At 42.2% G+C, this 288,358-nt stretch overlaps 5 protein-coding genes across 10 annotated transcripts; all 5 read right to left on the reverse strand.

Moving 5' to 3' along the window:
- Positions 1-33,338: 33,338 nt before the first annotated feature.
- Positions 33,339-44,319, reverse strand: LOC106565753 (ADP-ribosylation factor-like protein 8B). Its single transcript, XM_014133231.3, has 7 exons — positions 44,037-44,319; positions 37,124-37,204; positions 36,916-36,989; positions 35,219-35,312; positions 34,571-34,638; positions 34,034-34,104; positions 33,339-33,821 (listed from the first exon to the last, which is right to left on the reverse strand). The coding sequence occupies exons 1-7, from the start codon at positions 44,208-44,210 to the stop codon at positions 33,781-33,783; spliced, it is 603 nt and encodes a 200-aa protein (XP_013988706.1). The 5' UTR covers positions 44,211-44,319; the 3' UTR covers positions 33,339-33,780.
- Positions 44,320-46,579: 2,260 nt separating this feature from the next.
- LOC106565752 (class E basic helix-loop-helix protein 40) lies at positions 46,580-50,339 on the reverse strand. The gene is made up of 5 exons (XM_014133230.3): positions 49,988-50,339; positions 49,786-49,849; positions 49,545-49,652; positions 48,956-49,067; positions 46,580-48,731 (listed from the first exon to the last, which is right to left on the reverse strand). Exons 1-5 carry the CDS (start codon positions 50,062-50,064, stop codon positions 47,896-47,898), a joined length of 1,197 nt encoding a protein of 398 aa, XP_013988705.1. The 5' UTR covers positions 50,065-50,339; the 3' UTR covers positions 46,580-47,895.
- A 7,711-nt stretch (positions 50,340-58,050) lies between these two features.
- Positions 58,051-224,096, reverse strand: LOC106565749 (inositol 1,4,5-trisphosphate-gated calcium channel ITPR1). 5 transcript variants are annotated; one of them, XM_082959368.1, is made up of 61 exons: positions 223,919-224,096; positions 211,920-212,033; positions 203,207-203,277; positions 189,851-189,966; positions 189,520-189,606; positions 188,253-188,411; positions 186,337-186,435; positions 185,736-185,819; positions 185,478-185,624; positions 184,932-185,027; positions 184,652-184,696; positions 181,236-181,390; positions 170,401-170,500; positions 170,150-170,310; positions 168,570-168,711; positions 168,285-168,443; positions 167,970-168,142; positions 167,434-167,553; positions 167,009-167,203; positions 166,589-166,840; positions 166,333-166,478; positions 166,068-166,217; positions 165,679-165,869; positions 165,344-165,476; positions 165,101-165,155; positions 164,805-164,970; positions 164,292-164,456; positions 164,129-164,200; positions 163,882-164,019; positions 163,552-163,677; positions 163,241-163,441; positions 162,820-163,071; positions 161,011-161,136; positions 159,642-159,770; positions 158,046-158,166; positions 157,665-157,849; positions 154,695-154,843; positions 153,367-153,478; positions 152,705-152,740; positions 146,291-146,332; positions 145,272-145,316; positions 143,968-144,097; positions 139,781-139,968; positions 133,812-134,001; positions 133,250-133,515; positions 124,188-124,388; positions 123,700-123,810; positions 119,664-119,759; positions 119,418-119,555; positions 118,779-118,877; positions 118,075-118,267; positions 109,307-109,429; positions 101,294-101,469; positions 100,607-100,771; positions 96,384-96,573; positions 96,068-96,160; positions 92,928-93,076; positions 92,527-92,692; positions 91,205-91,365; positions 63,096-63,257; positions 58,051-61,703 (listed from the first exon to the last, which is right to left on the reverse strand). In XM_082959368.1, exons 2-61 carry the CDS (start codon positions 212,009-212,011, stop codon positions 61,614-61,616), a joined length of 8,280 nt encoding a protein of 2,759 aa, XP_082815494.1. In that variant the 5' UTR covers positions 212,012-212,033; positions 223,919-224,096; the 3' UTR covers positions 58,051-61,613. The 5 variants fall into 5 exon arrangements, with proteins under 5 accessions (XP_082815494.1, XP_082815493.1, XP_082815491.1 ...); XM_082959367.1 differs by lacking the exons at positions 145,272-145,316; positions 146,291-146,332; positions 152,705-152,740 and adding an exon at positions 184,513-184,542; XM_082959365.1 differs by lacking the exons at positions 145,272-145,316; positions 146,291-146,332; positions 152,705-152,740 and adding an exon at positions 184,513-184,542 and having other exon boundaries at positions 118,033-118,267.
- Positions 224,097-242,864: 18,768 nt separating this feature from the next.
- On the reverse strand, positions 242,865-246,462 carry setmar (SET domain and mariner transposase fusion gene). The gene is made up of 2 exons (XM_014133210.3): positions 246,308-246,462; positions 242,865-243,849 (listed from the first exon to the last, which is right to left on the reverse strand). Exons 1-2 carry the CDS (start codon positions 246,410-246,412, stop codon positions 243,151-243,153), a joined length of 804 nt encoding a protein of 267 aa, XP_013988685.2. The 5' UTR covers positions 246,413-246,462; the 3' UTR covers positions 242,865-243,150.
- A 28,191-nt stretch (positions 246,463-274,653) lies between these two features.
- On the reverse strand, positions 274,654-287,167 carry LOC106565747 (leucine-rich repeat neuronal protein 1-like). 2 transcript variants are annotated; one of them, XM_014133209.3, is made up of 2 exons: positions 286,893-287,167; positions 274,654-278,771 (listed from the first exon to the last, which is right to left on the reverse strand). In XM_014133209.3, exon 2 carries the CDS (start codon positions 278,522-278,524, stop codon positions 276,362-276,364), a length of 2,163 nt encoding a protein of 720 aa, XP_013988684.1. In that variant the 5' UTR covers positions 278,525-278,771; positions 286,893-287,167; the 3' UTR covers positions 274,654-276,361. The 2 variants fall into 2 exon arrangements, with proteins under 2 accessions (XP_013988684.1, XP_013988683.1); XM_014133208.3 differs by having other exon boundaries at positions 286,621-287,167.
- Between the last annotated feature and the right edge of the window lie 1,191 nt (positions 287,168-288,358).

A 288,358-nucleotide genomic window follows, 5' to 3' on the forward strand; every position in this document is an offset into this window, starting at 1 on the left:
TAATCAGTAAAGTAACTTTCGGATTACCAAAACTCAGTTACATAATCTGATTACTTTCAGTTACTTTTGGACTACTTTACCCTTAAGAGACATTAGAAGAAGACAAAAAGGATCCATCAAAGCATTTGGTGTGTCATCATAGTGGTCTCTGACTTGTGGTCAGACTCGCTCAGGTGGAACAAACTTGCAACTTTTTTCAAAGCTGAATTGAATGTCATTGAGAAAATAGAAAGGTGTCAATGTATGTTTTTGAAAACATCCTTTCTGAATTTAAAAGTAATCCAAGAAGTAATCATCTAGTTTTTCAAAAGTATTTGTAATCTGATTCCAATAATTTAGCTGGTAACGTAACTGATGACCGTTTTTTTGTCATCAGAATACATGTAAAGATTACATGTAAAGATCAGATTACATGCAATCAGTTACTCCTCAACCCTGCATACACGCATGCACACACACACACGCACACACACACGCGCACACGCACACACACATTCCAGAGCCCCACAGCAGAGGGACAAACGGTAAAGGACAGGCAGCTCCAGTAATCAGTATTATGAATATACTAGCCAGCCAGGCTCTTGGGTCTACTTACTCTCCCTGCTACCCTGGTCTGGTTACATCTCTCTCCATAGTAGCCTTTGGAGACGCTGGGATATTCTTGTCCATGTTCCCCATGCTGGACCCTCACCAGCCTTCCAGAACCAACCTCCTCTCCCTCCTCTCTCCCTACCACATCACATCTATTACTCACTTCCCTGACAGCCCAGCCTCACTCCCAGGGCTGACAGGGCTGAGGCCTGGAGTTCAACCCCTGGGAAATGTATGTTTAGCTGTGTTGTGAGAGCACGTGCCTGTCTGAGTTGTTTATGTGGAAACTGCAAACTGAGGGGTCTGAGGGGATCAACACACAACTTAAGGCTCCGTGTCACAACACCAGCCTTCTGAGAAACACTTCCGTAACATCTGGTGTTTTTCTGTCTCAGCGGACAAAAAATAGCTGAAAAAGTGCTATTTATTCAGGGAATCAGGCTGAGGTGTCAGGGGCGCGCTACATAAAGAGATCTTTGGCAGTGTGAGGTGATGCTACTTGACACTAATTAGTTAGAGAAGCTGCAGGATCAGGAGGGGTGGAGTGAAGTCTGCAGGATTTCAAAGGCATACCTCTGAAAGTGGAGGCAAGACTGAGTGGAAAGCACTACACCACCGCTCCATTATAACTACAGGAAAGGGGTCTTCTTGGAACAAATTCCTTTGCTGTCCCACGTTTCTCTGTTTTATGTACAATGTGACTCATGGGCCTTTCTCTCCCTCTCTTTCTCTCTGAAATTGGCTTATATGGCTTCTGGAAGCCTGGTAGATAATTGAGAAAAATGTGATTGCCTCGATACAGTGGGTAACGCCGAGCCACTCGCAGATTCCCTTCTCTGCTCTAGTGAGCAGCAGGCTGTTCCTATAAATGTGTGGAGGTTTTTTGGGATATGCTCCAGTACAGTGAAAAGAAAATGAGAGTGAGGTCAACCTTCAATGAAGGATGTCTGTTGGGAGCATGGGAATTCCAGCCTTGGAAAAAAGATGGCTGACTGTACAGCCACCTCTGGACTAATTAGTCACAACCAAACCTTCACATTTACAAACTTCACAATTGCTTTAGTCTGCTGCCTCATTTTTGACTGCGAAGGTCTATTGACACACTCAATATAGCAAACCGGAGCATCACCCTCTGCCTTGCGAATGCATAAACAGCACTGATATTTTCATAACCCAGCCTCTGTGAGGTAAGAGTCTATAACGGACAGCCTGGGCGGCTCGGCTCAATAGTTCCCAGTGATAGCACCACGACAGCTGCTGCCAGTACAGTATGACATCGGCCCCAGACCCCGGTGTCATAGTAGCAGGATAGAGAGGGGAAATATCCCTCTATCCCACCCTAGCTCCACTATTAAGCAGGTGAGGAGAGCCAACTTGTGAGCATTATGGGAGTGCCAATCTGTAAGCTTTGAACACTCCAGGTTTTCTGATCCTTGAACCCCTGCCAAAGATATACTGACGGGAGATTGATTTGCCAGTTGCCAGCTCTACCTGTGATCAGCATACAGTATACACACCCATAGATAAAAACATACAGTAGATCTCATTTCTTATTACCAAGGCTCAAAGTGTAACACATACTGTACCGCACATCATATGGGGTCCATTTAGAATGACTCATCGAGGGCTTAACAAAAATCTATGTGCAGACTAGGGCTGTTATGGTGACGTATTAACGCCACACCGGTGGTCACGAGTCATGATGGCAGACAATTAATTAGGCTTCACCAAGCTCTGATGCTGCTGATGGTCATTAACTGCCTGGTACTCAGCACTCTATTGTCCCTCTAATCACTCTGATATTAATGCAAAGGTGATTGAAAATCTAATCAAAGACTTCATGAGAGCCTATGAGCTCATGTTGCTCAACATTTCTATAGGGTATGCGTTGGCGTGAGAAAACAGAGTTTTGATGGATTCTAATAAAGGGAGGAGGATCCCATCAGATTTCTGTAGGCTAGGCCTACTATTTATCAACTTTCCTAATATTAAGCACATTGCTTCGCTTTACAACAGGAGTATAGCCTACCTGGCTGGCATGAAAATGAACCACAGGAAAAGCATCCTCCATTCGCTATTTGAGTGCGTAGTCGACACATTTCTTTTCCCCATGCCCTGTTCCAAGACAGGTGCATGATAAAGGTCCATTCTAAATCAAAACTCATTTCACACATATATTATTTAGTAAATGTAAAGACAACATTAAATTAAGAGTCTGATGGGTGACAATATTAGCCTATCACTTGGATTATGTAGTTTCACTTGTGAATCAAATGAAATAAAATAGTTTTTGTCACATGCTCCGAATACAACAGGTGTAGACCTTACCATGAAATGCTTACTTACATGCCTAACCAACAATGCAGTTCAAGAAAGAGTCAAGAAAATATTTACTAAATTAAATAAAGTAAAAATAGTCAAATAAAAATATAAAGTAACACAATAAAAATAACGAGGCTAGATACAGGGGGTACTGGTACCGAGTCAATGTAAATAGTCCGGGTGGCCATTTGATTAATTGTTCAGCAGTCTTATGGCTTGGGGGTAGAAGCTGTTAAAACATGGAGCTGAATGCTCCCCTATGCCATTGTGTCAAAGACAGACCATTAGACCATTCCACCTCTGGGTCTCTCCTTGCCTCTGACGCATTAACACCAACAGTACACATCTATCTCTTTCCCTCTCCTCTGTCATGAAGTTTAAACCTCTCTCTCTCTCTCTCTCTCTCTCTCACTCTGTGTTTTTGGGGTACTCACTTGCAAATATTTAACAGTAGTTGCTTACTATAAAATGCAATGTTCGCATTGCAGTCGGTCAAATAAAAAAGTTAAGAAATGTGATCATTTGAGGCCCTCATTCTTTAAAGCCTGCTCAGGGTTTAGGTTATCTGGCACCTGTTTGTCCAGATTGTACCTGACTTGGTCCAGTGATGGAGCAGCTGGATTCAGCTGAGTAGACCACAGCAGGTTGAGCTTGAGGTGGTGCCGTTTAAAATTCAGCTGGAATGGAAACAGTGTAACGACTCATGTTTTGGTTCATTTGGAAAAATAGTGAGGGTGTGTGGGTCCAAGGAGTTTTTACTGTCATGTTTCCCCATCAGACACATGTTTTCTCTTGAAGGCACAGCCTAACCAAACCACATGATGAGAGTGCAGTGAATCCTCCCAAGGGAGAGGAGCATTACAGCCTTCACAACTGACAACCGGTTCATTTTTATGTCACTTCTTAAAAGGAAAATAAATTGAGGAGGGAGGTGCATGGAAACATGAACATTTGTTAACCTTTCCACGAAAAGACGACTGATAAAGATCTATCAATCTTTTAAAATTCCTAGAGTGGGATGTTTTGGAAGGAGTGATGTGCAGTCCAGTGTGAACCCTGTCTTTCCATCTTCTTTTCATTTTGGGATGTTTTCTGGAGGATTCATAATGCCTTTGTGGGAACAGTCTATAGGCCTAACACTTTGCTGGGTCATTCCTATTATTCCTCATGTGAAATTAAAAATAGTTTATATTTAGGGTTTCACTGACTGTTATCCCACCACATGCAGAGTCATTTCTGGTGAAGGTACTGAATTTTATGTGCATCCAGACATGTGTTTATTTACAAGCACTGTTATTGTTGCTGCTGTGATGATAGCTAGCTACTCACTGTAAGTACCTTTGCTACATTTGACATAAATGTTATCTGTTTGGGGCTGCTCTAATTATGGGGTAATTTTTTGCCAGGATCCAAAAGGCAGTGATTGCTTCTGTTTAGTAAATAACATTCCAAAGTTGTTAAATCATTCTTTTGGGATTAGAGGTTTCAAATCCCGACCCTGACAGGCATTTGCAAACACCTCCTTCATGTCCCGACATGGGACGTAATCTGGGGCTAATCGCTATGTGTGGATAGCACATGATTCAAATAGAGCATCATGGCACACACACACATCCCCTTTACTGCTCCACCACACCCCATAAAAGACATATGGTTACATGGACATTCACCATGTAACAGACAGGTCTAATGTGGTTAAAAATGAAGTAAGCTTTATGCGACATCTTTTTGAGTGTGAACCCTTCACACCTTTTTATTTATGCCAATTTTGGAGAGAAAGTTGCTGACATGTCAAAAAGCAATAATTCTATTTAGACTTAGAAAAGCGTAATCTTTTCAGAGCCGTTTTGTTATTCATCGTTGTTTCAGATAGCTCCCCTGTGCCTGCATTTACACTTCCAGCTTCCCTGCTTCTGAGTCTCTCTGCCCCTCAAATTCCATTAAAAGTCATAACTTTAGCTCCAGGGGCTCTGATCAAATGGTAAAGGTGATGCATTTTCCAGCTTTTTCAAAGTTCCAATGAACCTCATATTTACATATAGATTGAGTATTTATCAAAGAGTCTGCATTTAAAGCAGATTCACTGTAGTCCATTTTATTGGACCATGTTGGATTTACAAATATTGAATGAAAATATGATGTAGGGAGCGTAATTCTTTGAACATGTGTGTAAACATGGAGTGTTGGATAGAATTAGAATGCAGGATCATGGATGTCTCAACTGCTGACGTGATTCTAGAACTTTATTGAGTGTGATGTGGTCAATCCTGGATGTGTGCCACACTTACTGTACTTTCATGTCCTTTTTTGATCATCTTAATTCCAAGAGAATGTTATTTTTTTTGTTATCAGTTTCCTGTAGGCTACACATAATAGAAAACGAAAAGAAATAGCAAATTAGCCACCCAGACAGTTAACTTATAGAAATGCAAATATCAGGTTGCCGACCTCTGTCTAGAGCTTATTGGAGACCAGCTCTTCATTAGAGGGAGCCAGGGACTAAGACATCAGAGGAAATGAGGAGAGTCACACACAGTACATCCATGGTAGTAGGATTTTCTTTTGTAACAGACCTCCCTAATGACAGGTCCTACCTGCTGTCTTTTTCCTCCTATAATAGCTGCTAAATCACCTCCAGTGTCTGATGTCACTGTCCAATCTCCCTAGATGTTTGATCTATGTGTTTCTGACAAAGATCATGGAAAGAAGCCCTGGAGGGGGAAATAAAACCACTGGCTCCTTTATCCTGCTATAAAGAACACGTTGAGGACATAATGGGTCAGTCATCCATGTACACCATGTGTAGGTGTATATAGCAGTGGCGGACAGTGCCATTTAACATTATGGAGGACGATTTCTTTTTTGAATGAGCTTGGCCTTTTTTCTAATACATCATATTGGATGACTATCTTTCATATTCCATTTACCCAGCGCAATGTAAAATCGCTAGGTTTAGGCTACTGCATGAAACTCACATTTTCCCTATACCCATCACGAGGTTGCTACAACCTAGCCTACGAATGAAAGTTTATAACGTAGGTGCACAGGTTGAGAGACAAATTGCAATCAAGGTGACAGACAGTGACACATTCAATACCACCTTGCACACTCTTGCCTGCATCCAGCTGATCTAGGATGTAATCATTAGTCCAAATGTTCCGTTTTGCAACTAAAACAAGAGTATCTATTGGACAAATTCAGGTAGGTCCATCCCAATTTGGTACTGATTGCTTCCGTATAAGAAACGTTTTGCAATAGAATCGGCGGAATGAATACACCCCTGATCACCAGCACACACAGTTAACTTTCATAGCAGCCATACAAACATGTAATGACTTGCGCTGAGAGTCGTGAAGTAAGTTCAGGGAGTGACTGTTTTAATTAATAAATAAATAAACAAAACATAATACAAACAAGAAACTCGAACAGCACACAGACATGAAACAGAAACAATGACCCCTGGGGAAGGAACCAAAGGGAGTGACATATAGGGAAGGTAATCAGGGAAGTGATGGAGTCCAGGTGAGTCTGACGACACGCAGGTGCGCGTAACGAAGGTGACAGGTGTGCGCCATAATGAGCAGCCTCGTGACCTAGAGACCGGAGAGGGAGCACACATGACAAAACAGCATCATCACATCTACACACTCTCTTCCTCTCAAATTTTCCCTTCTGCTTGTCGACTTCAAATCAAATAGTATTAGTCACTTGCTCCGAATACAACAGGTGTAGACCTAACCGTGAAATGCTTACTTGCAAGCCCTCAAGCAACAATGCAGATTTTTTTTTAAAGTCAGTAAAAAAATATTTGCACTAAAATAAAGTAAGAAAACAATATTGAGGCTATATACAGGGGGTAGCGGTACCGAGTCAATGTGCAGGGACACAGGTCAGTTGAGCTAATTGAGGGTATATGTACACTACCGTTCAAAAGTTTGGGGTTACTTAGAAATGTCCTTGTTTTTTAAAGAAAAGTAAAATAATAACATCAAATTGAACAGAAATACAGTGTAGACATTGAAAATGTTGTAAATGACTATTGTAGCTGGAAACAGCTGATTTTTTATGGAATATCTACATAGGCGTACAGAGGTCCATTATAAGCAACCATCCCTCCTGTGTTCCAATAGCACGTTGTGTTAGTTAACCACATTTAACATTTTAAAAGGCTAATTGATCATTAGAAAACCCTTTTGCAATTATGTTAGCACAGCTGAAAACTGTTGTTCTAATTAAAGAAGCAATAAAACTGGCCTTCTTTAGACTAGTTGAGTATCTGGAGCATCAGCATTTGTGGGTTCTATTAGAGGCTCAAAATAGCCAGAAACAAAGAACTTTCTTCTAAAACTCGTCAGTCTATTCTTGTCCCGACAAATGAAGGCTTTTCCATGCGAGAAATTGCCAAGAAACTGAAGATCTCGTACAATGCTGTGTACTACTCCATTCACAGAACAGCGCAAACTGGCTCTAACCAGAATAGAAAGAGGAGTGGAAGGCCCCGGTGCACAATTGAGCAAGAGGACAAGTACATTAGAGTGTCTAGTTTGAGAAACAGACACCTCACAAGTCCTCAACTAGCAGCTTCATTAAATAGTATCCGCAAAACACCTGGTCTCAACTTCAACAGCGAAGAGGCAACTCCGGGATGCTGGCCTTTTAGGCAGAGTTGAAAAGAAAGAGCACAGACACTGGACAGAGGAAGATTGGAAAAAAGTGTTTTGGTCAGACAAATCTAAGTTTGAGGTGTTCTGATCACAAAGAAGAACATTTGTGAGACTCAGAAAAAATGACTCCATCTGTCAAGCATAGTGGAGGCAATGTGATGGTCTAGGGGTGCTTTGGTGGTGGTAAAGTGGGAGATTTGTACTCCATTTCGCAACACCTTGCCATACCCTGTGGACGGTACTTAATTGAAGCCAATTTCCTCCTACAATAGGACAATGACCCAAAGCACAACTCCAAACTATGCAAAATAGGACATTTCTAAGGGACCCCTAACTTTTGAACTGTAGTGTACATGTAGGTAGGGGTAAAGTGACTATGCATAGATAATAAACAGCAAGTAGCAGCAGTGTAAAAAGGGGGTCAATGCAAATAGTCCGGCTATTCATTTGATTAACTGTTTAGCTGTCACGTCCTGACCATAGTAAGTTGTTATTTTCTATGGTAGAGTAAGTCAGGGCGTGACAGGGGGTGTTTGGCTATGTTTTGTATTTCTATGTTCAGTTTCTAGTTTTGTATTTCTGTGTTGGTTTTGTTTGGTATGATCTCCAATTAGCGGCAGCTGGTCGTCGTTGTCTCTAATTGGAGGTCATATTTAAGCTGATGTTTATCCCACCTGTTTTTGTGGGTGATTATTTGTGAGTAGTGTTTGTTTCGCCGCTGCGTCACGGTTTGTTGTTTTGTAAATTTCAGTTATTTGATGTATTGTATAGTTTCACGGATTAAATAAATATGTGGAACGAAACACACGCGGCGCTTTGGTCCGCTCCTTTGGACAACCGTGACAAATAATCACCCACCACCAAAGGACCAAGCAGCGTGGTATGGATCAGCAGGACAAATGGACTTGGGAGGAGATATTGGACGGGAAAGGACCCTGGAGGCAGGCTGGGGAGTATCGCCGTCCTAAGGAGGAGATCGAGGCAGCAAGAGTGGAGCGGCAATACTACGAGGCCCTATATCCACCAAGAGGCAAGTGCGAGAGGCACCCCCAAAAAATGTTTTGGGGGGGCACACGGGGAGATTGGCAGAGTCAGGTTGGAGACCTGAGCCAACTCCCCGTGCTTACCGTGGGGAGCGAGTGACCAAGCAAGCGCCGTGTTGTGCGGTGATGCACACTGTGTCGCCAGTCCGGAGCCTCCAGCGACGGCCTGCAGCCCGGAGCCTCCAGCGGCGGCCTGCAGCCCGGAGCCTCCAGCGGCGGCCTGCAGCCCGGAGCCTCCAGCGGCGGCCTGCAGCCCTGAACCTCCAGCGGCGGCCTGCAGCCCAGAACCTCCAGCGGCGGCCTGCAGCCCAGAACCTCCAGCGGCGGCCTGCAGCCCAGAACCTCCAATGGCGGCCTGCAGCCCAGAACCTCCAATGGCGGCCTGCAACCCAGAGCCTCCGGCGATGATCTACAGTCCGGTGGTACAGAAGCAGAGGGATGGGGTGGAGCGGGGGTTACGCCCCGAACACGAGCCGCCTCCTCCGTGGGGGGATGCGCTGGATAAGAAGGTTCTGGGTACTGCACCTGAGCTGCCATAGACATTAGTCACCCACCCTACCCTCCCTTTGTGTTTTTGGTTTGTTGTTTGGGGGGGGGTTGTTGTTGTTTTGTTGTAGGTGCGGTTGGAGTCCGCACCTTTGGGGGGGGGGTACTCTCACATCCTGACCATAGTAAGTTGTTATTTTCTATGGCAGAGTAGGTCAGGGCGTGAAAGGGTGTTTGTCTATGTTTTGTATTTCTATGTTCAGTTTCTAGTTTTGTATTTCTATGTTGGTTTTGTTTGGTATGATCTCCAATTAGAGGCAGCCGGTTGTCGTTGTCTCTAATTGGAGGTCATATTTAAGCTGATGTTTGTCCCACCTGTTTTGTGGGTGATTATTTGTGAGTAGTGTTTGCTTCTCCTCTACGTCACTGTTTGTTGTTTTGTAAATTTCAGTTATTTGATGTATTGCACAGTTTCAAGGATTAAATAAATATGTGGAACGAAACACACGCTGCACTTTGGTCCGTTCCTTTTGGCAGCCGTGACATTAGCAGTCTTATTGTTTTGGAGGTAGAAGCTGTTAAGGAGCGTTTTGGACCTATACTTGGCATTCCAGAGAGAAAAGTCTATGACTAAGGTGGCTGGAGTGTTTGACAACTTTTATGGCTTTCCTCTGACACCGCCTGGTATAGAGGTCTGGATGGCAGGAAGCTTGCCCGTATGCACGGCCCTTTGGAGCACCTTGCGGTCAGATTCCGAGCAGTTGCCATATTAAGTGGTGATGCAACCAGTCAGGATGCTCTCGATGGTGAAGCTGTAGACATTTTTGAGGATCTGAGGACCCATGCGAAATCCTTTCAGTCTCCTGAGGGGGAATAGGTTTTGTCGTGCCCTCTTCACAACTGTCTTGGTGTGTTTGGACTTTACTAGTGATGTGGATGCCAAGGAACTTGAAGCTCTCGACCCGTTCCACTACAGCCCAGTCGATGTGAATGGGGCCCCCCTTTTCCTGTAGTCTATGATCAGCTCTTTTGTCTTGCTCACATTGAGGGAGAGGTTGTTGTCTTGGCACCACACTGCCAGGTCTCTGATCTCCTCCCTGTAAGCTGTCTCATCATTGTCGGTGATCAGGCCTACTACTGTTGTGTCGTCAGCAAACTAAATAATGGTGTTGGAGTCGTGTTTAGCCACACAGTCGTGGGTGAACAGGGAGAACAGGAGGGGACTAAGCATGTATCCCTGAGGGGCCCCAGTGTTGAGGATCAGGGTGGCAGATGTGTTGTTGTCTACCCTCACCACCTGGGGGCAGCCCATCAGGAAGTCCAGGATCCAGTTGCAGAGGGAGGTGCTTAGTCCCAGGGTCCTTAGCTTAGAGATGAGCTTTGAGGGCACTATAGTGTTGAATGCTGAGCTGTAGTCAGCGAACATCATTCTTACTTAGGTGTTCACTTTGTCCAGGTTGGAAAGGGCAGTGTGGAGCGCAAAGGAGATTGCGTCATCTGTGGATCTATTGGGGCAATATGTAAATTGTAGTGGGTCTAGGGTTTCTAGGATGAGGGTGTTGATGTGAGCCATGACTAGCCTTTCAAAGCACTTCATGGCTACAGATGTGATAACTATGGGGCGGTAGTCATTTAGGCAGGTTACTTTGGTGTTCTTAGGCACAGGGACTATATTGTTCTCCTTGAAACATGCAGGTATTACAGACTTGGTCAGGGAGAGGTTGAAAATGCCAGTGAAGACACTTGCCAGTTGGTCAGCGCATGCTCTGAGTATGTGTCCTGGTAATCCGTCTGGCCTTGCGGCCTTGTGAATGTTGACCTGTTTAAAAATCTTAGATAAGGCTATGGAGAGCTTGATCACACAGTCGTCTGGAACAGCTGGTGCTCTCATGCATGGCTCAGTGCTGCTTGCCTCGAAGCGAGCGTAGAAGGCGTTTAGCTCGTTTGGTAGGCTTGAGTCACTGGGTAGCTCACGGCTGGGTTTCCCTTTGTAATCTGTAATAGTTTGCAAGCCCTGCCATATCTGACAAGCATCAGAGCCGGTGTAGTAGGATTCAATCTTAGTCCTGTATTGACGGTTTGCATGTTTGATGGTTGGTCACAGGGCATAGCGTTCTTATAAGCATCCGGATTAGTTTCCCGTTCCTTGAAAGCGGCAGCCCTAGAATTTAGCTCAGTGCGGATGTTGCCTGTAATCCATGGCTTCTGGTTAGGATATGTACAGTCATATGAATAAGTAAGTACACCCCCTGCAATTTTTTTTTTCTTTTTTTTTTTGTACATATTTGGACAAACAGATATGTAATCCTTTCTTCAACACCATTGACAGATACAGGTAATCTAATTTAACAAATTACACTGGAAGATATACTTTGCAATAATTTATTCATCAAACATCTACAGAAATGCGATTCCATAGTGTGGAAATAATTAGTAGACCCCTAGCTTAATTAGCTGATGTTGCCCTCTTTGGCTGAAATAACTTAATGTAGCCATTTCTTGTAACTGTCTATCAGTCTCTTACATCGACTGGGAGGAATGTTTGCCTAATCCTTATAGTACTGATTCAACTGTGTCATGTTTGAGGGCTTTCTTGCATGCAAGGCCCGCTTCAAGTCCCCCCACGGCATTTCGACAGGATTGAGATCTGGGCTTTGACTTGGACATTCCATAACCCTCCATTTCTCCTTATTGAGCCGTTCTGTTGTAGCTTTGCTTGTGTGTTGTGGATCATTGTCCTGTTCCAAGATCCATGTTCAGTTCAGCTTCAGCTTTTTGACAGATGGCCTCACATTCTCCTCCAGAATTCTCTGGTACAATATGGAATTCATGGTTGAGTCAATGATGGTAAGTAGGCCAGGCCCTGAGGCAGAAAAGCAGCCCCAAACCATAAGGCCACCGCCTCCATGCATTATGGTTGGTATGAGGTTATACTGTTCAAAGATAGTGTTTCGTTTTCGACAAACATGGCATCTGGCATTGCGGCCAAACAACTCCACCTTTGACTCATCTGTCCAGAGCACATTGTTCCAGTAGTTTTGTACTTACCCAGGTGTTGTCTGGTAAACGTCAGTCTTGTCTTGATATACTCTTTTGAGAGCAGAGGCTTCTTCCTTCCTGACCAACCATGTAGGCCAGTTGACTCATGCACTGACATTGATTGTGGCAAGAGAGGCCTGCAAATCCCTTGATGTTACCCTGGGGTTCTTAGAGACTTCTATGAGCATCTTTCGGTCAGCTCTTGAGTTGAATTTGGTGGGACTGACCTGTCCTAGCTAGATTACCAGTGGTCTGCAATTTTCTCCATTTGTAGATTATCCGTCGGAAAGTGTAATGATGTACTTTGAATTGCTTGGAAATGGATTTGTAACCCCTCCCAGATTCATGGGCATCAACAATCTTTCTTCTGAGGGCCTCGGATAGATATTTTGATCTTGGCATGATGTGTTACCACACACCCATATGGTTATAACCAAACCAGACAAAGTTTCTAATTTTATGGAAGGCTGGACCTTCCCAAGTTACTCTATAATGATTTTCTAATCATTTGCACCTGATTCTAATGTTAGCCATTTTATGTGGATAGCCCACTCAAGGACATTGAGAGACTTTTTCTGAAGCCACTCCTGCATTGTCTTGGTTGTGTGCTTAGGGTCCTGAGTGCTCTGGAGCAGGTTTTCATCAAGGATCTCTCTGTACTTTGCTCTGTTCATCTTTCTCTTGATCCTGACTAGTCACCAGTCCCTGCCACTGAAAAACATCCCCACAGCATGATGCTGCCACCACCATGCTTCACCGTAGGGATGGTGCCAGGTTTCCTGCAGACGTGACGCTTGGCATTCAGGACAAAGAGTTCAATCTTGGTTTCATCAGACCAGATAATCTTGTTTCTCATGGTCTGAGAGTCCTTTAGGTGCCTTTTGGCGAACTCCAAGCGGGCTGTCACGTGCCTTTTACGGAGGAGTGGCTTCCGTCTGGCCACTCTACCATAAAGTCCTGATAGGTGGAGTGCTGCAGAGATAGTTGTCCTTCTGGAAGGTTCTCCCATCTCCACAGAGGAACTCTGGAGCTCTGTCAGAGTAACCATCGGGTTCTTGGTCACCTCCCTGTCAAAGGCCTTCTTCCCCAATTGCTCAGTTTGGCAAGGCGGCCAGCTCTAGGAAGAGTGTTGGTGGTTCCAAACTTCTTTCATTTAAGAATGATGGAGGACACTGTGTTCTTTGGGACCTTCAATGCTGCAGACATTTTTTGGTACCTTTCCCCAGATCTGTGCCTCGACACAATCCTGTCTCAGAGCTCTACAGACAATTCCTTTGACCTCATGGCTTGGTTTTTGCTCTGACATGCACTGTCAACTGTGGGACCTAATATAGACATGGGTGTGCCTTTCCAGATCATGTCCAATCAATTGAATTTACCACAGTTGGACTTCAATCAAGTTGTAGAAATATCTCAAGGATGATGAATAGAAACAAGATGCACCTGAGCTCAATTTTGAGTCTCATAGCAAAGAGTCTGAATATTTATGCGAATAAGGTATTTCAGTTGTTTATTTTTAATACATTTGCAAAAATTCCTAAAACCTGTTTTCGCATTGTCATTTTGTTGAATTGTGTGTAGATTGATAAGGGATTTTTTTAAAAATATATTTTGTAATAAGGCTGTAACGCAACAAAATGTGGAAAAAGTGAATGGGTCTGAATACTTTCCGAATGCATTGTAAGTGTGATATTTCAGTAGATCTTTTTTTAAATAAATTTGCTAAATATTTTTCGAATGCACTGTATCCCAACCAAAAGCCATGGATTACAGGCAACATCCGCACTGAGCTAAAGACTAGAGCTGCCGCTTTCAAGGAGCAGGACACTAATCTGGACACTTATGTGAAATGCCGCTATGACCTCTGATGAGCCATCAAACATGCAAAGTTTCAATACAGGACTAAGATCGAATCCAGCCGCGAGTTGCCCAATGCTACGAGACTAACAGACGATCTAAATGCCTTCTAAATGCCTTTTGTCTTTTATGCTCGCTTTCAGGCAAGCATCACTGAACCATGTGTGAGAGCACTAGCAGTTCCAGATGACTGTGTTATCTTTCCGTAGCCGATTTGAGTAAGACCTTTAAACAGGTTGACATTCACAAGGCCTCGGTGCCAGACAGATTACCAGGACGCTTAGTCAGAACATGTGCAGACCAGCTGCCGGTTGTCTTCACTGGCATTTTCAACCTGTTCCTGACCCAGTCTGTAATAACTAGACATTTTAAGCAGACCACCATAGTCCCTGTGCCCAAGATCACCAAGGTAACCCTTGTCAAAGACTCCAGCCACCCAAGTCATAGTGTCACGACTTCCGCCGGAGTCGGTCCCTCTCCTTGTTCGAGCGGCGTTCGGCGGTCGACGTCACCGGCCTTCTAGCCATCGCCGATCCACTTTTCATTTTCCATTTGTTTTGTCTTTGTTTTCTACACACCTGGTTTCAATTCCCCCATTACATGTTCATTATTTAACCCTCTGGTTTCCCCCATGTTTGTGTGCGTGTTTGTTCTATTGTTCAGGCTGTTACTGACAGCTGGTATTTTGTTACCGGGTTTTGTTATTACGCCTGTTTATTTCGTGGTACCGGTATTTTTCCCGCACCGTAGTATTGTGTTTATACTGGTGTTTTCTTGTATTAAATACCTTGTCCACGCATCTCAGCTCTCCTGCGCCTGACTCCTTTCACCAGTTACCCACAGCCTTGACACATAGACTGTTTTCTCCGCTTCCGTGCAGCAAGCGATACCGATGCACCAAGTCCATAAGACTACTAAATATACTGAACAAGAATATAAATCTAACATGTAAAGTGTTGGTGCCATCTTTTATAAGCTGAAATAAAAGATCCCAGAAATGTTCCATACGCACAAAAAGCTTATTACTCAAATTGAGGGAGCATGCAATTGGCATGCTGACTGCAGGAATGTCCACCAGAGCTTTTGCCAGAGAATTAAATGTTAATTTCTCTACCATAAGCCACTTCCAATGTCGTTTTAGAGATTCTACGTCCAACCGGCCTCACGACCACAGACCACATGTAACCACGCCAGCCCACGCCAGCCCACGACCTCCACATCCAACTTCTTCACCTGCGGGATCACCAGACCAGCCACCCTGAAAGCTGATGAAACTGAGGAGCATTTATGTCTGTAAAACTCTTTCTTGTTGGCTGGGTCTGGCTGCCAAGTGGGTGGGCCTATGCCCTCCTAGGCCCACCCATGGCCATCCAGTCATGTGAAATCCATAGATTAGAGCCTAATGAATTTATTTCAAGTGACTGATTTCCTTATATGAACTCAGTAAAATCATTAAAATTGTTCCATGTTGCGTTTATATTTTTGTTCAGTATAGTTAACTAAATAGCTACCCGGACTATCTGCACTGACCCTTTTTGCACGAACTATTTTGACTCAATACATTCACTGCTGCTACTGTTTGTCTATCCTGTTGCCTAGTCATTTACCCCTACCTATGTACATATCTACCTCAATTACCTCGTACCCCTGCATATCGACTTGGTACTGGTACCCTGAGTATATAGCCAAGTTATCGTTTCTCATTGTGTTTTTATTCCTTGTGTTATTATTTTTCTTAATTTTTGTCTGCATTGTTGGGAAGGGCCCGTAAGTAAGCATTTCACTGTTAGTCTTGTAAGTTCCCCAGCAAGTTAACCAAATAGTGTCGCTCAAACAGAAGGGGGAACTTACACAAAGCGTTACTGACCAACAACCAAAACAAAACGTGGGGTTTTAGGAGGGGTTCTGAAAGACACTCATGGGGGTCTCCACTGACAGTTGACTAGCAACAACAACTGGAACCTAAAAGACACCCACCATGAGTGCCCACTGAATTTGCCCAAGAAGAGGCAAACAAAAGAAAAACCCACAACTTAAAGACAAGAAGCAAATCAAAAAGGTGGAGCAAAGTGAAATCAGACAAAGAAAATATTTTTTTTACTCCCTTTTTCTCCCCAATTACGATCTTGTCTTATCGCTGCAACTCCCCAACAGGCTTGGGAGGCGAAGGTCAAATCATGCAGCCTCCGAAACATGACCCGCCAAACCGTGCTTCTTAACACCCGCCCACTTAACCCGGAAGCCAGCCGCACACTATGGTCGTTTAATCTGTCATATTGTGTCTGGCTCTGCCAAAAGGAACAGAGGTGTGCTCAGTGACAGTGAACTCATAGCTATTCTAAACTCACAGATATTGAGTTTCATTAAGTGTGTTCTTGTCCCCTCACCTCATACTCACATTCATGCTTTCAATCGTGTATTGTGGGAGAGGTAAATGGTCCGTTCATTTAAGTTTCACCAAATTGGTGGCAGAGGTTTCCAAGCGGCAGTTTTTCTTTGGCAGGCTCAAATTGATGCTTTCTCAAGCACACTTTCCAGTCATTAATTCCGTGGCAGTGTTGCATGAGGGATTGTCTATTCAACTGCCTCCATCTGTTCATGTACATCTTCAACAAGATTTGACCAAGGAAAGTATGTAGTATACTGTATTCTACGACATGAAAAGTGTGTGCTGTACACACAATCTAAATAATTTTTATGGATGAGTTACTTCCCAAAGGGTAAGGTGTGTGTTGCTGTGTACCTGTGAAGATTGCCATATCACCTGTCCAGTGGTTGCCGTGGTGAGTGCTGGGCTGTGACGTCGTTGTTTATGGGGTGAGTGTGTCTACGGCCTACGTGTCTTTCAACAGATAGGGATATAGTAACAGTGATGAACCATGACAAGAATGCTATTGTCTAGGCATAAAGCACACACAACCTGAGGGTAACACATCTATTTCTGTGGAGGAACATGAACCTGAGGCCACACAGGGCACAGATCTCTATTCCCGGCCCCGGGTGCTACTTAGTGCATCATGGGTAAATAATATGCTGTCCTCTGATGACACAGAGCAGATGCCAGCTACAAGACCTCTGATAGACAGTGTTACTGTACGCACCAGCAGCTCTCAACACACCGCCTTGTACAGTATCAGAAACATTAAACAGGCACTGTAAACATATGAATGTGATTACAGCATTACGTAAAGACAACCAATGATTCATTTCCCATTAGAAATAGTTTAAAATGCCATACTGGAGGACTATATTTCACTAATATGTAATATGTGGTAATATGTGAAGCATAGTGACATTTTACAAACCAACTGTTTTATTTAACCCCTTTAGATATATTAATGATTTAATTATACTGCTCCCTCTAACAGAGGGAAATGATTCACCCCTCTCTTCTCTGAACGTCTTTCTCCAGCTAGCCAGAGGTGGGTCACATAAAAAAATATTATTGTCAGTTACACCTCCAAAGGACTAATGTTAAGTAAACCAAGATAAATAAATGATTTCTTGTTCTTCTTAGAGCAGTTGTATTTCCCTTGGAATGGTTTCTCAGACCAGACACGTTCTTGGCCTCTGTGGGACAGAGGCCAGAGACAGATGGAGAAGTTGCCCTATCTGGAGGTTCCCACCTTCTATTGAAGTGCCCATTTCACCAGCTGAGATACAGTACCAGTCATAAGTTTGGACACACCTACTCATTCAAGGGTTTTTCTTTATTTTTACTATTTTCTACATTGTAGAATAATAGTGAAGACATCAAAACTACGAAATAACACATATGGAATCATGTAGTAACCAAAAATTGTTAAACAAATCAAAATAGATGTTATATTTCAGATTCTTTAAAGTAGCCACCCTTTGCCTTGATGACAACTTTGCACACTCTTGGCATTATCTCAACCTGCTTCATGAGGTAGTCACCTGGAATGCATTTCAATTAACAGGTGTGCCTTGTTAAAAGTTAATTTGTGGAATTTCTTTCCTTATTAATGCATTTGAGTCTATCAGTTGTGTTGTGACAAGCTAGTGCGTTTAAGCCAATCAGTTGTGTTGTGACAAGGTAGGGGTGATATACAGAAGATAGCCCTATTTGGTAAAATACCAAGTCCATATTATGGCAAGAACAGCTCAAATAAGCAAAGCGAAATGACAATCCTTTAAGACATGAAGGTCAGTCAATACGGAACATTTCAAGAACTTTTGAAAGTTTCTTCAAGTGCAGTCGCAAAAACCATAAAGTGCTATGATGAAACTGGCTCTCATGAGGAGAAAAGGAAGACCCAGAGTTACCTCTGCTGCAGAGGATAAGTTCATTAGAGTTACCAGCCACAGAAAGTGCAGCCCAAATAAATGCTTCACAGAGTTCAAGAAACAGACACATCTCAACATCAACTGTTTAGAGGAAACTGCATGAATCAGGCCTTCATGGTTGAATTGCTGCAAAGAAACCACTACTAAAGGACACCAATAATAAGAAGAGACTTGCTTGGGCCAAGAAACACGAACAATGGACATTAGACAGGTGGAAATCTGTCCTTTGGTCTGATATGTCCAAATTTGAGATTTTTGGTTCCAACAGCCATGTCTTTGTGAGACACAGAGTAGGTGAACGGATGATGTCTGCATGTGTGGTTCCCACCATGAAGCATGGAGGAGGAGGTGTTATGGTATGGGGGTGCATTGCTCGTGACAATGTCTGTGATATATTTAGAATTCAAGGCACACTTAACCAGCATGGCAACCACAGCATTCTGCAGTGATACGCCATCCCATCTGGTTTGCGCTTAGTGGGACTATCATTTGTTTTTCAACAGGACACTGACCCAAAACACTCATCCAGGCTGTGTAAGGGCTATTTAACCAAGGAGGGGAGTGATGGAGTGCTGCATCAGATGACCTGGCCTCCACAATCACCCGACCTCAACCCAATTGAGATGGTTTGGGATGAGTTGGACCGCAGAGTGAAGGAAAAGCAACCATCAAGTGCTCAGCATATGTGGGAAACCCTTCAAGACTGTTGGAAAAGCACTCCAGGTGAAGCTGGTTGAGAGAATGTCAAGAGTGTGCAAAGCTGTCATCAAAGCAAAGGTTGGCTGCTTTGAAGAAACCAAAATATTTTTTAACACTTTTTTGTTTACTACATGATTCCATATGTGTTATTTCATAGTTTGGATGTTTTCACTATTATTCTACAATGTATACTAAAACTAAAGAAAAACCCTTGAATGAGTAGGTGTGTCCAAACTTTTGACTGTATATTTACAGAATGAGCACTGTTGAAGGGTATCGTATATTTATGAAAACAGAGCAAATTCATGACATTGGTTTTGCCTGTAGTATCATAGACTTCACATGTGGAATATTTAGTGTGGCCGTAACTGTTTATCAGGGCTTATCACATTCTCATTACAACGTGGTTGTCAGTGTTTGTCTGCTGTCTGAGCTGGTGGTGGTCTCATTCACAGGAGATCTATTGTGGCTCTGCCATTGTCAACCCTCGTCTTCAGCCTTCTCCACGAGACATAGTATTTCTCCTCTTTGTCCTCTTAACATAACTGGGTTCATCTCACACCCCCACTCTTCACTAATCTGCATGGGTGATTCTCAACAGAGTGCGCTGCCATCTTTGTTCCCCTTGCTCCTGCCTCTTGAGAGTGAGAGGTTCCATGCATTCCTGGAGTGGTTGGCCATTGAGCCTGTCCATTCAGGCCGGCTGGTCCAGCTCTCTGGGCTGATGGATGGCCTGTCTGGGTTTATCTAAGAAGGACGGACAGTGCGCTGGCTGGGGCCCGGAGGTTGTCACTCCTGACTGGTTTATCAGAGGTTGACTTATAGAGCTGTCATCCTCTCAAAACAGGGTTCCCAGGGACTTCATCCACCCCCTATCCTGTTCTGTCCTGTCACACCTCCACACCACCCACCCAAGGCCTTGGCCTGCCTGCGTGCCTAATATTCTATCTCAAACTACTCTAGCGCTGCCTGCCTGCCTGCACGCCTGCCGTCCAGGGGCAGACCCATCTCCAACTACTACACTTCTTGGAGTTAGATACCAAATATTAGGAGCACTCTGTTGCCATGTGTTAGTGACCAGCTCCAGACAATGTATGGTGGTACATGTGGTGAATGTACAGTAGATAAACTTTGACTGAGGATTAATTGTCTTTCTCAATAATGCAATTTTTTTGGAATTTGCGCCAGAATATCACTGTTAAAATTCACTGCTAAAATGACAGCAGAGATGATGAATATGATGCGGACCACCTTGGAATAATCCGCAGTCGGTGACTTCAGATAACCAAAGACATGTGTTGAGCTTTTCTGTTCTGCTACTTTATGCACTTCAAATGTTGCTTTGACTTCAATTATCTATTTGTCTGTCTTTTTTTATTCTGACCCTCATGGATGAAGAAGAGTGTGGCAGGTTGTAGTTTTTTCTCCCCCAAGGCTGAGCCTTGTTTCAGCTTGCCATGAAATCCCAGAGTTCCTTCCTTGTTCAGACTTTTATGAGCCACTGAAGGGCTGTGGAAAAACCAAGTGAAATCTGGGGCCTCTCTCTCACACTTTGTGGTGCTTTGTTTTCAACAGTACAGTACATGGGTTGAGGTGATAAATGACAATATTCATCCGGACCCTTGCCACATAGGTAATTTGTGTGACCGGACCTTCTCAAATAGTATTTGAGTACTCCTGGTCTACTGTACTCTTCCCTCATTATCTACTGAATTTGTCTTGTGTGCGTGTGTGCGCGTGTATGCGTGCGTGCGAGAATGAGCCACCTGCTCGTTTGGTCTGATTAATCAGATTACAGTGAGTAAGGTAAGTGGTTGGCATCAGGACATATCTCTCTCCTCTGTCTCTCTCTGAGTCAGGTGTAGGAGTTTCAGATCAAGAGCAATAATCACCAGTGGATCTCACCTCAGGTTCTGCTGCCAATCACAATAACTGAACAATATCCTGGAGACTGTTCTCTGGAGTGCAGGGACCTGGAGGGACTGTAGCTATTTAGTAACTGTGTCACTGTGTTGAGCTCAGTTCCCTGGTCCGTATATGGGGTAGACTCGATAAAGATCACTGGACTGGAGTAAATTATCTCTAATCTGAGGGTGTCGAAACAAAAGATATACAAAACATAATTGTTAATCATAGAATATATTTATTGTCCCCATGATTTGAAGTACACAACATAAAAGGAATTATCTTGTGAGCAATAGATAAAAGCACATTATCCATTCACTGAAAGGTGACATTAACTCCAGGTACAGTATAACACAGTTTCATCTGTCTTTTCTGTCACCATGGGACAGTTGTTGAGTGTGCAGCAATGGCTAACACTAATGATGATTGTAATTATCTGAACAGAGACAAGAGGGACTCATTTGTAGCCCAACACACTCCAAATCCAGATGCACAATCAGTAAATCAGTGTGTTTGCAAACTAGTATCTATTTTGCTCACATGTAAATAAGTGCATATGGAATGGTGTGGGCGTTTACCGGTAATACAAATATATTAATGAGAGTAAACCGCTGATTGGCCAGCTCATACTCCTCAGGAGGATGACATCATTAAAAGAGGACCGAGCACGCCTCCATTCTCATAGACTGGGCTGCAGTGGAGCAGGTTGAGAGCTTCAAGTTCCTTGGTTTCCACATCACTAACAAACTAACATGGTCCAAGCACACCAATACAGTCGTGAAGAGGGCACGACAAAACCTATTCCCCCTTAGGAGACTGAAAAGATTTGGCATGGGTCCTCAGATCCTCAAAATGTCTACAGCTGCACCATCGAGAGCATCCTGACTGATTGCATCACTGCCTGGTATGGCAACTGCTCGGCCTCCGACCACAAAGCACTACAGAGGGTAGTGCGAACGGCCCAGTATATCACTGGGGCCAAGCTTCCTGCCATCCAGGACCTCTATACCAGGCGGTGTCAGAGGAAGGCCCTAAACATTGTGAAAGACTCCAGCCACCCAAGTCATAGACTGTTCTCTCTGCTACCGCACAGCAAGAGGTACCGGAGCGCCAAGTCAAGGTCCAAGAGGCTTCTAAACAGCTTCTACCCCCAAGCCATAAGACTCCTGAATATCTAGTCTAATATCTGAATACCCCCCCCCCCCCCCAACCCTCTTTACACCACTGCTACTCTCTGTTGTCATCTACGCATATTCACTATAATAACTCTACCTACATGTACATGCTACTTCAACTAACCGGTGCCCCTGCACATTGACTCTGTATCGGTACCTCCCCTGTATATAGTCTCGCTATTGTTATTTTACTGCTGCTCTTTAATTACTTTTCTCTTATTCTTATCCATATTTTTTTTAAACTGCATTGATGGTTAGGGCCTCGTAAGTAAGCATTTCACTGTAAGGTCTACACCTGTTGTATTTGGCGCATGTGACTAATAAAATTTGATTTGATCATCCTCTATGAGAAAATAGCAAGCAATTTTGAAACTGTCTCTTTGAGATAAATACAAGTTTGAGGTGAGGTGTTTGAAAAAGAGAGATTTTCACTGAACAGTTACTTTAAATGCTTCCTTATTTCTTTCCCCAGCATCTTCCACTGAAATCCTCTACATCATTATGAAAGCATGGTTACACTTGAGTTAGTCCCACTCCGTTAGATTTACTGACTAGTCCTATTCAGAGTGGTGTCTGCTCTCTGCCAGATACAGAACAGTATGGTGAGGATACAGTACAGTACTCCTGTGACATCACAAAACAGATCCTGGTAACTGCTCCAAAACCCTATCACAGATACATTCTGACTAATATGTTGGTCAGTGTCTCAAAACACAACATGTTCTGTATCTGCCTTACACTACATTCTGTTGGTTTGGCAGAGAAGGAGGGAGGGCCAGTGAGTGAGCGAGATTGAGTCCAGAGTTTGCGCCTGCGCTATTGCCTCCTCCGTGGCTCAGTTCTCTATCTAACCTGATTTGGACAGTATGCTTTCAATAGTGTGCACTCTCTGAAGGAGAGAGATTTATGCCCCCTCCCCCTGGCCACTGGGAGACGTAGAGAAAAGGAATGATCCACTTCCTGTGATCATCACAAGGGGGAAAGTGGAGATGATACACAATATATCATGAGGACTAAATCTGTTCCATACATTGGTACTGTAACTTCCACCTCTGCTTTGGCAGAAAATGTACTGTATGTCAGGGTGGAGGTGAAGATGGAATGATTGAGGATACGACAGAGTGTAAGTATATGGGGCAGAGGTACACTGGGAGGGATAGGGCTGCTCATAGTTTAAATGTGCTTTGTGTTTTCCAGGCAGAGTCGATTATTACTGCGAACAGTACAGTATGAAGAGTGAAATTGTGTCGTATTAATTTCATTGGGTCATTTATGATAATAAAAAAATGGAAGAGTTGTTTTAATTTAACTGAGAGTTGAGAGGTGCCTGCTGGACTGTAGGCCCCTGTGCTCCTCTGCTTACTGCTCCTAATGATAGATTTGGAGCTGAACAGGGACATGACGTCTTTCTATAGCACAACGTCCTGATGACATTTAGCTAAATCTATTTTAATATGGTCAAATCACATTTTATTTGTCACATGCTTCGTAAACAACAGGTGTAGACTAACAGTGACATGCTTACTTACTGGTCTTTTCCCAACAATGCAGAGAGAACATTTTTTTTAACTGAAATAATAGATAAATAATAACATGAGGAATAAATACACAATGAGTAATGATAACTTGGCTATATACACTTCTGTATACACTTTAATACAGTAACATCTAGAAACACCACAGTTATTCCATTTACTATGCTCTAATTTCTGAGTGTGCTGTGTATTTATGGACGTCTGAATTGTTTGATGGGCAAATTGTGTGCTCTGGTTGAGTCCATTGATATCTTTGTAGAGGTGAAAACCCAAAACAGATGTGGACAGTTGGTCATGTGCCTGCTGGTTATATAGCCATGAATTTTATTCATTTAACCTTTTTTAACTAGGCAAGTCAGTTAAGAACAAATTCTTATTTACAATGACAGCCTACCCCGGCGACACTGGACCAATTGTGCGCCGCCCTATGGGACTCCCAATCACGGCCGGATGTGATGCAGCCTGGATCGAACCAGATACTGCAGTGATGCCTCTTGCAATGAGATGCAGTGTCTTAGACCACTGCGCCACTCAGGAATTCCAGCCAGTTCAGGCGAAATAAACTCATCACATTAATATGACAAATTATCTTTCTTCATGAAGCGTACATAAGACAAGACATCAAAGGCCAAACAATCTTTTAAAAACCTCTGCCACAGAAGTGTATCTTTCAACTTGCTCCTTCATCATCGTCATCATCATCGTCAGGACCAAGTGACTTTCCAGAGACAAAGACTGTACTCATTGAAATTCAGTAATGTGAGAGGAGTTCATTTAGTCATCTTAGAAACGAATATGTTTATAGATACTGTATATTTAGGAAGACTGTAGGTTACATACACATCTATTCTAAGACACAGTTTTGCAATTGCCTGAAAACTCAAACTGAATTCTTCCGCTGCTCTATCTATCGCTACATACTTCAGTTTGAGATGGTGTCACGCTTGTCGTTGGAAATGGAGGACCAAAACGCAGCAGGTATGTGTATGCTCATCTTGTTTTTTAATAAATCCAAAATGAACACCAAAATAACAAAGAACGACCGATCGACAAAAAACAGTCTGGTAAGGCACTAGGCTAAACACAGAACAATCACCCACAAATCACACACACAAACACACCCTAATATATGGGACTCTCAATCAAAGGCAGATAGACAACACCTGCCTTCAACTGAGAGTCCCAACCCCAATTAACCAAACATAGAAACACACACACCAGACTAACCATAGAATACAAACACAGACCATCAACCAAAAACCCGGAAATACTAAATCAAACACCCTTTACACAAACACACCACCCCAAACCACATAAAACAAATACCCTCTGCCACGTCCTGACCAAACTACCAAAACAATTAACCTTATACTGGCCAGGACGTGACAGATGGCCATCATTGAAGTCGTTTGTGGTGATGTCAAAATAAGGGGTGTTGTACAAAACAAAGTGATCAGTGATTTGATCATCTCTAACCAATCAGAGTATCAAAGCCATGGACACATTTTCTAAATGTTACTTTACCCACGTGTGTTTTGGCTCGGGGCCAACCCATCTGTTTCTGGCACCAACCAGATGGTCTAGAACATATTTCCATTCTGTAAATCGTAGGGGATGTACTCAGATCCAGACTCATTGCGGAGAAGAAACTAATGTCCGATGACGTGGCATGGCGTTTGGGTAGCCAGGAAAGTATTGCCAGGGAAACAAAGTTCTAAGCAGGCCAAGTATTTGCTTTATTAAGATGAGAAGGGATCAAAGGGTTCATTCATTTGCCTGAGGCTCTGTTATGTGTTTGAACTTGAAGGTGTCTGCTTTCATTTGTCTCTCATTTCAGAGACACTGTTTTAATCTTGATGTCAATGAGCCAAGATTAGAGCCTTTTATGTTCTCTGCATATATCATCTTTTTCATTGCTTTGTGCTATGATCATAATGATCAAAGTTGGACTCAAACTTGTATTTTTTCAAAGTCACATATTTAGTATAATTCAACGCTCTGTGTTCATCAACTGTTCTTTATTGGTAATGAAGAAGTCATGATAATGTAACACCTCCATGCTGCCACCTTTCACCATTCTCTCTTCCACAGCGTCTTGAGACTGAGGCAGTGTCTTGATGTGTCTGTCCACAAACAGTCCCATGTGACCTGGCAGAATGCCCTGCTGCTGCCTCAGTGCCACCCTCTACCAAGGTGACCTGTCACCACAGGCTTTTACGCAGGCCCTCAAATGGGCCAAATGTTGCCCAGGGGAGCTGTAAATGTGTTAACACCATGCCCACTGGACACACTGACAGTGTGCCGCATGGGGCCTGATTACTGCCACCACCACCTGTTACTTATGGCCTATAATCACTGTCTGTCCCTAGCCACCGCCGTGGCTCTGCAGCCCCAGCCTCCAGGACTCTCACAGTCATCTTCGTGGCATTATAATGAATAGCCAGAGGATTTCAAAGCTAAATGATTTCATCCACTTAAAAACAAAAGTTAATGAACTCTTGTTATGTATAGCAGGAAATTATAACTATATTAGTAAGTAATGTATATTTAGAAAACTGATTTGGGAGGCCATGGGAGGATTTCCTGTATAGTGGGTGTGTTATTTATTATCAAAGAGTCAATTACCTGTATCGTTAAGCTGCATGTCACTTTTGATTATTTATATTGATGGTTAATAGTTAAATCTCTGTTTTTCCTCTGTAGTTCAAAGTCATTCCCCTCTTAAATTAGCAATTAATCTGATTGTACTTTCTGTTGAAATCATAGCATTTCATCTTTCTGTCATCGTGTGTGTGTTTTGGTTTTATGAAAGAGATAAGAGATTGATCTTGCAATCAATTCTCTCTAATATTATGTCCACCGGCGATTGTCATGCAAATAACTGCCAGTCTCTCGGTATTTGACCGTTAATTAACAAACATGTTTAGCATCTCCTGGTTTCCACATATAGCGTACATGCCACTGAATCAGACCTTTGGAACATCTACATTTTAAAAAGTTTAAGATATGCAGGCTGTATTAAATAAATCAATTTAATACAGCCTACACCATCACAATAAATCCAATATTTATTTTAGACAGTTCTAAAGAAACATGATATGAATAAAATGTAGTCTATTTCAGAATAACAGAATAGCATTCTCTGAGTTGTCCTTATGTTAGGCCCTGATATGGCTATGGCTGTGGGCTACACCTGTTCATTTAGCAGGAAAGATTTGCTTAGAATTCGGTGACATAATTTTTGAAATTATTTTATAGTATGAAGAATACAACTGAACATAGCTTAATAAAATAGAAAGGATATTTTCTCCAAATGATTTCAAAGGAAGTGCGCACATACGGCTATTCTGTGTTGAGCGGTTAACAAAGAAACTGGTCCTCCTTTAAGCTTAATTTAGAGTTATTTATTCAACTTTAGTTGTGATACAAACGTTGGGCTATATTTTTGACTTTTAATACATTCTATGGCTGCATGATGGGACTCTAATGATGATTTGAAAAAAGTCGCAAGCTGCACACACTTCATCTGTCTCTCATTCACAATTTCACAAGCACTTGATAATATTCTAACCAGGCCTCAAATTTCCCAGCAGCATCCCCCTTGTGTGGCCATAATGCCCTCTAAAATAAGTGATGCCTTTTGCGGCCAAGGTGGCTGTTGTGCCCTTGGGCTGAATATAATAATTATAAATCCCTTCTCCCGGCTTACCTCGCTCCGAAGCACCTCTCACTCACATGGCTCCTTCAGATGTAGCCAATGCCGGTCACGTGATCGGTCTATCTCACAGGCATTTCAGCTAAGAAGTAGGCTACAAGTGAATGAAGACAGACACATCAAATCAAATGTTATTGGTCACATACACATGGTTAGCAGATGTTATTGCGAGTGTAGCGAAATGCTTGTGCTTCTAGTTCCGACAGTGCAGCAATATCTAACATGTACTGTAATCTAACAATTCCACAACAACTACCTAATACACACACATCTACGTAAAGGAATGGAATATGAATATATACATATAAATATATGGATGAGCAATGACAGAGTGGCATAGGCAAGATGCAACAGATGGTATAAAATACAGTATATACATATGAGATGAGTAAGGCAATATATGTAAACATTATTCAAGTGAAATAGATACAAACCTTGTCAAACATATAGACCTATCGCCTAGGCTACATGAGGTGTGCGACTATGATTTGAAAAGTCGAAAAAAAGGCATGCGCTATTCCTTGCCTCACTGCACAAGTTGGGTATCATCCAGTCACCCAAGTCATAGACTGTTCTCTCTGCTACCGCAAGGCAAGCGGTACCCGAGCGCCAAGTCTAGGACCAAAAGGCTCCTTAAGTAGATCCAGTCTGCCTTAACTCGACAGACAAAAAATGTAAGCCTTTTTTACTGAAAAAAACTAAACTGTAAATGTGGAGGGGCAACTAAAAAAGCTGTTCTTGCTGAAAACCCTCTAGATGTGGAGAGAGATTTGGCTGGGAAGTTAAGCACCAAGGTAAGAGTTGTGAGACAGTGACCTCTCCTTTTCACAGACTAGGAGTGAAATGGATCACAAGGCAAAATAAAAAGATGTGATATACGTTTGATACACTGCCTGGAGGTCAAGTTCACCCATCCATATAGGTCAGGAGATGTGACTGACTTTCTTCTTATACAAAACATGATACACAGAAACCTGTGTACTTAAACAAAGACTCCCCTGTCTTTAAGGGTAGGGTTTAGTGATAAGCCCTCTGAGTATCTCCTCATTCAGAAGCATTGCATGATGAATTGCTCCTGTCCAGGGGCCTCATTTATAAAAATGTTCTTGGATTTATACTCGAACTTAGTCGTAAGATCATTTCCGACGGTGTGCTTAACTTCCATTCATAAAAGATACTGAGCATAAAACACCTTGCTTTAAGCAGGTTCTAAAAAGCCCATTTGTAACTTACGCACCTGTGATCTATAAATCTCAAATGAAGTTAACATTTATGTCACCTGCACTACCTGCACTTCAGCTGTCCATTGGTGCGCTCCACAACCGACCTTGTTCTGCCATGCGCCAAATAGTAGCACATTTCCTCTGCTGTTCGGGGATCGGCAAAGGGAGTGAGAAGCCACGTTTTCAGTGGATAGCCCCGGTCACCTAATAGGGTAAAACCGTTGTGTTACATTATTTTGCCTTCACTCTCACCAGCTTCAAAACCCAGGCCTACTCTGCTGTGGCGCAGAATGAATGAGTCATGCATAGACCCTGGACACTTTGAGCATACATTGAGTAGTTGCATACGGACGTCGCAGATGGTCTGAACGTTCAATGAACGGAAATTCATCCTGTTAACATATACATGTTCATCTACAGACAGTGCACGTAAGGCAATATGCGTGCAGTCAACTGCACCTATGACCCCTGGGAAATTAAATGAGCGGACAAACTCACCTGTTCGTCGGCTGTAAATGGGAAACTAATGTATCTCGTAGACAATACGTGTAGAATTGTCTCGATCACTTGTGGCAGGATGCGGCTGAGATATACCCAACCTGTCACTAATTTCGCTCTGGAATGTCCCAATAGCGAGGAATACCAGAGTGGACAGTAGGCTACTTGGACAGATACGGGCAGTGGCGGTTCTAGCTTGTATGGCTTTCTAGGCGAACCCCCCCTTCAGCGCCTCCAATACAAATAAATAAGCATACCATTTAAACTATATAAATACAAAAATAAGACTCAAATATCAAAAATAAGTAACCTGTTAGGGCTAGGGGGCAGTATTGACACGGCTGGATAAAAAACGTACCCAATTTAATCTGGTTACTACTCCTGCCCAATAACTAGAATATGCATATAATTATTGGCCTTGGATAGAAAACACTCCAAAGTTTCTAAAACTGTTTGAATGGTGTCTGTGAGTATAACAGAACTCAAATGGCAGGTCAAAACCTGAGAAGATTCTGTACAGGAAGTACCCTGTCTGACCATTTCTTCCCCTTCTTGATTATCTCTATCCATTACAAAGGATCTCTGCTGTTACGTGACACTTCCTACGGCTCACATGGGCTCTCAGAAGGCGGCAAAAAGCTGAATCGTGGCTTTGCAGGCACTGGCTGAAACAAAGTAGCGCGTTTGGGTAGTGGCTGGTTACAGTACTGTGAGACTCAGGCTCGTGCCCGCGTAGCCCGAAAGCTTTGTTTTCTTTCCTCTGTTTACCTAAAAGGAGATTCCCGGTCGGAATATTATCGCTTTTTTACGAGAAAAATTGCATAAAAATTGATTTTAAACAGCGGTTGACATGCTTCGAAGTACGGTAATGGAATATTTAGATTTTTTTTTGTCACGAATTGCGCCATGCTCGCGACCCTGATTTACCATTTCGGATAGTGTCTGGAACGCACGAACAAAACGCCGCTATTTGGATATAACGATGGATTATTTTGGACCAAACCAACATTTGTTATTGAAGTAGCAGTCCTGGGAGTGCATTCTGACGAAGACAACAAAGGTAATCAAACTTTTGTAATAGTAAATCTGATTTTGGTGAAGGCTAAACTTGCTGGGTGTCTAAATAGCTAGCCCGTGATGGCTGGGCTATGTACTTAGAATATTGCAAAATGTGCTTTCACCAAAAAGCTATTTTAAAATCGGACATATCGAGTGCATAGAGGAGTTCTGTATCTATAATTCTTAAAATAATTGTTATGCTTTTTGTGAACGTTTAACGTGAGTAATTTAGTAAATTGTTAGTAAATTCCCCAGAACGTATGCTAGTTCTGAACGTCACATGCTAATGTAAAAAGCTGGTTTTTGATATAAATATGAACTTGATTGAACAAAACATGCATGTATTGTATAACATAATGTCCTAGGGTTGTCATCTGATGAAGATCATCAAAGGTTAGTGCTGGATTTAGCTGTGGTTTGGGTTTTTGTGACATTATATGCTGGCTTGAAAAATGGGTGTCTGATTATTTCTGGCTTGGTACTCTGCTGACATAATCTAATGTTTTGCTTTCGTTGTAAAGCCTTTTTGAAATCGGACAGTGTGGTTAGATTAACGAGAGATTAACGAGAGTCTTAGGTCAGTCTATCCTGAATCTTTCAAGAACTTTGAAAGTTTCCTGAAGTGCAGTCGCAAAAACCATAAAGTGCTATGATGAAACTGGCTCTCATGAGGACCGCCACAGGAAATGAAGACCCAGAGTTACCTATGCTGCACGCGATAATATCATTTATGTTACAAGCCTCAGAAATTGCAGACCAAATAAATGCTTCACAGAGTTCAAGTAACAGACACACCTCAACATCAACTGTTCAGAGGGGACTGTGTGAATCAGGCCTTCATGGTCGAATTGCTGCAAAGAAATCACTACTAAAGAGACTTGCTTGGGCCAAGAAATGGGAGCAATGGACATTAGACAGGTGGAAATCTGTCCTTTGGTCTGATGAGTCCAAATGTGAGATTTTTGGTTCCAACTGCCATGTCTTTGTGAGACGCAGTGTAGGTGAACAGATGATCTCCGCATGTGTGGTTCCCACCGTGAAGCATGGTGGAAGAGGTGTGATGGTGTGGGGGTGCATTGCTGGTGACACTGTCTGTGATTTATTTCAAATGCAAGGCACACTTAACCTGCATTGCTACCACAGCATTCTGCAGTGATATGCCATCCCATCTGGTTTGCGCTTTGTGGGACTATCATGTTTTTCAACAGGACAATGACCCAAAACACACCTCCAGGCTGTGTAAGGGCTATTTGACCAAGGACAGTGATGGAGTGCTGCATCAGATGACCTGGCCTTCACAATCACCTGACCTCAACCCAACTGAGATGGTTGTGGGTTAACTGTGGGTTAACTGCCTTGTTTGGGAAAACCTGGGCTACGGTCCCATGACTTGTTCCCTCTGCTTTCAGCTTCCACGGTACTTTGCTTCCCTCTTGTGGACAGAAATCTAATGACTACCAACATCAGGAAGGCATTCATCTGGGAATGCTTTCCCAGCGCTAACGTAAGTAAATAGAATCTTAAGAAATTAAGAGTATTTTATTAAGCAGTCACAGAAAAAATGCAATAAACACATACAAGAGCATTCACCTGAATACAAATCTTAATTTCTTATTTTTCTGCAGCTGAATCTATCGGGTTTGCACACAGATACAAATTCACATGGGGGGTGGGGTGCGAACGGCGATGTCTTTCATTCCATATGGTGTCATTCTTCCATAAAATGTCTGGGACAGCAAACATAGGATTAAAGAGGTAACACGCTTTAACCACCCAATTCTGCAAAAGCACTTGGTTTACCTGGCCCCCACTTTCAGTATATCTACTAGACCACTATCATTACAAGTATACAGAGAGAGACGCCCCAATACAAAACAACAGAATGTGAGGTACTATACTGAGGACATCCTCAAGCAAACTAGATGAGGTGCAGAATAGCTAGTAATGTACAAGCAGCAAAGCAGGGATATTTTAGTATTGAAAGCTCTTCACATTTGGGTGCAGTGAACAATTTACTCTCTTCACGGGACAGAATAAAATCTGGTAGTGGGGCATGGCCATATGTACAGTAGCAGACTGACTTTGACGCCCTCTAAAGCAAATTTCCTGCATTTCTACACATCTTCCCAAAATGTTGTTAGTTCTTAAAGATGAACTTATTTAAAAATCTATAGGTCCATTATCTTTCCTATATACTTTGTATCTAGTTTATCGTTTGTTTACACAGAAAAAAATGTCATAAAACATTTAGGCGGCCAGCCCAAGACCTTTCTATTCAGAAAAGAACTCTGAAATCTATAATGTGTCATAAGGTCACAATTGGAGAACATTTCAAGAAATAATTGTCTACTCACTGTAGAACTGATAATGACTCTTTAATATAACATGTGAAACTAAGACAGGTGACATCTTGTGGCTTGCAGCATTTTCCTTGGATCAGTAAGGCTTCACAAAATACATCACTATTCAAGCAAAAGCTTAGAGATGACAAAGCATCCATGTAAAACTGTCTCAGACAACAGATGGAGACTGATCGTCATTGTGAGGAATTGAGTGACACCATCTGCCATAACCTCCTCCATGAGTAACACTGGCTGGCTTTCTGATCAATTGAATTATATGACCGTTATATGACCCTCTGTGGGCTTGATATTCAAGAGTAACCAATGAGACAGACACTCAAAAAGCAGTTAGAATCTGAAAAGTATCATTATTATTCTTCATCTTTCACAAAATGTGGAGAACTACCGTGTTTCTGCTTCCCCTTCAAATCAAGCTACATTTCATCCTATTTACATCAATGACTTTTCATTATTGAAGCATATTTACACAAGTGCATTAAATAACGTGGGATTCTACAGAGTTGAATGAACATGTCCAGAGACAACTAAGTAAACGACGTGGGTCAAAAGTCAAAACAATCATTATGTACAGCATATCTGTATGGTGTGATGATCATCTTCTTGCATGGAAAGCTAATTTGCTCCAGAAATCAAAGAGATTTTGCAGAAGGCACTTAAAACTCTGCAGACCCCTTTTAGGATTGAGCTCAGACTACAGCATTCCATACAGTCTTACTTTCCATTAGTCATGTAAACTGTAAGCCACTTCATAAAATACATAATTAAATATGTCCATTGACCGGCAAATCAATTAACGTACATTATATATATATATCACAGTGTGTCAGGATATAAAGGCATTCACACATGCGACGAGTTTTGGCAAAAACCTTAATTACAATCAAACAATATTACATTGACACCAAATGGGGACATTGAACTGGAGTAGATACTGAATGAAGAGACTGGATCCACCACCTAAATACAGAGTCAAACTGATATGATGCCAGTGGGCTGGGAGGTCATGAGACTCCCTGAACCCAGTTAGTAGCGTTAAAACCAAAGAATGGACACAAACACATAGAACTTCTCCACTGAAAACAGGTATGATGAGTAGGTACTCTCCGCTGTCCTTCATCACAGTATTGTGACAACTGAAAGACTAAGCAGTGGTTGGTGTTGTGGTGGTGAATTGAAGACTACACAAACGGTGCAGAATGTGGTGGTGGGTTGAGAGTAGACAGGGCGGTAGAGAACCACTTCACAGAGGCAGCAAGGAGGACTCACAGAAGCAGGCTGGACCTACACTCTCAGCTCCTTCAAGACTTGGAATGCTGGATTAACCACTGCAGAGTGATATCTGAGGATGGGATAAAACTATCACATTATTGCGGAGATATTTAAAAATCACAAAACTATTGTAAAACAGAAGACACTATGTATTACAAAGAGGGGACAAAAACATTAAAAGAATGAGCATAAGCACAGCACTCCATTTTAATTGAATTAGAAATGCTGAAACTGATCATTGGTAGTGGCTGTGTGAATTGCCTCGCTCACACTACTACTCACCTATGTTGTCCTTCTCTTTGCATGAAACAGAGTAACAACAGATTTCTCTGTCCTGGATGGCTGACAAATTCCTGTAGAGAGTTAAATCAGTAAGTGCTTTGGTTTCTTCTACTTTTGGGGTGCTTTTTCTGTTGTGCACACACACCCCTTGATTGTATACAGGATAAAAGTGTCTTCTAGGTGAATTAAATATAGAGTAAATGTCCTTTTATCACCTTCCAATAATGTGGAGTATGTAAGTAATAGTCCTTCTAAACCATGCCAAGATAAAAAGGCATTTAAGGACCTGGCAGAGTATTTCTCTCATCAACCTCGCATCAACCAGCCCTCCGTAAAAAACGTACTCAAGATAAATGGTTAGCAAGAAATGGCCTACAAAAGTTCAAATGTGGTATTCCTATTGGAGTCATGGCCTTTGCATTACCCTTGGGAAGATTACACACAAATGAAGGATATATAGGTAAACATGTCTGTCCTCATTTTGACCAAAATGACAAATTGATCATTCAGGGAAAAGGGAGAAACGGAGTATCTTACAACTTTTCGATGAGTTGCTTCTCGTCAAGCGCACTGGGAAGATCTCTCTTGTTACCAAGCACTAGAACCTGAGGAGAGAAGAGAGGTCAGTGGGTGTATGGAGACAGAGCAGGCTTTATGACCATCTCTCTCTGTGACTCAGATTTCTCAGCAGAGCCAATCCCACTGGGCTGCCCTTCCCCGTAACTGCAGATACATCACACCTTCTGGACAGATAATCTATACGTTTTGCATTACCTCTTTGCTATTACAGAACCTTCTCTGTTGGTAGAAAAAGACAACCCCTATTTGGCAAGCTGGAAGGCAACAGAGTCAGCATGTCAAACATTGTCCTGTCAGTTGGCAAGCTGCTGGGCTGGAAACTGAAATCTAATAAAAAAATCTTGGCTGGGGTACAAAATTGAGCACTTCCAATGCCACTTAGCCTGAGTAACTTAAACCATTAGTGGTTGTAATTGCCAATTAGGAATGATGATCAAATGCATCTGATTGGAGTCATTGGACGCTCCTGGGGATGTATGGCATGGGTCAAGGTCAACCAAGATGTGCTGAACATTGGGTCTGAAGAACTCAAGGAAGATAAGTGTCACTGACTGGCCACTCATTGGGATTGATATAGCATTAGATTTGACTGAATAACTGACTTACAGGGATGCCTTGTAGCTGAGGCTTGTCTAACAGGTTGTGGAGCTCGTTCCTGGAGGCCTCTACCTTCTCACGGTCTGCTGCATCCACCATGTAACTGGAGAAACAAGACAATGCTCAGACGCCGGTTTTTCAAAACATTCAGTCTAGTAGATCCATATGCAAATGGAAACAAAACATATAATAAAAAAACTAAAAGTTCAAAGGCATTCAGTAGCATTGCATTCTCACTGATCCCCATCGTCATAGGGAATGAATCCAGACTTCCAGTAAAAAAAAAAAGAGGCTGTAGCTTCAACTAGCCTATATTTGAACTAAACTGAACAAAAATATAAAACGCAACATGCAATAATTTCAATGATTTTACTGAGTTACAGTTCATATAAAAGAACTCAGTCAATTGAAATAAATTCATTACGCCCTAATCTATGGATTTCACATGACTGGGCAGGGGCGCAACTATGGGCGGTCTTGGGAGGGCATAGGCCCACCCACCTGGGAGCCAGGCCAACCCAATCAGAATATTTTTTTTCCCCCTAAAAAAAGGACTTTATTACAGACAAATACTCCTCAGTTGCATCAGCTGTCTTGGTGGCTGGTCTCAGATGATCCCGCAGGTGAAGAAGCCGATTTGGAGGTCCTGGGCTTGCATGGCTACACGTGGTCTGCGGCTGTGAGGCCGGTTGGACGTACTGCCAAATTCTCTAAAACGACATTGTGGCGGCTTATGGTTGAAAAATCAACATGTAAATTCTCTGGCAACATCTCCGATGGACATTCCTGCAGTCAGCATGTCAATTGCATGCTCCCTCAAAACTTGGGACATCTGTGGCAATGTGTGACAAAACTGCACATTTTAGAGTGGCCTTTTATTATCCCCAGCACAAGGTGCACAAGGTGCACCTGTGTAATGATCATGTTTAATCAGCTTCTTGATATGCTACACCTGTCAGGGGGATGGATTATCTTGGAAAAGGAGAAATGCTAATTAACAGGGATGTAAACAAATGTGTACAAAATCTGAGAGAAAAGCTTTTTGTGCATATGGGAAATTTCTGGGATCTTTTATTTCAGCTCATGAAACACAGGACACACACTTTACATGTTGCGTTTATATTTTTATTAAGTATAAATATCCAATGCCATTTTGCAAATATTGTTGAAAACTACTTCTAAGATATTAGTCACATGGATTGATGACTTAGAAAAGCACAAAAAAGACAGTTGACGAAAAACATGAAAATGCCATCTCCAATTGCTGCAGCTGCTAGCAAGGAAAATGGTGGAGAAGAACAGTCAGACGTCCGAGTTCTAAACTAAATGCATCCTGAAAAGATAATATTATTTCCTGAACCCAGCGTGATTGCTAAAGTAGACCATAAAAGAGCATATCTTTATGCAGCTCTAAGTGTTTTTGGTTCAAATTAGGACAGGAACCACAGAGTTTGAGAGGGTATAAGGAGCCTGCATTTCAGAGCCAAGGGCATATAATGAGACCAGGTAGAGACATTGGTGAGAGGAAACAGTCCTGGCATTGACACACACACACACACACACACACACACACACACACACACACACACACACACACACACACACACACAGCAAACACACAGATGCCACAGCAAACGTTGATACAGAGTAGCATGTTATGGTTAGAGGGGAGCCGGAAGATGGTTTACTCTGGTCCAGATACTTACACAATGGCATTGACTCCTCGACAGTACCTCTCCCACATGCTTCTGAAGCGAGGCTGTCCACCTATGTCCCAGATCTGCAAGTAGACACAATACAGACAGACAGTAGGTCAATGTGGACACTGCACAGACACTCTTCTTTTCCTACTGTTCCCGGGGAGATGCACAGCACAGACAGCAATTAGAGCAGAGTTGAATGGCAAACCTTTACCTTAATCGTCACGTTGCCTTTGGTAACCTTCCGCATGTTGAAGCCGACTGTGGGAATCATGTCTTCACTAAACTGACCAGACTGTGAGAAACCAAAACAAGGAAAAGTGAACTTAGGACATGAGGCATGCTTTATCGGCGATGTGGACATTTAGCACACAAAGCTAGACACAAACATTTGGCTACACATTGAGCAGCAATTTGAAAAATACCAAATGTATTATTGCAGATTTGGGGGATAGGTTGTGGCCAGGCTTGAGCATGGAACATTTGAAGGACATTTGCCAACAAAATTCAGTACCGATTATGGTATCAAAGACTCCATAAAATGTAGGTATGGTCAATTAAAAGGTCACAGAGATGTAAAGGGGTATGATTGTCTCTACAATATTGTCTCTACATTGAGGCTATTATAAGGTGAAAGAGATTAAATAGATTACAACAATTTTGGGATGCTCTATATAAATGTCATTGTCAGTTACATGACCATTTTTCCAAAATGCACTCTTAAAACAACTTTGGCTATGCTTAGAATTTCAAATATTCCAGACACTGAAAATATGTAAAATTTTAGAACACACAAAATTACACTTAAAACTGAATTTAAAAAAATATTCTGGCACATAAGCTTATCAAAATTGCTGAAGGGTTTGGACTTTCAGATGTGAGAACTAAAACAGGAAGAAAGTGACACACTGAGGTTCAATCAAGTTCCCCCCAAAATGAGGCCTATAACATCTGGTTCTATTACGGCGACTTCCTGGCCACCTGGTCAAATGCCACACATTCACTTCACAGTTCCCTTTTTGTGCAGGAGGGAGTTCGCAAGCACCATCTCGCAAAAATGTAACACCAACAGATTGAGAGGGGTATCCCATGTCTGCTCCAAAGGGGACTGTAGGAATGAGCTCTAGAAGAACAAAAGTCCAATGACAGCCACCATTGCCATCAGTATAGTTTTATACAAACACTTGAGTAGCAAGACAGACAGAGGGATTTCAAGAATATACAAAAAAAAACTGCATTAGAGTTGTGTGGCTGGTGTCGTACTGCTGACTACGGGGTGGGTGAGAGCGCAGCTTTGTCCAGCTCCAGACCACATCCAGGTCACTTGACCACAACTAAGTGAAAAAGTGCTGCATTCTTGTGATGAACTCAAGCATATTCCAATCTGCTATTGCAAAAAGTGCTGCATTCTTGTGATGAACTCAAGCATATTCCAATCTGCTATTGCAAAAAGTGCTGCATTCTTGTGATGAACTCAAGCATATTCCAATCTGCTATTGCAAAGCCTCTTTGGTAATTATCCTCTTCTACTCAGACTAGAGTATCCAACAATTACTGTAAAGGAAATTCTTAAGTCAAGCCAATACAAGCCAATATAGACTTCAAATAGTCTTGGTATCTGGGGTCATGAATTAAGCAGGTTGTGGGTCCAATGGGTTTATCACTCTCTCCACTGGGATTCTCTGCCTCTAAACCTATTACAGGGGCTGAGTCACTGGCTTACTGGCGCTCTTCCATGCCGTCCCTAGGAGGGGTGCGTCACTTGAGTGGGTTGACTCACTGACGTGATCTTCCTGTCCGAGTTGGCGCCCCCCCTTGGGTTGTGCCGTGGCAGAGATCTTTGTGGGTTATACTCAGCCTTGTCTCAGGATGGTAAGTTGGTGGTTGAAGATATCCCTCTAGTGGTGTGGGGGCTGTACTTTGGCAAAGTGGATGGGGTTATATCCTGCCTGTTTGGCCCTGTCCGGGGGTATTGTCGGATGGGGCCACAGTGTCTCCCGACCCCTCCCGTCTCGGCCTCCAGTATTTATGCTGGAGTAGTTTATGTGTCGGGGGGCTAGGGTCAGTCTGTTATATCGAGTATATCTCCTGTCTTATCCGGTGTCCTGTGTGAATTTAAGTATGTTCTCTAATTCTCTCTCTCGGAGGACCTGAGCCCTAGGACCATGCCTTAGGACTACCTGGCCTGATGACTCCTTGCTTTCCCCAGTCCACCTGGCCGTGCTGCTGCTCCCGTTTCAACTGTTCTGCCTGGAGCTATGGAACCCTGACCTGTTCACCGGACGTGCTACCTGTCACAGACCTGCTGTTTTTCAACTCTCTAGAAACAGCAGGAGTGGTAGAGATAGTCTGAATGATCGGCTATGAAAAGCCAACTGACATTTACTCCTGAGGTGCTGATCTGTTGCACCCTTGACAACCACTGATTATTATTATTTGACCCTGCTGGTCATCTATGAACATCTTGGCCATGTTCTGTTATAATCTCCACCCGGCACAGCCAGAAGAGGACTGGCCACCCCTCATAGCCTGGTTCCGCTCTAGGTTTCTTCCTAGGTTCTGGCCTTTCTAGGGAGTTTTTCCCTAGCCACCGTGCTTCTACACCTGCATTGCTTGCTGTCTGGGGTTATAGACTGGGTTTCTGTACAGCAATTTGTGACATCAACTGATGTAAGAAGGGCTTTATAAATACATTTGATAATGGACACCAGTGGAGGCTGCTGAGAAGAGGACGGCTCATAATAATAATAATAATAATAATAATAATAAATAATAATAATAATAATGTGTTTGATACATTTGACACCATCCCAATCTTTCCGCTCCAGTCATTACCACGAGCCCGTCCTTCCCAACTAAGGTGCCACCAACCTGTGATGAACACACACACACACACTACATGACCAAAGGTATGTGGACACCTGCTCATTGAACATCTCATTCCAAAATCATTGGCATTAACATGGAGTTGGTCCACCCTTTGCTGCTATAACAGCCACCACTCTTCTGGTAAGGTGAGGTTGGGCACTGATGTTGGGCAATTAGGCCTGGCTCGCAGTTGGCATTCCAATTGATCCCAAAGGTGTCCGATGGGGTTAAGGTGAGGGCTCTGTGCAGGCCAGAGAAGTTCTTCCACACGGATCTCGACAAACACTTTCTGTATGGACCTCACTTTGTGCATAGCGGCATTGACATGCTGAAAAAGGAAAGGGCTTCCCCAAACTGTTGCCACGAAGTTGGAAGCACAGAATCGTCTAGAATGTCATTGTATGCTTTAGATTTCCCTTCACTTAAACTAAGGGGCCAGACTATTATTCCTACTCCACCAAACTTTACAGTTGGAACTATGCAGTCGGGCAAGTAGCATCCTCCTGGCATTTGCCAAACCCAGATTCATCTGTCCGACCGCCAGATGGCGAGGTGTGATTCATCACTCAAGAGAACATGTTTCCACTGTCCAGAGTCCAATGTCAGCAAGCTTTACACCACTCGAGCTGAACCCTTTTCATGAAGCTCACAACAAACAGTTATTGTGCAGATGTTGCTTCCAGAGGCAGTTTGGAACTCGGTAGTGAGTGTTGCAACCAAGGTCAGATGATTTTGACACACTATGTGCTTCAGCACTCCCGTTCTGTGAGCTTGTGTGGCCTACCACTTCGCGGCTGAACTGTTATTGCTCGTAGACGTTTCCACTTCACAATAACACTTACATTTGACCAGGGCAGCTCTAGCAGGGCAGAAATTTGACAAACTGACTTATTGGAAAGGTGGCATCCTATGACGGTGCCCTGTTTAAAGTCACTGAGCTCTTCAGTAATGAAATCTTGCGACTTGTGACGGCCGGCCGCCCAACAACCTGCCCGCTTGACCCTATCCCCTCTTCTCCAGACCATTTCCGGAGACCTTCTCCCTTACCTCACCTCGCTCATCAACTCATCCTTGACCGCTGACTACATCCCTTCCGTCTTCAAGAGAGCGAGAGTTGCACCCCTTCTCAAAAAACCTACACTCGATCCCTCCGATGTCAACAACTACAGACCAGTATCCCTTCTTTCTTTCCTCTCCAAAACTCTTGAGCGTGCCGTCCTTGGCCAGCTCTCTTGCTATCTCTCTCAGAATGACCTTCTTGATCCAAATCAGTCAGGTTTCAAGACTGGTCATTCAACTGAGACTGCTCTTCTCTGTGTCACGGAGGCTCTCCGCACTGCTAAAGCTAACTCTCTCTCCTCAGGTCTAGAAGGATGAGAGCAATCTGCTGCCTTTGATACTGTGAACCATCAGATTCTCCTCTCCACCCTCTCCGAGTTGGGCATCTCCGGCGCGTCCTACCTGACAGGTCGCTCCTACCAGATGGCATGGCGAGAATCCGTCCCCGCACCACGTGCTCTCACCACTGGTGTCCCCCAGGGCTCAGTTCTAGGCCCTCTCCTATTCTCACTATACACCAAGTCACTTGGCTCTGTCATATCCTCACATGGTCTCTCCTATCATTGCTATGCAGACGACACACAATTAATCTTCTCCTTTCCCCCTTCTGATAACCTTGTGGCGAATCGCATTTCTGCATGTCTGGCAGACATATCAGTGTGGATGACAGATCACCACCTCAAGCTGAACCTCGGCAAGACGGAGCTGCTCTTCCTCCCGGGGAAGGACTGCCCGTTCCATGATCTCGCCATCACGGTTGACAACTCCATTGTGTCCTCCTCCCAGAGTGCTAAGAGCCTTGGCGTGACCCTGGACAACACCCTGTCGTTCTCCTCTAACATCAAGCCGGTGACCCGATCCTGTAGGTTCATGCTCTACAACATTCGCAGAGTACGACGCTGCCTCACACAGGAAGCGGTGCATGTCCTAATCCAGGCACTTGTCATCTCCCATCTGGATTACTGCAACTCGCTGTTGGCGGGGCTCCTTGCCTGTGCCATCAAACCCCTACAACTCATCCAGAACGCCGCAGCCCGTCTGGTGTTCAACCTTCACAAGTTCTCTCACGTCACCCCGCTCCTCCACTCTCTCCACTGGCTTCCAGTTGAAGCTCGCATCCGCTACAACACCATGGTGCTTGCCTATGGAGCTGTGAGGGGAACGGCACCAACGTACCTTCAGGCTCTGAACAGGCCCTACACCCAAACAAGGGCACTGCGTTCATCCACCTCTGGCCTGCTCGCCTCCCTACCTCTGAGGAAGCACAGTTCCCGCTCAGCCCAGTCAAAACTGTTCACTGCTCTGGCACCCCAATGGTGGAACAAGCTCCCTCACGACGCCAGGACAGCGGAGTCAATCACCACCTTCCGGAGACACCTGAAACCCCACCTCTTTAAGGAATACCTGGGATAGGATGAAGTAATCCTTCTACCCCCCCCCCCCCCCCAAAAAAAAAATATAGATGTACTATTGTAAAGTGGTTGTTCCACTGGATATCATAAGGTGAATGCACCAATTTGTAAGTCGCTCAGGATAAGAGCGTCTGCTAAATGACGTAAATGTAAATGTATCAATCTTTGTCTATGGAGATTGCATAGGCTGTGTGCTTGATTTTATACACCCGTTAGCAATGGGTGTGGCTGAAATAGCCAAATCCACTAATGTGAAGGAGTGTCCACATACTTGTGTATATATAGTGTGTGAATTGGCTAAGTTTCTTTTTGGGGGACAGTAACTGTACCAAGTGTGCTTCTGCATGGGGTAGAAAGCCAACATTGTCGAACAACTAGGGAAAACAAAGGACCTGCTTTCCTTGTGCAACACTATTAGTCCTTCCAAATGACTTGGCAAATCAGGCCCAACATTCTACATGCCTGCCTGTCTACAAGTATATTGCCAATGAGCAAATATGGACATTGGGACACATTTGATAAGGCTAGGCTTGTGGAGAGGGAAATGTGGCCTAATCAGCAGTAGGTCAGCTGAACAGAGCCGTGGTCTGAAAAAGTGAACCAACTCCACGTTCTTAAATACCCTTAAGTACTATGTAGTGTGCACTTTTAAACAGTGACTTAATACAATAGTGACATTTTACAGGTTGCCTAGATAGGATGTTAATCTGGTCTCGGGGCTCTCGTTGTAAACAGTGCAATTCCTATAGGCCTAACTGTTGATGTTATGTTTCCATGTGACTTGTATCAGTGCAGGGAGGCCGTCACTCCCATTGATATGAATGAAACCTGACTCTTTTCATCTCACTTGGATGATGTAATAACAGCAGAAGGCTGCCAGAAAAAAAAATAAAGTTGGATTGTACAGTTTGGAGTAAAAAAAATAGCTAGCTAGCCTCATGATTCAGCTCTCAGAAGTAGGACCTAGCCTATAGCTAGCTAGCTACTTTGTGGTTTAGGCCAGAGCAAAGGACTGTGGGTTTAATAATTTCAAATGGTCACACTTCGTTACAACTTGAGTGATGTTGACTGTCCATTTAATGTGATGACAAAGACAGATTAACGGTTTGTTATGCTTTAGCCATGCTAACTAGCTAGCCAACATTAGCTGACTGCAGAAACAAAAAAATGGTGATGCCCCTCAGCTTGCAACATATTTTAACTCCAGCGTTGCCATATGAGAGTTGGATAAATTAATTAACGGATTTGACTTTAGAATATGTGTGACATAGCTAACGTTAGTTACATGATAAAGTAGTCTTATTTTCAGTCATATTGCTTGCCCTAACGTTATAACTGTAACCGATTAAACTGAACTCCAACGTCACATCAAAAACTACTGATTTCAGCACAAAAATAGCCAAATTACACAAGACATTCTTTGGCGCAGAAATCTGTAAAAACATATAAAACGTACTTTATTTTACGTCGGAGTTACAGTCCGCTCACAGTAGTCGCCACTCAACTCCATCGTAAATCGTGGAGTTGAGTCGGCTACTTACTAGCTAGCTAGCTGATGACACTGCAGAGCACCTGTACTTACTGCTTTGCTAGCATAGCATTTTGTTAGCGAACAGTGAATCAGCTCAGATGGTAGCTAACCAATTTAACTAAGCACACAGGTTCCTTACATACTAGCTAGCTGGGCTAGACAGTCGAGCGGCTCGTGATCTCTTCCTATCCAACACCAGCATGTCAATACGAGCATTTTTTATTCATGTGGTGTGGTAATTAAATCCTTATACTTACTGATATCACATTGACAAATGTGGTTTTCCCGGAGTACTGAAGTCCAACTAACGTGAGCTCCATCTCTTCTTTCCAGAAGAGAGACCTAAACCAGTCCAAAAGTCTGTTAATTAGCGCCAGCATCTTGCCACTGAACACAAAAGTAGTACAGCAAGACCAGTAACTTCTATTCATAGAGATCCTATTAATTCCTAATGATATGGTTCTATCCGCCTCCAGACAACTGTTCCGTTCGGACAAACAAAAGTATGTCTACAGGAAGTAGCATACCCGCTGTCATATGACCATGACGGCTGTGTCTCGAGACTCAATCAACATTACGTGTAGGTCTTATTTTTCACCACAAGATGGCGAGTTAGTATTGTGATTTAGAAAATCTGACATCAAGGGTCACTGTTGTGATCATGATTGAGCGTCTCGTTTAATTATTCATTCTCAGAGGATAGGCTACTGTCTTCTTATGTATTTTATGAAATTGTGTATGCAGAGCTCCCTTGTAATAAAGAGACTGGTCTCAATGGTGACCCCCTGATTAAATAAAGGTAAATAAGTCCTGACATTTCTGTATTTAAATTACTATAGATTGTTATGTCACTTTTCGATTATTTTATTTGGTCCTATACAACTGTTGCAGGATAACCTGTAGTGTGTTTGAGATTTAAAAAGGCTTCTAAAGTTTGCAATTTCCACTTAGAAATTTCAGACTTGATTTTTATTTTCCCGAAAAATGTATCAACTGCTACAAAAATGTTCATTAACTATAACCCACATAATTATTCACAATTCCTGTTGCGGCAAGATTATTTTCTTTCTGTAGGAGACTAGCTCAAACTAAGATCCTACATCTATACCTATTAGGCAATATGCACTTAGGCCTATACTACTTTAATATAGCAACTTATTCACCTTTTTTGTTGCTGTTTGTACTATTAGTTTTATTTATTTTTTCAGAATTCTTTTCTATTTTTATTTTTGTAACTTGCTTCTATTATTTTAAAACCCTTATAGGGACTGGATTATTTTTGTATTTTTATTCTAAAAAATATATATGTTTAGCTCACATTATATAATATTAAACTATGCATTAAAAATGACAAAAACAAATGTAGACATTAATAAATGCATTTCTATAGCTTCCAAAAATGGTTTAACAGAGCGCCCGTCAGTCATCTAGTGTATATATAAATACTTTGGACAAACGTGCCTCATGTTCAAAGCGCAGCGTTGCTTGCCATGACCTACAGTCCTTTTATGATGGGGCAGCCATTAATGATATGCTAAACCGATAGCCTATTTCACTATTCAGGTTGTCCAGCATTTGCAATGAATTAACTATGTGTGCTGTAAGGTCCCGCTGCCTATGCAACTACAAGTAGCCTTTAGCAGCCTATAATGTAAAAAACATATATAGAATACATTAATATAGCTAGATCCATCACACTTGTTATGTACATTTATCCAGTTTGGTGCTGGAAGATAGGCTATGCTTTTAGCCAGTCTGAGATTAATGCTGTGTCTTCCATTGGTATTCTTTAACAGTCAACTGTACTGCACTGAAAATGCAGTTAATGCATTAACGGTGGGACAGGTAAACAGATATGCTAAACTGGTAGCCTATTGCACTATTCAGATTGACCAGCATTAGCAATGGGAACTGCAATTCGACTTCAACAAGTATAGCAGCCTATAATGTCTCCATCGCACTTGTTATGCACATTGTCCTGATCTTGTCCAGTTTGGTGCTGGAAGATAGGTTATGCTTCTCTGAGGTTATTTGACGGAGGCTATGCTACCTATCTTTTTGCTTTAGGAATAGGCCCACATGCTGTAGAAAAAAAAGGCTATATGCCTAAAACAGGTAGGCCTATATTGGTTCTGTTGGTTAGTTCTTATTTTCTGATTAATAGGCATATGCCTATATATAAAATTATCACAGAACTTTTCCTCTAACTGATAAAACTTACAATCACTCAAAATATGATTGAATATTAGCCTACAGATGCTTGACTAGGCTATCCTTAATATGATGAAGAGTAATCCACATTTTTTTCTATCAATCAATCCACTAGTTCCAAAAATGTCAAGTAGTCATACTATAATATCCTATCAGTCTGTTATAGAATCCCTATAAAGTTGTTTGTGTCGTGTGGAACATGATATTGTACATGTATAGTTACCTACAGCAACCTGCTTGCAATCCAAGTCTTATTTTTTTTTCATGTCTTCTTGATTTAGGTCTACAATGGCAAATGCCAGATGTGCTGGTCCATTTTTATACCAGTGGGCCTGTCTAACTTTTATTGTTTTGTTGTTGCACAAAATTATAATTATCTGTCTAATAATGGGGGCCTCGAGGGAAAAAATGGGCCGGTGTGTTAGAAATGCCAGAGCCGATTTCTGGTCCCAGTCTGCCCATGACTGCTGCCTTATGGGTTATGTGAGTGTTAATGTTATGTAAGCATGTGATGTTATGATGAGAAGCAAGGTTGGTTTGCATTGCTGTGCAACATGCTAGTGTTCTACCAAGATTCAGAACCAAACTCTTATTTCCACAGAAAAAAACTTTATGTAAACAATACTTTATAGACAAAATATGTACAACAACCAACCTTCTGTTATGTCCCAAAATGAAAATCCGAAGTACCTCATCCTATACAAAACTAACATTTTGCTGTAGCATTACATTCACTCTCCTCTCTTTGCCACAGCCTCAATAATTGATACAAATACATTTAGGCATCTGCCATAATTTGTCTGCTTTAAGCAAAATCATGCATGAACTAAGATCAGGCCAGAAATTGACCAGACCCGAAAGGAATAATGAGCATGATGCAAATCAGGTCTAGCACAATGCTATATACACATTCTCTTGGCAAACAGCAACATGGACATCTAAATTCCCTCCCTCTAGTTACAATGCAAAAACACTCTGTAGGTCATGTATCAAAAATAGAGATGTACAAGTAGTATAAACAAAATAATTACAAGACATTACCTCACAAGAACTACTTGCACGAATGGTAGTGACTTACAAACTCAAAACTAAAATGCATAACTGAATGCATCACTCCTCTATTTACATGAGTGACACATATCAGGTCCGGTGACACCATCCTGACCTTTTCTAAAGAATAAAATCCAGTGGAGAACCATTTAGCTGCAGGGTAGGGTACACTTGGTGGGTGAAGAGGGAGCAATGGATTTTGTGACAACCCTGGTCAACATAAACCAGAGACGTATTTGGTAGCGTTCTGGCCTAAAGGCGGGTCCGTTGCAGTTTCAGCAGTTAGGTGCAGAAAATGTGGATCCTCCGGTCGCACATCTAAAATACATAGAATCTCAAGCAGCATCTACAGGGGTTTTGTTAAATTCTTACATTCATTACAGACCGGTGTGTGTGCAAAGGGCAGGTCTGAATGGCTGGGGGCTGTGCTGTCTGCTCATCACAGTCAGGGTTTAACTCTGACATTCAACACAAGTGCAGGGAAGCCATCCCCACAGTAAGTTCCTCTCTTAACCACTTTTGTCATATCCTTGTGTAGACCAGCTCTTCACAGTGACTCAGAGCTTTGCAACAGGTCATCTGTGAGCCTCCATAGGGTCAGAGCTTCAGTGCTGACTGGCTCCAAGGTTGCTCTGTGGGCTGGTTTGGAGGGTTGTGGCCACTGGGTTTGTGTGTGACAGTTGTTGTTTGCTCTCAAAGGGTGAGTGTGGGCTGCTGTTGCTGAGTGAGACAAACTGGTGCTCTCGTGTTTGTCCTTGCTAACCTGGATGCCTTCCAGCAGGCGATCCGTTCAACCCCAAACATTCATAGAGCAGGGTGCAAACACAAAAGTGTATCAGTCTTTGGATTCCAAGTTCATGGAGGCGCTTGTTTTAAAGCTTGAAGGAGGGCTGGTGAGTCCATTGGTGCTTGGTAGAGTGTCGGGGAACCTGCCCTGGGAGACATTACTACGTTTTGAGGTATTTTCTCTGGAGACAAGCTGGCTGCTGAGACACTCATGCCCGGGTACAAAAAGGGCATGCCCCCTGGGAACCAGCACTTCTCCATCATGGGCCATGATGCAGCTGCTTGGGGGATGAGGTAGAAGGGCACGCAGAGAGGGGTCTGGTGTTGGGAGAAGCTCATGTAGCTGTGATGGCTGCTAACCACCTGCCCAGAGGAAGACTCGTCCTCTGAATAGTCGGCTTTTAACCTCTTGGCCTGGGGCTCGGCACCCTCCTGCTTGACGCCACCTCCTGCCATCCTCTCAGCCAGAGCATATTTGAGCTCCCCCTCCTTGCCGTAGTAGCTTGAGCGTTGGGCTTTGAGGTCCCGTTTCTCGTGTTCCCCTCCATAGCCGCTGTCAGTGTCTGTGTCATTGCCACTCTGCTCTCCATGTCCGTGGGGGTATGTCCTTTGAATGACAGACACAAAGTTCTTGGGGTGACCCTCCTTGCCCTTAGGCATCTGACCAGCAGGTTTCTCCATGCTATCGATGGGTTTGTGGGTGGGCTCTTTGGACCGGGGGCTGAATGGACCCTGGAGCACCTCTGATGCTACTTTGTGGAGGTGGCTGATCATTTCAGAGGGGGTCAGGTGGTCTCTGCTGCTCCCCTGGTTAGCCAGGTACTGGAGGACCTCCTTAGCACAGACATGGAAGCCAGAGCGGAACATCTCCTCACTGTTCTCTGAGCTAACACTGCTCTGATCACCTGAGAGAAACAAAGTAATATCAGGTATTAGGTTCATATTTAATAATGCTACAGTTTTGGCAATGAAACAGGTTACTTGTTTTATTTCTTTTGTAATGGGAAAGATACAATTTTAGCTTTGATTGAGCAGCATCGTCTCGATGGTATGGCCTGTCAATAATAAGTAATATTAGAGTGTAGCCCATAATAAAATTAAACAGTGTATCTCAAGGTATCAAACTTACTGATTTGCAATGCAATGATTTTCTGCTGCTGCTGTTCCAGGAGATTGCTCAGGGCTTTCACATGCTTCAGGGTGAGTTCCAACACCACAGCTTTCTCCAAATGGCCTAGAGTCTAAAACAGGAAGACCTTGATAAGCATGTTGATCTTTCTTATATAACAGTTTTAGCAGCTGAACAGAAGACAAACTGCCACAGGGTAGGGAGGCAGGCAATCTGCACACACCAACACAATGCAGTACATTTAAGACATAGTTTATCAACATATTGTTTATGTAAATTGTTTTGAAAGGGTTTGAGGCAATATGCGTAGGCAGTTAATTCAATTATTATAATTAACCAAACTTTTCAATCGGATAATATGAAATAGTATTGATGTAATAATAATAATAATAAACAAGTTATTTACATTATGAAAAAAAAAGAATAATACGTTGCCTTTGTCATAACAGGCAACATTTTTGGATTAAGGAATCAGACTAATCAAGGCATTGATTTGGACAAACAAATTAATCATGAACAACCAGGTGGCGCTTTTGCATTCCTATTACACAGTCAGTAGTAATAGGCTACACATTAAATTAGTACTCACTGTGAGTTTGAGATGTTCTGGCAATAAATCCTTCAGTTGGGCAATGCATTCATTGATTCTGTCACGTCTTTTCTTCTCAATCAATCGGTGGGGTAACTTGTATGTCTCCTGTGGGAGAAAAAAAAGTACATTTGTTAGTCAATGTGTAAAATATATTCAATAGGGTATAAGACATAATGAATTGCCGACAAAAGTAAACCTAAGATATACAAAATGTTTTAAGTAAAGAACATAAGCATACCTTACTGTCTTCCACGCGCTTCATTCCCTTTCGGTGTTTGGACACGTACTTTTGGAAATCCTTTCTATAGGGCAAAAATAATAGAAAATATTGATAAGAAGTCATGCTTATATTGTTTTTTAAAATTATTATTTACATAAGAATACTATGTTGTTTTGCAGTGTTATAATGCATACATTGTAAGCTGTTTCTGGGGGCTTACCCTTGCATGTCTGCCATCTCCTGCGACTGGTGTTTTGCCATACAAGGAGGAGGTTGCGCACTTGTAATCCTCTCCATTTTGCGTCTTTATGAAATCCAAATATTGGTCTCCAAACAATTCAATCTTAAAACTAGGCTTCAGTTGTCTTTCAACATTCAGCTAATATTGTCATCTGAGAAAAAATTAAGTTTATTGTTATTGCTAAAATTATTGTTATGTTATTCTATTCAATAGTGAACACTTTTTCTATAAAGAATAATATTTCATCAGGCTATTGCTTTCCAGAGACTGTCAATGTGATGTTGTCACTCTGAGATCCAAGCACAGCAATAGTTCAGATGCTCTACTCCCGGGTAAATGTGTGATAGAGGGGTGGTTTGGTCTACGTGTTAAATAAACCCTGTGACTAGACACGTCTCTCCGTTGGAGAGCTGATCTACTTCCGTCACATGAGCCTCACGTGTTGGACGGTGCTTTCAAGCCATCTAGAGTACAGCCCATTTCTGTAGTTAAAGAGGATCTGCACGATAATGGCCCTCCCTCTTATTCTACAGCTATGCTACGAGAACATAAGACAACTCTGGGCAGAACGTGCAAGTATATGTTTACTATATAGAAACTAGGGCAGAAGTCCTTACACACTTAGCCTTATAGACTACTGTTTGTTATTACTGTATGTTCTACATTCCGGCTTCTGTTCCATGTACAACTTTCATATGCATAATAATGACATGGCATATGTACAGTTATTATAGGAAAGTGTCAGAATTAAGATACAATAGATGCATTATCACATTCCTGTTATTCTATAAACCACAGAATTGTGGTTTATAGGGGAGAGAAGGTAAGCTACCGCTTATATGGCTTAATTTTATTACAATTGAGAATATATCCACAGAACATTTGCAGGGAAGAACATATAACTTTTCATTCGCGTGTAGCCTCACGTATTCAACTTGTGTCAGTGTGAGGGTTAAAGCTGCAATTATCGGTAGAAACAATAACAAAGCGTGTACTCGCCCCTGTTTCGGTAAAAAGCCGAGGGATGGGGCTGGAGAAATGTAACCAATCTCAAATTCATAGACAGAGCTATTGATGCAAGAACGGACCATCCATTATAACGTTACAGTTTTAACCATGTTTTGAGGCTATATAGTGTTTGTTTACATTTACATTGTTTACAAACATTGGACTAAAACAAGCTTATCGTTTGGATTGTGATGGGGTATTCCACAGTTGAACTAAGCTCATCAGGTATTTATAAATTGTATTCTTCAAAAATCAATGGGTAGGCCTACATATGTATAAGTATATTAATGCAAAAGTAATGTATATTAATGTATACGTCAAAAAAATGCAAATTGCCCATTTAAAATAAAAATGTTTGTGAATGTTTTTGTACCTTCATGATGTGAAAATAGTATTTCATATATTTCTCTTTAAGTATTATCTTTAGTAGGTTTTTAATTTTAGGTTTAGATAAAGCCTATATAGGCCTGCCTGTGTCCATGACAATAATTCCTAATAAACCAATCCACCTAACCTAAGAGTAGACTACAGTCAATATGTAAACTATTATATAAAACTGTAATGCCCCGTGGGAATAATTATTTGGTGTTGTGCATAGCCTAATGTTTAATTTTCCCCACGCTGCTCTGTATTCTCGCATGTGCCAATAGGCTCAGAGTGGACACGGTTTCCACACATGAATAATTTGAGTCTACACGTGCACCTGCAGATGGATGATTTTGTTGATCGGTGTGTTACCTGCTGCACTGAGCTGTCACGTTGAGCTCCAACATGGCCATGCGAACCGAAACCAGCTCCCTGCCACTGACGTCATACACTATAGAGCTGAGCGTGCCGGTCTACCTAGTGCCCACACACCACACACATGTATGTTCCCAGCAAGGACAACAGATATATTTATGGCAGATAATTACAAATAGCATAGTAGGCTTACACTGTAGTATGATATGTCTGGACAATATACCTAGATTAGAAGGTTGATAAACTGGGGAGGACTGGCCATCTGACATTTTGGGCAAATACCAGGTGGGCTGGTCATTTTTAGCCCAGTGGGCCTGTCTAACTTGTTTTTTTTTGCTTGCTCAAACTGATCATTATTTGGCTAATAATGGGGGGGTTGTCCGGTTTGGGGGCCTCAATGTTAAAAATGCCAGGTAGATTTTTTGGTCCCATGCCAGGGTTGATTTTTTTTGCTCCCAGTCCACCACTGTAGATAAATATGGAACAGACCTGTCTCTAATTTGGAATCCATTAGCCTATTCAAAATATTCCATAGTTTATTACAATATGTTTACAGTGCATTCGGAAAGTATTCAGACCCCTTGACTTTTCCCCATTTTTTTTTTACGTTAGTCTTATTCTAAAATATATATATATATTTTTTAACTAATCAATCTACACACAATGTCCCATATTGACAAAGTGAAAACAGGATTTTAGAAATACATTTTGCAAATTTAATACAAATATTAAACAGAAATACCTGATTTACAAAAATATTCAGACCCTTTGCTATGAGACTCAAAATTGAGCGCAGGAGAATCTGTTTCCATTGATCACCCTTGAGATGTGTCTACAACTTAATTAGACTCCACCTGTGGTAAATTCAATTGATTGGACATGATTTGGAGAAGGCACACACCTATCTATATAAGGTCCCACAGTTGACAGTGCATGTCAGAGCAAAACCCAAGCCATGAGTTTGAAGGAATTGTCTGTAGAGCTCTGAGACAGGATTGTGTCAAGGCACAGATCTGGGGAAGGGTACCACAACATTTCTGCAGCGTTGAAGGTCCCCAAGAACACAGAGGCCTCCATCATTCTTAAATGGAAGAAGTTTGGAACCACCAAGACTCTTCCTAAAGCTGGCCGCCCGGCCAAACTGAGCAATTGGGCCTTGGTCAGATAGGTGACCAAGAACCCAATGGTCACTCTTACAGAGCTCTAGAGTTCCGCTGTGGAGATGAGTGAACCTTCCAGAAGGACAACCATCTCTGCAGCACTCCACCAATCAGGCATTTATGGTAGAGTGGCCAGACGGAAGCAACTCCTCAGTAAAAAGGCACATGACAGCCTGCTTGGAGTTTGCCAAAAGGCACCCTAAGGACTCTCAGACCATGAGAAACAAGATTCTCTGATCTGATGAAACCAAGACTGAACTCTTTGGGCTGAATGCCAAATGTCACGTCTGCAGGAAAGCTGGCACCATCTCTACGGTGAAGCATGGTGGTGGCAGCATCGTGCTGTGGGGATGTCTTTCAGCAGCAGGGACAGGGAGACTAGTCAGGTGTGAGGAAAAGATGAACGGAGCAAAGTAGAGAGAGATCATTGATGAAAACCTACTCGAGCGCTCAGGTTCACCTTCAAACAGGACAAAAACCCTAAGCACACAGCCAAGACAATGCAGGAGTGGCTTCGGGACAAGTCTCTGAATGTCCTTGAGTGGCCCAGCCAGAGCCTGGACTTGAATCCAATCTAACATCTCTGGAGAGACCTGAAAATAGCTGTGCAGCAACGCTCCCTCTCCAACCTGACAGAGCTTGAAAAGATCTGCAGAGAAGAATGGGCAAAACTCCCCCAATACAGGTGTGCCAAGCTTGTAGCATCATACCCAAGAAGACTTTACACTGTATTTGCTGCCAAAGGTTTTTTATTTATTTCACCTTTATTTAACCAGGTAGGCTAGTTGAGAACAAGTTCTCATTTGCAACTGCGACCTGGCCAAGATAAAGCAAAGCAGTTCGACACATACAACAACGCAGAGTTACACATGGATGAAACAAACATACAATCTGTAATACAGTAGAAAAATCTATATACAGCATGTGCAAATGAGGTAGGATAAGAGAGGTAAGGCAATAAGTAGGCCATGGTGGCGAAGTAATTACACTATAGAAATTAAACACTGGAATGGTAGGATGTGCAGAAGATTTTTGCAGTTCGTTCCAGTCATTAGCAGCAGAGAACTGGAAGGAGAGGCGGCCAAAGGAAGAATTGGCTTTGGGGGTGACCACTGTGATATACCTGCTGGAGCACGTGCTACCGGTGGGTGCTGCTATGGTGACCAGTGAGCTGAGATAAGGCGGGGCTTTACCTAGCAGAGACTTGTAGATGACCTGGAGCCAGTGGGTTTGGCGACGAGTATGAAGCGAGGGCAAGCCAACAAGAGCATACAGGTCGCAGTGGTGGGTAGTATATGGGGCTTTGGTGACAAAACGGATGGCACTGTGATGATAGACTGCATCCAATTTGTTGAGTAGAAAGGTGCTTCAACAAAGTACTGAGCAAAGGGTGAATACTTATGTAAACGTAATATTTCAGTTTTTATTTTTTATAAATGAATAATAAGTTCTAAAAACCTGTTTTTGCTTTATCATTATGGGGTATTGTGTGTAGATTGATGAGGGAAAAACAAAATGTAAGAAAATGTGGTAAAAGTCAAGGGATCTGAAAACCTTCCGAAGGCAATGTACATACAAATAATGGTGTGTATTGACAGTATGGACAGAATATGAATAGAAAATGTGTGTACAGCAGTATATAGGATGAGCAATGACTAGAGTACAGTACATACCTTTTATATAATACCTTTTCATATTTTATTCTATTTGATATACATGAAGTAGGTGAAACAGTTTGTAAACATTACTTAAGTGACCAGTCTCTAAGGTGCAGGGCAGAGTATCAGGTGGTAGCCAGCTAGAACAGTGACCAAGACTAGTAGTGACTGTTTAACAGTCTGATGGCCTGGAGATAGAAGCTGTTTCTCAGTCTCTTTGTCTCAGCTTTGCTGCACATTTACTGTCTCTGCCTTGTAGATGATAGTGGGGTAAACAGGCCGTGGCTCGGGTGACTGAGGTCCTTGATGATCTTCCTTGCCTTCCTGTGACACTGGGTGCTGCAGATGTCCTGGAGGGCAGGCTGTGTGCCCCCAGTGATACATTGGGCTGACTGCACCACTCTCTGGAGAGCCCTGCAGTTGCGGACGGTGCAATTGCCGTACCAGGCAACAATACAGCCCGACAGGATGCTCTCAATTTTGCATTTGTAGAAGTATGTGAGGGTCAATAATTCATCACACCTATCTTTTTGAGAGCAAAAATATATAACTTGTTAAACAAAATCTATTACCAAAAAAGAATACAACTTCCCAATTTTTTGGAGCATACAATACACAGTGCCTTCGGAAAGTATTTACACCCATTGATTTATTCCACATTTTGTTGTGCTACAGCCTGAATCCAAAATTGATTAAATCTTTTTTTCCCCCTCACCCATCTACACACACTACCCCATAATGACAAAGTGAAAACATGTTTTTAGAAATGTTTGCAAATTTGTTGAAATTAAATATAGAAATATCTCATGTATTCACACCCCTGAGTCAATAATTGTAGAAGCACCTTTGGCAGCGATTTCAGCTGTGAGTCTTTCTGGAGAAAATATTCTTTATTCTTTTCAACATTCAAAGCTCTGTCAAATTGGTTGTTGATCAATGCTAGACAACCATTTTCAAGTCCTGCCATGGATAAATCAAAACTGTAACTCGGCCACTCAGGAACATTCACTGTCTTCTTGGTAAGCAACTCCAGTGTATAATTGTCCTTGTGTTTTACGTTATTGCCCTGCCGAAAGCTGTTTGGTGAAAAGCAGATTGAAGCAGGTTTTCCTCTAGGATTTTGCCTGTGATTAGCTCTATTCTGTTTCTTTTTTAACCTGAAAAACTCCCCAGTCCAAAACGATTACAATCATACACAACTTGATGCAGCCACCACTATGCTTGAGAATATGGAGAGTGGTACTCAGTAATGTGCATTCAGGACAAAAAGTGAATTGCTTTGCCACATTTTTTGTACTACTTTAGTGCATTGTTGCTAACAGGATGCATGTTTTGGAATATTAATACTCTATACAGGCTTCCTTCTTTTCACTCTGTCAATTAGGTTAGTATTGTGGAGTAACTGCAATGTTGTTGATCCATCCTCAGTTTTCTCCTGTCACAGCCATTGAACTCTGTAACTGCTTTAAAGTCCCCATTGGCCTCATGGTGAACTCTCTGAGTGGTTTTCTTCCTCTCAGGCAACTGAGTTAGGAAGGACACTTGTGTCTTTGTAGTGACTGGGTGTATTGATACACCATCCAAAATGTAATTAATAACTTCACCATGTTCAAAGGGATATTCAATGGTTTTTTCCCCCCATTTACCAATAGGTGCCCTTATTTGCGAGGCATTGGGAAACCCCCCTGGTCTTTGTAGTTGAATCTGTGTTTGAAATTCACTGCTTGACTGAGGGACCTTACAGATAATTGTATGAGTGGGGTTACAGAGATGAGTCAGTATTATACAATTATTTTGAACACTATTATTGCACACAGATTGAGTCCATGCAACTTATTATGTGACTTGTTAAGAACATTTTTACCCCTGAGCTTACACTGAACAAAAATATAAATGCAGCATGTAAACATGCAAGTGTTTGTCCCATGTTTCATGAGTTTAAAAAAAAGATCCTAGAGATTTTCCATACACACAAAAAGCTGATTTATCTCAAATATTGTGCACAAATTGGCTTACAACCCTGTTAGTGAGCATTTCTCCTGACAGTGGTGGCATATCAAGAAGGTGATTCAACTGCATGATCATTACACAGGTGCACCCTGATTTTTTGTTGTTGTTAAACAATTACAATTTGACATTATGGGGTATTGTGTGTAGGCCTGTGACATTTTAAATTCAGGCTGTAACAACAAAATGTAGAAAAAAGTCAATTGGTGTGAATACTTTCTGAAGGCACTATAGCTAAGTATTTGTATTATTTATTGTATTCCACATTTTTTGTTCATTTTTATCAAGGGTGTCAATCATTTTGGAGGTGACTGTATTTAGTCACAACCATATTCATACTGTATTGCCTTTGCACAGATTACAAGCATTCACTCCATATTCTTTTGACTTTAAAGTACTACTTAAGTTGTTTTTTGGGGTATCTATACTTTACTATTTATATTTTTAACAACTTTTACTTCACTTCATTCCCTTAGAAAAGAATATACTTTTCACTACATACATTTTCCTGACACCCAAAAGTAGTCGTTACATTTTGAATGCTTAGCAGGACAGGGAAGTGGTCCAATTCACACACCTATCAAGAGAACATCCCTGGTCATCCCTACTGCCTCTGATCTGGCGGACTCACCAAACACAAATGCTTTGTTTGTAAATGATGTCTGAGTGTTGGAGTGTGCCCCTGGCTGTCCGTAAATAAAAAACAAACAAGAAAATGGTGACATCTGGTTTGCTTAATATAAGGAATTTGAAATTATTTATACTTTTACTTTTGATTCTGAAGCATATTTTAGCAATATCATTTACTTTCGATACTTAAATCTATTTAAAACCAAAGACTTTAACTCAAGTAATATTTTACTGGGTGTCTTTCACTTGAATAATTTTCTATTAAGGTATCTTCACTTTTACTCAAGTATGATAATTGGGTACTTTTTCCACCACTGCTGTTTAATAAACCCTAGGTATGTGGAAAATACTGCAGGAAAGTCCACCAATGAAGCTGAACAATTAAATGCTCCTTTTGTGCCTTTGCGTTTGGTTACTCTATAAACTTGCTGATGTTCGAGTCTACAGACACGCACAAGTCTATTCATATTTTATTTAACATGCTCCGTTTCTCTGAATAACTAAATTGTCACCCTGAGAGGAGGATATGAATCTCCAACACTCGTCTGTGCACCAGCATATCTGCATATACTATATACTGTGTATAAATTCTTCAATATTTGTGACAATACTTACAAAGAGTTGACTACAAATAAAGTAATATTTCTTTAACAGAAGCAGACACTGGATAAGTAGGTGAAATGTGGGGAAGTTACCTCTGAACTTTGGAGCTATATTTTACAATGGACTACAAGACTGTCCATTTACACAGTGTGCAGAGGGAAAAGAGAAGACTGGACTACAGCTTTCCTTCATATGGTAGCCCAGTAGCATACAGTGTAGTGACAAGATTCAGTGGTGGATGTAAAGGAGAATTACATATATTTTATTAGACAATTCTACATTATTTTACAATTCTAACAGTGCTTAAATCTTTTAAATTAGTCCTCTGCACATTCATTTTCAGTAACAGTGCTTTTAAATTCCACATTACTTTTCTGAAAACATAGGTCCCTATACAAAAAACAATGGCTTAAGCAACATAATGCATGTACATGTTTAAAGTACAACAATACAAATCAATAAATAATAATATATCAAATAAACAGCAGAATTGAGAACAGAAATCTGCGCTGAATGATAAAACAAAGGAAAAAGATAGTGGCTTTGTCACAAGTAGTAAATCAGAACCAAAAATGTCTTAAAGGGACAAATGGCACACATGACAGGTGTTATAATTACAAGAGGATAAACCTGGATGACAGATGCTAATAATATGTAGTGCAAGACAATGTGGAAATATGATTAATAAACACATCATAACAGCATGATCACATTTTTACATAATACATTTGTTTGGATGAAGAAAGGCAAGTATCCTAAAAGCTTTAAATGCCAGTTTTATATAAGAAAGCAAATACCATAAAATAGTACAAGATAAGACACAATCTTATTTGCAGAAATGAAACCGAAAACAAGACCTATACTTGCTCTCAGACAATATACTATCTCTATGAAGTGCATTTAAGACTTTTTATGCAACCTTCTGAAAGAAATATAACAAGTGAAATCAGAAAGGCCAGAACAATACATGTAACTTAATCTGTCCGACCAACTGCTATTCTACATGGAGTCATTTCCATATGTGAAGTCTAACAACAGGTCCCTATTTCATTTAAAAGCAAAATAATACAAAATAAAGCTCCCATGTGGAAAAAAGTTCTGTCCCTATTAAACAAGACATTACTTTAGGAACAACTTAAATTCACACACCAAGGAGTTTGCATATTAAAGTAGTGATATTGCACAAGATACAAAAATAAGACATTAAATACTGCTTGCTATACCAGTAGTAAATACAAAAAGATGTTTATTTCCATGTCTCCCAGTGCCATTTCACATCGGACTACATCTTCCTGTGTCCGGTACAGTTCTGCTGCAGGGCCGGCGCCAGAACGAATCAGTTGGACAGGCATTTAATTTCTATAGGGGGGCCCATTTTTTTTACGGGACCTCTTGTGTGCACGCGCTTGCACAAATTTTGTTGATGGGTGTTATAATAAAGGCCGTAGGCAGCTCGTGAGTTTCAAGTTTGGGGAAGCTTCTAATTTATCCCGCCATTTCTACCTATCTGCGTATCAGTTATGATTATTTGTATTTGCGCATTTTTGTGGAACAGTTTTATTTCAATAATAACGTTTTTGTTTCTCTAAATTATTGTTATGTGGTTAATCATAAAAATCTGAATTAAAATGATAAAAATCCAAAAGTAAAAATTCAACTAATGCAAGAGCACCAGTCTCTGCCATATGGACACATTGATACACCGTGATCCATTGGTGGCTAAAGAAATGAATAACAAACATGAGCTGGCGCACACCCAGAAAACGTATTTTGTGTGGTGCTGACGAATGGCGAATAAACTATAAAATAAAGAGAGTCACGCCGAAACGTTGGTGATTTACCCAATAAATTACTGAGAGTTTATATATGGAGTGTGCGACTCCCTTTATTTTTATAGTTTATAGGCTAAAGAAATTAACACAGAGTTCAGAGATAGCCCAATGCAGCACTAGGCCAACAACTTCCATCATCAACTAAGTAAAATACATAGGCCTAAAGCGACAAATATAAACAGTAGAAAATATCCTGAAGAGAATTCAGGTTCTTTCAATCACATTCATCGCTCTACTGTGCCTGCCTGCCTCTCTTTCTATCTATCTGTCTTGACTTGCTAGTGAAGTGAAGTGCAACATTGTATCAACTCAGCAGGTTGGCGTGCTCAGGTGCTCCCTCAACGTTATCAGAACAGAGAAACCACTCACATGCTCATATGGAGCACTCCAAACAAAATACAATGACAAAACTCCTAAAATGATGGTTATGAAATAAACCAAAACTTGTTTCTCACAAGTGTAGCAGGTTGTGAACTCTGTAAACAATGTTTCCACTCCGAGAATGAGAACAGTAAATGACTGAAATAGATGCACTAACAGAAATTAATGTAACCAAATGACAGAGATTAACGATACATTTACTAGGCCTACTGGTTACATATGTAATGGGGAATTTATCAAAATAAACAAACAATCAAAGGGAAAACCATTCACATAATGAAACAATGAATGTGCATGAATTCACGGGAGACAGCGGAGCATATTCTGGAGAGCTGAGTGTATGCATTCTGGAGAGAGACGCCCATATCTTCGCCACAACCCTCCGCTTCTTGTCTCAACATTTGAAATTATACTCAAAACACATTATCTTCACACATTTTAGATGTTTTTCCGCTGACAGCCACAATTCAATAATCAGCTAGGCTTATTGCCATGTGCTCTGTGCAAATTGCTGGCTTTCCAAATAGGCATAGGCCTATGCACTTGTGATTTGAAATAATCCACAGCTATCAAATAAAAATAAAAATCATGATCCTCTGTGGCTAAGTCATGATCTCTGGTAAAGTATTTACTATTATTTTATTTAGACAGGAGTCATTATATAATTTTGGCAAAACATCAATTTACTTTAGGGGAAGCTACTATTCAAACAGTGCACTGTTAACCCACCAACTTCTCTTTGTAATTCGCAAGTGGCTGAAACCAGATGTCTGTATATAATGACGAGATGCTCATGTCTCCGCCTAACAGTGCGAGTCATTGTCCCAAAGGTGGGAATGCAGGCGACAAGCTTAGGTCTGCATATTATGCCCATAGAAACGCATTCAGGACAGATTTTGGGCGAGAGTGAGCCCTCTTGCTTCACCTCTGCCTCTCTGCTGAAACCATCGAGCGAAACAGCGCCACTCTGTATTACTACGTGTAGCCCATGTATCTGATGCTGTCTGGTCAGAAAAAGTATGACATGCCATACTCCTTTTGTCCAGACAGCATCAGATACATGGTCTACACATACGGAGACAGAGGGGCGCTGTTTCGCTCGCATGCTTTATCTGAGATTGATGCGTCTGACTTCTCAGTCAAATAAATTATCAATATTTCAAGGAGGTACGGTAGGGCGGACCAGGCCCCCTACAGCCCGCCCATAATGCCGGCCCTGCTCTGCTGTATTTCAAGTTCACCCAGTAAAGGCCATGTAATGAGAATTCACTTACATTTTTACATAGAAAACATTTGGCACCAATCCCAACTGGACTGGGAAAAGGATGGGTTGCCTGGGCGTGGTGAGTGATTTTGTTTGAGTTATACCTTTGTAGGCTAACCTACATATCACAATTATATGACTAGCTATTTCAATGTGCTACGCTTCACACACACATTTGGTAGCTACAGTATATATGCAGGACGGGAGGGACCACTAAGTGAAGACTCTGCAATCTGTTCCCTATGCAAACACAAAGCAGTAGAAGTAGCTCTCCCTGGGTCTTGTGGCTGGGTGGGGGGGGGGGGCTTCCTTGCCTCAGCCTCACGCAGTTTGCTGGGGGTTGGCATGTTGAGGATGCTGAGGATGACCCAACAGTCCGATCCTCTGTTTCTGCTTCCTCTGCTCTGTCATCTAGAGGACAACACACAGGACAGATGCTAGGTTATTTGCTCATTACTCATTTCCTGGATCTGTACATCTGCTGCTTTTGTCACGTCTATGGGTGGGATATAGGTTGTCTGTGTCTGACACTTGGAGTACCTCCAAATAAGCTGCTACTAAGTTTCTTGTTCAGAGAAACAAAAGTATAAACTGCCCATGCCTGCAAATTCTGCACAGCAATGTGCTGAGAGCTTTTGGCTTTGATGGGAGGGTTTCAGGGTTTCATTTGAAACGTATCTTCCTAGCCTTTCAGAATGTCATCTCCTCTAACAACAAGTAAACCACAGGAAACAAAAGAAAAGACCAAAAGACCAAAAGAAAAGACCAATAGTGAAACTTTCAAGCCAGGCTCATGAGTAATAATGAAAGATGTTGGCCTTTATGGCAATAGGGACAACAACCGTTTTAAATCAATTAAAGTTCTAAAACAAACAAAACAAGTTTAACAAAAAAAGGTTTTCTTTGTCATCTTAATATTGCAACGGCAATACAAATACCCTCATAACAATGCTGTTGGTCATCATGAGTTGAGCATTATAAAGGAAATCATTATTAGATGTCGGGAAGTGCTAGAAAGAGCAGCATTATAGTATTACGATAGAGAGCCATAGGGGTGGCCACTGGCTAAACTCAGTTATAGTAGAATGTGACTCTTTATTTGTGCCACAGCAAACTAATTAAGTCAATTTTCATTGGAATGATGTAACAGAGGGAGCTCTTGTTTGGGTCTGTTGTTTGTGAGACGATGTTCTTGTTTGTGAGACACTTTTGAGTGTCATGGAGTATGCTCACGAACCTTCCGGGTAGGGGGGGGGGGGGGGGGGTGGGGGGGGGGGGCACTGCCCTGACTTCTGGGAAAATAAGACTGAAACAATCTAAATGTAAAAGAACAGTTAAGTCTGCATTTGTCGGTCAACTAACCTCCTAAAGTAACATTTTCAATTTGGTCTATGTTAGTGTACGTGTGAAAGAATTTTTAAAAACAAAGTAGACATCAACCAAACAAAGATTTATTTATGGAGATATTTAATCCTGAAAAATCAAGGGTAAAGGGTAGTTGTGTCCTCATCTAAACCTTTAGCCACACAACAACCATTTCCTCCTGTCTGGGTCTAGATACCACCCATATCCTCAAACACTTCTCATTTTATTGAAAGACCAACATACTATTTTATTTACAAGAAACAGTGCACCAAGTTTGATGAAATGATTTATGAAAAATGTTTTTGAACTGAACAAGGCAAGTTGCCATCAAACACACCAAATGCTACACAAAATATATGGAAAATAAAAATGATTTTCATATCAATATCTATACAGACTATCATCAGTTCACTTTACGAGGCTAGATGGCCCCCTCACCTGCTCCTTGAGCTCGGTCAGTTGTCCAGAGAGGTTGGAGACTAGCTTCATGGTGGACTCCAGTTTCTCCTGCAGGCTCCTGATCTCATTCTGCTCCCCGTCCGCATCGCTACATACCAGGGACATGGCCCGCATCCGTGGAAACCAGTCCAGGTTGTGCTCCTGGTGAACAGAGGGAGTAGATATGTTATTCAAGCATGACTAGAACATTTGTTGAAACACTGTAAATAAGGGCAATACATTTTAATTCTGGTCTCTCATCATAATTATAAAAGTTATAGAAAATATTTGGTAACACTTCACATTACTATGCCTTACACTGTAATAAGTACATACTGTAAAAGTGTTCCCCAAAAAACACTGAGTGTACAAAATATTTGTTGGCTGGATGTCCTTTGGGTGGTGGACCATTCTTGATACACATAGGAAACTGTTGAGCATGAAAAACGCGTCAGCGTTGGAGTTCTTGACACACTCAAACCGGTGCACCAGGCACCTACTACCATACCCCGATCAAAGGCACTTACAGTTGAAGTCGGAAGTTTACATACACCTTAACCAAATACATTTAAACTCAATTATTCACAATTCCTGACATTTAATCCTATTAAAAATCCCCTGTCTTAGGTCAGTTAGGATCACCACTTTATTTGAAGAATGTGAAATGTCAGAATAAAAGTAGAGAGAATTATTTATTTCAGCTGTTATTACTTTCATCACATTCCTAGTGGGTCAGAAGTTTACATACACTCAATTAGTATTTGCTAGCATTGCCTTTAAACTGTTTTAACTTGGGTCAAATGTTTCGGGTAGCCTACCACAAGCTTCCCACAATAAGTTGGGTGGATTTTGGCCCATTCCTCCTGCCAGAGCTGGTGTAACGGAGTCAGGTTTGTAGGCCTCCTTGCTCACACACGCTTTTTAAGTTCTGCCCACAAATTTTCTATGGGATTGAGGTCAGGGCTTTGTGATGGCCACTCCAATACCTTGACTTTGTTGTCCTTAAGCCATTTTGCCACAACTTTGGAAGTATGCTTAGGGTCATTGTCCATTTGGAAGACCCATTTGAGACCAAGCTTTAACTTCCTGACTGATGTCTTGAGATGTTGCTTCAATATATCCATATCATTTTCCTCCCTCATGAAGCCATCTATTTTGTGAAGTGCACCAGTCCCTCCTCCAGCAAAGCACCCCCACAACATGATGCTGCCACCCCCATGCTTCACGGTTGGGATGGTATTCTTTGGCTTGCAAGCCTCCCCCTTTTCCTCCAAACATAACGATGGTCATTATGACCAACCAAAAAGTACGATCTTTGTCTCCGTGTGCAGTTGCAAACCGTAGTCTGGCTTTTTTTATAGCCGTTTTGGAGTAATGGCATCTTCCTTGCTGAGCGGCCTTTCAAGTTATGTTGATATAGGACTCGTTTTACTGTGGATATAGATAATTTTGTACCCGTTTCCTCCAGCATCTTCACAAGGTCATTTGCTGTTGTTCTGGGATTGATTTGCACTTTTCGCACCAAAGTACGTTCATCTCCAGGAGACAGAACGCATCTCCTTCCTGAGCGGTATGACGGCTGCGTCGTCCCATGGTATTTATACTAGCGTACTATTGTTTGTACAGATGAATGTGGTACCTTCAGGCGTTTGGAAATTGCTCCCAAGGATGAACCAGACTTGTGGCGGTCTACAAAGTTTTTTCTGTGATTTATTTACATTTTCCCATGATGTCAAACAAAGAGGCACTGAGTTTGAAGGTAGGCCTTGAAATACATTCACAGGTACACCTCCAATTGAATCAAATGATGTCAATTAGCCTATCAGAAGCTTCTATAGTCATGACTTAATTTTCTGGATTTTTCCAAGCTGTTTAAAGGCACAGTCAACTTAGTGTATGGACACTTCTGACCCACTGGAATTGTGATACAGTGAATTATAAGTGAAATAATCTGTCTGTAAACAATTTTTTGAAAAATTACTTGTGTCATGCACAAAGTAGATGTCCTAACTGACTTGCCAAAACTATAGTTTGTTAACAAGAAATTTGTGGAGTGGTTGAAAAACAAGTTTTAATGACTCCAACCTAAGTGTATGTAAACTTCTGACTTCAACTGTAAATATTTTGTCTTGCCCATTCACCTTCTGAATGGCACACATACACAATCTATGTCTCAATTGTCTCAAGGCTTAAAAATCTTTCTTCAAACTGTCTCCTCGCCTTAATCTATACTAATTGAAGTGGACTTAACAGGTGACATCAATAAAGGATCACAGCGTTCACCTGGATTCACCTGGTCAGTCTATGTCATGGAAAGAGCAGACGTTACTAATCTTTTGTATACTCATTTTATATTGTCTATCTAGGGTTGCAAAAAGAGGGTATATTACTGGAAACTTTTAAGTTTACCAGTAAACTACAAGAAATTTGTTAACTTTCAATGCGTTTTGGGAATTTTATCAGATGACTTCAGATTATCACAAGTCTGTAATTATATTTGTCCCTCTGTGTGGCCTTAACACATGTAAAATATATAAAATAAGATGATTTAAAAATATAAAATAGAACTAAAACATTATCCTAAATATCAACCATTAAGTTAGTGAATACCATATGAGGGATTCAGCATGAAATATTTTTGACACATTTATTTATTTTACTATGTCAAAATGTCTTTGTTGTAAATGTTTTGGCACCAAACATGTGGCAGTTGTGAAAAAAATCTATAGTTGGAAGAGTTAATAAAAAATAATGCCATTGTTGATTAGATGCTTTTTTCATTAATTAGGCCATTTTCTCTTGAACTATCCACTAGAAAGTCATTGACAACATGGACACAGATAAAAAAAATGAAAAAGAATACTATATATGAATACATTTTTATAAAAGTTAAAATTACAAAAATTACAGAAGATTCCGGTAACTTTTCTAAATTACTGGTAGCTTTGCAACCCTATTAATGTTCAGAATGGATCAAATGAGCTACAATTTAAACATCAATCAAATCTTTACAATTGCTTGCTCAGGGAAAAAAAAATATTTTCATCACATTTTGTCATTCATTTAATGCAGTACAATTTCTGATGTACACTTATTTGATTTAATTTCACCACTAACATGCTAATACCCTTCGGTTTTGGGGGGGACAAAGCCTTACACATTAATGTAACTCAAGTGACATCAAATGTATTAGCTAGCTAAGGCTTCACTTGGTATACATATGCTTATTTGACTTGTGTTTCTCTCAAATAAGCCACTCTTTGTTTCACTCTCTGTGTGCACAAATCAAGTCTATAATAAAATGTAATAGAATTAATTTTGGGGACTTTCCATACCAGGGAGTTCCAATTTAACTTCCTTAAAAACACAGTCAGGTCTACCATTTGCCTTGTTGAATGTGTGAGGGCCAAACAGAGAACACATAATTTACTTAGAATTAACCATAGAGATCCTATTAAATTACTAGAAGCCTCAAAGTTCCAGAATGGTTTAAAAATGGCAGCCGTATTGGTCAGGGAATACTCCAAACCAGTCTAATTGGAATGAATGGCAGTAGAGGCATAATCCTGATTCTACTTATGCAGGAATATAAAAGTAAGGCATGTGATGTGGGTATTATACAACTTTTCGACATAAATAGCATCTAAAATATATGTAAACTGACCATAAATGTGACTCTTTTCCAGTGGTGGAAAAAGTACTCATTGTCATACTTGAGTAAAAGTAAAAATGCCTTAATAGAAAATGAAAGTCACCCAGTAAAAAACTACTTGAGTAAAAGTCTAAAAGTATTTGGTTTTAAATATACTTAAGTGTCAAAAGTAAATGCAATTGCTAAAATGTACTTAAGTATCAAAAGTACAAGTATACATCATTTCAAATTCCTTATATTAAGCAAAGCAGACAGACACATTTTCTAGTTTTTATTTCTTTCCGGATAGCCAGAGGCACGCTCCAACTCGGACAACATTTACAAATGAAGCATGTGTTAAGTGAGTCCGCCAGATCAGAGGCAGTAGGGATGACCATTTTCTTGTCCTGCTGAGCATTCAAAGTGTAACAAGTACTTTTGGGTGTCAGGGAAAATATATGGAGTAAAAAGTACATTATTTTCTTTAGGAGTGTAGTGAAGTTAAAGAAGTCAAAAATATGAATAGTATTGTAAAGTACAGATACCCCCCAAAACAACTTAAGTAGTACTTTAAAGTATTTTTACTTAAGTTCTTTATAACTCTGCTCGTTTCAGGAAAGTGGGCATATGTCGTGCGTCACTACTTCACCGGAGAGCCATTTGAAAGTCATTTTTATTTTATTTGATCAAAATGCCTTCTGGAAATTGTAAACTTTCATGTGCCTTAATAACAAATATGTATGCCATCTGTAAATGCGAATACAATTGTTTAATTATGAGCCTAGTTGGGTTAGCCACAGAAAAAGTAAGCAACCTTCCTGCTAGCCATGATTGGCTGAAATAATGAGTGGGCTGGATATGCAGAGAGATGAGTTCGGATTGGTCTGCCATGTAGCATGCTTCTGTCTATTTGAGCTGGTCAGTAAAAAAAAATATATTGCGTAGTAGAACAATATAAGTGTTGCTCTCCACTTTCTGGAGGACCGAGTTTTGAAATCAGTGAAATTAGAGTATGATAGCTAAGGAGATGGAGAAAACACCTGTCTCCGAATTACATCTTCAAACTAAGGGCAACCATGGCATCCGTGACAGAGAGGGAGAAGCGTCCATCCATGTATACGGGTAAGATAGGCTAGCTAGCTGCATTTTCAGATATTACACGTTTCTAATTTAGTCAGAAAGTCGTTTTCATTTCAAGTTAAAATGTTATGTTAGCTGGCTGGCTTGCTTGCTAACGTTACGTGTATGATTTTTGTAGTAATATTATTCATATCTCAGAGCCATTTCCTTTGCTAGTTATAGCCTAATGTTAGCTAGCTAATATTGAACCTGGTTGGTTAGATACCAGCAGATTCATGCAGGGTAGTAACGTCATGAGTTTAGATTATGGTTCATTGTTTAGCTTGCTAGCTACATATCTTAACAAAAGACTCCACTATGCAAGTATCTATTTCAATAGAATGTTTATGATGTCACTGCGACAGATGTTGATAGACGTAGCCGGTAAATTCGCTCTGGCAATCTACTCCAATTTCACAGCACTCTCATCTGAGTGTGCCAGAGCGCAGAATAACTGACAAATTTACGAACGCTCAACACCCGTTGAATATGGCCTGTATCAGTAAACGTTGGCAAAAAAGCGTAATTAAATTGTTGACAGCAGCACAGTTGCAGTCACCAATGCTCTGGATAACATAAAAACAGCCTAACCAGCTCTGCTAGGGTGAATAAAATGGTCAGTGAGCTGTTCTCTCAGCAAGCTAGCCAAAGTTAGCCAGTTAGCTTGGGTGTGTAACTCGGCTACTCAGGAACATTCACTGTCTTCTTGGTAAGCAGCTCCAGTGTAGATTTGGCCTTGTGTTTTAGGTTATTGTCCTGCTGAAAGGTGAATTCATCTCGCAGTGTCTGATGGAAAGCCGACTGGACCATGTTTTCCTCTAGGATTTGGCCTGTGCTTAGCTCCATTCCCTTTCTTTTTTATCCTGAAAAACTCCCCAGTTCTGAACAATTACAAGCATACCCATAACATGATGCAGCCGCCACTATGCTTGAAAATATATCCATCTAGCAATAGGTGTCCTTCTTTGCGAGGCATTGGAAAACCTCCCTGGTCTTTGTGGATAAATCTGTGTTTGAAATTCACTGCTCAACTGAGGGACCTCCAGATAATTGTATGTGTGGGGTACAGAGATGAGGTAGTCATTCAAAAATCATGTTAAACACTATTATTGCACTTATTATGTGACTTGTTAAAAACATTTTTCTCCTGAAGTTATTTAGGCTTGCCATAACAAAGGGGTTAAATACTTATTGACTGAAGACATTTCAGCTTTTCATTTTTAAATGATTTGTAAAAATGTAAAAAAAAAAAAAACATAATTCCACTTTGACATTATGGGATATTGTGTGTAGGCCAGTGACAGAAAATCTCAATTGAATCCAGCTAATTATTAGCATCAGATGCGCTAGATTAGGGTTGGAGCGAAAACCTATAGGATGGTAGCTCTCCAGGAACAGGGTTGGATATCCCTGTGTTAGTGTAATAGGTTTAATACTGTATAATAGGCTAATTCTATTGATCCCTTTTCCCTTCTTACTCTGCTGGTTACCCTAACACGCATAACAGTGTCAGATGCTGCTTGTTGTAGTGAATATGCCTCAGATGCACAGCCTTCCCTGTAGCTCAGTTGGTAGAGCGTGGTGTTTGCAACACCAGGGTTGTGGGTTCGATTCCCACGGGGGGGCCAGAAAAAAAAAAAATTATGAAATGTATGCATTCACTACTGTAAGTCGCTCTGGATAAGAGCGTCTGCTAAATGACAAAAATGTAAAATATAAGGAGAGATTGAAGATTGGAGAGATCAGGGGGTGTAAAAGAAGTCAGACAACTCTGACAATGACTGGGACTGACGTCAATGGCAGAAGGATTTAGCTGAAATGTCGGGTTGAAGGTGTAAATTGATGGTGCTTGACTCAAGTCTGCCAGAATCTGTGGCCCTCATTATTATTGCGGCCCACCCCTCGCTTCTCCGAGATTCATCGTGATTTGAACGATTTGTCATTATTTAAGATTCATGAGTTTATGAAAAATTATCTACTTTGATAGACAATTCATTGTATTTAAAATTACAATAGAGAAAATATACAAAAAAATATATATAATATATTTTTTTACGCCACCAATCAAATGGTCACTTTTTCATAGGAGGACAAAAGGGCAGGTGCTTCAGCACCCCTACACTCTTAGAAAAAAAGGTACTATCTAGAACCTGAAAGGGTTCTTCGGCTGTCCCCATAGGAGAACCATTTGAAGAACCCTTTTTGGTTCCAGGTAGAACCCTTTTGGGTTCAATGTAGAACCCTTTCCACCGAGGGTTCTACATGGAACCTAAAAGGGTTCTACCTGGAACCAAAAAGGGTTCTAAAAATGGTTCTCCTATGGGGACAGCCAAAGAACCCTTTTGAAACCCTTTTTTTCTAAGAGTGTTGGGCTCTATCTGTGCATTTATTTGCCTGATATTAGTACCTGTTGCATTTACAACTTGTCTAAGTCCGGTTATCAACTGATTTCAGCCCGTGCCTCTTTCCTTATATTTGTAAAAAAATTCAGTGCTCCTCCCTGGTGTATAGCCTACAGTAAACATTACAATACTACAGCTATCAATCAGTCAATACCTCTCAATATTACAGAGGAATCACAGGAATAAACTGACTGCTTCTAAATATGGAAAAGAGAAAATCTACTGGGCATATCCATGTAAAACCCCCATGAGCACAAACATATGAAGTTCATAGGAGCACAGTTTGGAGTCAAATGAAACCTAAGTGTATATAAACATTAAGGACACCTTCCTAATATTGAGTTGCACCCCCACCCCCTTTTGTCATGGAAAGAGCAGGTGTCCTTAATGTTTTGTACAGTCAGTGTTTATTAAGGCATCCTAAAAATTAGGAATAAGCAAAGGCTTTGATTTCTGGCCAAAGAGCTGGAAAAGATGTCTTAGAAAACATCTAGCAAAAAAAGTCTTAAAAGGTATTATCAACATTTATATTTAGTTTTACAGAAATTATTTGTCTTCTGTAAGTTTAACAAATATTGCTTAATGTCTTGTCATTCTGTTACCAAAAAGTTGGAATACCTGCTACTGTCCTCCCTTGGCATACTGTTACGTTCAGCTCATAACTGTTTTTTTCTCTCTTTCTGTCGCATGGTGGTCAAAGCAAGAGTGTGAAAACAGTTGAGACAACTTTTCCCTCTCTCTCTCTCTCTCCATTTAATGTCATCTCTCCCGGCTCTTACTGACCCCTACCCATGAGTCCCCTCTCTTTCCATTTACTGTAACCAGCCCTCTCACCCACTGAGCACCGACCGACACCGGACGTCTATGGACGTTGAAAAGTAGATGAAATGTGGTCAGTCCAAATCAATACCAATCATAGACGTCTGTTTCACAAGTTTGGACAGCACAGTACAGTAGTGCACAGTACAGTACAGAAAACTTGAGTATGGGTCAGTGCAATACAGTAAGGTACTGTAATGTACAGTAAAGAGTTTAATACAGTAGAGCACACTAGAGTATATTACAGTATAATTTACTGTATTGTACTGAACTCTACTCTATCGTACTGTACTGAACTATACTCAATTGTACTGTACTTTACTGTACTGAACTATACTGTGCTGTGCTGTACTGGGATGTACTCTACTCTGCTGTGCTTTGCTGTACTCTACTGTGAGGTCCAAACCTGTGAAATATAGACGTCTATGATTGGTAGAGATTTGATACGGCCCGGACCAACCAAATTTTGTCTTGTTTGGGGGAGAGCTAATTAGAATAATCGCCAATATGTAGAATAATACCCAAACATTCAAAGGAGGACAATGCTTTTTTCTACCTTTGTGTATCTATTCAGGATACATCACCATGAAGAATATGACATTCATAATTATGCATTTTTGTATAGTATAGATCAGGGACCCATGATGTCATTCTGTTACCATCCATATGTTACCGGGTGTTGATCCACTTCACTTACTGTACTTCAATAATCAAAATAAAAAAAATTCAAAGTCAAGGAATCATATCATAGCTGTTTTTGGAAAACGTGGTCACATAAAAAACTGAGGGAGATTTTACTGTCATTCTGTTACCAAACTGCACTGTTGTTCGAGTAAATGTGTTTCTGTAAAAAAAATTGTGGAAATTGTTTGAAGTAGTCCTTGTGCATAGTGTTGTATGGTTTAACTTGGCAATCAATGTTTTTTGTTTGGCATACGTTTAAAGTGAAGTGAGTCTCAGCGTCATTCTGTTACCGTGGAATTGCCCTACTGCACAAGGTCTGCCTAGTGCACACAGTGAACATACAGTTTTATGCGTGGAGAGTATGAGTGGCAGCCAGTCACTTCAGGGCCTTGAGACAGTGAAAGGGTTGCAGCAATCCTCCAGGCGAGCCAACACATTCTTTCAACCCTCCATCTCCTCCAGCACTAGGCCACTACATACCAATGTTATTGTGCACTGTCTGAACCTGACCCCAAACAAGCCAAGGCTGTGTGAATGGGTCTGTCTGGAGTTCCCTTCAACAAAAACACAAGTGCGTAGACACACACACACACCATACAAAACAGTCACTCCTTTAGCTACATGCATATGCACTCTCTCACCTTACAAAATAGCATTACGCTATCAATTAGCCTTACTACAGACCCAACAGTAAACAGAAGCACAGTGTTGCCTGAACAGGAGTGTGCTGGGGAGCACCTGCACTGTAGCCTGTGTCTGTTGTGAGCACAGCTGCATGTTTCAGTGGTGTAGTCTGAGAAGTGGGGGGTGAGAGTGGCGACTGCAGTGGGCCACAGGTTGGTCCTGGATCAGACAAACAGCAGGACAGGGGAATCACACAGAGACATGTACTCATTCTGAGAGGAGGAAAGGAGTGCTCTGTGCATGCTCCACTTCCTGAACGTCCAAAATCACACAGTGCTGCTGTCCCGCATGTTATCAAGTACATTCTGTATTGGATGTCTGCATACTATAATATACTAGAGACGCACCCCCAATAGACACAGTATACTAGTTTCCTATGCTTGTATACTGCTGAATGTAGAATTAGACCCTTGTTTGTCTGTAATCAATTTCAATCAAAAGTGCCAGGCTAATCTTGGACGAGAGGGGAGCAGAGACATAACGTACAGCAAGATTGCTTAATTCTGCCCTTTGCCTTCTGTGTCAAGAGTCAGTTTAACTGCCCAGCCCCCCAAACCAGTGTGTTTGGGGGGCTGGGTGTTTACAAGTGAAAACACTTCCAGTAAGTCTCAGACCGCGTGCGGTCAACGCTGACATGAGTTAATCTTCAAAATGGTTAAATGGAAATGAAAGAAGTGCATTTTTCATTATTAAAACCACAAGGGCCATGACAGAGAAACAGGAAGCTGTGTGGTTTTGACAGCAACAGAAACGTCACAGGCAAGCCACTACATCTACTATTCTTCTATGCAAATTAAAGACACAGTTCACATTTCAAACTAGACCTAACAAACAAATAGTAACAGTGTGCAAAACACAACAAAAAAACTCCTCACTCTCCCTTCTTCTGAAATGACTCTAATGCATTTACTTATCAATGCGATTTAGAGATCAAATCACGATGCGGATGCATCTTGGAGCAGTGAGCGTGGGCCGCAATAATAATGAGGGAAACAGATTCTGGTGGACCGGAGTCAACCATCATCAATTTACACCTTCAATCCGACATTTCAGCTAAAGCCTTCTGCCATTGACGTCAGTCCCAGTCATTGTCAGAGTTGTCTGACTTATTTTACACCCCCTGATCTCTTCAATCCCCTCTGTGCATCTGAGGCATCTTCACTACAACAAGCAGAATCCGACACTGTTATGTTTGTTAGGGTAACCAGCAGAGTAAGAAGGGAAAATGGATCAATAGAATTAGCCTATTATACAGTATTAAACCTATTACACGATAACACAGGGCTCTCCAACCCTGTTCCTGGAGAGCTACCATCCTGTAGGTTTTCGCTCCAACCCTAATCTAGCGCATCTGATTCTAATAATTAGCTGGTTGATAAGATGAATCAGGTTAGTTACAACTGGAGTGGGAACAGGGTTAGAGAGCCCTGCACTAACTTTGGGCGGAAGGTAGCCTAGTAGTTGGAGCGTTGGGCCAGTAACCGAAAGGTTGCTAGATCAAATCGCCGAGCTGACAAAGGTAAAAATCTGTCGTTCTGCCCCTGAACAAGGCAGTTAAGTTGGGGATAGGGGGCAGTATTTGCACTGCTGGATAAAAAACGTACCCGATTTAATCTGGTTACTACACCTGCCCAGTAACTACAATATGCATATAATTATTGGCTTTGGATAGAAAACACCCTAAAGTTTCTAAAACTGTTTGAATGGTGTCTGTGAGTATAACAGAACTCCTATGGCAGGCCAAAACCTGAGAAGATTTCAAGCAGGAAGTGGCCTGTCTGAGAAGTAGTGTTTCATCTTGGCTCTTTTTATTGAAGACTCAGGATCTGTGCAATAACGTGACACTTCCTACGTCTTCCATAGGGTCTCAGAGCCCGGGAAAACGTTGAACGATATCGAGGCAGGCTCTGGCTGAAACACTTTATCGCTTTTGGCAAGTGGCCACTCAGAGTACTATGGGCTTAGGCGCGTGCCTGCTTCGACCGAATGGTTTCTTTTCCTTTGTCTGTTTATCTAAATGCAGATTCCCGGTCAGAATATTATCGCTTTTTTATGAGAAAAATTGCATAAAAATTGATTTTAAACAGCGGTTGACATGCTTCGAAGTACGGTAATGGAATATTTAGAATTATTTTGTCACGAATTGCGCCATGCTCGTCACCCTTATTTAGCCTTTAGGATAGTGTCTAGAACGCACGAACAAAACGCCGCTGTTTGGATATAACGATGGATTATTTTGGACCAAACCAACATTTGTTATTGAAGTAGAAGTCCTGGGAGTGCATTCTGACGAAGACAACAAAGGTAAGAACATTTTTCTTATAGTAAATCTGACTTTGATGAGTGCTAAACCTGCTGGGTGTCTAAATAGCTAGCCCTGTGATGCCGGGCTATCTACTGAGAATATTGCAAAATGTGCTTTCACCGAAAAGCTATTTTAAAATCGGACATATCGAGTGCATAGAGGAGTTCTGTATCTATAATTCTTAAAATAATTGTTATGCTTTTTGTGAACGTTTATCGTGAGTAATTTAGTAAATTCACCGGCAGTGTTCGGTGGGAATGCTAGTCACATGCTAGTCACATGCTAATGTAAAAAGCTGGTTTTTGATATAAATATGAACTTGATTGAACAAAACATGCATGTATTGTATAACATAATGTCCTAGGGTTGTCATCTGATGAAGATCATCAAAGGTTAGTGCTACATTTAGCTGTGGTTTGGGTTTATGTGACATTATATGCTAGCTTGAAAAATGGGTGTCTGATTATTTCTGGCTGGGTAGTCTGCTGACATAATCTAATGTTTTGCTTTCGTTGTAAAGCCTTTTTGAAATCGGACAGTGTGGTTAGATTAACGAGAGTCTTATCTTTAAAATGGTGTAAAATAGTCATATTTTTGAAAAATTTAAGTAATAGCATATCTAAGGATTTGAATAACGCGCCACAGGATTCAACTGGCTGTTGAGTAGGTGGGACGCAAGCGTCATGTGTGTAGCTAACTGACCCTCTCTGCCCATTCATCTCCATTTACCCATTGTTGTTGTCTTAGCTGTTTACCCGTTGTTTTCTTAGCCCTCCCAATCAACACCTGTGATTGCTTTATACCTCCCTCTAATGTCAATATGCCTTGTATACTGTTGTTTAGGGTAGCACTCATTGTTTTGTTTTACTGCGGAGCCCCCAGTCCCGCTCTATATGCCTCGGTTAGCTCCCTTGCCCCACCTCCCACACATGCGGAGACCACACCTAGCTTAACTGGCGCTTCCAAAGAGGCAGCCTCTCTCGTCGTCCCTCACTGCCTAGGTTTACCTCCACTGTACTCGCACCCTACCATGCCCTTGTCTGTGCATTATGCCCTGACTCTATCCTACCACAACCAGAAGTCTGCTCCTTTTACACTCTGTTCCGAACGCACTAGACGACCAGTTCATTTAGCCTTTAGCCGTAGCCTTTACCCTTATCCTACTCCTCCCCTTTCCTCTGGTGATGTAGAGGTTAACCCAGGCCCTGTGTGTCCCCAGGCACTCTCATTTGTTGACTTCTATAACCGGAAAAGCCTTGGGTTCATGCATGATAACGTCAGAAGCATCCTCCATAAGTTTGCTTTATTCACTGCTTTAGCAACGTCCGCCAACCCTGATGTCCTAGCCATGTCTGAATCCTGGCTTAGGAAGGCCACCAAAAATTCTGAAATTTCCATCCCCAATTACAACATTTTCCATCAAGTTAGAACTGCTAAAGGGGACGGAGTTGCAATCTACTGTAGAGAGAGCCTGCAGAGTTCTGTCCTACTACCCAGGTCTATGCCCAAACAGCTCGAGCTACAACTTTTAAAAATCCATCTCTCCAGAAATAAGTCTCTCACTGTTTCTGCTTGTTATAGACCGCCCTCAGCTCCCAGCTGTGCCCTGGACACCATATGTGAATTGATTTCCCCCCCGATCAATCGTCAGAGTTTGTAAAGTTAGGTGACCTAAACTGGGATATGCTTAACACCCCAGCCATCCTACAATCCAAGCTTGATGCCCTCAATCTCACACAAATTATTAACCTGTTAGGGCTAGGGGGCAGCATTGACACGGCTGGATAAAAAACATACCCGATTTAATCTGGTTACCACTCCTACTCAGTAACTAGAATATGCATATACTTATTACATATGGATAGAAAACACCCTAAATTTTCTAAAACTGTTTGAATGGTGTCTGTGAGTATAACAGAACTCAAATGGCAGGTCAAAACCTGAGAGATTCCTTTACAGGAAGTGGCCTGTCTGACCATTTCTGGAACTTCTTTGCCATCTCTATCATTTACTAAGGATCTCTGCTCTAACGTGACACTTCCCACGTCGTCCATAGGCTCTCAGAGCCCGGGAAAAAAGAGAATGTCGTCATTCCAGCCCCAGGCTGAAACACATTATCGCCTTTCTCAAGTGGCCCATCAAGAGACACTAGCTTATGCGCGTGACCCCGACCGCCCCCGCCTTTGGGATTTTTTCCTCTGTTTGCCGAAAAGGAGATTCCCTGTCGGAATTTTATCGCTTTTCTACGAGAAAAATGACGTAAAAATTGATTTTAAACAGCGGTTGACATGCTTCGACGTACGGCAATTGAATACTTTGAATTTTATTGTCAGGAATTGCGCCAAGCGCGCGACACTTCTTTACTATTTCGGATAGTGTCTGGAACGCACGAACAAAACGCCGCTATTCGGATATAACGATGGATTATTTTGGACCAAACCAACATTTGTTATTGAAGTAGACGTCCTGGGTGTGCATTCTGACGAAGACAACAAAAGGTAATGACATTTTTATAATAGTAAATATGATTATGGTGAGTGCTAAACTTGCCGGGTGTCTAAATAGTGAGCCCGTGATGCCTGGGTTATGTACTTAGAATATTGCAAAATGTGCTTTCACCAAAAAGCTATTTTAAAATCGGACATATCGAGTGCATAGAGGAGGTCTGTATCTATAATTCTTAAAATAATTGTTATGCTTTTTGTGAACGTTTATCGTGAGTAATTTAGTAAAATGTTAGCGAATTCCCCGTAAGTTTGCGGGGGGTATGCTAGTTCTGAACGTCACATGCTAATGTAAAAAGCTGGTTTTTGATATAAATATGAACTTGATTGAACAAAACATGCATGTATTGTATAACATAATGTCCTAGGGTTGTCATCTGACGAAGATCATCAAAGGTGAGTGCTGCATTTAGCTGTCTTCTGGGTTTTGGTGACATTATATGCTGGCTTGAAAAATGGGTGTCTGATTATTTCTGGCTTGGTACTCTGCTGACATAATCTAATGTTTTGCTTTCGTTGTAAAGCCTTTTTGAAATCGGACAGTGTGGTTAGATTAACGAGAGTCTTATCTTTAAATGGCTGTAAAATAGTCATATGTTTGAGAAATTGAAGTAATAGGATTTTGAAGATTTTGAAAATCGCGCCACAGGCTGGCAGTGGCTGTTACGTAGGTGGGACGAATTCGTCCCGCCGGTCCCATAGAGGTTAATGAACCCACCAGGTACAACCCCAAAGCCGCAAACACTGGCACCCTCATAGATATCATCCTAACCAACGTGCCCTCTAAATACACCTCTGCTGTTTTCAACCAAGATCTCAGCGATCACTGCCTCATTGCCTGCACCCGTAATGGGTCAGCGGTCAAACGACCTCCACTCATCACCTTCAAACGCTCCCTGAAACATTTCAACGAGCAAGCCTTTCTAATCGACCTGGCCCTGGTATCCTGGAAGGATATTGACCTCATCCCGTCAGTAGAGGATGCCTGGTTATTTTTTTTTAAATTCCTTCCTCTCCATCTTAAATAAGCATGCCCCTTTCAAGAAATTTAGAACCAGGAACAGATATAGCCCTTGGTTCTCCCCAGACCTGACTGCCCTTAACCAACACAAAAATATCCTGTGGCGTTCTGCATTAGCATCGAACTGCCCCCGCGATATGCAACTTTTTAGGGAAGTTAGAAACCAATACACACAGGCAGTTAGAAACGCCAAGGCTAGCTTTTTCAAACAGAAATTTGCTTCGTGCAACTCCAACTCTAAAAAGTTCTGGGACATTGTAAAGTCCATGGAGAATAAGAACACCTCCTCCCAACTGCCCACTGCACTGAGGATAGGAAACTCTGTCACCACCGATAAGCCCACTATAATTGAGAATTTCAATAAGCATTTTTCTACGACTGGCCATGCTTTCCACCTAACTACCCCTACTGCATCCAACAGCACTGCACCCCCCACAGCTACTCGCCCAAGCCTCCCCCATTTCTCCTTCTCCCAAATCCATTCAGCTGATGTTCTGAAAGAGCTGCAAAATCTGGACCCCTACAAATCAGCTGGGCTTGACAATCTGGACCCTTTCTTTCTAAAATTATCTGCCGAAATTATTGCAACCCCTATTACTAGCCTGTTCAACCTCTCTTTCGTGTCGTCTGAGATTCCCATAGATTGGAAAGCAGCTGCTGTCATCCCCCTCTTCAAAGGAGGTGACACTCTTGACCCAAATTGCTACAGACCTATATCCATCCTAACCTGCCTTTCTAAGGTCTTCGAAAGCCAAGTCAACAAACAGATTACCGACCATTTCGAATCCCACCGCACCCTCTCCGCTATGCAATCTGGTTTCAGAGCTGGTCATGGGTGCACCTCAGCCACGCTCAAGGTCCTAAACGACATCGTAACCGCCATCGATAAGAAACAATACTGTGCTGCCGTATTCATTGACCTGGCCAAAGCTTTTGACTCTGTTAATCACCACATCCTCATCGGCAGACTCAGTAGCCTTGGTTTCTCAAACGATTGCGTCACCTGGTTCACCAACTACTTCTCTGACAGAGTTCAGTGTGTCAAATCGGAGGGCCTACTGTCTGGACCTCTGGCAGTCTCTATGGGGGTACCACAGGGTTCAAGTCTTGGGCCAACTCTTTTCTCTGTATACATAAATTTACATTTTTTACATTTTACATTTTAGTCATTTAGCAGACGCTCTTATAAATGATGTCGCTCTTGCTGCTGGTGAATCTCTGATCCACCTCTACGCAGACGACACCATTCTGTACACTTCTGGCCCTTCTTTGGACACTGTGTTAACAACCCTCCAGACAAGCTTCAATGCCATTCAACTCTCCTTCCGTGGTCTCCAACTGCTCCTAAACACAAGTAAAACTAAATGCATGCTCTTCAACCGATTGCTGCCTGCACCTGCCCGCCTGTCCAGCATCACTTCTCTGGACGGTTCTAACTTAGAATTTGTGGACAACTACAAATACCTAGGTGTCTGGTTAGACTGTAAACTCTCCTTCCAGACTCACATCAATCATCTCCAATCCAAAGTGAAATCTCGAATTGGCTTCATATTTCGCAACAAAGCATCCTTCACTCATGCTGCCAAACATACCCTCGTAAAACTGACCATCCTACCAATCCTCGACTTCGCGATGTCATTTACAAAATAGCCTCCAATACCCTACTCAACAAGCTGGATGCAGTCTATCACAGTGCCATCCGTTTTGTCACCAAAGCCCCATATACTACCCATCACTGCGACCTGTACGCTCTCGTTGGCTGGCCTTCGCTTCATAATCGTCGCCAAATACATTGGCTCCAGGTCATCTACAAGACCCTGCTAGGTAAAGTCCCCCCTTATCTCCGCTCACTGGTCACCATAGCAGCACGCGCTCCAGCAGGTATATCTCTCTGGTCACCCCTAAAGCCAACTCCTCCTTTGGTCGTCTCTCCTTCCAGTTCTCTGCTGCCAATGACTGGAATGAACTACAAAAATCTCTGAAACTGGAAACACTTATCTCCCTCACTAGCTTTAAGCACCAGCTGTCAGAGCAGCTCACAGATCACTGCACCTGTACATAGCCCATCTATAATTTAGCCCAAACTACTACCTCTTCCCCTACTGTATTTATTTATTTTATTTATTTTGCTCCTTTGCACCATATTATTTATATTTTAACTTTGAACTTTCTTCAAACTACAAATCTACCATTCCAGTGTTTTTCTTGCTATACTTTATTTACTTTGCCACCATGGCATTTTTTTGCCTTTACCTCCCTTATCTCACATCATTTGCTCACATTGTATATAGTCTTATTTTTTTTCTTCTACTGCATCATTGATTGTATGTTGTTTTACTCCATGTGTAACTCTGTGTTTTTGTATGTTGTCGAACTGCTTTGCTTTATCTTGGCCAGGTCGCAATTGTAAATGAGAACTTGTTCTCAACTTGCCTACCTGGTTAAATAAAGGTGAAATAAATAAATAAATAAATAAATTATTGTTGGCTACTACTTTCACCAGTTTTACTCTTGAAATCTTTGGTTGTTTACTACACTACCTTACTCACGCTGTTAACCTCTCTAGGGTAGGGGGCAGTATTTGCACGGCAGGATAAAAAAACGTACCCGATTTAATCTGGTTATTACTACTGCCCTGAAACTAGAATATGCATATTATGCCATATTATTGGCTTTGGATAGAAAACACCCTAAAGTTTCTAAAACAGTTTGAATGGTGTCTGTGAGTATAACAGAACTCATATGGCAGGCAAAAACCTGAGAAGATTCCTTACAGGAAGTGCCCTCTCTGACCATTTCTTGGGCTTCTACACTCTCTTTATTGAAAACTGAGGATCTCTGCTGTAACGTGACACTTCCTACGGCTCCCATAGGCTCTCAGAAGGCGGGAAAAAGCTGAATGATGTAATTCCAGCCACTGGCTGAAAAACATTAGCGCTTTTGGCAAGTGCTCTATCAGAGGACAATGGGCTGAGGCGCGTGCACGAGTCGACCCCATGTTTTTATTTTCTTTCGTCTTTGAACGTAAACACAGATTCCCGGTCGGAATATTATCGCTTTTGTACGAGAAAAATGGCATAAAAATAGATTTTAAACAGCGGTTGACATGCTTCGAAGTACGGTAATGGAATATTTAGAATTTTTTTGTCACGAAATGCGTCGTGCGCATCACCCTTCTTTACCATTTGGATAGTGTCTTGAACGCACGAACAAAACAGAGGATATTTGAACATAACTATGGATTATTTTGAACCAAACCAACATTTGTTATTGAAGTAGAAGTCCTGGGATTTCTACTTCACACATACCCTAGAGAGGTTAACCACATGGCCTCACATGTGACTCCTTAAAGAGATGGGTGGGGCTTAGGGTTCGAACAATGCTAAATGGGTGTAGACAAAGAGGACCTCTCCAGTAGGTGTAACAAAACATTCAAGGGACATTTTCTCAAAATTGGGGTTACAAGTTTATCAACTTTCAAAGAAGAATTACTTTCCCATTGTTCCTCAACTGCAGAACCATTTTGTAGCTCTGAGTCTCTATTTTTATCCAATGTAAAAAATATAATTTCAAATTTTGCAGCATAAGACCAAATCTAGGTGGTCAGTCACATGGAACATTTCTTCCCTACCATGTAAATTCAGGGATAAAAAGTTCAGTTGTGACTGATTCTTCCAATTCTCAGATTCTAAGCTTATAATTTAGTTATTGATAAAAGAGTTTTGATCCATTGATAGCCCAGAACATCAATGTAGATATGCATCAACTACTTGATGCTGAAGAACTAACAGCTTAGGTGTGAGTTCTCGATCCTCAGTTTATGCAGCAGAAGACCATGCCTGAGCTCTGCAATGAGTTGTGCTGCAGACAACTAATTTAGCTCCCAGTCCAGAGCAGGAGGCCCCAGATGATTAAACTTGTTGCATGGGTCCAGTTTTGATTGACTTGGTCAGTTGACGGGTCAGTGGGGTCTAACACACCATGTCACCTTAAATATTCCTGTGGGCCACCAACCACGTCTTGCCGGCAAGCTCCGTTTGGCTCAGTAGGGCCTAAAGCCAAGAGGGGGGTCAGTTAATCCCAAATTACGTGAGTCCTCACAAGACTTGCGTGCCTCAAACTGAGAGACAGAGGTTAGGAACTGGGCCAACTAGTGCCTGTTCAGAAACTGTGTCACAGACTAACACTAGCACAACCGTTATCACTGTTGAAGAAGGGGCTTTCCTTTGACAGTGATATTTCTCCATGACATTTAAGAAGCACACTTGAACAAAACTCATCAAGCAACAACAGTGTATTTTACATCATTCTAAAAACTCGTGTTGACATTTTTTTCCTTCAGTTTAAAGGACAATTTATGTGTTTGAGATGCCTCCATGCCATTGGAGGAGTAGGTAATTAGGTATTCAGTGGTATACAGGTCTGCTTGGCACAGAAGACACAGCATACATGGTGGGAGGAAGGGGTTTCCCACAGTACTCAGCAGGCGAGATGCACCAGGTTGAAGTAGGGTGAAACAGGGTAAACAGAGTTTGTGTATGTGTGTGTGTTTCTGTGAGGGGGGAATGACTAAAACAAGCCATCCCAGCAAACCAGGAACATTCCCAGAACATTAACATCCCATTCAATTCTAGTTAGGGTTAAATCTAACATTAGGATGATAACATCCCAAAAACATTCAAATAATGTTTTAAATTAAATATCCTTTGAATGTTCTCATAACATTCACTTAACCTGTTGGGGCTAGGGGGCAGTATTTGCATGGCCGGATAAAAAACATACCCGATTTAAACTGGTTACTACTCTTGCCCAGAAACGAGAATATGCATATAATTAGTAGATTTGGATAGAAAACACTCTAAAGTTTCTAAAACTGTTTGAATGGTGTCTGTGAGTATAACAGAACTCATATGGCAGGCCAAAACCTGAGAAGATTCCATACAGGAAGTGCCCTGTCTGACAATTTGTTCTCCTTCTGTGGCATCTCTGCTGTAACGTGATATTTTCTAAGGCTTCCATTGGCTCTCAGAAGGCGCCAGAAAGTGGAATGATGTCTCTCCAGTCTCTGGGCGAAAAACAGCAGGAGATTTTGTGAGTGGTCAGGCTGAGAACAGTGACACTGGAGATGCGCGTTCATGTGAATTCTCAATTTTTTTCTTTCAGCCTTTGAATGAATACAACGTCGCCCGGTTGGAATATTATCGCTATTTTACGAGAAAAATAGCATAAAAATTTATTTTAAACAGCGTTTGACATGCTTCGAAGTACGGTAATGGAATATTTTGAATTTTTTTGTCACGAAATGCGCTCGCGCGTCACCCTTCGGATACTGACCTGAACGCACGAACAAAACTGAGGTATTTCAATATAACTATGGATTATTTGGAACCAAAACAACATTTGTTGTTGAAGTAGAAGTCCTGGGAGTGCATTCTGACGAAGAACAGCAAAGGTAATCAAATTTTTCTTATAGTAAATCTGAGTTTGGTGAGGGCCAAACTTGGTGGGTGTCAAATTAGCTAGCCGTGATGGCCGGGCTATCTACTCAGAATATTGCAAAATGCGCTTTCGCCGAAAAGCTATTTTAAAATCTGACACCATGATTGCATAAAGGAGTTCTGTATCTATAATTCTTAAAATAATTGTTATGTATTTTGTGAACGTTAATCGTGAGTAATTTAGTAAATTCACCGGAAGTTTGCGGTGGGTATGCTAGTTCTGAACAAAACATGCTAATGTAAAAAGCTGGTTTTTGATATAAATATTAACTTTATTGAACAAAACATGCATGTATGATATAACATAATGTCCTAGGAGTGTCATCTGATGAAGATCATCAAAGGTTAGTGCTGCATTTAGCTGTTTTGGATTTTGTGACATATATGCTTGCTTTGAAAATGGCTGTGTGATTATTTTTGGCAGGGTACTCTCCTGACACAATCTAATGTTTTGCTTTCGCTGTAAAGCCTTTTTGAAATCGGACAATGTGGTTACATTAACGAGAGTCTTGTCTTTAAAATGGTGTAAAATAGTCATATGTTTGAGAAATTGAAGTTATAGCATTTATGAGGTATTTGTATTTCGTGGCACGCGATTCCACTGGCTGTTGACTAGGTGGGACGCAAACGTCCCACCTTGCCCAGGGAGGTTAAATGTTGTGCACAACATCTGTAACAACCACCACAGAACATTTCACAAAAGTTCTCATTAGGTTTCCAGGTAACAGAGTCGTGGACTCAAGTCAGATGACTTTGTCTAGAGTCTGACTCGGGACTTGACTTTGATTTGAGACTGATCATTTCAAGTTATCTGGCCAGGTTTTGTAATGTTTTGTGGCAGAGTCTAGGTGGATTAAAGCCAATTTATGCTTCATCGGGAAATGTGGACGGAGGCTTTGTAAGGAGGTCGCAGAGCCTGTGGAGGCATGCAGAGGTCAAATCAAGCTCCATACCGCATTGGCTGTCTGCCTCTCAAATTTTGGAACAATGCAGAGGGCTCCACATTCAATGCGTTCTGGGTGTTAGGTAAGTGTCTGTCAGACCAATGATGTTATAACAAAATGAGGTGAAGGGATTGCTCACTCATCTTTCGAGTAAACTTCCGGAAGTGAATGAAGGGAATTGAATGATGGTAGATGACACACCCCTTTCAGAATGCATACTGCAAACAGACCAAACTCATGTTGTCTCCTGTTCTTATCTTTGGTTGGCGCGAAAAAACAAACATGGCGGCGCTGACAAACTACCCATTGTCGGATTACAGTACTTTAGATATTTAAAAAGTTTTACTCAATTATTTCGATCACTGCTGAGCTCGCCCGTGATGTGATGAATTGTAAATAGTAATTGCTATTAGCTAATTCATATTATAATTTATGTCAGCCGACAGCTAGCATAATATGACCGCTTGTGTTACATCAATATTTCCTCAGTTATCGCTAGGACTAATATAGCCTACATTTTCCGGTTTGGATGATTGTATTATGCTGTAGCTACTTCTGAACATTGCATCCAAAAATAAATAAAAATAATTTAACTTATGTACCCCTAATTGCACCGAATACATCTGTTTATCCTCCAGCTATTGTAAGCAGTAATCATGAGCTTATAAACCAGAGTTACACTGTTAGCACAGGCGGTGTGCAATTGTAGGAAGAGCACTTTATGCACCTCACCCTGCACTTTCAGCTCCAATGTAAATAGTAAGTCTACCTCTGATAAGCTTCCCAGTAAAGCATTAAAAACAATCAAGCAACCCAGAAAAGTGCAAAAAATAGCCCATATTAACATTTGTAGCCTAAGAAACAAGGTCGATGAAGTCAATAACTTGCTTGTAACAGATGACATTCATATTCAAACTGTCTCTGATTCTCTCTTAATAAAACCTTTGTTGAGAAAGTGGTAGCAATACATGAGTATAACACCTACCGAAAATACAGAAATGCCAACGGAGGCGGTGCTGCGATCTATATTCAGAACCACATTCCTGTAAAGCTTAGAGGCAATCTAATGTTAAACACTGTTGAAGTAATATGGCTACAGGTTCATCTGCCTCACCAAAAGCCCATTCTTGTGGGAAGCTGCTATAGACCACCAAGTGCTAACAGTCAGTATCTAGGTAATATGGGTGAAATGTTTGATAATGTATGTGATATCAACAAAGAAGTATATTTTCTGGGTGATTTAAATATTGACTGGCTATCATCAAGCTGCCCACTCAGGAAAAAAATTCAAACTGTAACCTGTGCCTGCAACCTGGTTCAGGTTGTCAGTCAACCTACCAGGGTAGTTACAAACAGCACAGGAAATTAAATCATCAACATGTATTTTTACTAACACTGCAGATATTTGCTTTAAAGCAGTATCCAAATCCATAGGATGTTTTCATCACAATATAATAGTCATATCTAGGAAAACCAAAGGTCCAAAGGCTGGGCCTAATATAGTGTATAAGAGGTCATACAAGAAGTTTTGTAGTGATTCATATGTTGATGATGTAAAGAATATCTGCTGGTCTGTGGTGTGTAAGGGGCGGCAGGTAGTCTAGTGGTTAGAGTGTTGGGCCAGTAACCGAAAGGTTGTTAGATCGAATCCCGAGCTGACAAGAATCTGTCCTTCTGTTCCTAGGCTGTCATTGTAAATAAGTATATGTTCCTAACTGACTTGCCTAATTAAATAAAAGTTAAATAAATAGAGGAGCAACCAGACGCTGCACTTAACGCATTTATGAAACTACTTATTCCAGTTACTAATAAGCATGCAACCATTATGAAAATGACTGTAAAGACTGTTGAATCCCTTTGGAATGATGAGGAATTGAAAAATTGTATGGTTGAGAGGAATGAGGCAAAAGGTATGGCAAATAAATCTGGCAGCCCAACTGATTTAGCAAACGTAATGCAAATTAAGAAATCATGTGACTAAACTAAATAAAAATAAAAATAAACTACACTATGAAACAAAGATAAATTATATAAAGATTGATAGTAAAATGCTTAGGGGCACTTTAAATAACATTTTGGGAAAAGAAGCCAACTCGGCTCCTTCATTCATTGAACCAGATGGCTCATTCATCACAAAGCCCACTGATATTGCAAACTACTTTAATGACTTTTTCATTGGCAAGATAAGCAAACTTAGGGATAACATGCCAGCAACAAACGCTGACACTACACATCCAAGTATATTGGACCAAATTATGAAAGACAAGAATTGTACTTTTGAATTCCGTAAAGTCAGTGCGGAAGAGGTGAAATATTTGTTGTTTTCTATCAACAATGACAAGCCATCGGGGTCTGACAATCTAGATGGAAAATTACTGAGGATAATAGCAGACGATATTGCCACTCCTATTTGCCACATCTTCAATTTAAGCCTACTAGAGAGCATGTGCCCTCAGGCCTGGAGGGAAGCTAAAGTCATTCCGCTACCCAAGAATAGTAAAGCCCCCTTTACTGGCTCAAATAGCCGACCAATCAGCCTGTTACCAACCCTTAGTAAACTTCTGGGAAAAAATTGTGTTTGACCAGATACAATGCTATTTTACAGTAAACAAATTGACAACAGAATTTAAGCATGCTTATAGAAAAGGACACTCAACAAGCACAGCATTTACACAAATGACTGATGATTGGCTGAGAGAAATTGATGATAAAATGATTGTGGGGGACATCTTGTTAGACTCCAGTGCAGCTTTTGACATTATTGATCATAGTCTGCTGCTGGAAAAACGTATGTTTTATGGCTTTACACCCCCTGCTATAATGTGTATAAAGACTTACTTGTCTAACCTGTTGGGGATAGGGGGCAGTATTTACACGGCCGGATAAAAAACGTACCCGATTTAATCTGGTTACTACTCCTGCCCAGTAACTAGAATATGCATATAATTATTGGCTTTGGATAGAAAACACCCTAAAGTTTCTAAAACTGTTTGAATGGTGTCTGTGAGTATAACAGAACTCATATGGCAGGCAAAAACCTGAGAAGAATCCTTACAGGAAGTGGCCAGTCTGACAAGTTGTTGTTCATCTTGGCTCTTTTTATTGAAGACTGAGGATCTTTGCTGTAACGTGACACTTCCTACGGCTCCCATAGGCTCTCAGAACCCGGGAAAAAGCTGAATGATTTCGAGGCAGCCCCAGGCTGAAACACATTAGCGCGTTTGGATAGTGGCCTGTCAGAGGACCATTAGACTGGGGCTCGTGCACGAGGGCACGAGATGTTTTTATTTTCCCTATCTTTTAACGAAAACCACCACTCCCGGTCGCATAATTATAGCTTTTTTACGAGAAAAATGGCATAAAAATTGATTTTAAACAGCGGTTGACATGCTTCGAAGTACGGTAATGGAATATTTAGAATTTTTTTGTCACGAAATGCGCCGTGCTCGTCACCCTTCTATTCCATTCGGATAGTGTCTTGAAAGCACGAACAAAACGCCGCTATTTGGATATAACAATGGATTATTTGGGACCAAACCAACATTTGTTATTGAAGTAGAAGTCCTGGGAGTGCATTCTGATGAAGAACAGCAAAGGTAATAACATTTTTCTTATAGTAAATCTGACTTTGGTGAGTGCTAAACTTGCTGGGTGTCTAAATAGCTAGCCCTGTGATGCCGAGCTATCTACTGAGAATATTGCAAAATGTGGTTTCACCAAAAAGCTATTTTAAAATCGGACATAGCAAGTGCATAGAGGAGTTCTGTATCTATAATTCTTAAAATAATTGTTATGTTTTTTGTGAACGTTTATCGTGAGTAATTTAGTAAATTCACCGGCAGTGTTCGGTGGGAATGCTAGTCACATGCTAGTCACATGCTAATGTAAAAAGCTGGTTTTTGATATAAATATGAACTTGATTGAACAAAACATGCATGTATTGTATAACATAATGTCCTAGGGGTGTCATCTGATGAAGATCATCAAAGGTTAGTGCTGCATTTAGCTGTGGTTTGGGTTTATGTGACATTATATGCTAGCTTGAAAAATGGGTGTCTGATTATTTCTGGCTGGGTACTCTGCTGACATAATCTAATGTTTTGCTTTCGTTGTAAAGCCTTTTTGAAATCGGACAGTGTGGTTAGATTAACGAGAGTCTTGTTTTTAAAATGGTGTAAAATAGTCATATGTTTGAGAAATTGAAGTAATAGCATTTCTAAGGTATTTGAATATCGCGCCACGGGATTACACTGGCTGTTGAGAAAAGACAGAGTTTCTGTGTATGTGGATGACTCAACACTATACACATCAGCTAATACAGTGACTGAAATGACTACAACACTCAACAAAGAGTTGCAGTTAGTTTCAGAGTGGGTGGCAACGAATAAGTTAGTTTTAGAAATATTTAGGGCTAAAAGCATTGTATTTGGAACAAAACACTCACTAAACCCTAAACCTCAACTAAATCCTGTAATAAATAATGTTGAAATTGAGCAAGTTGAGATGACTAAACTGCTTGGAGTAACACTAGATTGTAAAACTGTCATGGTCAAAATATATTGATGCAGTAGTAGCTAAGTTGGGGAGAAGTCTGTCTATAATAAAGTGATGCTCTGCCTTCTTAACAACACTATCAGCAAAGCAGGTCATACAGGCCCTAGTTTTGTTGCACCTGGACTACTGTTCAGTTGTGTGGTCAGGTGCCACAAAAAAGGACTTTGGAAAATTGCAATTGGCTCAGAACAGGGCAGCACGGCTGGCCCTTGGATGTACACAGAGAGCTAATATTAATAACATGCATGTCAATCTCTCCTAGCTCAAAGTGGAGGAGAGATTGACTTCATCACTACTTTTATTTATGAGAGGTTTTGACATGTTGAATGCACCGAGCTGTCTGTCTAAACTACTGGCACACAGCTTGGACACCCATGCATACCCCACAAGACATGACACAAGAGGTCTCTTCACAGTCCCCAAGTTCAGAACAGACTATGGGAGGCACACAATACTACATGGAACTCTATTCCACAAAAGCAGTAAATTTAGATTATAAAAAACAGAAAAAAATCACCTTATGGAACACCGGGGACTGTGAAGCAACATACACATTGGCACAGACACATGCATACACACACACACGATAACATACACACTATACATACACAAGGATTTAGTAGTGTACATATGTGGTAGTGGTGGAGTTTGGGCCTGATGGGACACAGTGTGTTGTGAAATCTGTGAATGTATTGTAATGTATAAACTGCCTTAATTTTGTTGGACCCCAGGAAGAGTAGCTGCTGCTTTGGCAGCAACTAATGGGGATCCATAATAAATACAAATACAATACAACTGGACAGTTTTAGCATTTTAGGAAACTCTCTCTTGTCATATACCCACAATGTTCCCACAACCTTAAGAAATGTTCTGGGAGCCTTTGAAGAACAGAAGAAATGTGTTCTGGGAACATTCTTGTAACATCAGGTGAATGTTTTTGCCCCCTAAAATAAACATGGTTGAATTTTCCACACAACTGTATAGTTTTATTGTTTTGGAACATACGTTTTGTGATGTCCCCACAATGTTCCCTCCAGACTGTTCCCACAACCTAATGAAACATTCTGTGAACCTTTAAAGAACAGGTGAAATGGGTTCTCGGAACCTTTCTTGCAACATCAGGTGAAAGTTTTATACAAACATTCTATAATTATCAGCACAACTGGACAGTTTTGTGTTATGAGAACATTTACCACAACCGAACGAATATTCTAGGAACTTACCCAGAACCAATTTTGGTTTGCTGGGATGGCTGCTTTCGGGGATTAACACATTTCATGCCAACGGAACATTGTCTGGATCTTAATTCTCCATGCCAACAGAACATTGTCTGGATCTTAATTCTCTATTCACAAAGCTTACAGATGTGATAATACTTTGGAGGGATTCAATGGTCACGAAGGCAGGGATTACACAACACAATGCCGCTGCTTTGGGCCAGCTGCCAATTAATGGTGAAAAACCTGGCCAGCCATAGCAATCAACTCTCCTCGACTCAGGACCCACATAACCCTAGGTTGAGTTAATTTAGATTAGTAGATGGTGGACTGGGCCATCTGCAGCAAAGCAGTGGAGGAGGACCTTTCAAAAGTCTACAATGTATTGGCACTTATGTGGTTTTCTGATTCTGAACATGTTTTTAGATTTATTCTCACCATGGAACAGAGATATTTTACTGCATGCCAAAATCTCTCTATCTAGTATATGAGCTGACCTGCATTCTGAGGAGACACATTTGATCAAAGCTCAGATATGTGAGCATAATACGCTTCTGATGAAGTCATGCAGAACTGCCAACTCCCTGTCAGAGATCTATTTATGACCACATACCTGCCTATCTTGATGTGTATTATCAAGAATTTCCTTCATAATAAGCTGTTTTGGCTGGTACTTTACAAGTTATAAGATATTTAGGTCATAATACGCGTAGTAGTCTAGTCGTACCCTGATCATCTCAGCGACGTAGCTCTCTGGTCCTGTGTACTCTGTGGAGTCCTTCACCTTCACCAGCACTATGAAAAACAGGTAGTGCCACATGTTGTGCTCCACCTTGATGTGCTCTTCAAATGTCACCGTCTTGTTGTCAAACTTGTCCCTTTCTAGGCCTGCACACGAGGGGACACACAAAAACAAATTGTCAAACACACATGCTGGAACATAAATGCATGGCAGTTACTTAATCTGTAAACAAACAAATGCATGTGTGGCAATAATGACTCATTCATTATCAGTCTGGTGGATTGTCATGACTTTAGTCTGTCACTTTAGTTCTGTAATTGGAGAGAAGAATACAATACCCTTCAGAGGGAGAATAGAATAGGGTCTTAAAGCTGGTTCTCAATGTCTTACATACATTTGTATTTTACTTGCCCATTTATCCTACTTCATCCCACGGGGCCAGCCATACGTAAAATGCATGAAAAAAAAAATGCATAGGCTACAGTAACTAAGGCTACATTAACTAATAGCTTGTGTATGTCGATGTGATAAAGTTCATTTCCATTGCATTGCACTTTGGGAGGAGTGTCTCATGGCTGAGTGAGTGTTGCACACTAACATGGTCAAGAACCTGCATGGTAACAGGAGGAAGTTACTCCTCCGCATCGCATCAGCCATGACTAACCACTCTGGTTCTGGGAAGAGGAGGCGTTGTGATGTTTATGCTGCTGAGCTGAGTAAAACAGCCCCCATTCTACCACGGGCCAGCTGTGAGGCATGCAACAGTATAAACTAGCTGGTTCGAGCCCTGAATGCTGATTGGCTGACAGCCGTGGTATATCAGACCGTATACTACGGGTATGACAAAACATTTATTTTTACTGCTCTAATACGTTGGTAACCAGTTTATAATAGCAAAAAGGCACTTCGGGGGTGTGTGTTATATGGCCAATATACCACAGCTAAGGGCTTTATCCAGGCAATCCGCGTTGCGTCGTGCAAAAGAACAGCCCTTTGCCGTGGTATATTGGCCATATACCACACCTCCTCGGGCCTTATTGCTAAATAACCGCCTCAGACAGACTTACAGTGCAGTCTCAGGTTAGACCACTCATCTGTTCATCCTCCTCCAACACTCGCTGGACTGCACCACAAGCCTAGTGTGAAATAGCACTAATTTTCATAGACTCTACAGACCACATCCACTAGTCATTCCAACCCCAGCTCAAATTGCAGCTACCACCATGATAGCTGAGCATCAGCCCACTGAACACTAGCAGTGGACACAGGCCAGAAGAGCCCAGCCAGACCCAGGTTGGGCCACTCACCGCAGATGAAGCATGTTGTCTTCAGGACTTCCTCCTTTTTTTGTTTCTCACTCCTGAGGTCGGCAAAGGTGTCGATGATGACTCCGAAGATGAGGTTGAGGACGATGATGATGACGAGAAAGAAGAAAAGTAGGTCATATATCACCCTGCCAGCAAATAGAGGCTCCTAGCAAATACAAGAGAGACAGGAAAAGTAATTTGGTAACATACACCTGTACATTTCAACATGTCAACTATCAAAGACGACTGCAGCTGTGAAGCATAACTGCAGCAAAATTGTTCCCTGTTCATTAGCAATAATGGAGATTGAGGTGAAGCTAAACTGCGTTGGTTTCTTCCTCTTTCTGGACCTGTGGGAAATGTAAATGGATTGATGGTGTTCAACATGGGCATTTGCATACCTCTTTGGATGGCTTCCGCAGAACATCCCCCACACCACCTCCACTCCTCAGGCCGTGACTCAGGACAGTGACGATACACATGAGGAGGGAGTCACACGACCGCTCCTTGTCCTCAATCACCACCGCCGACGGCTGGGTGGCTATGGCAGCTGCACAGGGACATCAGGGACATCGTGTATATCCACAACAAATCCAATCCTCTAACTCACATCTACATTTCTCATATACAATACCTCATGGCAAATTCTGTCTTGAGGGGGAAAAAAAACGATTTAGTGAATTAGGACAATGTTGTGCAAACCAAAGCTTAACATCTCACTCAAAATAAACCTGTAAATCAACCATACCACAGCCAGCTTCTTCCCAGCACAGGAACCACTGACAATACCACAGTTCTCACAAAACAGCAAGTCACCAGACTAGTGTCATTCATTTGGGTGGTGGTGATGGTGGTGGAAGCCTACATGAAGTTTGAACCTAGACACCGTCAGGCCTGACAAGGTCCAGAAAAGTTTGGCTCAGCACATTAAGGAAGCATTGAGGTCATCTTTAATTTGGGAGATTTTTCTAAAGAAGTCAACAGTGTCTGTTAGAATGCCAGGATCCCAATGAGCTGCCCCCGGTGCCCTCTCAGAGTGAACACGTCCTGTGCCTGATGGCAATTAATTCCTAACCTCTCCTCCCCCTCCCTCTGGATCCTGGTCCTCCAGTAGCAGACACACACGGCAAGGCCTAAACCCCTGTGCGCTTCCCCCAGCCCAGCCAAACCCAGCTAGGCCTAAACCCCTGTGCGCTTCCCCCAGCCCAGCCAAACCCAGCTAGGCCTAAACCCCTGTGAGCTTCCCCCAGCCCAGCCAAACCCAGCTAGGCCTAAACCCCTGTGCGCTTCCCCCAGCCCAGCCAAACCCAGCCAGGCATAAACCCCTGTGCTTTCCCTAGCCCAGCCAAACCCAGCTAGGCATAAACCCCTGTGCTTTCCCTAGCCCAGCCAAACCCAGCCAGGCATAAACCCCTGTGCGCTTGTGCAAATGGAATAGACAACAGGTGGAAATTATAGGCAATTAGCAAGACACCCCCAATAAAGGAGGGGTTCTGCAGGTGGTGACCACAGACCACTTCTCAGTTCCTATGCTTCCTGGCTGATGTTTTGGTCACTTTTGAATGCTGGCGGTGCTTTCACTCTAGTGGTAGCATGAGACGGAGTCTACAACCCACACAAGTGGCTCAGGTAGTGCAGCTCATCCAGGATGGCACATCAATGCGAGCTGTGGCAAGAAGGTTTGCTGTGTCTGTCAGCGTAGTGTTCAGAGCATGGAGGCGCTACCAGGAGACAGGCCAGTACATCAGGAGACGTGGAGGAGGCCGTAGGAGGGCAACAACCCAGAAGCAAGACCGCTACCTCCGCCTTTGTGCAAGGAGGAGCAGGAGGAGCACTGCCAGAGCCCTGCAAAATGACCTCCAGCGGCCACAAATGTGCATGTGTCTGCTCAAACGGTCAGAAACAGACTCCATGAGGGTGGTATGAGGGCCCGACGTACACAGGTGGGGGTTGTGCTTACAGCCCAACACTGTGCAGGACGTTTGGCATTTGCCAGAGAACACCAAGATTGGCAAATTCGCCACTGGCGCCCTGTGCTCTTCACAGATGATAGCAGGTTCACACTGAGCACATGTGACAGACGTGACAGAGTCTGGAGACGCCGTGGAGAACGTTCTGCTGCCTGCAACATCCTCCAGCATGACCGGTTTGGCGGTGGGTCAGTCATGGTGTGGGGTGGCATTTCTTTGGGGGGCCGCACAGCCCTCCATGTGCTCGCCAGAGGTAGCCTGACTGCCATTAGGTACCGAGATGAGATCCTCAGACCCCTTGTGAGACCATATGCTGGTGAGGTTGGCCCTGGGTTCCTCCTAATGCAAGACAATGCTAGACCTCATGTGGCTGGAGTGTGTCAGCAGTTCCTGCAAGAGGAAGGCATTGATGCTATGGACTGGCCCGCCCGTTCCCCAGACCTGAATCCAATTGAGCACATCTGGGACATCATGTCTCGCTCCATCCACCAACGCCACGTTGCACCACAGATTGTCCAGGAGTTGGCGGATGCTTTAGTCCAGGTCTGGGAGGAGATCCCTCAAGAGACCATCCGCCACCTCATCAGGAGCATGCCCAGGCATTGTAGGGAGGTCATACAGGCACGTGAAGGCCACACACACTACTGAGACTCATTTTGACTTGTTTTTAAGGACATTACATCAAAGTTTCATCAGCCTGTAGTGTGGTTTTCCACTTTAATTTTGAGTGTGACTCCAAATCCAGACCTCCATGGGTTGATAAATTGGATTTCCATTGATTATTTTTGTGGGATTTTGTTGTCAGCACATTCAACTATGTAAAGAAAAAAAGTATTTAATAAGATTATTTCATTCATTCAGATCTAGGATGTGTTATTTTAGTGTTCCCTTTATTTTTTTGAGCAGTGTATAATGGAGTATGGTAGAAATTGGCAACGTCAACTACCGCCAGTGACGTGATACAGCTGCCCGGTGAAGCAATTGCTGCCCAGTGGGAAGCACCTCACAACACCGTTGCATTGGTCATTCACACCGGCTTGTCGTAACGTTAGCTAATTGGCATGTCACGGTAACATCCAGATTCCATAGGGTGACCAATACTACACGTTATTTCTCCTTCTCCCATTGAAATAAACATCACATTTTCTTTGACAAGTTTTAAGTAGCGCCATGCTGTTGTTGCCAGCGTAAACTAGCTAGCTGGGAACGAAGGGCTTATCAGGACGACTGACTGAACAGAATCCATCGACTCTCAGCTGCACGACATATGTCATCAATTTGGGCATCAGGAGTGTCGGTATAGCCTCTCCCAGCCCAGCCAAACCTAGCCAGGTCTAAAACCCTGTGTGCTTCCCCCAGCCAAACCCAACCAAGACCAACCAAGGCCTAATCCCATGACTGCCTCATAGTACAGATTTCTGTCTGAGTGGAATTGTGGGAAGCGTCTCCTCTGGGGGAGGACTGACTCAGGTGGTCTGTGAGGACACAGGAGACCCCCTTGACACACATGCAAGCCTGCGCGCACACACACACACACACACCCACACCCACACTTTTCCTGGAGCACATACCATCCATAACAGCTTCTGTGGAGCAGTTCTCCCCGCTGTCCTTCCGACACACTCCTGCTGACAGAAAATCTCCCACCATACTGGCTCCACTCTCTGCCAAACAGGGAAACAAAACGTCAGGAGAAACACTCGTGCCTTTGTTGTCTCAATATTGTCTATTGTAACGGAGGGACCATATTTGGCCTTGCAGAGTTATTTCACAGCAGGAAATCTGGTGTAAGTTATTTTAAAATGTGACAATCAGAATGGGGAGGATAGAAGAAGTCGTTCTGTTTGGGAACCCCTAAGTGTCATAGTGCCTGCTCTTTGACCTTACCTAGTGTTTTATTAGGTATCCTGTCAATATTGAGGAGGAAGTCATCTTGGAAGAAGATGTAGCCAACAATGGAGAAGAGGTAGACCAGGATGAGAGCCAGCACGGCAGTCAGCAGGATGGAGCGGCCATTACGGGTTACACTCTTGATCACATTCAACAGTGTCTCCTCCCTGTACACCAGGTCAAAGAGCTACAGGAGAAACAAGAGACAAACACAGCTTAGTGGGAGACAGGGGAGGGTGAGGGAGTGTGTGAGATACACTGTCCCAGTCCATACAACCAGTTGGGTTCTCAGTACATTGTGCAGATAGGTATAAAGAACTCTCTGGGAAGAAGAAAGGCGGAGGTGTATGTTTCATGATTAACTACTCATGGTGTGATTGTGATAACATACAAGAACTCAAGTCCTTTTGTTCACCCGACCTAGAATACCTCACAATCAAATGCCGACCGCATTACCTCCCAAGAGAATTCTGTTCGGTCATCGTCAACAGGTGTATATTCCCCCTCAATCCGATACCACGGCGGCTCGCAAGAAAGTACACTGGACTATGTGTATATCCTGAGGCCGCAATTATTGTAGCTGGGGACTTTAATAATGCAAATCTGAAGTTCTACCAACACATTGCCTGCAGTACTCGCGGTTCAACAACTTTGGGACATTGTTCTCCCTTCTGGGATGGCTACAAGGCCCAGTTCAGTTATGCCCTCTGTAAGGCAATAAAACAGGCAAAACATCAGTACAGACACAAAGTGGAGTCGCAATCAAAGGCTCAGACATGAGACATATGTGGCAGGGATACAAAGGGAAACGCGGACACTAACATCTTGCTCCCGGACAAGCTAAACACCTTCTTCGCCTGCTTTGAGGATAACACAGTGCTACTGATGCGGGCCACTTCCGAGAACTCTTATTCTCCGTGGCTAAAGTAAGACATTTAAACATGTTAACCCTCGCAAGGCTGCCGGCTCAGACGGCATCCTTAGACGCGTCCTCAGAGCATGCGCAGACCAGTTGGCTATTTACGGATATATTCAATCTCTCCCGATCCCCTGCTGTCCCCACTTGCATCAAGATGTCCACCATTGTTCCTGTACCCAAGAAAGTGAAGGTAACTAAAATAAATTATTATCGCCCCGTAGTACACATAGCTGTCATCATGTAGTGTTTGGAGAGGCTAGTTAAGAATCATATCACCTCCACCTTACCTGACACCCTAAACGCACTGCAATTTGCATACCACCTCAAAACATCCACAGATGACGCAATCGCCATCGCACTGCCCTATCCCATTTGGACAAGAGGAATACTTGTAAGAGTGCTGTTCATTAACTACAGCTCAGCCTTCAACACCATAGTACCCTCCAAGTTCATCATTAAGCTCGGGGCCCTGTGTCTGAACCCCGCCCTGTGCAACTGGGTCATGGACTTCCTGACCGGTCGCCCCCAGGTGGTAAAGGTCGGTAACAAAACCTCCACTATGCTGATCCTCAACACAGGGGCCCCACAAGGGTGCGTGCTCAGCCACCTCCTGTACTCCCTGTTCACCCATGACTGCGTGGCCGTGCACGCCTCCAACTCAATCAGCAAGTTTGCAGACGACACAACAGAGGTAGGCTTGATTACCAACAATGACGAAACAGCCTACAGGGAGGACATGAGGGCCATTGTGGAGTGTCGCCAACAAAACAAAGGAGCTGATTGTGGACTTCAGGAGACAGCAGAGGGAGCATGCCCCCATCCACATCGACGGGGCTGTAGTGGAGAAGGTGAAAAGCTTCCGGTTTCTCAGCATACACATCATTGACAATCTGAAACAGCCCACCCACACAGACAGTGTGCTGAAATGGATTGCAACCTCAGGAGGATGTTTTGAGGTGGTATGCATACTCAGGAGGTTGAAGAAATTTTGCTTGGCCCTAATGTAACAGCATTTGCTTCTGTCCCTCTCCTCGCCCCTACCTGGGCTCAAACCAGGGACCCTCTGCACACATGGACAACTTTCACCCTCTAAGCACCGTTACCCATCCCTCCACAGGGATGGGTAACGGCCCTTGCAGAGGCCCTTGCAGAGCAAGAGAAACAACTACTTCAAGTCTCAGAGCGAGTGACATCACCGATTGAAACATTATTAGCGCGCATCCGCTAACTAGCTAGCCATTTCACACCAGTTACACTCACCCCTTTTTGACCTCCTCCTTTTCCGCAGCAACCAGTGATCCAGGTCAACAGCATAAATGTAACCGTATTGCTGCCATCCCCCTCCTCGCCTCTAACAGGGCTCAAACCATGGACACACTGCACACATCAACAACTGCCTCCCACGAAGCATCCGTTACCCATCGCGCCACAAAAGCCACGTGAAACAACTACTTCAAGTCTCAGAGCGAGTGATGTCACCGATTGAAACGCTACTGGTGCGCACCCCGCTAACCATTTCACACCGGTTACACTAAGACCGTCAGAAACTTTTACAGAAGCACCATGGAGAGCATCCTGTCGGGATGTATCACCACCTCGTACGGCAATTGCACTGTCTGTAACCGTAGGGATCTCCAGAGGGTGGTGCAGTCTGCCCAACATATCACCGGGGGCACACTGCCAGCCCCCCAGGACACCTACAGCACCCGGTGTCACAGGAAGGCCAAGAAGATCATCAAGGACCTCAGCCATCCAAGCAACGTCCTGTTTACCCCACTATCATCCAGAAGGCAAGGTCAGTACAGGTGCATCAAAGCTGGGGCGATAGACTGAAAAAGAGCTTCCATCCCAAGGCCATCAGACTGTTAAATAACCATCACTAGCCGGCCTCCACCCAGTACCCTGCCCTGAACTTAGTCACTAGCCGGCTACCACCTGGTTACTAAACCCTGCACCTTAGAGGCTGCTGCCCTACAGTTGAAGTCAGAAGTTTACATACACTTAGGTTGGAGTCATTAAAACTCGTTTTTCAACCACTACACACATTTCATGTTAACAAACTATAGTTTTGGCAAGTCGGTTAGGACATCTACTTTGTGCAGGACACAAGTAATTTTTCCAACAATTGTTTACAGACAGACTATTTCACTTATAATTCACTGTATCACAATTCCAGTGGGTCAGAAGTGTACATACACTAAGTTGACTGTGGCTTTAAACAGCTTGGAAAATTCCAGAAAATGATGTTGTGGCTTTAGAAGCTTCTGATAGGCTAAATGACATAATTTGAGTCAATTGGATGTGTACCTTGCATGCCGAAGAACACATCCCAACCGTGAAGCATGGAGGTGGCAGCATCATGTTGTGGGGGTGCTTTGCTGCAGGAGGGACTGGTGCACTTCACAAAATAGATGGCATCATGAGGATGGAAAATTATGTGGATATATTGAAGCAACATCTCAAGACATCAGTCAGGAAGTTAAAGCTTGGTCGCAAATGGGTCTTCCAAATGGACAATGACCCCAAGCATACTTACAAAGTTGTGGCAAGATGGCTTAAGGACAACAAAGTCAAGGTATTGGAGTGGCCATCACAAAGCTCTGACCTCAATCCTATAGAACATTTGTGGGCAGAACTTAAAAAGCGTGTGCGAGCAAGAGGCCTACAAACCTGACTCGGTTACACCAACTCTGTCAGGAGGAATGGGCCAAAATTCACCCAACTTATTGTGGGAAGCTTGTGGAAGGCTACCCGAAACGTTTGACCCAAGTTAAACAATTTAAAAGGCAATGCTAGCAAATACTAATTGAGTGTATGCAAACTTCTGACCCACTGGGAATGTGATGAAAGAAATAAAAAATGAAATAAATAATTCTCTCTACTATTATTCTGACATTTCACATTCTTAAAATAAAGTGGTGATCCTAACTGACCTAAGACAGGGAATTTTTACTAGGATTAAATGTCAGGAATTGTGAAAAACTGAGTTTAAATGTATTTGGCTAAGGTGTATGTAAACTTCCGACTTCAACTGTATATGCACACATACTCCAAACTCCAACATTGCTCGTTGTAATATTTTTATATTTCTTAATTCCATTCTTTTACTTTTAGACTTGTGTGTATTGTTGTGTATTGTTAGATATTTCTTCACTGTTGGAGCTAGGAACACAAGCATTTTGCTACATCCTTAATTAATAACATCTGCTAAATATGTGTACGCAACCAATCAAATTTGAATTGATTTGATTTGAGAGAGTGAGCGAGCGAGAAGGCGAGTGAGTGAGAGTACAGTTTTTACCAGCAGACTGTAGAAGAAGACATGGACGAATACACCCAGACTACAGATGATCAGGTACAGGAGGTGGTAGAGGAACTCTACATCCATGATCATGGCCTTGTAGCCCCGCGTGAACGTCCCTCTGTTCCCCACAAAACTCATCAAGAAGATCATCTTATTGCCGACCTGAGGAACGTGGAAAACATCGAAAGATTGAGTGAAAGATCAACAACTTTGCCATGTTCATTTAAAAGTACATACTGGCATCTGTAACAACTAAGAGATTCAGAAACAATAAAGCACAGCAGACTAAGACTCAACCAACTTTTGTTATTTTACAGAGACTGGCATAGAGGTGGAAAATTGCTCCCAGAAAAGTTGACATCACTCCAAAAAACTTGATGTGCAAGAAACATTGGTCATGCATCCATCCAACAAAAAAAAACAAAAATAATAATAATGTTTTATTGTCACATACACTGGATAGGTACAGTGAGTGTTCATTTGGTCTGGTTGACACAAGAGTGCCACAGCTCTGTGGAATCCCACAGTGACACACTACACACTTCACCTCACATACAGGTCAGGCAAGGACACTGGATAAGGCGTTTGAGGGCACAGGAGCTACAATGAAAGGACCATGTGACCACAAACCTTCCCAGTCACAGAGGCACACACACACACACACACACACACCCACACACTCACGTTAAAGGCCCCTAGCAGGAAGAGCGTGGGCTCCAGGCCCACAGAGAAGATGAGGCGGAGGATGGTGGAGGCGATGAGGACCCGGACACCGTGGGGCTGCGGCAGGATGATGACGATCGCCAGGGACACCAGCATGGCGATCCACAGCAGGGCTGACAGGTGACCATCCAGCGTACCTGGAAGAACGAGGGGGAGAGGAGAGAGGTGAGAAGTGGGGTTAAAGGTAGAGATGGGGCGTGGATAGTGTTGTCTATACAAGATGCCTACATGGAATATTCATTCAGTGACACATAGGACTACTGTAGATACAGTTAAAGATCTGTTTATATTGAATGTTGAATCAAAAGACAAAAGCAGCCAACACTACAAGCATCATCCAACTGCTGTAATGATAGATGGCAATGCATTGGGTCGTATTAACAAGCAAACAATCTGTTCTAGGCCTCCAGTGCGGGACATCCGTCTGCAGTAATTTCACCTGTTGGACATGCTCAGGCAAAATATCTCCTCGGGGAGACGAGGCAGAGCTCTAGAACATCACAATACTGCCAGTTACAACAGAGGTTAAGGTGTGACACATCAGAATATTGTGGTTCAGTGAAGCTTTAACATGAGCTTACCTGGCACTAACTTGGTGGCTAAGTCCCAGCTCTATCTGTGCAACACAAGGACAAAGTCAGTCGGATAACTGTGTGCGTGCATGTGTGTTAAGATGAGAACAATATCGGCGGTTTTGCAGTATTCACTTCTAGGCCTCAGCCAGAGGCCAGTTTTGCCCCCTCTTCTCCTCTCCGTGCAGAGATCACATGACAGGTGCATGTTACATAACTTGGGCAGCTAAAAATACACCTGGCTCCTGAGAAATTCATGAGGGATGGTCTGGGAGTGATCCCAGGTCTGCCGGCTGACAGCCCGCCAGGGAGCTGGACTCCACAGCCAAGCCCAGGAATGTTTTATAGGAGAGTGCATCTGCCGAGCTCTGGGCAATGCTCAATTCTGTTAACTCACAGGACCTTTAGAGAAACCACCTTTCAGAGACACAGTATTACAGGTGTCATTTCTCACTAATCTAATCCTATTATTCCTACTTTTTGTTCATCTATCTCTACACCTGCATACTGTAAGCACAAGTCTTTGCATTTCTGCTCTCAAAAATGTATTTCAATAAAAGCTTAGTTTATTATCTTAATGTCACACTTCCACACAATATACTTAGAAAGTATTGCTGAAAAAGTTGTAAAGGTCTACCAGGCCACTGAAGTTCACATCTATTTACAAGCAGCTGGATTGAACATTAACAACGAGCAGCATTAGAGCTGGCATACATCCAGACAGACATTAGTATGGACCAATCAGTTGTATGTGCGTTTAAGATTTACTATGAGCAATAATGATATGCAAGCCAAGGCTTTATGCACATGATGGCTGGCTACATTGTTAAGCTGACATCATTTCCCCCATCGCACACTAGCGGACGTGTCCTGAGCCCTACAGTTTGCTTCTGATGCTAAGCTCCTTCGCTCTCACTCACACACTCACTCACTCACTCACTCACTCTCACACACTCACTCTCACACACTCACTCTCACACACTCACTCTCACACACTCTCACACACACACACACACACACACACACACACACACACACACACACACACACACACACACACACACACACACACACACACACACACAAAAGGGACTGCACTGCTTGACCCCAGTTAGACAGAACAATGTCAAGTTTATGTGAGTCACAATGTGGGTCTTCTCTCTGCAACTGCCTTGGAACAATAGAGGCCTTAATGACTGGGGTTGTGGTTTACACATCACCACAGACTAACACTGCTCTTAGGCATGGAGAGAAGAGGAGAGAGAGAGCAAGAGAAAGAATGAGTATTACTTGTATTGTGTATTCATCTTTTTCTTTATGTCCACATGTAACAGTTTAGCTTCCGTCCCTCTCCTCGCCCCAACCTGGGCTTGAACCAGGGACCCTCTGCACACATCAACAACTGACACCCACGAAGCATCGTTACCCATCGCTCCACAAAAACTGCGGCCCTTGCAGAGCAAGGGGAACAACTACTTCAGGTCTCAGAGCGAGTGACGTCACCCGATTGAAACGTTATTAGCGTGCACCACCGCTAACTAACTAGCCATTTCACATCGGTTACACACAGATATATAGATTTCAAGCACATTCTAATTTCTTCTACTTTGTTGCTGCTTATCGGACATTGATTATCTGACAAAACTCTTGAGAATGATCTAAGAGCTGAGAGGGACCCACCCCAGGCCTTATTGGTTAGGTGTCACTTTTCAGGGTAGACCAAACACTGCAGTCTGCGTTCTGGGCATTATGGTTCCTGCCAGGCTCAGTGTAACCAGACCACATGGAGGCAACACATAGTACACACACAAAGCCCAATTTACAAACAATAGAGACAGATACTGTACATGGCAGTGGATCCTGACTGAAGGCTCATCAGTGTCAGCGTGAAGACAGGAATCTGGTGACAGGTTCATTAAGTGGGTGTGTGTGTCTTAACTTCAGCTCATGGCCTGTATCCAGAAAGCATCTCAGAAAAGGTCCTAGGAATCCTGTTAAAACCTGTTATAAGACTAAATGAACTCCCAGCTCAGAGCAGATTTTAGGATGATCTTAAGACACTGCCCAGGCAAACTCTGAGCCAGGTACTAGGTAGCCTAGTGGTTGGGCCACTAACCGAATGGTTACTGGTTTGAATACCCGAGTCAACACGGTGAAAAATATGTTGATGTGCTCTTGTGCAAAGCACTTAACCACAATTTGCTCCAAGGGCACTGTACTACTATGGCTGACCCTGTAAAACAACATATCCACTGCACCTATCAGGTGTATGTGACAATAAAACATTTTTTATTTGATATTTTTACCGCAAAGGAAAAATTGTGATTACACTCATTGACATTATTGCAAATGATGGGGAATAATCCATTGTGATGAGGCATCGCCAGCTGTGAACTCTATAGCACGCTTCAGACAACCACATTGAATGTGAGTGTAGGCCTACATCAAATGTTGCAATGGTAAAACGTTTGATATAATTTTCGCACTTTGCTTACTCTTAATTATTGCATAATATGTTGGCGTGCGTAACACCTTTTTTAGCCAATTCTGATGGTTGCTAAAAGCAGAATTTTGACAATAAAGCAACCAGGGCTGGCTCCAGGCAGAAGCGACATAAGCAGTCGAGGGGGAGATGAACTTAGTCAGGGTTTCAACTTACTGTTAGAGTAAGAATAGTAGAATAAACAAGGTGCAAGTTTGAAATTTGGTTGCATATCAGCAGTTTTACTTTTGTTTTGTCAGTCAGACAGTCACTCAATTAGCCATGTCAGCTAACAATTTTTAGATTTGTAAATTTGTCAGTTATCTAAACTTTTGCTAATCATGGCCGAAAATGCAACATTTTCTCTCAGCCCATGGCAAAATGTGTAGAACTGCAGAAAACCTTTAAAACTTTTCTCTGCCATAAAGAGGAGGGCCACAAAAAAAAGGTGCCCGCTTAGGGCCTATAAAAGGCTAGAGCCACCCCTTATAGCAACACACTGGTCACTCCCATTTAACAACTCTAAATCACTTTGGCACAGTAGGCATCAAGTCACTAAACGTCTAAATAAGCATGTGTATTGTAAATTACTGTTGAAATGTAAAGTACGGCAAAGTAGAATCACAAGAACTTCATAAAATAGTAAAATAAAGGGGTGAACCAGTTTACGCTCCATTCACCTTCCCAAACAGCTTGTGGTTGTGTGTATTATGCATTGTAATGCAGCTCCCATCACATTAATGGTCTCTGTGTGTCATTCGTTCAAATATCCTGTTTTGTAACAGTCACACATGTAGAATAAACAGAGATCCTGGCGCAACAGAGCCTCTTCAATCTCAGGAGGCTAAAGAAATTTGGCTTGTCACCAAAAACCCTCACACATTTTTACAGATGCACAATTGAGAGCATCCTGTCGGGCTGTAAAACCACCTGGTACGGCAACTCCACCGCCCGCAAACGCAAGGCTCTCCAGAGGGTGGTGCGGTCTGCCCAACGCATTACCGGGGCCAAACTACCCACCCTCCAGGATACCTACAGCACCCGATGTCACAGGAAGGCCAAAAAGATCATCAAAGACATCAACCACCCGAGCCACTGCCTGTTCACCCCGCTATCATCCAGAAGGCGAGGTCAGTACAGGTGCATCAAAGCTGGGACCGAGAGACTGAAAAACAGGTTCTATCTCAAGGCCACCTCTTAGGGCTAGGGGGCAGTATTTTCACGGCCGGATGAAAAACGTACCCAAATTAAACTGGTTACTACTCGTGCCCAGAAAATAGAATATGCATATTATAGTAGATTTGGATAGAAAACACTCTGAAGTTTCTAAAACAGTTTGAATGGTGTCTGTGAGTATAACAGAACTCATATGGCAGGCAAAAACCTGAGAACATTTCAACCAGGAAGTGGAAGGTCTGAGAATTGTAGTTCTACTTTTGAATCCCCATGAAACTACAAATACTTAGGGGTCACGTTGCACTTCCTAAGGCTTCCATTGGCAGTCAAAAGCCCTCCGAAAGTTGTTTCATCCGTATCCAGTAACCGGGCAGAATATAGGAGCTCAGTTACTGAGTGGCCTGCCTGGCAACAAAGGGATTGGATATGCGCGTCACGCGAGCGGGCCTTTCCTTATTTTTCTTCTGAAATGAATACGCTATTGTCCGGTTGGAATATTATCGCAATTCTACGTTAAAAATACCATAAAGATTGATTTTAAACAGCGCTTGACATGCTTCTAAGTACGGTAATGGAACATTTTGACTTTTTGTGTCTCAAATTACGCTCGCGCGTTATGCATTTGGATAGTGACCTGAACGCACGAACAAAACAGAGGTATTTGGACATAAATATGGATTATTTGGAACAAAAACAACATTTCTTGTGGAAGTAGCAGTCCTGGGAGTGCATTCTGACGAAGATCAGCAAAGGTAATACAATATTTCTAATACTAATTCTGAGTTTAGGTTTCCCCGAACTTGGCGGGTGTCTGAATAGCTCGCCGTGATGGCTGAGCTATGTACTCAGAATATTGAAAAATGTGCTTTCGCCAAAAAGCTATTTTAAAATCTGACACAGCGGTTGCATAAAGGACTACTGTATCTATAATTCTTAAAATAATTGTTATGTATTTTGTCAACGTTTATGATGAGTATTTCTGTAATATTTGTGCTCATTCACCAGAAGTTCTGGAGGCTAAACATTTTCTGAACGTCACGCGCAAATGTAAAATTCTGTTTTTGGATATAAATATTAACTTTATCGAACACAACATACATGTATTGTGTAACATGATGTCCTAGGAGTGTCATCTGATGAAGATCGTCAGAGGTTAGTGCTTCATTTAGCTGTGTTTTCAGTTTTTGTGACATATCTCCTTACTTGGAAAATGGCTGTGTGGTTATTTTTGTCTATGTACTCTCCTAACATAATCTAATGTTTTGCTTTCGCTGTAAAGCCTTTTTGAAATCAGACAATGTGGTAACATTAAGGAGAAGTGTATCTTTAAAATTGTGTAAAATAGTCGTATGTTTGAGAAATTGAAATTATTAGATTTTTGCTGTTTTGAAAAAACAAACAATCCCGTTAACGGGATCCTATCTCGAAGGGGTCCCCAAGAAGTTAAACAGCCATCACTAGCACATTAGAGGCTGCTGCCTTTAGGCATAGACTAGGAATCACTGTCCACTTTAAGGAATGGAACACATGTGACTTTAATGTTCACATATCTGGCATTACTCATCTCATATGTATATACTGTATTCTATACTATTCTACAGTATCTTAGTCACTTAATGTTTACATACCTGGCCTTACTCTTCTCATGTGTATATCCTGTTTTCTATACTATTCTACGTTATCTCATTCAAATAATAATGCTGACATATCTTGCATTACTCATCTCATATGTACAGTTGAAGTCGGAAGTTTACATACACTTAGGTTGGGGTCATTAAAACTTGTTTTACAACCACTCAACACATTTCATGTTAACAAACTATAGTTTTGGCAAGTCGGTTAGGACATCTAATTTGTGCATGACACAAGTCATTTTTCCAACAATTGTTTACAGACAGATTATTTCACTTATAATTCACAATTCCAGTGGGTCAGAAGTTTACATACACTAAGTTGACCGTGCCTTTAAACAGTTTGGAAAATTCCAGAAAATCATGGCTTTAGAAGATTCTGATAGGCTAACTGACATCATTTCAGTCAATTGGAGGTGTACCTGTGGATGTATTTCAAGGCCTACCTTCAAAATCAGTGCCTCTTTGCTTGACATCATGGGAAAATCAAAAGAAATCAGCCAAGACCTCAGAATTTTTTTTTGTAGACCTCCACAAGTCTGGTTCATCCTTGGGAGCAATTTCCAAATGCCTGAAGGTACCATGTTCATCTGTACAAACAATAGTACGCAAGTATAAACACCATGGGACCACGTAGCCGTCATACCGCTCAGGAAGGAGATGCATTCTGTCTCCATTAGATGAACGTACTTTGGTGTCGAAAATTGCAAATCAATCCCAGAAAACAGCAAAGAACCTTGTGAAGATGCTGGAGGAAACAGGACCAAAAGTATTTATATCCACAGTAAAACGAGTCCTATATCGACATAACCTGAAACGCCACTCAGCAAAGAAGAAGCCACTGCTCCAAAACCGCCATAAACAAAGCCAGACTACGGTTTGCAACTGCACATGGGGACAAAGATCGTACTTTTTGGAGAAATATCCTCTGGTCTGATGAAACAAAAATAGAACTGTTTGGCCACAATTACCATCGTTATGTTTAGAGGAAAAAGGTAGAGGCTTGCATGCCGAAGAACACCATCCCAACCGTGAAGCACGGGGGTGGAAGCATCATGTTGTGGGGGTGCTTTGCTGCAGGAGGGACTGGTGCACTTCACAAAATAGATGGCATCATGAGGGTGGAAAATTATGTGGATATATTGAAGCAACATCTCAAGACATCAGTCAGGAAGTTAAAGCTTGGTCGCAAATGGGTCTTCCAAATGGACAATGATCCCAAGCATACTTCCAATGTTGTGGCAAAATGGCTTAAGGACAACAAAGTTAAGGTATTGGAGTGGCCATCACAAAGCCCTTACCTCAATCCTATAGAAAATTTGTGGGCAGAACTTAAAAAGTGTGTGCGAGCAAGAGGCCTACAAATCTGACTCAGTTACACCAGCTCTGTCAGGAGGAATGGGCCAAAATTCACCCAACTTATTGTGGGAAGCTTGTGAAAGGCTACCCAAAATGTTTGACCCAAGTTAAACAATTTAAAGGCAATGCTAGCAAATACTAATTGAGTGTATGTAAACTTCTGACCCACTGGGAATGTGATGAATGAAATAAAATATGAAATAAATAATTCTCTCTACTATTATTCTGACATTTCACATTCTTAAAATAAAGTGGTGATCCTAACTGACCTAAGACAGGGGATTTTCACTAGGATTAAATGTCAGGAATTGTGAAAAACTGAGTTTAAATGTATTTGGCCAAGGTGTATGTAAACTTCCGACTTCAACTGTATACACAGTTTTTTTCTATAATTTTCTCCTGTATCTTTGTCCATTCTGCTCTGACATCGCTCGTCCATATGTATATAGCCTTAATTCATTCCTACTTAGATCTGTGTGTATTGGGTATATGTTTTGTAATTTGTTAGATATTACTTGTTAGATATTACAGCACTGTCATAACTAGAAGCAAAAGCATTTCGCTACACCCGCAATAACATCTAAAAATCACGTGTATGTGACCAATTAAATGTGATTGATTTGATTTTACACATACAGAGCTCAGCCATTGATTGCCACAGACACCCTACAAATTACTCAGATGATTAAGAGATGGAGGATGGGGAGGAAAAGGAGGAAGGGGAGGTGGAGGACAGAGGAGAGAAGTCACTGACCTCTGCTGATTCCTTCCAGAGGGTAGAAGAAGGCCACCAGCAAGTTCATGAGTACGGCCAGGTTGAAGGAGATGCTGCTCCAGAAGGACATGTTGCGAGAGCACCAGTATAGAATGGGCTGGGCTGGAGAGGGGACGAGGAGTGCCAACACACACAGTCAATAGACAGTCAACAGTATCACTTCTACACCAGACAACCACACAGTGCATTCACTACTACAACTACACCACCATCACAATACTGCTGCACTCGTCGAACTAAGTCAGGATTCAAAGGAGATGCAAATACACACAGTATCTATTGCACATGTAAACACATTTGGCCTTCTGGGCAGAGTGCCTCTGTCCAATGTCTGTGTTCTTTTCTCCATCTTAATATTTTATTTTTATTGACCAGTCAGAGATATTACTTTTCCTTTGCAACTCTGCCTAGAAGGCCAGAATCCCGGAGTCGCCTCTTCACTGTTGATGTTGAGACTGATGTTTTGTGAGAACAATTTAATGAAGCTGCCAGTTGAGGACTTGTCAGGCATTTGTTTCTCAAACTAGACACTCTAATTTACTTGTCCTCTTGCTCAGTTGTGCACCGGGACCTCCCACTCCTCTTTCTATTCTGGTTAGAGCCAGTTTGCGCTGTTCTGTGAAGGGAGTAGTATACAGCGTTGCACAAGATCTTATGTTTCTTGGCAATTTCTCGCATGAAATAGCCTTCCTTTCTCAGAAGAAGAATAGACTGACGAGTTTCAGAAGAAAATCTTTGTTTCTGGACATTTTGATCTTGTAATCGAACCCACAAATGCTGATGCCCCAGATACTCAATTAGTTTAAAGAAGGCCAGTTTTATTGCTTCTTTAATCAGTACAACAGTTTTCAGCTGTGCTAACAGGGTTTTCTAATGATCAATTAGCCTTTTAAAATGATAAACTTGGATTAGCTAACAACATGCCATTGGAACAAAGGCATGATGGTTGCTGATAATGTGCCTCTGTATGCCTATGTAGATATTGGGCCTCTGTACGCCTATGTAGATACATCTCCACCCGGCACAGCCAGAAGAGGACTGGCCACCCCTCATAGCCTGGTTTCTTCCTAGCTTCCGGCCTTTCTAGGGAGTTTTTCCTAGCCACCGTGCTTCTACACCTGCATTGCTTGCTGTTTGGGGTTTTAGGCTGGGTTTCTGTACAGCACTTTGTGAAAGCTGATATCAGCTGATCAGCTGGCTTTATAAATACATTTGATTGATTGATTGATATTCCATTAAAAGAAAATCAGCCGTTTCCAGCTACAATAGTCATTTACAACATTAACAATGTCTACAGTGTATTTCTGATCAATTTGATGTTATTTTAATGGACAACAAATGTGCTTTTCTTTCAAAAACAAGGACATTTCTAAGTGACCCCAAACTTTTGAACAGTAGTGTATATTTTATATTTCAGATTCTTCAAAGTAGCCACCCTTTGCTTTGATGACAGCTTTGCACACTCTTGGAATTCTCTCAACCGGCTTCATGAGGAATGCTTTTCCAACAGTCTTGAAGGAGTTGCCACATATGCTGCTTTTCCTTCACTCTGCGGTCCAACTCATCCCAAACCATCTCAATTGGGTTGAGGTCTGGCAATTGTGGAGGCCAGGTCATCTGATGCAGCACTCCATTCTCCTTCTTGGTCAAATAGCCCTTACACTGCCTGGAGGTGTGTTTTGGGTCATTTTCCTGTTGTAAAACAAATGATAGTCCCACTAAGCGCAAACCAGATGGGATGGCGTATCGCTGCAGAATACTGTGGTAGCCATGCTGGTTAAATTTGCCTTGAATTCTAAATAAATCACAGACAGTGTCACCAGCAAAGCACCCCCACACCATCACACCTACTCCTCCATGCTTCATGGTGGGAACCACACATGCGGAGATCATCCGTTCACCTACTCTGCGTCTCACAAAGACACGGCAGTTGGAACCAGAAATCTCAAATTTTGACTCATCAGACCAAAGGACAGATTTCCACGGGTCTAATGTCCATTGCTCATGTTTCTCGGGCCAAACAAGTCTCTTCTTATTATTGGTGTCCTTTAGTAGTGGTTTCTTTGCAGAAAATCGACCATGAAGGCCTGATTCGCGCAGTCTCCTCTAAACAGCTGATGTTAAGATGTGTCTGTTACTTGAACTCTGTGAAGCATTTATTTGGGCTGCAATCTGAGGTGCAGTTAACTCTAATGAACTTATCCTCTGCAGCAGAGGTAACGCTGGGTCTTCCTTTCCTGCGGCGGTCCTCATGAGCGCCTGTTTCATCATTGCGCTTGATGGTTTTTGCGACTGCACTTGAAGAAACTTTCAAAGTTCTTGACGTTTTCCGGAATGACTGACCTTCATGTCTTAAAGTAATGATGGACTGTCATTTCTCTTTGTTTATTTGAGCTGTTCCTGCCATAATATGGACTTGGTCTTTTGCCAAATTGGGCTATCTTCCGTATACCACCCTTACCTTGTCACAACACAACTGATTGACTCAAACGCATTAAGAAGGAAAGACATTCCACAAATTAATTTTTAACAAGACACACCTGTTAATTGAAATCCATTCCAGGTGACTACCTCATGAAGCTGGTTGAGAGAATGCCAAGAGTGTGCAAAGCTGTCATCAAGGCAAAGCGTGGCTACTTTGAACAATATATAAAATATATTTTGATTTGTTTAACACTTTTTTGGTTACTACATGATTCCATATTTGTTATTTCATAGTTTTGAAGTCTTCACTATTATTATCGTCAATGTAGAAAATAGTAGAAATAAAGAAAAACCCTGGAATGAGTAGGTGTGTCCAAACTTTTGACTGGTACTGTATGTCAAGTATGATCATTTTGAAAGGGGGAAGGAGTGACAATGTTGTATCAATTGGTTAGTTGTAGTAAGGTTATTGTTAACTGGTACCCAAACATCATGGGTGATTGGCCGATTCACTTATCAGTTTTTCCTTGCAGCAAATAATACACCCCAGTGGGACGTCTTGTGACTATCCTGCAAATGATGCAGGAAATGACAGAAGTGTTTGCCTTGTTTGTGCCAGCTGAAGCATGATACACAGTAGGGCAGTGTTTCCCAAACTCGGTACTGGGGACCCCAAAGGGTGCACATTTAGCTTTTTGCCCTAGCACTATACAGTTGATTCTAATAATCAAAGCTTGATGATAATAGTACATAGTACTACATAGTTACAATAGATACATAAGTTTATACATTTTCACACCAGAGCACTGTTTTCATTTTAATGTCTTTAGAAATGTATCCAAATTGAGGGTTAATTCTGCATTAAACTTACGTCCAGGTTAGGGTTCACAGTCAGTTTATTAAATAGCGTAAGGGTAGGGTCAGTTGGGTAATTTGCAAGGGTCAAATACACACTAAACAGCAAAGCAAAAACATCACCTAAACATCAAAAGGGTGCAAAGCAGATTAGCATGCTTATTTGGTGTACATTAAACCTATTGGGTGATTTTGGAGTGTTCAGTACTGTCCAACCCTGGGAAATAGAACTTCAACTCGGAATCTCAACAGTCAACCCTTTTTTCATTTGAAAAGAGGAACTAAGGGTGGGGACTTTTATAAACAACAGCCACCGCACTCATGCACCAACGAAACAACATGTTCTCTCAGTCGCTGTGCTGCTGATTCATTCAGATAAGACAAGTGTGCCACGTGTGTCAGAGTACAGTCCCCTCTTGCAGTACAGGGCTCACAGAGGGACAGACAGGCAGAAACACGCTCCCATTGAGGAAACAAAGAGTGCAGTCATACAGCGACCGCAGCCTGAAGGGGGATGAAGGGATCAGGTGCTAGGCGTCAATAAGGAGACGCCCTACTGGATGTGCAACATGGGATACGTTGGGTGGGTAGACTTGGGGATGAGAGCTCCAACAATTGCACCATGAGTTACTATTGTAGGACAATGCTTAATCAGATAATGACTCTATCGTCACAGGCTTAGTGTTTGCAAACAGATTCTGAGAGATATCTAATTTTCAAAGCGCCTCATCCTCTACCTCCTCAGAAACTCCTTTCCTCTCTAGCCCTCTTGAATCACTCTCTCCCCCAGTCACTCTAATGGTGTTTGGATCCCATTCTTCTGTAGTTAGGCCTAATCTGGTCATGTCCTCCACCAGGGAGCAGTCCTATAGATCGCTCATGTCAGCGGACTTCCTACTCTCTCTCAGTCTGTCCTGCCACAACACTTGTGGGCCTGGTGCCAGCAGTTGTGTGTGAAGGGAGTATTGACTGCTCCTCTACTGACTGTCTGACGGATTCTGGACTGACTCTCTCTGGAAGAGACCCACTCAGACTGACCTCCAATCTCATTACACCCTGGGAGAGGATCATCCCCTATTCTCAGAGAAGCTCAGCCTCTTGCCTAGCTATCTATACTCTCCCTCCTTTACCACATGTACTCGGTGAAGTAAACAATCAGAATATATCCCATGTGATTATTTGTGTGTGTGTGTGTTACTGGCGTAGCACATATCCCAACAGCCCCCGCAAGGCGGGGCAGCCCCCATTTTTGGGGGTTGTGGATAGCATATGAACACATCTAAAGCCATGAAAGAAATTGCATAATTTTCTCTCAGCCTTATAGAAAAGTGGAAAATAGCAGGAAATTAGCTCAGAGATTCTTGAAAGTTGGGTCAATCCTTGCTCGGCAGGTAAACTTAATTTTTTTTAGTAAAACAAAACATTTTGTTGCATTATTTGAGCTTAACATGTACATTTAGGGGAATTTTATAGGGGAAAGATTTGTTTTGGGAATTTTCTAAATACTTTCAATATTATTCATTTCCATGTTGGCTCTATGCCTGGAAATCCCCCTGTCATGAGCAAAGGACCCCCCCCCCCCCCCCAAAATAGTGGAAAAAGTGTTTAAATATTATTTTTTTACTGATAATAAATGGATATTAACTGAAAAATGATATTTTATGTATTTTTTATTTAACCTTTATTTAACTAGGCAAGTCAGTTAAGAACCAATTCTTACTTACAAGGACGGGCTACCCCGGCCAAACCCCGACGACGGCGGGCCAATTGTGCGCCGCCCTATGGGACTCCCAATCACGGCCGGTTGTGGTACAGCCTGGAATCGAACCAGGGTCTGTAGTGACGCCTCTATCACTCTTATGCAGTTTCTTACAATAGCCCTCTGTATCTTTAAAGAATATTTCTCTCAAAACTGTGATTCCTAAAAGATGTGTCCGGATATTTGATCAACTCCGTCAGGGTCAGCTATACCATAAGGACCCCTTATTCATGTCCTCATTACATGTAGTGAAACAATACCACTCATACTCTAGAAAGTTCTCTACTTTTGATAGATTTAAACAAACAATATTGGATTTACCATGGTTACAACCATAAACTGTCAACTCTATCTGCCTGATATATTTGAACCAAAATGAATATTCTATTACATTTAATTTGGTTTTAGAGTAATATATCAACTATGGAAACAAAATTGCTACTGTGTATACCACTTGAAAGAAGAATAAAAATGGCATTTTGTCAACTCCGTCAGAGTGCTGAAAGATCTGATAGAATGGTTATGTTTTTATAAGGGGTTTTCAAATTAATAATTGTCCATATTTTACGAATGTTTGTATTAAACAAAAATACAGTGCCTTCAGAAAGTTGTGTTGTGTTACAGCCTGAATTTAAAATGTATTCAATTTAGATTTTCTGTCACTGATTTACACACAATACTCCATAATGTCGAAGTGCAATTATGTTTTGAGAAATGTTTACGAATTAATAAAAATGAAATGCTGAAATGTCTTGAGTCAATAAGTATTCAACCCATTTGTTATGGCAAGCCTAAATCATTTTAGGAGTAAAATAATAAGTAGCAAGGACACAATCTGTTTGCAATAATCGTGTTTAACATAATTTTTAGATGATCTCTGTATCCCACACATACAGATAATTGGAAGGCTCCTCATTTGAGCAGTGAATTTCAAGCACAGATACAACCACAAAGACCAGGGAGTTTTTCCAATGGTTCGCAAAGAAGGGCATCTACTGATAGATTGGTGTAAAAAAATGGACAAAATTAAAAACAGACATTGAATATCTCTTTGAGCATGGTGCAGTTATTAATTACACTTTGGATGGTGTGTCAATACACCCAGTCACTACAAAGATACAAGCGCCATTCCTAACTCAGTTGCCGGAGAGGAAGGAAACTGCTCAGGGATTTCACCATGAGGTCAATGGTGATTTTAAAACAGAGTTTAATGGCTGTGATAGGAGAAAACTGAGGGGATCAACAACATTGTAGTTACTCCACAATACTAACATAAATGACAGAGTGAAAAAAAAGGAAGCCTGTACAGACTACAAATATTCCAAAACATGCATTATGTTTTTAATAAGTCACTAAGGCAGTGGTCACCAACCTTTTCTGAATCAAGATCACTTTGAGTCAAAATGCAAGCCGAGATCTACCGCTCAAAACATGACTTAAAAAAACATATGCCTATGCAACATTAACCAATTAAAAACAGTTATGTTGCAATGAGGTTTGTGTAGTAAGCTATGGGCCCAATACATTATCACAGCATATTGGCTATGCTTGAATTGCCCTGCTAATGTTGTTCTTCTCAGACCATTTAAAAAAATTATATTTCAAGATGTTAGCCACAGTATATGATCACATTGGTAATAGACCATTTTTCCTAGAGGAAAAAAACTGATAATGGATATTAACTGAAAAATGAGCATATTTTTATTTAACCTTCATTTAACCAGGCAAGTCAGTTAATAACAAATTAGTATTTACAATGACGGCCTACCACGGCAAAACCCTATCCCGGTCGACGCTGGGTCAATTGTGTGCCGCCCTATGGGACTCCCAATCACGAGCAGTTGTGATACAGCCTGGAATCAAACCAGGGTCTGTGGTGACGCCTCTAGCACTGAGATGCTCTGCCTTAGACTGCTGCGCCACTCGGGAGCCCATAACTTGGTTCAACCTGCTTCCAACAGACACTGGGAGACAAATGCACCTTTCTGCAAGACAATAACCTAAAACACAAGGCCACTCGGTAGCCCATAACTTGGTTCAATCTGCTTTCCAACAGACACTGGGAGACAAATGCACCTTTCTGCAAGGTAATAACATAAAACACAAGGCCACTTAAGTTGCTTACCAAGACAACATTGAATCTTCCCGAGTGGCTTAGTTACAGTTTGACTTAAAATCAGCTTGAAAATCTATGGCAAGACTTGAAATTGGTTGTCTAGAAATGATCAACAACCAATTTGACAGAGCTTGAATAATTTTTTAAAGAATAATGGGCATATATTGAATAGGTGTGCAAAGCTCTTAGAGAAAGACGGTGATTCTAACATGTGTTAACTCAGGGGGTTGAATACTTATCTAATCAAGATACACTAAGTGTACAAAACATTAAGAACACCTTCCTAATATTGAGTTGCATGCACTGTATGTCTGTTTTGAGTGTCTGTTGTCAACTCTGTCAGTGGTTTGTCAACTCCGTCACTGATGGAGTACAGTTTTTGTTAATATTCTGAACAAATATTTAAAATCACTGTTCTGCAACATACAGTATGCTTAATCAACTTAAGTATTTGCTGTGCTAGACCTAAGGGATAATGTTTGCTTTATAAATGTTGTTTTATGTTCTAAATCTAGAAAAACATGCCAAAACGCTAACAAAATTAGCCCTGGACCGTTTAATAGTACTATAAAACAAAACAAAAATACGTTTGGAGATTTGTATTACATATTTGAATAATCTAATGTTAGAATGAAACAATCAAGGCCATTAGACACTTGTTGGACAATCATATTAAAAATTAAATGCTTTTTATGGTGTCTGACGGAGGAGACATAAATCCAGTTAGTTGCATTTTCTGATATTTTTTTATTTTTATTAAGAGGTTGTTCCTTTACATGCCAAATATGTGTATGTGACCAATAAAATGTAATTTGATTTGTGATAGCTGATACTTTGTTGAATCAAAATATATATTTCAAATGTTGTTAATATTAAGACAAATGTTAGTGGAAAAAAAGTTGTTTGTCCCGTCTTTCAAGAATCCCTGAGCTTTAAAACAGCAACAAAAAAAATCAGCCTCATGGCAAAATGTGTAAAATAGCATGAGATAAGTTATAATACAGCAAATATTTCTCTCCCCATGGAAGAATTATTATACGTTTTTTAAAGTTTTCAAAGGGAGGTTAGATGTAACAATTTATAGATGAAATACCATCTCTGTAATCTATTATAGTTTTTAATAAAGCCTTGTGAATGACTTTATAATGAGATGATATAAGATGATATAAGATACTGTATAAGATTATAATTCAAATGTATTCTATTGTGGGATGCTGCAGAAATGTGTTTTTGGGTGCCACCAAATCATGGGCTAGCGCCACCAATTGAAAAAGTTAGTGGGACCAGTGATACCAGGGGGATGTTAGTCTGGAGCCCTGGAACCTTACATTGTAAATATCTTAACATTTATCCGCCTTATGTTATGTACTTTAACTTAACATATAACCTTTACATGCCCTCTCTCCTCCAGGATTCAGGGTGGGTCTCTGGCCCATACATGGAGGACCTGACCCAGCCTGGGGAGTCTCCTGAGGGGCCCTGAGGGGTCAGGGAGGGGTGAGGGCATGTAAAGCAGGTACCTAGTATAGAGAGGTAGGGAGAGGGACGCACAGGGAACCGTGTTTGCGTTACCAGTGGTTGGCTCTTGAGTACCTCGCAGCTTCTTCTGCCAGTTCATCTCGTTGAAGAGGTCCTCGGAGCGCAGGAAGAAGTCGTTGATCTTGCTGCCCTGCTCATCGCGCTCTGTGGTGTAGTACACCCGCAGCTTGGACTCATTGGTGAGGAACTCACAGATGTTGGGCACGGGGAAGACTATCTGCTCCATGGTGCGATCCAGCCGCACAATCTGGGCACAACCACATGCAGCCAGTGCTGCCCATCACAGACCCTCTCTCTCAGGGGGAGGATGGGCAACTCTAGGCCCTGGACTGGGTAGGCCCCAAACTTTATGGTTTGATAGTGGCATGTTGGTGCCTATTCTTCATCTTGGAAAACTGTCTAAGACATGATCTGGCTATAATAGACTGTTATACAAGTGAAGAGGAGTAAAGAAGGGGATTGTTTGTGTGTATAAAAGCACTGCACAACACCTTGTACACTCATTTGAAAAGCTCTTCCTTGACAGCATTCTTTCCCTTTCCTGAGCTCACAGTAGAACACATGCAAACATGCCAAGGATGCTTGTAATTTTCATACGCTAACAAAATACAAAATACTGACAGCAGGCAAAGAAAGACAATATGACTGTCACATGCCTAGGATAACAAAAAGTCAAAACATTGCCATCCACCAAAGTTAATACAGGGGTAATAAAACAGAAAACTACATGGTGAAATCAGATGGATAAAATGACTGACCTCAATTTGAGCTGTGTGCTTGGCATAGAACTCCAGGGCATCATCCCCCTCCCCATAGGTCTTCAACATGGCCTGCAGCTCCTTGTTGTGGCGGGCCAACTGGATGAACGCACCAATGCATTGCATGAATGCACCAATGCCATCAGGTGATGTATCACATTATACTTATGCATTTTTATTGTACTGTCATTGGTCAAAATTTACAATCAGGGTTTTCTAAGTCACCAACTTCATTTTTTGGGGTCTATTTTTCCTCATTGTATCTGATAGGTGGCATGAAACGTGTTGCAGTAGGTGTGTTCTGGAAGTTCCTCTAGCTGCCTGTGGGGACAGGGAACTGAAACTGACACCAGATCACTGCAACACCAGATGCATCTGAAAGTACATGCCACTGTTCAGTTTTCACGCACTAGCATGCTGGGCATCATGCCTTGGGATCAACATTTTTATTTACATAACTGAAACTGTCTGTGTTGTTCACCCACATAACTACTTGAATAGACACAGTCGTGAATAGAGCTGAATTGTGCCTAAAGGGGGTTAGAGTGGAAGAGCTCTGATGTAATACGTTTATAGGTTGTATAGGAGCTGTTACAGGAGGTGTAAAGTTGCATGCAGTCAGTCAGCGGTCTACAGTACCTGATGAGCAAGGATGTAGATGTTGTGGCCCACGTTTCGTGGAGAGGCAGCATGCTCTTCCTCACCATCTTCATCTTCCTCAGCAGGCTCCTCCGGCTCCACCTCCCCCTGCATGTAGGCCTTCTTTATCACCTCCACCTGCATATGAACGTCACAAACCAGACCGTCAGATAACTTCCCCTTAACAATGTCCTCTGTGCCATGCCGTGCTGCAGGTATATCTGACTACCAATACATGGCACTCACCAGTTCTTTAGGCCTCATGTTGTACAGTATCCTCTCTGCATTCTCACTGTCGTGGCGACTCTCCATGATGGCCAAGAGGAGCTTGGAGGCGTTATTCTGGAACAGAGAGAGGGGCAAGGGATTAGGGTTGCACATTTTGGGGAATATTCAGAGGTGGAAACTTTCCGTGGGAATTACCGGGAATATATGGGAATTAACAGGAATATACGGGAATTAACGGGAATATATGTAAATTAATATTAATACCATTTAAATGTAGATGTTTTTTGCATTGGATATATTTACCATTTCATATGGAGACAGAAACAGAAACATTTTACCTTATCATAAGTAGACATTACTGCAAATGATTAAATCCTTCCAATAGAAAAAAAATGAAATAAATGTAGTTACGAATTTAACATTAGTTGACTCTTCACATGATTTTACTGAACAACAAAAGGGAATATGCACAACTGAGCAAGAAGACAAGTGCAATAGAGTGTCTAGTTTGAGAAACAGATGCCTCACAAGTCCTCAACTGGCAGCTTCATTAAATAGTACCTGCAAAACACCAGTCTCAACGTCAACAGTGAAGAGGCGACACCGGGATGCTGGCCTTCTAGGCAAAGGTCCTCTGTCCAATGTCTGTGTTCTTTTGCCCATCTTAATTTTTTCTTTTTATTGGGCAGTCTGAGATATGGCTTTTTATTTGCAACTCTGCCTAGAAGGCCAGAATCCCGGAGTCGCCTCTTCACTGTTGACATTGAGACTGGTGTTTTGCAGGTACTATTTAATGAAGCTGCCAGTTGAGGACTTGTGAGGCATCTGTTTCTCAAACTAGACACTCTAATGCACTTGTCTTCTGCTCAGTTGTGCACCGGGGCCTCCCACTCCTCTTTCTATTCTGGTTAGAGGCAGTTTGTGCTGTTCTGTGTAGGGAGTAGTACAAAGCATTGTACAAGATCTTCAGTTTCTTGGCAATTTCTCGCATGGAATAGACTTAATTTCTCAAAACAAGAATAGACTGACGAGTTTCTGAAGAAAGTCTTTGTTTCTGGACATTTTGAGCCTGTAATCGAACCCACAAATGCTGATGCCCCAGATACTCAACTAGTCTAAAGAAGGCCAGTTTTATTGCTTCTTTAATCAGTAGAACAGTTTTCAGCTGTGCTAACATAATTGCAAAAGGGTTTTCGAATGATCAATTAGCCTTTTAAAATGATAAACTTTAACAATGTCTACACTGTATTTCTGATCAATTTGATGTTATTTTAAGGAACAAAAAAAGGTGCTTTTCTTTCAAATACAAGGACATTTCTAAGTGACCCCAAACTTTTGAACGGTAGTGTACATCTGTAAAAAGATAGTCTAGAAACTAAAGCTTTGGTTGTCTTCCTCTCAGGCTTCCATGTCTTCTCCCTGGACCTCCTCAATGTCCACCTCTTAAACATCAGACTCTGAGACCTCATCTTCACTGTCACTTTCCAACCTTGTTGAGGATGGCTCGTTTTCAGGCTCAAAAAGCCTCAAATTTGCCCTGATAGCCACCAATTTGTAAACCCTTGTATTGGTCAGTCTGTTGCGTGCTTTGGTGTGTGTGTTCCCAAACAAGGACCAGTTGCGCTCTGAGGCGGCTGATGTTGGTGGAATTTGGAGGATGATGGAGGCAACAGGCGAAAGGCCTCAGATCCACCAAGTCCCTTCCACCAGGTGGCTGATGAGATATGTTGGCACAACTGCCATATTGCATCTCCATCCCACAGCCCTTTCTTGGAAGTGTACATCGCCAGACGGCCAAGAACCTTGCCCTCATCCAGGCAAGGTGGCGAGACATGGTAGTGACGACACCATAGGCATTGAATGATCTCTGCACCAGACAGGATACTCTTGCCAGCATACTTGAGGTCCAACGTACGCTGCGGCATGTATGGGCTTCAGGCAGAAGTCTTCACACTTTTTTTATGTATTTCAGAACTGCAGTTTCCTCTGCTTGGAGCAACGGTGAAGTGGGCAGGGCAGTACGGATTTCTTCTCTTACATCTGCAAGCAGACTCTGAACATCAGACAGGATGGCATTGTCTCCCTCAATCCGTGCAATGGCTACTGCTATAGGTTTCAGGAGTTTCAGGCTGCTTACCACTCTCTCCCAAAATACATAATCCAGGAGGATCCTCTTCATGGGGCTGTCCATATCGGCAGACTGTGATATGGCCATTTCTTGGAGAGACTCTTTCCCTTCCAGCAGACTGTCAAACATGATGACAACACCACCCCAACGGATGTTACTGGGCAACTTCAATGTGGTGCTCTTATTCATCTCACTTTGCTTGGTGAGGTAGATTTCTGCTATAACTTGATGACCCTTCACATACCTAACCATTTCCTTGGCTCTCTTGTAGAGTGTATCCATTGTTTTCAGTGCCATTATGTCCTTGAGAAGCAGATTCAATGCATGAGCAGCACAGCCAATGGGTGTGATGTGAGGGTAGGACTCCTCAACTTTAGACCAAGCAGCCTTCATGTTCGCAGCACTGTCTGTCACCAGCGCAAATACCTTCTGTGGTCCAAGGTCATTGATGACTGCCTTCAGCTCATCTGCAATGTAGAGACCGGTGTGTCTGTTGTCCCTTTTGTCTGTGCTCTTGTAGAATACTGGTTGAGGGGTGGAGATGATGCAGTTAATTAGTCCTTGCCCACAAACATTCGATCACCCATCAGAGATGATTGCAATACAGTCTGCTTTCCCTACGATTTGAACTCTGCATCCAGCAAATGAGTAGATAAAGCATGTCTGGTTGGAGGGGTGTATGCTGGGTGAAGAACATTTAGAAATCTCTTCCAATACACATTGCCTGTGAGCATCACAGGTGAACCATTTGCTTACACAGCTCGAGCAAGACATTCATCAGCATTTCTTTGACTACGTTCCTTCATTGAGTCAAAAAACTTCTGATTCTAGGAGGACCATGAGCTGTTGCTATCGATAAGGTGTCTGATTCATCATTTTCACCTCGAATAGAAGTAGAGGGACTTTTGTCAGAGGTTGCTTGTTGTGAGCACTGAGGGAACTTTATGAACTTGGCCAGATGATTCTGCATCCTTGTTGCATTCTTCGCATATGATTTGGCACAGTATTTGCAAATGTACACAGCTTTTCCTTCTACATTTGCTGCAGTGAAATGTCTCCACACATCAGATAGTGCCCGTGGCATTTTCCTGTAAAGATGATTAAAAAAAATGAGTAAGAAAACAGCAAATATAATTCCATGTACAGATAAATAGTTATGCTGTTAGATTAAACAACTCATTTGTAAGATAAATATTTTATAATTATACATGTATGGAAACAGGTGAATTAACACTCCTCAGTTAGCAGGCTCAAGCAAGCTAAAACCCACATGGTAGCAAAAACTAACTAGCAGAAATTGTTAACAAGTTAGAAATTATTTAAACACACTTTACTGTAGGCTACTATTTACTAGTTAACAAAAAAATTATGTATGTCATATAAAATATATTCACCCCACCCAGTATTGTAATCAAAACTTACCGGAAAGCATGTAGTCCTTGGCTCAGACAGTGTAGTAGTGTGGCCTCAATAGCATCTCATTAGTGTGCAAGATCTTGAGAATCAGCTGTACATGTGATGGAAGAGTGCACTGCACATGTGATGGAAGAAAGCACTGTGCATGCAGAGGGATGCAATTCCATTGAATTGGGGATAGTTTAACCAAAATATGCCACAAGACCTAGAATCGCCTATGTGTATCCAACAAAAAAGGTTCACTGTTATAAGCTAACTTTTTTGATGAATTTATGCAAAATTCCCAAAATTCCCAGGCTTAACTTCCCATGGAAAATTTCCTGAAAACGTTTCAGACCCTTTGCAACCCTACAAGGGATACAGAGCATCAGGAGGATGAATAACATTCAGCTTGTCATGAGTGCTGTTGGTTAAAAAAATGCATTAAACCAAGACAGAACAAAGAAATATGTCAAATGGATAATAAAGGAAAACAAACAGGGTGGAACATCACTACTAAACCAAGACAACCTTGAGCTCCAGCACCAGGTCCATCCTCTTCTTGCCCAGGGGGTTGATGTCATTGAGGATCAAAGCGATGATGATGTCGATACCGTTGCATTCATGAGTGGCGATGCAGTTCTGACAGAGAAACAGACAAACAGGACACTTTTTGATGTTGTATTTATGGTTGAGTCAAAATATCTCCAGATTAACCGGAAAACAATATTACAAAGGCCTTTGTTTAGTCTGACATGATCCTGCAAGAAAAAGCCATGCAAGGAACACATTTTTTTGTATGGAGCTGTGTACTGGGACCTATCTGGGCTTGTAAAGAGAATTTAAAAGCTTAATTAAAGCACTGCCAAATAAGACCAACCCTGCTATTACTGAAATGGAGACAGCAGTTATACGCAAACACTGGGTCATTTGACTACAACGTTTCATGATACTCCATCTGCACATATAAAACAAAGCTTTTGATCTAGGTAGCAGGAGGTATGAGTGTGTGTGCCCACCTGGTTGTCATGGCAGGGTCCCTGGCAGTACTCTGTGAGGCTCTCTACTGTCTGGTTGATGAGGCCTACGTTCTTCTCATTGATGTAGAGTCCCAGCAACCCCAGGCCTCCCGTGGTGCTGCCACAGATACAGTCCAGGAACTGCAGCGTCTCACAAACCAGGTTATAGTTGTTCTTGTTGTTCTGACACCTCAGGAAGTTCTGGAGTGGAAAGAGACACACAACTTATAAATTAGAGACACACTAATTCATACATTCATTCTAAACATTATGAACAATAACCTTAGATCCCTCTATGAACAAATGGGGTTATTCCACTGAAAAACTACAAAAGTACTGGCTTTGAGTATAATATTACCCTGCGTGCACAATTATCACCCCCCTCAGCTCCTCCTTGTACTTTATGCAAATTATCTGATATACTGTCTAATTATGCAAACTCTGAATTACTGATTTTGGGAGATTTTAACCTGGATTGGCTTTCACCAGTATCCGATAAATTAAAAGACATTTGTAATGAGCTAAATCTAACTCAGCTGATAACTAAACCAACCCGTCCCAACTTTAAGAACCCAGTAAAATCTACTCTACTAGACATTATTCTAACAAACACCCCCCATAAATACACAGCCAGTGGGGTTTTTGCAAATGATATCAGTGACCACTGCCCTATTGCTTGTATTAGAGATACCAGGCTGAAACACTCTGATGCCTGTATAATCTCTAAGATAAATTATAAACATTTCTCACAGCAAGCTTTTACCCTTGACTTATATCACTCTGAGTTTTTATCCACTTGCTGCTTTCTGGACCCGGTTTTAGCCCTTGCTTTTTTCTCTTCTATTGTTACCTCTATGTCTGATAAACATGCCCCGCTTAAGAATCACAGAGTAAGAAACCGAACCAGTTCTTGGTTCTCTCCTGAATTGTCAGGTCTTTTCCTGCAAAAGAATCGGGCCTGGGCCTTGGCGAGGAAAACAGGTACTCCAGCTGATTGGTTGTTTTTTAGGCAATTGAGAAATAAATGTACTGCAGCAAATTACTTCCTTAATGCTATGACAGATTCTGCAGGAGATCCTGCAAAATTCTGGAAAACCGTTAATTCACTGAAACGGGGGAATTCTGCTGTTTCTCTTCCTAAGCAAATTACCTCAGATTCCTGTATCCTAAGTGAAAAAAATGATATTTGTGATGCTTTTAATAAGCATTTCATCTCTGCTGGTTTTTTATTTGAAAGGAAAAGTGGCCATTGTGGCACTGGCCAGTTAGTTGATTTTTCGTCTTGCTTTTCAACCGTTACTCTGAAAAATGGTAACCCTGTTTTTAGTTTCCAGAAAATAACCGAAGCAGAGGTTCTAGCTGCCCTGTGTGCCATTGATACTAAGAAATACTTAGGCGCTGACAATTTAGACCCGTTCTTACTTAAGTGTGCTGCACCTATCATTGCTGGTTCAGTGACACACATTTTTAATCTAACATTAAGCACAGGAATTATCCCTAAGGTGTGGAAAGCAGCTTTTGTTCTGCCATTACATAAGGGAGGTGACGGTAGTGATTTGGATAACTATCGACCCATCTCTAGGCTCCCTTGTCTGGCAAAGATCCTAGAATCTATAGTCAACAAACAGTTACAGTCTTTTCTTTCTGCTAACAGTATTCTTAGCACCAATCAATCTGGTTTTAGATCTAAACACAGTACCACATCGGCCACTATGCTTGTTGTAAATGATATTGCAAATGCCTTAGATGATAGAAAGCACTGTGCTGCGTTGTTTGTAGATTTGTCAATAGCTTTTGACACTGTAGACCATGCTATCCTTTTGAGTAAGCTGTCATCTATAGGAGTGGGCACTGATGCCTGCCGATGGTTTTATGACTATCTTAAAGATAGAACTCAGGCCGTCATGGTCGATGGGGTCAAGTCTGACTCCTTACAGTTACTTAAAGGGGTGCCTCAGGGTTCAATAATTGGCCCACTATTGTTCTCACTTTATATAAACAACATTGGTGATGATGTCAAATATTGTAAATTCCATTTATATGCAGATGACACAGTGATGTACTCTATTGCTCCAACAGCGGACCAAGCTTTAATGCAGTTGGAGTCTGATTTTAGGATACTACAGGGGTCTCTTTTACAGCTTAAACTTGTTTTAAACGCTAAGAAAACAAATGTCATGTTTTTTTCTAGGTCTAAACTCTCAGTTAGAAACACTTTTGTAATCACTAGCTTGGATGGTACTCAAATCAAACAGGTCTCTGCATATAAATATTTAGGGGTATGGTTAGATGATAAGCTTTCTTTTAAAAAACATGTTACTGAATTGGGAAAAAAGCTCAAATTCAAGATAGGGTCCCTTTACAGAAACAGGGCTTGTCTGTCCTTTGTAAATAGAAAACAAATTGTGCAGGCTACTTTTATGTCCGTTTTAGATTATGGTGATATTATCTATATGCATGCATCGGCAAACACATTAAAACCACTGGATGCTATTTACCATTGTGCACTCAGGTTTATCACGGGTGATAGTTACAAAACTCATCACTGTATCCTATATCAACATGTGGGTTGGGCCTCTCTATCTGTGAGGCGAGAGCAACATGCTCTCTTGTTTATTTATAAAGCGCTTCTTTTAAAACTACCTCCATATATATCATCATTAATTTCCACTAGATATACAAATTTTAAAACCAGATCACAGATGTGGATTACATTAGAGACTCCTGCGGTCTCCACAGAGTTGGGTAGGACTGCCTTTAGTTCCTTTGCACCTTATTTATGGAACAAACTGCAGATCCAACTTAAGTTAGACACTCTGGTGTCCCTTGCCCATTTACATTTTTTTATGGAGGATCAATATGATGTTGTCTGTGATTGTTTCTGTTGAATTGTGTCTTTGTTTTGTATGTTTGAAATGTTCTTGTGTGTATGCCTAAAACTGTACATGTCAACATGTTTACACAGGGCACAGCCGTAAAAGAGATCCAGGTCTCAGTCTGTTTTCCCTGTTAAAATAAAGATAAAAAAAAAAATAAAAAAAATTAGGCAAGTGATTATTCTGATCTTATCATTGTTTCTATTCACATTTTCGAACTCCAAACCATATAAACTTGAATGCTTATTGGATTTAATCATTTTCAGGTGATATGTATTTGTGTAATGAGGGAGGGTGTGGCGAAAGTGAATAACACCTTATATCAAGGTGTGCATAATTATTAGGCAGCCTCATTACCTCAGGTAAAATGGGCCAAAAAACTAATTCAACTGACACTGAAAAGCCAAAAATGTAAAATGCCTTTCAGACGGATGCGACACTCTTTAAATAGCTAAACTATTGAGGTGTGACCACCGGACATTCAAACATTTTGTTGCAAATAGTCAACTGGGGCGCAAAAAACGCATGGGGAAGAAAAGGCGCAAATTAACTGCAAAAGACTTGAGAAGAATTAAACGTCAAACTACCAGGAACCCATTATCTTCCAGTGCCACCGTATTCCAGAACTGCAACCTACCTGGAGTGTTCAGAAGTACAAGGTGTCAAGTGCTCAGAGACATGGCCAAGGTCAAGAAGACTGAAACAAGACCACCACTGAATAAGATTCACAAGTTGAAGCGTCAAGATGAAGACAGATTTTTCAAAGGATTTATGGACAGATGAAATGAAAGTGAATCTTGATGGACCAAATGGATGGGCCCGTGGCTGGATCAGTAATGGACACAGGGAACCACTTTGAGTCAGGTGCCAGCAAGGTGAAGGAGGGGTACTGGTATGGGCTGCTATCATTGAGGATGAGGTAGTTGGACCTTTTCGGGTTGAAGATGGACTGAAACTCAACTCCCAAACCTACTGCCAGTTTCTGGAAGATTCTTTCGTCAAACAGTGGTACAGGAAGAAGTCCTCAGCATTCTAGAAGGCCATGATCTTGATGCAGGACAATGTTCCATCACATGCATCCAAGTACTCCACTGCTTGGCTAGCCAGCAAGGGCCTCAAAGATGCCTGAATAATGACCTGGCCCCCTTCCTCACCTGACTTAAATCCTATTGAGAACTTGTGGGCCCTTCTCAAACGTGAGATTTACAGTGATGGAAGACAATACACCTTTTTGAACAGTATTTGGGAGGCTGTGGTTGCTGCTTCAGCGAAAATTGATTGTGAACAGATCAAGAAAATGATAGACTCCATGAATGGAAGGCTCATGGCAGTTATTGAAAATAAGGGTGGCTATATTGGTCACTGAATATTTTTGAAAGGGCAAAAATGTTATATAATTGTCATTTTGTGTTACTTATCTGTTACACTTACTCTAAAAATTGAGAATAAACAAGTGAGTTGAGAGAAATTATTTTTGTAATTTAGTTGCCTAATAATTCTGCACACTAATAGTTGCCTAATAATTGTGCACACTTATATATTTCCCTGAGAAAGAAAAAACTCACTTTGCCTTTGTTAAACATTCAGGTTTGAGGTTCAATAACATTTTGGATTGACTGAGAGCATTGTGTTTGTTCAACAATAAAAGTAATCCCGAGGAATACAATTTGCCTAATAATTGTGAACGCAGTGTATTAGAAAATATAAATGATTAATGTGCTATGTTAAAAAGGCTGCCTGTTATAGTTGCCCTCTGCCTAAGAGGCGGTGCATTTGCGTACAGCCCAGTACATCAGTAGAGCCGAGCTCCCTGCCATCCAGGACCAATGCAACAAGTCTGGAACCAACAGGATCCTGAACAGCTTCTACCCCCAAGCCATAAGATTGATAAATAGTTAGTTAAATAGTTAACAAAATACAGTTGAAGTCGGAAGTTTACATACACATAGGTTGGAGTCATTAAATCTCGTTTTTCAACCACTCAACACATTTCTTGTTAACAAACTATAGTTTTGGCAAGTCGGTTAGGACATCTACTATGTGCATGACACAAGTAATTGTTCCAACAATTGTTTACAGACAGATTATTTCACTTATAATTCACTGGATCACAATTTCAGTGGGTGAGAAATGTACATACACTAAGTTGACTGTGGCTTTAAACAGCTTGGAAAATTCCAGAAAATGATGTTGTGGCTTTAGAAGCTTCTGATAGGCTGAATGACATCATTTGAGTCAATTGGAGGTGTACCTGTGGATGTATATCAAGGCCTACCTTCAAACTCAGTGCCTCTTTGCTTGACATCATGGGAAAATAAAAATAAATCAGCCAAGACCTCAGAAAAACAATTGTAGACCTCCACAAGTCTGGTTCATCCTTGGGAGCAATTTCCAAACGCCTGTAGGTACCACGTTCATCTGTACAAACAATAGTATGCAAGTATAAACACCATGGGACCACGCAGCAGTCATAACGCACAGGAAGGACGCGTTCTGTCTTCTAGAGATGAAAGTACTTTGGTGAGAAAATTGCAAATCAATCCCAGAATAATTGCAAAGGAACATGTGAAGATGCTGGAGGAAACAGGTACAAAAGTATCTATATCTGTCACGTCCTGACCAGTAATAGGGGTTATTTGTTATTGTAGCTTGGTCAGGACGTGGCAGAGGGTATTTGTTTTATGTGGTTCGGGGTGGTGGTTTGTTTAGAAGGGTGTTTGATTTATTATTTCCGGGTTTTGGGTTATGTTCTATGTTTTTGTATTTCTATGTTCTTTCTAGTTTAGTATTTCTATGTTTAGGTATTGGGTGTTGGACTCTCAATTGGATGCAGGTGTTTTCTAGTTGCCTCTGATTGAGAGTCCTATAATTACGTATGTGTTTGTGTTTGGAGTTTGTGGGAGATTGTGCTAGGTATAGCTTAGTTGCCTTACCAGCCTGTTATGCGTCATTGTGTTTTGTGTACGTGTTTATTTTGGTTTCCCTTCTTTTCCTAAATGAAGAAGATGAATACACATGATCCCGGTGTGTTTTGGTCCGACAATGATTTTTCTTTATCGTCTGACGAAGGAGATTGTGACAATATCCACAGTAAAATGAGTACTATATCGACATAACCTGAAAGGCCACTCAGCAAGGGAGAAGCCACTGCTCCAAAAACCCCATAAAAAAGTCAGACTACGGTTTGCAACTGCACATGGGGACAAAGATCGTACTTTTTGGAGAAATGTCCTCTGTTCTGATGAAACAAAAATATAACTATTTGGCTATAATGACCATCATTATGTTTGGAGGAAAAAGGGGGAGGCTTGCAAGCCGAAGAACACCATCCCAACCGTGAAGCACGGGGGTGGCAGTATCATGTTGTGGGGGTGCATTGCTGCAGGTGGGACTGGTGCACTTCACAAAATAGATGGCATCATAAGGATGGAAAATTATGTGGATATATTGATGCAACATCTCAAGACATCAGTCAGAAAGTTAAAGCTTGGTCGCAAATGGGTCTTCCAAATGGACAATGACCCCAAGCATACTTCCAAAGTTGTGGCAAAATCGCTTAAGGACAACAAAGTCAAGGTATTGGAGTGGCCATCACAAAGCCCTGACTTCAATTCCATAGAAGATTTGTGGGCAGAACTGAAAAAGTGTGTGCGAGCAAGGAGGCCTACCAACTTGACTCAGTTACACCAGCTCTGTCAGGAAGAATGAGCCAAAATTCACCCAATTTATTGTGGGAAGCTTGTGGAAGGCTACCCGAAACGTTTGACCCAAGTTAAACAATTTAAAGGCAATGCTACCAAATAGTAATTGAGTGTGTGTACACTTCTGACCCACAGGGAATGTGATAAAATAAATAAAAGCTGAAATACATAATTCTCTCTACTATTATTCTGATATTTCACTTTCGTAAAATAAAGTGGTGATCCTAACTGACATAAGACAGGAATTATGTAAACTTCCGTCTTCAACTGTAGCTACCCGGACTATCTGCATTGAGCCTTTTAGCACTAGCTTTGACTCATCACATGCTGCTGCTACTGTGTATTATCATATCCACCTCAATTACCTCGTACACCTGCACATCGATTCGGTACTGGTAGCCTGTGTATATAGCCAAGTTATCGTTACTCAATGTGTATTTATTATTACTTTTATTATTATGCGTTTTAGTTTTTTTTTCACTCTTCACGGTTGGGAAGGGCCCGTAAGTAAGCATTTCACTGTTAGTCGACACCTGTTAGCAGTGCATGGGTAAAATCACTGGGGAAGCCCCCCCGTTGTTTGCTCTATAACCTGTTCATTAATATGCCTTGCGACCGTGATATATACAGTAGGCCTAAAGGCTGAGACAATAAGAAGACACAGTGGCAGAATAAATTCAACCACACCTTTGTTTTTATCACAAAACCGGATAGCAATCTTTGTCCAGTGAAGTCCACAGCGCATATTGCATGTACAGTAACAACCAGTTACATGACCTATAGCATGGTCAAGCAAGTTAATGTTTCCAACATTTTCGGACCAATAGACAACTATTGATTTTTAACCACAAAGAGTTACTGCAAGTCTTAAAGAAAACAGGTGCTCCAGCACCATTTCATCTTCAACATCATCAAATCACCTCTGCTTAGTCTAATACAGTAATTTTTTTTTAAATGATTTAGTCCAATCAACATAAGCTAAATATGACGTGGCTGTCCATGGTTCCGATTTCTGTGTGTGTGCATGCTCGTTCGTGCAAGTAGAAAAACATGTTGACTCACCCTACTTGTAGAGAAATGCCAATGCCATCTCTTTCATGTTGACAAAACAGTCTATCACTCTGTCATACAGTACACGCTTTTATTTTTTGTTGTACCTGGCTAAAATGCTTGCTCAAAAGCCTAACTTCCATTCATGGTCAACGTTAGCTAGTTAACATTAGCTTTCTACATTTAGCTCCAAATTGAACTTTCATCCTCTCAGGCCAGGGCACAACAATATATGAATTAATCGTTGGATCAGAATCCCCGTTATAATCATTGGCCCGTGAGTAGAATTAAGTAAAACCACAAGTCCAAATCCCTATTTCCATCGATGGCTAATTTAGGAACGGGACAGTTTTAGCTAGCTAGCTAGCCACCGGAGGACAACACAACTAGATGCAACAATTCACATTTTTCTGTCAATTAAGTATGGGATTTGATAGGAGTGACGCCAAATTCAAAGCTGGCTTCCCTTGACACTTATTTTTGGTGTGCCAGGACCATTCACAGTTGAGCTTGCTCAATTTAGGTCAACATTGATTGGCACATTTTTTATGCTTTTTTTTTTTATTAAGGGAGGACAAATGCTCGCTGGCTTCCCTTGCCTTCAATACTACATGCAGGAACAATATCATACTCATCTGGACCAGACAGCATCATATAGATAGTCTACACCTAGAGACAGAGGGGCGCTGTTTCGCTCGCTCAGATGCTTTCTCCTGTGAGATACATTCAGCCTCTTGCGAATTAAAGAAAAATTGTGAAAAAAAGAGAGACTAAATATTTATTTTTAATTTTATTTTTGTACATTTTTTGGGGAAGCCTGGCTTCCCTTGGCATCCATGAATACACGCCACTGGTTGTTTACGAAGCATGTGACGAATCAAATAGAATTTTATTCAAGTTTAAATCAATGGCTGGATTATTTACAGATGAGATGCATCTTTAACTCATGTGTCTAAACATGTCAATGAGATTAAACCATGATTAGCTTAGCCTGCTGTGTTTGCCTCAGGATCAATCCAAACAGGCCAAATGCAGTGCACAAAACTGATGATGAGCCATGGTGATTCAGCATCCAGCTATCTGTCAATGATGTGGAGTCTTGACCTTAGTCCACAGAGTATGTTAGTGGGGGAAGTTCAATGTCTGTCTGAGATATTGAACCTCCCCATTTAAAAACACAAACACACTTGTCCTTGTAGTGAAACCAGACCAAGCACTATCAGATACGGAAACAGTTGCATCACGTTGTTCCAACAAATAATGTCTATTTTCACCATCTGGTTTCATTTCTGTATAACGATCTGGTGATGGAAATGTACCAATACTGAAACTGTAAGTGTGCCATAGGGCCTGAGCAACCACTGCAGCCCCCCTTCATAACTAACTGGTGTATCGTAAACCACAAGTAGTGCCCCTGGTGGTGTGGCTGACCAACCTGCAACTCCCTGTTGTGGTTCTCACACAGCAGCTGCATGAGGCGCAGGATGGGCTGCATGATGGTAATGATGACACTCATCTCCCCCTCTTGGTCATCAGGCGTGCTGGCGGGGCCCTGACACTCGGCGGCGGCCAGGTGCTCCTCGGCCTCGGCCTCACGGCGGTACGTGGTGAACGCCTTCTTAGTGACCGTGGACGCTTCCACCAGCTGCTCCTTGACCTCCTCCGTCACCGCAGCAACCGCAACCATAGCCACCACCTTCCCTGGTAAAAGAAGAACGTGAGGAATAAGAGACACTCACAACGAAGGGGACACCAGAGTAACATAGAGGAGAGTCTCACTATACAGTGTACACAGGAGCAGAGCTGGAGCTGTCACAGACCTTGAACTTCATCATCAGGCCCCAGCTTGCACTGCAGTGTCAAACAACTAAGTATTTGTGAATGACTGATTTATGATTTCTGCCATCTTCCGAGTGTAGTAAATTCACTATATTGACTGTCCCACTTGACAGGACCAGGATGCTGTTCACACCAGCCCTGATACCTTGACCCCTGACCTTTCTTTCCTTTAGCGGTGGGCGTGTCCTTGTCTGGGGGCTCCTCGTCCTTCTTCTTGCTACCCAGGTCGCTGGTGTTGACAGTCACAGTGGCCTTGATCTCCTGCTGGGCCAGCTTCATCCTCTCATAGAACACCTTGAAGAACATCTCTGACTTGTTTTCCCCTGTCAGACGCATGAAGAAGGATTTCTGGAATTGGACAAGAAGAACTAGTCAATGTTGCAGATTTAAGAGGTTTTGTTTCAGTTAATTCTGTGTTAATAAGGGAATTGGTAGCTAGAGGTTTTCATAGTGACGTATTATGATTATGTTGTCAGATTATCTACATATGCACATTTCCCATTTAACAAATACAAGGTAAACAGCTTAAAGGTCTAGCATGTTTGTTGTTCCGTTTGACCACATCTCCCCTGTCTTATTTATCTGTCTGTCTGCCTGCCTGCCTGCCTGTTATGCAGCCAGAGGCTCTCTCTCTGCAGCTCTGTTACATAACCCTCCCTGTGCTCACCTGAAATCATGCCATCTGTTCTCTGCCCCAGGGACACAACTCTACTGGTACCGTGCAGGGCAGGCTGCACTGTACACACATTCACACAGAGAACATAGCCAGGTAGACAGCAATCACAGCCAGGTACACAGCAATCACAGCCAGGTACACAGTCAGGTTCACAGCCAGGTTCACAGCCAGGTACACAGCAATCACAGCCAGGTACACAGCAACCCCTGCCAGGTACACAGCAACCCCTGCCAGGTACACAGCCATCCCAGCCAGGTACACAGCAATCCCAGCCAGGTACACAGCAATCCCAGCCAGGTACACAGCAATCCCAGCCAGGTACACAGCAATCCCAGCCAGGTACACAGCAATCCCAGCCAGGTACACAGAAATCCCAGCCAGGTACACAGAAATCCCAGCCAGGCAATCCCAGCCAGGTACACAGAAATCCCAGCCGGGTACACAGCAATCCCAGCTGGGTACACAGCAATCCCAGCCGGGTACACAACATTTACAGGAAGTATGTCAACAGCACATTCAGCATCAAGTACTTTAGCAATAATATAACCAAAACAAAACATCAAGTGAAAGTATGCAAACTAATTTACAACTTTGTATTCCATGTGCTACAGGCTGGTATATCCTGTCCCATTTTCCCTTTATTATCCCTCCTTACATAAGGCCTGTAATCAGCTGAGTTGTTGAAGGGAGGGAGCCACCAGCACTGAGCCTGTTACATCAGATAACAGGGGAGGAAAGGAGGGAAAGAAGTGGAGGAAAATCCTGCCCTACTTTTTAAGCACCAGAGTTGCTCGAAGTGTGTATGTGGTGTGTACGTGGTTAAGGTTAAGTCAACCTTGTTGACAACACCAGGCTCATTCATTGATAGTGATTAGGATCAGAAATCAACAGTGGCTATGTAACCAGGCAAACCTCCACCCACATTGCCACACAGAGGGGAAAACTGCCAGAAAGCAACTTTTTAAAAAACAGTTCCTAGTTTGAATGGGAAGCCTTCATGACTGTGACCATAAACAAGTACTTCCATCTCGGATCACTTGGATGACCATCATTATGCCAACACCTGCCTTATGTTCAAGGCAACTACAACAGCGGCAGTAGCAGCAGCAACAGTAGCAGCAGCAGCAGCACAAGCAGGAACAGAGCCTGCTAAGGAAAAACCCTGTCAGGGCAATTTGCCTGTTGTTCCATCTACACATATCAAGGAACTTGTCAGTTTGCTGACTTAATGGCTATCAGTTTCCAATTATCTGGAACAGGTTTCTAATCTATATCTTGGGTACATAACAACATGTCATAGTCTGCAACAATAACACAACACGGAAGGAAGATTGACATTGTTCTCTATGGGAAAATTGAGGGGTTTTATTATACACAAAAAAGGTACCATCTAGAACCTTAAAGGGCTCTTCAGCTGTCCGCATAGCATAACCCTTTGAAGAGCCCATTTTGGTTGCAGGCTGAACACTTTTGGTTCCAGGTAGAACCCTTTCTACAGAGGGTTCTACATGGAACCAAAAAGGGTTCTACCTGGAACCAAAACGGTTCCCCTATGGGGACAGCCGAAAAACCCTTTTGGAACCCTTTTTTCTAAGAGTGTAGACTAGGCATTAAGGTGTAATTACTACATGATACTCAATAGTACTTGGGCATTGCTAAGTGTAATTTACACCAGCATGGCTGTGATGGTGAGCTTATTTATCCCTGGGCCCTTGAAATGCACTATCAACCTGCTGATTCCTTCTTCCAGGAAACCACCAGCTTATCCTGTTCTCTGCAGCAGACTAGACCCTACCTGCAGGACCCACTGAGTGCACTATGGTCTCTGTCTCTCCCCAATGTTGGGCAAAGGGGCCTCCTCCATAAAAAAAAACAAGGTCATTCTGCATTCCTCTCTTTCTCTTTTTTATTGTTCTCCCTTCACTGCTATGCTGGCTCTTGGCATCAACAAGGGGCAGTTATGTAAGCTCTATTTATATCGCAGGCTCCCGCACTCCCTCCCTCCCTTCCTCAGTGAGCGACACAGCTGTGGCTGTAATCATTGGAGGGCTCCTGCACCGTACCGTGCCCACCAGTCAGTAACCACGGAGACCCGCTCTCACACAAGGCCCGGGCACATACAGTATAAGAGGATAGAAAAACAAACAAATAAACCACCCAGTATCCAATCACAACCCCTGCCAGCCACTTCCATCAGCATGGTGGAATTGTAGGGGGGTTTGGAACAGTGAGTGCGTTTACATGCACACTAAAAACACAATATTAAACTGATTATGGCAGTAGGCCGAGTATGGCATTAGTCATGTAAACACCTTACTCTTCTCTTAATTGCCACAAGGTCTTAATCAGCATACGCCGATTAAAACACCTGGATTTAGGAACACCTTAATCGGAGTTCCAGCGGTGTATTTGATCTGCGCATGTGTCAAAACACCAGCAGTGTGAGCTTCCCCTTTTTTTTGCAGAGAGTGACCTGCTAGCTCTGTGAAATGACAGGTCAGTTTCCAGCCTCCCGTCCAACACCCCCTCTCCCTCTGACAATTCTATTTATACTTTTCTCTCGAACCTACAGGCCTGAAGGGATGGGTTTTCTAAGAAGTTCTGTTTTTTATATCACTCTCACAAGACAAAGAAGAAAATAGAATATACGCCGGTTTGGCCTTTGAGCACTGATAATAACCAATAGTGGACCAGAAAGCTTGTTCAAGACAGTGTTCCATCATGCAAAGGACAATCAATTCAGACTCAATTAAAAAGAGTCAAATACTGAACAATGACCTAATTTGAGTTTCTACAGAATCAAGTTAGTTATCCCTTGAAACAGCATAATGACCTCACCACAGCCTGCAGGCTGTTCTGCCCACTGCCAGTGCTGTAATAGCCAATAGTGTGGGCATCAATTTCCAGCGTAGGTCAGAGAGCCTTTCAAACAGAGCAAGGAGCGTCACAATCCAATTGGCAGTAGTCACTATTGTCTGACCTATCTGTATGTCTACTCTGGAGCAGAGCCTTACATTGACTTTAAGGCTCTGAACGGGACTAGCCACAGGTGATAGATATCTCCATACAGGTGACCACCAGTAGCCAATGTACAGTACAAGCCTCTGCTTCCGTGCTCCTGAGGGTTGGTTGGCTCAATACTACAGCCTTAGCCTGCCTGGGTTGCAAAATAATATTCTTAGTCTTAAAAATCTGGATACTTTTTCTGTTTTATTTGTATTATATAATATTTTGAAAGGGGGAGGGGCCTGACACATCTCTGTGTTATCTACCTCTCCTGCACATGCTCTTTTCATTTGCCTTTAAAAAAAATACTTTTTACCCCTTTTTCACCCCAATTTCGTGACATCCAATTGGTAATTACAGTCTTGTCCCATCGCTGCAACTCCCGCACGGACTCGGGAGAGGAGAAGGTCGAGAGCCATGCATCCTCTGAAACACAACCCTGCCAAGCCACACTGCTTCTTGACACAATGCTCGCTTAACCCGGAAGCCAGCCGCACCAATGTTTCGGAGGAAACACCGTCCAACTGGCGACCGTGTCAGCGTGCATGCGCCAGGCCCACCAGAGGAGTAGCTAGAGCACGATTGGACAAAGACATCCCGGCCGGCCAAACCCTGTCCTAACCCGGACGACGCTGGGCCAATTGTGCGCTGCCTCATGGGTCTCTCGGATCTGTAGTGACGCCTTAGACCGCTGTGCCACTCAGGAGGCCCTTTCTTTTGACTTTTAAACTCTTATCAAATTGTTTTGTATGTTCTTGTGTGCAAATATAAATAAATCATCTTTGTTTTCAATAACGCACTTCCTCTTTCCCCCTGCAGGGCTGGCACATACAGCTCAGGGCTGCAGCTCACCTCAGCTCTTTCCCTTTCGTCCTTCATACTACTGGCCCTTCATACTACTCCCTCCTTCCCTCCCTCTTTCTCGTTGGCCCGGCGACTGCCCCAGATTACCACCAAAAATTGAAGAGAGGTTCAGCATTTTCTAAGAGACAGAAATGTGATGCGACTGCTGATATGATTCACTCAGCACCATACGGGATCCTGCAACAAAGCTGACTTGTCCCCTGCAAATTGTGAGTGAAAAAACAATCTGGGATTATGAAAGCAAGAAGCCCTGTGTGAAGTTGTGCAGGCTCCTTGGCTACAGTGAGAGAACCCCACCTCCACCCCCTCCATATAATACATTATCCTGCCAATCTCTTTCCCTGACAACTACCTGTAATGTTTTCCTGCAGGGAGGTCCTTTCCAATGCCCCAGTGGGTGTGCAGGACAGCATAATGGTGTTTAAGAGTGGGAGTAAATTATGCTTCAACTAAAAACGAAAAAAGGCATGAGGACCAGCGATCCCCTTACAATAGAAGTCTTAATGAGTAATGGCAGTAATTCCCCTGCTCAACTCTCTCACACTGCAGTCAGAAACTCTTCAGAATGAACACTTTTGCATGAGGTTGGTAACCACCAACCAAACACACACACACACACACACACACACACACACACACACACACACACACACACACACACACACACACACACACACACACACACACACACACACACACACACACAGATGACTTTGCAAATATTAACCCAAACTTCACAGGGCGCATCGCCACAATGCCAAAAGAAATACATACTCATGACACACACACTGTTATCTACTATCAGGAAAAGAGGAAGACATGTAGCCTTTTGAACCCTAACCTGACCAAAACACTCCACAGATCTACATACAAACAGCTGCCCTGGGTGTGTATGTGTGTGATATGTGGGATGGAGGACTACAAACTAGGGTGTGGTTTTCTACAGGTGTCTGGTCTGTCTAGAACATTTGGCTCCCAGGGCTGCTCCTCCTCCCCTTGTTCATACTGCACAGTGAGACGCAGTTAATAAGGCTCTGTGGTCTCTGCATTATTCAGCCAGTGACATGCTGTAGTTATATAACAGGAGTCATATGTGAGTTCCTTTGAGTAAACTGCCTGTGCAGTGGGAAGCCAAGCCACGGTTCATCAGGTAAAACCACTATACAAATACAAGCCCTATTACGTAACAGGCCTGTTAACGCATTAGCTCACACAGAGATACACACACACTCAAAAAACGCAGGTGCAAAGTAAGAAAACGTAACTGCCCAACAATCAGCCACCCCGCTCCCCACCACTATCCCCATGTTCCTCTCTTAACCTTGCTGTGCGGTCAGAGAAGTAATTGGTTTTGTTGCCACAGCAACCCTTTCTGGCTGGCTGAGAGGAGGGGAGGTAGTGACGCATTGGGGAGCTACTCAGAGCTTAGAGCTTGGACCTCTCCCAGCAGACAGACCATTAGTTCCTGCTCTGCCTCCACTTCTTGCTCTCCTCCTCTGGGCCCAGTCTCTCCCACTCTACCTCTTCTCTAACATGTTCTACTCATATCACATTGTGCCCCTAGCACAGGTTAATTCTCACCTGGATGACCGTGTTCCCGCCCTCCAGCAGGGCGATGGCCAATAGGATGCTCTCCTGGAAGATACGGTCGCTCGTAGCGTTCATGATGAGGTCAATTACCAGGTCGGACGCACCCTCTTTATCCAGACGGCACTGGACCTCATGCAAGGTCAGCTCCCCTCGGGCCGCGGCCGCCCCTGAACTCACCACTGGGGAGGGACAGGGAGAGAGAGACGGGGAGAGCGAGACAGGCAGATAGTCATCAAGAGCCAGACCAAGAAAGACACAGACAGACAGACAGACAGACAGACAGACAGACAGACAGACAGACAGACAGACAGACAGACAGACAGACAGACAGACAGACAGACAGACAGACAGACAGACAGACAGACAGACAGACAGACAGACAGACAGACAGACAGACAGACAGACAGACAGACAGACATGAGAACCTGTCATTGTAAATGAGAGTAAAAGTACAATTCCATCATCTCACAGGGATTTCCTCACTCAAGAGGATTGCTAGACGGGCAGATTAAAGAAGACAGTCTGTCTCTTTCCTGTTCATTGATTCACTGCATAATTTTCTTATCATTTAATGAGATGAATCTTGATGGATATGATCTCTAAACTAAATCAAAAACAGGATGCCAAAAGTATAGTGATGATCATTCCATGTCTTGAAAATAGATGTATTTCTTTGCTAAGACTAGCTAGCCTTGTCCAGTGATGACACCTGCTCCAGCCACACAAGGACGCAGATGTGTGATAATGTTACCCAGAGGGCCACTCTCTGGCTGTGGGAGCAGGTGTCCACACTCCACGAAACATTCTAATCAAGAGCTCGTCTCTCTGGTCGCCTGGCAACAGCACGGCTTGGCTCATTCAGAGGAGAGTGCTCAAATGCTGAGGGACAGAGCCTGGGTCCAAAGTCTTAATGGCGGACATGGTGGGGGCAGGCAGGCAGACACAAACGTGAACAGGAAGAAACTCATTCCTATTCTCCAGGCGTGGAGAAGAGACCAACCATGACTCATCACCCTGATTAGAGTCTGGAACACTTCAACAAGCTTTAATATTCTGAGGTATTGAGATGTACAGTGGGGTCCCTTGATAAAGATGAGCTATATTGTATACAAAAAATATATATATATATATATATATATATATATATATATATATATATATATATATATATATATACACACACAAGCTACCGGTCAAAAGTTTTAGAACACCTACTCATTCAAGGGTTTTTCTTTATTTTACTATGTTCTACATTGTAGAATAATAGTGAAGACATCAAAACTATGAAATAACACATATGGAATCATGTAGTAACCACAAAATTTTTAAACAAATCATAATAGATTTTATATTTGAGATTCTTCAAATAGCCACACTTTGCCTTGATGACAACTTTGCACACTCTTGGCATTCTCTCAACCAGCTTCACCTGGAACGCTTTTCCAACAGTCTTGAAGGAGTTCCCACATATGCTGAGTACTTGTTGGCTGCTTTTCCTTCACTCTGCGGTCCGACTCATCCCAAACCATCTCAATTTGGTTGAGGTCAGGTGATTGTGGAGGCCAGGTCATCTGATGCAGCACTCCATCACTCTCCTTCTTGGTCAAATAGCCCTTACACAGCCTGGAGATGTGTTGGGTCATTGTCCTGTTGAAAAACAAATGATAGTCCCACTAAGCCCAAACCAGATGGGATGGTGTATTGCTGCATAATGCTGTTGTAGCCCTGCTGGTTAAGTGTGCCTTGAATTGTTGTTGAGATGTGTCTGTTACTTGAAATCTGTGAAGCATTTATTTTGGCTGCAATTTCCGAGGCTGGTAACTCTAATGAAATGAACCTCTGCAGCAGAGGTAACTCTGGGTCTTCCATTACTGTGGCGGTCCTCATGAGAGCCGGTTTCATCATAGCACTTTATGGTTTTTGCGACTGCACTTCAGGAAACTTTAAAAGTGTGCCTTGAATTCTAAATAAATCACTGACAGTGTCACCTGTAAAGCCCACACAATCACACCTCCTCCTCCATGCTTCACGGTGGGAACCACACATGCAAAGATCATCCTTTCACCAACTCTGGGTCTCACAAATCTCAAATTTGGAGTCATCAGACCAAAGGACAGATTTCCACCGGTCTAATGTCCATTGCTCATGTTTCTTGGCCCAAGCAAATCTTTTCTTATTATTGGTGTCCTTTAGTAGAGGTTTCTTTGCAGCAAATCAACTATGAAGGCCTGATTCACGAAGTCTCCTCTGAACAGTTGATGTTGAGATGTGTCTGTTACTTGAACTCTGTGAAGCATTTATTGTAATATCTGAGGCTGGTAACTCTAATGAACTTATCCTCTGCAGCAGAGGTAACTCTGGGTCTTCCTTACCTGTGGCGGTCCTAATGAGAGCCAGTTTCATCATAGCACTTGATGGTTTTTGCATCTGCACTTGAAGAAACTTTCAAAGTTCTTGACATTTTCCGGCTTGACTGACCTTCATGTCTTAAAGTGTGATGGACTGTCATTTCTCTTTGCTTATTTGAGCTGTTCTTGCCATAATATGGACTTGGTCGTTTACCAAATAGGGCTATCTTCTGTCTATCACCCCTACCTTGTCACAACACAAATGATTGGCTTAAACGCATTAAGAAGGAAAGAATTTACACAAATGAACTTTTAAGAAGGCACACCTGTTAATTAAAATACATTATGAAGCTGCATTATGACCTAATGAAGCTGGTTGAGAGAATGCCAAGAGCGTGCAAAGCTATCATCTCAAATATAAAATCTATTTTGATTTGATTAAACTTTTTTGGTTACTACATGACTCCATATGTGTTATTTCATAGTTTTGATGTCTTCACTATTATTCTACAGCAGAGAAAATAGTAAAAATAAAGAAAAACCCTTGAAAGAGTAGATGTGTCCAAACTCTTGACTGGAACTGTATATGTGTGTGTATATAGATGTGTATGTGTGTGTGTATATATATCTAACAACAGAACAAACAACAGCAAAGGACCTTGTGAGGATGCTGGAGGAAACGGGTACAAAATTATCGATATCCACAATAAAACGAGTCCTATATCGACATAACCTGAAAGGCCGCTCAGCAAGGAAGAAGCCACTGCTCCAAAACCGTCATAAAAAGCCAGACTACGGGTTGTAACTGCACATGGGGACAAAGATCACACTTTTTGGAGAAATGTCCTCTGGTCTGATGAAACAAAAATAGAACTGTTTGGCTGTAATGACCATCGTCATGTTTGGAGGAAGAAGGGGGAGGCTTGCAAGCCAAAGAACACCATCCCAACCATGAAGCACGGGGGTGGCAGCATCATGTTGTGGGGGTGCTTTGCTGCAGGAGGGACTGGTAAACTTCACAAAATAGATGGCATCATGAGGGTGGAAAATTATGTGGATATATTGAAGCAACATCTCAAGACATCAGTCAGGAAGTTAAAGCTTGGTCGCAAATGGGTCTTCCAAATGGACAATGACCCCAAGCATACCTCCAAAGTTGTGGCAAAATCACTTAAGGACAAAAAAGTCAAGGTATTGGAGTGGCCATCACAACGCCCTGACCTCAATCCTATAGAAATTTTGTGGGCAGAACTTAAAAAGCATGTGCGAGCAAGGAGGCCTACAAACCTGACTCAGTTACACCAGCTCTGTCAGGAGCAATGGGCCAAAATTCACCAAACCTATTTTTGGAAGCTTGTGGAAGGCTACCCGAAACATTTGACCCAAGTTAAACAATTTAAAGGCAATGCTACCAAATACTAATTGAGTGTATGTAAACTTCTGACCCATTGGGAATGTGATGAAAGAAATAAAAGCTGAAATAAATAATTCTCTCTACTATTATTCTGACATTTCACATTCTTAAAATAAAGTGGTGATCCTAACTGACCTAAGACAGGGGATTTTTACTAGGATTTAGTCAGGAATTGTGAAAAACTATGTTTAAATGTATTTAGCTAAGGTGTATGTAAACTTCCAACTTCAACTGTATATGTATACATATTCATATTATTTTATACTAATCCAATTGCTGAGAGAAAAATATTTTGTATAACAAGTAAAAAACAACAAGTAAAAAAATATAGGTTTCAAAATGACTCCACTGTATACGTCATCCAGTTCAGACAAACAGATACAGAGTGTCACAGAGATACAGAGACAGACAGGTACCTGCTCGAGGTTTCCCTTCTGTTCCAGGGGGGACAGGACCATTGATGAACGTCGTCACACTGTCTCTTCTGCCCCCAGGCTTGATGTTCCCATAGTAACGATTCACCAGAATCTGCCTCAGGGCTTCACCCTGGTGGAAAGAGGTGATGTCAGAGGATGGAGCCTACATCATCATCATGAGATTAACCCTAGAGTCGATGTCTGCGCCCCCTCGGACATCTAATTAACATAATACAAAAGAATCCCCATAAAATCTGTCAGTTTAAGCTAGAGATATATACGGTTTTTTTACATTGGATGCATCTCAATCCACCGCACCACTCCCCCATCTGCAGTGAAAGGTGACAGAGCTAGAGGGTCCGAACGGTTTGGCCTACAAACTAGTATGACCCCTCTATGTAAAGATGAGACTGTCACAAACACAATAGTGTTCTCCATTTTGCTCTACAAGCGTTTGGGACTCGTCTCAAGTCGGTACAGCCGATCTGCCAACTTCTGTCTGTAGCGGCCAAAAAAGTTGGGCTACACACTAAGACCCCTCTGTGGGAAGATGATACTCTCACGAACACGTCGGTTGTTTTGTTCTAGGATACCTCACAAGACTCGTCTGAAGACCACTGGTGCCGGTTGAAAAAATGTATGGAAGTATATACAGTATGGAGACAGTTTAGTGCCAAAAATAATGGGTTAAATACATAAAAATCTAATAAAAAAATAAAATAAATCCTGATCTTTCTTATATCTCACAGATATAGGAAAGACACTTCTTTCTTTTGATTTTCTTTTGGGACTATCTGTTGTTCCATGTAGTGAAACTTTTATTCAATGCATTTGTATGGGCTAATAGAAGTAAGGCCAAATGAACATTTTCATCAAATATTTTTTTTATATATTTTTTATATTTCAAGGGGTCGTAAAATTCTAAATAAAATAGCTAAACCATCCTTGGTATGACCTTCTTACTGTAGCCCAACCTTCTGTTACTTAGATAACTTACATCCAAACTGCAGTTCCATCGATACCTGGTATTGCATGAGCTTCGGAATGTTCCAACTCATATTTATACATATCAGTTTTGTATATTCCTCTTGAAACCCATTGACACTCAAACCCAGTGTCCAGTTAGTTAGTAGGGGGGTAACCCTGTGAGGAGGTGGGCATGCTGTGGAAGCAGAGTGGCTGCAGGCTAGGGCAGAGTGGTGCATCAGTGCATTAAGACAACCAGCCCAGCCATGGTGGGCCAGAGAGAGCAGGGTTGGGGACACTGGACCAGACAGGATCAGACCAGAATGGACTCTACCTACCCTCCTCTGGTCCTCCAGTTGCTTCTCGGGCTGGTTGGGGTCAAGCTCCTGAGGGTGAGGTGAGTTAGCAGAAAGCAAATCATGTCCAAAAAGGAAATTAGGGAAAACAAAAACAAAACAAAAGAGGGGTGTTAATGCTGTGCACATTAGTCACTTTCCTGACATGCAGGGAACTGGGCCAAATGACATCATGCAGTTAACAGAGGGAGGTGGGTGGTGTGTTGGGGTGGATGTGGGGTAGGAACGGAACCATGCAGGCTTAGAGACGAGAGAAAAAAAACTAATAACATAAGTTGGCTTGCTGCTGGAACAAAAGGCCATTAATTTAAAACCCTTTACATCTCAGGATTCATTTTCATTTGAAACACTTACGTTAACAATGTTAAACAAGGCTTAAATATTGCTGCTCACTCCTTTGATATTGGATACATTTCAACCGATAAACTGTACAGGTCCGAGTATCTCCCTTGTTATTTTGCAGTCGTCACACAAATGAAACCATGTTAATTACAGAAGGTAGCGAGAAGCTGCCAGGGGCAGAAACACAACTCAAACCATGAGAAAAAACCCAGCCCTATCCAGGTTACATAATGGAGTCAGTGTTGTGTGCTAGTAATGCCACGGACACAGTGTAAACCCATGTTCCCATCTGCCGTGGAAAAACACCCAGCGCGCAGTTCCAAAACCCTGCAGAAAGAGGGTCAGGAAACTGGACTGGGATGGAGGGATGGACAGAGGGAGGGAGAGAGGGACAAACATAAGTCGGTTCACAGTATTATAAAAAATCCACAAGCTGGAAACATTGTGTTTGTTATGTGTGTTTTGGTGAGTCGGACCTGAAAAAGGAAAGACGTGGGGAAGGATTTGACTTGTTCCATCTAGATGAGCGGGGAGGAGTGATGACTACTGTAATGGTATGCAGTCACCACAACGTAGAGGACGGACAATCTACCATCTACAGTATATTCAACAACAACCCATATGCTGAGGCCCAGGGCCAATATGGGTGTTGAACTCACATCTGCAGCAGGAACGTCTGGCTCAGCCGGCGGAGGGGCCAGCTGATTGGATAGATATATAAAAGGTCTGGGTTAGTCAAGGTGTGGCTTAGACCACAGTTAGTCATGTTGTTGCTACAAAGAGTAGAACTCTCCCTGAGCAAATTAACCTCAGGCAGCTCTCAGGTCACCTGCCTCACAGTGCAAACAGACCGATGCAAGGCCATGCCGCTTTGCAAAGAAGCTCCCTGCCCATCTGGCTGGTTACAGTTAATCAGTTGGCCTGTCATGTGCCCGACAGTAATAAAAGCGCATGACTCAAAGCCAGCCATGGAGAAGCAAGGGGACAACAAACATGCCCTTATCTAACGTATCTATAGTATGCTAAGTTTCTGTGGTTATTGGAGATCTTGTCTGTGTCATCACTATTCTACGCTACTTGTGTTCACATGCCAATGCTTTCGCACAGTTCCTTGCATGTAAAAATGTACTGTTTAGTTTTTTATGTGAAAGGATTAGAAATTCCACTTCTTAACATGAAGGACTAAGGGGTTACGACGGACAAATCAGACTTGCAGGTATGGCTTTTAGTGGCATGAAGGAAGTACACTACATGAACAAAGGTATGTGGACACCTGCTCGTCAAACATCTCATTCCAATATCAAGGACATTAATATGGAGTTGGTCCCCCTTTGCTACTGTAACAGCCTCCCCTCTTCTGGGAAGGCTTTCCACTAGATGTTGGAACATTACTGCGGGGACTTGCTTCCATTCAGCCACAAGAGCATTAGTGAGGTCAGGCACTGATGTTGGGTGATTAGACCTGGCTTGCAGTCGGCGTTCCAATTCATCCCAAAGACGTTCAATGGGGTTGAGGTCAGGGCTCTGTGCAGGACAGTCAAGTTCTTCCACACCAATCTCGACAAAACATTTCTGTATGACCTCGCTTTGTGCACATTGTCATGCTGAAATAGGAATGGGCCTTCCCCAAACTTTTGCCACAAAGTTGGAAGCACAGAATCATCTAGAATGTTATTGTATGCTATAGCATGGTGGGGGCTAGCCCGAACCATGAAAAACAGCCCGAGACAGGTGTATAAAATTGAGCACACAACCATGAAATCTCCATAGATAAACATTGGCAGTAGAATGGCCTTACTGGAACTCGGTAGTGAGTGTTGCAACCGAGGACAGACAATTTTTATGCGCTATAACACTCGGCGATCCCGTTCTGTGAGCTTGTGTGGCCTACAACTTCGCGGTTGAGCCATTATTACTCTTAGACATTTCCACTTCACAATAACAACACATACAGTTGACCGGGGCAGCTTTAGCAGGGCTGAAATTTGAGGAACTAACTTATTGGAAAGGTGGCATCCTATGACGGTGCCATGTTGAAAGTCACTGAGCTCTTCAGTAAGGCCATTCTACTGCCAATGTTTGTCAATGGAAATTGCATGCCTGTGTGCTCAATTTTATACACCTGCCCACAACGGCTGTGGCTGAAATAGCCGAATCCACCAATTTGAAAGGGTGTCCACATACTTTGTATATATAATGTATTAGTGATACAGGGCATAATAATACATGCAAATGGAGAAAAAAAAGCATGAACACAAACATCACAAACAAACAAAAACACCTCAGCTGACACTCAGACTCATACTCAAATTCTTGCTTAAACACCTTGTTAAAAAGGACCTTTAGAAGGAGTAGACAGATGTGATACATTGAAATGGTGCAAAGTGAAAAGGCAGAGAGACAGATCACAGTGGGGTTGACTCTGACCCAGTAGCCCAGTCATGCTGACTGAGTAATTGTTAGACTAGACAAGAATCTCCCCTTATCAGGCCACTCTTTACGTAAAACATCAATATCCACAGGAAAAAGGATGATGCATGGAAACAAGGCTCAAATGTGTCAACCTTGATTCACTTGTCTAATTCAATTCAATCACAACGTCATAGAGTTACTTTCCAGTGTATTTCCCATTCGTCACATTTTGAGTGGTGGAGAATGACATTCATTACGGTCCTCATCGGACCTGATTTGTCTTCCATTTTCCAGTGAGCTGAAGGCTGGGGTCGACCTGCCCAAGTGTCTGTGTTAGAGATGTTGACGATGAGTATGATGTGTCTCCTCTCTAACGCCCAGGAAGCTCAGATTCAAACTCCCATTAGACAGCTCTGCTTGAGTTATAATGTCAAAATACATTAGTTACTCACCAAATATGCAGTTTCGCTGAGTAACAATCTTCAAATACTCCCATTACGGCCGGTATGTACTTCCAAAAATGGTTTCAATAAACATTTACAAGCAGGCACAGATTGGAAATTTACAACAGCTCAAACATTTCAGGTGCCGAAGAACCATTTTTCCGGTTGCTTTTTTAGAAGTACATATAGGCCATAACCGGAGTAAATTAAGAAAGGTGCTCAGCGAAACTCCCTATTTTGTGAGTGACTAATATATTTTGACATTCAATGCGAGTTTGAATCGGCGCTTCCTGGGCGTTAGAGCCATCTTGAACGCACAGTTACTGGGGCAGGGTCGCCAATAATTCCCCATGGAACTGCTGGCATCAGCCCTAGACACAGCTCGACCCATGACTGCCAACATTGGTTCCACTTATACGTTTCTCAGACTATATGACGTCGACTACATAGTAGTATAGTATATAGTAGTATAATGGGCTGAATCACTACAAACATAAGGTCATCTGTAAGTTACTGACACATTTCAGCAGTGGAAAGAAGAAAGGATTCCACCACAGAGGTTCCACCGGTCTCTGCACTTGTCTCAAGGTGTGAAGATGAATGACACCACCCCCTTCTTTCTGTTTTATATAACCTGCCTGGCCTTTCGTCTAGTGACAGGACTGTCATCGGCACCCTAGCAATAAACTACCCGTCCCTGGCCCCCATCCCTCGCTGGTCCCCCTCATATCACCTAGCATGGAAGATTATAGCCTAGAGAGTACAGTAAATAGGCAGGTGGAGGGGATAATCATAGGGGATAAAGGGGAGGACAGAGAGATTATTTCCTTTGTTCTTGTCTGACACCATTACATCAGTGGTCTTCCCTGGACCAGAGGTGGTCCTGAAACAGTTAACAGGTGTAAGATGTGCAGTGCCCCCCACCCTGAAACAGTTAACAGATGTAGGCTGTACAGTGCCCCCCACCCTGAAACAGTTAACAGGTGTAGGCTGTACAATGCCCCCCCACCCTGAAACAGTTAACAGGTGTAGGCTGTACAATGCCCCCCACCCTGAAACAGTTAACAGGTGTAGGCTGTACAGTGCCCCCCACCCTGAAACAGTTAACAGGTGTAGGCTGTGCAATGCCCTGTACTCCTGCCCTCCCTTGCCACGCTCCCTTGCTCGCCCCAGCGCCGCCCAACACGAGGCACTGCCAGTCTTTCAGTAAACAGCCCCGCCGCACTTTTACTGGCAATTACTGCTGAAGGTCACACATCAGTGGAGAGTCTGAATTCCAGGGGAAAAAATAACGTTCGCTCTTATGTAACCGCTGCCTGAGAGCTGGCGGGAGCCCAAGAATCGTGCAGGACGAAGGCAGGCTACATGGAAACTGGGACAGAGCTGCACGGCCAGCAGAAATGCCTATAGTTTCCCCTGTTGGAGGGGATCAGAGAAACAACTAGAGTCCCCTCACCTCACACACACTGCAGAAGCTCTGAGGATAGCTGAGGGCAAGCAGGGACATACTGAGGCAGAGTGGACACCAGCACTGAGTGATGCAGAATAGTCATGAGGGGAGAGAAGAGGGAGAGACAGAGAGAAACAGATTGGTATAGAGAGAGAAATAGAGAGGGGACAGAAAGAGCGACTTCGCCAGGGATAATGAGACGATAGCAATCAGCTGGCATGGACACACACAGCAAGGAAAGGGAGCGAAAGAGACACACGGCACACACACAGACACACAGGATCAGACCTACAGTCCCCAGTGCTTCCCAGATGAATAGGGGGAGTACTGTACTATATGTCAGGCCTGTAGCGGGGTACGCCACAGAGGAGGTGACATGTCGGGCAGAGCAGAAATGCGGGCTGAACACAGGGCTTATTTAAAAGCTAACTGACAGACAGCCCAGTGCTGCTGCTGCCGTTTCTGCCGCGGAGGGGAAGTGTGGGCTTTGGATCAGCATGGAGCCTGGGACACTGCGTCCCATAGGGGGGCCCTCCTGGGTCCATGCATGTGGGACACTGCGTCCCATAAGGGGGCTCTCCTGGGTCCATGCACGTGGGACACTGCGTCCCATAGGGGGGCCCTCCTGGGTCCATGCACGTGGGACACTGCGTCCCATAGGGGGGCCCTCCTGGGTCCATGCACGTGGGACACTGCGTCCCATAGGGGGGCCCTCCTGGGTCCATGCACGTGGGACACTGCGTCCCATAGGGGGGCCCTCCTGGGTCCATGCACGTGGGACACTGCGTCCCATAGGGGGGCCCTCCTGGGTCCATGCACCTGCCTGATGTGTGGGTGGGGTGTACACATTCTTCAGACACTACGAATGGGAAGGGTCCGTTCAGGCAACAAAGAAGTAGTCTATCTGTTCGCTCCCTTTCTTAGGAGGGGAAGCAGCCGGGGATTTCCATCACTGGATAACACTGGGGGGAGGAATGGAGGGAGGAAAAAGAGAGAGAAGACACTCATGTGAGCATGTGACCTCCTGGCAGACATACAGCTCAGATCGTAGACTCTCCAACAGTCAGTCTAACTGATATCTGTGTTTACCTCTCCTTCTTATCAGTCTCTCTGACTCCATTGTTTGCTATCCTTTTTTTCTGAAAGGAAGTCAGTCTCTACTGCTGTAACTCATTACTATCTTGTGTACATGCTCATTTACTAGACAATACAAGTTTTGACTAGATGATGTTGTTGTGACCAGAAATATAACTACAGTAATACTGCAACTAATACTAAGCAAAACCTTCTAAAGGTTAAAAAAAAAACGATATCATCTGTGGTTGAAGGTTGTGCTCTTAAATGTCATACCTTCTCAATATAGGTTTTGGTCAATGGGGTATCCTGTACAGTCTGGTGCTTTGACATGGAGAAGGGGAATAATAATAGAACAACTTCTGAGTTAAAGAGGTGTTCTGTTCTATGACATCAGTGAGAATGTGATGCCACATTAGCCCCTCCCATATGGCACTGGCCTCAGGCTTTCTGAAAGTCCCCTGACAGACGCAGTACAAGATGAAAGGGAAGAAAGAGGATATCTGCAGTTTCCACTTCCTCTAGGGCACGCACAGACACACTCCCTGATGTACATATAGAGTACACACGCACAAAGCAAGGACACCTGCGCACACAAACACCCCGTTACCCTCTATGGATGTGGGGATGATCTGGTTTCCACCACTACGTTTAAGGGATAGTTCCATGTGTATAAATACTCACACACCGGCTATGGTAATGGTGATGGGGAGCTTAGGGGCAACCACCCTGCCCCTGTCCCTCTGACCACCATCCAAAGAGAGACTGGGTATGATCAACACTCCGACACCAACCTTTCCCCTTGCTGCTCCCCCCTCAAGCCAAACCCTGGGTGCTGGCTCTTCATGTCCTGCCTCCATTCAGATAGCCTACCACTTGATCTCCCAAAGGAATTTGTTATGTCTAGCTTCAGTTCTGTGAGGAGAAAGTGGTGAATTAAGCTGCAAACCGAATTGAACTTGTTTCAAAGTTGCTTGCAGTTTGCACAATAAATATCTCCCCTTTTTCCATTCAAAGGATATATAAATATACTATATGGCGTAGCACTGCAAATGACAGTACATCTTAAGTGACACAGTGCATTGAACACAATAAGGGGGGAAAATGAATAAAGGCAATGCACACAATAAATGTGCACATGGAGAAAGGAATGGCACCATTAAGTATTTCCCCACAGAAATTCCAAAGCTGCTAGGGCTAGAAAGTACATCATTATGACTGAACCATAACGCCATCACTGTGTTCCAGTTATGTACTAAATGGCTACATCCACTGATGTGTAGACTCATTCTGTTCGTTGTGGTCTATCATTACAGTCTGTATGCACTGTTTCCTAAAATAAAAGATTGACAATGTGCAAGTCCATTCTGAAAAGACACAACTTCTGACTCACTCATACAACAGAAGTACACAACGACCAGCAACTAAACTTCAAGCAGGTGACTACAATAAAGACACATAGGAGAATGGCAAGTTGGCAACATTACCAGACAGTTCATAGCATGCTAGTGGTGGCACAGTTACACAGTACAACGCACGGCAACTGGCAGCTACTCTGACAGACACAGAGAGAGCATGGGGAAGAGTTCACTCAGGTCAGCAGCACATAACACAGCAAAACGTCTAGCACAGGCGCATCTAGCTACACCACTGGTATGAGACGGAAATCAAACAAAAGAAGGAAAATGATCAACCTCAGCCACATCCATCTCATCATCAAAGGCAATGTGCTGGAAGAGAAGAGTATAGTGGCAGTTAGTAGAGCTGGGTTAAGGGGAGGGGAGGCAGCTGGAAACAGACAAACAGTTGGACAGAAACACACACCATGTCAGTTAGTAAAAAACACACAAGTTACTACATCTCAAAGCAATGGATTTGTAAGTATCAACAGAACAGCAGAGAGAACAAAGTGCATTAATCAGAGATTAGTACAGAGAGTCATTGGCACATAAATGGTGTATTAGTGTTTATGGTGTATTACTGTTGAAGCGCGTGTCTCAGTGTGTGATTGTGAATAGCACGGAGGATACCGTATATACACACACCCTTGGCATCTTACTCCTGCAGAAGGGCAACTGCTACTGTAGGTTATAAACCAAACCAAAAGACTCATCCCATCCATCACAGACCTGAGTACACCCAGTATCTTGGGATGGGCACAGGTCAGCAGAGGAAAACTGAACCTCCAACTCCATCTTTGCTCTTAACCCTGACCTCTGCACTGACCTCTGTAAAGAGCTACAGAATACCAGGCCTCCTAGTAACTCTGTTTCCTGTCATGATAAACCCCAGCGTAGAGAGAACCAGATGAGTATTGTGAGGTGGTGAAGAGGGCCATATTAATGTAGGTAGGTACCTTCTCCCCATAGCCACGGTCTTTGGTCATCATCTCCCTCAGAGTCTGCAGCACCTTGATACACAGCCGCTCTTCGTTCTCCTCCAGCAGCTGCTTGGTGTGTTTGATGAGCCTGGGCAGAGGTCAGAGGTCAGGGGCAGGTGGATCACACATACTGCACTGTACAGAACTGCATACCACAATAACTAAAAAATACTTCAGTGGTAACAAACCCTTATTTCAGAGAGATTCTACTACAGTAATTACCGTTAATCTTGTAGTTTAGAGATGAGGGTAAATGTCTTCTTGGCATAATCCTAATTGATTGGCTTAATTTATTATTGGCTGTAAATGTTTGGGTAGAGATTGACCTCACGTGGGTCTTAGAGTGGTCAATCAGGTTCTGCGTTTTACTGTTTTCATGGTTAGGAGCCTTTCAATCCAAATTACCAATCCTGTATATGAGTCAAGTGCTGAAGCTTCAATGAACCAGTAGACCCAATCTCTTCCTGGCATACAGACTTTCCATAAAAGTCCCATTGTATTCTAGCCATTGAGGCTAGTAATGTACTGTATTGCCTTTGTACCGTAAGTCAGTTTCCTGAATCAGTGTGAACCGGTGGTGTCTCACGTGCTACTCCACGTATGAATCCCCCCTCCCTGCGGCCCTTTACAGTGGGCTAATCCCTGAGCCGGCATCTGTTCAAAGAGCACAGACATCCACACTCCCGCCCTGTTATCCAATCTCAGCCCTTATCAAGCACAACACACACAGGAGTGGCCTGGCCTGTGAGGGGGAGGCAGGCTTGGGGGGAGGGAGGGAGGGAGGGAGGGAGGGAGGGAGGGAGGGAGGGAGGGAGGGAGGGAGGGAGGGAGGGAGGGAGGGAGGAAGCACTGTGTGAGGGAGCCAGAGCTCCAGTAGGCTCAGGGTAGGACATGTGAAAACAAAGCCCTGGATCACTTCCGTAATTAGCCTGTTTGGAGCGGGACGCCCTGCTCAATGATGAATTCAGTTACTGTGTAGCCTTACAGGGGAAATGTGTCCCAACTCTAGTTACAGTACAACAGGTACAGTATGAAAGAGCTGCATCAGGTTAACACCATGTATTCCTGAACACTGAGACAGTATCAGGAGACTGTACAGACTTTCCAGTCAAACCACAGCTAGATAATTTCCTAGTGGACTAACCCTTGTTTGGTTTACGAATGCTTTGGAAGAAATTGCGGAATTTCAGAGAAAATTGCAGACTATGGTCCATCACTGGACGTGGCAAGTGGCGCGTCGATTGTTTGTAAACTTGTCAGGGATGTGGGTGGCTTGCTGTGGCTTGTGGGTACTGGAGTCTTACTTGGAGATAAAGCCGCCGCTCTCACATTTCCTGCGGGCGTCTGTGTTCTCAGGGAACAGCAGCTCAGGGCGATGCAGCACGTCCACCAGGACAGACAGCTCAGCCTGGACCAAGGGATGCAGACGGTCCTCCAGGGCTGACACTATGTCCTACAACACAAAGCAGAGCTGAGGACAGGCACGGTTTGAGGGGTAACAGAAACAGAGATAGGACACATACAGGGCACAGGCAAACTCAGGGCATTGGCACACTGAGTGTTAGACCAGGGGTAGGTCTGATCCCAACATAACTGCCTCTATGAGATTGGTGCCTGGGTGCCAGCCCCTACTGTTGAAGTCCTGCCCAAACAGGGAAGCTGACAAAACTGAAAAACATGCTGGTCAACATTGTGACCTTATTGTCTCAGACTGCTCACTCGACAAATGTATAAAAGCAGAAGTTAACCATTGTTTACCAAAAACCATCAAAACACACCGATACAGCTCCCCTCACCCCCGCTACATATCCCCATGAGCCACAGTCAGCATCAACTCCATGGAAATATGCAAATCGATACAGTTGTACCATACTGTCTGATGATGTAGACACTGACTTGCATAGGAGGGAGGGAAGGAGGGATTCTGGTAGGGTTACTGTAAACAGTATTTGAATTTATTATAGATTCCCATTCCCACTCTTCCTGGGGTCCAGCAAAAGTAAGGCAGTTGATATAATTTTAAAAACATTAAAATACATTCACAGATTTCACAACAGTGTGCACTCAGGTCCCTACTCCACAACTACATATCTACAGAACAAAATCCTTGTGTACGTGTGTGTATAGTGCGTATGTTGTCGTGTATGTGTATGCATGAGTCTGTGCCTATGTTTGTGTTGCTTCACAGCCCCCACTGTTTCATTTATCTGTTTTTTTTAATCAAATTTTACTGCTTGAGTCAGTTACTTGATGTGGAATAGAGTTCCATGTAGTCATGGCTCTATGTAGCACTGTGTGCCTCCCATAGTCTGTTCTGGACTTGGGGGCTGTGAAGAGACCTCTTGTGGCACGTCTTGTGGGGTATGCATGGATGTCCGAGCTGTGTGCCAGTAGCTCAAACATATAGCTCGGTGCATTCAACATGTACCTCTCATAAATAAAAGTAGTGATGAAGTCAATCTCTCCTCCACTTTCAGCCAGGAGATATTGACATGCATGTTATTAATATTAGCTCTCTGTATACATCCAAGGGCCAGCCGTGCTGCCGTGTTCTGAGCCAATTGCAATTTTCCAAAGTCCTTTTTGTGGCACGACTTAACAGTAGTTCAGGTGTGACAAAACTAAGGCCTGTAGGACCTGCCTTGTTAATAGTGCTGTTAAGAAGGTAGAACAGATCTTTATTATGGACAGACTTCTCCCCATCTTAGCTACTGTTGTATCAATATGTTTAACCATGCCAGTTTACAATCCAGGGTAACTCCAAGCAGTTTAGTCACCTCAACTTGCTCAATTTCCACATTATTTATTACGAGATTTAGTTGAGGTTTAGGGTTTAGTGAATGATTTGTCAAAAATACAATGCTTTTTGTTTTAGAAATATTTAGGACTAACTAATTCCTTGCCACCCACTCTGAAACTAACTGCAACTCTTTGTTAAGTGTTGCAGTCATTTCAGTCGCTGTAGTAGCTGACATGTATAGTGTTGAGTCATCCGCATACATAGACACTCTGGCTTTACTCAAAGCCAGTGGCAATTCATTAGAAAAGCTTGAAAAATGTAATTGCCTAGACAGCTGCCTTTGGGAATTCCTGATTCTATCAGGATTATGTTGAAGAGCCTTCCATTAAAGAACACCCTCTGTGTTCTGTTAGACAAGTAACTCTTCAACCACAATATAGCAGGGGGTAACAAAACATAACACATATGTTTTGCCAGCAGCAGACTATGATCAATAATGGCAAAAGCCACACTGAAGTCTAACAAAACAGCCCCCACAATAATTTTATAGTCAATTTTTCTCAGCTAATCATTCGTCATTTGTGTAAGTGCTGTGCTTGTTGAATGTCCTTTTCTATAAGCATGCTGAAAGTTTGTTGTCAATTTGTTTACTGTAAAATAGCATTGTATCTGGTCAAACACAATTTTTTCCAAAAGTTTACTAAGGGTTGGTAACAGGCTAATTGGTCGGCTAATTGAGCCAGTAAAGAGGGCTTTACTATTCTTAGGTAGCAGAATTACTTTTTCTTCCCTCCAAGCCTGGGGGCACACACTTTCTAGTTGGCTTAAATTGAAAATAGGGCAAATAGGAGTGGCAATATTGTCTGATATTATCCTCAGTATGTTGGCTGCAAAGAAATTGCAACAAACTCTGCATTAACCTTCTTGGGAATTACAAGTATTTCCTTTACTATTGCACTTCCATGCATTCCATTTCTGGGAATGGATTGGCCAATTGACCTGGAGTTCCAAAACCTCAGCACCTGAAGTCATGGCTAATTTTCCCAACAACAGAAGCAGGATGTTATTGAATTCAAAATCATAATGAAACTGATTCCCTGATTACCCATATCAAATGTTGTCAGAACTAGGCTTGAACCCACTGATAGATGCAAAGCTACAGTAAACGTTAGTTCCTCAATAAATTCCAGAGTCTCACCTGTAGTTTCTCTATGATGTTCCTGTAGCTGACGGACGTGGTCAGTATGAAGTCTCACCTGTTGCCTCTATGATATTCCTGTAGCTTAAACGTGGTTAATATGAAGTCTCACCTGTAGTCTCTCTATGATATTCCTGTAGCTTAAACGTGGTTAATATGAAGTCTCACCTGTAGTCTCTCTATGATGTTCCTGTAGCTGACGGACGTGGTCAGTATGAAGTCTCACCTGTAGCCTCTATGATGTTCCTGTAGCTTAAACGTGGTTAATATGAAGTCTCACCTGTAGCCTCTCTATGATGTTCCTGTAGCTTAAATGTGGTTAATATGAAGTCTCACCTGTAGCCTCTCTATGATGTTCCTGTAGCTGACGGACGTGGTGGCGTTGGAGTCCCTCCTGGGGGCATTCTTAGCAGAGAGCCTCCAGCTCAGGATGGACTTGGTGACCACATTGTTGGACTTGACAAACAGGTTGTTCACCTGGCTGTCCAAGTCCACAGGGATGGCAATGGCTCTACTCTTGGCTGTGTGCAATGAAACAGTAGGATGCAAACTTAAGAGGGGAGCTCGTTTAACAATAGTTTCAAAAGTTGTTGAAATATATATATATATATATATTATTTGTAGTTGATAGATAAAATGAGCTCATTGGATTTATTTCTCAGATTTTATCAAGACAGTGTCTGGGAAACAGGTTGAGGCCAAGTGCAGGTATCTTACCCACATCAGACAGCACCTTGATACAGACCTCAACTGAGGCCTTCTGAGTGGGGGTGAGCCAATTACAGTGGAACACCCTAAACACCCCCTGAAGGAGCTGAACGAACACCGGCTGGCGAGTCTGAGGGAGAGAGAAAAAAAGAGAGCGAGAGAGACAGCGATAGAGAGAGCCGATAGAAACAGACAGGAAGAAAGTAGAGGAGATATGAGAGGAGAGAAGACGTCAAAAGATGAGTCAGAAGCTACACATTAACCAAAGTTAAAATCCCCAGTGGTGATCAACAAAGGCTTTTGTGGTTTATCTCAGACCATATCTCTGAAAACCAGTTTCACCAATGTGAGGGTGCTCTCAGACACAAACTGGTCATGTTCAGCAGGGAGAAACCAGAGAAAAGTTTGAAACTGAGAAGGTATTACCTGAATGCTAATTTATGTTTTCTGTTTCAAAGCGTTTTCTCCTGTTTGCCCATAAAATCCTAGAATCTTTAACCATATGTGCTGTAGACGTGCTATATTATACACCTACAGTAGGTAAGACGGTCTATCACTTCTAGTATCCCTGTTGGTTATCACCAGAATCAGTTCAGGTATCAACCAGTTCTGCTGCACCAATGTCTAATACATACAGTATCAACACTACCATCAGGACCTAACAACACCCTGTAAGCAAGCTGCACACAAACCTACAGCACAACATATACCTCGGTTATCTTTCCCAGAATGCTTGCCTGTCATGGGATAGAAGGGAATGAATATCATCATTAGGTGCTTCACATAAATTGTGTACACGTGTATTACTGTAAGTGTCTTGGGATGTGGGATGGTGGATGGAGGAGGGAGTTTTTAAGGGTGAGAAAATTACTATGAGAAAAACAAAACCTTATAAAGTCTAATGGGAGTGAAACTATTCCTGAAACACAATTCCTTACAAGCTAATCTTGCATTGGTATTACTAGCCTACACCACGAGTGGTTGAAAAAGCCATAGAGTGAAGTGGACAATTCTTCCAAGAAAAGCAATGACCTACTCCCTCACACAGCACACCTCCCAACCTCTTTAGGCTACAGTAGACCACAGAGTGATTGACCATTCTCTACTTGTTGTTTGCAACCACATCCCAGCAGTGATGGCATCTTGCGAAACAAAGATCTGGGAAGGAACTCGGGGGAGGATTCTAAAGACGACAGCATCTGTAAAGGGTTCTTAGAAGGTGCTGACTCAGTTCCATATGAAATCTATTGCTAGTCTAGGACTGCTGGTAAGGAACACACCCAGGGGACAGGAAACTAACCACAGCTGGACATTTACACATACTTACATACACTTGACGCGCCACCTATTTGAAGCAAAATGTAATATGTTACATGATAAATGTAAGTGTGTGGGCCTTCGGGGATAATGTTTCTTCCACGCAGACATGGAATTCATGAATGCCCTTTATAAAACGATAAGTTAACACAGATCACTATCAACAGAAAATGATTGATACCAGATTTCATCCGACAGCTCAGAATATCCACCATTCAACTGCTTGGATTGTGACATGTGTGTTATGCTGGTTATTTAAGTTATGTGTTGTTTTGCAGTCATGGTTACCTGCAGACTGGTGCTCTGGTCAGAGAAGGGCGAGCTGAAGAAGGTGGTGACGATGCTCATGACCGTCTCTGTCACGTAACCCTCCAGAACCGTGTCTGCATGCTTCCTGTCACTGGTGTTGTTGCACACCTACAGACAGCAGACACAGATATACAAGGTTGACTCATCAGACAGTGGGTAATGGGTGAGCATTCACTGGATCACACTTCCTCCCTTAAAACACTTCAATGACTCCAGTCACACAAATCATAGACGGTTCTCTCTGCTACCGCACCGCAAGCAGGACTGGAGCGCCAAGCCTGGGACCAAAAGGTTTAACAGCTTCTACCCCCCAACCCATAAGACTGCTGAACGGAATATTGGCACTAACTCACTTAGTTTATTCTTATTTGTCTTGCACAGGCTCGATGTACGGCCACTGGACTCTAACCACACAATCAGACATACTACACTGGCACTCCAACACACAAAAACACACACACACACATTCATATGGACGCCACACACACACACATTCATATGGACGCCACACACACACATTCATATGGACGCCACACACACACATTCATATGGACGCCACACACACACATTCATATGGACGCCACACACACACATTCATATGGACGCCACACACACACACTCATATGGACGCCACACACACACACACATTCCTTCACACATGCTGCTGCTACTCTCTGTTTATTATCTATGAATAGTCTCTTTAACCTACCTACATGTACATATTACCTCAATTACCTCGACTACCCCGTACCCCTGTACATTGACTTGGTACCGGTACTCCTTGTATATAACTTCATTATTGTTATTTTATTGTGTTCCTATTTTTCCTTTAGTTTATTTAGCTAATTTTTCTTACTATTTTAAAACTCTGCATTGTTGTTTAAGGGATTGAAAGTAAGCATTTCACGGTAAGGTTGTATTCTGTTGTATTCTGTTGTATTCGGCACATGTGACAAATACAATTTAATTTGCATCCTCAGTGGTCTAAGGCACTGCATCGCAGTGCTAGAGGGGTCACTACAGACCCGGGTTCGATCCCGGGCTGTATCACAATCGACTGTGATTGGGAGTCCCATAGGGCAGCGCACAATTAGTCCAGCATCGTCCGTGTTAGGGGAGGGTTTGGCCGGGGTTAGGGGAGGGTTAGGGAAGGGTTAGGCTCTTGTGATTTCTGGAAAACCTGAGGATTTTGGGAAAGTTACCAGAATTTTGCAACCATAACACTTTATTTGGAGAGTCTCCCTGTAGAACGCTTAACAAACTATCAACAAGCTATCAGTAACATGTCACCTGCATGTCTGTTGACAAGCCATAAGATATGGAACAGATGTGATGTGTGTTTATTTACCCTGCATATGTCCACCAGGAAGTTCTCAAAGAGCTTCCACATGTGATTGCTGGTGTAGATCTCCTTCATCTCCACCTCTGTGTCCACGTAGCAGTGATTCAGGAAGTTGATGTAGGCTATCTTCACCTGGAGAGGAAGGTCGGAATTAAAGGGCGACGGCACTTTGTGATTTGGTCTCATTTTGAAGATTGCTCATTAAGAAATGCTAGAGGCCTGAAGCCAAAGCAGGAGCCAAATGAGAGTCGTCTTGGTGGTGTGGGTTGATATGGGTCTGTAATGTTTGCATATTAACTGGTGGTTCGAGCCCTGAATGCTGATTGGCTGACAGCCGTGGTATATCAGACCGCATACCACGGGTATGACAAAACATTTATTTTTACTGCTCTAATTACATTGGTAACCAGTTTATAATAGCAATAAGGCACCTCTGGGATTTGTGTTATATGGCCAATATACCACGGCTAAGGGCTGTATCCACACCCCCTCGGGCCTTATTGCTTAATCATACCCTGGCAGGTACTGATGTTTGTCCCTCCTGAGTCACCGTAGCAACAACATAGCCACTTCTTCAATATAGTCACTTTGTTAAAATATAATTAATCTAAGATAAATAAAAAAATCTGATATTAAACGTAGACATTTTTGCAGAGGTCTACTTAGGTGTTTCGTGCAATATTTCTCACGTAAAAAAAATTGCATGTAAAACTAGTCAGTGCACTCTGTACAGTCTATCAAGTCGGGAAAGCTCAGGACTGATTTCTGAGAACAATAAGTCTATAACATAATCTGCAAGCTGTCAAACGATAAAGCACAAGCTACACACTGTTTATCAGTTCCCAAAATCACTTGGTAGCTAAGTTTCAACTCTGATTGTCAATGAAGCTAGCAAGTAGTAGCTACTGTAGCAGGCACATTGAGCAGCCAGGCCACAATCAGCTCATCAAGTCATTGGGGAGTGGCAAAGTGTGTGTTTCGGTGCCGTTTAGTTTTTTACAACTTTCTCACTATCTATTATCAGAGTGCGCATCTGTCTGGCAGTGTTCATAGAGAATCATGTCACAAAAACAGATCGCGGGGGGACACAAGTTGCTCGCGAATGCCTGGGTTTTGGAATATTGACAAGTTGCAGTTGGGATACAAGTGCGCTCTGATCGTCTCAATTCACATTTTTCCCCAAAAAGTGGTACACTCGAGTGATAGACACTATCAAACACATCAGCAAGTGGCCACTCCATAAAGGGCTTAGGGCCAAGGGTTATTTCAACATAACATTGGCGATGTGTTTTCTTATGTAAAAAAGTCTGAGGCGCTGTGTAATGGGCAGGTCTGTCTCACTGTCTGGAGGTTCAGCTGATGTACAGCTGATAGAGCGCAATCAGCACAGCTGCTTCTCTCGTGTTAGTGGGAACTGGGCAATGATTGTAATCCATACCAAAACCATCCAGTAAGTCATGACTAACTCACTTACAAAACTCTGTTTTGGACGAGACTGACTTTATGACCAAAATGATCCCATTTACACTTTGTAGTCAATTTTGACACTATAATTTATGTTTCTGACTCATATTGATGCCACATAGACCGTTTAAAACCAGAAAAGTTGGTTCTAAGAGACAGTTGACCTTTAACAACTTTAGAGTTACCTAAGTACAGTACATCATTATTCTCAAGAGCCCAGAATTATAATTTAGCCTAACTTGCTTCAAGAAGCATCTGTTCAGATGAGTTCCACAATATACAAATAGGGCTCGTCATATCTTTCCAGCAGTCTACCATGCTTGCCTGTTGGCCCAACCGACATTCACTCACCTCAGGGATGCAGTCCTCATGGGTGACCACCCTCACTATGTCATCCAGAGGCAGCAGAGAGTTGCACTTGATCTCTGTGTAGACATTTTTTCCCTCGGTGCAGACGGCCAGCAGCTCTACCAGGTGGATGTGGTACCTCAGAGCGCTGTTCTCATCCATACGGTCCCGTTCTGACCGCATCATCGTGACCAGGGTCTGGAAGGATGCACGGTCATTGTAGAACACCAGCACGTCCTCGCCCGAGTTCACCAGCTTAGCGGGAGGAAGACAGACATACTGTTCTTATCAGCTGCTACTGACACACCATATAGATTTGAAAGCATGTTTTGTTTGGGTAGTATTGCTAGTTTATATTACAGAAATGCATAGTGTGTTTCATTTGCATTATAATCCTGTGTGCACTGCAATTATTCTGTCCCACCTCAGCCATGACGGTGTCCTGACACTTCTTGATGAACTTGTTCTCAGCCTTGACGATGGTCTGCAGGAATTTGAGGTACTGTACATGTCGGCCGTGCGTCTCGGTGCAGTGGACAAAGTGCTGCACCACGCGCTCATTGATCTCACTGCACAGCTGGAAGTTATTCATGAAGATGTGTTGCATGGTGATTGCCTCCAGAATCTGAGGAGAAAGATAAGCATTAAACTAGCTGCTTTATTGGCATTGGAATTATGGAGTACCACTGGTTCTTCCCAGCCCAGCGCCAACCCTTACCCCAGGAGTCCACTCACCCCTGGGTTGAGGAACAGGTTAATGTGCTTGTGCAGCAGGATCTGGTTCTGCTGGTTCCCTGCACAGAAGTTCTGGAGGAACTCATGAGCCAGCTTCATGATCTCCTGCATGCGGACGTCCTCACCCTAAAGTGTTCATCACAAGTACAGACAGACACACAACCCAAGAGCTGCAGCTATCATTCAAACCTTACACAAATGTCATTGTTGACCTCGTAATTGTACATGCATCCTCTAGTGCTTGCTTCATGCCTTTATGCCTTTTTAGTCTCTCTCTCTAAAGCATGAGGTGCTGAGAGTATAGGTCTGGCCCATCCTTTCTTCCAGTACCTTCTCATAGGGGATCTGCAGTAGCTCCAGCACCACACTGTGGGCTCCCATGTTCCTCAGTAGTCTCTGCTGCTGCTTCTTACTCTTCTTCCCTGATGCTCCCTCCTGGACACACAGCTTACTGAGCCGCAGCAGGATCTGAACACAGGGGAAGAGAGGGGCTCAGAGACTGACTACCTCATACATATCTGATGTGACTCCATACAGTGTGTGATGGAAAAATGAGAGAAAATTAAGAAGATTGTACCTCTTTCATAACCCTGTAATTGTAACTGCTGGTGGTTTCCGTCTTCTTTTTGTCTGAGCTGCCTGAATCCCCCTGCACATGGACAGAGTTAGAATGAGAGCTTGTTCATATTCATGTGAAGCATTCAGATCTACAGTAACCATTAGTTCAGTTGAAACAATACCTTCTTTTTATGGTCGGACTCTGAGGGTCCGTCCCCTCCGTCATCGTCCCCCTGCCTCTTGTAAACCCACAGCTCAGACTTCTCCACGATGGAGCGCAGCTGGTCCAGGTCTGACTTGATCTGCTTGTAGTTGTCCACATCTTGGCTGGTTACCAAGAGCTGGACCTAAGAGGAAGAGGAAGACATATACCTGAATGTAGACTTAATTGTATTTATTTTTTATTTAACCTTCATTTAACTAGGCATGTCATTTAAGAACAAATTCTTATTTACAATGACGGACTACCCTGGTCAAACCCTAACGACGCTGGGCCAATTGTGCCCCGCCCCCTGGGCGTTGCATATTTACAGCAAGCTAGGCCTTCAAGCGCCTTATAACCCAACGACTGCTGCTAATTCATAAAATGACTTTCTAACTAAAGATACGATTATTGATGAGTGTGAGGAGCAATGATACAGAGGACCTGTGTGTTCTTGTGGCTGTGGAGTCTATGGGTTTGGGCGGTGGTCTACCTGTTTGAAGGCCATGAGGACCTCCTGTCTCTGGCTGAAGTGTCTGAAGAGCAGGTGGAGGGCCCCAGACACCAGGGGAGGGTAGTCATGCATGGTGAGGTGTAGCAGCACCCTCAGGAAGGTTCTCCCTCCATGGTCATCCAGGTCCAGAGGGGTGTTCTCCTCACTGCAGGACAACACACCAGGCTCAGACACTGGGGATACTTTCATAAGACCTACGCCAGTGTTAATACAGTGTTATTATGGAAACGGACACTGCATTCCATTGTATCAAGATTTAAAATGAGAGGGTTTACCTTCCTCCAAAGATCGCCTCTGCCTGCTCCTCAATGTTCTCAAAATCTAGAGCCCCTAAAAAAAAGAAGCATTTCCATTATTGTGAAGCCCTTTGAAGGCTATACTTCCCTTTAGAAACCATCAACACCATACATTATTTTAGTCATTCTGAAAATAAACATCTGGTATGTCTGTAGGGTCAGTAGCTTGAGGATAAAAGCAGTAACAAAAAAGGACAAGGCTTTGGCTGTCAGTATGCTGACCTGTCATATTATTTCCATCCTGACTGGCACTAGATGGTGTGCCATCACCCTGAGGGTTACTCTCATCAAACTCCCGCTTGAAGATACAGAGTAGGCAGGAGATCCTGTAGTCCAGCCGCACATTCAGAATGAACTAGCGGACAGAAACAGAACGCACAATTTAGTTAAAACACCAGGCTTTCGAGCTCACCACTAAGAATAATCATACAGAGAAAAATATGTTGTAGATTTTGTATAAAATTTTATTTGATACTATGGGAAATCAAAGCCATGATAATTGGATACAATTATCAGACAATCTACATGAAAGGCCAGATGAAAAGGGCAGGAGTTACCTGGAGGATCTCGATGATCTTGAGCTTGGTGTCCATCACCATGATGTCCTCCCTCTCCGGCTCTGTCTGGGTCTTGACCACACCCTCCTCCGGCTGGTGGGTGGGGGTGACGGGTAGGAAACCCCCACCTCTGAGGACCACCTGGGTCATAAGCTCCCCCACCCCGTGGATAGACTTCATCACATTGCTGCCTGTGGACACACACACACACCTCAGAATTGAAATGGGGCACTTACTCACACACAACACATTAACCAAACCTTATCAACTCCACCATGATTCATCATAGAAGGGAGGTGTATTGAGAAAGAGAGAGAGAGAGATAGTGCGCCTCAATTACAATACCACTTGACAGACGGGTAACAGACAGGCAGCAGTGTGCTGTTCACCTTGTTTTTCCTCTCCCTTCTCCAGCTTGGTGACGGGGTATATGGTGCTGACATGAACACAGTCCAGGATGTTCAATAAGATCTTAGTCAGTCGCAGCAGGTCACTGAAGTTGTAGAAGCCAAAGTAAATGAGGTTCCTTGCCAGGTTAACTACCTTTATAGATAAGAGAGAAAAAGGAGGGGAGTTAATTCTCCACATATACATTATGCATTCCTACCTCGAAGTAAAGTTGTCTGGTTGACATCATGCTGTTTCCAGGGAAACCTACCTCGAAGGTGAGCTTGTTTTTTTCTCTGTCGTCGAAGGGGATGTTCTGAGACACCACAGACATCAGGTAGTTCTCCACAAACTCCATGGTCAGGCAGAACCTCTCCTTGATCTCATCTCTGGTGGTACCATCATTGTCGTAGCTTAGAAAGGGAGAGAATATTCTTGTGTAAAGGGTAGCCTGTAGATGAGCTCAGGTAATGTAGAATATCTCTGAAAGGACTCTAATAACACGTTCATAAACCCCACTCACTCGCCGATGGCGATCTTGGAGGGAATCTCGGACCAGAGGCGGGCGTACTTGACGGGGGTGACCTGTTCCTGGGGGTCGCGGTCCACGTGCATGTGCAGCATCATGCGGCAGAAGGAGGCGCGCAGGTCGTAGGGCAGGTCCTCGTCAGACATGCAGCGCAGGATCAGGTCCACGTCCAGCTGACCAGAGATCTTATTGATGGCCAGGTACTGACGGTCCAGACACATCCGCGCAAACAGGTTCAGCTGGTACCTGCAGGAGGGAGAGGAACATACTTTAACATCTGGTCAGGGCCCTAGTCTGAAAGCAGGCCTACACATAGACAATCAAATTACTGGCGCATATGCGTCTACATACTGTCATAGCACTAACTATCCAACCAAAACCCATTGTGAACCCTGTAAGGCCCTGATCCCTGACCTGTAATAGCTGACCACCTCCTGGTCCTCCTTCTGGCCCTCCTTGGCATCCTGGGCCAGCTCTCTGACACTCTTGCTCCTGATCTCCTTGAGGTTGTCCCTCCAGAAGAGCCACACCTCTTCTTCGTCCTCCTCCGTTTCCACGGGAGCCTCCCCGATTGTTACAGCCTCAATCTCAAAGCGAGACAGCACTAGCCTGGTCGGCGGCAAATAAAACAGACAGTCAACAAAGAAACTGCAGAAAATAATGAATACTGAAACAACACATCTGTGTTTTGTTTCCATAAATCGACAGCATTACTAATAACAGCAATTGAGCCAGTCTAATTATAAAGCATCAGATCAATGTTCAAACACATGCACACACCCACGCTCATGTTTTCAGTGCTAGGGTAAAACAAAATCATCATATCAAGGGGGGTTTACTTAGTCTCGATGAGGATGTCTGCGTTGGAAGGGTCCAGCACGGCGTTACAGATTAGCTCCTGAGTCACTGGGATGGACTTGTTCATGGACACACACAGGTCAGACAGGTAGTCCAGAAACCTGAGGATAAGAGACAAAGAGAAAGGGAATGATTGTCAATGTACAGGCCCAACTGCCAGTAGCTACACTACAGGCTCCCAGAGTAGGCTTATTCAGGCTCAGTCCCAGTCCCCCTACCAGCTCCATCAGACTCCAGTAAAAGCCCTCTTTATCCAGGCCCTTGGACCAGCATGCTTCTCATATCACCAGTAGCATAATGCATGACTGGAGCTTGACAGAAGTAATGACAGCAATTACCTCCAGTGCCGTGATCCCACACAATCCCTTCCTCTGATATCCTCATGCATACATTTTAATAAATCTAAATTCCCTGGCTGGTGCTGTACAAAAAAACTTCACCCAAACTGCCCACAAACAACCTTCTGAATCAGGCTCATGGCATGCCCCCATCCTATTGCCCCTCCTCTTGGTCTTACCTGGGCTCCCGGTTCTTCCTGACCAAGGTGACGAAGGTGTCAATCTCAGCAGCCGTGATGTGTTTCTCAAGGAGTTTGCGGTTGTTGTGGAGCAGGGCTGTTATCGTGTCCTCAGCCAGAACATCGTAGCCTATCTGTTTCTGCATGAAGCGGAACTGCTTGGCTATGTACTCCTGTAGAGGCGGAGTCAGTGAGGGTCAGCACCATTCTAACGTACAACTAACAGGTCAAGTAAACTTAGCCTTTTAACAAAATAAATTCTGCATCTGTACGTCTGATACAACATCAATCAATCAATAATTTATGCACACCGACCTGGTTCTTCCTGTAGTCTTGTTGGGAGTGCCGTAATACCCTGTAGCAGAGCCTGCAGATATGCCGGAAGGGGGCGTGGCGCTGGTCACCAAGCTCTTCCAATCGCAGCATGGGACCATCCCCGCTGTCCGTGAACGGGGCTTGGAGAAGTTTGAAAATCTAAAGAGGGATATGGATTTCATATGTCATTTTTAATTGGGATGCTCAAACTGACAATGCAGAGAGGTCAACTTAACCAAACCCAATGTAGATGATACTACCGCTGTACTGTACGATGAGGTGTACCTGTTTGAGGATGTTTTGCTCCCTCATGAGTTTCTGTCTCTCTCGATTGGGCTTGTTGACCATGATCTCCAGCACATCCTGGCCAGTGTTGGGGATGTCACACACGAAGAAGACCAGGTCCTCTAGAAGCTTAGTGACAAACCTAGAGACCAAAGTGACAGGGCCAGGGAGGTGACTGGTTCTACAAGGTACCAGACAACACCAACTCCTACAGCCAGCCTCTCCAGAGAGAGGAGCTAGGAACAACAGCTAAAGGAGAAAAACTATGGCATACCTGGTGTAGGCGTTAAATGATGACTCATCTCAACATGAAAAATAATAGTTCTACCAAATATCAAAAGTCCAACAGCAACCTTCTAAAAATACCTTCAACCTACCAGATATACTACCGTTCAAAAGTTTGGGGTCACTTAGAAATGGCCTTGTTTTTGAAAGAAAAGCACATTTTTTGTCCATTAAAATAACATCAAATTGATCAGAAATACAGTGTAGACATTATTAATGTTGTAAATGACTATTGTAGCTGGAAACGGCTGATTTTTAATGGAATATATACACAGGCGTACAGAGGCCCATTATCAGCAACCATCACTCCTGTGTTCCAATGGCACGTTGTGTTAGCTAATCCAAGTTTATCATTTTAAAAGGCTAATTGATCATTAGAAAACCCTTTTGCAATTATGTTAGCACAGCTGAAAACTGAAAACTAATGCTGGCATTCTAGGCAGAGTTCCTCTATAAGTGTCTGTGTTCTTTTGCCCATCTTAATCTTCTCTTTTTATTGGCCAGTCTGAGATATGGCTTTTTCTTTGCAACTCTGCCTAGAAGGCCAGCATCCCGGAGTCGCCTCTTCACTGTTGAAGTTGAGACTGGTGTTTTGCTGGTACTATTTAATGGAGCTGCCAGTTGAGGACTTGTGAGTCGTCTGTTTCTCAAACGAGACACTCTAATGTACTTGTCCTCTTGCTCAGTTGTGCACCAGGGCCTCCCACTTCTCTTTCTATTCTGGTTAGAGACAGTTTGTGCTGCTCTGTGAAGGGAGTAGTACACAGCGTTGTACGAGATCTTCAGTTTCTTGGCAATTTCTCGCATGGAATAGCCTTCATTTCTCAGAACAGGAATAGGCAGACGAGTTACTGAAGAAAGTCTTTGTTTCTGGCCATTTTCAGCCTGTAATCAAACCCACAAATGCTGATGCTCCAGATACTAAACTAGTCTAAAGAAGGCCAGGACAACAGTTTTCAGCTGTGCTAACATAATAGCAAAAGTGTTTTCTAATGATCGATTAGACTTTTAAAATGACAAACTTGGATTAGGGTTGTAAATAATGGGCCTCTGTACTCCTATGTAGATATTCCATTTAAAAAAATCAACCGTTTCCAGCTACAATAATAATTTACAACAATAACAAGGTCCCCACTGTATTTCTGATCAATTTGATGTTATTTTAATGGACAAAAAAATTTGCTTTTCTTTCAAAAACAAGGACATTTCTAAGTGACCACAAACTTTTGAACGGTAGTGTATGTATGATAAAGTAATACAGTAGGTCAAAGGACTGCTGCAGGGACACACTTTACCTCCTCTCGTTCTGGGTTATAGTGCCCCTCTCCAGCTTGCCAGCGATGGATGCTAACACTTTACTGGCATCGTTGGCCAAGTCTAAGTCTCTGACTTCTGCTGGGGGGACAGGCACTATGGCAAAGGCCTCTTTGTCTTCTTTAACCGCTGATGTACCAATCTAAACAGGGACATGTAAAACATACTTTCAATAAATAGACTTTAAAGTCCGACCAACGGTCACACACTATTATCCTTCCCAGCCACTCACCCGTAACATGACAGGCTTCTCCTCCTCCTTGTCAATTGGGTTGTTGGTGCTGTGGACCCATGTGTTGGTGCAGAGGTGCCTGAGCCTCACGAAAGAGTTCCTGAGGGAACAAGACAGAGCAACTCAGAGGACAGCAACAATACAAAAAAACACTATAGTAGGTCTTGTATATCCAAAATAATGTCTGTGGATTGTAATTCCTTAGGTGTCAACCTTACAGTAGCTTTGAAAAGTGAGCGTTGCTTAAACATTCATAAAAGTGTGTGGTAATACTGGGGAATACCAGCTGGGTTTACCCTGTTATCACACCTGCCAGCACCAGAATTACTGCCATCGTTGCTATGCTCTGTTAACTTGGATGGGCAAATGTTGTTCTCCTGTTATGTAAACCAAGCCCTGTGAGGACGGGACAGGATGCTCAATAACTCATGTCACCCCAGGAAGATGAGCTGGCGTCATGGCATCAGCTAATGGGGATCCTAATACAATAAAATAAAATGTGATTGATTACTCATGCTCTGCTCCTGATTCAAGCTCAACTATCTATAACAGTGCATTGTCTGCATGGTCACTCTGCATGGTCACTCTGCATGGTCATAGATGGCCGAGTCAGTAGTATCCCCCCCCTAGTAGTAACAACAACACTGTCATTGATCTAACGTGATGAGTTATTCCCTTCCCCGCAGGATGCTTGCTCTTTGAGCGTGTGTTTGTGTGTGTATCAATGTGTTGTTTAAACCACCTAAAACCTACTTTGGCATAGATGATGGTAATAACAGCTACAGCGGGCTCTCACCATTGGTGGGTGTGATGACATTCTGTAACGTCCTCAAACAAGTGTACAGTCGTGGCCAAAAGTTTTGAAAATGACACAAATATTAATTTTCACAAAGTCTGCTGCCTCAGTTTGTATGATGGAAATGTGCATATACTCCAGAATGTTATGAAGAGTGATCAGATGAAATGCAATTAATTGCAAAGTCCCTCTTTGCCATGCAAATGAACTGAATCCCCCAAAAACATTTCCACTGCATTTCAGCCCTGCCACAAAAGGACCAGCTGACATCATGTCAGTGATTCTCTTGTTAACACAGGTGTGAATGTTGACGAGGACAAGGCTGGAAATCACTCTGTCATGCTGATTGAGTTCGAATAACAGATTGGAAGCTTCAAAAGGAGGGAGGTGCTTGGAAGCATTGTTCTTCCTCTGTCAACCATGCTTACCTGCAAGGAAACACGTGCTGTCATTATTGCTTTGCACAAAAAAGTCTTCACAGGCAAGGATATTGCTGCCAAGTAAGATTGCACCTAAATCAACCATTTATCGGATCATCAAGAACTTCAAGGAGAGTGGTTCAATTGTGAAGAAGGCTTCAGGGCGCCCAAGAAAGTCCAGCAAGCAGCAGGACCATCTCCTAAAATTGATTCAGCTCTGGGATCGGGGCACCCCCAGTACAGAGCTTGCTCAGGAATGGCAGCAGGCAGGTGTGAGTGCATCTGCACGCACAGTGAGGCGAAGACTTTTGGAGGATGGCCTGGTGTCAAGAAGGGCAGCAAAGAAGCTAATTCTCTCCAGGAAAAACATCAGGGACAGACTGATATTCTGCAAAAGGTACAGGGATTGGACTGCTGAGACTGGGATAAAGTCATTTTCTCTGATGAATCCCCTTTCCGATTGTTTGGGGCATCCGGAAAAAAGCTTGTCCGGAGAAGACTAGGTGAGCGCTACCATCAGTCCTGTGTCATGCCAACAGTAAAGCATCCTGAGACCATTCATGTGTGGGGTTGCTTCTAGGCCAAGGGAGTGGGCTCACTCACAATTTTGCCTAAGAACACAGCCATGAATAAAGAATGGTACCAACACATCCTCCGAGAGCAACTTCTCCCAACCATCCAGGAACAGTTTGGTGATGAACAATGCCTTTTCCAGCATGGTGGAGCACCTTGCCATAAGTCAAAAGTGATAACTAAGTGGCTCGGGGAACAAAACATCAATATTTTGGGTCCATGGCCAGGAAACTCCCCAGACCTTAATCCCATTGAGAACTTGTGGTCAATCCTCAAGAGGCGGGTGGACAAACAAAAACCCACAAATTCTGACAAACTCCAAGCATTGATTATGCAAGAATGGGCTGCCATCAGTCAGGATGTGGCCCAGAAGTTAATTGACAGCATGCCAGGGTGGATTGCAGAGGTCTTGAAAAAGAAGGGTCAACACTGCAAATATTGACTCTTTGAATCAACTTCATGTAATTGTCAATAAAAGCCTTTGACACTGCTGCTCGATCATCCTATTTTTCCAACTTAATTGAGGAAAATAAGAACAATCTGAAATTTCTTTTTGATACTGTTGCAAAGCTAACTAAAAAGCAGCCTTCGCAAATGGAGGATGGCTTTCACTTCAGCAGTAATAAATTTATGAACTTCTTTGAGGAAAAGATCACGATCATTAGAAAGCAAATTACAGACTCCTCTTTAAATCTGGGTATTCCTCCAAAGCTCCATTGTCCTGAGTCTACACAACTCTGCCAGGACCTAGGATCAAGGGAGATACTAAAGTGTTTTAGTACTATATCTCTTGACACAATGATGAAAATAATCATGGCCTCCAAACCCTCAAGCTGCATACTGGAAACTATTCCAACTAAACTACTGAAAGAGCTGCTTCCTGTGCTTGGCCCTCCTATGTTGAACATAATAAACGGCTCTCTATCCACCGGATGTGTACCAAGCTCACTAAAAGTGGCAGTAATAAAGCCTCTCTTGAAAATGCCGAATCTTGATCCAGAAATTATAAAAAAAACTATTGGCCTATATCGAATCTTCCATTCCTCTCAAAAATGTTAGAAAAAGCTGTTGCACAGCAACTCACTGCCTTCCTGAAGACAAACAATGTATACGAAACGCTTCAGTCTGGTTTTAGACCCCATCACAGCACTGAGACTGCACTTGTGAAGGTGGTAAATGACCTTTTAATGACGTCAGACCGAGGCTCTGCATCTGTCCTCGTGCTCCTAGATCTTAGTGCCGCTTTTGATACCATCGATCACCACATTCTTTTGGAGTGATTGGAAACCCAAATTGGTCTACATGGACAAGTTCTGGCCTGGTTTAGATCTTATCTGTCGGAAAGATATCAGTTTGTCTCTGTGAATGGTTTGTCCTCTGACAAATCAATTGTAAATTTCGGTGTTCCTCAAGGTTCCCTTTTAGGACCACTATTGTTTTCACTATATATTTTACCTCTTGGGGATGTCATTCGAAAACATAATGTTAAATTTCACTGCTATGCGGACGACACACAGCTGTACATTTCAATGAAACATGGTGAAGCCCCAAAATTGCCCTCGCTAGAAGCCTGTGTTTCAGACATAAAGAAGTGGATGGCTGCAAACTTTCTACTTTTAAACTCGGACAAAACAGAGATGCTTGTTCTAGGTCCCAAGAAACAAAGAGATCTTCTGTTGAATCTGACAATTAATCTGGATGGTTGTACAGTCGTCTCAAATAAAACTGTGAAGGACCTCGGCGTTACTCTGGACCCTGATCTCTCTTTTGAAGAACATATCAAGACTGTTTCAAGGACAGCTTTTTTCCATCTACGTAACATTGCAAAAATCAGAAACTTTCTGTCCAAAAATGACGCAGAAAAATTAATCCATGCTTTTGTTACTTCTAGGCTGGACTACTGCAATGCTCTACTTTCCGGCTACCCGGATAAAGCACTAAACAAACTTCAGTTAGTGCTAAATACGGCTGCTAGAATCCTGACTAGAACCAAAAAATTTGATCATATTACTCCAGTGCTAGTCTCCCTACACTGGCTTCCTGTTAAGGCAAGGGCTGATTTCAAGGTTTTACTGCTAACCTACAAAGCATTACATGGGCTTGCTCCTACCTATATTTCTGATTTGGTCCTGCCGTACATACCTACACGTACGCTACGGTCACAAGACGCAGGCCTCCTAATTGTCCCTAGAATTTCTAAGCAAACGGCTGGAGGTAGGGCTTTCTCCTATAGAGCTCAATTTTTATGGAATGGTCTGCCTACCAATGTGAGAGACGCAGACTCAGTCTCAACCTTTAAGTCTTTACTGAAGACTTATCTCTTCAGTAGGTCCTATGATTAAGTATAGTCTGGCCCAGGAGTGTGAAGGTGAACGGAAAGGCTGGAGCAACGAACCGCCCTTGCTGTCTCTGCCTTGCCGGTTCCCCTCTTTCCACTGGGATTCTCTGCCTCTAACCCTTTTACAGGGGCTGAGTCACTGGCTTACTGGTGTTCTTCCATGCCGTCCATGGGAGGGGTGCGTCACTTGAGTGGGTTGAGTCACTGACGTGGTCTTCCTGTCTGGGTTGGCGCCCCCCCTTGGGTTGTGCCATGGCGGAGATCGTTGTGGGCTATACTCGGCCTTGTCTTAGGACGGTAAGTTGGTGGTTGGAGACATCCCTCTAGTGGTGTGGGGGCTGTGCTTTGGCAAAGTGGGTGGGGTTATATCCTGCCTGTTTGGCCCTGTCCGGGGGTATCATTGGATGGGGCCACAGTGTCTTCTGATCCCTCCTGTCTCAGCCTCCAGTATTTATTCTGCAGTAGTTTATGTGTTGGGGGGCTAGGGTCAGTCTGTTACATCTGGAGTATTTCTCTTGTCTTATCCGGTGTCCTGTGTGAATTTAAATATGCTCTCTCTAATTCTCTCTTTCTCTCTTTCTGTCTTTCTCTCGGAGGACCTGAGCCCTAGGACCATGCCTCAGGACTACCTGGTATGATGACTCCTTGCTGTCCCCAGTCCACCTGGCCGTGCTGCTGCTCCAGTTTCAACTGTTCTGCCTGCGGCTATGGAACCCTGACCTGTTCACCGACTTGTTGCACCCTCGACAACTACTATGATTATTATTATTTGACCATGCTGGTCATTTATGAACATTTTAACATCTTGACCATGTTCTGTTATAATATCCACCCTGCACAGCCAGAAGAGGACTGGCCACCCCTCATAGCCTGGTTCCTCTCTAGGTTTCTTCCTAGGTTTTTGGCCTTTCTAAGGAGTTTTTCCTAGGGAGTTTTTCCTAGCCACCGTGCTTCTTTCACATGCTTTGCTTGCTGTTTGGGGTTTTAGGCTGGGTTTCTGTACAGCACTTTGAGATATCAGCTGATGTACGAAGGGCTATATAAATCAATTTGATTTGATTTGATTTGATGAAATGCTTGTAATTATACTTCAGTATTCCATAGTAACATCTGACAAAAATATCTAAAGACACTGAAGCAGCAAACTTTGTGGAAATTAATATTTGTGTCATTCTCAAAACTTTTGGCCACGTCTCTATGAGCATCCATTTCCAAAATTCAAACACTTTTTTGTGTGCCAACACTAAAGGTACCAAGCGTTGCTTTCTTGCACAACTATGCCGTCTAGACAAAAAATGGCAGGAAAATAGGGCTGTTGTAAATATAGGTGATTGTGTTGGAACTTGCAGTCCAACTCCTTTGACTGTCGTTGTTATGATGCCAAGAATCATAATCACCTATATTCACAACAGACATGGATTATTTCACAATTTGATGAAACAAATCTAAATGGAGAAGAAACTAATATATTTTCTTTTTTTCCTGAGGCCGCTACAGCATAGTAGGTGCCAATGGCATAGGAGAAGATGATCTGAGGGCCAGCATCAATCCACACCTAGGAACACCACATGATGGAACACGCATGAACACACACACCCAAAAACAGATTCTCACACAACAGTAGAAACACAACATGACAAATAATAACTCCTGGGTTTTAACAGGAAAAAACTTCTGCTGAGCAGTCACTCCTTCATGGCTTTGTGCTACTTCACAGCTCTGTTCTCTTCCCTAAAGCACATGTAGATTTGGACTGAGGCTAGGTCTGTGGGAGGTTTTACTGATACCAACAGGCTCCATCAGACTGCTGAACACTTAAACTGGACTGACCACTTGGACTGACTCTCCACACCTTTGCACACATGCACTAACTCACATAAACACCCACACACAAATAGACATTAATGCTACACACAGACACACACATCACAACTGCTGCTACCAGACTCTTATTATTACAAAATACTGCACAAATTAAACATTTTCCCCCCAATCTCTCCTTCCCCCCAAAAATGTGGAAATATTGTACCGTCCTGTATTATGCTCATGCTAAAATGTTTACTCTATTCTACTGAGCCATTTAACTTTATGTTTGTATTCTTATCTTTTCTTATTTCCTATTGTTGTTTCTTATTGTTGTTGTGGCAAGTAAGCATTTCGTTGGACAGTATATACAATGTGTATCCTGTACATATGACTAATACAACGGTAAAAGACCAATATCGTTTGATTAAAGAGCCTTCAGAAATTATTCACACCCCTTGACTTTTTCCACAATTCGTAGTGTTACACCCTGAATTTAATATTCAGAATTTAATATTGATTACATTTAGATTATATTGTCACTGGCCCACTGCACCATAATGTCAAAGTGGACTTATGTTTTAAGAAATAAAATAAAATAAACATTCTAAGCTGAAATGTCTTGAGTCAATAAGTATTCAACCCTTTTGTTATGCGAAAATTTGCAAAACAAGTCACATAATAAGTTGCATGGACTCACTCTATGTGCAATAATAGTGCTTAAAATGTTTTTTTCGTATGACTACCTCAGCTATACCCACACATATAAATATCTGTAAGGTCCCTCAGTCGAGCAGTGAATATCAAAACGCAGATTCAACCACAAGGATCTACAAAGATAAAAGTGTCCTTCCTAACTCAGTTGCCGGAGAGGAAGGAAACCGCTCAGGGATTTCCCCATGAGGTCAATGGTGACTTTAAAACAGAGTTTAATGGCTGTGATAGGAGAAAACTGAGAGGCGATCAACAACATTGTAGTTACTCCACAATACTAACATACAGTTGAAGTCGGAAGTTTACATACACTGTAGCCAAATACATTTTAACTCAGTTTTTCACAATTCCTGACATTTAATCCTACTAAAAATACCCTGTTTTAGGTCAATTAGGATCACCACTTTATTTTAAGAATGTGAAATGTGAGAATAATAGTGGAGAAAAGTACTTATTTCAGCTTTTATTTCTTTCACCACATTCCCAGTGGGTCAGAAGTTTACAAACACTCAATTAGTATTTGGTAGCATTGCCTTTTAAATTGTTTAACTTGGGTCATATGTATTGGGTAGCCTTCCACAAGCTTCCCACAATAAGTTGGGTGAATTTTGGCACATTCCTAACGACAGAGCTGGTGTAACTGAGTCAGGTTTGTAGGGCTCCTTGCTTGCCATTTTCATTTTCTAATTTTCTAAAGGCTTGAGGTCAGGGCGTTGTGATGGCCACTCCAATACCTTGATTTTGTTGTCCTTAAGCGATTTTGCCATAACTTTGGAAGTATGCATTGTCCATTTGGAAGACCCATTTGCGACCAAGCTTTAACTTCCTGACTGATGTCTTGAGATGTTGCTTAAATATATCCACATCATTTTCCATCCTCATGATGCCATCTATTTTGTAAAGTGCACCAGTCCCTCCTGCAGCAAAGCAACCCCACAACATGATGCTGCCACCCCCGTGCTTCATGGTTGGGTTGGTGTTCTTTGGCTTGCAAGCCTCCCCCTTTTTCCTCCAAACATAACGATAGTCATTCTGGCCACACAAATCTATTTTTGTTTTTCAGACCAGAGGACATTTCTCCAAAAAGTACGATCTTTGTCCCCATGTGCAGTTGCAAACCGTAGTCTGGCTTTTTTATGACGGTTTTGGAGCAGTGGCTTCTTCCTTGCTGAGTGGCCTTTGAGGTTATGCCGATAAAGAACTCGTTTTACTGTGGATATAGATACTTTTGTACCTGTTTCCTCCAGAATCTTCACAGGGTCCTTTGCTGTTGTTCTGAGATTGATTTGCACTTTTCTCACTAAAGTACGTTTATCTCTAGGAGACAGAACGCGTCTCCTACCTGAGCGGTATGATGGCTGCATGATCCCATGGTGTTTATACTTGCCTACTATTATTTGTACAGATGAACGTAGTACCTTCAGGCATTTGGAAATTGCTCCCAAGGATGAACTAGACGTGTGGAGGTCTTGGCTGATTTCTTTATATTTTTCCATGATGTCAAGCAAAGAGGCACTGAGTTTGAAGGTAGGCCTTGAAATACATCCACAGGTACACCTCCAATTCACTCAAATTATGTCAATTTGCCTATCAGAAGCTTCTAAAGCAATGACATCATTTTCTGGAATTTTCCAAGCTGTTTAAAGGCACAGTCAACTTAGTGTATGTAAACTTCTGACCCACTGGAATTGTGATACAGTGAATTATAAGTGAAATAATCTGTTGGTAAACAATTGTTGGGAAAATTACTTGTCTCATGCACAAAGTAGATGTCCTAACCGACTTGCCAAAACTATAGTTTGTTAACAAGAAATTTGTGGAGTGGTTAAAAAACGAGTTTTAATGACCCCAACCTAAGTGTTTGTAAACTTCCGACTTCACCTGTAAATGACATAGTGAAAAGAAGGATGCCTTTATAGAATAAACACATTCTAAAACATGCATCCTGTTTGCAACAACACACTATAGAAATACTGCAAAACATTTGGCAAGCAATGCATTTTTGTCCTGAATACAAAGTGTTATGTTTGGGGTAAATCCAATACATTACTGAGTACCACTCTACATATTTTCAAGCATAGTGGTGGCTGCATCATGTTATGGGTATGCTTGTAATTGTTAAGGACTGGAGAGTTTTTCAGGATAAAAAAAGAAATGGAATGGAGCTAAGCACAGGCCAAATCCTAGAGGAAAACATGGTTCAGTCTGCTTTCCACCAGTCACTGGGAGAGGAATTCACCTTTCTGCAGGACAATAACCTAAAACACAAGGCCAAATCTACACTGGAGTTGCTTACCAAGAAGACAGTGAATGTTCCTGAGTGGCCAAATTATATTTTTGACTTAAATCTACTTGAAAATCTATGGCAAGGCCTGACGATGGTTGTCTAGCAATGATCAACAACCAACTTGACAGAGCTTAAAGAATTTTGACAAGAATAATGGGCAAATGTTGCACAATCCAGGTGTTGGAAAGCTCTGAGAGACTTACCCAGAAAAACTCACAGCTGTAATCGCTGCCAAAGTTGCTTCTACAAAGAGGTGTGAATACTTATGTAAATGTGTTATTTCATTTAAAATAAATGTGCAAAGATCTCTAAACACATGTTTTCACTTTGTCATTATGGGGTATTGTGTGTAGATGGGTGGGAAAAATAAATAATTTAATCCATTTTGAATTCGGGCTGTAACACAACAAAATGTGGAATAAGTCAAGGGGTATGAGTACTTTCTGAAGGCCATGTATATTGGTGAAACAATATACCAGTTGGGTTCTGTGTGTGTGTCCACCTTCTCTGGCTGTATTCTTGGCTTGGTTGCATAATGGCCTGTTAGGCTAACAGGCTTACTTCTACCACACTCACTCTAATGACTCTCACCTAAAGCCCAGCTTGGCTGCCTGTGTCCTGGCGAATATGGGTTATTTCAGGTAGGGAGGGGGACCAGAGGGCGAGGGTGCTGCCAATGGTAGCCAGCAGGCAGGCACCTCACAACATGACACAATGCCGACTGACACTACGAGGGGAGGGGGCACACGCCTTGTCTGATGTGGCGCTGGTGACAGAAACAACCACACTGTTGTTATTTTAGCCAACACATGATTCAGTCAGGAGGTGAAAAGGAAGGAACACACCAGAGGTGAATATAGAAGTATATGCAGTACTATGGACAGGACCTGACTATTCCCATGTAGTTGGCAGTAGCCCTCTGAAAGATCAAATTACTTCATGGGAAAATATGCCTTCCAGATGATGGTGTGTTTATGGTGTGGGGGTGGATGGATGGTTATGCAACATCTGGCTTCTCTTTTCAGCTGGAAGATATGACTAAATCACAGCATGTTGCAACATCTTCTGGATATCCTGGTCCAGTCTGTAGCGCTGCAGTCTGCCCCATCACCATGGTTTGCTGCTTCAAACCATACCGGGACTTTCCTGACTATCATTAGCTAGTGTTAACAAACCGTGCTACCTCCTCCAACACACACACACACACACACACACACACACACACACACACACACACACACACACACACACACACACACACACACACACACACACACACACACACACACACACAGTGGTAGACGGTGAGATATTTTCATGAGAAGAGAGATCTTAAAAATATGAATTACTTTGAAAACAAAAGCGCCAAAATTGCACTGAGCTCAGCTGTCCTGCAAACTCACTATTCAGATCAAAGAGCAAACAATCGGCCATTCTTTAGCTATCCTAAAATTGCCCTGAAATTATCATCTCTGAATTGTAATTTGTACATTCTTAGACTAACTAGGCTGTGTGATTAGACACCCCCGAAGGCCCTCCTCTGTCTCTTCCCAGAAGCCTATGAAATGCCCTAATCCTGCCTACGAAGGGCCTGAGCCCAGAGCCCCTGCCAGACAGGAAAAAAATGGAAGGTGTGAAGAGCAGCCACATCAACAGCAGTTTCATATGTCATGGTGGGTCCCCAGTCCAGTCAACACAACGTGACTGTCAGCAGCAGCAGTCTGTAACATGTACGCTACAGGAGGAAGCAGAGCCCCCACACATGGCCACCCCTTGCCCTGACGAGACAGATTTGTATCAAGCATCACACCCGTGCTATTTAGACCAGGTTGATTGAAGATGCAATGAAAGGCAGATCATAGAATGTAATGCATGTGTGGAGGGGTGTGATATTTGTCTGTGTACCTGGGCACCAGGGAGTCCCCCCCTCTCAGGGTGGTTGGGTCCAGCTCAAAGATAGAGGAGATGTCCATGCCATCAGGGACAGACACCAGTTGGTACATGACCCTCTCTTGAGGGGTTCGCAGACGCGCTCGCAGGGCTTCATGGTCCGAGTCCAACTGCAGGTACAGTAGGAGAGGACACTGTCAGTTTATGGAGCTTCATACTAAAATCCCAACTCAGTAGTTCAGTTCATAATTTCAATGCAGTGATATTACTGTCTGTGATTGTGTGTAACAGATGAGGCTGAGAGCATGAAGATGTTGCACACGTTTCCTCCAATCTGTTTATAGTTTGACTTATGCATGGCAACAATAGCTTAATCAATGCTATATCAGTGGATCACATTAAGATGATAAAGCATTGCAACATTGTTTGGATTACCACAGTCGTTAAAGACGTTTTCTAATTTGCAGCTTTACAGTACAGTAAGAAGAGAGAAATCATCATCGGGAATAATTTACCAAACTCCCTCCAGCTTCCCCCAAGACAAATACACCCACCCAAACATATCTCCTTTGCTGTACTCATCAGTACCAATCAGATGAAGACTGAGCCTGAGGTTATATTGAGATTGGAGTCATGCCAATTCAGAGACATTTTCCACTTTTAGAAGAGATAATGCGTGGTTGACTCATCCTGTCAAGTTTACGGATCTAAAAGCTAATTCAATTCATGATGTATTTAGCCTCATATGATCATATTTTATCATCTGTAAGTATTTTTTGAAAGCTGTAAATTCAGTGGCGGAAACAAATCGTGGAAAGCAGCAGTGGCGACCCGTCATTCAGGTCAGGGAGAGGGGCAGAGCCCCACCTGTTTTGAGCCCAACATTTCTAGCAAAAAATGTTGGTTTTGCATGTTGTTTTGGCATTAATACGTGTCACATATCAGTTTGCAAACAATGTAAAAAAATATATATATCATTGAGTTAATAAAGCCGCATACAAACATGGTCTCTTTTTTTTGTCTTGCGTAAGGCAGCTCCAAAATGTAGGTGTTTCAGCCTAGCTCAGTGCTTTCTGTGGTGGTGGGGCAAGACAGCAGAAAATATGGAGCATTGCACTGTGATTGGCTCAGTGTTCTGTCACTCATGGGGACACTACGTCACCGCCAAGTCTAAGGGTAGTCTTAGAAAATTCTAGCCCCTTGGGTGCTGCCATAGAGTTACATTAGAAGTGCCCATCCAAGAAGGCTCAAGGTCATTGGCCACAGATAAAATTCCAATCATCCAATCACATTATATGTACAGTAGCTTGACTGATCATGTCAACGTCACACTTTCAAAATCTTAGCTAGCAGCCATCATCATGAATCAAGTCGACAATCTACTGGCAAATCCTTTCTTTTAATCCTTGTCATATGAAGAGAAATAATGAAGAGAAATTATAGATTAAACGTATTGGTGCTCATCAGCCATTGGACATAAACATTACACAACAAGTTGAAAATCGCAAATTCAACAATGAGTGGTTTGGAAGGAATCAGTGACAGTGGCTGTGTGGTCCCAAATCTGGGATTAAGGGGTTCTTTTCCAAGTTTAAAATAATAAACTTTCAACATTGGCTATGCTGTCAATGAAGCATGATTTGTGCCGCGCTAAAACAACTGTCAACTCGGAACTGCGAAAACTTGACTTCAGTGAGTTCAAGACAATTGGGAAGTCGGGATTGAATGAGCTCTGACTGGGAAAATACCTTTTGAACAGTCATCCAACTCGGAATTGTAAATCCGGACTCTTTCTAGAGCTACGACCACAAGATCAATGACGTCATCATGATTCAACCTTGTTTTTTTCCGTGGTCCCAGTTGTTTTGAAAGCACCATAAATCCAGCGAATGCCAGACTTTGATGACAAAATTTGCCCACGAAGGACCATTGTGCCACCTTCCTGTTCAAGTGAGCACAGCACAACAAGGTGAGTCCAAACATTTATTGTATACTGCTGCATAAATTATGTAATATGCCAGGGAGATATATATACTGTAGCTAAGAAAGTAATACTATGTGTATGCCCTAGTGCCTCACCCTAATAATTTGGTCTATTTACCTCTCTTAATTTCACCTGCTGTTCTGACTTGGTGGTGCAAATGTAGCCTATAACCTGTTTTAGAGAAATGTAATCATTGAATATTGTAAGAGCTTTCATTGTCTGCTTATATGCCCACTTTATTTATCCTACGGTTCTGCCTTGGTGTACAGGGAAAACACTGTAAGAACGGCCCATATTCTGAATTCTGTCGCTGTACATTTCAAAAGTGCAAAACAAATAGTGATATTGACAATGTCCGTCCTAGCTCATTAATGGCTTCATCGAAATTACAGATTGCTTCTTATCTGCTTGTCGTCCCCTTATGCCATAGTTTGTACATCTCATTTGTCATTAGAAACCACATTTATTTAAACAAGTCAGCCAAATAAGCTATGCTTTTTTTAAAGGCAATAAATGAGGCTGAATGAACTGTTTCGCTGCCAGACAAGGCTCCGCTGATAGCCAGGTGTAGCAGTGGTAAGATCTTGGGACTGCTGTTGGAACAGCTTTATGTAGGTCCTAACAGTTTGTGGGCACCGTTTGTCACCGTTATAGTGCAATTAATGTATTGTTTAGTGGCTTTGCTGGCATGCATCCCACTTTCAATTTTTTGGGCCACACCAAGATGTACATGCTAAAATCGCCACTGGAAAGCAGACCAGACCAGAATTTCTTTGACATATTCCTTTCATATATACACTGTATATTGACTCCATCCACAGTAATATGGTGTTATACTGCCATCTATATGTGAGGTCTAGTACCATATACAGATAATGTAAATATATGGTGTGCTGACATGCTGTGGTGCTCTAGCACAACTATCAGAACTGCCAATGTTACAAAAAGAAACTCTCCTTTCAGAATATACAGAAATAGCTTCAATAATAATAGATGGTAATAGAGAATGGTTGAATAAAGGAAAAAACTGCACTCACTGAACTATTCTTTACTTAAAAAGTTTTAGCAGCAGAGGTCAGAACAAACAGACAGGTTTTGGCGGCAGCTTTCACCACCATATTGAGAATTGTTTTCATAATAACTACTCAAACACACTACACACAAACAGTAGCCTGAATTGGGGGACACTCATTTAGTTTAGTTAGTTCTCTTCAAGAGGGTGAGTTGATTATTAAAACATGGTTAAAGAGTCCCTCAACTCATCAGTGAAGTATTTGAGAGGATGAAACACAAGGACAGGCACAGTACCTGGAAGTTAAAGGGAACAAAATCCACCACCTGGAGAGGAAACAAGATCCACCTCAGATCAGCAGCAGTAGGTAGGGCAAGACAGCAAACACAACATAGACATGAAACACAGATATAGAGCTGTCTCTGGTTGACTTACTGAGGATCGGGGCTCAGGACATTCTTCCACATAGTCAGGATTCACCTGAAAATAGATCAAGAACCAGAATAGGATACTTAACTCCAACATGTGAGGAAGCAATCATCTTGCAGTACTTCATTATGCGATCTGCAAAGAATGAATCTTTCAGATCGCATAATGAAGCACTGCAAGATGATTGTGTGCATTATACTCCCAGGTATAAATCAAATGATCCATGCAAGTGGTTGGCTGGTAGACTACCATGTAATATGCCTACTGTCACTGTAAGGGGACTCACCTCAGCAGCCAGGTAAGACCCTGTGGCAAGGTGTTTGAACCTGAACAGGCTGTTCCAGTAGCCAGCCCCGCCCCGACACGGGTCATGGTGGACCACCTGACAGAAGAATGCAACACCTGACAGCATGAGGACAACGTCTGGACTGATAACATACAAGTAAAAACACATTGTAAGATGCAGGACAACCCACATAGTTTCACCTGGTTCTCTCTGTTCCAGGCCTAAAGCTTTGGAACAACCTACAGAATGTCATAGCAATGCAAGGCTTCCACAATCAAAGGTTGTGTGTAACCATGTCAATAAATATCAGTGTCATATGTGTGATTCACAAGGTGCTGGTGGCACCTTAATTGGGGAGGATGGGCTCATAGTAATGGCTGGAATGGAATGGTATCGAACAGATTAAAAACATGGTTTTCTTGTGTTTGATACCATTCCATTCACGCCATTCTAGCCATTATCATGAGCCGTCCTCCCCTCAGCAGCCTCCTGTGGCATGATTGTGTACCATGACCCAGACCATGTATCTACTAGTTCTATGCTCACCTCCACTTCCCACAATGCCTTGCTGCTAGTGGCGGAGGTGGCGGACTGGCGTCCTGTAGTCCTGAGAAATACATACTCCTTCTTTTTGAAGTCGTCACATGTCAGGAACTTCTCCTGCTCTGCATGGAACAGCCGAACAACGTCACCCTGGTAACACAAACATAGACACCAGTCAGTATCATGGGGAAGGAGAGCCAGCTACCCTGTTTAATGTGTTATTGTGTCCAATACATTTTAATCAACTGTCAGAGTACCTACCCCTTTAAGAATAATCTCCTTGTTGTCGCTCCATTTCATAAACAAAACTACTTTCCAACTTGTGTTGCAGTTCACGGAGTTCACCTGAAAACCAAGAGGATGAGTCAGGAAAGGCTAAGGTAAAGACATTTATTCACATAATCAAGTTTGTCTTAAAAAAGTGACAAAAAGAAATGAGCCTGGGAGTCTGCTGGGTTTGTAAGGAGGAGCACAGTAATGATATAGTCTTTAACTGAAGAGTCATTTGTCTTAATGGCGGTTGAGCCTTAAGAGTGGATTAAGGACCCTCACTTAATGAACTCAAGATAATACTGCCATTTCACAATTCATTCTTTGCATAATGTTTTGGCATGATTAGTATATATGAAACAAGCATAAGAGAGGAGCTAGTTGTACAGTGAATATGTTTCCTCATCTTTGAGAGGACATGAGAATTAAGAATAAGGCATACTTCTCAACATGGTTAAAACCTGCACTACTTGTGATTTGAGGAAGTGAAATGTGCAGGCACACCTGGGTTTACATAACAATGGAGAATATGGTTTCTGTTACAAATGCAGTCTCCACCCAGGAGACAATGAAGATGAAACATGTATTCTACCTCATTGCATCCTGGGTTGTCTACCAGCTGATGGCTGCTGGCATGAAGGGGCTGTCCAGCGTTCACAGGGTTAAGGACCACCTTGTCTCCAATCACCACCTAGACATACAAGGGAGAAATCAAATAGCATTATTATACACACAGAGATGCATGATCAACTACACACGTTCACACACAGCCACACACGTTCACACACAGCCACACACGTTCACACACAGCCACACACGTTCACACACAGCCACACACAGCCACACACAGCCACACACAGCCACACACAGCCACACACGTTCACACACAGCCACACACGTTCACACACAGCCACACACGTTCACACACAGCCACACACGTTCACACACAGAAACACACAGCTGTCCACACTTACTGTACAGAAACCCTCAGAGACACAGCAAACAGAGAGGCAGTGTGATTGTCTTTATCAGACCCATCAGCCAGTAGAAAACCACAAATAACACTTGTACAACCACTAATGTCCTCCAGAGTGTGCTATCTGCTCATCTACAGAGGCCCCAGGAGAGCTGTTATGCATGACAGCCCAGAGACACACACAGGGAAAGAAAGTAAGGGGTCAGTCCAGTTTAGAGCCGGAGAAAAGTGCCCTTCAAGATAAACAGAACCTCTCAACTTTTGGCATCAGTTGATTGCATAATATGAGAGAAAAGCTGTGGTATCATAATAGCAAGGTGAAGTCCTGCTGCTGCACAGGATGTACTGCCAAACGGGTCTGAGCACTGCATAATGAATTCCTTTTAACAACCTTTATCCTAATTTCTCCCTAAAGTCTCTGTCCTCAATATTGTTATAGCTAGTTACTGCTGCTATGTAACACCAGGCAAATATGATAACACATTGTTCGACTTGTTCCCATCAGACCATGTTGGCTACCAAGCAATCAGTGGCCACACTGGACCTCTCATCAGCACAGGAATAATTCAGCCTGAAAAACCCTAATGGCTAAAGCTAATGACGATGACCTATGGTAGCCTACTTGCAATTAAACCGGTACACACCCTAAGGCCAACACAATGTCAAAATAGGAAATTATGTATTAATTTAATCTTACAACTTGTCAATTCTCTGAACCACGGATTCTATTTATAAAGCAGGTAAACTTCAGCGGCATCATGGGTCAACAGAGAAGTGCTGTCCTAGAGATCCCTTTGTTAATGATCTTTGCTGTGGTCACTGAAGCAAGGAGCTATAAGAATCTCAGGGTGTTTTAATGAATCTCAGGGTGTTTTAGTGAATCTCAAGGTGCTTTAATGAATCTCAGGGTGCTTTATGAATCTCAGGGTGCTTTAATGAATCTCAGGGTGCTTTAATGAATCTCAGGGTGCTTTAATGAATCTCAGGGTGCTTTAATGAATCTCAGGGTGCTTTAAGAATCTCAGGGTGTTTTAAGAATTTCAGGGTGCTTTTATGAATCTCAGGGTGCTTTAAGAATCTCAGGGTGCTTTAATGAATCTCAGGGTGCTTTATGAATCTCAGGGTGCTTTAAGAATCTCAGGGTGTTTTACGAATTTCAGGGTGCTTTTATGAATCTCAGGGTGTTTTACGAATTTCAGGGTGTATACCAGGAGCTTTTCGAATCTTGCATGCCAGACTCTTTAGGTGAACTTTCAGTGAGATCATGGCCTGTTAGGCTCTTAATCACTCTCTACCTACATCTCTATGGTCAAATACAATTGAGACCAGCTAGCCTGAATGATTAAATGCTAGACAACCAATTAACAAATTGAAACATTACCAATAACTACGAATCACAACAACAAGCATCGCATCTTGATCTTGAGTGGAAATCTGTTGTCTGGGCTTCGTTGTTTATCTATAGAGACATGACCAGACTTCCTATCTGACCTTTGACCCACACTAAAGCCAACACTGGGCTGGACACTCACACTGTCTCCCAGGGAGCGCAGCTTGTAAAAGGGCTGGATGTAAAACCAGGAGCCCTCGTTGCCTGCAGAGTCCAGCGTCACCCTCATAGCATTCTTCTCCAACAGGGCAGGGAGTCGCTTATTCACCGTCAGGTACTTATTGCTTTTCAAGTGCAACAGCTGGAACAGAGTGGCAAACAACAGACACAGTTACATGTGCATGTAAACATAATTTACATTTCCAATTAGAGTTTTATCAAGGTTAAATATGTAATGCTTATAGAAGTCTCATACTTTGTCTATTGAGGTTTAATAGACAGATACTGTTAATGTCACGGTCTGAGTCTATTATGGAGTATATCTACAGGAAGAGATTGAGTTAGATGTCAAATACTGGCACAGTGGCCATTCCTGAATATCCCCAAAAGAATGTGCCATTTGAAAATATCATACTTGAATTCTTTCTGGACCCTTTTTTCCCCCTGGATTTTTTAAAATAATACTCCAAGGCCCTAGTTCAAATATGTTTCTCATGACCTCCTTTGCCCCATAATTTCACCCAAGAAATCAACCATGTTGACTCAACCAGCATCGACCCCTCAAACAAGTATTCAGTGTGATGTCTGGTACTGGGAGACTAGACCTTAACCAACCTTTGTGGTTGTTTTGAGGGAGAATGCAGGGACTGAAAAAACAAGACAACTGTCATTCGAAATGTCTCAGACAATGACAGATACATGTGTTTACAATACATGCTCTCAAGTGCTGCAACCACTTACCACAGTAAGCCTGTGGTAAATATCAAACACTACCCTACTGCCCTCAATACCTTACCTGTCATCACACCCCTAAAACAAATACACCTACTGTACCACTTCCGCCAATACAATTCTGACAGCATGTTCAGGACTATAGTTCAGGAGACAGCTGCCCTAAAATAGATACAGTATATGTTGGTGTTTTTAGATGACAGATATCACAACTACCATGGTGTTCTGGTTGAGGGTCTGTCACTTGAAATCAACTGACACACTATAGTGTACACTTCTAGCGGACCCTTAGACCCGTTTCCCTGTGGCCTGATGATCTCATTTATGCATAGGAGACTTTCACTGGTCACATATGCAGGGGATGATAAGGCCTGGATGATAATTGGCTGCATTTATGGAAGAGCTGTATTGCCTCTCTGCTCCAGGCTTTCCACTAACTTTAATGACACTGTTATATTGTGGCTTTACCAAACTCAATCTCCTTGTTACCTTATCACCCCTACTCTTCCTGCTCATACCTGAATGACATTTCCGTACTGGATAACAGTTCCTAGCAGCTTTCGGTTCTCTGATTCATTCTGCTTCTTCTCCAGATCAGCAGCATGCTGAAATATAAATGGCCACCAATTAGATTTAGTGCTCCAAAAACACATTAAGAATAAGAAGCCGTACTTTATGGAATATAGATCTGGGTTTATGTCGTGTTATAAACTTGGAGAGTATTTCACTTGTAATGATTTGCTCGACCTCAGCAACACGGCAATGCACGCAGTTTAGAACCAGCAGGCATAATGGGCAGCAGTAGTGTTAGAGAACTTCTAATAAAGGCCAGTGAGATGAGCTACTCACGTGGAGTTTGTTGAGGAGCACTGTGTCAGTGGTGCTGTTTCCACCTGGTTTTGCTGCCTTCCAAAACTGTTTCTGTGCAGAGTACCTGTTCATGGGGCACAGCTTGAAAAGGCAGTCTGGAAAGACAGAGAAAACAGGTGAAGATTTATTATCAAATTCATAACATTCAGTACATGACGTATAAAGCAGTGGAAAGTTGCCAAAAGGGCATGGAAGAGTAATCGGTTGTCAGTATAACAAGGACATGACTGTAGCTAAATAAATATAACAGGATGATGGTGATTTTAGACATTTTGATTCTCTTGTAGGTAAACACATTGGCCTGATCAGATTGGGGATAGTAGAGCTCTTTAGACATAGCACAGAGCTGATCAGATCTTAAACAGTGTGAGTCCTGACAGAAAACACACTAGTTCCTCCTCCGGTCCCGAGGCTGGCTACCTGCAAAGCACAATGATAGGAGATCTGATTATCTGTGACAGGGGTAAAAATAGCCACTCCAGACCAGCACCAAGCACACTGCAAAAACTTGGCCAACAAACGCCACAGCGTCCAGGGATTAGCTGTCAGGGGACGCATGAAGGAAGAGAGGGATGAGCTGGATGGGTAAGCACAGGAGGAGGAGCCAGGGATGGAAAACGGAGCAGTAGGAGAGAGGGATGGCTATATGAGAGAGGGAGAGGAAGTGGGTTTAGGGAATGAAAGAGACCAGGTTAGGGGGACAGAAAGGGGAGGGTTATATGCAAATGCTACACAGTGGGAAGGAAGGGAATGAACAGTTGTGGGGTTTCCTTTTTAAGAACAGATGGCAAACTGTGCAGGAAATGGCAGGGTACAGTAGGATGCAACCCAGAGGGCATACACTGAGGAACGGAGACAGGAATCAACATAAAACAGGCGGCCATCGAAATGCTTAAAACAATGCTGGTTTAGATCAAATGAATTGTAGTTTACACAGGAAGCCCACTGTACTAAATATTGTAAAGACTTATTTCAGAATTTTCACATTACTACGACATGCTTTGGATGATCATGATTATCAGAGGTTAAAAGATTCAACAGGTCACATTCTTCAAATAACATTGCCTTCTCTCCTTCAATCCATGAGATCACAGCTCTCTGAGAAGAGTATAAATACTATCACAGACAGCAACGAGTTGTCCTAGCAGAGGGTAATATTTCCTCGAGAGACACACCTAACTGTCAGACATGACACCAAAGCAATTACTGTCGCATAGTACCAATCCCAGATCAGAGAGAAAAAAGTGAGGTTTAAAATGCCAGGCATGTGTTCCCTGGAAACCAGCTTAACCGGGCTATTAATACTCAACAGGGATTTTAGGACTTAGTCTGCTACACTTTCCCTTTGCACAGTGCTCAGGCGCACTGAGATGTAGCATGGAGTCTGTGGCTACCTGGAGGAGTGATGATGAGGCCTGGGAGAGGCTGGAGAGGTGGGGTGAACATGAGTACGCTGCTCCACGCCACACAAACCTTGAAGCACCACAAGGACACCGAGGCCCCTGCAGGTGAAACATACTCATGTCACAGCACCTACTAGGAGGGTTGTCATGTGTCATCTCGAGGTCATCTCCTCAGTATGCCACCCTATACTTCAAATGCAATGCCTGTAACCAGGCTTGTTAGGACTCTCAGAACACCACAAGTGCTCCATTCTTCTACACCAATCTCAAGAGTACTTTCTTTGGAATCACAATAAACCTGGTACCTTGAATCTGCCGATGTCCACAGTGGTAGAGCATCAGTAACAGTAGAAACTGCTGACATTGCCCTAAACAACAAAGTACTTCACTACCTACCCGCATAGTATTCACCTCATGGATTCAATGTAGGCTAATCTCTCATGGACAGAGTACATAAACATAGCATCCGACCAATTTACACAACATTTGTGTTCTGGGTTAACCAAGATTAAATGTAGGCTGATGTTTTGCTCTGGTCCAACTGCATGTGTCAGATCTGAACTACAATACAAGCTGCATGCGCGCACATGCACCAGATCTGGTCTGGCGGTAAACAAAGTGCTCAGAAGTAGTTTATTTAATATGGTGAAATGACAGCTTAAAAACTTTCGTCAGCACTCCAGCAACAACTTTACTTCAGTGAGTAACGGATTTTCACCCAATTTTATTTAGTGACAGGCTTCAATATACCGAGCTAGCTAGCTCAGTGAAAAAAGTGGTGTAGCTAACGCTAGCTAGAATCGCACAGCTAACTAGTGCCTGCTGAATGAAGCCTTCATCTTTCTTCCTTTGGTTTGAAACTTGTGGGTCATCTGATTCTTTTTAAACGACATATCTAGCCATCTTTTCATGTTTTTGTATTGTTTTGCAAGGTAGTTCGTTCATTTCTGTAGCTAGTTAGCTTATTAAATAGCTAGAACGAGCTGCAGCCAGCAGCAGCCCATGACAAATTACCAAGTGAAAGTGATTGCCCCTTCTGATTTAATTCCAGATCATGTCCCCTAATCTTTTGAATGGGTTTCACAATTCAATAATCACATTTGTGAAAAATCTGTCATTTAAGGGGTATAACGCTGCTCCCTCATCTGAAAGTGGAGTGTGGCAGCTGCCCACTTTGCCCCAAAGTCGCTTTGACCAGGCGCTATGGTCTCCTATGCTTACATGTCTCCAAACCAAAGCATAGGCTACATACCACACAGTCTTGAGCAGGGCTTTGCCTATTATTTGCAAGTCAGTTAGAAATTCACAAGAAAATGTTATGCCCCTGTTCTTTTGCGCCTTCAAAAAGAGATGTGGTACACTTTGTTAGCTTCCATAAACATGGCTCTCTCATTCCACAGGCCAATGATGATAGATTCTAGAATGATGAGCTCACTCCACAAACACTAGTGCCGTCCTTCTCGCAGTAAATCTGTTGAGTATTGATCAATCTCCAGCCAAGCACAGTGCTTCTCCATGAGTGAGTGTGCCTCTCTGTATGTCAGAGATATTAGGCATGATTTGGTTCCAGGAAATCTGCATAGAGTATTCCTGCTGTACTGTTGCATGAACACACTGAACTTATCTTGCTAAAATACAATTAACCATCTGGTCTTGCATCTCAAACACCATATTACATATTATACAATGGCACAAGACAGTTTCCCTGGGGGGGGAAATACAAGGGGAAGCAGTTTACCAGTGCAAGACATTGTGGTCTATTTCTGAGAAAGAGGTAGGAAATACTGTATATTATATTCAGAAGAGATGTTTAGAAAACTAAAAAGTTCAAGTAGGTAGCCTAAGTCTATAATTCAGAGCATCTTCAATTTGATCTTTTTCCTACAAACAGTTGTGTGTGTACACACAATATATATATATATATATATATATATACACACACACACACTTACACTGTACCAGTAAAAAGGGACACACCAACTCATTCAAGAGGTTTTTCTTTATTTTTACTACTTTATACATTGTAGAATAATAGTGAAGACAAAACTATGAAATAACACATATGGAATCACATAGTAACCAAACAAATGAAAATATATTTTATATTTCACATTCTTCAAAGCAGCCACCCTTTGCCTTGATGACAGCTTTGCACACTCTTGGCATTCTCTCAACAAGCTTCATGAGGTAGTCACCTAGAATGCATTTAAATTAACAGGTGTGCCTTGTTAAAGTCCATCATTACTTTAAGACATGTCAGTCAATACAGAACATTTCAAGAACCTAAATAAAGGATAAATAAAAAATCATTAAAAACAAATACAATTTCAAGAACTTTAAAAGTTTCTTCAAGGCAAAGGGTGGCTACTTTGAAGAATCTAAAATATGCTTTGGTTACTACATGATTCCATATGGATTATTTCATAGTTTTGATGTCTTCACTATTATTCTACAATGTAGAAAATAGTAAAAATAAAGAAAAACCCTGGAATGAGTAGGTGTGTCCAAACTTTTGACTGGTATAAATAAAAGTGGAGCTGCCCACTTTGCAGAGGAAGACATTTTTTTTAATCTATCTATATATATATTTTTTCTTCCTCTGCATATGTCACCAGTTAAACAGCATGGCCAAATAAGGCACGGAGGTCAGTGGGAAAATCAAATCAAAGTTTATTGGTCGTGTACGCAGATGTTATCGCAGGTGCAGCAAGATGCTTGTGTTTCTAACTTCAACTGGACAGTATATGAATAGAAAAGTTTCAGTAGTTATATAGGATGAGCCATGACTAGAATACAGTATATACACATGTAAAACAGTATGTAAACATGATTAAAGTGACCAGTGATCAATGACTATGTACATATATAGAAAGTCTACACCCCCTTGAACTCACATTTTGTTGCATTACAAAGTGCGATTGAATAGATTTAATAGTAATTTGTCATTGATCTACACAAAATCCATAATGTCAAAGTGAAAAGAAAAATTCTACACAATTTTACAAATGAATAACAATTAAATTACTAAAATAAAGTTAAATAAGTATTCTCCCCCTTTGTTTATGCAAGCCTAAATGAGCTCAGATGTAAAATTTGACAAATCACATAATACGTTATGTGGACTCTGAAATAATAGGGGTTGACATTTTAATGACTACCCCTTCCTCTCTCCCCCAAACATACAACATCTATAAAATAAAGGTCCCTCAGTCAAGTATTGAATTTCAAGCACAGATTCAACTACAAAAGACCCGTGAGCTTTTCAAAAGCCTCATAAAGAAGAGCAGTGATTGATAGATGGGTAAAAATAACAAATCAGACATTGAATATATAGCATGGTTAAGTTAATATTTATGCTGTGGATTTTGTATAAAACCACCCAGACGCATCAAAGATGCAGTCGTCCTTCTGAACTAAGCTGCAGGACAGGTAGGAAACTGCTAAGGGGTGTCACCATAAGGTCATTGTGGATTTTAAAACAGCTACAGATTTCAGTGGCAGTGATGGGACAAAACAGGATAAATCCACACTGTGGGGACTCTACAATAATGACCTAAATCAGGGTTTCCTGAATTCTGTCCTGGGGCCCTCCCTGGGTAGCACTACACAGCTGATTCAAATAGTCAATGCTTGATGAGTTGGTTATTTGAATCAGCCGTGTAGTGCCAGGGCAAAAACAAAATGTGCATCCAGAGGGGGCCCTACGGCAGAGTTTGAGAGACCCTGACCTAAATGACAGAGTGAAAAGAAGAATTCAAATATACAGAATACAAATACTCCAAAACATGAATATGTATGCAACAAGGCACGAAAGTAATACTGCAAAAAAATCCAACACATCCCAGAGTAGCTGCGTCCTTATTTTCAAGCATGGTGGTGGCTGCATCATGGTATGGGTATGCTTGACATCGGCAAAGACTGGGGAGTTTTTCAGGATGAAAAAAAACGGGATGAGTTAAGTACAGGCAAAATCCAAGAGGAAAACCTGTTTCAGTCTGCTTCACACCAGACACTGGGAGGGGAATTTACCTTTCAGCAGGATAATAAACTAAAACACAAAGCCAAATATACACTGGAGTTGCTTAACAAGAAGAACATGAGTGTTCCTGAGTGGCCAACTTACAGTTTTGACTTAAATCTGCTTGAAAAATCAAAATGGCAAGACTTAAAAATTGCTCTTGCCATAATACCCAACTCCTTGACCGAGCTTGAATAAAAAGAATATATATGGGCAAATATTGCACAATACAGGACTGTAAAGCTCTTATGAGACTAATGTTGAACTGTCCTTACCACGGGTGCTTCCTGTTAAGTTTCTGCCTATAGGTGGGGAGTAGCAGAATGGAGGCATGATCTGATTTGCCGAAGGGAGGGCCGGGGAGGGCCTTGTAGCCATCCCGGAAGAGAGAGAAGCAATGATCCAAAGTACTTGATGTGCGTGTGTTAATAAAATTTGTTTCTCAGATTTCCATTATTAACTTCTTTGGGAATGGGGGCAGTATTGAGTAGTTTGGATGAATAAGGTGCCCAGAGTAAACTGCCTGCTACTCAGGCCCAGAAGCTAGAATATGCATATACATTTGTAGATTTGGATAGAAAACACTCTAAAGTTTCCAAAACTGTTAAAATAATGTCTGAGTATAACAGAACTCATATGGCAGGCACAAACCTGAGAAAAATCCAACCAGGAAATGGGAAATCTGAGGTTTGTAGCCTATCCAATATACTGTGTCTATGGGGTCAGATTGCACTTCATACGGCTTCCACTAGATGTCAACAGTATTTAGAACGTTGTGTCAGTCTTCTACTGTGACAGGGGAGCGAATAAGAGCTGTTTCAACCAGGGGTCTGGTTGAAAGCCTTTAGTTGTTGATCGCGTGCGGCCGTGAGCGCGAGCTCCGTTCCCTTTCCTTTCTAAAGACAAAGGAATTGTAAGATTTATGATAAAACATCCTAAAGATTGGATTATATACATCGTTTGACATGTTTCTACTAACTATAATGGAACTTCTTTGACTTTTCGTCTGGACTTTGTGAGCGCGCCTTGTGCATTTGGATTACTGGACTAAACGCACGAACAAAAAGGAGGTATTTGGACATAAAGATGAACTTTATCGAAAAAAAAACAAAATTTATTGTCTAACATGGAGACCTGGGAGTGCCAGATGAAAATCAAAGGTAAGTGATTCATTTTAATGCCATTTCTGACTTGACACCTCTCCTTGGTTGGAAAATGGCTGTATGGTTTTCTGTGGCTAGGCGCTGACCTAACATAATCGCGTGGTGTGCTTTTGCCGTGAAGCCTTTTTGAAATCTGACACAGCGGTTGCATTAAGGAGAAGTTTATCTTTAAATCGCATGTTAAACACTTCTATCTTTCATCAATGTTTATGATGAGTATTTCTGTAATTTGTTTGTTTGTTTGAGACAATGCATTTCTGAACATAACCTCATTTGAAATTGGCGCGTTTTCGGACATAAAGATTAACTTTATCGAACAAAACACACATTTGTCGTCTAACATGGAGTCCTGGGAGTGCCAGCCGGTGAAGATCATCAAAGGTTAGTGATTCATTTTAATGCTATTTCTGTCTTTTGTGACACCTCTCCTTATTTGGAAAATGGCTGTATGGTTTTGTGTGGCTAGGCGCTGACATAACATAATTGCGTGGTGTGCTTTTGCTGTAAAGCCTTTTTGAAATCAGACACTGTGGATTAACAAGAAGTTTATCTTTAAAATGGTGTATAATACTTGTGTGTTTGAGGAATTTTAATTATGAGATTTCTGTTGTTTGAATTTGGCGCCCTGCAATTTCACTGGCTGTTGGCGAGGTGGGACGTTAGCATCCCACATATCCCAGAGAGGTTGAAATCCGCAGCTACAATAATTGCGGCCTCAGGATATGCGGTTTCCAGTTTGTACATAGTCTAGTAGAGGTCGACCGATTAATCAGGGCCGATTTCAAGTTTTCATAACAATCGGAAATCGGTATTTTGGGATGCCGATTTGGCCAATTTTTTTTTGGACCTTGATTTAACTAGGCAAGTCAGTTAAAAACACATTCTTATTTTCAATGACGGCCTAGGAACGGTGGGTTAACTGCCTTGTTCAGGGGCAGAATGACAGATTTTTACCTTGTCAGCTCGGGGATTCAATCTTGCAACCTTACGCGAATGCAGTAAGAAGCTAAGGTAAGTTGCTAGCTAACATTAAACTTCTTGTTTTTTTTATAATCAATCATAATCACTAGTTAACTACACATGGTTGATGATATTACTAGTTTATCTAGCCTGTCCTGCGTTGCATATAATCGCTTAGGTACACGTTGCTCCAACCATAAACATCAATGCCTTTCTTAATATCAATACACAAGTAGATATTTTTAAACCTGCATATTTAGTTAATATTGCCTGCTAAAATGAATTTCTTTTAACTAGGGAAAATGTGTCACTTCTCTTGCAAACAGAGTCAGGGTATATGCAGCAGTTTGGGCCGCCTGGCTCGTTGCGAACTGTGAAGACTATTTCTTCCTAACAAAGACAGCCGACTTCGCCAAACGAGGATGATTTAACAAAAGCGCATTTGCGAAAAAAGCACAATCGTTGCACGACTGTACCTAACCATAAACAGCAATGCCTTTCTTAAAATCAATACACAGAAGTATATATTTTTAAACCTGCATATTTAGCTAAAAGACATCCAGGTTAGCAGGCAATATTAACCAGGTGAAATTGTGTCATTTTGCGTTCATTGCACGCATTCAGGGTATATGCAACAGTTTGGGCCGCCTGGCTCGTTGCGAACTAATTTCCCAGAATTTTACATGATTATGACATAACACTGAAGGTTGTGCAATGTAACAGCAATAACGTTTTGTTTTCGAGATTATAGTTTCCGGATTCGACCATATTAATGACCTAATGCTCGTGTTTCTGTGTGTTATTATGTTATAATTAAGTCTATGATTTGATAGAGCAGTCTGACTGAGCGATGGTAGGCACCAGCAGGCTCGTAAGCGTTCATTCAAAATAGCACTTTTGTGCATTTTGCCAGCAGCCCTTCACAATGCTTCAAGCATTGCGCTGTTTATGACTTCAAGCCTGTCAACTCCCAAGATTAGGCTGGTGTAACCGATATGAAATGGCTAGCTAGTTGGCCGGGTGCGCGCTAATAGCGTTTCAAACGTCACTCGCTCCGAGACTTGGAGTAATTTTTTCCCTTCCTCTACATGGGTAACGCTGCTTCGAGGGTGGCTGTTGTCGATGTGTTCCTGATTCGAGCCCAGGTAGGAGCAAGGAGAGGGACGGAAGCTATATTGCTACACTGGCAATACTAAAGTGCCTATAAGAACATCCAATAGTCAAAGGTATATGAAATACAAATCGTAGAGAGAGAAATAGTCCTATTATAACTACAACCTAAAACATCTTACCTGGGAATATTGAAGACTCATGTTAAAAGGAACCACCAGCTTTCATATGTTCTCATGTTCTGAGCAAGGAACTTAAACGTTAGCTTTTGTACATGGCACATATTTCACTTTTACTTTCTTCTCCAACACTTTGTTTTTGCATTATTTAAACCAAATTGAACATGTTTCATTATTTATTTGAGGCTAAATTGATTTTATTGATGTATTATATTAAGTTAAAATAAGTGTTCATTCAGTATTGTTGTAATTGTCATTATTACAAATAAAAAATGTTTAAAAAAAAATGTTAAAAAAATTGGCCGATTAATCGGTAGCGGGGTTTTGGTCCTCCAATAATCGGTATCGGCGTTGAAAAAATCATAATCGGTCGACCTCTATAGTCTAGTGTAGTTCCTTGAAAGAAGTCACGGTGTAGGCTTGGAGGGGAATATACACGGCAGTGACGATGACCAAAGAAAATGATCTTGGGAGTTAATCCGGTCTGCATTTGATGGTGAGATATTCCATATCGGAGAACAAAATGACTTGAGTTCCTGTAAATTAACACAATCACACCATGAATTGTTAATCATGAAATAACCCCCTCCACTTTTCTTTATCCCGGAGAGTTCCTTCTTCCTGTCTGTGTAATGGACGGAGAACCCCGCTGGCTGAATGGACGGGGACAATATATCCAGAGAGAGCCATGATTCCGTAAGACAGAGTATGTTACAGTCCCTGATGTCTGTCAGTAAGGCGATTGTCTACCTTATTGTCCAGGGACTGAACATTAGCGAGTAAAATAATCTGAAGCGGTGGATGGTATGCATGCCGCCTGAATCTGACTAGGGCCCCACTTCTTCCTCTTCTCCGGCGTCAGCGTTTTAGTGCAACCCCCAGGATGAATAGAGCTGCCTTGGGAAGTTCAAACAAATGACCCATTTTTGTGCAAATTTTGCTTGAGTGACTGCTGATCTAATGTCCAAAAGCTATTTTCTGCTGTAGGCAATGATACAAGAAACATTCTGAGCAAATAATGTAAACAAACAAAATATTTCAAAGTTGGCTAGGAGCTAGAAAACAGGGTGACCGTGTGTCAGCACCATCTTAAAAAGGAGTTGGAGTACCAATACTATAAGGCCTACCCCTCAGACACAAACTCTTTAACTCCTCTGACCTATAACATTCAAATACACCATTGGCCCAGATAGTTTCAGCAATGGGAGTGACTGAAGTTAAGGTTCCAAGCCTAGATGATTAAATTATGATTAAATAGATTCTTGTCCAGTAGTGTGCATGTCTAATGTGGCTATCTGGGGAACTGAAACAACAGCCGTACAAACAAAAACAGCTCACCATTTTGACAATACATACCATTGAACAAAAACAATCGTGTCTAAAGACGTTTTACGTAGGCCTGTTTTCTCAGTCCAAAAAGAGAATGAAAAGGCACATAAAGATAGTAAGGTACCCTGCTGCTACAGTAGCTATTGATTCCTCTTCTCTCAATACTAAGCAGTGACATATTTGGGCTAGTCTTGTTAGAGGCCTAAGCCAGTGACGATGCTGCCTCCTGAATCTACTGAGCCTCTAGAAAGAGACTGAACAGCTGGTTGACATGAAGTAGTTGACATTCTCTGTCAAACTACTGTAACTTGGGTTCCTGTGCCAAAAACAAAAACCCACAAAACCATCCATTTAGCAAATCACACAACTAACCAGAAGCAATACATTTCCCTGAGCAACAACAGACAAGTCTCCTTACATTGAATCATCTTCCATTGTGCTACAGTGCAGGAGAGTACAATATACTAGAGGAGTTGTGGTGCGTTTCATTACAAAGTAAATCTTCATTTTTTTCACCATTGTCACTGAAGGTTGACATAATATAGAGTGATTTGTGTGACAATGACACGGACGTGCTATATAAAGTAAACTAGGGCTCTCATTTTCAGGGATAAAAAGGTCAATTTTAATTTCCATGACCTTGATTCGAATAAATGAAACTCACATTGGCAATCACGTCATTTCACTCAAAAATGTATTTTCAAAGGTCTGCACTGGAGGCCTGCCAAGGTATTGTGCTAATTTAAAAAGAGCTCCATTAGAGACAGTATGCAGCCAGAGCTTCCAGGTGCCCATCAGCAGGAGCATCACTCCCAGCTGGCCCTCCCTGCTGCTACCAGAATTGTTCTGCACTGACCTTGAGGGAAAGGGAGGGATCCACTGTAAAAACTGTCAACACTCAGGTTGTTTTACTGTCTGACACATCACTGATCAGACTAGAATTCTCAATAACGTCTAGGCTAGGTTGTATGGTTGAGTGGGGGAAAAAGTTACATATCTTCGCCAAGACTGAGAATAAAGTTAAAAACAGAAGCTTGATATAAACCACAACCAATCATACAAATCCATAGCTGGTAGATAGCTTTTTCTCCAAAATAACCTAACCTAGTTTCAATCAAAGTGCTACTATACATGAGTGTAGTCGATCATCATCATTATATTCTGTACCAAACACAGTTCATTATAAAATTCAGCATTTGCATTATCCATTAAGCAAATGTGTTCCACATGAGCTAAAGAGACAGTAACACACATAATCCACCATTGAAATCTCCATCTGGGGAAGGCCAATATGTTGTTGTTACTGTGGCAATAGGATTGACCCGGCTCCAGTTCAAACTGACAGACAGCCATGGCAATTAATGACGAACACCAGTGAAGGCACGAATCCCAGTGTACTATCACCTCTTTAATCACAGTAATTCGGCCTACTATTTGGTGTTGTTGAATGACTATACAACAAACCCATGGCATTAGACGTGTTGAAGCAATAAAGGTGAATTACAAAACATCCAAGTATGAAACAGCAGTGGCATCAAAATACACTCGTAGAATGATTTTTTTTTCTTTGGAGGACAGTGTTGTTATTAATGGATTAAGATGCCCCTGAAGACATGAAGCTCTAGTTAAAGTGAAAGTAAACAGAATCTCACATCAAACAACTATTTTTGTTGCTGCCTCAGCCTGATCAAATCCAAACCCCAATAACAGCAAGCTGGGAATAAGTGTTTGCAATCAACATCAAGAAATTGTCCAGGGCTCGCTTTAGGGACAAATGGGCCTCAAAGCCACCAAATAGTTTGACATTTCACAGGCAACATTACAGTAGGCAAACTCTGGCAACACAGAGGAGTCCAACACCCAGTAGGATGCATCATCGGCACTACTGCATCAATCTATATGACTTGGAATATTAGCAGTGAAGCCTGTCAGACCTGTCATGAAAGATGTACTGTATGTAGATCAATCAGATCTAATGCATGAACCCTGAGCATGACTCATGACCAGGCTATATACTGACGTAGTCTTGTAGTCAAAGCTCTTCTCTGTCCTGGCTCCCCAATGGTTGAAAAAGCTTCCGTCTAATGTCAGTCCCTGCCCATCTTCTGAAAACGTCTGATACTCTTTAAAGAGAGAGTGTATCTTAAATAAGTCCCCCCTCCCCACGTGCTACGATTGTGATGTTGTTGTCTCACCTAGCTATCTTAAGATGAATGCAATGTAAGTCGCTCTGGATAAGAGCGTCTGCTAAATTACTAAAATGTATTCCTGACAACAATCCTAAATGCCTTGAGAAACTGTCAGTAAATAGCCTACTATCTCTTACTCGCAGAACACACAAGCCTGTTCCAGACAGTCTCAGAAACACTAAACTCTGTTCTGGCGTAATCCACACTGCTTACATTTGCAGGAAATGGACTGCATGAATCAGCCTCAATAATGAAAGAAACATGGCACTCTGCCATCTTTTCATAGTCTGAAGACATTAGATACATTTGCCAACACCTTTAATTTAAAAAAACGCTGCCACTACCAGATACAAGTATAAGAATAATATGGAGGAAAATGTTAGTTTAGTGGTGAAATTACAAAGGGCATCAGAGTTAACCACCCTCACCAGAGTCAACACAGGGTACAGGCCTCTCACTAGGTGACACAATGTGGTGTATTAACTGTACTGTACTGTACTGTAGCCTGTACTGTAGTATAGTCTAGTGCCACATTTGAGTGAGGGGAGGCAGGTGAAAACAAGGTTAATTAGCTTCAGTAGTGTTTCATTTCCACAGGCATCAGTTCACATGTCATAACAAAGGATCAGGGGTCATGGCTCCATGTCTCAACATACCTTTTAAATCTCCTCTGTGTAAACTACTGATCTAATGCTTACATGGAGCACAAACCACTGGGTTAAACCCACAGTACTTAGTTATAATCCTCTTGCAATGATGGCTTCAGAGTTGGAAGAGATTCTACAAGGCTTTTTCCAGCTGACATCATATCCATTGTAATGACATCTGAGCAGAGATTGGACTAAGAGAGGAAACTACAGTGAAAAAAGGTCACATGAATCAATGCCATAACTCCTTGCTGACTCTTTGATCCCACAGTATGGGTTGGACGCTTGCATTTGAACAGCAGCCTGAACAGAGTGATAGAAGGGGTGTTCTCATTACCTCTGAACTTCTTGGGCGGGTTGTTGAGGTCCCCTGTGTCTGGCTGTACCACACAGCGGTCATCCACAAGCCTGGGAACAGGAGGAGCAATGACAGCTGTCAATCAAACACTCATCCCTCTAACTACACATACATCTAGCCTGCAGAAACAGACAAACAATACATCAGCCACAAGTTTCATTCTGAGCAGTGAATGCTACTGATACATACACACAGCACAAACAATGCTGTTGAGTCACTCAATATAATCTCCATCTGGATTATAAACCTCTCTTTTACTCATAACTACAACCTATATTTGATCTATGCTACTCCTAGCCTGGCTGATGCAACTCACATGGTCAGCGAGGGAGAGCTGACACACCGGTCTGGACTGGAGGCCGTTGTAAATGCAAGATTTGTGATTATTTCTTAATGAGCTTTGATTGGTTCTCTTAGACGTTTTCTTTTTCTGGGAGGGTTGAGACCTCAAGTTGATTGGATTTGAAAACACAACAACTGTATTTGAAGGGTGCTCGGGGCTATGTGTGGCTGTCCATGTGGATGTTTGAGTGAGAAAGACAAATGAAAACCAATCATTATCAAATCAAATTTTATTGGTTACATACACGTGTTATTGCGGGTGTAGCGAAATGCTTGTGCTTCTAGTTCCAACAGTGCAGCAATATCTAACAAGTAATATCTAACAATACACACAAATCTAAGTAAAGGAATGGAATTATGAATATATAACTATATGGACGAGCAATGTCAGAGCGGCATAGACTAAGATACAGTAAATAGTATACAATACAGTATATACGAGATGAGTAATGCAAGATATGTAAACATTACTAAAGTGACATTATTAAAAGTGACTAGTGTTTCATTTATTAAAGTGGCCAATGATTTCAAGTCTGTGTATGTAGGCAGCAGCCTCTCTGTGCTTGCGATGGCTATTTAATAGACTGATGGCCTTGAGATAGAAGCTGTTTTCCAGTCTTTCAGTCCCAGTTCTTAGGCACCTGTACTGATCTCTCCTTCTGTATGATAGCGGGGTGAACAGGAAGTGGCTCGGGTGGTTGTCCTTGATGATATTTTTGGCTTTCCTGTGACATCGGGTGCGGTAGGTGTCCTGGAGGGCAGGAAGTTCGCCCTCAGTGATGCGTTGAGCAGACTGCACCGCCCTCTGGAGAGCCTTGCGGTTGCGGGTGGTGCAGTTGCCGTACCAGGTGGTGATGAAACCCGACAGGATGCTCTCAATTGTGAATCTGTAAAAGTTTGTGAGGGTTTTAGGTGCCAAGCCAAATTTCTTCAGCCTCCTGGAGGTTGAAGAGGCGCTGTTGTGCCTTCTTAACCACACTGTCTGTGTGGGTGGACCATTTCAGTTGGTCAGTGATATGTACGCTGAGGAACTTAAAACTTTCCACCTTCTCCACTGCTGTCCCATCGATGTGGATAGGGGGGGGTGCTCCCTCTGCTGAAGTCCACAATAATCTCCTTTGTTTTGTTGACGTTGAGTGGGAGGTTATTTTCTGACACCACACTCCCAGAGCCCTCAACTCCTCCCTGTAGGCTGTCTCGTCATTGTTGGTAATCAAGCCTTCTAAGGTTGTGTCGTCCGCAAACTTGATGATTGAGTTTGAGGCGTGCATGTCCAATGCAGTCATGGGTGAACAGGGAGTACAGGAGGGGGCTGAGCACACACCCTTGTGGGGCCCCTGTGTTGAGGATCAGCGAAGTGGAGCTGTTGTTTCCTACCTTCACCACCTGGGGGTGGCCGTCAGGAAGTCCAGGAACCAATTGCACAGGGCGGGGTTCAGACCCAGGGCCTCGAGCTTAATGATCAGCTTGCAGGGTACTATTGTGTTGAATGCTGAGCTACTGTATAGTCAATGAACAGATTCTTACATAGGTATTCCTCCAGATGGGATAGGGCAGTGTGATGGCGATTGCATCATCTGTGAACCTATTGGGACGGTAAGCAAATTGAAGTGGGTCTAGGGTGACAGGTAAGGTGGAGGTGATATGATCCTTGACTAGTCTCTCAAAGCACTTCATGATGACAGAAGTGAGTGCTACGGGGCGATAGTAATGTAGTTGAGTTACCTTTGCATTCTTGGGTACAGAAACAATGGTGGCCATCTTGAAACATGTGGGGATGGCAGGCTGTGATAGGGAGAGATTGAATATGTCTGTAAACAGACCAGCTGGCTGGTGTGTTTACGCATGCTCTGAGGATGTGGCTAGGGATGCCGTCTGGGCCAGCAGCCTTGCGAGGGTTAACACGTTTAACTGTCTTACTCACGTCGGCCACGGGGAAGGAGAGCCCAGTCCTTGGTAGCTGGCCGCGTCGGTGGCACGGTGTTATCCTTATCGACCCATCGTGCAGACAACATCAAAAGAGCCTTTCCAGACTCTAAAGTCAGGAGGACTTGGAGTTAGGTGGCAGACAGACTATGTTAACCCTGCATGCATCACCAATCAGCATCACAGTGCATAATGACACTACTTCATTGTATCAACAAGATTATTGGTCAAGAGTTGTAGAAGGCAGATTGCTGTGGGAACTGTCCATCAAAACTCAGTATGCCCAATATTGGCCGAGCAGGGCACAGCCCTCTCTGGAGGCCGCACATTGAGAGTACCTACAGTATAAGGACATAAAGGCCTGAAATCAAGCAGTCTAATTAGTGGATGAACTATGTTTCATCCTCTACCTGCTGTAAGGGCATTCATAGCAATACTAAGCCAGTCTGCTCACTCAGAACTAAACCACACCTTCTGAGCTAAAAATAAACAGAGCAAGAACAGCTTTGGCTGAAATTTCCTCTGAATTCTTGGCTGAAATGTGTAATAAGGGGGTATTATGAAAATAAATATTTGGTTTGGGAGAAGGTGGTGAAATGAGGAATATTAAAGGATTGGGGCTGTGCCTGTAAATAAAGCTTTTAGGTGGTTAAAACTCTCAGGTTTCAAGGGCTCTATATTATTTAGCATTATTATTACTAATACATGGCTATTCACATTTAGCCTAACTCCTAAACATCTAAATCCATTGAGCCTTAATAAACTTAAGAAAACACAGCTGAATTGATAGAGGCACTTGGAATTTGAACACCTGAACATCTGTGATTGGCATTCATCAAGCACTCTAATATATAATAATAGATGCCATTTAACAGATGCTTTTATCCAAAGTGAAATGCAAACTTGTAGTGTATTTGAGTTTTGAAAATAATCTCTAAAGTTAGTAATTACCACTTTGAAATTTCAGATTTGATTTGCCCCAACAACAAAAACATGTATCAACCCCTACAAACTATTCCAGTAATTATAATCCACATAATTTCCATTTCCTGTTGCTGCAGGATTATTTTCCTGCTGTAGTAAACTGGCTCAAATTATACTGAACAAAAATATAAACGTAACGTGTAAAGTGTTGGTCCCATGTTTCATAAGCTGAAATAAAAGATCACAAATGTTTCATATGCACAAAAAGCTTCCCTCTCAAATTTGGTACACAAGTTTGTTTACATCCCTGTTAGTGAGCATTTCCCCTTTGTTAAAATAATCCATCCACCTGACAAGTGTGGCATATCAAAAAGCCAATTAAAACAGCATGATCATTACACAGGTAGTACACCTTGTGCTGGGGACAATAAAAGGCACCTCTAAAATGTGCAGTTTTGTCACACAACACAATGTCACAGACATCTCCAGTTTAGAAGGAATCTGCAATTGGCATGCTGACCACAGAAATGTCCACCAGAGCTGTTGCCAGAGAATTTATTGTAAATTTCCCTACCATACGCTGCCTCCAATGTTGTTTTAGAGAATTTGGCAATAAGTTCAACCGGCCTCACAACCGCAGACCATGTTTAACCACGCCAGCCCAGGACCTCCACATCCGCCTTTTTCACCTGCGGGATGGTCTGAGACCAGCCATCCGGACAGCTGATGAAACTGTGGGTTTGCACAACCGAAGAATTTCTGCACAGATTGTTAGAAACCGTCTCAGGGAAGCACATCTGCTTGCTCGTCATCCTCACCAGGGTCTTGACCTGACTGCAGTTCGGCGTCATAAACGACTTCAGTGGGCAAATGGTTCCAAAAGGGTTCTTTGGGTGTTCCCATAGGAGAACCCATTTTGGTTCCAGGTAGAACCCTTTCCACAGAGGAGCCAGAAAGGGTTCTCCTATGGGGACACACCAAGAAGCCTTTTGGAACCCTTTTTTCTAAGAGTATGCGAAGGAAATGTGTTGCGCTGCATGAGACAAATGGTGGTAACAGATACTGACTGGTTTTCTGATCCACACCCCTACCTTTTTTTAAGGCATCTGTGACCAACAGATGCATATCTGTACTCCCAGTCACTTGAAATCCATAGATTTGGACCTAATCAATTTATTTCAAATGACTGATTTCCTTACATGACCCGTAACTCAGTAAAATCTTTGAAATTGTTGCATGTATTTTTTGTTCAGTGTAAGATCCTACATCTGTACAGCCACGCATGCATACATTTTACGTACAGGTGGTCCGGGGAATCAAACCCACTATATTGGCGTTGCAAGCGTCATTGTGTACCAACTAAGCTACAGAGGACCACTCTCTGTCTGATTCCTATTTTGGTGCAGCAATGCAAGAATGGGACTAAGTCCTCATATGGATCACCATTCTTGGAGCATTCTGCTGAGCCATTAACACTATTGGTGTCTGATATTTTAAATCAGAGTTGTTGCTCTTATACCTGTGTAGCAACACATTACACAAGGCACAACGTTGTATTGACATTTTACATAGTATTCTTAACTAATAACAGTTATGGAGTTGAATGTTTATTGTAATTACACAAGAGGAATAGAGACCGTTCCTTATTCTACTTGTGTAGAAGCAAAACACTTGTCATTATAAAGCGCACCCAAAGCACTTATTAAAATAATATGTAACTACAATGCTGTTACTATAGTATTTACAGTGTTACTACACAGGTATAACACCCATGGAATAATCCATTTCATAAAAGCTCAGTCCATTATAGGCCTCAGATTTACTCCTGGCTGCAAAACACAGGATGCTTGGCAGGTAGTCGGAAAGATAAATATGACACCTCGATGGGGTTCTGGAGCCAGGCCAGTCAGCATTTTCCATTTATAGCCTGTGCAGGCTATGTATTGTAGGACATTATCATATTGTTTAAATAAAAACACACTGTAAGCACATCCCCAAAGGAAATGAATTGGGTTACGATAGTTTAGGCTATTGATTTAATTTACTAGTATCTTGTCCATGCATCACATGGATGCACTGCATTGTACAGATCATGGATATGCATTTAAACAATATAATAATGTCCTACAGAACAATACAGCCTACACACTAAAAGGAAAATGCTAGACGTCATTCAACTGAATTTCTAAGCAGAGCCTGTAAAGAGGTGTAATAACGTCAATGTAAAATCAGCAAAGAGCAGCAGTCTTGCTCTGTGCTCCAGGAAGCAGCCAGCCCAGGCCAGACTATAGGCCCCTGGTACAGTAGTGAACAGAACAGTCCTCTCAAAACCAGCTGCAGACCAGGTGGCTCATTCCAAAGCTTTATAATGGTCAGTATGATACACAGAGACAACCAACAGTATCACAGCCTCCTGTACACTACCTGCTGTTGCTAAATATAGCTCCTTCCCTTCAGCTCATCTCCTAACAGAGGGCCACCACAACAGAGAGGGGACCAGAGGGAGAAAAAAAAGTGATTACCAGGCTGGCATCTTGACAACCGCGTATGGTCAAGGTGCTGCTCTTCAAAGCCATGCACACATTTGTTTCCATAGCCTGGATACGCAATTTGTGTAAGAGCAGGAGCTTCTTGAGAGATGGCAGGGCAAGGCTTGAATGGGGCCCCAGCAGAGGGCCAGATAGTGACGACGTATGATTAAGAGGCATAGATCACAATGCTAAAAAGGAGGCTAAGAGTGGAGATGGAAACACAGATACCGTGTTCATTTTCACTGAGGGAAAAGAACAACAAACAGGCAGGAGCAGAAAATAGAAGGGAGGAACAGGAAGGAGACGAGGCAGTTTCGCAGCTCTGACGCCAGAGAACTAGAGGCTGAAGTGTTGTCAAGCCCATCAGCCTTGTTGTGAATTCAGCTCATGCTTCAGTCAATGATCTCCCTCAACCCTCACTGAGCCGTGATGAAAGTTTAGGCGTGAAATGCTGTTAAATGGGTGTGATCACAGATGGAAGGAAGAGTTAAAATGTACAGTTTAATTTGAGCAATCGCTTCTGTATAATGTATACAGCATAAGCTCTCAATATTTAAATTCAAACACAGGAAGCAAAATAATTGAACCCGTTTAGGATAGGGGGCAGTATCTTCACTGCCGGATAAAAAACGTACCCGATTTAATCTGGTTATTACTCCTGCCCAGAAACTAGAATATGCATATAATTATTGGCTTTGATAGATTAGGATAGAAAACACCCTAAAGTTTCTAAAACTGTTTGAATGGTGTCTGTGAGTATAACAGAACTCATATGGCAGGCCAAAACCTGAGAAGATTCTATATGGGAAGTGCCCTGTCTGACCATTTCTTGGCCTTCTGTAGCCTCTTTATCGAAAATACAGGATCTCTACTGTAACGTGACATTTTCTAAGGCTCCCATTGGCTCTCAGAAGGCGCCAGAACGTGGAATGATAACTCTGCAGTCTCTGAGCGAAAAACAGTAGGGGTTTTGGAGAGTGCTCCTTCTGAGAACAATGACACTGGCGCACATGTGAAGACTCCATTTTCTTATTTCAGTGTTTGAACGGATACAATGTCTCCCGGTTGGAATATTATCGCTATTCTCAAGAAAAATCGCATAAAAATTGATTTTAAACAGTGTTTGACATGCTTTGAAGTACGGTAATGGAATATTTTGAATTTTTTTGTCACGATACGCGCCGGCGCGTCACCCTTCGGATAGTGTCTTGAACGCAAGAACAAAACGCAGCTATTTGGATATAACTATGGATTATTTGGAACCAAAACAACATTGGGTGTTGAAGTAGAAGTCCTGGGAGTGCATTCTGACGAAGAACAGCAAAGGTAATCCAATTTTTATTATAGTAAATCTGAGTTTGGTGAGTGCCAAACTTGGTGGGAGTCAAAATAGCTAGCCGTGATATCTACTCAGAATATTGCAAAATGTGCTTTTACCGAAAAGCTATTTTAAAATCGGACACCGCGATTGCATAAAGGAGTTCTATAATTCTATAATATCTATAATTCTTTAAATAATTGTTATGTTTTTTGTGAATGTTTATCGTGAGTAATTTAGTAAATTCACCGGAAGTTTCCGTGGGTATGCTAGTTCTGAACGTCACATGCTAATGTAAAAAGCTGGTTTTTGATATAAATATGAACCTGATTTAACAAAACATGCATGTATTGTATAACAATGTCCTAGGAGTGTCATCTGATGAAGATCAAAGGTTAGTGCTGCATTTAGCTGTGGTTTTGGTTTTTGTGACATATATGCTAGCTTGAAAAATGGGTGTGTGATTATTTCTGGCTGGGTACTCTCCTGACATAATCTAATGTTTTGCTTTCGTTGTAAAACCTTTTTGAAATCGGAAAATGTGGTTAGATAAAGGAGAGTCTTGTCTTTAAAATGGTGTAAAATAGTCATATGTTTGAAAAATTGAAGTTTTTGCATTTTTGAGGTATTTGTAATTCGCGCCACGCTATACCATTGGATATTGGTGAGGCGTTCCGCTAGCGGAACATCTAGATGTAAGAGGTTATTAAGCCACTTACGACCATCATTTCATGGTTTTACTAATGGTACAACTTGGAAGAGAAACAAAAAGGACAGCCAACACATCACCTTCTCTGTATCCCACAGACACTATACAATTCAATATAACATTTCACTTGTTCAAACACATTCCTCTCTTCCCTGACACTCACCGTCCCTACTGTTTCACTTTCTCCTCCCCCTCGCTCTCTCCTTCGTGTTTAACCCCCTCACTTCTGTGTCCTCAGTCCTCCCTCTCCACTGCTATTCTACATCCTCAGCTGGACTCCAAAAATGTTCTGTGACCTCTGCCTCTCACACTCCAGCTCCAAACACTCTCTCCAGCTCCAAACACTCTCTCCAGCTCCAAACACTCTCTCCAGCTCCAAACACTCTCTCCAGCTCCAAACACTCTCTCCAGCTCCAAACACTCTCTCCAGCTCCAAACACTCTCTCCAGCTCCAAACACCCTCTCCCTTGCCATTTCTCAAAATGTCTTCTAAGGGCATAGAACATTATTACCTCAATGACAAGCATTCTGCAATCTAGCTTTTCTTATTATATGCGCCACCACATCAGCGGAAACCGGTATGAAACGGCATTACTTTAATAACAATGGAATGAGTAAGGGTTTATTCTGCTAATAACACTAGAGCAAACATTATTAAAGGTTGTGAAATAAAAGCCATGACTCCGTCTAAGCTGTTAAATAAACCCCTATATTATTTGACAGTTCCAGCTGTCTCCCTGGCCCCAAACACCAACCAGGTTCATTATTTCGCTGGTACCTGGCTCTGTGCGTATGTGCATGTTTATGTGTAAATGTACACAAACCCGTGTCAGACCTTGGATGTGTACTGTGACAGACATGAATCTATGAGCATGTGCGTCTTTCAAGTTGAGAGGGATTGGATTCATATGCAGCAGTATAACAGTAGGCAGACAGACATACCCTAAAGTGCTGATAAATCCACTGGTGGAGCCCTCTGCATAGAGAGAGCAGATGTCCCCTATGTGGAGGAAACTGGACATCTTGTCTGACATGTTGCCTCACCCTGGACTGTGCCTGGAAAAGATGGAACAGACAAGAGTTAGTGTGATAAATATACCACACAGATGTACAGTCATTTACCCTGATAAATACTGCATATTTAACCTATAGGCCTACAGCTATTACCATGTAATTTCATAGCGGTTCCAATGTACACCATTGTTAATATAGATAGATTTTTATTTAGTCTCATGCCTAGTTGCAGTGTACAGTAAAATTCTTAAGCTCTGTGCAAGTGTGAATGAAAAAATAAATATATATTACACACGCATTTACAACAGTTTTTTTTTTTCTCCTCTTCACCTTTATTTAACCAGGTAGGCCAGTTGAGAACAAGTTCTCATTTACAACTGCGACCTGGCCAAGATAAAGCAAAGCAGTGCGACCAAAACAACAGAGTTACACAAACAAACGTACAGTCAATAACACAATAGAAAATAAAAATTACAATTTAGCATTAATACTGGAGTGATAGATGTGCAGATAATGATGTACAAGTAGAGATACTGGGGTGCAAAAGAGCAACAGGGTAAGTAATAATACGGGGATGAGGTAGTTGGGTGTGCCATTTACAGATTGGCTGTGTACATGTACAGTGATTGTTAAGCTGCTCTGACAGCTTATGCTTAAAGATAGAACTCTCCAGCTTCAGAGATTTTTGCAATTTGTTCCAGTCATTGGCAGCAGAGAACTGGAAGGAAAGGTGGCCAAAGGAAGTGTTGGCTTTGGGGATGACCAGTGCAATATACCTGCTGGAGCGCGTGCTATGGGTGGGTGTTGCTATGGTGACCAGTGAGCTGAGATAAGGGCTTTACCTAGCAAAGACTTATAGATGACCTGGAGCCAGTGGGTTTGGCGACAGATATGCAGTGAGGGCCAGCCAACGAGAACATACAGGTCGCAGTGGTGGGTAGTATATGGGGCTTTGATGACAAAACGGATGGCACTGTGATAGACTACATCCAGTTTGCTGAGTAGAGCATTGGAGGCTATTTTGTAAATGACATTGCCAAAGTCAAGGATCAGTAGGATAGTCAGTTTTACGAGAGTATGTTTGGCAGCATGAGTGAAGGAGGCTTTGTTGCAAAATAGGAAGCCGATTCTAGATTTAACTTTGGATTGGAGATGCTTAACGTGAGTCTGGAAGGAGAGTTTACAGTCTAACCAGACACCTAAGTATTTGTAGTTGTCCACATATTCTAGGTCAGAACCGTCCAGAGTAGTGATGCTAGTCGGGCGGGAGGGTGCGGGCAGCAATCGGTTGAAGAGCATGCATTTAGTTTTACTAGCATTTAAAAGCAGTTGGAGGCCATGGAAGGAGTGTTGTATGGTGTTGAAGCTCGTTTGTAGGGGTGTTGGCCGGGGTAGGGTGCTGAGATGTTGCTGCAGGGGGTGCTGAGATGTTGGCCGGGGTAGGGGTAGCCAGGTGGAAAGCATGGCCAGCCGTGGAAAAATGCTTATTGAAATTATCAATGGAGTGGAGTGGGCAGCTGGGAGGAGGTGCTCTTATTCTCCATGGACTTTACAGTGACAATGTGACTGATGGTTTGAGCTCTGGATGCTGATTGGCTGAAAGCCATGGTATAGCAGACCGTATACCACGGGTATGACGAAACATTTATTTTTATTGCTCTAATTACATTGGTAACCAGTTTATAATAGCAATAAGGCACCTCTGGGGTTTGTTATACAGTATATGGCCAGTATACCACGGCTAAGGGCTGTGTCCAGGCACTCCGCATTGCATCATGCTTAAGAACAGACCTTAGCCATGAATATATTTGCCATATACCACACCTCCGTGGGCCTTATTGCTTAAATATAAATGTACGTTGGGGTGTGGGCAGGGTAATTGTCCATTGAAAGGCAGGGAGGGGGGAAGGAGTAGTGGTGGCTATTCAGCATGATAAAATGTCCATTGGGGTGGGGGCAAAGTAGGATGTCTGTATTGCCAGGATCTGAGTGACGGAATTGGGGAGAACAGGCCATGGCTCGGGTGGCTTAGGTTCCTGATGATCTTCTTCGGAGGGTTGAGTGTGTCGGGAAGGAAGGAGGTGATGTGGTCTTTGACTCTCAAAGCACTTCATGATGACGGAAGTGAGTGCTAAGGGTCAGTAGTCATTCAGTTCAGTTACTTTCCCTTTCTTGGGCATGGGGATGATAGCGGACATCTTGAAACAGGTGGGATAACGGCCTGAGCTAGAGAGATTGAAAATGTTGAAAACACAACAGCTAGCTGGTCTGCACATGCGCTAAGGGCACAGCTAGGGATGCCGTCTGGTCCACAGTCCACAGTTTTTGATTCGGGTAAGTTTTAGAAGAAACCATTGGTATCACATCTATGCATTTTTTTTTTTTTTAATCCGGTGTCTGAGTTGGTGTATTCATTGATGTTATAAGGGCGGCAGGTAGCCTAGTGGTTAGAGCGTTGGGCAAGTAATCGAAAGATTGCTAGATTGAGCTGACAAGGTAAAAATCTGCCGTTCTGCCCATGAACATGGCAGTTAACCCACTGTACCTAGGCCATCATTGTAAATAAGAACTTGTTCTTAACTGACTTGCCTAGTTAAATAAAGGTTAAATAAAAAATACCCAGGTGACCCGGAACATACTCCAGTCCACGTGCTCAACACAGTCTTGGTGGAAGGATTCTGATTGGTTAGACCAGCGTTGTACAGACTTGATTACCAGAACTTCCTTTTTCAGTCTTTGTTTGTAGGAGGCCGGGATCAAAATGGAGCGGATGGGCGTATAATACGAATGTCTAGCAACTTTAGCATTTTAGCTAATTACCAGCCTTGCAACTACTTACTACTTTTTAGCTACTTTGCAACTACTTAGCATGTTAGCCATCCCTTTAACATAACTCCTAACCCTTACCTAGCTGACGTTATCCACCTAGCTAACATTAGCCACAACAAATTGTAATTCGTAATGTATCGTACCTATTGGAAATTCGTAACATACTGTACGAATTGGAATTTGTGGATTTCGTAACATATACGAATTTTAATTTGTAACATATCATACACAATGAATGATGGTCATCCACAAGTTAATACACCCATACGAAACATAACATATCATACTAAATGGAGTGTCCAGGAATAATACGAAACGCTATGAGCTCAGGTCGCAGAAGCTTGCAGTCCAAAAAAAATGGAATGCTTGCTACCTTGGTTAACTACGTGACTAAATAAGTCTGTTTTCAACAAAACTATTTTAGACTATTGTATTTTAACCAAGCAAGAAAAATAAAATGTGCAATTATTACTGAGTGAATGAAGAAAATAAATTTTGGAACAAACGCTTCCAGATGTTTAAATGGTCTGTCGAAGTGAATGTGTTAAGAACAGGATTAATAGTATAAATGGTTAGAGTTCCCGCCTGTGGATCAGAACAATGTGGGTTTGCCTCATGAAGGAGATACACTACATGGCCAAAAGTATGTGGACACCACTCCAAATTAATGGTGTCTGCAATTTCAACCACACCCATTGCCGACAAATCTCCATAGCAAACATTGGCAGTAGAATGGCCCGTACTGAAGAGCTCAGTACATTCAACATGGCACCGTCATCGGATGCCACCTTTCCAACAAGTCAGTTCATCAGATTTCTGCCTTGCTAGAGCTACCCTGGTCAACTGTAAGTGTGGTTATTGTGTAGTGGAAACTTCTAGGCACAACAACGGCTCAGCTGCGAAATGGTAGTCGACAAGCTCACAGAACGGGACTGCCGAGTTCTGAAGCACGTAGTGCGTTAAAAATCATCTGACCTCGGTTGCAACACTCACTACCGAGCTCCAAACTGCCTCTGGAAGCACCAGAACTGTTAGTCGGGAGCTTCATGAAATGGGTTTCCACAGCCGAGCCTAAGATCACCATGCGCGATGCCAAGTGTTGCCTGGAGTGGTGTAAAGCTTGCAGCCATTGGACTCTGGAGCAGTGGAAACGCATTCTCTGGAGTGATGAATCACGCTTCACCATCTGACTGACGAATCTGGGTTTGGCACATGCCAGAAGAACGCTACCTGACCCAATGTATAACGCCAACTGCAAAGTTTGGTGGATGAAGAATAATGGTCTGGGGCTGTTTCTCATGGTTCGGGTTAGTTCCAGTGAAGAAAAATCTTAACACTACAGCATACAATGACATTCTAGACGATTCTGTGCGTACAACTTTGTGGCAACAATTTGGGGAATGCCCCCATGCACAAAGCGAGGTCCATACAGAAATAGTTTGTCGAGATCGGTGTGGGAGTATTTTGAAAATTGTTTCTTTAAATAGTTTTAACAGCCCCTCCCGACACACACCCACTTATTTGAATTCATTAGATGGCTCTTAAAAATAGCCTTTGGGTTTCTGGAGAGGCAAATACATGGCAGTGTGTGGTGTGTACTACTGCGTGCATCTTGCTAGAACGGAAGAGAGACCAGGGCCCGTCTCCACAAAGCGTCTCAGAAAAGGTCCTAAGAATCCTGTTAAACCCAGTTAAGACAAAAAAAACCTCAGAGCAGGTTTTAGGATGATGTTAAGTCACTGCTCAGACAAACTCTGAGCCAGGAGTAAAATCAACTGTCAGCTGGTAGTAATGACAGTTTGAGGTACCGCAAAGGAAAGATAGTGATGACGGCTCATAGCAAATTATGGGGAATAAACAATCGCGATGAGGCATTGCCAGCTGCGAAATTTATAGCAGGCTTCAGACAACCACGGTGAATGTGACTGTACATCAAATGTTGCAATGGTAAAAAGTTTGATATCATTTTCGCCTGAAACGATCACTTTGCTTACTCTTAATAGGTTGGCATGCATATCTTTAGATTTTTTACCAATCCTGATATTTTTTCTAATGTGATAGGCATTTTGCACTGAATTATACAGTATAATGGTTTAAAAGCATCATTTTGATAATATTATTGTTATATCTACACACTTGTTAAACAACTAAATTGTTTTGGCACAGTAGTTACTTGCTGATGTTGCATAAAACGTTTGAAAGGTCTATCATTTTTACCCAAACGCAATGCAATGTTTTCAATTACCCACTTATAGGCATGACTGTTTTTGGCATCTTTAATAACAACATGATATTCCACTTGAAATAACATGCAGCTTAATGATATAATTGAAAGAAAAGCTTACAATTTATTAGTCTAGTGGTTGTAAGTATTTAGGCATGTGTCATGAGAATAAGGCCTCATAAGAAATCATTGTCAAAGGTGCAAGCGGTACTGTTGCATGTAGGTCCAGATTATTTTTGGGTAGATCATATAGAAATATCAAAACATTCCTTCAACTCCAAAGCAATTGCCTGTCTATGGTGCAGGAACCACTGAATCTCTGCCTTTTTCTATTATGAAGACACCTGCTGGTAACGCTTCATGAATTGGTTAGGACAGCACATGAGGTGTCCTAAATAGCTGTCAACTAGGTGTGACTCATTACTGAAGAGGCTTCATGCATAGCTTTTATTTTCACCAATTGTCTACTTGGAGACACTTTGTGGATACGGGCCCAGCTCTCAGACTCTTATGGAAGAGGTCATTTCCATCATCCGTGAGATGCACGCCATCCCTACGGTACTTCCCAGGGACACAGTGCTTTATGTCTGAGTGGAGGATTGTGGGCATGCACCTGTCACAAAGAAACGCAAACACCAGCTGGTTGACAGAGCGTCTGGCCATATCTATGTGCTTGTTGATGTCCTAGTCGTACTGGAACATCTAATTCCTCCACTGTGTGCTGTCAGAGTAGATCACCGTTGTCCCGGGGAGAATTCAGCTGGACTACCTCCAAAATCAACTTGCATCTGACGCACCAGGTCTGTCCCAAGTCACTTCCACCGAGGAGGATGACTATGATATATCCAGTCACACCTCGCCTTGGCGAGAAAGAATATTTCAGAACCCTTCCGATGATAACAGCTCATCCATATTTCGCGCTCCTGTAGTCATCTAGCCAGCTACATTGTGTAATCACATAGTAAATATTTGCTTCAGTCTTTGTTTCCTTGCTCCCGCCAATTTGCTTTGAGCAATGATCAGTAGGATTATGAGCTGGGATATTCAATAAATAAAATATAAAACACACAACATTGTGAGGGTTCACAGGGAGAGCATGTGTTAAGCTGTATTATAATGTTGTATAATAGTAACCTTCCAGTGTAAAAACCATAGAAATTAAAAACAAAACCTACAATTTAAGTGAGAATAGGCATCGGTCTGAAGCCGAAAAAGGAAATTCACATGAGCACCACAAAGCCTATTCCACCCATGCTCAACCAAGGTTTTCCAGCACACAGCTTTGACCTACTGCAGTAGCTATGTGAAGGCAGGTTGCTTAGGATTCCAACCTTCTCCAATAGCCTAATTTATACTCTTCAAAAGGATAATAGACTTACATTGTTCCGCTATTAAAATTATGTATACCAGTTTATATTCATACATTCTTTGGCTGTATGTATTTTTAGATATAGGCCTATTGTAAATGTGTATTATTGTAGGGACACCATCTTTATTGCAAAAAGAAATACAAGTACAAACATAACTTTAAGCTACATATTATTTTGACAAAGGTAATGAACTGTCCATTGATCAGCACAGCAATTGATAAAATAGGACCATGTTTCAAACACAAGTTTCAAGATATTCCAAGATGGCGTAGCAGTCAGAAGTCTTTGTCCTTCGTCCTGTCGTGTCCCATGTATATATATATCTTTTTCTTCGCATATCTTTTTATATTTTTCTAACCCCTTACTTCAAAAATACTCTCCTGCAACCCGCCTCACCCAATGTGGTGTGGACCTGCTTTTTCTTTAAAGTATTTTTCTCTACCTCTATTACTGGAATCTCCAACATAAGCTAGCCAGCTAACGGTCATCAGCTAACCGTTAGCTCGGAAAGCTCTCGCCAGTTTGTACAACGCGATTCAACCAGAGCATACTGGACCTATTTCTCTCTCCATATCCCCGGATTCCTACCGCAAGCTCTGAACCTTCTCATCTTCCGACCTACGCAGCTAACGTCCCCTGAATGCTAGCTGTCTAGAGCACAACGGACTGTTAGCTTACGAGGCCCATCGAATACATTCCGAAGCTACTAGCTAGCAGTCAGCTATCCTTTGCTAGCGGTCATCAGCTACCTTTATCCCAGACAACTCTCGCCAGTCTGTACAGCGCGACTCAAACCAGAGCTAGTCGGACTTATTCTTCTCCATATCTCTGGATTCCTACCGCAAGCTCTGAACCAAGTTTTTTTAATATATATATTTTTCCCCCCCACCTAGAATTATAGCAGCTAACGTCCCCTGAACGCACAGCCGCTAATCCGCGGCCTGCTAGCCATCTAAAGCACATTGGACTGCTGGCTTAAGAGGCCGTTCGGACATATTTCTTTGGCCACTATACATATTTTTCCAATTGGCCTGGTTTACCACACGGAGCCCTGCTGATCTGTCCGCTGATGTAACTGCACGAGGAGGCCACAACAGACTTTCCTCCGTCGCGTCGCCCCTCTTGGGCCTTTCTGTTAGCCCGCCGCTAGCTGCCTGAAGCCACGCACTGGACTCTTATGATCACCCGGCTACACATGCCTCTCCCTAATGTCACCATGCCTTGTATATTGCTGTTTTGGTTTGTAACTATTGTTTTATTTCACTGTAGAGCCTCTAGCACTGCTCAAAACGCCTCGGCTAACAATTTAGTTCCACCTCCCACACACACGCATTGACATCACCTGGTTTAAATGCTATTTCTAGAGACAATATCTCTTTCATTATCACTATATGCACAGGTTTACCCCCACTGTATTCACATCCTACTATACCTTTGTCTGTACATTATGCCTTGAATATATTCTACCGTGCCCAGAAATCTGCTCCTTTTACTCTCTGTTCTGAACGTGCTAGACGTCCAGTTCTTTTAGCCTTTAGCCGTTCCCTTATCCTACTCCTCCTCTGTTCCTCTGGTGATGTATAGGTTAATCCAGGCCCTGCAGTGTCTAGCTCCACTCCCATCCCCCAGGCTCTCTCATTTGTTGACTTTTGCAACCGTAAAAGCCTTGGTTTCATGCATGTTAACATTAGAAGCCTCCTCCCTAAGTTTGTTTTATTCACTGCCCTAGCACACTCCACCAATCCGGATGTCCTAGCCGTGTCTGAATCCTGGCTTAGGAAGACCACCAAAAACCTTGACATTTCTATCCCTAACTATAACATTTTCCGACAAGATAGAACTGCCAAAGGGGGCGGTGTTGCAATCTACTGCAAAGATAACCTGCAGAGTTCTGGCTTACTATCCAGGTCTGTACCCAAACAATTCAAGCTCCTACTTCTAAAAATTAACCTTTCCAGAAACAAGTCTCTCACCGTTGCCGCTTGCTATAGACCACCCTCTGCCCCCAGCTGTGCCTTCAACACCATATGTGATTTGATTGCCCCCCATCTATCTTCTGAGCTCGTGCTGCTAGGTGACCTAAACTGGGACATGCTTAACACCCCGGCCATCCTACAATCTAAGCTTGATGCCCCCAACCTCACACAACTTATCAATGAACATACCAGATATAACCCCAAATCCATAAACACGGGCACGCTCATAGATTTCATCCTAACTAACTAGCCCTCCAAATACATCTCTGCTGTCTTCAACCAGGATCTCAGCGATCACTGCCTCATTGCCTGCGTCCGTAATGGGTCTGCGATCAAACAACCACCCCTCATCACTGTCAAACGCTCCCTAAAACACTTCTGCGAGCAGGCCTTTCTAATCGACCTGGCCGGGGTATCCTGGAATGACATCGACCTCATCCCGACAGTAGAGGATGCCTGGTTGTTCTTTAAAAAGTGCCTTCCTCACCATCTTAAATAAGCATGCCCCATTCAAAAAAATGTAGAACCAGGAATAGATATAGCCCTTGTTTCACTCCAGACCTGTCTGCCCTTGACCAGCACAAAAACATCCTGTGGCGTTCTGCATTAGCATCAAATAGCCCCCGTGATATGCAACTTTTCAGGGAAGTTAGGAACCAATATACACAGGCAGTTAGGAAAGCTAAGGCTAGCTTTTTTAAACAGAAATTTGCATCCTGCAGTACAAACTCAAAAAAGTTCTGGGACACTGTAAAGTCCATGGAGAATAAGAGCACCTCCTCCCAGCTACCCACTGCTCTGAGGCTAGGAAACACTGTTACAATGAATAAATCCACTATAATTGAGAATTTCAATAAGCATTTCTCTACAGCTGGCCATGCTTTCCACCTGGCTACCCCTACCCCGGTCAACTGCCCGGCACCCTCCACAGCAACCCGCCCAAGCCCCCACTATTTCTCCTTCACCCATAGCCAGATAGCTGATGTTCTGAAAGAACTGCAAAATCTGGATCCCAACAAATCAGCCGGGCTAGACAATCTGGACCCTCTCTTTCTAAAATGATCTGCCGAAATTGTTGCAACCCCTATTACTAGCCTGTTCAACCTCTCTTTCGTATCGTCTGAGATTCCCAAAGATTGGAAAGCTGCCACGGTCATCCCCCTCTTCAAAGGGGGAGACACTCTAGACCCAAACTGCTACAGACCTATATCTATCCTACCCTGCATCTCTAAGGTCTTCGAAAGCCAAGTTAACAAACAGATTACCGACCATTTTGAATCACACCGTACCTTCTCCGCTATGCAATCTGGTTTCAGAGCCGGTCATGGGTGCACATCAGCCACGCTCAAGGTCCTTAACGATATCATAACCGCCATCGATAAGAGACATTACTGTGCAGCTGTATTCATCGACCTGGCCAAGGCTTTCGACTCTGTCAATCACAACATTCTGATGGTCTTGTAAGTATAAAAGCAAAGCTTGCTTTCATTTAATAAAAATTTAAAAAGCATGAAAAAGGTAGTGTAATGAGATAATGTCTTACTGTGGTGTGTGAAGATTCCAATGCTTTACCTTGTATACGGTACAAATCCCATTAGTATGGAAGCACCTCTATAAAAGCTGTTTGAGAAGGTTTGAATCCTAAGCAACCTGCCTACACATAGTTGGAAGTACAATATAGTTACTGTAGTAGGTCAAAGCTGTGTGTTGGAAAACCTTGGTAGAGCATGGGGGAAAAAGACATTGTGGTGCTGATGTGAATTTCTCACTTAAAATGTTTTTGTTTTTTAATGCATCACCAGCTGAGCTGTTTTATACTATGCACTACAAGACACCATGTAACCTTTGAACTAAAGCTAATCTCAATTGTTTTTGCATTAATTAACTGAGGTCATTTGGCAAAGTTTATTCCCCAGTTCAACATGTAAATATCCCTGGGCTTTGGCATGGGCAGTTAGTCCATGACAGTATTCCTTTTATTGGAAATGGTGACATACTCAAATTCTGTTGCGCCACAGGGCAGAGGTCCTCCTTTATATATCGGTTTAGGTCAACTGAACTTGATCATAATGATTTCAAATGATAGTTTTCAACAAGCAACACAGCTCATGCAGGTTGCTGGGGAGTGATAGTTACCTGTATCTGTAGCCTGCCAATATAATGGAAACACTTCAGTAAATTAGGGATATAAAGTATATTGAAAGCAGGTGCTTCCACACAGGTGTGGTTCCTGAGTTAATTAAGCAATTAACATCCCATAATTTTTAGGGTCATGTATAAAAATGCTGGGCAGGCCATTATTTTGGCTACCATGGCTATGCCCACATAGGATGACAATGCCCCCATCCACAGAGCACGAGTGGTCACTGAATGGTTTCATGAGCATGAAAACAATGTAAACCATATGCCAAGGCCATACCAGATCTCAACCCAATTGAACATTTATGGGAGATTCTAAAGTGGCGCCTGAGACAGCATTTTCCACCACCATCAACAAAACACCAAATGATGGAATTTCTCATAGAAGAATGGTGTCGCATCCCGCCAATAGAGTAAAATAGATTTGTAGAATCTATGCCAAGGTGCATTAAAGCTGTTCTGGCTCGTGGTGGCCTAACGTCCTATTAAGAAACTATGTTGGCGTTTCCTTTATTTTTGGCAGTTACCTGTACATGAAACCTTCACTCAAATAAAAGATAGCTTCTGAATGTTTTTATGTAGGCCTCACTCTTTACGGAATGTTCTGAAAAACCTACAACTCTAATTACCTAGTGTCCAAACGGAAATGTCTGCAGGCCTTTCCATTAGTAATAATTCTGCCCAAATCCCCAGTGTGAGAAACCATTGTGCCTCATCAACATCCCCAATATAAAAATGATCCAAACAGAAGGGAATACTGTAGCCATGTAGAATGTAGCAAATAGGTCTGACTCCATCACAACAATCTGACAATGCTTGTTTTTACTCTTGGTTTGTTGGCCTATTCTATCAGTGATGTAGGCAACGCTAATTGTCTGGCATAGGCTCCTGAATCAACAGGATGAAACAAAATGAGTAGTTATATATATTAAATGGGGTTAGTATATATATTAAATGGGGTTAGTATATATATATATATATTCAATTGATACATTAACATTACATTGTTAGGCTACATTGCCAGTCTTTGCTTGTTGCTTAGGCTACATTGTTACATCTTTCATTTCCTGAAGCTGTCAAATGTAACCGAGTCGCATAAACCAAAAATGTATCGCTTGGCCACCTTGACATTTCTCACAGCTCATTCAAAATGCACTTGTCTAAAAACAATCTGACATTTTGACGTCGGAAGTTTCAGGTTTTATTCCACGATACAGACCCATTTTGGTGGTCTTGAAAACGCAATGCATTAAAAACTATAGAAGCCATAGCCTACTATATCGAGGTAGACTATAACGCGTGGGTTCCTTGACAATTCATGTATGACGTTAGAGGATGATGGTCCTCTCAAAACTATGCTACAGGGTGAGAATCTGCATAGGACTTTACCTTCACAAAAGAAAGAATGAGGCGAAAAAAATTATCGAATCAGGCTGGATCAGCAAACGTGAATTTCCACTGCGCCGTCCTCGTTTAATTCCATGATCGCCGACTGAAACTCCAGTTTGAACATAGCTTCTCTGACAGCTGAATTTGTCCTCAGTGGCAATCCGCTTCTTACCTCCTCCACATGCGCTTTGAAGAAACGCCCCTTTTGCTAATATATATATATATATTATATATTTATATATAGACTGCAGCAGTGGTGTTTGGGAAATGTTGTTTCAATGATAAAAACTGTAGGCTACCTGTAGGCTGCGACCCATTGTATGATATTGACACTGAAGTTTGCAATTTAAAAATAGACATATTAATAGACTTATGTGTAGAGCAGTTTTGCTATTGCTGTGTTGATCATTTTTGCTTAAAAGTGTATTAGGCCTTCTATTATAAACTGTGACACTATGAATAACTTTGTAGACTAAAGTGTAGGCTGAAGTGTGTCATTGTGAATGAACAATCTACTAAAAGTGCCGTCTCTTTTTGGCAGTGATTTGTCCAGAGACAATTGGACCTATGTGGGTGTCTAGCATCGGAATAAATAGCATCAGAATAGCAACAGATTAATGGCTTAAAACTGTTCCTGATCTAAGCTAGTGTAGTATAGGCCAAAACATCTGACCACAGGAGGTTGGTGGCACCTTAATTGGGGAGAACAGGCTCATGTTATTGACTGGAGCAGAATTAGAAAATGGTATCAAATACATTCCATTTGCCATTCCATTTGCTCCATTCTGGCCATTATTATTAGTCGTTCTTCCCTCAGCAGCCTCCTGTTCATCTGAGGTACTGTACATGTCACATGACATGAAATTTACCATGCACATGATGATGATGGAGGATGAAATCCCTGAGGTTGAGTGATGTTTTGACCGTATTATATACTGTATCTGTTTGTAATAGAAATGTTTTCCATGTCAAAAACAGAAACGTCAAAAACATTCACTCTCCCTTATAGCTAGGCCTCATGCTGTATATTCCAGTCTTAGAAAGGAAATTAGAGAAACACAGTCATTGTGTGGACACGCTGCTGCCAAAAACACAAACTCTTCAACTCTGTCACTAACACTGTTCAATGAATTGTGTTTTATGAAAAGGATTCAGCCGAGTCAGACACCTCAACAATTGAAACTGCATGGTCTATTTCCTCTAGTATGTTGTTCACACAGAAAAAGATAATCATTCATTGCCCTTGATGGAATATCCTGAAAAATGAAACTGTATTGTACCCATGCTGCAACTTAGAGAGCATGGTGTGTTTTGAAAACAATCTTCAGCTATGGTGGACAATGAACATAAACAAACAACCAGAGAAAGGAATTACAATTTGGTTACGGCACACTAATTTAGTTTCTGTCTCTCTTTCAGCTAGCAAGCTCTCTCTTTGCTTTCAAGTTTTGAAACTCTGACATAGTGTGAGTGATCTAGTTCAGTTTAATATGCCCCATTAAAGTCTTGTCTTTCTATTTTTTTTACTTCTGGAATTAGAACACAGACTAATCAGTGTATTCTGTCTGAAACATTAAAAAGCATCCATGCAACATTAAAGCCAGTAAAACACTTCCCAGATGAATTTAATACATTTAAGTGCTCACCTGGCTTTTTCCAGATCCCACTTATTCACTTGTTGATTTTTTAACAAAAATAACATTGAGATCCCTTAAAAGTAAAATCTTTAGTTGAAACAATAACAAAGCGACACCCCGCTTCTCTTTTGGTAGAAAGTTGAGGGATTGGCCTGAAGAAATGTAACCACTCTCAAATTCATAGACAGAGCAATGGATACAAGGACAGACCATCCATCTATACAGTGTTTGTTTATATTTACATTGTTTACAAATATTGGAGTAAAACAAGCTTATGTTTTGGGTTCTGATGGGGTACGACAGTTGAACTAAGCTCATGAGGCATTTATATTCTTCAAGAATCAATGGATATTGTGGTGGCTAATATCTGCATTAACAAACGAGGAGAGTTACAAACTTCACACACCAGTCAGAGTTATACTTAAACTACATCTTTAATAATAAGAGATTTGCAAAAGCACTTGACTTTCAATAATGCGCCATTGAAAAGTGACAACAGAAAAGTACAAAGATCTTTTATAGCCAAGATACACCCCTCTCAACTTACATGACGAACCACAGATCTTAGGAACAGTTCACAAAGGGACTTTATAATTGAGAAAGGAGTATCCCTTAGCCAGATAGCATTCGCTATAAATTATCGTTCAGTTTGGTCCCTAAAACGAGGTTCTAATCTCATTCCTGGTACGGTATAGAACAGAACCATTAGCTCATGTTCTCTGGAATGCTCTTTAGGTTTTATCACCCAAAGACATCGTAAATCTCCTCCGTCAGTGTTATCTCATAGAGGCCCATCCTCGGTAGAGTTAACACACTATTGTGTGTACATTAGTTAACAGAATACTCTATTCTGTCGAATAAAACAACCATTATAACATAATCTTGCAATTTTCCACGACAATATATAATAATTTACAACTCCAAAAATGAATGTAGCAACTAAGGATTATAGCTTAAATAAATAGTAAATAGCACCGTTTCAGATTGTTTCAAATACCACTGGAATTCAGCAGCGCACTAAGAAAATCAGTTGAAAAGCTTGTAGCATTTGCCATCTGTTTTTAAATATCGATGACTTCAGGATAAGGTGCACTTTTTATCTATGTCAGCATTTTTACATAATCAACTATCACACCACTTACATCCACTCAGATTCATAAATACAGTGCCTTCAGAAAGTATTCATACCCCTTGACTTATTCCACATTTTGTTGTGTTATAGTCTGAATTCAAAATAGATTAAATAGATTTTTTTTCTCACCCATCTACACACAACACCCCATAATGACAAAGTGGAAACATGTTTTTAGAAACGCAAATGTATTGAAAATGAAATGCAGAAATATCTTATTTACATACTGTAAGTATTCACACCCCTGAGTCAATATATGTTAGAATCACCTTTGGCAGTGATTACAGTCTTTCTTGGTAAGTCTCTAAGAGCTTTGCATTTTTTTTCATACATACATTTTTTTTCAAGCTCTGTCAATTTGGTTGTTGATCATTGCTAGACATTTTCAAGTCTTGCCATAGATTTTCAAGCCGATTTAAGCCAAAACTGCAACAAGGCCACTCAGGAACATTCAATGTCGCCTTGGTAATTCCTGTGTATTGTTGGCCTTGTGTTTTAGGTTATTGTCCTGTTGGAAGTGAATTTGTCTCCCAGTGTCTGTTGGTAAGCAGATTGAACAAGGTATTACTGTAGGATTTTGCCTGTGCTTAGCTCTATTCCGTTTAATTTTATCTTTAAAAAAAATCCCTAGTCCTTGCCAATGACAAGCATACCCATAACATGATGCAACCACCACCATGCTTGAAAATATGAAGAGTGGTAGTCAGTGATGTGTTGTGTTGTATTTTCCCCAAACATAACGTTTTGTATTCAGGACATAAAGTTCATTTCTTTGCCATATTTTTTGCAGTTTTACTTTAGTGCATTATTGCAAACAGGATACATGTTTTAGAATATTTTTATTCTGTACAGGCTTCCTTCTTTTCACTCTGTAATGTAGGTTAGTATTGTGGAGTAACTACAATGTTGTTGATCCATCCCCAGTTTTCTCCTATCACAGCCATTAAACTCTGTTACTGTTCTAAAGTCACCACTGGCCTCATGGCGAAATCTCTGAGCAGTTTTCTTCCTCTCTGGCAACTGACTTAGGAAGGATGCCTGTAGCTTCGTAGTGACTGGGTGTATTGATACACCATCCAAAGTGTTATTAATAACTTCGCCATGCTCAAAGGGATATTCAATGTCTGCTTTTTTATTTTGTACCCATCCACCAATAGTTGCCTTTCTTTGCGAGGTATTGGAAAACCTCCCTGGTCTTTGTGGTTGAATATGTTTTTAAAAATCACTGCTTGAGTAGAGTAGAGTAGTAACCAAAACAGTGTTAAACAAATCAAAATATAATTTAGATTTTAGATTCTTCAAAAAAGCCTCCTTTTGCCTTGTTGATAGCTTTGCACACTCTTGGCATTCTCTCAACTAGCTTCACCTGGAATGCTTTTCCAACAGTCTTGAAGGAGTTCCCACATATGCTGAGCAGTTGTTGGCTGCTTTTCCTTTACTCTGGAATGAGAAAGTGTGTCCAACTCATCCCAAACCATCTCAATTGGGTTGAGGTCGGGTCTTCTGATGCCGCACTCCATCGCTCTCCTTCATGGTCAAATAGCCCTTACACAGCCTGGAGGTGTATTGGGCCATTGTCCTGGTGAAAAACAAATGATAGTCCCACTAAGCACAAACCAGATGGGATGGTGTATCGCTGCAGAATGCTGTGGTAGCCATGCTGGTTAAGTGCGCCTTGAATTCTAAATAAATCACCAGCAAAGCACCCCCACACCATCACACCCTCTTCCATGCTTCATGGTGGGAACCACACATGCAGAGATTATCTGTTCACCTACTCTGCGTCTCACAAAGACACGGCGGTTGGAACCAAAAATCTCAAATCTGGACTCATCAGACCAAAGGACAGATTTCCACCTGTCTAATGTCCGTTGCTCGTGTTTCTTGGCCCAAGCCAGTCTCTTCTTATTATTGGTGTCCTTTAGTAGTGGTTTCTTTGCAGCAATTCGACCATGAAGGCCTGATTCACGCAGTATCCTCTGAACAGTTGATATCGACATATCTGATTATGGCAGAAAGCTTAAATTATTGTTAATCTAACTGCATTGTCCAATTTACAGTAGCTATTACAGTGAAATAATACCATGCTATTGTTTGAGGAGAGTGCCCAATTTTGAAAAGAAATGCAACGGTTCATTGGATCAGTCTAAAACTTTGCAAATACACTGCTGCCATCTAGTGACCAAAATCGAAATTACACCTGGGCTGGAATAATACATTATGGCCTTTCTCTTGCATTTCAAAGATGATGGTACAAAAAAAAGAACAGTTGTTTTTTTCTTTCTATTATCTTTTCTCAGACCTATTGTGTTATATTCTCCTATATTCCTTTCACATTTCCACAAACTTTAACCTGTTGGGGGTAGGGGGCAGTATTGACACGGCCGGATAAAAAACGTACCCGATTTAATCTGGTTACTACTCCTGCCCAGTAACTAGAATATGCATATAATTATTTGCTTTGGATAGAAAACACCCTAACGTTTCTAAAACTGTTTGAATGGTGTCTGTGAGTATAACAGAACTCATATGGCAGGCAAAAACCTGAGAGGATTCTGAACAGGAAGTGGCCTGTCTGACAAGTTGTTGTTCATCTTGGCTCTTTTTATTGAAGACTGAGGATCTTTGCTGTAACGTGACACTTCCTACGGCTCCCATAGGCTCTCAGAGCCCGGGAAAAAGCTGAATGATATCGAGGCAGCCCCAGGCTGAAACACATTATCGCTTTTGGCAAGTGGCCGATCAGAGGACAATGGGCTTAGGCGCGTGCCCGAGTCGACCCCATGCTTTATTTTCTTTCGTCTGTTTACCTAAATGCAGATTCCCGGTCGGAATATTATCGCTTTTTTACGAGAAAAATGGCATAAAAATGTATTTTAAACAGCGGTTGACATGCTTCGAAGTACGGTAATGGAATATTTAGAATTTTTTTGTCACGAAATGCGCCATGCTCGTCACCCTTCTTTACCCTTTCGGATAGTGTCTTGAACGCACAAACAAAACGCCGCTATTTGGATATAACAATGGATTATTTGGGACCAAACCAACATTTGTTATTGAAGTAGAAGTCCTGGGAGTGCATTCTGACGAAGAACAGCAAAGGTAATAACATTTTTCTTATAGTAAATCTGACTTTGGTGAGTGCTAAACTTGCTGGGTGTCTAAATAGCTAGCCCTGTGATGCCGGGCTATCTACTTAGAATATTGCAAAATGTGCTTTCACCGAAAAGCTATTTTAAAATCGGACATATCGAGTGCATAGAGGAGTTCTGTATCTATAATTCTTAAAATAATTGTTATGCTTTTTGTGAACGTTTATCGTGAGTAATTTAGTAAATTCTTAGTAAATTCACCAGAAGTTTGCGGGGGGTATGCTAGTTCTGAACGTCACATGCTAATGTAAAAAGCTGGTTTTTGATATAAATATGAACTTGATTGAACAAAACATGCATGTATTGTATAACATAATGTCCTAGGTGTGTCATCTGATGAAGATCATCAAAGGTTAGTGCTGCATTTAGCTGTCTTCTGGGTTTTTGTGACATTATATACTAGCTTGAAAAATGGGTGTCTGATTATTTCTGGCTGGGTACTCTGCAGACATAATCTAATGTTTTGCTTTCGTTGTAAAGCCTTTTTGAAATCGGACAGTGTGGTTAGATTAACGAGTCTTGTCTTTAAAATGGTATAAAATAGTCATATGTTTGAGAAATTGAAGTAATAGCATTTCTAAAGTATTTGAATAAGGCGCCACGGGATTCCACTTGTGCTTCTAGCTCCGACAGTGCAGTAATATCTAACAGTTTCACAACATATACCCAAAATACACGTAAATCTAAGTAAGAAAAGGATTAAGAATATATATACATATACGTCAGAGCGGCATTGGACTAAGATACAGTGGCATAGTATAGAATACAGTATATACATATGAGATAGTTGATGCAATATTTACACACAATTAAAGTGACTAAGATACCGTAGAATAGTATAGAGTACAGTTTATACATATGAGATGAGTAATGCAAGATACGAAGACATTATTAAAGTGGCTAGTGATCCATTTCTAAAAGTGGCCAGTGATTCCTAATCTATGTCTAAATGGCAGCCGCCTCTGATGTGCTAGTGATGGCTGTTTCCACGTTGGTTCAACGTCATTTAATTGAAATTACGTGGAAACAATGTTGATTCAACCAGTGTGTGCCCACTGGGATTGGCCCAATTCTCACTAAGGCTCTGGGTCCACTTTCTCATCTGGTCCGTGATATTCTCAATACTATATTATTACCATGTATTTAAGCACCCACACACACACACAGACTCACAGACACAGCCACAGACACAGCCGCAGACACAACCACAGCCACAGATACAGCCACAGAAACAGCCACAGAAACAGACACAGACACACAGCTCAGTTTCTTCACATCTTGTTGATAGATCATGTTACTATGAGAACTGCAGGTTCTAAAGGGATGATGAGTAATGTTCAGCTTCTGTGCATCTATTACCATATGAGAGCTTCAATCCACATCCACCGTACACTCTGCTTTCGATTAGTGCACAATAAGGAGGCCATTGAGAGGCCTTTGAGATGTAAATAGTTGCAGATCGCTCTGTAATACATTTTGTAGTTGATGCTTTGAAGTTCATTTAAATGCTGTGTGGTAGACCTTAACATCACTTTGATCTGTGTGACTCAAATGCAATGGGAGTGTCATGTAACACCAGATCACTTTGATACATTTGAAAGCATGATGGGAGTAACACTCCTGAAGGGACCCAAGTGGCACCTGCTATCTCTTCGCACACTGCAGGGTGTACTCGAGTTGCTACACTGTAGGGCATTCTCGAGTTGCTACACTGCAGGGTGTACTCAAGTTGCTACACTGCAGGGTATTCTCGAGTTGCTACACTGCAGGGTGTTCTCGAGTTGCTACACTCATGGTGTACTTAAGTTGATACACTGCAGGATGTTCTTGAGTTGCTACACTGCAGGGTGTTCTCGAGTTGCTACACTGCAGGGTGTTCTCGAGTTGCTACACTGCAGGGTGTTCTCGAGTTGCTACACTGCATGGTGTTCTCAAGTTGCTACAGTGCAGGATGTTCTCGAGTTGCTACACTGCAGGGTGTTCTCGAGTTGCTACACTGCATGGTGTTCTCAAGTTGCTACAGTGCAGGATGTTCTCGAGTTGCTACACTGCAGGGTGTACTCCAGTTGCTACACTGCAGGGCGTTCTCGAGTTGCTACACCCAGGATGTTCTCGAGTTGCTACACTGCAGGGTGTTCTCGAGTTGATACACTGCAGGGTGTTCTCGAGTTGCTACACTACAGGGTGTTCTCGAGTTGCTACACTGCAGGGTGTACTCAAGTTGCTACACTGCAGGGCGTTTTCGAGTTGCTACACTCAGGGTGTACTCAAGTTGCTACACTGCAGGATGTTCTTGAGTTGCTACACTGCAGGGTGTTCTCGAGTTGCTACACTGCAGGGTGTTCTCGAGTTGCTACACTCAGGGTGTTCTCGAGTTGCTACACTGCAGGGTGTTCTCGAGTTGCTACACTGCAGGGTGTACTCAAGTTACTACACTGCAGGGTGTACTCAAGTTGCTACAGTGCAGGGTGTTCTCGAGTTGCTACACTGCAGGGTGTACTCAAGTTGCTACAGTGCAGGGTGTTCTCGAGTTGCTACACTGCAGGGTGTACTCGAGTTGCTACACTGCAGGGTGTACTCGAGTTGATACACTGCAGGGTGTTCTCGAGTTGCAACACTGCATAATGAAAATGTATTATTCATCACAGAAATATTTAAGTTGGTCACACTTGGTCCACCTATTACCTTTCCCCTGGAAGTATTTCTCATGGCTTGACTGACCAGGAGTTGGACGTGATCCCCATGTGAGAGTCTCAGCTCATTGCTGTCTGTCAACACTAATACTCTGTGTCTACAATGGATTATATCTCTGTGTCAATTTTCTTACATCGCTATGTTTTCCAATATGCATTTTATCTTCCTTCCCTACCAGCATCCAGACTTCAGATCAACATAAATGATTTGACGTCATGTTCTTTTATGCCTACACCACTACCAAACTGAGTGTCCGAAATCAACTGATTGGCACTTTCATAAATTACTATTGTCACTATGTCAATACTGATTTATTCCTGGCTAAGTGTAACTTAGTCATTGAGAGGTTCCTTTGAGCACCAATAATCAAAAAAGTCAAATTGCAGTGTTGTTTAAGTGCTAATGCCCGAGAAGCCAGTGTTTGGAGGATATATTGGCACGGGTGTTGTTAGGCCCGAGACGATGGCGAGGGCTGGCAAACCGTGTCAATATATCCTCCAAACACCGGCTTCGAGGGCATTATCACTTTTATACAATGGGTTACCAAAATATTCAAATAATGATTGACATATTTTCATTTATAACATTACTTTGATTAATTTACTCATACAATTTCATCCTTCCACAAGATATAGTCCCGACACAAATCTCAAGCTGGCTGGTTGTTCGTTCTGTTGGTTCGGTTGCTAGAGACGCGACCCAGCCATTCAGTCTTTTTGTTCTGTATCCGTGGAAGCAACCCATTCGTTCATTCTAAATGTTCCATTGCCATACTGGCTGGCATTGTTCTTATCCCTTGCTTGCTAGCTAGCCAACTATGGCTAACTTACAGTGACGTCATAAAGTGAAGCCAGAATAACAGCAAAGTAGCTGCATTTGCATTTGTTTGAAGTTGTTGTCTAGAAACATTTCATTTGGATACATCCATAACAATCAAATCAAATCAAATCAAATGTATTTATATAGCCCTTCTTACATCAGCTGATATCACAAAGTGCTGTACAGAAACCCAGCCTAAAACCCCAAACAGCAAGCAATGCAGGTGTAGAAGCACGGTGGCTAGGAAAAACTCCCTAGAAAGGCCAAAACCTAGGAAGAAACCTAGAGAGGAACCAGGCCATGAGGGGTGGCCAGTCCTCTTCTGGCTGTGCCGGGTGGAGGTTATAACAGCACATGGGCTAGATGTTCAGATGTTCATAAATGACCAACATTGTCAAATAATAATAATCATAGTAGTTGTCGAGGGTGCAACAAGTCAGTAACACAAGAGTAAGTGTCAGTTGGCTTTTTCATAGACGATCTTTGAGAGTATCTCTACCGCTCCTGCTGTCTCTAGAGAGTTGAAAACAGCAGGTCTGGGACAGGTAGCACGTCCGGTGAATAGGTCAGGGTTCCAGCAGGTCTGGGACAACAGGTCTGGGACAGGTAGCACGTCCGGTGAACAGGTCAGGGTTCCATAGCTGCAGGCAGAACAGTTGGAACTGGAGCAGCAACACGGCCAGGTGAACTGGGGACAGCAAGGAGTCATCAAGCCAGGTAGTCCTGAGGCATGGTCCTAGGGCTCAGGTCCTCCGAGAGAGAGAAAGAAAGAAAGAAAAAGAGAGAATTAGAGAGAGTATATTTAAATTCACACAGGACACCGGAAAAGACAAGAGAAATACTCCAGATGTGACAGACTGACCCTAGCCCCCCGACACATAAACTACTGCAGCATAAATACTGGGGCTGAGACAGGAGGGGTCAGGAGACACTGTGGCCCCATCCGATGAAACCCCCGGACAGGGCCAAACAGGTAGGATATAACCCCACCCACTTTGCCAAAGCACAGCCTCCACACCACCTCCACACACACACAACAATGAGCTATTGAGGAGCGATTTCGCCTGGCATAGAAAATGAGCTCACTAGTCAGGACACTGTTGTTCAGAGGAGCTAGCTAACATCACAGCTAACACTTCAAACTGAAGCTGGAAAGACTGCAAACTAGCTGTACCTAATTTTGTTTTACCTTTTTTCATTTGACATTTCTTTGTATATATCCATAAAAATGATGCCAGCTGATTCATGATTTCGACTGGTTGAGAAAAGCTGCCTTCCTGACACATTCATTACTATGGGACAGCTGGAGATCTAATTTGAATATTGAAACAATGTTGCAAATGTCGGAGAGAAAGACAGCAAGGTTTATATAAATCTCCGCTGTTGAAAACGAAATGTTAGTCTAAAAGAAATGTGAGATAATTTCTAGATACTTTTTATAGTAGAGATCAAGTTTATAAATTGTTTGGCTGGGCTGATGAGACAGTGGATTGCGCAGTCAGATGGAACAGAGTAAATCGGCATTTTAACATCATACTGTAGATTTAGCCGGTGGTAACTTGTGGATTACACACCAGCTGGAATGCGGTTTTAACCAATTAGCATTCAGGATTAGACCCACCCGTTGTATAATGTTCATTGTAAATTGGGTGGTCTGAACCCTGAATGCTGATTGGCTGAAAGCCATGGTATATCAGACATTATAGAACAGGTATGACTAAAGATTTAATTTTACCCTTCTAATTAGGTAACCAGTTTATAATAGCAATAAGGCACCTCTGGGGTTTGTGGTACATGGCCAACATACCACGGCAAGGGCTGTATCCAGGCACTCCGCGTTGCGTTGTGCTTAAAACAGACCTTAGCCGTGGTATATTGGCCACATACCAAACCCCCTCGAGGCTTATGGCTTAAATAAGGCCTTTTATCAAGAGAGCAGTCAGCCCTGTTTCTAATAAGAATCATATGGTCATGAGCATACAAAGGAATAGGGATATTTGGCAGTGTTTGCTTTATCCAGAGAGTTATTCTTCCCACAGCTAAACTAAAACATCAAGTTGCTCAGACATCGAGATAGATTATCTTATCAGTAAACGGTCATAGACAGGCAGCTTAGCAACAGTGACAAAGCCAGAAACACTGACAGTCTGGCTTATGGTGGATATGGCCTTTAGTACTCTGGGACATGTGTCTGTTTCTGATAGGATTTTCTGTTCCTTTCTGTTCTCACACAGAAAAGACTGCAACAACTACTTAATGCACAGAATGTTAAACAGAGAGTGGGATGACTAAATGCATTCCCCATGTGTGTGGGTGTGTGTATGTGAGATTTGAGGGAATGTGCAGTATGTGTGTACGTGAATGCTTGTGTGTGTGTGTTTGCAGTTTTAGAACCACTGTGTCTGACTGTTCCGGCCTGACGCCATTCCTCTGCCAGCGTTGTGTGTGGGTGTAAATGTACAGGTAAATGCCAAAATAATGGAAACACTAGAAATGTAAGTAAATGAAGGCTAATGTACAAAGTGTATTGAAAGCAGGTGCTTCCACACGCAGGTGTGATTCCTGAGTTAATTAAGTAATTAACATCCTATCATTCTTAGGGTAATGTATAAAGATTCAGGGTAGGCAATTATTTTGGCTACCATGGCTTTGTATGAGTGGTCACTGAATGATTTGATGAGCATGAAAATAATGTCAACCATATGCCATGGCCATCTCAGTCACCAGAACTCAACCCAATTGAACACTTATGGGAGATTCTGAAGGGTTAGTGCTATCTGGGATCCTTACCCTAAACCCTAACCTTAAACCCTACTCTTACCCTAACCATAACCCTTACATTAAACATTTTACATTTCAACTTCAATGGGGTAGGGATCCCGAATAGCAAGGGAGATTCTGGAGCGGCGCTTGAGACAGCGTTTTCCACCACCATCAACAAAACACAGAATGATGGAATTTCTCGTGGAAGTAGATGTCACATCCCTCCAATAGAGTTCCAAACACTTGTAGAATCTATGCCAAGGTGCATTGAAGCTGTTCTGGCTCGTGGTGGCCCAACGCCTTATTAAGACACTTTATGTTGGTGTTTCCTTTATTTTAGCAGTTACCTGTAGATGGTTATCTTGATTCACAAGCTTTGTCTGAGTCCCAAGGTTGTTATTTCTGTGTGGGCCCTGTCTCTAAACTAATCCTAGTATTGATCAAAATGATGATAGCGAGGCCAAACTCAATTACAACCAAAGCAACAAAGAAACTCTGGTATTATGTGCAGCTATGCAGCTATTGCTTTCATTATGAGGAAATAATTATGAGCTTCCTCTCTGATATATTCCATAATAAAGACGTACTGCCTTTGTTTTGTGTCATTATCTGGTGAAATCTGTCTCCATTTGTAGTGGATGACCAACTGTAAGCCCTCTTGAGTTTTCTCATGGAGCTAGATGGGCACTACTTTCTGATTACAATATTTTTGGGGCCGAGGCCAGCACACCATAAGTGATGTGCATTTGATAGGAGAATATATGGAAAGACATGGTAATGGATATGAAGAGGGAGCACTGCACTAAGGATGTGTTAGCTTCTCACCATCTCCTGTATCTGGTACAGTGAACCATGACACTGCTGGGAGCAATGACTCCAGAGACAGTTCCTCTCTCCTCCATTCCTCAGATTTAACATTACACTACCTTTCTCTAGCTTCTGTGTATGCAAGCTGGGTCAAACCTTCTGTTTTTCAGAATATGCCAGGTTTCAAGGTCAGTAACCCACTATATCCTGTCTTCTCCATGTTCTGCTCTACTGATGGGGCTTCTTGGCATGGGTTAGTTTTTGTGACGATGTGAAGCTTACACTACACAGTGGATGTAACAGAGCAGATCAGGTTAGACCCAGGAAAGCTCTTCAAACACTGAAATATTCATTCCATCAGGGTGTTGTACTTTTGACCCTAACACTCTACCAGAGAACCACTTTGATTTTGCTCCCCTGACAGGCGAGACACATAACTGTCAACAGTCTCTATGCTGCTTTCCCCATGCAGCCCGTTCCATCTATGACGTGTGGTGTGCAGACTATGAATCAGCTCTTCCTTCAGAGGAGCCGCTGCATGTTCAAAGCTAATGGAGTTTACCAGACTGGAGCAGCCAGCCCCTTACACCCCTGTTATGAACCATGTGGTTCAGATCCCAGTGAGACAGAGGAAAGAGCATGGCTGGTTGGTTTATCTATCTCAGAAGAGCCCCCCCCCCCCCCCCCCTCTACATTACACTATAAGCCATGCCTGCATGGGAGTACTGAGCTCTCTGAAAGCAACTTCCTTTCCTCCCTGTCCTCCCTTCATTTGCATCCCATCAAGTCAACCAAGCCGGAAATGTACAAATAAATGCCAGATTAAGTAGAATACCCCCATTGATAACATTGGATGTTTGAAATGCTATTGGCTAGAATGTGTCGTAGGACAGCAGCCTGCGAACAGACAGGTTTCTGGGTCTAGTTGCATGCAGATGTGAGTGACAGAAATAGGACAAAAGTTGCTATGAGGATGTTGGGAGAAAAAAATAACCCTTATAATTGGAGTTGAGACCAGATGACAATTTAGGATCCATATATTTCTTATGCCCAACAGATTCATGATGCGGTTGCATTTCAAATGTCTAGTGACACAGCATGTTCTCATGAATTTCACTGCCCTCTCCTCTCTTCAGAGTACAGGTCTATGGTTCAGTTTCACTTGGGTCTTGTTGTCAAAAGAACAGGAACTGATGCTGTGCCCTACAGGGTAGAGTTCTTCCTCACTAAAAATAAAATACAATTATGCCGGTATAATGGCTTCGCTATCCCCTACGGAAACATGCTTATTAAACCAGCTACAGAGACATTCTAATTAGGCCTAGTGGTTTGTGCTATTATTTCTGTTGCTGCTCTCAAAGTGTGAAAAATGATGTTCACATCATGTATTTTCCTACACATTAATCTTCGCAGGCATTTAGAATTTACTTGCATCTTTGGTGAAAGGAAATACACAGCCCATCACTTCAAGGGTGAGAGAATAAATGCTTGATATCATGGGACATTCATTCTGTTCATATGTACAGTATATTGTCATACCATCCACCCATATGTGTTTTGTAGACCAAAAAACGAATGTCTCTTCACCCCATGCTCTTGACTTCAGCATAATAGAGATGAACTAGAACATATTGTCTACCAGGTGGTGTTTGCCTCAGATTGTCAGCATTTAAATTAGTGGACCTAAAAATGGAAGACTGTGATTCTCCACATTTCAAGAGTGTGATGACTGCACCAATGAGCCCCTCCTTTGAACAAGGTGAGCATCTAGAAAGCAATGCAGGGGTGATGCAATGCACCTATTTAACCCATAGAACCAGATCCCCTTTAACAGCAGGTAATTCCTTTAGACCCAGTCAGCCGACTTACCAGACAGAGCTACATCCTCACTGACAAGCTTTCATTGTCATGCTTATACATACTAACGTTACATATGTTCATATCTGTTGTACTGTCCCAATGTACATATGTTTCCATGAATATACAGTAGACAATCCATCTACCAAAACAGGGTCAATTCAAGGCAAAGGAATGTGTGAAACCATCACACAAAGATGTTCCAGTCAAACACCAGATGTGTTGTATTATCAGAGATTGTCACGGACTGTGGTGAGAGAGAACACAGGTGATAGGATTGTTACATCTTAGAGAGAAAACACAAATGGTTCGATGATACACGATTTTGTCAAATTTCTCTATACAAATAACTACAAAACAACTCCAAAGCCCTGAAACACTATTGGAACTATTTTCTTGAAATTAGATGTTTTATTCTCCCAGCTGTGGCCCCAACAGACCTATTTTTATCTGTGTTGACTCGATAAAAAAAAAAATTGTCCCCAAGTTTGGTGGCAATGACATCTGTTCCCTCATTAGAGAGGTACTCCACAACACTGGCTTCAATATTCCGCTGATTATATGTATGGAGCTCACTATGGCAAGTCAAGTTTTTATTTTGATCAAGACAAACTACTAGATCAACCAGTACTATGCATCTAGGACAATAACAAGTTCTCCCTGAACTCATAAAATAGAGCACAATATACATTTTCTTACTATTGAGATGGTATCAATCAAGGCTATACCATGCTCATTTTAGATGACGAATTGAGCAAAACATTTGTCCCTAAACATTTTTCTTGAAGTCAAAGAGAGTTAAAATGGTACTGGTATGACCTACTGTATATTGTAGACAGACAGTAGCTTAGAAGGACAGTACCCAGCTTGCACATGACGTTCTGAGATCCATGTTTCTTAGAGCTTGGTGAGAGCGTGGTTGTCCTATGGTTATTTTGCATACAACCTTCCCATAACATTTCCTACAGGTTTCCTCATGGTTCTATTTAAAGTAATGTTCTCAGATTATTCAGAGAACGTTAAGGAACAACTTTCTTCTGTAGTAATTTCAGTATTTCAGCATAACATTTCTGCAGTTTTCCTCATGTTTCTCTTTACAGTCATATTCTCAAGATCATTCAGAGAACGCTAAAAAACAACATTCTTCTGTGGGAAAAGTACTTCAGCGTAACGTTTTCTGCAGCTTTCGCATGGTTCTATTTAAAGTCATGTGCTCAGAACATTAAGAAAACTTTCCATAAAAAAACACAAGAAAACATTAGTAATGTTCAAAGAAAATCATAAAAATGTTATTTAAAAACATATACATTCCGTTCTCAGCATCAACAAAACTCTCTGAATCCTTTATCTCGTTAAGTGTGTTCAGGTGTGATCTTAATGAGTGCTTGTTTCCTTTGAAATAGGGTTTGTTTGAATAGACTAAAATGAAAAGTTTTGTATGAGTTTAAAAAAACATGGCACACCAGCTCCATCCTGGTAGCGCAGTGGACTAATTCCCTGGATAGAGAGTAGAAGACCATAGGTTTGAATCTCACTGATATCATAGAACAATAAAACATTTTATCTGTTTGCATGATTAATGACTAAACAAATGAATTCCCATGTGTCCTCTCTGTGCTTGGAGTTCAAAACACTTAACCTAAGCTAGCAGTGTTAATAAAATTCTTATTGAAACATTTTCTTAGAACGGAATTTAATTAGCTTCAAATAAAATATAATTTCCACTCTCAGAACGTTAACAAAGACTCCCAGGAAAGCTTTCAGGGAACCATAGCAAAACGTTCACAGAACCTCCCTGCAACCTAACAATTAACCTTCCCAGAACAGGCGAAATGTAGAAAACGTTCCGTTTAAAGGTCAGGAAACGTATGGCTTCGTAACCAGAACAAATGGGAAAACAAAAACGTACATTCCCACAACTTCCAAGGAACTAAATGTGCTAGCTAGGTATAACCTCACTGTAGTCTACAATAAATGTCTGTCCCTCTTAAGTGTTGTGACTAGTGTGACTGTCACAAGGGCTGTGCTGTAGCAGCTGCCCACTGTAATCACCAGGAGGAAGTTCATATCATGTGGTTAACTGCTGGTTGCTAGGTGACTGTCCTGGGAATGAGGCACTGAGTTCCAGCTCCAGTCCTGAACTGTTTGTGTGGAACACTGCCTGCCTGCCTGCACCATGCCTACAACCGGTGACTGCAGATGTAAATTAGCTGTCAGCTAAATCTGGTGCAACACATCACTTCTCATACGCTGAGACGTATGTTTTGTTGTACATTGTCCATCTCAAATAAACGTAATAAATAAATAAACCTTGGTGTCCAATCACCTGTCCAAAATAGCTGTCACCTGCTGACACACACCAACCAGACCTCTACCTTGATTAAAGCAAAATGTCACTGGTCAAAGGTGTTTCTGTTGCCACCTGTGATAGTAGTGGGATGACAGCAGAAGGGTTGCCATGGAAAATTTGGACCATAACCAAACATAACTAAACAAATAGAGCAAAGGGAACCCTCATACGTTAGCTGAGAATAAATGTAGGTTGATGCATTAAAGTTCATCTCTCTCTCTAACAAAGAAAACCAAATCCACCTGATGGTTGACTCTGATTGGCTTAGGCCTTCTATCTCCAAACCATGGTAGAGAGGATGGGTGCATTCATTTCAGCTCGTATGGTGCCTCGGCTGGGCAAAGATTTACTTTAGGACCAATAGGATGGTCTAAAATGTGCCAATTCCGCCAACCCTTTGTCCTGGGTGAAGTAAAATGAGTCCACCCAGTGGTTGAGCCACGCTGCTCTCCTCCGTCCGCCAACGTGACTGGAGTGCTGGTCTTATTTCTGGATGGAACACGCCACGGTCTCTGTGCTAATTAACCTAGATGTGGATATTAATAAGCAGTTGGGATGAAAGCGGGTCTAGACTGAAAGTGGGGCAGTTTGAGAGGAGGGGCCTGATTTAAGAATGGTCACAGTAAAGCAGGACACCTTGGCCCCTCCCGTGGCAGGGGAATAAGACCCGTTACTATATTAAAATACCCTCCGGCCCTTCTTAATGGCTCACACCTCTGGAGATTCTTGGCTCCAATGAAGAGCTGAAGATACCTTCAGGAGGACACTGTGTTGAAAGACCACAGAGATATTTGTAAAGTTGAGGGATGGAGACAAGATACCCACAACGTGTATGCTCTATATCTTTTAAGGTTAAATGGATGTCTTTTGAGAGAGAAATGTCTTTGCATACAAAATTGTTGTGCCAATCTATGAGCAGATGAGCACATATGATTCTTATAAGTATACAAAACCCTACAAAGCCAGACCCCTCTTTTGCTGTAGTCAATATCAGTCAGTGCATAGTTAATATAAAGACCTGCTAGATGAATCTGCTGTCAGTGAGATATGGGGCGAGGGCTTATATATAGGCCACTTGTGGACTGAAGTGTTTTGATAGCTAGGTCTGGTGGGACGTGCCCCACATAGCACAAGTACTCTCTGACAGAGAGAGCTTTTAGCTGGTCTGCGCAACACAGATGAAGTTTATACTTTGTGATAGAAATGCTGTATCTTTATATCAGACCAGCGATGCCATCCAACAGAAAGAGGGTGGGAACAGTGAGATAGTGGGCAGTCGTGACAGAAAAGTGGGTCATCATAAATGGCACCCTGGCACTTGTTATGGTAAACAGCTGAAAGTTGGGGCTGGAGAAAGGTAACCACTCTAAAATTGATAGAGAGCTACTGAGCATCAATTTAAAATTTACATTTTAACCATGTTTTGAAACTACACAGTGTTTGTTTAGAATTACATTGTTTACAAAATAAATGTAAAATAGGCTTATAGTTTGGGTTCTGATGGGTTAAGACAGTTGAACTAAGCTCATGAGCCCTTTATAATCAATGACAGTATGAATTCAAAATGGATGCACCAATCCCAGATTTCCCCTTTAATCCAGATGGATGCCACACTGGTAAGCATAGGATGAATACCCCAGCAGCCTGTGTTAGTGATGCCACTGATGTCATACAGACCCATCTAAAATGATGGATGATGCTGTTAGCACAGAACTGTCACACTGGGGTGCAAAGACACATGAACTGACATTTAATCAAATAAACATACATTAGAATGAGAGAGTTGTATCAACGGAAATGACAACAACAAAAAAGGCTTCAGTGCCTCTCCTTTCCAGTACAACATGATCACTTCAAATAACAAAACATCAATTTATAAACATTTACCAAATAAATGCATCCCTCTAATCTAATTGTTGAGAACAGATAAATCCAGTGGCAGAAATTGGGAACAGTTCTGGGCACCACAGTGGCATGGTTTTCTCTGGAGGGTACCTGTCTCACTGGCCTCTGTCCCAGGGTCACTCTGGACCAGACCTCTCCACAGAGGGTGTATTGCTATAGCCCCCTGAGTAGTCAAATGTGAGCTCCTCCTGAGGGGTGATGTCCCTGCCAGCGAACAGGGCCAGCCTGGGCACCAGGGAGTGCACCCGGACAGGCACCATGAACAGGTTGGGTTGGCAGGAGTGGTTCAGAAAACGCCCCACATTCCCAACCACAGTTGGGTCCACAAAGGTCTCACTGACCGGGCCCTGGCCAGCATACTCCCGCACAGCAATGATGTAGTTGTTGTCCTCAAGCCCCTGAGCAAGCTGTCTGCGTCTGGCCTCCTCAAAGCCGATCACCTCCCCGGCATACTCACACACAAAGGTTCCACAGGGGATGGGTTCCAGCGTTCGCATCCCCCAGCCCCTGTCTTCTGTGGGGTAGACACACAACTTGAGCCCCAGGCCTCTCTGGACCACCCGGTTAAAGCAGGCCTCACTACAGCCACACAAGGCGTTACACTCAAACACAGGCCTGCAGTAACCAGTCTCTGTATCCCCCTGGTCTTGGAGTCGGCCGTGGCTGTCGTACGTTTGTCTGCATGTCTGTCCGTATGTCTGCAGGCAGGAGCAGCTCTCTCTAAGGCAGGAGTGGGCGTGGCAGGAGCATCCAGGAAGAGTCACCTCACTGGGGTCTATGTCACATCCTGGCCCCTGGATGTTCTCTGGAGAATACTGAAACCAAAGAGACAGATGGAGGAGAGGGGACTGAAGTTTTTTATCAGATACAAAGGTAATCAGACCAATTTTTTTAATCAAAACAACCACTCAAGATATTAGGCTCTGGGGGATTTCACTTTGTTAGGGGAGATAGTTACAGAGAAAAAGCTTCTTCAATCACACATAGAAGCTATGTTTTTTCTTCCCTGTAATATCATCCAATCCTGCATAGCTATGTTCCTTTAAGCAAGCCGTGGTGAAAATCTCAAAGAGAAAGACATGTAAGGAGATTGTAAAGTGGTGCAGTTCCGAAGATTCAGTAGTTACAATAGCCTATTTCAGATTCTCTCTATTTCACCCAGACAGTCCAAGTGGTGGCCAGTGATGATATTGTGCTGCCACCAGCTGGCAGAAAACAGTTTAGACAGCCTGAATGAAGATCTACAGCCGTTCTTTATACCAGTGTCTGCAGCAGGGGTGTCAAACTCATTTTGCCCTGGGTACCGCATTTGGTCTTCAATGAGGTCCGGAGGGCCGCACTGAAAATTGGTTATAAATAATTTCCTTGCCATCAGAATTTGCAAAAGATTGTCCTCTAGCCATTGTATTTGGAATTTGCGATACTCTCTGACTGTCTAGCTTCAATTTAGAGGATTATTAGTGAGCTGGACACAGTCAAGTAACTGTATAAATGTAGGCCCATTATCATTACTACACAGTTTCCATTTGGTTTTATTGATTTAAACAGTGGAGGATCCTCAGAGGAGGAAGGGGAGGACCATCATCCTCAGTGAATTTCATCAAAATTAAATAAACATTAAAAAAGTTATCCTTTTTAGATAAAATTATACTAAATATAATCACATCACCAAATAATTGATTAAAACACACTATTTTGCAAAGAAGGTCAACAGTAGCCTCCACAGCACTCTGAAGCACCATGGTGTAGCCAGTGCAGCTAGCTTCCGTCCTCCTCACTGTACATTGACTTCAATACAAAACTTAGGAGGCTTGTGGATCTCACCCCCTTCCATAGACTTACACAGTAATTATGTCAACTTCTGGAGGACGTCCTCCAACCTATCAGAGCTCTTGCAGCATGAACTGACATGTTGTCCACCCAATCAAAGGATCAGAGAATGAATCTAGTACTGAAAGCATAAGCTACTGCTAGCTAGCACTACAGTGCATAACATGTGGTGAGTAGTTTCCTCAAAGAGAGATAGACAATAGTTTAACAGTTTTGAAAAAATGTATTTCTTCCAAAATGAAGGAGAAGCAAAAGAGAAATAGAGAGATTATATATTTTTTTCACTTTCAGTTTCACTTACTTAACTAGCAAATGCAGCTAGCTAGTTCAGCCTACTGAAACACCCTGCTCAAACAGAGGGATGCTATGTTAGCTAGCTGGCTATGACTATCAAACACAACACTGGAACTCTTCCAAGTCAAGGTAAGCTTCTGGTTTTACGAATTTAATGCCACCGGGGCCCACCGGTGTAACTGCTTACTGACTGTACACTAACATTACTGCATGATTGAAGCGGTTTACTAAGGAGTGAATTATATTAGCTATGCTGACTATGAGTTACTTTAGCAAATATGGTGACAGCGATGTAGGCTGTGTGTAGCGGTTTGGCTTGGAACGTTTTTTTTTGCCTGGTCACATACAGCTGATGTGTTGTGCATTGAAGTCCACAAGGGAAGGGAAGTGGTGAGAGGAGGAGAGCACATGCGAGAAGTAATACAACTTGGTTGCTATGAAAGTCAACTGTGTTTACACGTGATATGGGGTGTATTCATGCCGCTGATTCTGTTAAAATGTTTCTTAAACAGAAGCAAATGGAACACAATGGGGATAAACATACCTACATTTGTCCAATATAAACTCGTTTGCAACTTTTGGACTAATGATTACACCCTATATCAGCTACATGCAGGTAAGAGTGTGCAAGGCGGTATTGAATGTCACCAATGTTATAAACTTTAATTCATAGGCAAGGTTGTAGCAACCTCATGATGGGTATAGGGAAAATGTTAGTATCATGTAGTAGCCTAAACCTATCGCTGTTACATTGAACTGGGTGAATGGAAGATGAATGACAGTCATCCAATATGCTGTAATAAAAGGCCATGCTCATGAAAAAAAAAATCGTCCTCCCTCTAAATGTTCCTATTGCAAAGAAGTAGGTTGTTGCACCTTTCGTTATTTCCCCCTGAATATAAAGAAAACTGCTTCTTCATTGACTTCAACCTGGTTCTCGTCAGAGAATTGTTTACAAGCACCAATGCACGACGTTGCAATAGTTTCATTATCACAGTGTAGCATAGGCCAAGTAACTATGGTTTATCCATATAAACAATTACACACGTGGAATAGTGGTGCCTGACAATTTCTAAGTTAGATTGCTGGCTATTTGTATTGGCATGGGCTAACCAGTCAGCTACGACTAGCTACAATAAAGCATTTTACCTGAAATTCAGAATATTCTTCTTTGCTGACATTACCCTCTCGTAAAACTGGAACATTCTCGAGACCCTTGCACAAATACTGATCAAAAACCTTTATTATACTCATATTTTCTCGGTAAATGTTCAGCTCTCAAAGTCAGCTAGCTAGAGAAACATTTCAACAGAGAAAAGGCACTACAACACTCAAAGAGACGCTTCCGGAAAGTCCATTGTGAATGTTTTACAATGTCGCCGCCTAGCGGCCATCGAGCACAATCTCACTATCGCATTTCTGCAATTTTTGCAGTATGTGGCGCTATGAGACTTGACGAAGAGACCCAGGTACAGTCATCACGTAATGAAACACGGTAGGCCATTGTTATAGAGCTAATAAAACATGGCCATAGGAGGGAAAAGTGTCCTGTGGTTCCCACATCATATGAGCACAAAAAAAATTGGTTGAACCCAGCTGGAGAGTGAGGGGAACAACCTGACACGTGTGAATGAGGAGCAAGGACCTTCCCTTCCTCTCAAATCAAATCAATTTTATTTGTCACAAATACCGTGAAATGCTTACTTACAAGCCCTTAACCAACAATGCAGTTTTGAGAAAATAGAGTTAAGTATTTACTAAATAAACTAAAGTTAAAAAAAAAGTTAAAAAAGTGACGCTGCATAGATAATAAACAGCAAGTAGCAGCTGTGTAAAAACAAAGCAGTGGGGGTCAATGCAAATAATCCGGGTGGCCATTTGATTAATTGTTCAGCAGTCTTATGGCTTGAAGTAGAAGCTGGTAAGGAGCCTTTTGGACCTAGACTAAAGTACTGCTTGACGTGCGGTAGCAGAGAGAACACTCTATGACTTGGGTGACTGGAGTCTTTGACAATTTTTTGGACCTTCCTCTGACATCACCTAGTATATAGGTCCTGGATGTCAGGAAGCTTGGCTCCAGTGATGTACTGGACTGTATGAACAATCCTCTGTAGCGCCTTACGGTCGGATACCAGGTAGTGATGCAACCGGTCAGGATGCAACAGGTTGACCAGTGTTACCTTGGAGATAATGGCACACCAAATGAACAACATTGGAAGCAACCCTGCCGTCCTGCCAGTGAGTGACATCATCCATCCTGTAATGATGGGGCTTTGGAAGCACCGCACTCCATCTGTTCCGTAGACCCATGGGGAGGGGATAGGAAATTAAGAAGGAAAGTCGTGATTCCAGGCTTCTGTTTACCTTCTTCCTCAGTCACTATCCTGTCCAATATGGTGTGATATTGCTGGGAGAGATACTGCCTGGCCTTTAAACAAACAATACGGTCATCAGGATTTCCTTTAAGTTCGCTTTTTGTACAAAGGCATAGATGTTGGACAGGATGCACATTTCATATTTGTAGTTAGGTTTTTTATGTTAGAACGTTTTTTATTTTCAGGGGAGTCATTTTGGCAGTTTTCAGCTCTCTCCGTACCATCTCATGATGTTGTTTTCATGTTGTCATACATAATAAATGCATAGGTTTGTACTCAAGTGGCTGAAGGAAGCAGATGGAGAGAGGTCACATTGCTGGCTGGCATCTCAGCTGCACACACAACTGACCGTTTGTCCTCTTCCTCTGAGAATACTCCCACTATCCTCTCTCATTTACAATGTCCTTGTGCAAAAACTCAATTTGTGATTTTGAGTTTTACTGAATTTCTCCTGGGAATTAAATATAATGTAAACCAAATGATTGTTGTTAGGGCATTGAAGAGGACACTGGATGCTCACCAACAAGATTACTTTTTAGGGAATCTGACTTTAGATATGGACAGAGCGTTTAAGATTATTGATGGCTGTCATGATGATTAACTGATCGATGAGCCAAGGTCTGTACAGTCAGCAAATGCAGTATATATATTTTTTCTTATGTCCTCCAATCTCTATAAAATATGAACTTTTTCAAACTCCCATCAGCACGTTTGTCCTCTTACTGTGTGCTCCTGCCTCCATGTCTGCTGAAAAATAAGCAAACAGTAAAGGTTGAAATAGTATTTATCTAGACTGTATATCATTCTACCCGCACAGCTTGAAGTTTATCTCTCTGGATTCCCCGAGTGCTGCAAACTCAGTCCACACAAATACATTACATTTACCAATGGGAGTTTGCTATCCAATAAAATAGAGGGAGATAATGTACACTGAGAAAGAGGGAATGTGTTTTTGAGTGGACTTCCCATTTGAAAATTGGTGCTAAAGTACCAGAAGTACCAGCTTGTTTTTCTTAATAAGGGCCTCTATGTCATTAAAATGACTTGACAATGTCTGGCTCTCACAATAGTGTTTGACAATAGGATGAAGCACATTCCTTACTTCCTGTTCTCTTGATGACAGAGCTTGTTGGGGATCTTTAATTAACTATTTTGTATTTAATGAGAAGACAACATCACAGAAGACCTGGGCTTTGAAGGGCATAATACAAGTGGTTGGACAGCCAATGAATCAAAACCATGATAGACCATGTCCTCTGCTTCTCTGTTGATTGACTTGGCTTCAAATGGCCAGTGATGCTGCTCTGAGCTTGTGAGGAAAGTTGCTGTGGCATGCTGCTCACAGTCTTGTTTGACTTTGGAGAAGAAAAAAAAAACATTTCAAAGGCTACCCCTGTTTCCCTTTGTTAGCCTGAATGGGCTTGATTACTAGGACTCTGCCTGTGCCATTTCCCAGTGCTTCTCAAAGGGGCCTCCCATCACGGTTCTCCCAGTGCATAAAAGGCTACGGACCCACTGCCAATGAAACAAAGAGGGGCACAGCTTCTGAAACAACAGAGGTTGCCAAACAACGAGGAATGGTGAAAGGTAAAAAAGAAAGAAAGAAAACATAGAAACAAACAAAGAAACAAATATAGAATAATTAAACACATTAACAGACATGAAGATAATGCATGACACATTGACAAACTTTTCCTCCCTCTCCAGTGAAGTGACATGAAGGTTGTATGTAGGTCTGTGTGTAGAATGGCTTCAGATTGAATTTTCACGCCTTGGAGCAGGCATCCTCAGAGACTTGTCAGAAGACTTCCTCTGCTGCTAGGCAACAGCAACAGCAACAGCAGCATGATTTACTCACATGACAACATTTCACAAAGCAATTAGGTAGATTCAGGGATGGTCATCCCCCCCCCCCCCCCCCCCCCCCCCCCCAAGGGTTGCAGTGTTTTTAAACCATCACTGTTGGAGCACAAACTCAATTTTCTATTACAGTCGTGTCTATTACAGTCTGATGACTAAATTGTTACCCAACTAAATACAACTGATGATGAACATTACATCAACAACAAAACAGCCGACTAGATGTTCATACAGTAGTGGAAGAGAGGACACAGGAGTCTTTCATGTTAATGTCGGGGGGACCAAGGGAATCACATGCCTGGTGTTGCAAGTCTGAACAAGCCACTGGTGAGAGACTCTCTGAAGGTGTCATGGTGATATTTCTTCACAGCAAAGCCCAAAAGTGACTTCTCACCCATTACTCAGCTCCCTTGTCCTCTCTTCTCTTCTTCTCTTCTCTTCTGACTGCAGGTTACTGCTGCCTGCTTGCTTGCCCAGGGGGAGGAGGCCCAGGGGAAGGAGGAGAGGAGAGAGCCATTCCACAGATTTGTCTCTCACAAAGATGGAGAAGAAAGGTTGAGGTCATAATAGAGCAAATTCTGCTGATTTGAAAATAATTGAACCCTTAATCTGGCTGAAATTGAAGTAATGGAGAGGGATGGACCTTGGCCTTCGTGTACTGTGGTTGAGTGCCAGGCTAAAAGGATGAAGATAGGTCTGGGGGAGTGCAGAAAATAGAAACACAGGCATTGGCGTTACAGCTCAGACAATAACAAAAATAAACAAGCAATAGAACATATAAATACAATATAATATATACATTCAGTTATCCTATGATGAGGATAGAGAATGCACATTAAATAAATGCTAAAATACACCTTGAATAGTTTTTTATTATATCAAACTAAATAAGAATAATTATTTTCCCGTCCTATGGTCTTGACCAATTCGTGAGCAGCGTGCCCAGCCAAGCTCAAGAGTCTCCACTCCCTGAAACTCCCTGAATCCAATCGATTCATTTTCAACTTCCACTTACCCTGCTATGGCTCAAAATCCATGTTACAGATGGGATATAGTAAACCCTGTTAAGTTGTGGAGAGACCAAAAAATATATTGGCTCATTTGTCGAGGTTTGACCTTAACATTGTTTTAAAGACATATTGGACTATGCTCAGTGGGATGTCAAAGGAGTCAATCCTCAGAGTAAAGTAATCTATAGCATCATTATCAACTGAACATGATGTTTGTCACGTCCTGACCAGTATAAGGGGTTATTGTAGTTTGGTCAGGACGTGGCAGGGGGTATTTGTTTTATGTGGTTCGGGGTTTATGGGACATGTATTTATGTAAGAGGGGTGTTTGATTTATCTGTTCCGGGGTTTTTGGGTAATGTTCTTGTTTTGTATTTCTATGGTTTTCTATGTTGTGTATTTCTTTGTGTTGGCCTGGTATGGCTCTCAATCAGGAACAGCTGTACATCGTTGTTACTGATTGAGAGTCATACTTAAGTAGCCCTGTTTTCACCTGTCCCTTTGTGGGAAGTTGTTGTTGTACTGCGGTGTGTTAGCCTGCAACACTGTTCGTTCGATCATTTTGTTTAATTTTGTGTTCAATAAAAAGAGTTAAGATGAGCACTCAACCCGCTGCACCTTGGTCCATTCCGTATGACGACCATTACAATGTTAGATACCTTGGAGAGATTCTATGGTTTCTCCCATCATGGAGTCCTACATCAACTGTTTTGCTCACCTTAATGTTACTGTAAACAGAAATAAAACTATCTCTAAATCACTGGCAGTTGAAAAGTTAACTGTGTGCTATTATGACATTTAGATGTGTTCCAGACATATTTTAAAGCCAGATCGATGCACTGACAAATTAAGTCATGAAAGTGTAGCTGACAAATGGTGATATTTGTCATCTGGGCTATTTCTCGGTGACAGAGCAGCGACGATGTCAAGGAGAGCTTCGCCTCAATCTCCTGGTAATAAAACACAGACCCAGGAGCAAATTTAACTGACCTCAGACCCTTTGGAAGCTTGAAGAAAAGAACGATCTGGCCTTAATGGCCCTGTACTCTTATCATCTCTTCCTGGCCCTGCTAGAAGAGGAATGGCCACCCCACAGTCTGGTTCCTCTCTAGGTTTCTTCCTAGGTTCCTGCCTTTCTAGGGATTTTTTTTCCTAACCACAGTACTTCTGTATCTGCATTTCTTGCGCTTTGGGGTTTTAGGCTCGGTTTCTGTATAAGAACTTTGTGACAACTGGTGATAGAAAAAGGGCTTTAAAGATATGTACATTTGATTTATTGATTGTTATTGAGAGAGACTAGTGAAGCTCAAACAACATTGTAAATACAACCAATATTTATCCGTTTATTTATTTTTCCTTTCATATTTCAACTACTTGCACATTGTTACAACAGTGTAAATAGCCAATAACATTTGAAATGTCTATATTCTTAACTTTTGTGAGTAATGTTTACTGTTAATTACTGATTTGTTTATTTCCTGTTTGTTTATTGTCTATTCCACTTGCTTTGGTAATGTAAACAGGTGGATGGGAAGGGGGGGAGAGAGGGGGAGAAAGAGAAGAGGGAGAAACACTGTATATAGACATATGACATTTGAAATGTCTTTATTGACCAGAGAGAGCAGCAATATTTTTGACCTGTTGCCACAAGAAAAGGGCAACCAGTGAAGAAAAAACACCATTGTAAATACAACCTATGTTTATGTCACGTCCTGACCAGTAAAGGGGTTATTTGTTATTATAGTTTGGTCAGGACATGGCAGGGGGTATTTGTTTTATATGGTTTTGAGTGTGTGTTTATGTAGAGGGGCGTTTTATTTATGTTTCTGTGGTTTTTGGTTTACTTCTATGTTGTACAGTTCTATGTATGTTTCTAGGGTGTTTATTTCTATGTTTAGTATTTTGGATTGGGGCCTTCAATTGGAGGCAGCTGGCAGTCCTATAATTAGGAGTTTGTTTGTTTTGGGGATTGTGGGAGATTGTTCTTTGTATTGCTGTGTGAGCCTACAAGACTGTTTGTCGTCCGTTCTTCAGTTTCTTGTTTTGTTTCGTGTTTAATAAAACTGAGCATTCACATACCCGCTGCGCCTTGGTCCATCCATTACGACGACCGTGACAGTTTATTTATTTTCCCTTTTGTACTTTAACTATTTGCACATCATTACAACACTGTATATAGACAATATGACATTTGAAATGTCTTTATTTTGGAACTTTTGTGATTAATGTTTAGTGTTCATTTTTTGGGGTTTATTATCTATTTCACTTGCTTTGGCAATGTAAACATATGTTTTCCATGCCAATAAATTGAAATTGAGAGAGAGGGAGAGAGACCACAGCATCACCAGCCACACCCCAACCAGCTAGGACCACCCCAAGCAAACCCTGGCCACACCATATATAGGCCCCCCCATATCAGACCTATGCCCCTTCTGCCCACCCCATGCCCCCCACCCCTGTGGCAAGGACCTCAACATGACAGCAGGACATACTATGCCCAGGCCGTGAGCAGAGCAACAGGCCCAACCCCCACTATTACACCCGCCCAAGCCCCATCCTGCGACCTAAGAGGTATGTGTATGTATCAGATGCTCAACATGCTCTGCTCACACCTACTGTGATGGTCCAGGCCTAAATCACACAAAAACAACACTAAACACTATGGAACACAAAACTTTTACTATCTCATCCTGGAATATACAAGGTCTGAGGTAATCTGCCTTTGGCCTAAAGAGCAGGAACCCAGAGTTCATCAACGAAACTGGAAATACAGACATTGTCATCCTACAAGAAACATGGTATAAAGGAGACTGGTTGCCCTCTAGGTTACAAATAGCTGGTAGTCCCATCCACAAAAAAAACAGGTGTGAAACAGGGAAGAGACTCAGGGGGTATGCTTATTTGGTATAGAGCAGACCTAACCCACTCTATTAAATTAGTCAAAACAAGAACATTTTACATCTGGCTAGAAATTAATAAGGAAATTATCTGAACAGAGAAAAATATCCTCATGTGTGCTACCTCTATCCCCGTATAGAATCCCCATACTTTAACGAGGACAGCTTCTCCATCCTAGAGGATGAGATCAACCATTTCCATGCTCAGGGACATGTAATAGTCTGTGGCGACCTAAATGACAGAACTGGACAAGAACTGGACACCCTCAGCACACAGGGGGACAAACACCTACCTGGAGGTGACAGCATTCCCTCCCCTATATGCACCCCTGGACACAACTATGACAACATAACCAACAAAAACGGGTCACAACTCCTACAGCTCTGTCGGACGCTGGTTCATAGTCAATGGTATACTTTGAGGGGACTCCTATGGTAGGTACACCTATAGCTCATCTCTTGGCAGTAGTACTGTAAACTACTTTAACACTGACCTCAACCCAGAGTCTCTTAGAGCGTTCACAGTCAGTCCACTGACAACCCTATCAGATCACAGCAAAACCACACTCTACTTGAACAGAGCTTTGCTTAATCATGAGGCATAAAAGCCAAAGGAATTGAATAACATTAAGAAATGCTATAAATGGAAATCTACCATAAAACAATTAGGCAAAAACATATTCAATCCCTTCTAGACAATTTCCTGGACAAAATGTTTCACTGTAATAGTGAAGGTGTAAACTTAGCAGTAGAAAATCTCAACAGTATATTTGACCTCTCAGCTTCCCTATCAAATCTAAAAATATCAAGCAGACAACCTAAGAAAATGTACAACAATGACAAATGGTTTGATGAAGAATGCAAAAACCTAAGAAAGAAATTGAGAAACCTATCCAACCAAAAACATAGACACCCAGAAAACCTGAGACTACGCTTCACTATGGTGAATCACTAAAACAATACAGAAATACACTACGGAAAAAGAAGGAACGGCACGTCAGAAATCAGCTCAATGTAACTGAAGAATCCATAAAATCTTAACACTTCTGGGAAAATTGGAAAACTCTAAACAAACAACAACACAAAGAGTTATCTATCCAAAACGGAGATGTATGGATTAACCACTTCTCCAATCTTTTTGGCTCTATAAACAAAGAACAAACAGTAAAAACATATACACGATCAAATACAAATCTTAGAATCAACTATTAAAGACTACCAGAACCCACTGGATTCTCCAATTACATTGAATAAACTACAGGACAAAATACAAACCCTCCAACCCAAAAAGGCCTGTGGGGTTGATGGTATCCTGTCACATCTGCTCCCGCTCCCCCTCTCTTGTACTCGAGGCTGCCAGGCTGCTCATCATTACGCACAAATGTCACCATCGTTACGCGCACCAGTCTTCGGACTCACCTGGACTCCATAACGTCATTGATTGCCTCCCCTATATCTGTCACTTCCTCAGTTTCATCCCCGTGTCTGAATTGATGTTGTTTTGTTTCTCTTGTCCAGACGCTGTTCTTGTTTAGTTTCATGTCTATTTATTGCTAAATCCTCACCCTGTACTTGCTTCCCATCTCCCAGCATCTGTCGTTACGGAACTGTTACAGTATCCTAAATGAAATGATAAAATATACAGACCACGAATTCCAATTGGCTTAAACTCTGTAACATCCTCCTCAGCTCTTGCATATTCCCCAATTTTTGGAAGCAAGGACTGATCACACCAATCCACAAAAGTGCAGACAAATTTGACCCCAATAACTACCATGGGACATGCGTCAACGGCAATCTTCTGCATTATCATTAAAAACCTCTTGAGGATACCCTAGGATAGGGGGCGCCACAGCGCATTTTGAAAAAAAATCGTTCCCATTTTCAACGGCCTACTAATCAAACTCAGAAGCTAGGGCATGCATATACTTATTATATATGGATAGAAAACACCCTAAAGTTTCTAAAACTGTTTGAATGGTGTCTGTGAGTATAACAGAACTCAAATGGCAGTCAAAACCCCGAGACCGATTGAAACAGGAAGTGGAATTCAGAATTGTGGACTCGACTTCTCATCTTTCCCTATAAATCACACCGTTAACCATGGTTCAGTGAACACTTCCTATTGCTTCCACTAGATGTCGCCAGTCTTTTCACAGTGGTTTGAGCCTTATACAGTCGAAACTCAGTGAATGAGAGTCATTGGAAATTGGTCACAGGGGATGGGCCATCACCATTATGACGCCGGCGGCCATGTCTACCCCCACCTTTGGAAACGGTTTTAAAGGCAATGAAATCATCCCCCTCGAATCTTATTGGCTCTCTTGGTGTTACAGGCCCTGAAGATTAATGTTTTACAACGTTTGACATGTTTGAACGAACCTACAGGCGGGAGAATCTCATTTTATCCGGAACTTCAGCCCTGCGCTTGGAGAGAGCCCTAGGACGCGCTACCAACAGCAGGCTAATGGAACGTGAAGTATGGACTTTTTCGACCGAAAATACATCTGTTGTGGACCTGGGATGCTTTCTGATGAAGACAACTAAAGGTAGGCGATTATTGACAATATTATACAAGATGAGATGTGACATGCGATTGTTCCAAGATGGCGCCGAGCTCTGTATATTAGCTCATTTTCTGAGTATCGCATCTCCTTTTATCGCAAAGTGTGATTACCCAGTAAAGTTAATTTAAAATCTGGTATGACAGGTGTTCTCAAGAGATATTCATCTATAAATGTTAGATTGACAATATAAATTTAAAAAATCGTTATCGGATAGTAATTTAGGGAATTGTAGCATTGTTTACCGGGACGCATTTGAGGGGAAATTATTTAGTCAACGTCAGACGCCGATGTAAAATGCTGTTTTTATATATAAATATGACCTTTATTGAACAAAAGAATGCATGCATTGTATAACATGATGTCCTAGGTGTGTCATCTGATGAAGTTTGTAAAAGGTTAGTGCTGCATTTAGCTGTTTTTTGATTATATGTGATGCAAGTGGTTGGTCGGAAAATGGCTATGAAGCTGCTTTTTACGATGGACTCATCTAACATAATCTAATGATTTGCTTTTCCTGTAAAACCTTTTTGAAATCGGACGACGTGGGTCGATTCAGGAGAGGTGTATCTATAAAAATATATATATATATATCATTTTTTAATTTTTTTAATTATGATTTTTTTTAATGCTAATTGGCGATATGATTTTTCGCTGGATTTTGATCCCGCTGACGGGATGAGACGCTGGAGAGGTTTTAACAAAAGGCTCATACATTTCCTCAGTGAAAACAATGTACTGAGCAAATGTCAAATTGGCTTTTAACCAAATTACCGAATGACAGACCAAGTATTCACCCTGCACACCCTAATTGACAAACAAACAAACCAAAACAAAGGCAAAGTCTTCTCATGCTTTGTTGATTTCAAAAAAGCTTTTGACTCAATTTGGCACGAGGGCCTGCTATACAAATTGAAGGAAAGTGGTGTTGGGGGAAAAACATGACAGTGTGTGGTTAAAATTGCCAAAAAGCACACACTATCAGAACTCAGGATAAGACCCAGATGCAGACAGCTAGTCACAGATGTATATTGACCCAATCAGGGGGCAGGCAAAAGACAGGTCAAAGGCAGGCAGAGGTCCATAATCCAGGGCAGAGTCAATAAGGTACAGAACAGCAGGCAGGCTTGGGGTCAAGACAGGCAGAGGTTCGTAAAGGGGTCAGAGTCAGGAAGGTACAGAACGGCAGACAGGCTCGGGGGTCAGGGCAGGCAGAATGGTCAGAACCCGGGGAAACTAGGAAACAGAACTTGAGAAAGCAGGGAGACTGGAAAACACGCTGGTAAGGCCTGACAAGACAAGACGAACTGGGTATGACACACACATTTCTTTCCACAGGGCCGGGGGGTGAGACAGGGATGCAGGTTAAGCCCCACCCTCTTCAACATATATATCAGCGAATTAGCGAGGTCACTAGAACAGTCTGCAGCACCTGGCCTCACCCTACTTGAATCTGAAGTCAAATGTTTCCTTTTTGCTGATAATCTTGTACTTCTGACCCCAACCAAGGAGGCCCTACAGCAGCACCTAGATCTTCTGCACAGATACTGTCGGACCTGGGCCCTGACAATAAATCTCAGTAAGACAAAAATAATGGTGTTCCAAAAAAGGTCCAGTTGCCGGGACCACAAATACAAATTCCATCTAGACACCGTTGCCCTGGACCACACAAAAAACTATACATACTTCGACCTTAACATCAGTGCCACAGGTAACTTCCACAAAGCTGTAAATGATCTGAGAGACAAGGCAAGAAAGGCCTTATATGCCATCAAATGGAACATAAAATTAGACATACCAATTAGGATCTAGCTAAAAAATACTTGAATCAGTTATAGAAGCCATTGCCCTTTATGGTTGTGAGGTCTGGGGTCCGCTCACCAACCAAGAATTCACAAAATGGGACAAACACCAAATTGAGACTCTGCATGCAGAATTCTGCAAAAATATCCTCAGTGTACAATGTAAAACATCAAATAATGGATGCAGAGCAGAATTAGGTTCATACCCGCTAATGATCAAAATCCAGAAAAGAGACGTTAAATTCTACAACCACCTAAAAAGAGGACAGGACAGCAACACAATTAGACCCAACCAAATCATGAGAAAACAAAAAGATAATTACTTGACATATTGGAAAGAACTTACAAAAAAACAGAGCAAACTAGAATGCTATTTGGCCATAAACAGAGAGTAGATTGTGGCAGAATACCTGACCACTGTGACTGACCCAAACTTAAGGAAATCGTTGACTCAGTGATCATAGCCTTGCTCTTGAGAAAGGCTGCCAAAGGCAGACCTGGCTCTCAAGAGAATACAGGCTATGTGCACACTGCCCACAAAATGAGATGGAAACTGAGCTGCACTTCCTATGCTCCTGCCAAATGTATGACCATATTAGGGACACATATTTCCCTCAGATTACACAGACCCACAAAGAATTCAAAAACAAATCCAACTCCCATATCTTGTGGGTGAAATACCACAGTGTGCAATCACAGCAGCAAAATTTGTGACCTGTTGCCACAAGAAAATGGCAGCCAGTGAAGAACAAACACCATTGTAAATACAACCTTATATTCATGTTTATTTATTTTCCCTTCTGAACTTGAACTATTTGCATATAACATTACATTTGAAATGTCTTTATTCTTTTGGAACTTTTGTGAGCGTAATATTTACTGTTCATTTTTATTGTTTATTTCACTTTTGTTTATTATCTAGTTCACTTGCTTTGTTAACATGTGTTTTCCATGCCAATAAAGCCCTTAAATTGAATTAAATTAAATTGAGAGAGAATTGACAGAGAGAGATAGAGGTGGGGACGACAGAGAGAGAGAGAGAGAGAGAGAGAGAGAGAGAGAGAGAGAGAGAGACAGAGAGAGAGAGAGAGAGAGAGACAGACAGACAGACAGACAGACAGACAGACAGACAGACAGACAGACAGACAGACAGACAGACAGACAGACAGACAGACAGACAGACAGACAGACAGACAGACAGACAGACAGACAGACAGACAGACAGACAGACAGACAGACAGACAGACAGACAGACAGACAGACAGACAGACAGACAGACAGACAGACAGACAGACAGACAGACAGACAGACAGACAGACAGACAGACAGACAGACAGACAGACCCTAAAAATAGTAGCCAGTTTCCCCAGAAATATGGATAACATAATGGGTTGATATTTATTCATGTCGATGTTAACATATTTTGACAGCAATTTCAGAAAGATATAAACAAACACAACTGGTGTTCCCTATAACAAATAAGCCTTTGAGGAGTGTAATTTACAAAGCTAAACAGAGCCAGACTGATCTTTTAATTGTTTCTACAGGTGACGTTTATATGATGCACATGAAATTTAATGCACAAGGAATGGGGCAATGCATTACCGCTGGAGGCAAGAGTTAGAGGAAGCATGTTTTCAGGTTCTTTTAGAAAACATGGTTAGGTATGTTTGTTGCTGAGAGCTGTTGCCTGACACCCTGAACTAGAACAAATGACTAATGATAGAGAGGAAGCAAGCAGGTTGGCAATTACTTCCATATACTGTACTGTTCACAAAATGCTATTCATACACTATAACTTTATGATTTATCAGTGTATAATAGTTTCTACTTTCCATATAGATGGACATAACTAGGCAGAGGCCAGCTATGTAGTACAACATAACGTGTATGAGGCAGATTTAACATTTTACTTAACCTATCACGCTTCACCTCCTGGGGAGCTAGATCAGAAATATACATCTGTTTATCTTCAACCTAGGGAGTATTACAGTAAACTTCCCCCATAAGTGCCTTGCCTTAAGAAGTCAGTTAAAAAAAAATTCTCCCACATTAAGAATAGCCAACCCCTAAAGTGATGGCGTTATAGAATTTTTAAAGAGCCTCCTTGAGTGTGGGCAATATGTATGTACTGTATCACTTATGTCTCAACTCATCCAGAACGCCGCAGCCCGTCTGGTGTTCAACCTTCCCAAGTTCTCTCACGTCACCCCGCTCCTCCGCTCTCTCCACTGGCTTCCAGTTGAAGCTCGCATCCGCTACAAGACCATGGTGCTTGCCTACGGAGCCGTGAGGGGAACGGCACCTCCGTACCTTCAGGCTCTGATCAGTCCCTACACCCAAACGAGGGCACTGCGCTCATCCACCTCTGGCCTGCTGGCCCCCCTACCTCTGAGGAAGCACAGTTCCCGCTCAGCCCAGTCAAAACTGTTCGCTGCTCTGGCACCCCTATGGTGGAACAAGCTCCCTCACGACGCCAGGACAGCGGAGTCAATCACCACCTTCCGGAGACACCTGAAACCCCACCTCTTTAAGGAATACCTAGGATAGGATAAAGTAATCCTTCTAACCCCCCCCCCCCCCCCCCCCTAAAAGATTTAGATGCACTATTGTAAAGTGGTTGTTCCACTGGATATCATAAGGTGAATGCATCAATTTGTATGTCGCTCTGGATAAGAGCGTCTGCTAAATGACTTAAATGGAAATGTAATGTCAGATTGATCTAATTCCAACAAGGGGATCTCATTCATTAATTTACAGATATTGCAGTAAAGATTGAGAAGTGTTGATTTCCTATCAAAACATCCTTTTGATGTTCAGGAGATTGATTTTCTTCTGGTAAGTACTTTCATGGCACAGAAGCCTCACTGGGTCAATAGCTGCTTTCCCCCTGTCCTGTTGAGGCCTTTTACTTTCCCAGTGATACTGGCTCAGAGGAGCTCAGTGCTGAGTCTACTACTGTGCTGGGAGTTGAAATACCAGGAAAAACAGATATTTAGCCATGCACTAATAATGATGATTGTGTTGTTATGGCAACATTGTATCTGTACTGAAAAGCCTTATGTCATAAAAAGTGGCTTTCAGTGCTTTTGGGGTATTACGTTCCAGCCGGTCACCAAAATAGGTACACATCACTGCTCTGGTAGAGGGCTCTGCTATTTGAGCACAGCAATTACTAAGTCATTTACCACTTTCTGAGCTCTGCAGAGAAAACACACGGAGAGAGAGTCTCTCTTCCTTTCACTTTCTCCCTCCCCACATACTGTAGCTTGGTGCTGAATCCCTCAGTAGAGAAATGGGCATTCACAAAAGACTGTCAGATCAGTGAGCAATCAACAGTAAGTGTTGGATAATTGACAGATGATCACTCGAGTTACATGCTTGTTCCTGAATACAACAGAAAATAAATTGTTCCACAACCATATTGGTGAAGATTCTATAAGCAGTTCTCTTGGTCGAAAGGGAAACAACCCTGCTGTACTCTGTATTGTACAAGTCATGACCTGCTGATAATACCCCTTTCACAAAACTGCTCTGTCTTAGCCAATTAGCTTATGAAGAGAACTCACGGACGCTGTCAGCTGAATCAATATCTAACCACAGTCCACAGAGTGGACTACCAACACTTACAGAGGTTAAGAAACCCATGTTTGATATCATATTCCATTATTCATCTTTTTGCACCAGTGTAGTGCTTGTTAAGTGTAGAAATTAAGCAATGAGTGATAATTTACAGCTTTGTAATCTATGCCGAGCATTGCTCATTCTTCAATTATGATTTTGCAATCATTGTGGCTCCATATTTCTCTCACCAACCTGTCAACTGCCCACGCAAACCACACAGGCATGAAATGGGCTGTCTGGGAGAAGTCAATTTACACCAATTACAAAAGGAGAATGATTGCTACAGCAGACAATAGCAAAACATTGGGGAACATTCTCAATGTCATCACATCAGTACTGTACAGCTCTAGTAAATTTTGTGTAAACTGAGAAACATTTCAGACCTGTTTATCACAAGCAATGCAATTACCATTTGTTCCATATTCAAATTGAAAACATAATGAACATGGCCCTTTGGCTCAAATTTGTAATTAAGCTGAACTGTTATTTTTTTAAGAGAAACAAAAGAGCAACTGCACAGCCTCACAGGTGACAATATTCACATATGATTAAATAATCTCTCTGGGAGAGAGTCACAACCTTCAACATGTTTCCTGGCCCGTATACTGCAGCCTTGTTTCTGTGGATACTTTTCTTGGCGGTCAGGTATATCTTCTCTCTTGAATGACCTAATTGTTGTGCCTTGGGCTAGAAGTCTAGATAGAAAGTGCCTTATTATATCTAACAGTTTAATTGCATAGGGAGGTTTACATACAAATGAACGGATTAGAAATTATAGCAGATGTTTTGTGACCTGTTTTTTAATTGCTGAGGTCAGTGAGTGAGGGGAAAACTTAGAAGTGACATAAGAACTGTCAAAAATATGCTGACTGTAGTAAGGATATTAGCTGAGGTTGCAAAAACTAGGGCCTGTTAGTACACACACACACAAATGCACATGCATGCACACACTCACACACGATGAGATGATAAATAGGTTAAAGTTTCCTTTCTCTCAGAAATTAGGCCATCAGAAGGGTGATGGAGTGGAAGCATCTTTGATCGTGTCCTTGGGCCCATAAATATGGCAGGGCAGCAGGAGAGGAAGACAGCCTATGAAGAGGGAGTTCAGGGTATAATGGGAGGTGTGGATTGATAGCTGTTCCCTCTGAGAAGTGGCAGTTTTACAGACAGATATAGACCTGTAGGAACACAGATTCCCCAGTCACTCTCATTGATTCCAGTGACCATCCAGGGATTTAAGGATCCTGTTTTGTTTTATTGGACATCTCCAGGGTTTATTAATATATTATTCCATTGATACAAAAACATTTATTAAACTGTTGCATATTAAACGTGTATACTTCTTTTGAGTGGAATCAATTGGAACCAAACTTGCAATAGGACTGTATACAGATGAAAAGTTGATGAATTGAAAGCTACTCAAACAGTGACATTTATACACACTCATAGCCCTATGGCTCATAGCCCTGCAGCACCCCCTGATAAATAAAAAAATCTATAAAATATATACATATATATATATAAACATATACAGTATATATATCCATACCAAAAACAAATCCTACCAAATTAGTGCACTAGGTCTTTATTACTCCTGTATGAGTGGAGGAAAATACCCACTCCCCCCTCGACAGCAGCCCCACCCCAAAACATCTTCCCGCAGCAATGCACACACTGCACCGCAAGCCAACTGATTATTTTAATGAGGCCTTGGGAGAATACAATACAACAGTAAAATCAGTCCACCCGATTCATTATGATGATGAAGATGATGAACAATGCTGAAATAAAGTACATCTGGTAGTTTCACTGAGCTAGTACAGCTAGTTCACCCCCAATTAACTCTTCCAAACACAACAAAGAGTGCATCACCACAGAGACCAATCTGTGGGCAGAACTACAACAACATCAGTCAACAGACACAACCATGAGAACATAGAACATGGTAGTAATTTATATTCATGTATTAGCTGATTGAAAAAAAAAAATTTACTTTCTATCTCCTTTATCTATTACAAAGTCTAAAGAGACAGAGAGAGAGAGTAAAAGAGAGAGAGATTGAGGAGAGAGAGAGATTGGAGATAGTGTCGGGGGAGAAATCATGTCATACAAATAGGGTTGCAAAGGGTTGGAAACTTTCCGGTAAATCTCCAGAATTTCTCTGGAAATTTTACATGGGAAGTTCAGCCCTGGAATTTTGGGATTTTTCCTTAAATTCATCAAAAAAGTTTGCTTATAATAGTGAACCTTTTTGTGGGATACACATAAGGCCTAGGTCTTGTGGCATATTTTGGTTAAACTATACCCAATTCAATGGAATTGCAACCCTCTGCATGCACAGTGCATTCTTCCATCACATGTGCAGTGCACTCTTCCATCACATGTACAGCTGATTCTCAAGATCTTGCACACTGAGATGCTATTGAGCCCACATTACTACACTCTCTGAGCCAAGGACTAGATGCTTTCTGGTAAGTTTTGATTACAATACTGGGTGGGGTGAATATATTTTATATGACATACATGATTTTTTGTTAACTAGTAAATAGTAGCCTACAGCAAAGTGTGTTTAAATCATTTCTATCTTGTTAACAATTTCTGCTAGTTAGTTTTTGCTACCATGTGGGTTTTAGCTTGCTTGAGCCTGCTAACTGAGGAGTGTTAATTGACCTGTCTCCATACATGTTTAATTTTAAAACATTTATCTTACAAAATAAGTTGTTTAATCTAACTGCTTAACTATTTATCTGTACATGGAATTGTATTATTTTTTTTTTTACTAATTTGTTTCTAATCTTTACAGGAAAATGCCATGGGCAATCTCTGATGTGTGGAGACATTTCACTGCAGCTAATGTAGAAGTAAATGCTATGTATATCAAGGCACAAGGTGAGACCCAGATGCAGACACAGGAAGCAGATGGTTGTTGTCTTACAATGTTTATTAATCCAAAGGGGTAGGCAAGAGAATGGTCGTGGACAGGCAAAAAAGTTGAAACCAGATCAGAGTCCAGGAGGTACAGAGTGGCAGACAGGCTCGTGGTCATGGCAGGCAGAATGGTCAGGCAGGCGGGTACAAAGTCCAGAAACAGGCAAGTGTCAAAACCGGGGATCATTCAATATTCCCTTATTTCTGTTGTTCAGTGAAATCATCCCATGTTAAGAGTCAACTCATTTAATTAAAGTTCAATTCAGAACTAAATTGTTTTTTTATTTGTATTGGAAGGATTTAATCATTTGCAATTATGTCTACTTTTGATAAGGTAAAAGGTTTATGTTTCTGTGTCCGTATGATATGGTAAATATATCCAATGCAAAAAACATCTGCATTTAAATGGTATTCATATTAATTTGCATATATTTCTGATAATTCCCATATATTCCCGTTAATTCCTGTAACGTCCGTCGTTAAAGGTAGACCAAGGCGCAGCATGAGTTGGGTTCATCATATTTATTTCTTTAAATGTGAACCAGCAAAAACAATACAACGAATGAAAAGCTAGGCGTGCAAACACATGCAACACCAAGACAAGATCCCACAACTGACTGTGGGAAAAAGGGCTGCCTAAGTATGATTCCCAATCAGAGACAACAAATGACAGCTGCCTCTGATTGGAAACCATACTCGGCCAATCAAAGAAAAAGACAACATAGACATACAACACATAGAATGCCCACCCCATGTCACACCCTGACCTAACCAAACAGAGAAAAATGGTTCCCAGCCGCAAGCCTGAACCTATAGGGGAGGGTCCGGGTGGGCATCTACTCATGGTGGCGGCTCCGGTCCGGGGCGTAGCCCCCACCGCCCGCTGATCCCTCCGCTTTTGTGTAGCCAGAGGAACCAGACCGTGGATCATCGCCGGAAGCTCCGAACCGTGGATCGTCGCTTGATGAACCGGACCGTAGATCATCGCCGGAGGTTCTGGACTGCAGACCGTCGCTGAAGGCTCCGGACTGCAGGCTGTCTCAGGAGGCTCCGGACTGTAGGCCGTCTCAGGAGGTTCCGGACTGGGGACTGTCGCTGCGCCATGGATTATCACTACAGGCACCGCGCCATGGATTATCACTGGAGGCTTCGTGCCATGGATTATCACTGGAGGCTTCGTGCCATGGATCATCACTGGAGGCTTCTTACGTGGAGCCGGAACAGGTCTCACCGGACTGGGGAGACGCACTGGAGACTGGGTGCGCAGAGCAGGCACAGGGTATACTGGGCCGTGGAGGAGCACTGGAGGTCTGGAGTGTAAGGCTAGCACAACCCGTCCTGGCTGGATGCTTAATTTAGCCTGGCAAGTGCGTGGCGCTTGCACAGGACGAACTGGGCTGTGAAGGCGCACTGGCGACACAGTGCGTAGAACTGGCGCAGGATATACTGGGCTGTGGAGGCGCACTGGAGGTCTGGAGCGTATGGCTGGCACAACCCGTCCTGGCTGGATGCTCAGTTTAGCCCGGCAAGTGCGGGGCGTTGGCACAGGACGAACTGGGCTGTGAAGGCGTACTGGCGACACAGTGCGCGGAGCCGGCGCAGGATATCCTGGACCGAGAAGGCGTACTGGAGACCAGGAGCGCTGAGCTGGCACCACCCTTCCTGGCTGAATGCTAACTCTAGCCCGGCAAATGCGGGGCGCTGGCACAGAGCACACCGGGCTGTGAATGCGCACTGGTGACACAGTGCGCATCACAGCATAACACGGTGTTTGCTCAGTCACTCGCTCCCCACGGTAAGCACGGGGAGTTGGCTCAGGTCTCCACCCTGACTCTGCCAATCTCCCCGTGTGCCCCCCCACAAAAAAATTTGGGGGCTGTCTCTCGTGCTTCCGTCGATGTTGATTCTCCCCGGTCCAGCTCGTCTTCCCAGTAAGCACACACTGCTTGGCCTTCTTGTGGTGGATAATTCTGTCACGTTCACTGTCCTCAAACTCCCTGTCATAAATCAGCCAAGGCGCAGAGTGCCGGTAATTCCACATCCTTTATTTTACGTGAAACCGAACAAAACAATAATCAGGATAAACAGAAATGAACGTGACGCAACTGAGGCGCACACAAAACTCTCACAGAAAGAATAATTACTCACAAACACAGGTGGGGAAAAGGCTGCCTAAGTATGATTCCAAATCAGAGACAACGATAGACAACTGCCTCTGATTGGGAACCATACCCGGCCAAAACAAAGAAATACAATGACATAAAATGCCCACCCCATATCACACCCTGACCTAACCAAACCGAGAAAAATGGCTCTCTCAGGTCAGGGCGTGACAATTCCCATATATTCCCGTTAATTCGCACGGAAAGTTTCCACCTCTGAATATTCCCCCAAAATGTGCAACCCTACATACAAATTAAGTAAACAAGCAAATCCAGTTTTAGTCTGGAACCACCTCTGTTATAGTAGCCCATCACATGTCCAGCTGTAGACACATGCAGACTAAGGGCCCCTAAATGCTTCCATGAGAACTCCAGAGTGTTTTCATATATCACAGTAATTTGAAGGTCAATTTAGCTGTCTCTGCCTAGAAGTCTTTGCTCTGCAGAGCTACTGGGTCTTTGATGCATAGCAACAACAACAGCATAGTGACGCCCACCATGAGCGCCCACTAAATTATCCCACTAAGAGGCAAACAAAAGAAAAAAACCCACCAAACTTATAGACAGGAAGCAAACCAAAATAATGGAGAAGGGGCGTGGATCAGAAAACCAGTCAGTATCTGGTGTGACCACTATTTGCCTCATGTAGCATGACACATGTCCTTCACATAGAGTTGGTCAGGCTGTTGATTGTGGCCTGTAGAATGTTGTTGCACTCCTCTTCAATGGCTGTGTGAAGTTGGTGGGAACTGGAGCACGCTGTTGTACACATCGATCCAGAGCATCCCAAACATGCTCAATGGGTGACATGTTTGGTGAGTATGCAGGTCATGGAAGAAGTGGGACCTTGTCAGTTTGCAGGAATTGTGTACAGATGCATGTGACATGCATTATCATGCTGAAACATGAGGTGATGGCGGCGGATGAATGACACGACAATGGGCCTCAGGGTCTCGTCACGGTATCTCTGTGCATTCAAATTGCCATCAATATAATACAATTGTGTTCATTGTCCGCAGCTTATGCCTGCCCATATCATAACCCCACTGCCATCATGGGGCACTCTGTTCACAACGTTGACATCAGCAAAACCCTCTCCCACATGACGCCATACACGTGGTCTGCAGTTGTGAGACCGGTTGGGCGTACTACCAAATTCTCAAAAATTACGTTGGAGGTGGCTTATGGTAGAGAAATGAACATAAAATTCTCTGGCAACAGGTCTGGTGGACATTACTGCAGTCAGCATGCCAATTGCATGCTGTGACATTGTGTTGTGTGACAAAACAACACATTTTAGAGTGGCCTTTTATTGTCCCCAGCAAAAGGTGCACCTGTGTAATGATCATGCTGTTTAATCCGCTTCTTGGATGGATTATCTTGGCAAAGGAAAAAATGCTCACTAACAGGAATGTAAACAAAATTGTGCACAAAGTTGGAGAGAAATAAGCTTTTTGTGAGTATTGAACAATTTCTGGGATCTTTTATTTCATCTCATTAAACATGATTATATATATTTTTCCTTTATATAGTTGCCTAAAAGGTACACGTTTTTAATAAATGGGTAAAATCACATACATTTCTATAACTCTCATCCCCTTGGAATGAGCCCAACCAAAACAAAACTAATCTCCAAAATGGAAAAATGTGCAGTCAAAATACATTCTGAGCCAGGGCTATGCAGTGGCTAAATACAAAAGACAAAAACATATTGACTGCCCACTGTTGGATTTTAGCTTGGAATATACTTATTCGTGTTACCATACTAGAATTTATAGATTACTTTACATGTATATGTTGGGGTTTATTTAATTAACTAGGCAAGTCAGTTAAGAACAAATTCTTATTTACAATGACTGCCTATCCCAGCCAAACCCTCCCTTATCCCGGACGACTCTGGGCCAATTGTGCACCACCCTATGCGACTCCCGATCACAGCCAGTTGTGATACAGCCCGGGATCAAACCCAGGTCTGTAGTGACACCTCTAGCACTGCAATGCAGTGCCTTAGACCACTGCGCCACTTAGGGTTCATACACATCTGATCCAACATTTTGTTTAGGAGATACCCCAGTCCCAACAAGAGAATCAGTGGTCTGGAGTGCTCTCACAAGAAGAAATGTATTTTTCTCTCTCTCAGTTTTCTGTTTCAACTTAGGACACTGAGAGACAATGTGTCCTTTCTCATGGCAGTAATGACAAACTGGCGGATACAAAAAAACAGTTTTCTGACGATTTTTATCTTTGGGTACTGTAGAAAAGGATTGTAACCTCACAGTATGAGGTGACTTCTCTGGATTGCTTTTTGCGTAGGGATAACTACTGGGTGCTTTGTTTGTGAAGGTAGTTTTATGTGTCAACACAAACTCATCTGCAACTCATAAATGTAGGTAGCAACCCTTTCATGAAGGCAATTCTTGAACTGCTCGAGAAGTATGAGTTTCTTTAAATCCTCAAGGTCCTTGACCTCTTGAGAACCACAACACCGATCAAAAAGACAAGCTTGTTCCCTTGTGAACTCAACATGGCTTTGTGATTCTGTCTTTCGTAAATTACTAAAGACAGAATGCCTCTGCGACCAACTCGTAAACCCGAAGGATAGCAGCTTTAACAGTGCCATAATCTGAACTATGGTCAAGAGATAAAGCGCCGTACACTTTCTGAGCTTTTCCCACAATAACACTTTGGAGGAGCAGTGACCAAATGTCACGCGGCCATTTTAGGGATGTGGCAATCCGCTCAAGTAAAATATACATCCACCTCCTTTTCGTTGAAAGGCAGTACAAGCCGACTGCTCCGACCAAAACCAAACTGTTGAAGGTGCAGGATGGCCTGACTTGAGTACTTCCACATCTATCTCCCTTTGTCTTACTTCCAGCTCCAACTCTTTTAATCAAATGCCATGCCCACGTTCTTCTCGCTCTTGTTCTAGTCTGGCTGCACGTTCACATTTTTTGGGGGGGCTGCACATTTATTTTGTCTTTTTCTGTGCTCCAACTCTAATTTCTGTTGCTCCCATTTTCGCTTTAGTTCTACCTCTCTCAGTTGCACGTATATGGGGTGATCTCTACCACCCATAGGACCCTATTCATCATCCTCTCTCTCCGGAAGGATTTCTTCCTCCACCAAAACAGTACAGATCAACTCTTTGACTACTGCTTTTGGTTCACCAGATGTCACCCTGATGTCATAATGCTTTGTAAAGAGGAGCAGATTTGCCTTCACACGTTTATCTAGTATTTCCCATGTAGGGTTTTCCAGAAATGCTTCCAACTTAAAGTCCATGGCTTTTTTAAATTAGCCTGTGTTATGCAGCTTTCAAAATGTTTCAATCAATCTTTTAACCCCTCGGGGTGGATGTCAGTCACAGAAACTCAACCACAAAAAGTGTATTTTGAACACTCAACTATCTGGGCACAACAAAGTGTCAGAGTAGGTGATTAGAGCGACTACCATACTACAAGATACGAGCCCCCATTTTGTTACGTTCCCCAGCAAGAAAACCCAAAACAGGTGGGGTTTTAGGAGGGGTTCTAAAAGGCACTCATGAGGTGTCCACTGATAGTTGCATAGCTACAACAACTGGGACCTAAAAGACGCCCACCATGAGCACCCAATAAATATGCACACTAAGAGGCAAACAAAAGAAAAACCCACACCAAATTTTAAGACTTTAAGGAAGCAAACCAAAATAATGGAGCAAAACAAAAACAGGGAAGATCAGATAAAGGATTGTTTTTCTAGAAATCAAATAGGGAGAGCCAACTAAAGGTTCTAAACCTCCACATCTCTCAAGACCACTGAGGCACTGGGTCAGCCACTCTTAAATGGAATGGTATCAAAGACGTAGTTTCCATGTGGTTGATACCATTCCATTGACTCCATTCCAGCCATTATTATGAGCCATGCTCCCCTCAGCAGCCTCCACATACACATAGTATATTAATGTCCAAAATATCGGAAACAAATCTGCCAGCAATACAGTATAGGCTTCCAAATCCTTATTTTAATGGCCTGATACATGATACTCCATAATTATCCCTAATCTAAAATGGGGTTATGTTCATGGACATAAACCTGATGAGCATTAAATCACAGCCCATTCACAAACTCTTTACATGGACAAGGTAATTGTATTCGTTATCTAGACAATAATTATTAAATTAAATCCCAGGGGTAGACAAAGAAATCAATGTTGCCATGGTAACAACTCCCCCACACCCACACCCTGTGCTGTTGGTGACAGGCAGGTCACTTGAGAAAGAGAACCTTTTGATTAAAAGGAGGAAAATGTTTCCAGTTTCACTGTTCATTGTGCGTCTAGGAATTTGTAATGTGCTGTCATTAATTTAATCAGAGTGAGGAATTCAGAGATGCTAATAAACATGTCAAATCACTTCTCCAATGGATTTGGAGTAAAATTAATTCACAGTCCCGAGTTATTTGCTTACAATCATTGTCATTATTTAGATTATGACAGAAATCATGATTCATATCTGTTAGGCATAAAAGCCTTCAGATATGAATGAGTAATTGCTCTTTCACTCAAGATTCCATGAAGGTCAATCTGTTGTAGCATAAGGCACAACCATTTCCATTCATTCCAGCTGACACTTGTATCTGTAACTTTATGGAGGCATTCTGAAAACAAATAGAGTTACCAAGAGTTTCATAAAATGTGTTTTATGAAAATGCATTTCATGTCAATCATACAATGTTATATTTAAATTACATAACCTTTTGTGTTGGCTGAAAAGCAATTTTAGAGAAAGTTAAGCTGCTCAGTGATTTCTGATGCTCGCTGTGACTTCCTCCACCCAGCTATTGCTATCTTCATTGGATACATTTTCTTATTATTATTTATACAATAGACACCTCTCATAAGTTGAAAACCTCTTCTTTGAAATAAAGGAACCAACAGCAGCCTTATCCCCTTGCCGATAATCATCAATTGGCCAAAGTCAGCATTTATATAGGTGTACCTAGGCTCTACTGAATATCCAGTTTCCCATTAATATCTATTGAATGCTGCTGAACAAATATGTGCCTACATTAAGTTACTTCCTTCCTCTTAAAGAAGGAGCTACTATCTCTGTTAAATGGGCCGGTCTAATAGAAAGTGTCAGGTCCTGGTGCAGGCCTCGGCTTCCTCCTCACGCTGAGCAGAAAGATTACATTTTGATTCATTTCTCTCAGTGAGCGTCGGCGGCCATGGGCCTGTTGGGGGAGAGCTGATAGCTGGGCTGTGAGTCAAGGCAGAGACGGAAGGTCACCTCAGCTTTGGACTGCTGCACTGCTGCCAGCTCCACAGTCCAGTAGAGCAGCAAAGAGAACCCAGACACCAGCACTGACTCACCAGCCACCTAGAACATGCTCTGGGCTGAAACATGAATATGACAAATCTCCAGCTGTATTCCCACACACTATGCCAACAGACAGTATTAGGCTTATATTTCAGTCATTAGGGAGCGCTTAATCTGGTTACAGTTATTGGTCCAGAGCCTCGCCAAATATATCTCTTTAAATTTGATCTGCATTTGTCGCCATAGATTTAGGGGTGTCCCCATTCTGTCAGATTTGACAAATGAAAACGATTTAGGCTATATTGGCAGAAATACAGACACAGCCAACCTGTGCATTGGCATTTATCTGTTGCACCATGAATTGTAAGAATAATCCAACGCAATGAAATCACAGCTACTCTCAGTAAATTCTTGTCCTGACTTTGATCCATGTAGTTCTTCCACGCTCCTCCAAAAGCATGGCTTATTAACACATAGAGTCAGCATGCCTAGCCTTAAGTGTATGTATACATGCCCTCTAATGCCAAGGCAGCTGTTTTTTTTCTCTACACACCTGTGAAAGGGTACATGGTGTTTTTGTGGTCCCCTCCAAAAGGTGTACTCAGTTCGGGGGTTGTCATGGAAACAGGCCGCTGGGATGGGACATGGCGCAGACTACCACACACATTTTCAAAATAACTCATTGATTGGCAACACAGTTCCATTCCGATCGTCAGATGCCCATAAACACAGCCTTGCCTTGTGCTCTGTCAGCCTCACCACAACACAGGACATAAGTCTCCCCAGAGGGTCTGTGACATTTAATGACATTTCCTCACAACTTCTCCTGGCATCTCACTAGTCAGAGAAACATAGAGGAAGACAGAGAGAGAGAGAGAGAGAGAGAGAGAGAGAGAGAGAGAGAGAGAGAGAGAGAGAGAGAGAGAGAGAGAGAGAGAGAGAGAGAGAGAGAGAGAGAGAGAGAGAGAGAGAGAGAGAGAGAGAGAGAGAGAGAGAGAGAGAGAGAGAGAGAGAGAGAGAGAGAGAGAGAGAGAGAGAGAGAGAGAGAGAGAGAGAGAGAGAGAGAGAGAGAGAGAGGAGAGAGAGAGAGAGAGAGAGAGAGAGAGAGAGAGAGAGAGAGAGAGAGAGAGAGAGAGAGAGAGAGAGAGAGAGAGAGAGAGAGAGGACACACCTAGTGCATGTTCTGATGCATAATGGAAATGGAAATAAAATGTTAGCCAATTTTGTTGCAGCAATTCAATGACAAATAAAAATGTAACATGAGTAACAACATTTCCTAAATGGATTCAAAAGGTTTGACAGGAAACAATAGGACAAGTGTTGTTATGAATATCTCCTTGGTGGTGCTTGCAAAGTTGCAAGGTTATTTTACTGAAATCTAGGTGAGATCTCATAATTTTAGACAACACCAATACACGTTGACATAATCGCACATCCATTACATTCATAAAGATTCTGTAGCAGATTTCTACTGCCCTGCTTATTCATTTTTCTGCAGTGAAGTAGTACATTAGAGTTAGATGAGATGGTCTCTGATGATACAGATAGGGAGGGACAGTTAGAGAAAGTGAAAGAACAGAGGGATGAATATGTTATCAGGGGAACACAGATTGAGATGGTCTGATTGCTCTACAAAGCTCTGAGCTGTCAATCAAACACCAACATAGCCTTCCTGCATGATCAACTCCCAATAGGCCCAGACATTCCTAGAGAGAGAGCCAATGAAATTGGGATATGAATTGAGGTGGGGTTTTTGATTTTCAATGAGAAAGCTGTTGAGTGACAGGGGACACACTCTTTTCACACCACTTCGATACAGCTACGACCGGAAGTGACTTTCGTAGCAACTTAGGATAGCATTTTCGCTAGCCCTAAAACCCTTTTCCTAACCTTAACCTCAGTCTCCTAACCTGCTACGTTAATTATCCTAGCCTGCTGCGTAAGTCCTCCTAACCTGCTACGAAAAAGTCACTGTATTGAAGTGGCAGAGGATTCATCATTAACATTCAACATTCAACATTAATCTTCATTTTCCCTCCTCCTCTTCACCTCCCAGTGAGCTTATTGGTGAAAGAGCAGTTATGGTGGATGAGAAACAGACTGATGTTTGTTTCCATCGCTACCATGAAAATCTACATTAATGTAACAACCAAATGGAGAACTACACATAAACACAAAATCCTTCAGAAGGCTCAGTTATGCACCTCTAGACCCCTGTGAAATTCCATCTCATACTGTATAAGGAATGCAGAGAATTGGAAGCTGCTAGCATCTGACTGATTAAAGTGGGGCTGCTGACTGTTAGAAATGCAGCAATCTGTTCTGCTTAATTGTGCCCATTATCCATAATCACTTCCTCCTTTGATCTATGCTCGGCCACTTCATATTCTCCTCTCACTGCTCCCCACACCCATCTCGTCTCATCCTGGAGACTGGACAAGACAAGGGAGGACACTATTGCCTTACATGTCATTAATGGCAGTGGGCAGCATGTAAACCCTGAAGATCTGTCATCTGTGTCCAGTGAAGTCTAGGAGTCAATCAGCTTGGGAGGCTTGTCTTGACATTTATCCCCATATGTCTTCCTGGTTTTCAGACTTTTCATCTGTGGTTTCGGAGGGTTGTTTGCTCCTCGTAGGCTTTTTACAACAGTATTTGGAGACTAAACGGGCAGATATGAATTATGTTCTGATAATTGCTTTTAGCAGCATTTCAATCTCCGTCGTTATATCTCTTCAACACAATCTACACTGTGGCTACACCTACTCTCAAACTGATTGACATTATGTCATCCTGTAAAACACATATTTATCTCCCCCACAGAGCATGTTTTCATTTTTATTCAAGTTTGATACTTATATGGAAATATGGTAAATTAGTGCATACTAATAAATAAATGTTTCTAAAGTAGATTTTTTTCCTGTTTTAAATATCTGACGTAGTATATAATGACACATGGCCTGGAAATCGTATAAAAAATATGAGGAAAATACATTTTATTTTTGCTTGTTCCTCAATATACAACATATTTGCGTGTGTAAATCACAACAAAATCAGTGATCGTTGACAGATTCTAGCTAAATAAAATAAAATATTCTGAGAATTTAAAAAGCCTTATGTCTACTTACCTAGTTAATAAACATTCATATTTATATTGCTGGTTTACAGTGTTTTCTCTGCAAACTTAAGTTCTAAATAAAAAAAGAATGTTTACTAATGTCAAAAAAGTTGATCAAATTATAGTTGATACAACATTACAGAACGATTGCTAACGTTATTCAATAGACAGTATATCAAGTCTAAACATACTTTGTCAGCTTATATTGGAGTCCATAGACAAATTGGTTTATATATTTCAGTGCACAACAGTTAACAGTTAAACTGTTTTACGAGAAAAAAAACATTGCATTCTCTAAGAATACTGCCAGAGAAAGAAATCTAAATGGATCCAATTCTAGCTCCTGCAAGCTGATCCAGACTGAATCCTTTACAATACCCATGCTGTGCTATCAAAACAAGTACTAAAAATAAAGCACAGTGACTACCAAGTCCTGGGAGCTAAACAAAGTTGTCATATTGAGTGTCAAAAAGGGAGCAAGAGAAGAAAGGCAATGCACTATGCTAAAAAGTCTGAAATACTAGTCACGTCCTTCGCCTCATATGAGCAAAGCAGAAAACAGAAGGAAAAAAGTAATATTACTGTGACACAAAGAAGCGAAAGAAGTGTCGTTGTGCTCCTATAAGAAAATTATTTCTGATTTACCCCACATGTAGTATCTTTCACCATGTAGTAGGGTCATTCCACGAAATGAGTGCCTTTTGCATCTCTTTGATATTTTAAGTAGAAATTGTGCAACAATATTTCATTTTGAAATTCTGTTTATTAAATGAAGTGCCCTTTATTAATATAGACCACATGGAGAATTCAATTAATCTGATTTTCAATATGAATAAAGACTTGCTAAAGTAAAAAATATCTGCATTTTTACCTGTCCCTCTGTGCACCCTCTGTGACCTGACTTCTAGGAAGATTCTAACCCACTTTAACCCACAATTTCTCCCAAGTTTTCAGCATCATTGTAAAGTTATATATTTTTTTGCTGTTGTTGCTTTGACAAAGTCATTTCTAAAGATTATTATTTATTTAATGTGATTAGTGATTCATTTTCATCTGTCCCTTATTTTTAAGGTCAACCTTGTTACGTAAACTGAACTCTCCTTTTATATACATATAAAAAAAATGTAAAAGCAGGTGGGCTGGTTCTACTCTTTTTAGCCATTCTCTGGTGTTTTGGGGTGGTCAACTGAGCGGGTGGAAAACTGAACGGGTTGAAAACTGAGCGTGTTACCAATAGACAGGCTAGAAATATTTTAACAACTTCAATTTTGTACACAACACGCTTCCATTCCCCCTGTCACAAGGGGATTTATGGCTGATTTTAGATGAAATCGTCACCCTGTTACCGTCAACCCTGTTACTTTATTTGGCACTTAATAGACACTTACCATAGTAATTTTTTATTTAACCTTTTGAGATGAGAAAATGTGTTTTTAATGAAGTTCAACATGTGCTCTTTATGACAGAATGATAATATTAGGTGAAATCAAACATTTTTTTTTTTACCAAGTTACACTTCTCAAAAGGCACCGAATTGGTGGAACGACCCAGTAGCTATCACCACATATAGTAGCTCTGTGTAGTGTCCACTTGGCTGGGTTTGGTCTCTGAGGAGGAGGACACCTCTTTGTCCTTCTCACTGTCTACCTCCCACAGGTTGATGAGGGGAGGGTAGAGCTCATTGAGTGGGATGGAGGATGTTTTCTGCATGTACTTTTTCAGGGAGTGATTGTAGTTTTTCCCCTTCCACCGCTTGGCAATGTACACAGCCATAGAGGCCAGGCTGATGATGCCGAATATGGTTCCCATGACAGCTGCGAGAGCAGTGTTAGTGCCTTGGTCGGATATCTCCACAGCGAAGGCAGCGTGCTTCGTTGTGACGTTGACACAGGACTTCTGCGTCTGCTGGTGGATGTTGGAGACGGTGAGACACACCTCATACTCGGTGGCGGGCTGTAGGTGTGTGAGGTTATACTCATGGACATCCACCGGGACCCTGGCTGTGTAGGTGATGTGGGGGTTGTCTATCTTCATGGTGGCAGATGACCACTTGAGGTTGGAGGTCATGACATTGGAGTTGACCTTCCAGGAGACAAGGATAGAGTGGGACTCAGTCTGCTTCACATAGATCTTCATCAGCTGGGTGCTGTCTAAGAGAGTACCATTCACCCTAATAGCAGTCACCCGAGTGTCTGCCCCCTCAACATTTTGTGCCACACAAGTGTACCTGCCAGAGTCCTCTACCTGGATGTGAGAGATGCGCAGTGTTCCTTCGGTACTGAGGCTGTACTTATCAGACATGGTGTCCATCATCACCTTGTTCCCCATGGGTGTGACCCAGTAGATCTCCGGTTCGGGCTGGGACATGGCTCGGCAGTCCAGATCCACAGTCATGCCGATGTCCAGGTTCAGGTGGTTGGGAAAGGTGTCATGGGAGATCATCGGCAGGCACTGCTCTGCTGAGTCCTGCTGGAGCACCTCCCTCACATGCTGCCCTCTGACCTCAGCTGGCATGGCACAGAGCATAGAGAGGGGCTCCATGAAGCGTATGCTGGTCTTGTTGGAGCTCATCCACTGGATGACGCAGTCGCATCGCATGGGGTTGCTGTGGATACTGATCTCACGCAGGTTGGGCAGGAAGTCCACAGTGGACTGGTAGAGGGCGTTAAGGGCGTTGTTGTTCAACATGAGACTCTCCAAGGCGGGGAGGTCACGGAAGGCCTGGCGGTTCACGTAGGAGAACTTGGGGTTGTTAGTGGCTTCCAGCTTGGTGAGCTCTGGGAGGTTATCGAGGGCAAAGCGGTCAATGCAGGCCAGCTCCCCCATGTTGTTAATGCCCAGCTCTTTCAGCCTCAGCATGTTCTTCAAGTCCCCCTCTTGGATTTTGTGCACAGGGTTTTTGTTCAAGTCCAAGAACTTGAGGTTAGGTAGTTTCTGAAGAGCGTTTTGAGGAACTCTGACTAGCTTATTGTCGTAGAAGGAGAGACTCTCTAGGTTATCTAGTCCCACAAAGGCATTTCCAGGAATGTCTGTTAAATCCATTCCAGCCAGTACCAAGCTTCTCAGGTTTACAAGAGGCTTGAAGTTAAACTCCAGAATGCCAACTATAGGGTTTTCCCCGATCATGAGGATCTCCAGATTGGGCGTGGACTCAAACCAGCGGCTGTCGATGGCCTTGAGCCTGTTAGAGTTTAGATGGAGCCTGAGCAGGTTGTGCAGTCCAGAGAGGGCATTGGGGGAGATAATATTGATCTGGTTATGGTTGATGTAGAGCTCTTGCAAGTTGCTGAGGTCCTGCAGGCAGTAGTCAGGCATCTCAGTGATCTGGTTCTCCTCCAGGTGCAGGGTGGTGAGCTGGGACATGTTGCTGAGGCCCACGTCACGAATGCTGCTGAAGTTGTTCTGAGACAGGTCCAACTCTGTCAGGTTGTATAGCTGCTCCAGCTCCTCACTGGTCCTGGCGATGTAGTTGCTCTGCAGGAGGAGCACCTGCGTGTCACTGGACAGGTTGCCTGGGATGCGTGTGAGACGGAGATCGTTGCAGTCCACCGTCGTGGCTTCTCTGTAGGTGGACTGGGGGGTGAACCAGGGTCGGATCTCGCACACACACTGCTGGGGACAATCATTATCTCTCTGGATGGAGGATAGTCCAACTGACGACAGAATCAGGCCAGTGAACAAATGGCCTAGTAGACAGTAGAGAAACCTCCCTCTAGCCATGCTGTCTGTCTGCGTTCACCTGTCTAAACCCACAGGGTTAGACACCAGAAGGGGTAGAGGAACTTGGAGGGAGCTGTGTGATTGTCATTAACCAGAGGGGGTGTTGACTTGTAGTTGTGTCCCTCTAAAATGGTCCAGACAGAAAAATATGCACAGGGGGTTCCAATGAAACAGTTCCAGTGTTACAGTGAGTCTCCCACTGTTCAGAGTTTTTCTTTCATCAATACCTCAGGACTGCGGGGTGAGTCTGTAAAACAAAGACAAAAAAAATGCAAAAAAAAGACTGAGTCACTATAGTTTAGTTTAACACAAGGACACAAAGGAGCACAAATAGCATAACAAAATGATATGTATGAGACAAAGGGAGTTGATGGAAACTAGTGTCAGGGGTATATGTCCTGTATCATACGTCCAGTCACATAATATTACCGAAAGTTACATGTCAGTCATGTTAAATAAAACATGGTAGTAACACAGCTCCTGATAATGTTGAGAGCAAACCTTCTGTTTACATCTTCATCTGAGAGATTGTTAATATGAATTATGCAGCATCATCATTATGAGGAAAAATGTGAAATCAGCTCTTTTAATGCATGCACAATAATACAGAAAACACCCCTCAGAAGTTGTATACTTGGACAAAGATCAAATTCCATTGAGTGCTTTCATCTATTCAATAGGCCCATCAGGAATAGATCATTAGCTTCTTCACATTTCATTAAATACTCTGAGATACATACGTATAAAAAAAAAAGTTCCTAGATTATTAATGAAGGGTCCACTGTGTCCTGGTTTTGGTACAGAAATATGATGGATTTCTTTGAACATATTTAGGGTGTTTCTGAGAGAAGCCTTCAGTGTGCATTGCAAGTACAGCATTTTGTAGAGTATACCTCACACTTCTCTTCAGCCTCAACAGTCACTTATTCAAATAAATTGTGATAATCCAGAATGATTTTTATCCAAGGACAGAGATTTTAGGAGAAGGACTTGTGAAGCCAGAATCTGGCCCAACAGTCTAGTCTGGAGAAGAGCAGTTCATAACAGGAGCACCAGGCATCGGCCATCCCATATAGCACTACAGTTCTGACTCTAACAAACGGGCCACAATACTTTTAAACCTAAAGTGAATATGTTATATCAATTAAAATATACTTTTATTGTGGTAATGTTCTTCAGAATAAGGATTTCACTGACTATTGAGTTGGTTTCTAAGCTTTTGCTACCGTCTCTAAAGAGTGTTAGTGATTTTCCAGGGGAGAGGCTGGCACATATGCACACTTGAGCAACTACAAGGCTCTGTTATTGAGTTCTGAAAGTGGCATGTGGAAATCAATAAGTACTGATTCCACCCTGAAACTACTGAAGCATTAGGACCATTTGAAATGAGAAGTGGGTTTACATTAGTGCTTTACTCTGAGTACCAACCTTTCCTGTATACGTAGTAAACGTATATAATGCAGAGGTGGGAATCAGAAAGGTCTGCCACCATTTCCAGGCTAGCTGGCTCTACCATGGCGGAGTCCTGTATGGCAATGTAATCTGAGCAACACTTAAGAAATCCCCTAACCTAATTAGGTGAAGTTACTGAAGGGCGTATCCCTTTCCATGGAAGAGACATACATTAGTACTGCAGTGCCATTGGCCTTACAACCAAACAACATCTGTGATCAACACTCACTTAAGAAGATATTGCTAAGAGGCTTTGAAAGAAGAGAGCTGCGTATTCATCTGAGTGCAAAACTGCCTGGCAACAGAGCAAGGGTGACATGAAACAAGTTCAAGCTCTTCCTGCACAGGGGATTTTTCTCCTGGGACAGGGTGAAATAAGGTGTGAAATACTTGTAATACAGACATGTTTCTTATGCTAAGGCAGAGTGAGTGGTTAAGATTGACTTGACCCATCAGGATTAGCGGAGTCAGAAATCAGTCTGAGGAAATGTAACCCTCAGGAGAGATACAGATCACTGTGTTCTTTAACTACAAATGGCTGTAACCTACCTCGTCATGTTTATTCACTGTTTATAAACAGCCATTACTGATAGGCTTAAATAGGCTTAGATGTAGTCCACAGTGCATCAAAAATACAGCAAAGCGACAATGTCTTGCAAGGATGCCTTGCTTCCAAAAGGCAATTGCAGTAAAATAAATCAAGTTGCTAAATCCTGAGGTTTTAGGGCAAGGATAATCAACTAGGTTCAGATATAATATTTGACTAAAACATAATAATTTAAAACCTTGCTTACATTTGTATACAATCCCATGTGTCTATCTATTATGTGTGTGTCACGTCCTGACCAGTATAAGGGGTTATTTGTTATTGTAGTTTGGTCAGGGCGTGGCAGGGGTGTGTTTGGTTTGTGTTGTTGGGATTTTGGGGTTAGTTGTATGGTCCTTATTTTTATATTTCTACGTTCCCTTCTAGGTGTTCTATTTCTTTGTTTTGGCCTGGTATGGCTCTCAATCAGGGACAGCTGTACATCGTTGTCACTGATTGGGAGTCATACTTAGGTAGCCCTTTTTTCCACTGTGTTTGTGGGAAGTTGATTTTGCATAGCCTGCAAGACTGTTTAGCTGTCGTGCGTTTGTTCTTGTTTTGTGTTCTCTTGAAGAAAGTTTAAGATGTTCACGAGACCCGCTGTGCCTTGGTCCACTATCTTTGACGACGGTCGTTACAGTGTGGGACTACTTGGGAACAGATTTCCACAAATTACAATCACTTGCAGCTGATTTCCTGGTGTTTTTGCAGTAATTCATATCAACAATGAAAATAAAAATAAACACCTTCATAAATGCTGGATAACTTCAGCATTTATTACTTTTTTTGCTCTGAAGACTACCCAATTGGAAGATACAAAGGCTGTCCTGATTCAAGGCAAAACTTGAATCAGGACAGCCTATGTATCTTCCAATTGGGTACTTAACCTACTTACAGTAGTCACAGTAAACTATGTGATCCTATGGGTAAGTGATTTGAAGATCACAGGTGTCTGTAGTACTATTGAGATGGAGTATGTGTATGAATTCATATGGGTTCAATGCTACTTTAGCACAGGACATATAACTGCAAAACTCCCTGGTGTACATGATTCTTGGGAATCTATGGTTCCTGGTATGTACAGTAGTCATAGCTTGCCTGCTGTGACAACAAAAATGGCATGTAAAAACCATGAAATGCATTCATTCTGAGTGAGACACTATCCATTTTCTATCCAGAAAATTGTCTGTCCTTTGTCAAGAACACAAAGTCCACTTCCACCACTTATGGGTCCCATGGAGGGACACATTTCTTTTGCAAAACAGTCTCGAACAAAATATGTTTTCAACACCAATAAAAAAAATGTTGTGGTCAATGTTACAGAATGATATTCTATTTCATTTAATAGTTTCCATGTTGGCTTTCATTCAATGTAATCAATTTGAATAGATGGTAATGACAATAACTGTGCTCTCTTTGGTAGCCGTAAGGACTGTACTTAGTTTACTATAGGTCTAATAGAAGTGAGGTTGAAGTCATTGCAGATCTACCTTAATCATGCAATATTGTGTGAGTCTATTCACATTCAGCTAAACTAAACAAAGGTATGTAAGGAAAAATGATCAATTCATACACAGTATTTCAACCAAACCCTAAGAGGACAAGAGCACAATATATATTTGGTACACAGACACTCAGACTACATATACTATACTAACAACACAGAGCTTTTTGGAATCAATTGTTAGCTATACTATTGTTATATAGTTATACATTACAATAAAACCTGCATAATCAAACAGAAAAGAATGTCCTGCAACATCTAATAGTTAACTTCACTACAGTACCTCTAGTTGTCAGATCAAACAGAATTATGCAAAGAATACATGAATACAAACTGACAATTGATAAAGATTTGAGTTCCAGGATTATTTTTGAATGCTGATGGTTAATGATTTGCTTTGTACCCTGGCTGTCAGACACCAGGTCTTTGATATGTGCTGAGGAGTGGAATACTTTTTTTCCAGGAGAAGGGTGTTTACTTTTCCAATCCTGTGTACACAGGGCGTAATCCTTCCAGAGATGTGAGCAATGGAAGACATACAATCCGATCACATAATTCTGACATAATAAACATAAACACGATAAGGCTTCCCTTAGGGAAAACCAAATAAATCTAATAAGTAAATTCTCCACCATCACCAATCGCTCTTCTAAACAGACACTCACAATCAAAGAAAAACTTCCTATGGGGACTTTATGATTAAGTGGCAATGAGCAATATAAAATTAGAAAGTAGATTTTCCACACATTCTTTTGGTTCATTTGAGTAGTGCAAACATAAAGTCCAAGATAAAAAAACGCTCAACCTGTCATGCTGATTCCTAAAAGCCCATGAACATTTACACCTCTTTAATAGGCAAACAGCCTGGTGGGCTGGGATTGGCAAAGATAATTGGTAACTACCACAGAGAAGATAAAAAAAACCCAGAAAGGATTAAAATAACTATATTCCCCTAAAGTGTGGAAGAGGTGTAATAGGTTACTACATACAGGAGGGTTAAGGGGGAAAACATGTGTTGTTTCAGAATACAGTACAATACAAGCAGAGACAGCTGGCTGGATGAAGACTGAAGTTATGTTCTGCATAAAATGGTTCAGCCGCTTCATGTCCATAGCATTAACACGAAAAGCTGCATATTGATTGTAGTCTAGATTAGAATATGATAAATTCACCTCCATCAAACCAAGGACTGATAACGCCTAATTTTACATCTCTGCAGAGGTAATAAACTATCTGTGAGACAGGAGTGTTGAGTCTTTCCAGTAATAAAAACACTGTAAAGGGAAGTGTTACCTGAAATGTATGCTTGTATTTGTAGCCTGTGCCCTCCGCACTGAGAAAATACAACAGCAATGTCCAACTACTAAGCTTGGGGGTTTGGGCCCATAAGCCCACTGTAAAAGTTACACTATGCACAGAATGATTCCTTCAGCAGATTATGAGAACAGAATTAGTTTAACAGCTGCCTAGCCTGCACCATGCCTTACCTCTGAGATCCAATGTGTTGACCCTTTTTACAAGAATAATGGGAGAAGGTTGAGCTGCAACACCCTCCACTCCTCCCTCCCCTCCCCTTCTATCCCCAGCCCCCCTCTCCCCAGCCCCAAGGGAACTCTCTTCTCCATGGTGGAGGACATTGTAGTATCCTCAATGTCTCCTAATAACCCTGGCTGGTGGACAGACACACGTGCCCTATTATCAGGCCTTTGTCACAGACTGTTCTCACCGCTATGAGTTGAAGGAGTGTGTGTGTGTGCGTGTGTGTGTGTGCGTGTGCACTTGCTCTCTCGCTTGTTGGAGGGGGAGTTATGCCCACAGGTTATACCGAAAGAAAAAAAAGCCAAAACCTTTTTCCGGCACCTTGCCACTCCTCTTCCCCTCCTAATACTTTGTTCTTTGAGTTTTGAGAAATGGATGTCCCTGCTGTTCACTGTCTGTTTCTCAAGATCCATCTGACATGAGATTGTAACCCAACATATCACATAGGGCTCCAAACAATGTCCAGTGTTGTCTTTAGCATCACATCTCTTTATTTGACCTGCTGTAAGAAAAGGTCATACTCAACACTTTATTTTTCAGTGTCTATGTCATACTGCCATCACTGACTGAGGTTCAGTGGGCAAAGTGATGATTTGGTACTTCTAGCATAGGCAACTTGATACCATAGCAACCAATTAATGACAGGGTATAAAACAATGGAACTCTGTATCTAAGTGATACTAATGAATGACAACTTTAACAGACTGACTGATAACACAACTGAACTCCTTAACCCTCCTGCTGTGTTCCGGTCGTATTGGACCGATTTACAAGTTTTCTCTCTGAAAAATATAGTTCATTTAATCTGATAGTCATAAAGTTCCATGACTTTGTCCACACAGGGCATCTGAACACATAACATGCATTTTGAGGATTTTCATTACATTTTGGTGGTGTTCCTGTGGTGTTCCTGGTCAGAAATGACCGGTCATTAGAAATGAATGGGTGAGAGTACAATTAGTGTATAAAATTGAGTTCAGGCACATGCCCATTCACACTTCCTCTCCCAGACCCCCACATGCATGTGTGTTTGAACACACACACACACACACACACACACATCTCACTCCCCTTCTTGGCATCCATGGCAACCCCCACGGGAACATTTCCCCAATAGAATATTTTCCCCATGGGAACCACACCTGTCGGCATTCGAACAAACAATGGCAACATTGTTTCAATAATATATAGAACTTTTCTTGCAGCTCTGGTTTACAGCTCACAGTTCATTCTGTGGCAGCACAATGACCAAACGATATACTGTATGTGAGACTCTTGATACATACTGTCACGTCCTGACCAGTAATGGGGTTATTTGTTATTGTAGTTTGGTCAGGACGTGGCAGGGGGGTGTTTGTTTTATGTGGTTCGGGGTTTGTTGGGATATGTGTTTATGTAGAGGGGTGTTTGTTTAGAGTATTCTGGGGTTTTTGGTTATGTTCTATGTTTTGTATTTCTATGCTCTGTCTATGTTGTGTATTTCTTTGTGTTGGCCTGGTATGGCTCTCAATCAGGAACAGCTGTACATCGTTGTTGCTGATTGGGAGTCATACTTAGGTAGCCCTGTTTTCACCTGTCCTTTGTGGGAAGTTGTTTTTGCACTGCTGTGTTTAGCCTGTAATACTGTGTGTTCGTTCGTTTTGTTGTTTTGTTGTTACGTGTCTCAAATAAAGTTTAAAATGAGCACTCAACCTGCTGCGCCTTGGTCCACTATATACAACGACCGTTACACATACTGTAATATCTTTGATCATGACAGTGGTTAGGAGGAGAGAGTCCTTGGAAACTTTGACACAAAGTAGTCTGTGATAAATAGCACAATATGTTTCATCTGAGTATTTGTTATAGTAAAAATAATCCATATATTATGCTTTTTTAAATCTAATAAACAAGTTATATGACCTCAGGTCAATGAGGCCTACAGGCCATAAATAGCAAATAGAAGTTCAAAACTTATGATGTTCACAAGAACTTAAGTTGGTAAAAATATCTAACATACCATTAGGTGATAATATATGTATTATTCTGGATTTATAATCAGCTATAATGGTGCGGTCATTCTGGACCTGGAACACAGAATTAATTAAACATGAAACGAACACAACAAGAGGGTTAAAACAGTGCCAAAGATACTGTTTCACTACCATAGGCTAGCCTTAGTGTTGGTAATACTGTTGGACATACAAAGGGTGAATAAGAAGCTTGTGAGACAGTTAACCTCAGCTATTACACAGGAGCAACAGCTGCAAAACAGCAGAGGCGTTTCTTAAAATGACAATAGGCTACCCCACCCCCTGCCCCCTTTACAACCTCGTTCTCCTGGACTTTTATTTCTTGAAGACCTGTCTCCTGTTCGATTTATTCTGCCGATAATGGAAGAATCGAGACATTTGCCCAGATGCTTTCACATGTATATGCAAATCACATTTTTGCAACGTTGCAGCCTTGAGCGGTGCCGCAGGAGGATCAAAGTTTGTTTCCGAGCATGTTATTTGACGCATTGAGATTGAAAATGTAATATTTCTGATCGGGACATAGCCAAATCACAATAATACAAATGCAGATATAGAACCGCAGATGCAGAGTAGTCGTAGGGCTACTCCTGATTAATTGCCTATTGCCTATTAGTTATTCCTTCGTATAATATTGCCCGTGTCCCTCCAACCCATGCACAGAAAGTCCTGTGCCCTTGCAGAGATGCAGTAACGGTAGGTTGTTGGCAAACAAATACCATTTTGTTAGGGAAAATGTTACATTTCCAGAAAAATTGATAGCATACTAGCTATGACCCCCTGGCCACAACCTTATTGTGGAGATAAGTGTCCGGCAACAGAGTTCCTGCTTCCATAACATTCACATCCACCTGTTCTCATACTACTGCACAATACCTCGAAAGAGGATATTGCAGGCTACAGAAGAAACAGCTTCAGTTTAATATATTCTGACTTTCTTCATGCATTAGTCTAATCCTGACTTTGCTCATGCAAAATAAATCATGTGAAGTGTAGGGCTCACCTCATTGACATGCAAGCCCCTCTCTTCTCAGTTGCATCCCGTTTATTTGGACATCAGTAGCTTAAGGTTTGTGCAAATAGCCTTCAACTCTATGCGTCAATAACCTACATGCCCAATAAATCAAATAAATACATAGATAGCCTAATCGGATTCCTTCAATATTATCGCGTAAAACATTTCTTAACTATTCCATTCAAGCAGCAACGGGTAGCCTATTTACAGCGGTTTGTCGTTTATATATTCATTCAGGCACGGTTCCCATGTAGGCTAACCTTGAGGAGAGCATGGTGTAGATTGTAGAGACATCCAAACGCTTCGAAACGCCACCTGCAACCTCACTGACTAGTTGTCTGCGGATATTCTACTCTTCGACCGTAACCTAGTGCTCCTCCAAGGAAAATATGAGAACAGCACCTGGCGCTGTCCAAACGAGTCAGCTGCTTCCGATTGGCTACTGGATTGTGCTGGTCATTCTCGCTCAAGCAGAGCACCATCTGTTCGAGGATTGTTATGTCGCGAACAAAGGCAGGCGCTAGGTCTGCGCGGTGGGAGAGCGCCAAGGAGGGAGGGTTATTTTTCTTGATTTTTCTTGTGAGAAAGTCTTCTGCCTGCCCCCACACCTCTTCCATCCTTGACGTCTGAAATGGTGCTTCTGTTGGGAGACAATGTACCTCTTTGTTTCGCTGTTGTTAAGTTCCTCCAATTAGAGCTGTTTAATATGCAACCCATTAATTTGTTGCTATTCTTGCCTGCATGAATAATTGCTCCTCTACCGCTATCGTCCATCCATCTCCTGCTCTATTTACATTCATCCATCTCCATCCCAAATGTAAAATGTAAAAAATGTACATCAATCTTCTTCTCTCTTCACATTCATGTGTTGCTGGGAAACTTTTCTTTATTAGAACAAGATTGGCCCCGTTACACTCCAAGCAATCCATGTCATGTTGTATACAGTAGGCCTACATTTTGTGACGTTTCTGTTAAACAATCCTTACCCTCAGGGGCGGAAATCCCGGGGGGGACGGGGGGACACGACCCCCCCATCCTGGGAAAAATATGATTTGTCCCCCCCAATATATCACTGAAACATAACTATGTAATTTAAATAATATTAATAATACGCAATGAAAGCAATTGTGCTGATTATAGACACTTAATAGCACGTTTTTAAGTTTCAAAAGATTGCGACCCCCCCACCCTTTGCCTCACAATGGTTTGATCTACTGCCAGTTCCTTAGCTTGCTAGGTAACGTAGAGCTCGTATCTACTGTCTGAAAGGCACTCAATGCACGTAACTGACGTGAGGTTAATCCAGTCAATCGCGCACACACACTAGCTGAATATGCAGAGCTAGCGCGCAGATATTAACTATTAAGCTAGCTAGTACCTATTCCATTTATGTGGCGTCATCAAAGATGGAATCTTTGCTATCGTCAATTTATTCCAAGATCAGCATGCATGTAAGTTAGTGCTTCAAAGTCCCTGTGATAAGGTTAGCGATAAACTGAACAGAACTACACTCTCTTCTACCATTGTTTTAAATATATTTAATGGTCTCGTTGCAAAAGCTAAATTGTCGCAAGGGAACTTTTATTTATATATTTTATTTCACCTTGATTTAACCCGGGTAGCAAAGATTATAGCAAACACCACTGAATTGGTGCTCGTTAGCTTTGCAAATTCAGCTATTGTTAGAAGCCAGCCAATATGAAACAAACGATTAAAATTACAAAAG

Source organism: Salmo salar, chromosome 12 (genome assembly GCF_965601325.2).
Source record: "Salmo salar chromosome 12, fSalSal1, whole genome shotgun sequence".
Taxonomy (NCBI): domain Eukaryota; kingdom Metazoa; phylum Chordata; class Actinopteri; order Salmoniformes; family Salmonidae; genus Salmo; species Salmo salar.

Coding starts and splice junctions, on each gene's coding strand:
- LOC106565749 (XM_082959368.1), bottom strand. CDS start 212,011: ATGTCAGACAAGATGTCCAGTTTCCTCCACATAGGGGACATCTGCTCT. Junction 118,878..119,417: donor TCTACATCCTTGCTCATCAG/GTACTGTAGACC, acceptor GCGTTCATCCAG/TTGGCCCGCCACAACAAGGA. Junction 63,258..91,204: donor ACGTCGCTGAGATGATCAGG/GTACGACTAGAC, acceptor TCTGTTCACCAG/GAGCACAACCTGGACTGGTT.
- LOC106565747 (XM_014133209.3), bottom strand. CDS start 278,524: ATGGCTAGAGGGAGGTTTCTCTACTGTCTACTAGGCCATTTGTTCACT.
- LOC106565753 (XM_014133231.3), bottom strand. CDS start 44,210: ATGAATAGAAGTTACTGGTCTTGCTGTACTACTTTTGTGTTCAGTGGC. Junction 36,990..37,123: donor AAGGCAACGTGACGATTAAG/GTAAAGGTTTGC, acceptor GTCTACTTGCAG/ATCTGGGACATAGGTGGACA. Junction 34,639..35,218: donor CTCAGCTACAAGGCATCCCT/GTAAGTCAGTTA, acceptor TTCTCTCCTCAG/GTTCTAGTGCTTGGTAACAA.
- setmar (XM_014133210.3), bottom strand. CDS start 246,412: ATGAGTATAATAAAGGTTTTTGATCAGTATTTGTGCAAGGGTCTCGAG. Junction 243,850..246,307: donor AAGAATATTCTGAATTTCAG/GTAAAATGCTTT, acceptor CTTTGGTTTCAG/TATTCTCCAGAGAACATCCA.
- LOC106565752 (XM_014133230.3), bottom strand. CDS start 50,064: ATGGAGAGGATTACAAGTGCGCAACCTCCTCCTTGTATGGCAAAACAC. Junction 49,653..49,785: donor AGCGCGTGGAAGACAGTAAG/GTATGCTTATGT, acceptor TTTCTCCCACAG/GAGACATACAAGTTACCCCA. Junction 49,068..49,544: donor CAGAACATCTCAAACTCACA/GTGAGTACTAAT, acceptor TTCCTGTTTTAG/ACTCTAGGCCATTTGGAGAA.